At 33.7% G+C, this 288,358-nt stretch overlaps 1 protein-coding gene across 1 annotated transcript; it reads left to right on the forward strand.

The window, feature by feature from the left end:
* The first annotated feature begins 102,817 nt into the window (after nt 1–102,817).
* LOC129224768 (homeobox protein orthopedia-like) lies at nt 102,818–233,562 on the forward strand. The gene is made up of 4 exons (XM_054859316.1): nt 102,818–102,920; nt 159,585–159,898; nt 216,367–216,651; nt 233,221–233,562. The coding sequence occupies exons 1-4, from the start codon at nt 102,818–102,820 to the stop codon at nt 233,560–233,562; spliced, it is 1,044 nt and encodes a 347-aa protein (XP_054715291.1).
* Nucleotides 233,563–288,358: the final 54,796 nt, after the last annotated feature.

Raw genomic sequence — 288,358 nt, forward strand, 5'->3', positions numbered from 1 at the left:
AGCATCAACGTATTTTAGAAGTAGATAAGTTAATTGTGCTAATATTCATTGTTAAGCTTTTATTTAAATAGAGCACAATATTAGAACACTTGAAAGAAATGATTGCATTTGCACTTTTCTTTCCGTTATCAGCGTGGATAATAATTTGTATTTGAATAGTGCACTGCACTTGGTACATCTTTGTTACCGACGCATTTTTTTTTTTTTTTTTTTTTAGTGTTTGAAAAAACGAAATAGAGAAGCATGGCAACTTAGCAACAAGCTCAACATTGAAACAAGGTGTGGCACATTAAACTCCCCTATGGGGGTTGTGGTGGAGATACGGTAGTTTAAGTGGTATCGACAAATAGCAGTATATCGTCGCCTCAGAGCAACAGTAAGACATCTAATCCCAGGAATAATAGTAAGATGTCCTACTGTAGTTCTGAGGCGGCGATATGTGTCTTTTGCTGTAGCAGCGATGGCATTGTGCGGTAAGCATCGCCATGTGTTGTGGAAGAGCATATGCGATATTGTGGTTTTTTGATGACTACTCAGCAAGAATTTCGCATTCAGTTCCAATTTGACCAACATGATTATGTTCGGCTAGAAAAACTATTCATGTTGTGAAGATTACTGTCCAAGATTTTTCATACATTTCTATCAGAAAATTACTGGTCAGCTGCACGTTAAGCGCTAAACACTCGGGAGATTCCTGGATAGACACTTTCACGAGTGCCACATTTTTCAGCGTTGTAACGATCTGAAGTCAGTCAAGTGATTCTTTTTTTTTTTTTCAGTGCAGTGCTGTAAAAATTTTGATGCCCAAACATCATTTGTTTTTATCTGAAACTGGATCATGGACCAAATTTTAACAGAACTTGAAATTCTTCACCACTTGGAACATGTTCGTCTACAAAACATGGCGATGCTTACCGCGCTATGCCATTGCTACAACTGCAACCGGCACATACTCGTATACTGCTACCTGTCATCCTATCGATGCCACTTCCACAACCGTATCCACACCACAACTCATGCAGCGCACTCTCCAGTTACGGGAGGTTAATATGCCGGAACTTGTATTTATTATTAGTGGATTTAAAAGTTTTTTATTTGGATTTTTATTTAAATCCAGCACTATACAGAAAGCTTTGAAATAATGGGATTAGTACTTTCTGTCACTAAAATTGATAGAATAAGCGAAAAAAAAAAAAAAAACATGGCCTCAGAAAATACTTTTATTTTCCCAACAATTATTTTTTAATTAATTCTTTTAAATGTTCGATTCTTCAAACAAGGCGTGGTCTTTATGACGGCACAAATGATACACTGGCGCATCTTTCTACCGCATATCCACGTTATGATAATCAAGAAGCGAATTACAATTGCGCTCTACGCTTGCTATCAACCGTATCGTTGCCAATACACGTGAGTAAAGATGCGGATTAAATATTTTGGACCGTGAATGGCAACACTGAATGGCATTTCATCATTTGTGATGTCATCGGCAGAAGCGTTAAACGATGAAAGAGCACCGATTTAAGTAATTTTTTAAAAATATTAAACTTAAAGAAAATTATTTGAAAAAGGGTCAGATTCTGTGTTTTTATGCATGCTCTTTCAGAAAAAAGACTTTTAAAATTTTGGAAACGACCTCATTGCTAGCATGCGCACTTTTTGTTTTGTGTGTGTGTGTGTTATCAGCACGAATGATGTATTTGAAATGCACATTGTACTTATACATCTTTGTCTGGGAGAACTGACAAAGACAATTCCGAAATTCATTTTCTTCAGTTCACAAAATAATAAAGCATCGCCAAGAGTTCAAAATATTTGCTCAAAACATGTCTCCAATCATTCGAGAGTGAATTTGTAGTAATTAGCAAAGAAAAATAACAATCATTAGGACTAAATTTAATTTTATAAGTTATAATTTATTTATTAGTTTTTTATTGAAATAATGACGACAAATCTTATTAAATAATCACCCAATAGTCAAAAGATGAATCTGGCTACTTTGCGCGCTAGTTAAATGCCTGCAAAAAAGGGGTAAAAAACGCCCAAGAGACATAACATTTTGACGCCCGTTGAATAAAACTTCAATGACATTTTCTTTTTCGCGGTTAATCCATTGCTTTCAGTGTTTCACAATTTTTTAAAACAAAAGAAACTTTCAGAGCCCACGGTAAAAAAAAAAAAAAAGAAAAAGTCATCATCAAAACGATAAAAAGCTCGCAATTGAATTACGACGCATAAAGTGAGCGGAAAATAATTAGCTCTAACGAAATGATGCAAATTAAGTGCAAATTACTAACGAAGCGACAAAACGGGAAGAAAAGAAAAGTAAAATCGGATCCAATTTATCTGGAGAAAAATCCGGAAGTTTATTAATGTTTTCGATCGGCGCAGAGGATGCTATTATTTTCGGAATGCGGCTTCGGAGAAGTGAGGAGGAGGGGGGGAGGGGGTGAACCCTGCGAAAGACAGGGAATGACAGAAGAAGGAAATACGGGGCAATTAGCGCAGCTTAGCTCCGACATGTCAGCCGCAGAAAACAGTTTTTTCGGCAGGGGCTGACCACAAATTCAAGCGAGGCGTCGTAAAGGTTGAAAATGTAGAAACATAGATAATTAGCTCTATTATGAAGCATGGTCAGCAGGAATATAGGAATGAGAGATTTTACAAATAGTGGAATTTGGGGCAAAGTGAAATAGTTAAAATAAATTACTTTTTTTCAAAACGAAAAACAAAAATATTGGAATTTTATTTTGGAGATTTCGTTCGCACACAAAGAACAATGTTTTTTATTCTAAAACTTCGTATTGAAATGTTTTTTTTTTTTTTGGTAGTAAATTAATATTACTCAATAAATTTGTAAATTAGTTAATAAATGAATGAATACGTAAATGAAGTAAACTACTTCACTTTAGTCCGACATGCGCTTGGCAATTATGCTAGTACAAAATTGTAGCTTCGCTTCCTACATGGACGAAGTGATAATAAATAAATTTTTCTTGCGAAATATTTCCTATTTGGTTATTAAAAAATAATTTTCTTTAAATGAATAAACTAAAAGTGAACAAATGCATGAGGTAATTAATGTGATGAATACAAAACTATTAATTATTGAATTACTAAATGCTTGAGTAAATTAGTAAATGATGAATCAATAAGTGGATGAATAACTGAATTAGTATGTTAGAATTTATTTACTGAATAAATCAATGAATTTGTAAATTAATTAATAATTGAGTGAATACGTAAATTAAATATACCGTTTCGCTTTGGCCCCGGTATTCGCTTGACAAATTGTGCTACACAATTTAAAATAGAGCATTACAATTATAAATTAAGAAATACTGCACTGAATATCAGTATTTCTTGATTATTACCTGTAATATTAATTGCAAGGACTTTAAAATTTTATAACAAAAACTATTTTAGATATACCACAATATATCACAGTGTCAAATAGAGAAAACGGCTTGTATTATCGTGTACCTTGGACTTCGGAGGTACTTTGTTTCGGACTAGAATCAGCAACATAATTAATAACATAGTTAAATTATTGCCAGATAAGTGGCATTGCAAGCAGGTTAAGATATTTTACTATTTCACTTAATCCTACATTTCCTTACTACTCCACTCTGCATTGTATTTTCGAAGATGAGAATCTAAACAGTCTGACATAATATGGACGAAGAATTGAATCAATCCTTTACGAGAAGATTACCGAACAATTAAAACATATTAAGACAATGCGGCGTGTATGTGTTCTGGGCTCATACAATTCACAATATTGTATTTTTAATGACTAAACAGTAGAAATCAATTATTTTTCTCAAAATCGAGTCTTTTTACTTCCTTTTACAAAAAAGGAAGTATTGTATTCGCGAAAAAATTTTCACTCAAAAATCGCCCTTAATTTCCATTTTGCTCACCCCCAAATGAATGTTGAGTTTTTTTTTCGATTCGACCACATGCGGAAAAGTGCCTAAGAATGTATAGACACGCGAAATATCCATTTTGACCATCACCGAGGTAATTACAACGACTTTTCTCGTGACGTCTGTATGTATGTGCGTATGTGTGTATGTGCGTATGTGCGTATGTGCGTATGTGCGTATGTATCTCGCATAACTCAAAAATGGTATGTCCTAGAAAGTTGAAATTTGGTACATAGACTCGTAGTGGGGTCTAGTTGTGCACCTCCCCTTTTGGTAGCTTTCGGATGTTCCTAAGGGGGTCTTTTGCACCTTTTTGGGGGGAAATCATTGTTAATATCAATGCAAACTTAAGTGGTGTTACAATTTGGCGGACACTTGGCGATATATCGCCAGTCTTTTGGTCGCCAAGTTTTGTCGCCAACTTGGCGGAAAATTTGGCGATTTTTTTTTATCTGGTTTTAATTTGGCCATCGTTTTTAATATTTAGAGATTAAACTATTGAATCACATTAAAATTGCCAATAATGGGAAAATGACATTAAAATGGAGTAAAAGGAAGTCATGTGAGGCACACATCAGCTCGTTTATATTGCATTCAGCGTTTACCACGGTAAACATTTTAAATGTGGCTACCTTTTTTTTTTCAAAAAAGAAATAAAATAAATAAATAAATTAATTAATTAATAATAATAATTAATTAAAAGACAGCAAAAAAAAATCCACCGTAGAGCACAGTAATGATGATGGTGAAAAATAGGCAGGTACTCCTAATTTAAATTAAAATCAGCAACTTAATCTCATCAGATGATTTGCCTATGTTCACACTAACTCTGTACACAAAAAGGTATTCCTTTCACGGCGTTGTCCATAGAAAAACTTAATTAAAAATAAGAAACCGCTGCGGGGTCTTTCGGTAGATCTGACACATGGCGCAGTACCCACTCCCCCCCCCCCGGCGATAATTATTGGTTTTGAGCTTTGTTACTAATTCTAAAAAGTATGTATAAAAGAAGCAGTAGAAAACTTTGTACAATGAAATGAATAAAATATGACGAAGTGTATACATGTACAAATGAAATAAATTAAAACGAATTTTTTTTTTTTTTACTCTTTTTCATTTCCTAAAAAAGTAATATATATGCATGAAATGTCGGTGTCTGATCACTCTAGCGATAATGGCAACTACTGATGAAAACGTTCTTAAAATATTAAAGCTTTAACAGAAAAAAAACTCCGCTCATCATTTCATAATTTTAATCATGCTTAAAGCATGAGGTTTATTTACTCAATTAAAATATCAGTTGAATAAAGAGACAAATTCTCCGAAAATTCCCATTAGAACAAGTGTAACATTTCCTAAAAACGCTTACATTGTGGATTGAGAGAGAGATTAAAATTAAGTTAATATTTTATGGACCAGGCTTAAAAGGGAAGCATACTTGAAAAATAAATTTCTATTAACAGAGTCCCCGATAAAAGAGTTTCGGATCCTCAAGGTCATTCTTGCATACTTTATGAATTTTATACGCAAAGATACAAGTATTGTGCTTTCAATTTTTTTGATTGATGCATCCGTGTGGAGTTCATGCTGGTCGAAACTTGTAGTTTATGTACCACTTCATTTTTAATACCGCATAATACGTTTCGGAAAAACTTCTGCGTATTACCGAGTGATTGTGGTCAGTAGAATGTAGAGGCACAGACAAAAAGTTCCACTACACTGTTAAAAATTCAGGAAATATTTGTGGTAAAAATTACTGTAAAATGGAATGTTTGCAGCACAGAAAAAAATACAGTAAATTGTACCAAAAAAAAAACAGACGAGGGCAGCGCCAATTGATACACCACGTGACTCACTCTCTGTGTCCCAACTTGTATGGTAGTGAGCAAAGCCGCCAGACAATACGAAGATCCCGAGATCGAGCCCCTGCTGCTCACATTTTGCGTTTTTTTACTCTCGTTTATTCTACCGTAAAATTTTAGTAAAATAGGATTTTACAATGAAAGTTAGTGGGAAAATGGATGCCAGTAACTTTTACCGTAAAATTTCAGGATTTTTTTTTTTTTTTTTTGACTGTGTAGGAGGCGCATGACATTGCCGCTCCCCTGAGCTCACCGCAATTTGGTTTGCATAACACGCATCCAAAAGAAGTTTTTGAAAGAGAAAAAAATCAAAATATTAAAAACACTATGCGACAGACGAAAAAAAGAAAAGTTGAGTTATTTTTGCAAGTAGTTTCTAAGACATCGCATTGAACCCGAGAGAGTTTAATGATAGTGGGTTTGCCGTGCTTTAAAATTCTGAAATGAAGTAAGCACTTTTACTGAAGCTCAAAAACTTTAATTTCTTCAAGCTAAATGAAGTATCCGCGGGATTTTCAATCAAAATGTTTCCAAAAACCGAGATTCCTCAAAAGGGAGAATTTACTTTCCATCTTTCTTCCGCGACCTCCGTCGTATCAAAAATGAAAGCGCAATATCAAACGCACATCAGTGTAATCGATTAATCGGAGACCATCCCGCTATATTTAGCACTTTATTCCCCTCAATGAGGACTTAATCCGCTAGTTTTGACAGTAGTCCCTGTAGCGGACCGCATCGGTAACTATGGTAACCGCGCCCCGCCCGGCCGCAATCTTTTCAATTACGCATTCCCTCTAACCGATGACCGCTGCTTTGATTGCGCGGGCGTACCTGTGCTCCCGTAATGACGTCGCCCCTTCAAAAGAGAGCCCCTTTTCAATCGGCGATTAATTAGGGCCTAACTGGCCGCCATGTGGTCGGGGCACCATGAAAAGCGCCCGTTTACACACGGCAATTACGGCGACGGATAAAACGCGGGATTCCCGCCGTTTGGAGCGGGGCTGCGCGTAACGCCGCAGGGGGGCGCGCCCGCTTTCTCCGGGGGGCTGTGCCCTTTGTGCCGCTTCCCTCATTAATGGCAGAAATTTGATCCATTGAGCGGGCGGATAATCTGTTTGTGTTTGCGGGTTCGAAAATGAATGCTGCTGGAAACTCGGCCATTGAAATACATTTCGTGCCGTAAACCGGGAAATATCATCAATGCGGCGTTTATCGGGGATAATTCTTTATGTGGCGAATGACGGAATCATTATATTAGACTGGGAACCGTCAGGTGCAAGGGCGGAAAGTTTCACAGAAAAGATTCCTGAACTAGACACTCGTTTTGTATCAAAATGTTCAAAGTGCATATAATTCCTCTAAATCCTAAACATTCTCCGAGCAATTCAAGTCGCTGGCACAGTAGTAGTTTGGGAAAAACATCCAAGTAATGCACAAATTTGCGACCAAAAATATATGATGATAAATTCACACACCTACTTTCTGTGTTGGAACCAAAGTTGTGATATAATAGTGCCATGAAAAAGTAGAGGCCACTATGTGCAGAAATCAGTTTTTGAACTATTTGAGGAAACACGTTTTGGATTCGCTACTAAAAATAGAAAAATGTTGGAATTTGACGTTTTTTTTGTGTATTTTTTACAGCGGAAAACAAGTAAGAAAAATACAATAATGCAAGTAAAACAGATTACAAAAATGGGAAGGAAAAAAAATGGGAAAGGGGGGATGGAGGGATTTGCAGATACTGCTCTTTACCTTCCTCCGGAAAATATATTAATGTTCGGATTCTAGTAGGTTCTTTTTGATTCATTTCTTTGCACTGCACACATTTCCACTGAAACACTTTAACCTCTCAAATTCAATTAGAAATATTCTTTGCTACTTGTATGAAGTACACTTTTGTCGTTTAAATTGCAGTCATATATTAAAAATTTTCTCATTTCAGGTTTGCTCAGAGTGAGTATTTTCTATTTTAAGTGAAGGCGACATCCTTAACTTATTCTTTGGTCAGAGTACAAAATCTATCACTTCCAGAAACAAGTAGAGGAAAGGGCGGCACATGTAAACATGGTATGAACAATATTTCAAAGAAAAAAATCTTATAAAATTCTCCAGTAATGGCAGTACCAACTCTCCCTTTTAGCCAAACTTTTAGAAGCAATAAGCCAGTATATGTTTCTGTGGTGATGAATTCTTTATTATTAGCAGTTCTTTGTATATAACTTTATGACTGTCTTTCTTGGGTGAAAACATATTTTAAGCTAAGTAATAAGCTAAACTGAATTATTGCAAACTACTGTATCTACTATATTCAGTAAATTACCGCCCATTAGCAAGGGCTAAAGCAGAAATACATGAAAGCTCAGTTATTTCCAGCCGAGGACTGCAGTTTCGTGCTTATTAGCACTCATCAGCCCGGCATAGGAAAGTGAATGAGCTGGAGATAGAAAACCTCTCAAGGAAGCCAAGAGTGCCAAACAAACTAGTAGCTAATATAGAATTAGTATTTTATTTATAGAATAGTCTGGTCTCTGCTAATTCTATATTAGCTACCAGTTTGTTTGGCACTCTTGGCTTCCTTAAAAGGTTTTCCATCTCCAGCTCAGTCACTTTCCTATGCCGGGCTGATGAGTGCTAATACGCACGAAACTGCAGTCATCAGCTGGAAATGACTGAGCTGGCGGTGAATTTCATATATTACTGTATCAACGTTCAAGTAAATTAACACTGTGTTTTATTTTTATTTTTTTATGAAATCACGAATTTCATTAGTATTTAGGGTCATTCCATAGTGACTAACGTAACATTCGCAGCTGATTTTCTTACTCTTTTTACTTACACCGGGAGTAAAAATAAATGTTTTTTTGATTTAATATTCAGATTTAAAATGTACAAAGTGACTATTTTTCATTTCTACCAAGAATTTGAAGCAAAATAAGCGCTGGCAGGTACTTTTTTTTCCAAAAAAGGCATCGTGACTAACGTAACATTTTTGCAACCCTGAGAAACAATGCTTATGTTACGAGGCAAATTTTTCTGAAAGTTACGCAGACATTTAACATTGGCCGATATATTTGTAAGAGGTAAACAGTCTATTTTTAAAAATATACTACAGATTTATTACGCATAAATCTTTTTTGGCCCTTAATGGTGCGTTTACGAAAAACTGTGTGTGACTAACGTAACGTGACTAACGTAACCATCGGATAACAAGCAATGAATGCATGTAAAAAACTTTTTGTAATTAATCTTTTGCTCTTATATTACTTTTACACTTTTTAGGAACCTCCTTTGCGTTGCATTATGGTTCTTTCTTTACTTTTTTTCTACATTAGTGTAAATAATTGAATGGAAGGAATCGGTTCAATTAACTCAATTTGAATATGCGAAAAATAAATAAATAAATAAATAAATAAAAACTGCTTTTACAAACTGAATTACATTATTTTGGGCTAATTAAATCTTATATATATCACTCTTTTAAAAAATTAACTTTATTCAAGTTGATAGTTTCGCCGAATTCTAGTATTTTGCAGATATACTAGTTATCGTCATAAGAAACTCCTAGTACTTTTCAATGGCATATTATTTTTTAAGGTTTACTGATTCATCGAACGAATAGTGTTGTGCATCCTGAATCAAAATGTAACATTGAAAAAAAAAATATTCAAACATTTTTGCAGAATGAATTTTAATTCCGGATATCACCGCAAATGTTTGAATTTCTAAATGATCATTCTTGCATTTTCTGAAATATATGGCAGCAGTGCTTATTCTCACTGTATCGTGTAACATCTTCAAATGTTTTCCAACGAGCTGCCATTACTTCATTTTAATAATAGGTGAAGATGTATTTTCTAAAAAATATACGTTCTTCTTTGTTAAAACTGTCTTTCTAATTTCTTAATTATTTAGCTTGGATTCTTGTGTTGAATGCACGCACATTCAGCAGAGTACTAATTTTGCTTTACTCATCCTATTTTTTTTAAAATAATAATTCTTTAAATTGAAAGTATATTTTTAAAGACCTTTAAAAAAGTATTTTTCTAAATAGACAGAAGGTCTACAATGTAATATTACTGGTATTTTTCACCCTTTATATTTTTTATCAATATAGAATGCCTACTTATTCAAAATTGTTCAAGAAAATGTAAATTAAATTAAATAAGTTTTAAATATTAGCACTCATTTTTAAAATGTTACGTTAGTCACATGCAAACTGTTACGTTAGTCACATCTCAAATGTTACGTTAGTCACACTAATTATGGTATATCTACTGATACAAAAACAAATATTTTGCACTTTTTAAGTAGATATGACACAAATGTAAGAAAATAAAAAGTGCTGTTTGGTTCAATCATCTAGTTTAGTTTTTATGCAGAAAATAGTTCATTTTCGTGAGTAACGTAACGTAAATATTTTCAGTGAAATAACCAAACTAATTAAATTACGTATCTTATAATGTATGCAAAAAGAACAGTCAATTTTATTGGGCCAACATCTAATCTCTTAGAATAAAAATAGTCTTTTAAAAATTTGCAAAAACTTTTACGTTACACAAGAAAACTTAGACGCAAGTTTTTAGGGTATTTTAAGCCTTTTCTACAACCTCGCACGTTTAGAGCCAGAAGAAAAATACCGAATGAAATTTTTGCAAACTGTTACTGGATTAATGTGCTAGAAAGTATGCTGAATGAAATGATAAGTTACAATTAGGGCTTTGTTGAAAAAAAATTTCTGTGGTTGAGGTTGACATTTCTATGGAATGACCCTTTAGCAAGATTCCTTATTTTTGGAAGTAGATGATGATGCACTTGTAAATCCTCACCATGTCTTCTCCTCTTTGTGATATTAATGTCAGGGAATTTACATCTATTATTTTCTACAAACAGTTTATAAATTTATTGTCAACTACTATTATCATTAAATATTTATTAATTTATTTATATTATTGAGCAATCACGATTGCTTATTGTTCTCATTTGACCGTCTTTGATGTTCCGTGCCTTTTTCAACCACCACCGCCACCTGCAGGCGCGGCTCCGTCCTCCGGTAGCCGCTCCTGGTCGGTGCCGTCCATGTCCTAGACACACGCACGCTCATACACATACGCACTCACACACATACACACACGCCAACGTGCATACACACAGGTCTACGCACACACAAAAGCCTACACATACACAACTAATACACACGTCTCCGTTCAACAGGAGGGTAGACTTGGATTGACAAGAGCCGTGTCTAGAAACAAGTGAGTAGAATAGTAACCAATGAGTAGGGTCCTGTCGCAACTCGTGATTGCGAAAAACATAATTTGAATTCAAAATTTAAGAATTCAAATTAATTATTTTTTTTTTTTTATTTATTTGTTTATTTTGTAACTGAATAGTTGGTCAACAATTAGTGTTATACAATAGGGGAAGAATGGGTACAGTGAGACATGACCCGACAGACGTTGTTCTGTTCAAACTTTGTAAATTGAAAAGTTGAGAAATTTCAACAAACTGTCAAGTGTTTGAACCTTTTTCTTGAAAAAAATAAGTAAAAAGGAAATGTGTTAAGCTGCTTGGTGTCAGAATGCGTATATTTATTACAACTTGATTTATCTAATGCTCACTGAGCAGTTGTTTTATTAACTACCTTTTCTCGCGTACTTGAAAGATCTTCATCATAGATTGTATGATTTGTTCCTTCAGCCATACTCAAAGGATAAAAATCGTCCTTAGATATTAAGTGTAAAAAAACTAACTACCCATCTAAAACAAACGACAAATCCCGCTGCAACGTCCCCTATATGAAAAAGAATAAAACAATTAAAAGGATATCGTTTAAAAAAATGATAAAGGCAAAAACAGTTCTCTGAATAAGCGAAACCCACTCACCCTCCCCTCTTCCCATTGTAAGATAAACATTCTTCAACTAACATGACTAAACACTCTTTAAGAACCAAAAGCAATTCTTTGCAATTTGAAATATTTCGCCAAATAAATAAAAAATACTATAAATTGCATTGACAGTAGCTTTAAAATGCAAACAAATTATCCCGCAACTCTATTGTTTGTGGCCAAAGTCGCCAAGCCACCACGTTACTGTAATCCAGCCGATCATTGAGCGAAGCGAACTCCGACCGATTAGAGGTCTGATCTTTTGAACGAAAACTTTTAAGTCCCGCTCTCTCTCTCTCTGAGCATTTGTCTCACTTACTATCTTTCCTTGCGTACTTGAATGACCTTCATATATTGCCTAATTTGATCTTTTTGCCAAGGATAAAAATCTCCCACTGCACTGATCTCTTGTTGTAATTTATCTTGACTAAAATAAAATTTGTTTCGCCTTTAAATTTCACCGTCTTTTCCTTTAGTAATGCACTGATTAGTTTGTTAATCCTTGCCATTGATGCCAAAACTCAGATGGATTTCAGCTGAGAAATAAATGTTGCTAGGTACGGTACTTTCCGATCATTTGGTTAGTGAAAGAAACCCGATTTCTTCCAGTACTTAACTTTAAAATATTATATCACGGGACTAAAATCGTCGTTTTCAAGAAATGAAGGTCTCTCTCTCTCTCTACGTATTATCTATCTATTCTCAATTGACATGTCACAGTAGGAAATTTCATTACAAAAAGCAGAGCTGGCTTTCTTATTGTCCTTTGGCAACGGGTTAAATATTTATTTGAGTTCTCGCTCAACAATAGGTTAAAATAAATATTAATCATTTGGGAGATATAACCATCCAATGTTTAAATTAATTAATTAATTGACAAAAACGTTTCCGATTCGATCCATCGCGCTTCGAAACCATGCTTGCCACAACTTAATTACACACAAAAAATTTGATCAAAATCGGTCCAGTCGTTTAAAAGCCTTATGGTGACAAACGTCCGCACAGAAGATTTTTATATATTAAGATATATATGAAATGCAATTTTGTCTCACTGTTCCCCTGGTAAGTGAGAACAGTGAAACACATTTTTTTTTTTTTGAATTAGCAAACTTTGAAACAATTTAAATTTAGATGGAAAAACATGAATGATTATCATCATTTGGTTTTGGTATGATGAGATATTGCCTTAGGCAAGGTAAATTTCATGTCGTCTTGACACACAGTAGCGACATCTTTCACGTATTTGTTTGGGACTGATATGGAATAATTTAGATGATTATGGATGGAATTAACTTGAAGTGTCAACTTGTGATGCTGCATTAGATAAGTATGGAATACTTTCACTGCAGCCTTTATCTATTACTAGTAGCGTAGGGCGGGGCCAGTTGAGCAATTTTTCATTTGAGTGAATATAGCTCCACAACAATAAGTCTCAATCGATTGTTTTGCAACCTGATGGCTTAATAATGTATCCCTTTTCAAAAGTGCCTATAGTGATTTGTAGCTAATAGCACACGCTATAGGAATGCAAAAAGTCAAACTTCCTCAACGTACCCCATCTATGCTAAAGGAGTAAAGATCCATTCACGAAAGAAAAAAATTAATTTGAATTTCGTTATCTTGAATTCAAATTATGTTTTTCGCAATCACGAGTGTGTGTGTATATGTAGTCGTGTGTATTTGTGTGTGGGGGTATGCGTGTTTGTGTGTAGGGGGTATGTGTGTTTGTGTGTAGGGGGCATGTGTATGTGTGTAGGCATGTGTGTTTGCGTCTGTGTGCAAGCATGAGTGTGTGGGTAGTTGTGTGTATGTGTGTAGATGTGTGTGTGGGCGGGTATGTGTATGCGTGTGGGGTATGTGTATGTGTGCAGGCATGAGTGTGTGGGTAGTTGTGTGTATGTGTGTAGGTGTGTGTGGGGGGTATGTGTATATGTGTGTAGGTGTGTGGGGGTATGTGTGTGTGGGGGGTGGGTATGTGTATGTGTGTGTAGGCATTTGTGTCTGTGTGCTGGCATGAATGTGTAGGTAGTTTTGTGTGTTTGCGTGTGTATGTGTGTAGGTGTATGTATGTGTGTGTAGGTGCGTGTATGTATGCGTGTAAGTGTAGGATATTGACGAAACCTGGAGACGGTTTTCGCTAGAGGTGCGGCATCGTGAGGAGCCGGTCGACGGTGATGCTGCGGAGGGTGCTGATGGGAAAATAAAATCATAGGAACTCCAAAAACAGTCAAGTGAAAGCAATAAGCAATCGTGATGGCTCAAAAAAAAAAAAAAAAAAAAAATTATTAGTCAATAACAAAGCCGATACTTACAGACCGCGATTCCCTTCCGAAAATTATCGTGTTGCGGACGAGAAATTCGCGTTATGTCTGAAATTCTTTACTGGTGAAAAAATTCGCGTTATAACCATCTCGCGTTCGTCGGATCGAGTTGTAGCGGGAGTCGACTGTGCTCTGTTTATACTGCAATTGATGCAAATGCTGAATTTTAATTTCACTAACAAATTAGACAAATGCTTAAAATTCCTTTTTAGCTTAAAAAACAATTAGTTAACTTATATACTTTTTTCTACTTCTTGTTTCTTTTTCTTACACTGTTAGAAATTTCATCGTAAAATTACGGTGAAATAACCGGCAGCAGTGCGTCCGTCTGATTAACCGTAAAGTTTACGGTTAGGGTTGATACTTCACATTTACGGGTTCAAAACCATCTTCAACTAAAATGGTTAAAAAACCGTAAACATTTAATTTTACGGTTTCTAACCGTATACAGCTAGTACGGTGAAAAACCGTAAAAACCACAATTTACGGTTTTGTAACCATATTCAAAAAATACGGAGAAAAACCATAAATACAACATTTTACGGATTTGTAAACTACGTCCACTAGTACGTCAAAAAAACCGTAAAGATACCACAACGTAACATTTTACGGTTTTGTTACCATATAGGACTAGTATGTTGATGTACCGTAACTATACCACTTTACGGTATTGTGACCACATACGATTAGCACATGGAAAAACTCTTAATGAAACACTTTTTGTAACCATTTAAAATGTGCACAGGCACCTAATTACTAGTATTCACAGTAATTTAACCCATTTGGTCAGGTTTTATAGTATGTTAATTAAATGAATGGATCTCTTTAGTCTATAAATTATAAATACAGGTAAGAAATTAATTCGAGAGAGAGAGAGAGAGAGAGAGTTTCCTTTTAGAATTAAGGCTTACCATTTCAACTGTAACAGTTACGGAATATTAAAAATAAAGGCATTAATTAAGAGAATATTTTAATGGACTTCAATTTTTTAAAAATCAATAAGTAAAAACCCAATAGATACACTACACAGTACTTACATGTTGTTACACAATGTACAAGATTGATTATCAGTATTTTTTTAATGTATAATTAGAGCTGTGGTTATATTCAATAAAAAGTGATTGAAATATGCACTAAAACTATGAAAATATGCAGCAAAAATGAAAAAACAAGCAATATTTTAAAAAATGCTCAGAAAACTTGTTACTTCTGAACTAAAACGATTGGATCTTTCCAATCATTCACACAAAAAATGGTAAGCAATGGTTCTTCAAGGTCGGCTTCTATGAGACATGGCGAAACAAAAATTACTTCTTAATTTTTTTTTCAAAGATAAAAAAGGACCTAAAATCAAGTAAAAAACCCAGCAATAAACATTTATGCATTCAAGTGCACTAACATGAAAGAAAAAAAAAAAAAAAGAAGCAAGAATCTGCAATTGCATATGCATTTGAATGTACTACTATGGGAAGGTATACCTGCAGAAATGATTTTTTGAGCTATGTGAAAAAATAAGTTTTGAATTCCATACCAGCATTAGGGAAATGCTGAAATTTTACATTTTACTCGAGCTCTATTTTTCGAGTTCCAACCAAACAAGCAAGCTTGTACAAAAAAAAAAAAAAAAAACTTAAGTACAGTAGATGACAATAATGCAAAATTTGCTGGTACTGAGTTTTACCTCCCAAATGATAATTTAATCCAAGCTCTCTATTATTGAAAATATTTTAAACACAGAAAAAATAAGAAACCTTACGTGGAGATCTTGTTTATTTTAGAATTTGAGCAATACAAAATAATTCACAAATACATATATACAACATAACAAATGTATTACAAATCGCAACATTTACAAATAATAAAAATCATCTTTTATGTCTTGGACCCAGGCATTGGATTTATTTCCACAAAGCACCTGAAACATAGATTAAAATTAGCCATGTAAAACACAAGCCTAATATCATGGTATTCTGAAACTACAAAATCAGTTTCTGTTAACATTAAATTAAATGCAACAGCAAAATCACTTTTCATCTTTTCCAATATTTACCTCAATACACAATAGAACATACTGGTTCGTTAGGAAGAACGTAGCAAATTAAATATGCTTTCTTAAGGCATAACTTACAAGTTAAAATACATCTGCAGCATTATTAAAAAATTCAGTTGCATTTAAAGCACATTAAAGCTAATCAAATAAAGTACATTCATTATATGTACAGTTTAACTCTCTTAATATGAAATCACGGCAAAAATGAACATTTTATTCGTTAAGTTTGGTTCGCTATCTAATTACAATGAAAATTTCACGCATAATGCGTAATTGCAAGTCTCGGCTAAGACGAACAAAAATTCCTGACCTCTTACTAAAAACGTTTGTGGTTGAATACTGTAGTATCCTTTTCTAGAAATTATTCATTACTTCGTTTGGTAGTAGAAGTCCCATCGTGTATCCAGAAAATATAGATTATTTTGCATAGAAAATACAGTCCGTACATTTGTTGACCCGCAGAAATTGCAATTTATGCGGAGATAAAATTGTTCGTCTTCCATTGCGGATTACAACCTATTCCGTGATTTTTGATACCATCTTCCTTTTTCAATATTTTCCAAATATATTCAGAAATAAATATCTCGTTTCTTATAAATGAATGTGCTAAATGTACAATTCGTGCAGCAATATTTTTTAAATGTAGAGCAGCATTTCTTCATGTTTTTTTTCCCCCACAGAATCACTCATTCACAGTAGTTACGAATAACTGCTAATACAAACGAATTCATAGCTTTTTGATACTTCATATTAACCGAGTTCAACTGTATATGCAAAAAAAAAGTTTGCGATGCAATTTTTTTCTGAGAAAAATAATAAAGCCTCAGACTTTATTTTTCACCTTGCTTGCAAAAAATAATTTTAAAAATTGGAAAATATACTAAATAGAACAAATAAAAATTAATAAAATTTCCTCTTAACTATTCATCAAAAAAAAAAAATCCTATAACAGATCTTTTATTCTGCTAAAAAAACAAAGCCCTCACTTTGTGAAATTTAAATACTAACCTTACGACAAACTTTTTTGTCCTTTGTTTGAAGAGTATACAACTGTAACTGACACCATTAATTCCTCTTTTAAGTCCACAAGGATATTCTATAAAATGCCCAATAACTTCAAATGACAAAGCAAGAAAAATCTCGAATAATTTATGAAGTAATTTCATTTCAGATCCTTAACTTTGTTACCAAGACTTTTTAAGCCATTGAAAAAAGCTCTCTCACTCCCCCCCCCCCCCCAACCCCGACATTTTTGAAAACAACATTTAAACAGTGATCCAACTTTTTCCCAATGGTTTTAAAACTTGGATTTTGAATTTTTAAAACTGATTTTACATATTCAAATTTTTGGCATTATTTGCAACAATATATAAAAGTAACATTAATCACTATAGAAACAAAATTGCTACTTGGATAGAATGTTATTAGATTTATATAATATCCTAAAGAGTTAGCCTATTCAATTGAAGAATTATTTTTAGTTTTACCTTGAATGATTTTTTTCAAATGTAAAAATAACTGTTGAACTTTTTAATGCAAAAAAAAAAAAAAAAAAAAAAAAAAATTGCAAACTCCTGGTTAGAGTTAAATTGGCTTTGTCACAGATATAATTCAAATTACGGATGCACCGAAGATTCAGTTTGGTCGATTGTACTTTAATATTCAGCAACGGAATACTGAAAAAATTTAATATTTGACAAATCGAGACCAAAAACATATTTTTTGAAACAATGAATGAAAATTATAGTATGCAAATTCTTATTAATAGTAGTATTATCACACTGAAAGTAAATTTAATGCAAGAGAAAATACTAAGCTCAAGTTGTATTGCTTTTTCAATTTTTCTTAAATCTTATCACACACCTCATTAACCTTACCAAGGACGTGCCCAGAAATTTTGGAGCCCGTCACAAATGATTTTTTCTAGCCCTCCTCCATATTGTTTACTCTTATGTCCCCTACACATATTTCATCTCTCATTTTAAAAATCTCAGGCACCCTTCATGCTCAGGCTAACAGGTGTTTCTCTCTCTCCTCCCCCTGTGCATGCCCCTGAACCTTACTCTATAACTAAATCCATAAAATACACCGCCAGCTCAGTCATTCCATTTGCGGACTGCAGTTTCGTGCTGATTAGCACTCATCAGCCCAGAATAGGAAGGGACTGAGCTGGAGATGGAAAACCCCCTTAAGGAAGCCGAGAGTGCCAAACACTTCTTTTATATGAGCTACCAGTTTGTTTGGCACTCTTGGCTCTCTTAAGTTGTTTTCCACCTCCAGCGCAGTCACTTCCTAATCTGGGCTCATGAGTGCTAATAAGCACGAAACTACAACCCTCGAATGGAATGACTGAGCTGGTGGTGTATTTTATGTATTTCTGCCTTAGCTCTGGCTCTAGGGCAGTAATTTACTGAAAATTACTAAATAATTTAAAAACAAAACAATAACCAGAAAAATAACTCAGAATATTAAGTTTTTATAAAAATGTTAAAATAACATTTTAACTATATTCAGTTGATACTCAGTATACTGCCTATTCGGCAGATAAACCAGATATTTGATTCGGCTAATTATTTCAGTATTCTACCATCAAATAGCAAACAAATGTAAATATCTGACAATTGGTAAACAAACACATCTTTCTCTATGGACTGAAGGAAAGTTACAGCAGTTGAAAACCATAGCCAAACTACTATTATCAAATTCAAAGTAATTTTTCTGTAATAGAAAAGCCTCAAATGTTAAACTAAAATTTTATTTTTGCTTTTTAATTTTGCTTAAATTTTACGGCACATTACATCAACCCTACTATCAAACTCATTTAAATATGAAACAGTAACCAGAAAAAAAACTTCATAATATTAAGTGTTTAAAAATATATAATTTCAAAAATTAATCAAATAGGTGATTAATAATATATAACAACAAAACACTTGGATATTAACTTTTCAATATTTTAATTCAAAGATTAATAATACCAAATTTTTAGGCATTCTACAAGATTGTCAAACAGATATCCAGAAAGAGACTAATTGGAAACAAAAAATAAATGAAAATACTTAGTACCTCTTAAAGTTTGCAAATACATCATTGATGAGTTTTTCCCAATGCCATCAACTGTCCACAAATTCTTAGGATTAGTGTCTATTAGGTGAAAAGAAAAACACTAGTAAGTCACATAAGGATTAAAAACATACTTTAATTATTTATATCATAAGCATATTTTTCATAATTTTAAAATGCTTCATCTGTTTGTAATACAAATACAAAAGAAAAATTAGAGAGCAAAACTGATTTTTAATAATTCTTTTTTTTAATTACCTTTTTAACTGTGCATACACAGCTCTCATGGCATTGCTCGGAGTCATGAGATTTTGAAAATTATAGGACATTAATTATAAGTATTTAGTTTTTTACACTTACTTTCTCATAAAGTATGGGGGAATGGGGGCCCATCAACCAAACTGACAAGGGGCCCCCCTTTAACTCTTGGCGGCCCTGCCTGCAGACAAGCCGAATATTCTGTTCGGCCAATTATGTACTTAAAAACAACAGAGCCTCGTAATTTGAAGATGCTTAAAAGCAATTACTGCTAAAATGAAATACATTTGACGTAATTGCTCTTCTGTTTGCTGTTGATTGTTATTTGGATCAGTGATGTTCCTACCAATTTTTCTGAGGGTATACTCCCAGTAATCCATTACACACAAAATGAGTAAGCGTTACATAAATAATATGTCATAATATGAAAATTTTTGAAGCTTGAGATTGGGAAGTATTTATAAAATGGACGAAGTTATTTATGAAACGAACGAACTCTTTTATGCGAGTTTTTTAATGTGGTCCCTATCCACCACAAAAAGAGGTTAGGATGTATTTATCAATTTATACTCATCTTAAAAGGGTAAATATTTTTCAGTGTTATTAACTTATGTGTTGGTTTTTGCAATGGGAACGACAAAAGAAATTAGAGTTAGTGGAAATGTTTTGACAAAATATAAATGCCCCCCCCCCCCATTGTTGGCCAAAAAAAAATATGAATTTATATCTTACGTCAATAATTGTACTTACCAGTGTTTCTGCTTGCAGTTGCATTAATTCTAAATTTTTTCATTTCCAATTAAATTTGGAATTTAATTTGCAATTGCAGGTGAAACGCATTGAGGCATTTAGAAAGAAACACCTTCCCCATAATTTGCCTTATGGAAAGATATTCATTAACTTTGGATGTTTTAGCATTTCGCTAAAGCTTTTTTTTCACATTTTAGCTTTTTGCTAAAAAGTTTTGAACTCGGCTTAAACTCTAGTTCTGACTTAATTTATTCGAAAATTTTCTCTGCAAAAATATTGGGAAAGCTAAACAATATTATTCGATTAAGCTGGGAACTTGAACACTTGCGTCTAAAAAGGAAGTATTTGGTTCCAGGAGGATTTTTTAAATTCGTATAAGTGGGGGTTTTAGTTTATCCGTTACCTAATAACTTATTTCTTAAATCTTACGACACATTACATTAACCTTACTCTTACTTACTCATTTATACATAAAACAGAAAAAGTAAAAAAATAAGATATCATGATATTAAGTGGTCATAAATATGAAAAGTCAGCTTATTACTGATTTTTCATACTTTAAATATCTAAAAGTTGATTTACAATATAATAAATACTGCTAAAAAGCAATCTAATTTAATTAATCACAGTGATCCAAGTTTAATAATAGTCATGGTGCAGAAACATTTGGTTTCCTGCAAGATTTATTTACATAACATTACCATGATTGTACGCTGTAAAATCATACATCTGAAGCAGTAGATTTTCAAATAAATAAAGGAATTTAAATTTGTGCAGAATTGCAGATAAACTAACCAAATTCGACACATATCATACTACATGCAATATGGAAGACAATTTTCAACCGTATACGATTGTAATTCTCGGCCAAATACTCAGTATTTCGCAAAATATGGTACAATTCCTAAAAGATAATTGTTTTTTGCAACTTGAACAGTATTTTCCCTGGAAGGGATAATAAACTCAGGGAAATAGAGAGGGAAGAGTCAAAGTTTCAAATTTACTACTGTAAATGCATTCAACATTCAACATTGCTTACGTATATGTATAATCTAAAGTAAGAAAAGAATAGGTGCAGTGGCACTCATTGATATGTTATAAGTGCGTTTCAGCTCTTAAAATAAGTGTTAGTAGAGATAACATTAAGTACACAACAAGTAACTAAAAATCTAATAAATGAAAAATGTATTTACCTTTCCAATGGAGGCCGCCATGCTTGCTATCATCACCCTCGCTTTTCCATTTCCGGAAGATGGCGTTGCGCGCACTGAATTCCTATTGGCTGTCAGTCGATCCGATTGGCTCCACTTTACGGTGAAATAACCGCTTTCTCAAAATACGGTGAAAATACTGTTTTTCTTTCGATTAATGGTTTGAAAACCATCTTTTTTATGGTTATTTGACTGTTGAGGCTGAATACGGTAAAATGACAATAAAATAAACTGTTATTTAACCATTTTTTCAGTGAAATTTTTAACAGTGTATATGACATCTATCTTACTTGGCGTTTTCGGATATATTGCGCTGCATGCTTTAAATTCATGTTCAAGCTTCAAATAGAAGTTAACAGAAAAAATTATAATATTTGACTCTTTTTTTTTTCTCCACTTCAAAAGAGGTTTTAAAATAAGATATTGGTGTACGCATTTCAAACAATACAAATACTAAGTTACGGTGCTTGTTCTTCTGCGGCAGATAGGGGCCTCAGAGTGGCCCCTATGTGGGGCAATAACACCTTATACTCCAGGCGGAAACCATTACAAAAGTACATGTTAAAAAGCTTTTTTTTTTTTAAAAAAATAAAGCTTTATTTTCAAAAATATACACAGACCTTTTCCCCCCCCTTTTTCTCTCTCTCTTTTTTTTTGTAGAAACTGCGCCCTTGGGTTGCTTCACCGCCCTTTTAGGGGTCCCAGTCCGTCCCTGGTTCCTGAGATTTGACTGGCTTTAACCGGGGGGATTTCCAAGTTCTTCAAATAGTTTCAAGGACCATTTCAGAAAGTTACTGACACTTATCGGAAAACGTTACTGGTTTTTGCAAGATAGTATGTTACTGGTAGAAACTCGGTATATCAGCTGCCCATTTTTTTTTCAAGAACGTTTCTGAATTGTTTTTACAGTGAGGTAAAAACAGTTATTACATAAGATTCTTGTCAAAATTCCCTGAACTTATCTTGCATCAAATTTTGTTTCTTCGTGGCTTACTGTAGCTTAGTAGAAGAGAAAAAAAAAATTTTCTTGAGTTGACGAATGGATGATGGGTCCATGTAAGTGTTTAGTCTTTTCAACGGGCTACACTGCACATCTCACAACTTCGGTGCATGGAATTCCAAGCAGTCTGGAATACTCCTGGCATATCTCAAATTTATCGGGGTGGGAAAGCATTTCCGGCCCTACATTGCTATAATTTCAAGTCGTTACGATACACCCTACCTTTCTTAGGAGCTTTGAAACACTTAACTGAAACACCCTGTGTTTTTCACAAAAAAGTGGCAATTGGTATGTAGGAGTGACCGAGGTTAGTTGTTACACGGGGTAAGTTGTTACTTTTGAATTTAAAATTAACCGCCAGGAGAAACTGACGTTCCTTGCACTAGATGATAGCACTCAACCATCCGCATTCCCTGACGGTCACTGGAGTGCTTGCAGTCAGTAGTAGGGAGAGTGATCCAGTAAAACGGTTTTTTGGATCTGGAAGTTATTTTTCCTTCCCCCTGTTATTTTTCTATTTGTGACGAAGCCGTTGCAGATAACAGATTGATTTCTATACCACGTGAAAGCCTACATTTTCAGGTAAGCGCTAACATATTTAAAAGTTTTGTACAAAGATATAATACTAGTAATATGTGTCAGCATTTGAAGTGACGTATATGGGGCAAGTTGTTACAGTTTTGTTGGGGTTAGATGTTACAAGTAACAACTTGTCCCATGCAAGTTTTAATTTATTATTATGTTTTCGTTTTAAAGGTGACATGGCTGAGGATTATAAAAAAAAGACGGACAAGGGCAAAACACCTAAAAAGAAACATACCTGGATGTGGCTAAAGAAGTAATTGCAGGTAGTTCATTACGAAAAGCAGCCGATGAATTTCATGACACTAGAGAGATTCTGCAGTAAGATGAAAAATGCTAATTGGTGGTGAGTAGTATTACTGATCTGTTTTATTGCATGATTTAATTAATATAAAATACTGTAGTTGTATGACGATAGTAATAATAATAAGAGGAAGAATTCTTATCTATTTCATTCTATGATTTAATTCATTGTTAATATGTATGGTTGAATAAATAATAATAATAATTACAACAATGATAATAATAATAAATAATGTGTTATTCGAATGTAGGTCTTTTAACAACGCTGCAGGCAGTGCAGAAGCGAAGACGGTTCGCAAGCGGAAACCATAGATCAGCGCCACTTTAACAGATACACCAGTAAAAAATGTTTTGCAAGCCGAAGCTGGGAAACAAAAGTCTGTGAAACAGAAATTGTCTCTAACAGAGAAGAAATCAACAGACACAAAGACAAAAAAAAAAAAAAAAAAATGCAAAAAGGTGTGTCCAAACAGCGCGTCCTTCGGATGAAGATGATTAAGACTGGTTCTGCATATAAAGTGCGCTAAACCGTACTCAGATTCCAAAAAACCAACTAAATGGCTTCAATGTCGTAATTGTGACAAATGGGCACATGACCGATGTGCTAAGTTTGATAAATTATATGCTTGTAAAAATTGTAATTCGCGGACAGTGATTATGATGATGATAGTTTATCAGAATAAGTCATTAATGAAGTAAATCTGTAAAGCCAAAAAATTTTCGATTTTTAACGTGGTTAAGAATTCTAAAAATTATTTTAAAATAACCTCAAAATGTGTAAAATTCATTTTATTACTAAAATATATCTCATGTAACAACTAACCCCATATAGTGTAACAACATGCCCCGTGGTGGGGTAAGTTGTTACAATCTACATTTATTCAAAAAAAATTGAAATATTTAAGTAGAGGCTTCTAATCATTCTTTAAAAAATATTTTGTGGATGTTAAACAATCTAGAAGCAGTGGCGTACTGGGCCGCCGGGATACCGGGAAAATTCCCGGTGCGCCGGTGCCTTAGTGCGCCGGCGCCTCAGTCTTTTTTTTTTTAATGAATTTTGTACCGGATATTGCGGCGCCTGGTACCATAAGATTTATCGTACGAGATGAACAAATAAGACAACATCATAAAACTACGTATCATCTTTTTTTTAAATTAAAGTTACCTCCATCCATCAGTTTAATCAGAATCGTTAATGTAAAATGCTTTTTTCATTCCCATCCAAATCTACCTCCCTTCACCCAAGGAATAAAATGGAATTTAAAAAAGTAACATCAGAGGACTTTTTTTTTTAATTTGAAGTATCAATTCGCGAATCTAACAATAAGCAACTATTCAGCGCCGACTGGAACTCAGTTGAAACTATAAAACTTTCACCTAAAAGTTTTGAATAATGCCGTTATTTCCAGATTTTTTTGAACCAATGCGCCTATTTCGGATATCTAACTTTCGTACGGCGTCCATCTCTCTATAACTCGGTGACAAAGCCAGGGTTTTTAGTCCTGGGGGAGGGGGGCTAAGGTCAAAATTTTTTTATGTTGTCTTGATGACGCTTCCAACGAAGCAAAAGAAAGGCAAAAACTTCGGTTTCACTAAGTGCGGACGGATAGTGAGGCTGCAGCCTCATACACATATAGCTCCTTTCCTAGATTCGTCACTGATATAACTAATCATAACTAACAGAGAAAAATTAATTAAACTGGTATGCCTTCATTGCACAGCCCTTTATTTTTATTCATGATTCAGAAGCGCTGCGAAATTTTTCAACAGTTCATAATTCTCTAATAGTGAAGATGAAAATTTCGTGGCACCGGCACCCCCATGAAGACTTTGAGGCACTCTAATTTACTCCCCCCCCCCCAGCAGATTGGGAAACAAAATTAGAGGTAGGAGCCATTCATTTTCAATAAGAGATTTTTTTCGTTAAAAATATTTTCTTTTAAATCTTTATTAAATGTAGCGCATGATTACACAAAATTGTTGTACGCGTGTATTATACTTCTCATTTTGAACTTATCACATTTAATAGCGTTAAATTTGAGCTTTTTCATAGGATCAGATTGTCCTTTTAGTCATTTCATTTGATACTTTTCACACTTCCACATACCTTTTCCCTTTCAGGTGCTACTTTTTTTTAAAGGCGGCAAATATCACTACTACTCAATAAATTTTATTTTAAATTCAAAACATGATCACGGGCGTAACTAGGAGAAGCAGAGGGACACGAACCCCCCTCCCTCCGAGCGCGAAATTGAAGATATGACTAAAAATATTTTTCCCAACTTTAAATGAAAAAAAAAAATCAATCGAAAATTAATTTTGTCGACTAAAATCAGCGGCAACCACCGTTGGGGTACGAGAGATAACTCGCCGCCTTACCCCAGCATTAAAGATCGCCAAAATTTCCATTTAAAGTACTTCAATTTCGAAAACTTTCAGGGGATAGCACCTAGACGATCCACATCATAAAAGATCGTTTAAAATTTAGCATATTGGACTTTAATTTCGGAAACTTACTAGAGGAGTCACCCTAACTTCAGCGAAATTATGATTCCCGAAATTATAATAAATTGTCTATACAATTTCGTTTTAGCTCTTCAATTTCGAAAACTTTCCAGAAGAGAGTTCCCGAACACCACCCTGTCCTCTAAAGTTAACAAAGACAGAATACAGTTATGCCATTTAAGATTTCAAATGCGAAAAATTTCCACAGAAAAGTTTTGAAACGCATGCCTTTCTCTAAGAGTCAGCAAAAAGGGCCTACATATATGATATTTGAACTTCAAATTTCGAAAGCTTCCGGGGACGAACCACCGTATTCACTTCATTAAAGTTGATCTAATGTTTTGTAAAGACCTCAATTTCGAAACTTTTTCGAAGAAGCGCTCAGGGCCGTCGCCAACATCCACCAGTTTTTCAGAAATGGAGCCGCCAATTTCTAAAAGTGATTAAAAACAGAAAAAGAAAAAAGAAGAAAACCTTCGCAATCTTTAAGAATTGAAACAGTAATAATCAATGAACTAAAGGAATAAAAGTGACAAAAAGTATTTTTTCTGCCAAATTTAAAAAGAAAATGAAATCTTCGCATATTATTGAGAAACATCTAAGATCCTGCATTATAATTTACCTAACTAAACTCCGCCGAAATGTACGTTTCAAACATTTTTGATCGAAAAAAAAAAACAGCGTATCGTTACAAACTTATTACGAGATTTAGTTCAATAAAAAATGAATAGATTAATAACACAATAGCATTATGTAGGCCGCTGTAATATGTTTTAAAAAGAAAACAAGTTAAAATAAAATGAAAAAGTAGGGAACGAGATTTAAATAATGTAATGAATTAATAATAAGTTTTCAGTGTTTGAATGTTTTAAAGTGAAGGTAAACCAAAACTTAAACCCGAGATTTAGGAGGCATGATGTTTAAAAAGAAGTGGAGGGGAAAAAAAAAAGACTCTAGAGACATCAATTCAAAATGTGAAAAGTTTTCTCTTTGGAAGTCGCAAACTCTTGCATTTCAAATAAAAATATCAGGCTGGAAATTTAAAATTTCATTTTCGAAAAACTAAAGCACTCAAATAGGTTTAGAAAAGAAAACTGGAGGAGCGTTTTCCACTACATTTTTACCAATAATAAAAACAAATGCGTAAAAAGAGAGAAGAAAGCGGAAGAGTGGGAAGTACCTGAACCTTATATCTCTTCGTTTTTGATCGCCAAAGGTAGTCGAGAAGCGTGTTTTTTAAATTTTGATTTTGAAAGAATTCCGACGAAGAGTTCCCTAACCACATCGCCTACAGTCTCCAAAGATAGTCTTCAACTTCAAAAAGCTTCCAGGAGAGCATTCCACTCAAATATTCGAGAACCGCAATCACCCCATCATCAAAAATCGTTTAAAATTTCGGTTTTAGGACTTAAAATTCTAAAAATTCCAGAAGTCCCTGAACCTCCCTTCCCTCTATTATCACCAAAAACAGTCGTTTTTAGGGCTTAAATTTCTAAAAATTCCAGAGGTTCCCGAACCTCCCTTCCCTTCTAATATCATCAAAGACGGTCTAAAAATATGGTCGTTTTTAAGGCTTCAATTCTGAAAAGGTTTCCGAGAGGGGCTCCCGAACTGCCTAATACATCGTCGAAGATAGACTGCAATTTTTTTTCTGGAATTTCAATTTTAGAAAATTTCCGACGGAAAGCCTCCGAACCTCTCTGACCACTAATATTACCAATGATCGTCCAAAAACTTTTAGGAGATAATCTTGAAACCTTTCTTGGGGAACGATCCTATCACTCGCTCTAAATCGTCTTAAATTTTGTTTATAGTTTGAGTTTCGAAAGGGTTCGGAGGAGAGCTTCCGGAAACTCCTCTCCCTTACATCATCATTGTAAGTCAACTGAAATAAAGTTTTTAGAACTTCAAATTCGGAAAAAATTCCCGTCCTCTTAACATTACCAAAGATGGCATACAATCGTGCTTTTAAGATTTCACTTCTGAAAAATTGCCGGTCCTTTTAACGTTACTAAAGATAGCCTGCAGTAGCGTTTTTACGACGAAAAACGCGTTACGTTCGAAAAATTCCCGAGAGTGGGCCCTCGAAACTATCCTCCCCTAATATCACCGCAAATAGTCTAATTGCCTTTTTACCGCTTCAATTTCGGGGAAGAACCAACCACCCTTTCTAAAATAATTGGATATAATCCACAATTGCGTTTTTAAAGTTTCAATTTCGAAAAAGGTCTTGGAGCATCATCGAACCTCTTCAGCCCCTAACATTACCAAAGATAATTTAGAGATAATCTTTAGATATCGCAGTTTTAGAATAATCTTTAGAGATCATCTAAAACTGCGTTTTAGGGGCTACAATCTCGAAAAATTTAGTGGGGAGGGCCCCGGACCCCCCTTCCCCCTCTTTATTAAGATGGTTGTCGATAACAATTGAACTTTAACTTTTCAATCCCAAAAAAAATGGACTAAGGAGCACTCTCTATCCTCTTCTCCTTCAAACTCCTCTTTTTATTCGTTTCTTTTTCATAAAAAACTCGTCCAAAGTTTAATTTTTAGAAGTTCTAACTTCGAAACCTCTCCTCCCCCTAAAACACCCCTCTTTCTAACATCACCGAAGGAAGTAAAAAACTTTCTCTCACTTCAACAAAAGGGGGGGGGGGGCAAAAGTTTTAGTTGTCTTGGGGCGTTGAAGATTATCTACTCCTCGGATAGGAAGTTCATCAAGTTTAATTTTTTAGTTCAATTTGGTGAATGGGAGGGGGGGGGGAATAGAACAAGGCGCCGGTCAAGTGTTTTTCCCGGTACACATTTTTGACCCAGTACGCCACTGTCTAGAAGCATTTTAAAGTTTCACACGTGTAAATACTTGAAATAGTTTAACGTAAAAAAATATTGAAAGAAATTGTAACAACGAACCCCGGTCTCCCCTACTGTAGTATAGCATGATTTAAAAAACATTTTAATAAAAGTATACCTACTTTTTGAGTTTTGTGCGTGTTTCAGTCAATATTTGATTTTGTTACTAACAATCCTTTGCTTCTCGCTGCCTCAAATTTGAGAACAATTTGTGACAATTGGAAACCGAACTATCACACGATAAGATTTTTTTTCTTTTTTTCAATCTTCTCGTTCTTTTCGATTATTTACATTTTAGTACTTGTCGCAAAAAGATTCATTTTAATATAAGGTGAATGAGGAGGTTGTTTTTTTTCCCCTGGAGGACGCGTAACAAAAAATTATTGCTTTTACAAGCTGAATAAGAGAAATATGAATTCTATTATTACCTTTTTTCGTGTTTAATGCTCGTTCATTAAAACGAAACGCTTTCAATTCTCCAATAACGTTTTCCATTTTGGAAGGACTTATTTTCGGTACAAATCGTGCTTTCGGATGGGGGCGGAAGTGTTTAAGCTGTCTTTGTGTACGCGATATTAAAGGTTGAAAAGAAATCATTCGAGTTCAAATATTCGCAGGATCGCATCTATGCAAATATGGCAATCTTCAGAACATTTCCGAGGACGTAAAACATGGAGACATTCAATCTGGCTCTTCGCTCATCTCGCTGTAAGACTAATAATTCCTCCGCTTTGGAAACTTTCGTCTGCATTGTCAACCCCCATTTCACGTGCTGCCCGGGGGCGCGATGCAACGATTTGAGGAGAAGAATGCATGCAGTTATTAAAGTGCTCGTGTCTTCTGGAAAAGAGGGGAATTGGGGATGAGTTTCCCGCCCGACCAGCCGTGAGCAGTTATAGTGTATTAAATTTGTAAGATACGAAAGAATCAAGATTTTGTCTGTGAGACGTTGCTCTATGGCTCTGACTGGAGAGAAAGGGTCGTGGGAGACTTTTAACTCTGAAATTTTGTTAAATGCAATTCCTTTTGTCTAAATTTTAGAAATGCAGATCCAGCTGATCTTCAGTTGCTAACGCAATCGGTATAGCGTGGTTGGCAGGACTACGCCAGAAATCCTGACGAGCTTAAAATACTTTTCCTAGTCTCACGAAATTTATAAACTGAGATTCCTTGCTACGTTAGGAATGAATTAGCCAATGCTTTATCAAAAGAGGTGCCGATTCTCCTTGAAAAATAATAGCTCTTTAATCTTTCCTGAAATTTACTCAAGAGGAGTTTTTATACTCCAGCTTTGGAGCACTCCTCATGTGCATCATTTGTACAGCAGATACCACCTTGACGTTGTTGCCTTTGGTAACGACGGGACTCTGCAAACTGCCTAGCGTGGCGTTCCATCTATCCCGGGTTAATACTGTCGATCTTCGTCAACCAAAGACATTTCTTTCCTGTATAGCCATCTGACGCCAAGTTAGTTTAGGACGCCCTCGCTTCCTTCTGAAATCATGGGTCCGCGGGAGAGTTGTTCTTGTTGGGTTGAGATTAAGTTTGTTACTTACCACACGAAATGTCTTAGACATGAACTGGATTGCAAGGTGTACCACACCTGCACTAAATGAAATATCGAGTTCGCCTCACCAGATCATATTCTAGCTTGTCCGGACTCTGATATGGAAATGCCCCCCTTTTAGGAGTCATTTTCTTGTTGCGGACTTTTAGGCTTTTAGACCTTGTACGGGTGGTACTAATTTACAAAGAACTATCCAACTTCTCGCTTTTTTTGACGATATTGACATCTTTGACATCAATAAAATATCAAAAAGCTCTGTTACAACGCTTTTGTAGCGCTTGAGAGTGCGGCAAATTAGATGGGATTTGTTATTAATGCGGACAAAATAAAATATTTGATTGCAACAATAAATTCTCCTGATTTGTCTTACTTGAAGATATGTGAATACACTTTTGAAACTGTAAAACTATTTACTTACTTAGGAACCTCAGGATCTCGTTGATACCTTAGGATCTCAAGCAGCAACGATTTGAAAATTGAAATTAATAATAGAATCTTTTTATCTAATTGAATTTTTTATGGCCACAGAAACCAATTCAAATTTAAGTTTTTTTCCCCTAAACACAAAGTTATGCCTTAATAAAACTTTAATTAAACCTATTGTTCTGCATGGAAGTGAATATGGGACCTTAAATAAAGCAAAGGAAAGGCTATGGATGTTGTTATGGTCAGAGGATATCGACGAGAGAGCTTGATTTAATGATTCTAAAGTTGATGAAGCTGTTGATTTATTTGATCGTCATTTTGAAATGTATAAAGCTAGCATTGAGTTAACTCTACAAATTTTGATACCGTTGCATTATGTGCTGAAAGCGGAAAGTGAGCTTATGTATGCAGCAGATACGAATAAAACGAGCTGATGTGTGCTTCACATGACTACCTTTTACTCCAAATTAATGTATGTCATTTCCCCATTACTGGACATTTAAATGTGATTCAATAGTTTACTCTCTAATTATCACCAACAGTGGACAAATTGAAACAGATTAAAACAAAAAAATAATTTGAATTTTGACATCTTGAATTCAAATTATGTTTTTCGCAATCACGAGTGCGTGTATGTAGGCATGTGTGTTTGTGTGTGTGTGGGGGGGGGGTGTTTGTGTGTACGGGGGTATGTGTGTTTGTGTCTGTGTGCTGGCATAAGTGGGGGGGGGTATGTGTATGTGTGTGTGGGGGGTATGTGTATGTGTGTAGGCATATGTGTTTGTGTCTGTGTGCAGGCAGGAATGTCAGGGTAGTTGTGTGTATGTGTGTGTAGGTGTATGTGTTTGTGTGTGTGTGTATGTGCGCGTGTGTGTGTGTAGTTGTGTATGTATGCGCGTGTGTGTAGGACATGGATGCAACCTGGAGACGGCTTTCGCTATAGGAGCAGCAGCGTGAGGAGCCCGCCTGTCCACGGTGATGGTGCAGAGGGTGGCGGTGGGAAAAATCAAAGGAACGTCAAAAACAGTCAAATGAAAGCAATAAGCAATCGTGATTGCTCAAAAAAAAAAAATCGTTAAATTTATCGCCAAGTGTCCGCCAAATTATGACACCACTTGATTTTACATCGAAATTACCAATGATTATCCCACAAAAAGGGGCAAAAGACTCCTTTAGAAACACTCGAATGCAACCAAAAGGGGAGGTGCACAACTAGACCTTGCTAGGAGTCTACGTACCAAATTTCAACGTTCTAGGACATACTGTTCTTGAGTTATGCGACATACATACGCACATACATACGTACATACAGACGTCACGAGAAAACTCTTTGTAACTAACTCGGGAATCGTTAAAATGGTTATTTCGCGTGTCTATACGTTCTTAGGCACTTATCCACGTGTGGTCGAGTCGAAAAAAAAAAAAAACTCAATATTCATTCGGGGGTGAGTAAAATGAAAATTAGGGTCGATTTTTGAGTGAAAATTTTTTCGCGAATACAATACTTCCTTTTTTGTCAAAGGAAGTAAAAATAATATTCGTGATTTTAAAGTTATAATTAGGCGGTAAGCATAAGTAACTTTTGCAATTTGTAGCAATATTTTTTTCATGCACTATGCGAGTAATGTTCGAACCGAAAACGGCATTTAACAGATTTGGCTTCTTTCGTGAAATTTACCGAGCCAGCGATCGTGCAGGAAAATGCCGCTGTTTTGCCCAAACTGATTCTACGACGAATTATTAGTAAGCAGTGTTTTAGTAGGAATAAAACAATATTGTAGGAATGCATCTTTAATTAAAATTTCCAACACTAGCATTTCATTTGCAAATTTTCTAGGATAAATGAATAAAATTAATTTCATAAGCTTGTGTGTTTTATAATATTAACGACTTTGTAGTGGATGGGTGCTTGGTACCGAAGTATTGTCATTTATCGCCTTATTCACCAGCCGAATTGGGGTCTGACGAAGGTTCGAATCTTCTTGTGGTTCAGGCCGTTAGCTGTTGATAGTATAGATAGGTATGTTATAGCATGCAAATGTCAACAACGCATCAATATGTGAATGTGAATAATAGCTTCTGATTCTAATTAGTATGGTGACAAAATAAAGTCCGAAGATGATTTTTGAAATTAATTATTACACTATATAGTTGTAATAGTTATAAATGTGCCATATAAATCTTAAATTTGTTACAACAACAAATCAAATATTTATGACACCAGTGTTCCATGCAACTACTACATACAGGGTGTCTCAGGTAAACGCTTCAGAATTTCTAAGAGGTTTAGGGTGCATCCTACCGACATGAAATCATACAGCAATGTGGGGTCGACAGCAATATGCTTACCTGAAGCGGTGATGTAGACAGAAGACAGAAGCATCATAAAGAAAGAAACTGAAAGTGAAAAATCTTCTTAATTTCACATGTAAAAAAACAAAAGGTTTATGGGTCAAAGTAAGTGTTCGAAGTTTTTTCTTCGGCGCATGTACCTCCGAACGGTATGGAATCCTCCCGGCATATCAAACATTTCTCGAATGGGGAAATCATTTCAGACCCCTCTTTCCTATATACTTTCGAATCGTCAGGATGCATTCTATACCCATCTTAAGAATTCTGAAATATTTAATTGAGACACCCTGTATACAAAGTGCACTAAGGTTACCGAAATGATTTGTTAATGTGCTTAAATATTTAAAAAATATTTCTGCCTACTTTTAAAATTAGGAAGAAAAATAAATCCTAAGGTGGAGAAATTGCCAAATTTCCTCTTTTACCTGAGTTTTCTTCTAAATAGCCGCATAAAATGAGTGTTTTTTAATTTAACCAGTCAACAAACAATATCCGGTTTTATTTCAGGTATCGGATGACAGCTCAATTTAAACAACTTGATTAATCATGCATTCATTTAATGAGTCAGAATAATTCTTTTTCAACTTAGATGAGTCAAGAGCGTTCCGCATTAAGCCAAAAGAATAACGAATATTCTAATAAATGATCACTTTGTCTCAATTTCGTTTTCAGATTATTTCCATGACTAATTAAAGCCCACCTGAAACCAATCTCTCTGTGATTTTTTAATTTATTTCGAAGCCCGAAAAACTAAATGCTATTAGACGCGTCCAGAAAAAGATCGTCTTCGAATTCTGTTTCGATAACCATCCTATTAATTTCCCATTTCGAACAGCAATTACCGCACTAGAGTATGAAAGATTCATTTCGTTCGACGATCGTCCCTCTCTGTGGAAATCCACCCCCAGACGAAGTCAAAAGAGCAAGATAAAGCGAGCAAAAGAGAGAAAATCCGCCGACAATTCCACGGATACAGATATATAGACAAATATATATAGATATATATCCCTATACATATAGAGATATCTCGTTCCCCAGAGGCGGGATAACTTTATTACCTTTACACACTGCTACTTAGGTCGTCGTTTAGGGCCGATATTAAACTCCGTTAGGATTTCGGAGAGCGCTGCCGTTTGATTGGACCCCGGGGCATTGTCGGGGTCCAATATCCCTCGTCCCTCCTAAGGATTTCACCAACTACTCCGCCGCCATTTTGGAGTCACTTCCCTGATACGAAAATTTCACGACGCTCTGTTATGTTTGATATTTAAATCATCAAAAATACTAGGGATGAGTTTTTGAATAAATTACTTATTTCTTTAGAATTGCGTTGTTAACTTTAGAAATCCTGCGTTCAAAGTACAAGTCATCATGTTCTACCGCCTTAAGCCGTCTTTTAGCCACTTCTTTGACATGCACTGTTAAAACTGCTGATTGCAATGGGGAACCTTCTTAAGGGCACCATTTATCTCCCTATACCCATAAAGGTGTCATATAGAACCCCATAAAATCTCCAAGGGTGCCACACGGAATCAAATGGCACCTTTAAGGATGCCATCGGTGGTCTTAGGGTGCAAAATAGCACCCTTGAGGGGGTACCACTGGTGCTACAGCGATTCAGCCTAAAAAGTGCCGTATGCAACCCTTAGTTTTATCAGTGTACGGCAGTAATTTTTTAAAAAATGATTATTAAGATAATTTATGATATGAATAAATATTTGTATGCAGCAAAGTTGCAACTGATAGTAACAACTGATTTCAGACACGTGTTTCGAGGTTTCAGGGAATCCTTTTCAATGCAATAAAGAGTGAGCTTAGGATAAAAAGTCATTTTTTTCTCGGATGACTTTTCATCTTAAAGCTTATTCGCTGAAGTTTCGCTGCGTTAAAATTGGTTTCTTACAACCTTGAAACAATTGTCTGTGCAATCAGTTTACTAATTTGCGCTTGATGCACGTAGTTTACTATTGTTATTATAATTAAGATGATTATCATAACCATCTTTTTGCTGTGATGTGGCTCAAACCTTCACCAACCATCATCATGCACAACATATGTTTCACGATACCTTGGCTGCATTATAGTCTAACTCTTAACTCATATCGCAAAAGTTCTCCAACATAGTTTTGCTGCTCATTTTTAGTGCGTCAACTTCACATACTTCGTATCAGATCTGAATCATGTTGTGTGATAAGCAAGCCTAAATACCGGCTTTTCTACTGGTTATATTCCGCAGTTGATGCATACATTAATAGCACGTTGTGAAAATTCACATGCGTCAAATATTGCAAAGCTCATTACTCATCGAAATATTTGGAAAACGTTTACCTAACACCAAAAAGCGAGGAATGGATAGATGGATAAGCAAAGCAATATCATTTTGCCCTACTTGAGAAGATATATATATATATATATATATCTTCTATATATATGTCTATCTATAGATAGATAGATAGATATCAAACATAAAAAAATTCAAACATAAGTTCAGTTTTGAAATTAATTTGTTAAATTTACTAACAAAACTAACTTTGTAATTACTATTATTTTCCATTGTTTCTGGCAACAGTTAAGAAACGGAAGCATAGTAACTTTATAAATTCTATCATTTTCCAGTGTTTTTGGCAACCGAAAGTAAAATTTTGGCATCAGGACAGACAATTTAAGTTAAGAACTAGTCTTTAATGAGCGTGTTTTAGCAAATGGAATGTGTTAGTCTGAAGCTTTTCTTTTTTTTTTTTTTTGGCGGGGGGGGGGGGAATGATATTTAAACTGCTTTTGTTCCTCTTATGCGCAATAGTTTGAGTTTTGGACACATTTTGTTTCTGTGTGGGTGAATGCATGTAAGGAATGAGAGAACGCTAATCATACTTTATGTTAATTTAACTGTAAATTATGGGTATGTTTCAAATCAAATAACGCCATTGTCAGGCTATTATCAGTGATCCTTAATTTCTGTCAGTTGAATCTGCCAAACTCTTGCGTTGACTTTAGTATAATTTCAAATCGCCTTTTCTCATCATCCATTAGGAGCTAAGACCAAACATGGCGCCCTTGCATCGGATCGCATCCAAAGGGTACTCCCCCAACCCCACTCCCCCTTCCTCCATCCCGAAATGATGTTGACTTCCAGGTCTGGTAATCACTGCAGCCGGGGCCAATTTCGATCCGAGGATTGGGCGAAATTTCCGTTTCAATATTCCTTTATTAAACAGTTGACTGGTTACACAATGGCGAGCCGGGCTCGCTGATGTTCCAAACCGCCTTAGGGGGCAGATTTGGAACACGGAGAGGGGGAGGAGGAGGGGCGTCGTGGCCGCCGGTGGTCAATTGTCCGGTCCGGATTAGGGGAGGCGTGGGTGATATTAGAGTCGGAATGGGTTATTGGGATCATTTCGAATTCCATGCGCCATAGATATGAGTTGTGGATTTTGAAGAGGCGACGATACGATATTGAGTTTAATTTAATAACTTCGTTTCGGACCTCGGTTTGGTCAGTTTATTCTCTTAATGAAATTATTATTTCTCCACTACGAAAATAGAAGAGGATAGGATAGCTGGTTTAAACGATTTCAATGATGGTAAATAATTCGGGAATGTAATTTGAACACACCCAATGCAGCTATTTCAAAACATTTTATCTGACGTAAAGTTATTAGATTGTCGGACAGAAATGTGGAGCAACTTCTGCTATGTAATTGACGGAGAACTAAATACGTTTTCGTCTTTCATAAAACCTTTTGGGAAACGATCTTCTGCTGGTATTTACAGTTGTCAAATTTTCTTCCTGAATGGAAAATCTTTCTGGGGGAGAGGACGGGGGACGGAAGAAGTTCCAGTCTATGTCGAAACATGAGGAAGAAATTTTGCTTTTCGTAAGCTTTGTGAGAATCAACGTGAAGCATACGCAGTGAATCTCAAAAATATTGATTTAACTTTTCTGTAAAAAAAATCCGGAAACGTTTCTGCGTATATCGAGCAACTGCGGTTCATGAAATTTTCAAAAACGTTTCTCAGTATTTCGAAATCCTCTTTCTGTAATGTCCAGAAACGTTTCCAAGTATTTCGGAATCCTTTTTTCTCTAATTTCTAGAAATGTTTCTGAGTATATTGTGCAGCTGCGGTTCATGAAATTTTCAAAAAGCTTTCTAAGTATTTCAGAATCCTCTCTGAAATTTTCAAAAACATTTTTCCAATATTTAAAAATTATTATTATTATTTTTTTTTACTTTTGTTTCAGAAATACAAATTTTAACTATATAGGTGCGTACTATAACTATTTTGATTTGTTTTTCCACTGCTGAGATGGGTAATATTTCATTCCAAAAAGTAAACAATAAATAAATAAATAAATACTTTTATAATGTTTTAAAAATACAACAATATATTTTTTTTTTTTAAATCCTCTGGTTTCTTTTGCTATTAAGTAAAAGCAGAGACTCACAAAACAGACTTATACAAAAGAAACTGGAGGAGTTTTTTAAACAGATAATTTTGCATTTTTACACCATTATAAAAGTATTTTATTGATTTATTTTTTGTTTACTTTTTGGATACTCATCTCAAAAAAAAAAAAAATTAAAATTGTTATACTACGCACTTTATAGTTAAGATTTGTATTTCAAAAAAAAAAAAAGTTACAGAAAAAAGGATTCCGAAATATTTGAAAACGTGTTTGAAATTTTCAGAGAGAATTCTGAAATGCTGAGATTTTTTTTTTTTTTAATATAAACCTCAGATGCACAATACACTCAATTTTTTTTTTTTTTTTTTTTTTTTTTTGAAAAGTACAAAAAGGGGATTCAGAAATACTCAGAAACATTTTCAGAAATTACAGAGAGAAGATTCCGAAAAACTCAGAAATGTTTTAGAAAACTGCAGAAAGCGGATTCCAAAACACTCGGAAACGTTTTTAGAACTTACAGAAAACGTATTCCGAAATAAATGTTCTTAAAATTTCATGAACCACAGCTGCCCCTATATTCAGAAACGTTTCCCTTTTTTTTCGTATGGTGGACAGAACGCATGACAGAAAAAATAAAACTGTTTCTGCCACAAGCAATGACTTAAAAATATTTCAGCAAATTCTAAGTTATATATCATTGGAATGCTAAATATGTATATTAGCAAATAAATACATGCTTTATTAAAGAACAGTAACATTTGCCTTCGGTGATATATTACGTCTATGAACAAAAGATATGCTAGTTATGCTCCTTCAGAAACATTAAATAATAATATATAACGAAAACAGATAAAAGTTTTAGAAGAAATGTGGCATTTGTTGAGAACTAAAATAGAAAAAATAATTTCCAATAACAATACTTACGAAAATACACATTATGTTTTCCTAAAGTTGTTAGAATAGTTCCCTTGAACATAGAGATGTAAAGCATTTTCCGACAACATGCAAACAATGAATTAAATCATATTATGAGTAATCATATAATGAGTAAGTTGGACTTCATAAAAACTAATTTTATCAATAGACAATAAATGTATGTTAACCTTTTTTTTTTTTTAAATATAATACTGAACTTTAGTCTGGAAGGATATTTTCCTATCTTATATTCCTCATTCATTGTGCACAATGACTAAAGCAAGCTAAACAAGCACGTCATTTTAAAGTTTTCCGAGGGGGGGGGGGGAGGGCAAAGGGTATGTGCTCAAGGCATTTTATACTAGCGGGGTCTTTGTCTAACTATATCCGAATGAATAAAGCATCAAAATACAAGTAAGAATGTAGAAATGCATAATAACATTGTTTTTTGAAATCCAGGGGGCCCCCTTGAGGGCCCAAATAACGGACCTGACGCTAAATACGACTTATTTCAATAATAAAAATATATACTTACTCAATTTACTTGAATAAAGCATCCGATAATTCTGGGACGAATGCATCCATTTGATTTACAGCACAGAATCCATCGATTGCTCCTCAAATGCAACGTACCGCTCTCGTTCAGAGCATTTTCAATTGAACAGAACACAAATAACGCATTCTAATACACACTTGATTAAACACACACACACAAACAGCAGATTATGTTCTTCGAAAGGAATTGTACCAAAATGGAGCGTAAAACTATCATCTATTCCCAACCAATGCATTAAATGAAAAAAAAAAGTCATTGAAACAGGAAAATATGAACTACGCATGTGTCAATATTTCTAGCTTCGTATTTTGTGAAAATAAAGAAAAGGTTTTATATAGCTTCAGCCATAATGTGATAAAGATAAATTATCATAACATAATAAGATTAAAAAATTATCTTACATCTATCGAATTAATGCGGTAAACGAAAAGTCTCCTCAGTGTATGTTTCAGTTTACTTCTCTTGTCGAGTGAATCTACACATGGGCCAACTGTTATATTTTTACTTTTCTGAATATATGAAAAAGATTTTTCTGCTGTTCAGAAAAGTACTAAAGGTTGGAGGTTTTTCATATACTCAGAGAGGTTTTTGTATAGCCAAAAAACGTTTCTGATTTTTTTTACAGTGTAGGGAACCATTCTTTTGATGTTTATTGTAAAATGACGCCTAAATAAAACGAAGAGCAACGCATTGTAGCAAGCTGTAACCAGAACCCGATTGACATTGGAAGTAGTTAGGGGAATCTCAGTCTCATTTCGGAACCCTCCAATTTTTGCTTTGTAATTATTTTTTCTAAAAATTCTATGCACACTGAAGCAAAACTCACTAAAGCCGAAAATATTACTCCCGAAGGTGCTCAGCAGAATTCAAAAATTATTCTCTCTCTCTCCTCCCTCCCTCCCTCTCCTACATAGAAATGTTTACGTTTCATGTGTTTGCACTGCTATTCTCAGCAACTATGGGTGGTTAGCTGCTGAAGCAGATCTATTACTTCAGAAAATTAATTAAATGCTATAACGGGTATTTAAACAGCAAGGCCAAATCCTACACACACTGTAACAAATTTCGGAAACGTTTCTAGATATATCGGAAACGTTTCCAAAATAGTAGGAATCCTTCATCCAATAGCGAACTCCTCATTATTCAGAAAGCTTTACGTTATTTCAAGAAATCTAGAAGCGGAAGTGATGACGCAACGCTTCGAAACGTATTTCATCCTTCCAACACGAGCGCCAATGAGTCGGAAATATTTTTTTCTTATCTATGGTTGCTGCAGTCAGCAACTGTTTAGCATTGGATTGCTTGTTATTTCTTGTCTAGAGAGTAGCAAAATGTGTCGAAACTAATTTTACGCCTTTGCATTTTGGACTGCCCTTGATTTTTTAGACGATGTACGCAGCTATTAAGTTAGTTAATTACCATTTGCTTCTTTACAATTTCCAGTGCTACTATAATTAGATATATATTGTGTGTTCAAGCGTGAATAGTTTCAACACGTTTATACTTAATGAAACGAAACCCTTTGGATTACTTATTCAGTTGTAATGGAGGTACTTAGATTTTCTTCCGCTCATGTTCACTTGTAAGTATTAAAGAATATTTTAAAACATGTTGTTACATACATTTATATTTTTGTTGATTTGCATTTGATGAGGCTCCAATTGTAACTGTTTTTGGGTTTATCGAATTAATTTAAAGTTATCCTACATACCTATGTGCGCGGTGTACTATTTGTTGTAACCAACTGAAACTGATTATTTACGCAAAAGAAAAAAAGATATATATTTGAGAAGCAATCACAGAAAAGTTATTTCGAAATACTTGGATGTACATACATTTTGGTTCAAAAAGAAAAAAAATCAATTGTTTAATTCATTAAAAATATGGTAATGTAAATGTTTTCTAGTATTGTAATATGCTTCACAAAAAATGTGCCAGTATTATTTATCTTTTTTTATTATAATTTATTCATTCATTTAAAAAATATTTATACCGTTAGAAAATGACACAGTTATCTATTAGTATAAGCAACATAGTTATGCAATTAATTCATGTGCTTATTCATTTTGTTAAATGTGGTTGACAATAAAAAATTCCTTGACATTAGTTTACCTCACCAATTTCTCTGTTGGTACTTTTCGGTACACTTTGTACGTCAGAGAATTTGACTTGAGGTGAACGAATTCCGGAACGCGAAGGGTAGGTAAGTTCTGTTAAATTTTATTCGAAAATAAAAGCTATCAAGTTTGATACAAGATATGTTTTTAAGTTCTGCATTAAAAATACAATATGTTGATAATTTTGTCTTGAAAATATTGAGAGAAAAACTGAAGTTTAAGATTATTTAACAAACAATCCCACTTTTGAGAAAGCACCCCCCTCCCCTCCCCTGACGATTTTGTGATTAGGAATGAAACTACTATATTATTTCAGAAATTTTCAAAAATTTATAAATTTGCATATGTTATGCTGTTAACCATGCTATTTGTCATTAGAAATTCAGAAAAAAAAATCCATGAATGATTCTAAAATTGCTTATATATGAAAGAATTGAAACTGATATGGTATGCAATACCATAGTAAAGAATTATATTTTAGAAAAAATCACGGAAAAAGGATTCCGAAATTCTCGGAAACGTTTTTGAAAATTGTTTGGAGAACTCCGAAATACTCGGAAACGTTTTCGAATCTTTCATGAACCACAGCTGCACAGAATACTCAGAAACATTTCTGGAAATTACGGAAAGAGGATTCCGAAATACTCAGAAACGTTTCTGAAAGTTACAGAAAGAGTATTCCAAAATACTCAGAAACATTGAAAGAGGATTCCGAAATACTAAGACACGTTTCTGGACATTACAGAAAGAGAATTCCGAAATACTCAGAAACGTTTTTGAAAATTGCATGAACCGCAGCTGCACGATATACTCAGAAACGTTTCTTGATTTTTTTTACAGTGCAGTTAAAAATAGCATGTGACTACATTTTATGAAAGGTGTCAGTTATTTGTAAAATTCTTCCCCGCAGGGTATTTCATTAAACCAATATTAATGCTAGTAATCTCTTTAAAAGCAGAAACTGGAGTTTTTAAGCTGTTTTTCAAGTGCATTTGAGTCCCGAAAAACTTTGAGGGGAAGCTCAAGCTTCTCGAGCCTTTTGAGTAATCAGGCCCTGGCTGTAACACTACTGTAGGCGACGTTACAGACACCAACTGATACAGACTCAAAGAGCATGCGGAGGTCGGATTCAGCATTAGATTCATTGCTGCTGATCAACCATCTGAACGCGGCAGTTATACCCAGTAGCACTCTTCGTTTTGTAAACGTTGGAAAATGATTGCTAACGTTGTGTTGTGACAACTGTTTTACGGGGGTATTCTAGTCTAGAAATTCACAAAAATGAATTTTTTTTTCTTTTCATATTTTCAAAGTTTAGATCTTTAAGAATAAGTCTGTAAGAGGATTTACAGAAATTCGAATTATTTTTGGAGTTATAGTTAATTTTGTTAAGATAAAGAAAAAGCCAGCAAACGAGATCAACAGTGTGATAAACGCTCCGAGGTACGAGTTTTCGAAGCTTCAAAAGAAGATTGAACTGCTCTTATGGTTGAGAGATCTGCCAAAAATGTTACTTTTGAGGGATAGAAAGAAACAATGTATAAGGCAGGGATAGGTTTTCCAAAAAAAAAAAGAGGTATAGCATACCATTAAACCGCTCAGAATGCCCGAAATTCGACACCAAACTTTAGATGTGTTTTTCTCGAAACTACTTCTTTCATTACGGTTGACAAGGTATCTCAAGTTGTAATGCAACCGATTTATTTGAAATTTATCACAGACTTTTTAATTACTATCAAAATTGTCTCCACGTAGGCAGGGCCAGATTAGCCATAGAGCAGAAGTAGCAAATGCTACGGGCCCCGCGCCATGGGGAAAAAATTCCAGAAAAAAAAACTACTTACCGCACTTTAATCCGTTTAAATTTATCTCTATCTTTCTCTTTTTATTTAGATCTAGCTTTTCTAGATGTTCAGGTAAAGTAAAAATCTTATTTTTTCGTTGGATTGCTTTCCAGAAATTTCTCTCAATTGAAGTCTAAAAAACGCACTTTTAGCTGATTTTTCTTAGTGGAAGGAGAAAAAGCTTCATTGGGTCAGAAAAGCTTCAAAACTGACCTAAAAATTACAATTTTAAGCAATGTTTGGAGAATGGAGAATCGTTTTTTTTTTTTTTCAAAATGAAGTCAATTTTAAGATAACTTAAGAAATTTAAGGGAGTTAGTGTCCTAAAAATTTTTGCTATTCAAGCCTAAAAAAAAGAAAATTTAGGTTGTTTGATAACGATAGAGGATAGGGGAAGGCAGCGCCGTGTTCAAGGGGAGGGTTTTAGGGGTTAAACCCCTCCCTTGGGGAAAAAATAAGCAAAATGAAGAAAATGTATATTTGACTTAAATTTACTTTAATGAGAAAGTTTGCGTTCAGCGTTTTTATTTTATTTTAATTTTCTCTCTGAAGTTTTTTGCGATTTACAACTTCTAAAGCCTTAAAAACTGATGTAATATTTCGGAAAAAGTATGGCGGACGAACCGCTGAATGATCTACCAATGCAAAGAAAGAATATTGCTTATTGTAAGGAGCATATGGTGAATTTGGCATACGTTACATCTATGAAGATGCATTAGTGATTGTGCTTGGCTATGTAATTTGCATCTGCAAAGAGCTCTTTCTTGTTTAGTTTATTAAGCATTATTTCAGAACATAACAACCTGATATACATTCTACATTATAAAAGAATTTGTGAAGAGTTTTTAATACTCATTGCAATATACTACATTGTAAACAGAATTAATTAAAAAGAAGCAAGCAAAGTTTGATTAAAGCGAATCTGTGAAACGAAGGAATACTTTGGTAACTTGTACAGCTAGAGGTATCTTTCAAGAATACAGCAGTCCTTACATGTGAATAAACGCCATACTGGGATCGGCAATTTGTCGTAAAACTAAAAGCTGTAAGGGGGTTGAATTCTCCCCCCCCCCCCTACTGGTAAGATTAAAACCCCTCCCTTTATGAAAATCTGGACACGGGCCTGGGGGGAAGGGGTTCTTTCCTGAAATTGTGGTCAAAACTGAAGTCAATTTCAGGTTATCTGTGGGAGAAAAGGGTTTGAGGGATCGTCCCAAGGTAAAGCTGAAAACAAAATTTCAAGCTATGTGGGAAAATTAGAGAAAGGGAACTCCCCCAGAAACTATTCTGACGCGGTTTTAGGTTATTACTGGAGATGTTATCGTGGGGGAGGGAGGGAGAATACGGGTTTGCTTCGTAAAATGTTAGAAACTGAAATATTTCAAGACGCAGGCTGTCTTTAGTTTTAGCTTCGGGTAAAGAGTGGTTTGGAACCTTTCCCCCCACGAATGTTGAGAAGCTAGGTAAATAGGTGGGTGTTCTCCTTCGGCATTTTTTTTTTTTTTTTTTTTGAAAGTTCGAAGTCGAGATGGTTCAAGGGCTTTCTCCGGAATTTTTTGGAATTTGGGGTCTAAAAATTTAAGCAATTTTTCTTGATAGCTGGAGAAGGAGGATGCTGAAACTCTTAAAGCACAAATACTAAAACTACATTTCAAAGCTCTCTTTGGCGATGTTAGACAAGAGATGAAAAATTGTCACCATCCAGAAATTGTTTGAAAGTGGTTTTCTTCTTAAAGCTTTCGAAATTGGAGTCCTGAAAGGTAATTATTAGTTATCCTAAATCCTCTTTGGTTACTTAACTTCATATCAATTTATCACCCTCAAAATCCCCCCTCCCCGCGACACGAGCCCGTAGATCCGGCACTGTAAACAACAATGAGTAAAATTAAGAGATCATGATAGAAGAAAAGAAAAAGCTTAAAGATTCTGAGACTTCACACTTATGCTGAGCGAAATAAATAAATTCGTAAAAGGATATTATTTTTTGATGAACTGAAATAATTATGGGTAGAAAAAAGACATTAAATATCGTTTTTAATTTTTTCCTCTGAGTGGGAGGGAACTAAAAAGCTAACGCCCATGCCCCGAACCTAACCCATTTCTTTTGCATCACCAAAGGTAGCCAAAAACTTTTTTATTTAAACTTGAAATGCAGAAAAAATCAGAAAGAAAATTGTTTAACATAATCGAAAACCTGCTAAAACTGCTTTCTTGAACTTCAGTTTCGAAAAATTTAAACGGGTGTAATCCCGAGCTCGATCCCGTCCTATAACGTCGTCTAATAAGGTGGCCTGCAAATGCGTATTTTGGACTATAATTTCGAAAATTTTCCATAGGAGTGTACCTCTCCCCCTCCAACATTGTTAACGATGGCCCAAAATGTACTTTTTAGATTTCAACTTCGAAAATTTTCCAGGTTGCCTTGAAGAGTGCCTGAACCCCATCCCATACCGAAACTTAACCCGGTAATAGCCTTCAATCTATCACGTTTACACAATTTCACTTTCGAGAAATTTCCAGGGGATGACTTTCGTGAACTCCACTCCAAAATCCCCAAAGAAGATTAAAAAAAACTATCTTTTCAGAGTATAAGTTCGAGAATTTTTGCTTAAAATTGTGTTTTTAGATTAATAATACGTAATAAACTCGAAAATTTTCCAATGAGGCCTCTTTGAACACCCCTCTTCCCTCTCTGCAGCATCATTAAAGATAATGATGCTTGAATTTTAAAAAACTGCCTAGAGAGAGTCGCTGTGAACTCAAATTTTTTCTTTTGATCTTACCTAAGATAGGATGCAATCGCGTTCTTTGACTTCAGTTTCTCCAAATGATGACCTCCGTATCTTCTCTTCCTAATATCACCAGGAGTCGTTAGAAGTGAGTTTTTAGTACTGAAATATCGAAAATTTTCCGGTGGTAAGCCCGCAGACCCTTTATATCGTCCAAAAATTGCGTTTTTGGAATTAAAAGTTGAAAACGTGTAGTAACGGGAAGACGAGGGGCAACATAAGAGGGTCCTAACCGTCGTAAAGCTCTAAAATTGTATCCACATTTATGTATTCATGCGTGTTACAAGTGCACTTCCCATCTCCATGAGGAAGAGCTCTATTGTTTACTATATCATGCAAAAACGAGGGCCCCATGGAAACATTTGCTACGGGCCCCGCGCTGGCTTAATCCGGCCCTGCACGTAGGGGTTTCTGCATCTTTTTTTTACTATTTTTAAAAAAATATCTAATTTAAAAAAAGGAGCCAAAAAAAAAGTCCTTTTTTTTTTCCAAAAAGACGCCATTTTGTGCAATATTTTTTTCTCCCAAATCAGCTACGTCCAGATAATTCTAAATCCTTGTTTAACAAGAATCAACCTTAATTTCATGTTTCAGATCACCAGGAGGATTGGAATCTTGTCAACCAGTAGACACCTTTTTGTTTTTTTCTGAGTCCGCACTTTGCCGGCCACTACTGATTTCAATTTTGAATTTTTTTTCCCCGTTATTATACATTTTATGCTTCTCAAGTATATTAAAAAACTAATTAAAAATAGATAGAAAAAATGGTTGCAGTTTTTTTGATTACGCCCGCAAAATCGCCTCTAAATCGAGCTCCTAGACTAGAGTACCCCCTTAAAACGTCTACGATTTGTTTAAAAGTTAGTTACGTGTGCTACCAAGAGCTGGGATTTACGTTTATTTACATCTCTGGTCAAACTTAGAGATTACGCACCACCTCACATATCCGACAAAATCGCATCTCCCCCTCCCCCCCTCCATTAGTTTCCCAGAGATGTCGCAGCGTACAAAAGGATAAGTGAAAATCCCCCCCCCCCCCCCGTTCCCCGCAGTTGTAGGTCATCTTTGATGCCGTTAGAGTTAGAGATGAGTTCGAACGTTTCTCCCCTTACCCTTCAAAATTTAAGTCTTAAAATCGAAATTTATGACAATCTCTAATGATGCTGGGGGAAGGTGGATGTCGGGGGAGTTCTCCCGGAAATGTTTCAAAATTGAAGTAGGCGACCTATTTTTGATGCGGGGTCGATCGGTGGCTCTGGAGCGGAAATTTTAACATTGAAAACCAAAAATTTGTAGGACATCTTTTATGACGTGAGGAAAATGGATGTTATTTACCCATTCTCCCCCTGAAAGTCTTCAAAATTGGAGAACTAAATACGCTATTAGACACCATCATTGATGACATCAGGAGAAGGAATGTGAATAAATAACACTCTTTCGTAAATGTTTCGAAATTGAGGTCCTAAAAACGGAATCTTATACAATTTTTAATGAAGTGGGGGGGAGATCGGAAGTCAGGGTCATTCTCCAGGAATGTTTTCAAGCTTGAGGTCCTAAAAAAGAAATTTTAGACGATCTGTTATGATGTGGAGGTAGGGCGTTGAGAGTTTTCCCATGAGAAATTTTCGAAACTCGATTAAAACTCTAACTATCATGTGTAGGACCTCTAATGCTTCTGATGGTGCTAAGTAAAGGAATGGCACTTAGGAACTCTACTCCGGATTTTTTTTCAAAATTGTAGACTATCACCAAAATGTTGGGAGCAGCGGGGGGGGGGGGCGCTCCTACACAGTTGTTTTGAAGTTGAGATCCTATTATAAACGAAACTGTTGGCCATCTTCGACAATGTTGGGGAAAGGAGAAATTTTTCGATAGTTAAATCCTAAATGCGCAATTGGAGATCGTCTTTGATGTCGTTATGGAGGGATTGGATTCGTTGAGTCTCACTCGGAAACTTTTAGAAATTGCATAAAAAGCAAGTTTAGATAAACTTTGAAGGTATTAATAAAAGTGGGCTCAGGGGATCTCCCTTGGAAGTTTTCTGAAATTAAAGTTAAAAAAACGCAATTTCATGTTTCCTTTGGTGACGTTGAACGATGGGATCAGACTCGGAAAACGCCTCCCTCCCTTTGTTTTGCGATACCCGAAATTTTTGTGGTTGTATTTTTAAATTTGTTGTTAAACATCCATCTTGCCTCATTCCCCCCCCCCCAAAAAAAAAAACCTGTGAGAAGTAAAGAATGGAACTCTGTTGTTTTTACAGGTGTAAAGTATATCATAAGAATAATTGGAACAAATTCATTAGAAAAATGCACTAAGAAAAATTTACGTTAGTTTTGAGGCTATTTTTTTAATGAGCCTTCTCCCTCTATAGATCTCTCACATGTTAAATGTGATGATGTTATGTATAAATTTAAAAAACAACAAGTTTTAAGGTAACTCCCCTTTTAAGTCTTTAAAATCGCAATCTCCCGATTTTTTACAAAATAAAAAAATTTCGGCATGCCCAAGTTAGGAGCTGAGGAAATATCAGCATCCCCCCCCCCTCTTTTGACTTTTGAAACTCCCTTTTTGACTTTCAATAACTTTTGAAGTAACATCGTGATTTGAAGAAAACTTTTTTGCTCGAAAGATGTTGGCCAATTTTCCATTTAAAAATCGGGGAAATCGTAGAGTATCTGAATATCCTTATATATTATTTCTGTAGCCTGTTTTTGGTTTCTACGCCAGATTTTCCTCAATTCTTGATCGGTTTCTTTGATTTACGCCTTATTTTAAAGCTTATGGTGCTGGCTACTGACGAAAAATAGACCCACGGTCTACAAATTGTTTTTTTTCAGCCGAAAAACCTGTTTTAAAGAACCAGAATGAGGTTTTCGGTTAAACTTATAACTTTAATTTGCGCTACGACCGACCGAGCTGAATAGCTTGATCGGCAGAGCGTTCTCTTCGTAACCAAGAGAATGCGTGTTCGGGCCGCCCACGTCCGAACAATCTGCAACAAAAAATTAGAGAAATATCGCGCACTACGTGAACACTTAATTAAGCGAATAACAACTAAGAAGGAATAGAGTAAATGAGAAGGAAACGCTCCTTGCTGATATGAAAACTTGAAGTGACTTTGTGCTAAATTACTTCTGAATTGTACGTTTTTTTTTTTTTTTTCTTTTTAAGCTTTGGCTCTAGTAAGAAAATTAAAGCATAATGTAAGCGAAAATATAAGTAACAGGTTTAAGATTTTAGACTACAATAGAATTGTTTTTTGTTCAGAAAAAAAAATAATAAATCGCATATTGAAATATATATTCTTCTAATGAGTTTTTGACTCTTTGTACAAATAAAAAAATTACTACCTCAATTTTAAGGGTAAAATATATATTTTTTCTTCTTTTTGCAAAAAAAAAAAAAAAAAAAAAAAAAATTCCTTATCACATTTTTATTACACTCGAAAAGCTACGCTTAAAAAAGAGCATAGTTCAATTTATTTTGTATTTTAACCGTGCTGTTAACTGATGAACACGTGCTGCCATCTAAGTCATAACGGTTCAAGCAGCCTGCGGTAACAAATTGTAAAAAATTTCAAGAATAAAAAAATGTTTCTTCAATATCTTATCTTATATATTATTCCCTTCTCATTTTCAAACTTATCAGGCTGGCTAATGAAGAAAAATAGACTTACGGTCGAAAAATCAAGTTTTTGAAAACGCCCCTTGCTGTTTCAAAACCTCGATGCAGCCTGTAGTTCTTCTGCATTTTTTAAAAGCAAAGTTCTAATGCAGTTTTCCATTTTTTACGTCGCTTTCGGCAAAAAAAAAAAAAAAAAAAAAAAAAAAATAGCCTGTGTATGTGTTCATATTTTAATAAAGCTTAAAAGCAATGGACTTAGTTGTTCGGTTAAATTGATAAGTTTTTTTCGGTAGAGCGTTCGGCTATAAACTATCTGAACTTCGGGCAAGTTTGGGCTGTCCGATATAATATCAAATTTATATTAGTATTACGCATTACATGTACTCATAACATACAAACGTAATAAAATAAATGCAGGTAGGAATGCTACTTGGTGTTTCGACTCCTTTATGCAGGCTACAGTTATCATTCGGATAAGTTGACTGTTAATCGAAGGGTGTTCTTCCTTTTTTTTAAGCTTTGACTACATCCAGACCACTCAGCATAATGCAAATTAGTATTAGAAAAAAAGTATTAAGAAAAAAGTATTAGATTTACTTAAAGGAAATCCTTTTTGTGCAGAAAAACATTTTCATTGTATGCTGAAATGTAGATGATTCTAATAGCAGTGTTCGACCTTTTGTACAAATGAAAAAATACTACGCCAAATTAAAACTACGAGTTTCACCCAGTAAACCTTTAATTTTTTTATTCGCGCGAATACGATATAAAGCATTAAAATTATTATCAACTTCATTAGCAAGAAATCATCTTCTACTCCTCTGCTTTCTGCTGAAAAAAAAATATATTTTGTCTACGTTCGAAAAATTACACTTAAAAAACGGACTCAGTTCAACTGGTTTTGGTTTTGAATTTTAAGTGTTCGATTAAAAGAGAAACATGTGCGGGCATTTAAGCCGTAACGGTTTAAAGCAACCTTCTATGTGAAATAGTTCAATATTCAAAGATAAAAACACTTATTTTCAATCTAATTTATTACTTCTCTAGAATATTCGTTTCAATTGCTACGTGAGATTTTTGTCATTCTTTAATCAAATTCCATGCTTTGCGAATAATTTTAAATCGTATCATGCTGGTTAATGACAAAACATAGAAGCATGATCTTATTATTATTATTTTTTTTTTTTTTGGCAAAAAGCTTTTTTTGCTGTTTTTTACTACACATTCCTTCAATGAATAGCTTTCGAAAGGGAAGGCGCAATTGCTAGGTTTCTTGGTGGTGTCGGGCTGTTAATCAGAATGGCGACAATTCGAATCCGTGCTAATAAATATCTCTTTAATGTTTCTTTTTTTTTTCCCGTCAGATGCTCACATGGGCAGGACTGTATTTGCCACAACCTGTTTTTTTACATGCACAATTATTGCTTTTTCACGAGTCACTACTCAGCCACACTTTTAATGATATTTATGTTTGAATTGAAAATCTGTACGACCAAAAGGTGAGCGATGATCAAATTATCCCAACGTTGTATTTAACGAGGTTTTGTTACTGATGTCTTTAAATTGCATGCCTTCTCTTCTGCGCTTACTTTTTTTTCGGTTCTTCTTCATAATGTTCTTCCTTTGAAATTCTTAAAGAGCGAAATACCTTATGAAACGATTCGAAGCACAATGCGGAGTTCCGCACGGGTCGACTAGTATTATTATTATTTTTTTTGTTTCAAGAAATATAAAAACGTAGCCAAAAAAAAAAAATCGAAATGCTTTCACCGAAGACTTAACAATTGATGAAAGTTATAAATAGGTGGATTTAACCAACGTGAATGGGAATTCAAAATGTATTTTTCACGTAACAGAGTTGAATATCAATAATTAATATTGAGAGGAATTTTCTTTTTATTTTTATTCTTAGCAAAAATGATACAAAATGAAACAAAATAGTGGATGCATCGACTCTCTTCTCAAACGAAATTTCTGCGTACAAATATATTTTCAACTATTTCGATTTGTAAGATTGAATTCAAAAAAACCTTTCCAATCGAAATAGTTAGCAAAATGTCAACTGATTTTTAACTCCACGAAGCTTTGCGTTCATTGTCATTTTTGCAATTTAATATCTCATTAATTTAAGCTATTTAGTTTTGAAATGAAAATCTTTCTTTCTCCAAATTTTTAAATCATTGATGTCTATAAAACTTCGTTTATTTTTATCACTCAAAAAACATAAATTATTTTCTAAAGAACTTCCGAAAACCCGTACTAAAGAAACCAAAATGTTTCCAGTAGATTTTTTGCTGATTCAACATTTTCAAACTTCTAATTTAAACAAAATTCACAAACACTGAAGTTGGAGCATCGAACTCCACACGAGAAAAAAACCCAATGCTTATTGTGGTTTAAGACTCCGTGATAAATACTTAACTGCTGTTGTGTTGAATTTTAATATTTTCTCCTTTCCGCTACAGTTCAGCGGTTCAATTTTGTCGTTAAACTTTTGGCAAAACTTCCGAAGTTATTATGAAAACGGCGTTTTAATCCCTCTTTTATGTTTATCATCAAAGTAAAATAAATCATCATCAAAAAATTGTTATTAATTTCATGACATTTCCAGCAATTGACGGTTTAATATGCCTTTTAAAAATATTTATGCACTTAAATACTAAATGTTTTAATGTCTTCCACTCATTTTTATTTGCATCAAGAATATTCTTTTTCAAGTAAAGAAAATAACTCCATTGGAATTTTCATTTTGTTGGAATTATAAAGTCGAGATTTTCTTTTCTAAAGCGTCGCAATCTTTATCGATCGAAGAGTTTCTTGTTTTTATTGATGTTTTTCCAAGCTGTGTTATTTTGCTGCGAGTGAAATTTTGACTTTGTGATAATTAAACTTTTCAATTTTCGTCCAACAATTACAATTCCTCGTGATAATTTTTAGCAATTCGGTGGAGGAAGTAAAAATAAAGTTTGAATCTGCAGAGACAGAGAATAAATGTTTGTAGACAATAGAATTTTTTTTATGGATGTTACTATTATTATTTCAAGCATTTTTTCTAAAGTTCAGAGTATTGTTTCAGATTTTCAGTAAGTTACCTCCCTATAGCTAGGGCTAAGGCGAATTAATACAGACCAGACGAGTGACCGAAGCTTCGGTCACTCGTCTGGTCTGTGTTAATTTTATATTAGTTACCAGTTTGTTTGGAATTCTTGGCTTCCTTAAGAGGTTTTCCACCTCGAGCTCAGTCACTTCCTAAGCTGGGCTGAAGAGTGCTAATAAGCACGAAACTGCAGTCCTCGGCTGGAATGACTGAGCTGGCGGTGTATTTCATGTATTGTTTCAGATGTTTATAAATTTTTAATTGAGAAATTCAGATACAGTCAGCTTAACCTCTTTCCGGAAAAAAAAATGTTTTTCACTAGATTTGAGATCTTTCATATTATAAGTGTTTAATCATAATTTAATGCAGAAGTTATTCAGATCAGGATTAGCACATAGAAAGGCTGTATCTAGAAGGATTATATGTATCAGCACTGCAGTATTCGCGACCCCCTTTTGTAAACATGCTTTTCTTCATGCCCCCTCCCCCCTCTTCTCAAAATTACAGCATAAATCATTATGTATTTTAAATATTTTACGCTAAAGCTACACAAAAAATATCCGGAAACGTTTCTGAGTACATAGGGTTGCTACGGTTCATGAAACTTTCAAAAACGTTCCTGAGTATTTCGGAATCCTCTTTCTGTAATTTCCAGAAATGTTTCTGAGTATTCCGAAATCCTCTTTCTGAAGTTTTCAGAAACGTTTCTGAGTATTTCTATTAAGAGATTGAGTTACAGTTGAGTCCCGACTTACGCGAGGGATGCGTTCCAAGACTCCTCGCGTAAGTGGAAATTTCGCGTTGTAGAAAAAGGTATCTGTAAAATCTTTTATAAACATATCCAATTATTTTAGACACTTGTAAACACCACCTCAAACTGTTAAAAAACCATTTCTTAACTACACATTACTGTTTCTTACATAAAAAACTGAATTTTTGTTTGTATTTTTTTTTAAACCGTTTTATTCCGCAGAAAATACTGCTACGATGCACAAAATCAATGATCAATGGGAAAAGAGACATAAATTAAACCAGTACGGTACGTAAAGTATGTAGTAAAAAACGCAAATGCACTATAGTTGTAATGTACTGTAGATCCAGTAATGATATTTGTAACTTAAAAAAAGTGAAGATGATGATTATTTATGTTGTGTGATCAAAACGTTATTCTTATATATTGTTAAACACACAATACAGTTGCTTCACTTGTTTTTTTATAACGTTTCCATCTGAGGCAACACCCCACTTCCTGGTTTCTTAAATTCACAATACAAGAGCAGCTTCCGTTTTCATAATTTTTGCATTTTGTTTAGATACTGCTCGGTGAACTTTTACGAATTTCCCTTTTTTTTTGACTTTTAATTGCATACATATGGAAGATTCACTCATACCTAATTGTTGTGCTATCTTCGACGCATTTTAAAGTTGTTCAAGTACATAAAATCTTTAGCTTTTCTTTAATTGTCGGAATTTTTCTTTTTCTTTCTATCTTCACAAACTTTATGTGAAAAAGCGCTCATAGGTATTATTACACGAATTATATTTCATGAACTTTTATAATTAGAATGAAAAAAATAAATGAAAAATGAGTAGTTATTTGTGTAAGCGATGTTCAGACTAGTACGGTGTGGGAATAGACGCTGCGAGTGATGCTGAAGGGATGAAGGTGCATTCACCAAAAAAGTACATTTTTAGTAGCCAATAACAAAGTCGATACTTACACACCGCGATTCTCTTTCGAAAAGTTTCGTGTTGCGGGCGAGGAATTTGCATTAGGTCTAAAATTCTTTACTGGTGAAAAAATCGCGTTATAGCCATTTCGCGTAAGTCGGATCGCGTTGTAGCGGGAGTCGACTGTAATACAAAAATTTCATGAAAATATCGTTTTGTTCAAAGAAGTCCAAAAACTTGGTTCAAAAAAGTGTCATTTCGTCACGAGCGGGAAATAGCCTAAACATTGAAAAGAAGGGAATAAAAGGAAAATTCTCTTTTTTTTCTCATATTTTGACAATGAAGTACAGAGGGGAAAAATCAGCTTTAATGATAATAATTTCGCTGTAATCGCTTAAACCTTTTTTTTTTTTTTAAATCAAAACTGTTTTTTCGCTGCACATGGAATTGCCCTGATAGGGCATTATTTTCCCTACTGTAATTAAAATAGCAGGACTGTGGAAAGCTGGAAAATAAAATCCCAACCAAACATAAATGTGAAAAGGAGCTAAGTTCGGTCGAAATGCGGTACTGAGTAGACGGTGTCACCGATAAGTTCCATAGCAGTTTCTCATGGAAGTTGGATTGCCCCATGTTCTTCAATTCATTTAGAAAACAATTTTTTACCCTATTTAATACCGGACTATAAACTTGCGGCAAGTTTTGTTCGTCAATAAACTATTTCCAAACCATTTGACTGCTCCAATTACACAGCAAGTTGCCAAGTTATAAATCCAATATCAAAGAAAGTAAAAAATTGTTTTCTAAATGAATTGAAGAGTATGGGACAACCCAACTTCTATCAGGAACTGCTATGGAACTTGAGACCCGTTTAGATTTGAACTCTTTTGTCGGTGACATTACTTACCCAGAACCTCATTTCGATCGAACTTGGCTGCTTTTCACATTTATTTTTTGTAGGGATATCATTAATTTTTGAAAGCTAAATCGTATAATATGTTTTTCTTTAGACAATTAAATGTAAAAGCGGTTACAAATACATGACTTCCTCCCCCCCACCCCTGCTTATACATTGCTCTGGTTTCTTTTCATTAGAAATTTCGATGATATTTCGATAATTGGGGGGCTTTGGTGCGATCACCAATCGCTTGCTTCTGTCACAAATTTGGCGACTATTCGGAAAAATGCTAAGCCTCCTAGTTCTCAAAATCTTCCCGCAATATCTACACTGTCCAGGGGAATTATCATAACGTAGATCGTAAAATATGCAGAATTGGTGAAAATATTTCCCCATTGCTTATAATTCCATAACTATAAGAGATTCATGAAATTTAGGATTATATGTCTTCAGTGCAGCTTTATGAAACATGCAAAATGTCAAGCATGTAGATCTAATAGAAGAGCTCGACCGATGACAATTTTTGGCTGATGAACCAATGTCGATTGTTAGCCGATGGTTCAAAGGCGGCCTATGACCGACTGTTTTTTCCTTCAAATGGTCGATGACAGATGCCGATGGAGGCACCTTCTTAAGGACGGCCGAAATATAGGTTTCAAACATTTTTCAAGAAACAAAAAAATATTCGGTACGCAGTAGAAACTGATGCAAATCATGTTTAAAACGAGCTGATGTGTGCATCACATGACTTCCTTTTACTCCAATTTTAATGTCATTTTCCATTTATTGACAATTTTCACGTGATTCAATAGTTTACTCTCTAAATATCACCACCAGTGGCCAAATTGAAACCAGATTTTAAAAAAAAGAAAAAAAAATCGCCAAATTTGTCGCCAAATTGGTGACAAAACTTGGCGACCAAAAAACTGGCGATATATCGCCAAGTGTCCACCAAATTATAACACCACTTGAGTATACAATGAAATTAACAATGATTTCCCCCCAAAAAGGGGCAAAGCACCCCTTTAGAAACATCCGAATGCAACCAAAAGGGGAGGTGCACAACTAGACCCCACTAGGAGTTTACGTACCAAATTTCAATTTTCTAGGCCATACCGTTCTTGAGTTATCCCGTTCGCACCCAGCGTCACGCGGACGCTACGCAACAATTCCTCTCTTATCAGCCCAGCGGCACGTAACCGCTACGCGCTCTGATCGACGCTGACGTCCCAGCGTCACATATACGCTTTCTCGAAACGGAACGAATTAAATGAATATTTAAACTATAATAGATGGCGCTAAATGGCTATAACTTTGATCTTATTCGAGTCACATGGTATTTGACCTTCATGTACAGGCTTTAGTTTTTTATTTGGGCCTCTCAATGGGATAGATTTTTTTTTTATGTAAACATCAGTGAATCACTGCTCTGCGCATATGATTTATGAGGTCTCAATTGCTCTTGTTTATATCTTTGCTTCTCTTTTTTTGTTACGAGTAATTGAAAGAGATATACATCTAGCTGAATAAATTATGGGGGAGGGGAGGAAGGTTAACATATTTTTGCGTATGTGTTCCAGACTTTTGGGATTCCCCGTTCGATGAGAGTACATTAATGATTTCAAGCGGCACTGAAGTTAATGATTATTTTTGAAACCTTTCTGATATTGTTCTTCTTTATTTATTCTTTTTCATTTGGAGACTGGAACATTGCAATAAAAATGGTTAATGAAGTGAGTGAAAGGGAATGTTTTCGAGAGAATTATGAAGCAATTTTGAGACTTGTTGCGTGGGAATTGAACTAGTTGAAATTCGTTGACCTAAGTTGTTTTTATTAAATTTACATAAGGAACATATTTTTTTGCTACATTTCTTTTTCTTTGATTGCACACTCACGATGTCTAACGCTAACTTTGTTTTTGTGCACATATTATTTAACTTTGTGCACATAGTTAAAGTTTTAGTATTCTACTTATTTCACTCCCTTCTAATAATCGAATAGTCTTTATATTAATAATTAGTAATCAATAGTACATTTTTACAGCAAATTTAAAATTTCAAGTCATTATTTTGAGATGCTGATTTTATATGATTATTTTTGTTCAGTTAGGCTTAACTGCTGTAAATGCTCGGGCAGATGGCGGCGTTCCATTTCGGAACGTTCGGTCCCGTAGCTGCGCTTCGTTTTCCATGCGCTGGTCCTCAAGGGGCGACATACATACGCACATCCGCACATACACACAAACGCACATAATATACATACGGACGCCATGGGAAAAGTCGTTGTGATTAACTCGGAGAATGTCAAAATGGATATTTCGGGAGTTAATACGTTCTTAAGCACTTATCCGAGCGTGTTCGGGTTGAAAAAAAAACTCAACATTAATTCGGGGGTGAGCAAAATGGAAATTAAGGCCGAATTTTGAGTGAAATTTTTTTCGCGAATACAATACTTCCTTTTTTGTAAAAGGAAGTAAAATGAATGGATAAATAAACATGATAGATAGAGGCCTCTGACATTTTTCAATTTTTTTAAGAAAATATTGTATCGAAAATCACAGCAAAGTAAAAAATAATATGTGGGCCCTAGAAATATATCTCTAACAGAAAAGATAATTGGGAAAGATACAGAGGAATTTAAAGAATTGTTAAATGAAAAGTCACACCCAGTACACTTAGTAAGGGAACCATGGCACACCAACGAGGTACGGGGAGACATACTGTATCTCATGGTGAGCAAGGTTCAAGCATTAAGGGGTAAACTCCCAGCTGGGTTGACGCCCAGCACGGGGACCTTCCCCGGCGCAATAAGCATCAAGCGCGTTCGTAGCATGATACGACTATCGACCGCCGCACCCAGCCGTGCGGGGGGCCCGCTACGCGGACCCCCCGGGCGGTGGAACCTAAGGCCTACGGCTAAGAGGTGGGGTGTGTGCGGAGAAGCGTACACTTAGTAGTACCGTCACACCCAGCCGTGCGGGAGCCCCGCTACGCGGACCCCCCGGACGGTGGAACCTAAGGCTTACAGCTAAGTGGTGGGGTGTGTACGGAGAAAAGTACGTTTAGTAGTTAAAAGGTCAAAGGTAAAAACGGAACTGAAGCAAAACTTTTACTAATGATTTATTGTATTTCAACAACCAAAACAAAAAAAAAAATAAAGTCTTAATTACTAATTATTTTAGGAGTTCAATTTAAAAAAATTACTGGAGAAGAATCCCCCCCCCCCTCTAAAATCTTCGAACAGTCTAAAATTGCGTATTGAAGGTCCATTTGAAAGATTGCTACCGAAGAGTCATTGAACTCAATTTCTTTCTTTAACGTTGTCGAAATAGCTTACAATCGCATTTTTAAACTCTTATTTTGAAAAAGTTCTTGTGGAGGGAGATCCTTACTAATATCCTTCAATATCCTCTAAAACTGCGTTTTCAGAACTTTAGTTTTCGAAAATTGCTCCGGACGAGCCCCTGAACCCCACGTCCTCTTTCGCTGGCCTATAATCGTATTTTTACGGCTTCAATTTCGGAGGATTTTCTGAAGAAGGGCCCCCAACAAAAGGTTTTCTTAAACTTCTTTGTATGTCAAAGGCTGCCTTAACCCCCCCCCCCTAAAATCATCAAATATCACCAAAAACTGCGCATTTCGAATTTTATTTGCGGAAAATTGTCGCAGAAGGGTCCCTAAATCCTATCCCTTAACCTAATGCTTCCCAAGATAGTTTTCAATCGTGTTTTAACGACAAACTGTACTAATAATAGCAATAAATCAAATTTTCAATCAAAACTTTCACATATGAAAATCTCTATAACTAATATTCATTACAGCACAAAAACCAGTTCTATATTCATAGGTGGTCGAAAGAAATGTAGATAATAGGGTGTGTGTCAGCTGGAGCTGATTTTTTTTTTTTTTTTTTTGTAAAATTGAGCTTCATTTATGGCTTTTAATATTACTGATAAAATAACTATTAAAAAATGAGAAATATCGCATCAAAAATCGGGTCAAATGACCACCGTAAGCTTTTCCCTTCAGTCAATTCTTAAGAAATTAGATGAGAAATTACATTTATTTGTAATTTTTAGTTTTTACTTTTGTGAAATAAATCAATACCGTGAAGTGGGGCTACTTGGACCCGAAATTTCACACTTTTTGCGAGTTTTACATTGAATGCTTTGTTAAGAGCCATTTTTTTTAAGGATCAGACAGGCTGGATAGTTGACATTTTTGATTTTGCTGAAATTTTCAGGATACGTCCCTTCTTTAAAACTACTAAACACATGTTTTTTTTTTTTTTTTTTTTTTTTTGCAAAAAAAAAAAAAAAAATATTCCTTAAGTTTTTTAGAGGTCAAAATTGGACTTTCTTCGTTTTTTTTCCAAGAAAGACATACAAATTTACAAAGGCCAATATTTTTTAGTTTAAGAGTGATCCGTGGCACTGGAAATTATTTTGTGTTCTACTATATCCTCGATATCTGATAGTACATAATATAGTTGTGTTTGACTTCTTTCGCAAAGGTCAGGGGTCACTCAAATTTGTACGAAAAAAGTTTTTTCCTGCAACTTTGACCGTCGAAATCTTCTTGCGCCAACAGTGAGCCACAGTAGTACATATTTCAGTAAATACCATACCACAGAGTAGTATCCAAAAAGAGAAAGATTTGTGTGGTTGACACTTGGCGCACCGAAATATTTGACTCTGAAATTGCAGAAATCACAAAATTGCATGACTTTCAAGGTCCTTAATTGCTTGCGCCAAGAGTCAGCAAATATGAAACTACCTGGAGAAGAAGCCTTTCTTGTCACAGAAACACAATCAGTTAACAGACCTATGGCTACTGTTTCAACTGTTACATAATTTGACTCTAAACTTTGCTCAACGAGTTGTTTTTTTTGGCGCTTGTGAAAAAATGCCAATTACCTGCTTTTAAGTATTTATTACAATTTTTGTAAAAATATTATAATAAATTTTCATCAACTAACTAAAATGGTGACAAAAGACTACATGAACTTGGAACCGAATTGAAAATTAAGTCCATAAACTACTCAGTATGCAATAAAAACTCTATTTGTCTAAGTTAAATGAATACCCTTGTGAATAAAAAGTAAAATACGAAATAACAACGTCAAATAGCACGAATTTCTGATTATTGCAGACACGTGTTTCGGCGTAACAAGGAGCGCCTTTTTCAAATCAAAAGAAATCAGCTTATGGATCAGCTAAACTCATTTCTTTTGCGTTGAAAAAGGCGTTTGTTGTAACGCCGAAACGCGTGTCAACACACGTTGTTATTCCTTATTTTCTATTTGTCTACTTGGCCAGGCGACTTTTCTTGTAACATCTTGTCTTATCTTTTCCATTTGAGAATTACTAATCTGCTTGAGTGTAGCAAGGTCCAAACTGAACCAAAAACCCTTAAAAAGTACCACGAATTTAAATGTATTTCTAAGAGTCCCTTTCGAACACGAAAAAAAAAACGCGCTTCTCATATAAATAAAAGACGCACGATTATAATATTTTCAGGAAAAGAGAGGAAACGTATAAAATCCTCTCCAAAAAGCACATAAAATGAAATCAAAGACATCCGACAAAAGCGTATGTCTTTTGTCGGATGTCTTTGATTTCTTTGATTGCCAGAGCTGCGGTTCACTCTTAAAGTAAAAAGTATTGGCCTATGTAAATTGGTATGTCTTTCTTTGAAAAAACGAACTAAGTCCAACTTTGACCTCCAAAAACTTAAAGATTTTTTTTTTTTTTTTTTTTTTGCAAAAAAAAAAAAAAAACACGTGTTAAGTAGTTTTAAATATCCTGAATATTTAATTAAAATATCCAGAAAATTTCAGCAAAATTAAAAAAGCCAACTATCCAGCCTGCCTGATGCTTATAAAAACTGGTTCTTAAATCTATAATGTGATCTGATAACCTTGTTTTTACCACTTTTCAGACGTTCTGCCCACCACCTAAAGCCTTTTTTAAACAACAATTTTAACTCTTGATATATTCTTTTTTCTATTTTTAAAAATTGGGTTTCTAGCTGACTCGCGCTATTGATACTTGGTCCCACTCAGCAAATCCATTAGAAAAAGCTATAAAACAGGTGGTGGTATCAAAAAGGACCAATGATCTTGAAAAATAAACTCAAAACCTACATTCTAGAGAGCAAACTATTTATACAAAAGGCAAATTATTTATATAAATTAATAGAAAATCAACGTATAAATAAAAACATATTTTTAGGCAAACATAATTTCTCAAATAGAAACATAATCTAACTACAGCTAAAACCAATTCAAATGCTCATTATTTAAACATTAGAAATAATAAAAACCCCTCAATCTTATGGCTTGGGTGGAATTTTTTTCTCTGATATTATTTAATACCTACTCTTCCTTGCTACTAAATATTACAGGAACCCCAGTCTTGTTTTGAAAAAGATCTTTTAATTTCCTTTTTAGAGTTGATATAAAAGTCAAAATGGTCTGATGCCACTCTCTAAGACATTTTTCCGGAATTAGTTGAATCTAGACACAATTGTAAATTTTTCCTCTTAATGATCCGCATTATTTCCTACTTCAAGGGGTTCTCTTTTACTTTCGGACCCTTTTTATCCCCAGATTTGCAAAAACCGGGTATAAATAGTAACTAACCTCTTTATTTTAAATGATTACAAACCTTACTTAATATAATTTAGTGATTAAATGTGGTTTGGGGCTGTTTGAACGCTGGGTTCAAGTAGCCCCATTTTAAGGCAGCCAGTGCACTTTTACTAACTTATATTAGTTACTGTGTTAATTACGTAACTATAACCTTAAAACACCGTTATTTAATCAAGAAATAAATCGCAAACATAAAATTATCTTGACCTTGATGATATCAGATTTTTCCATGAACTTACATTGGAAAGTTTGCAGACACTAAAAACAAGTGTTTAGACAACTTGCAATCATGACCTCAATCAGAAAAAGGCGGAAATAGCAGAAACTTTGTTTCATGCTCTAGCCTCTACCTAGTACGGCTACCTGTCATGGAGAAAGTTTTTTAAGTCTATACATTGAGTTGTAAACACTTTTTTCTTATGGGTTCAAAACACCATTGGAGGCTCAAGTAGCCCCACTTTACGGTACTCCATTTAAAAAAATCATTTTTCAATTGATCATTAATTTTTAACTGTGAAAAGTTAGGGGGAAGTCCTCTTTACTTTTTGGAAGAGAGGGGGCGGTTGCCCCTTTGTCCTCCCTCCCTCGTACGAGCCCCCTATAACTATGTACACACTTTAACACAAGAGCTGCTACACCAAGTACTTAGCTTTTTTAGCAGTATACAGGGTGTATCTGAAAAAAATTTAAGGGGTTATAGTACATATCAGGACGAACAATATGCTATCAAATATAAGGGTCCCAAACGTCTTCCGAAGGAGATGCGACATTAAAGTTTAGGGTCAACATTTTCAAACGATCATAAAAAACGGAAAAATTGGTCGATTTGTTTGTGGTTTTTGCTAAAATTATTCTTTTTATCAGTATTTTCTTGAAAATAAATTTTGTTGATGTAGTTAAAAAAATGCCGATAGAGGGCACTTTAGATTTTGGAGTAACGAAAAACTATTTTTTTTCCGCTATTTTTGAATCTCATTAAATGTTTTCCAATGCTTGGACTTAAACTTAAATTTTCAGCTCAAAATCAGAATCATTGGGAGTGATTAAGTCGCGCAAACTGAACTGTGTTCAGAAGTTAAAATACACTGTGTCAAAAAAAAAAAAAAAAAAATCACCCCGAAAGAAACGAGCGATCTTAACGAAACTTAAAATGCACGTGGCCTATGAGAAGATAAGGAAATGATTACAAATTCAGAACAAATAACTGTTTTAATAAATGTTATAATACCGGAAGTAATATAGGATCCTCTAGCAGCAGTACAAGACAGAACACGACTTGATATGGAGTGAAATTTGTTACCTATGACCACTGGGACTAAATCGGGATTCATCGCACAAGATAACACGCACGCCTCCTGTCAGTCACAACTCAGCTCATCAAGTGCAGCAAAATTCCAATCGACAAAAATCCAATCCATCGCAAGGGATGCCGGTTCGAGATACTTGCTACTTCCAATATACTCCGGATTGTTTTTCTTGAAACGTTCAGTTTTTGGAAGGTGTAAAACGGCATGGAATAATGTAAGCGACTTTGTTAATATGGTAGTTGCCGCCTTTATGATGTGCGATCTTCGCGCTCATTTCTGTTTCTAGAACGCCTTAACCGACCGCACAAAAATTAAACTTTCAATGTTAACTCGTGCGCTGCCGACCTCTTCAGAAACCTGCAAATTTTTATATACAACCCAACCACTGCTCCCGCTCTCCGCGACGAAGCAGTGCTCACCTAGTTGATTTTTGATGTCGTTGTGTTCAATTTGTCGGTTTTGCATATCTTGTTCAAATTTTTTCAATTTGTAGTTATTTCGTTATTTTTCACTTACTGTGCACGCCAGGAGGTGGACTACAAGCATAACACCAAATATATATATATATATTAGGGTGGTCCTTATTTTTGAAGTTGCAGATATTTTACGCGACGCCCCCTCAATTTGTTCCATTAGATAAATAAATGATCCTTGCAAAATTTTAAGTCAATCCAAGAATATTAACCCGTGCCCCTAGGGCCCCCTTTTTGAAATTTCGGAGAAAAAATTGCAAATTTTCTCATTTTTATGCTAAAATATACTTAGTTTCATATTTAAAGTAATTTTGAACCTCAATAGATGTTGCTACTTCCAGACCGACCATTCTCTCGCTTTCATTTTGTAAAATTTTACATGTTACAGAGGGTCCATGTACACCAATGGCCTTGGGTCAGGCATACCGCTATTCTGAGCTCGTTTCAAACCAAGCGGCAGGGGAACATTTCTTTCTACCAAATGGACACAAGGGATTCTAGAGGCCATTAATTAATGACTTAGACCATTAATGAATGATCTTTGGCAACAAAAAATTGCCTCCTCCAGGCTTTGGGGGCGTCGATTTACAAACTTTCCTGTGTATGTAATAGGTGTGGCAAATAGGGTTGCTAGGTTTCAATGCTATAAATATAAGTAATGGCAATTATATTTTAATTCGCTGTTTTTTAGTTATAAATATACTTAAATGTTTATGCAATTTTTAATTCTTAAAATATAAATTTTCAAAAATCCTCTATTACTTTAACATAAAAATATACTGTATTTTCCACATATCTAAAATATAAATTAAAAAACTTCCAGAACAGAATAATGTAATAATCTATACTTTAAATTGATTTTCTTCTATTTCAGTACATAGTCCTTTATTACCATCAAATTTTTTTTGCTAATTCACAAGATTTAGAAACCGAAATGGGTATCTATCCTAACCTGTTGAACCTTTTTTCCATATCTGGTCTAAACAACGTTAGAAAGCTTGACAACTATTGATATCTGCTCGCCTGTTAGACAAATGCCCTATTAGAAAATCTTCGAGAGGTAGAATCAAATTTCATGAATTTAGTTTTAGATATTTTAGTTATTCATTGGGATACAAATCTACATCCAGATGTAACTCGAATAAAAAAAACGACGATAGGCTTACTGTGATAGCTTCAGGTCCCAATGTTGAACAGCTACTTGGAATTCCTGAGACATTTCTTCCGTTGTATAAGAAATCTTAGATGACGGTTCTTTATTGCTAACTGGTTCAAACTGTTGTGTTTGATACAACGGCTTGAATTACCGGCCGTATAAATTGTGCATGCAATTTTTTATAGCAAAAGCTGAACGGTGATATATTACATTTGGATTGCCATCATCATGAACTTAAAATCTTACTGCAGAGTGTGTCTTTAAAGAAGTTCTCGCCTTTCTTAGTTCTCTAGACCCGATATTCCATCATTTAAGCGCTTCAAAATTTTGTGGAAAGATCTCCATCATTCAGAACTTATAATAAGATTTGAATCAAATACACATTCCACTTAAATTCTAAAAGACGAAGTTGATGACACATTATTGTTTGTAAAAAGTGGCATTGAGAAAGATTACAGAGAATTCTCATAACTTGTAATAATATTTCCAGGTGAAGTCCCTCCTACGGGGACATGTTTTCTGCAACCTGGAGCTTATCCCTTACCAAGATGGGTGGCAAAAGGAATTTATTGTTTGAAAATTTATACATTAAGGAAACAATTTAAATTGACCTTACATGAAGAGAAAACTCGTAAATGCTGTTTTAACGGTTATAAATGCTGTATTATGAAGATATGGTTTTTCGCAGCAACACAATCTAGACTCCTTTGAATAATAAAATGTGTCTAAAAACCTAGCAGCGTACAAAATGATAACAAACATGCAACAAAAGCAATGATTAGAAAATTCATAAATCACTTATGGTATTTAAGGGATGAACTATTAGCTTTGTCGTATAGGTTGAAGGAATTAACTTTGAAGGAAGGAAAAGACTACTCTCTAAAAAATGCTTTCTGGTAAGGAGGACGTGTCTGATGACTTAATAAAAAATTTCAGATAACAGTAGATGATTTGGAACTTTTTTTTAGTAAAGATCTTCCTCTTTATATAATCAATTAGAAGTAAATAAAACTGTTTGATAAGTTACAAACACCAAAAGATGGTTTCCTATTTGACCCTGATTCATGGCAAAATTAAAGAAGCTATTTAATAGGAAGAGATATCGTTAAAATGCTGAAAGTTGTAAATGATACAACTGAAAGAGGAGCACAATTAATCGAATAATTTCGTAATCAATTTACCACATATGAGTCACAAAGGCAGTTTATTTTACAGACAGTCCAAGACTATCGGAAAAAAAATTGCACACGATTGAGATACATTGAGAAAAGCGTCCGAAAAAGGTAATGTTTCGAAAGAACTATTTCATTCTTATTTAATGTAGAATCTTTAGATGATATGAAGTAATTAAAAAGATTAATTTTAGTGCTACCTCACTGTAAAAATATTTTGCAAACCTAGGAGAAACGATGTACGGGGTCGGAAGTAAAAACTCGAAGATTTGTGGAAAAGTTATCAAAAGTGTTAGTCCAACGTCCTAGGGGCACGTGTTATTATTGACTGATCGAGTTCAAATTTTGCACAGATTATTTTTTATTATAGTGTCACAAAATTAGGGGGCGTCACTTGTTGAATTCCGAAAAAAGTAATTTCCCATATAAATAAGGACCACCCTAATATATATATATATATATATATATATATATATATATATATATAATGCATTAATCTCTGCGGGGTTTTTGGGGGGGGGGGTAATCTAACTTTTTGGCTTGCACACATGCCAAGAGAAGCTACTAAGCTACTAAAGCAAGCTGAATAATGAAAAAAGCAGAAATTTTTACATAATTAGTTAACTCTGCTCAGAGTGAGGATTGCGGTTTACTAAGTACGAAATATAAAATTAAAAAAAAATCTCAAATAAAATTAAATCCTTTTCAAATACTTCATAAAAAAAAAGAGTGAAAATAATGTTCAGGTACAACAGAGCAGACAAATACAAACTACTATTTTGCACTTTATCGATTGTTGATTCATCGTTTTGTTCCGCATATAACGTCGAGTTCTTTCTCTCCCTCGAATAACGTTAAATCGAGGTTCCGTACCACTCGTTCCTGATCACTAATATTATAGTGCCTAGAAAGAATAGTGTGCCGATCGGCGCTTTTTCCCCTTCGATTCTTGAAGACAAAATGTATGAAAACCGCTAGAGGGCAGTGCGGTCGAGGTGTACGTTCAATTTCGCGGTGTTTACATTAGTAGACGCGGGATTTTGTTACAATTTAGTTCCGCGTTTCTCTTTTTTACCTTTATTTCGTGAATATTTCATGAAACAGCGTTTAAGGCTTTTAATGGAGGCATCAAAGTTTAATATTAGAAGAAGTAAAGCTTCATCTTGTTTCGTACCAGGGTGCAAAAGTGGATACAAAACATGCAAAGAAAAAGTTTCGCTTTTTAAAGCTCCAGCAGATGAAGAAAAAACTAAAGAAGTGGAACTCGTTAATTCCCAGGTTAGATAAAGTTTTTGATAAATATTGCTCAATTTGTGCTCTGCATTTCGAAAAACATTTTATTGAAACGCATTATAAGCATATTATAAATGGTGAGGAAGTTTTAATTCCTCGAGGAAGACCTTTTTTGAAAGATGAGGCAATTCCGACAATTTTCCCAAATCTGCCAACATACTTTACTAAAAAAAATACCAAAGCAAAGGTCCATCAGGAATTATGCAGTTAAGAAAAATGTTCCCTGTTTGAAAAAAATAAAACTTGATCTTTCCGCAGATGAAACTGAAATAACCACGTATAAATCTATTATAGATGAAATTGTTCATATTAATTTGCCTAACGAATATTGGGTTTGTATGAAATTTAAAAAATCTCCAAATATTGTAGTTTTTGTATATAATGAAAATTATGTGGAAAATAATATTGACGATAAAAAGATCATTATTGAAGTAGAAGAAAATTTACAAATCAATGCTACTATTTTAGTCAAAGGTGTAAAAGTAGATTATCCTGTTCTTAAATCAGTGTCGGATGTCAGAAAACTTTTTATTGACGTTGATGCTAGAATCGTGTGCAATGGGATGGGTACATCAGAGGAATTCAAATTTGTGTTGCCTGTAATGAAACGAACTGAATATTTTGCTGATGGTTCATCTTTAAGACACTGTAAATGTCAAGGTTTTGTATTGAGTGAAAAATTAAGTTGTAATTTTTGTAAAAAGAAACGTAAATATTTGTTGACACAGAGAGCTCTGAAAAAACAAAAGAAATATAGCAAATTTATAAAGAAGTATGGTTGCGGAAAAATTAAAAACATGCATCAAGTAACTTACCGTCTGAAGAAAAAAATTAATAGATTTATCAAACAAATTAAAAGTTAAGGAAATTAAGAATAAGGCGAAACTTTCGAAACCTTTACAGTTAACTTCGGAAACTGTTTTTAAAATTTAAAAATAAAAAAAGAACAAAATCGAATTTTCGATAAATCGCTTCGAGGTGCACACCCCCATGCTACAAACTAACTTTGTACTAAATTTCATGAAAATCGGCCGAACGGTATAGGCGCTATGCGCATCACAGGGATCCAGACAGAATTCCGGACAGAAATCCAGACAAAAATCCAGACAGAAATCCAGACAGAGAGAGTCATTTTTATTATTAGTAGAGAAATAAGAGACGTGCTGTTATTGAATACTTAAGGGCCATTCATTAATTACGTAAGGATTATTTTGACAATTTTTGACCCCCCTCCCCCCATGTAAGGGTACGTAAGAATTTTCACACACACCCCCCATTTTTATGTAAGATTCCATTTTGTTTTTCAAAATGATAAAATAACAAATCTTGAATCGTTACATCACTGGAATCGTTATTAAATTCACATTATTAAATTAAACCTTTTACGTAAAGAAATAGTTACTGAAAAGAATCTAAACTGAATGTTTTTTCGACTTTTTTTTTTTTTTTTTGATGTAATATTAATTACAAATAAAACATGCCGTACGCAATGCGACTCCTTTATTATATTTTACACTATAAATTCTTTGTAAAACAAATAAAAAAACATCTTATCCTAACACGTTTCTTACCTTCCAGACGCAAATGGAACATAATCTCTGCCAAATCACTTGACCGCGCAATTTCTAATCGACTTGGAAAATATTATGTAAGAATGAGTTTGACCCTCAACCCAAGTAAGGGTACGTAGAGGCTTTTCCAACCCCCCTTCCCCTCGGGACCCTTACGTATTTAATGAATGGGCCCTTATAGTCTACTATTTTCATTGAAGTAAGGTAGTTTTATAATAAGGTAATAAGGTAATTTTATATGCTTCAAAAAATAAACGAACACCCATGTAACAATTAGCACTTATTACAGAATTTGTCTTATGGGCAAAAATAAGTTTAATCCGAAAAACGGGGCTTTTAAACTGCGAAATCAGCATGCAATCGCTGATTTAAAACGAGTCTGATTGAGGAGCATAACGTACTACTCGAGTGTAGCGCCACCTGGATATTCCTCAGATCTGACCTCACTTTTTCCCCGCCGATCGGCACACTATTCTTTCTAGGCACTATACTGATATGTTTGGAATTGCATGCATTTATGTGCTGCCATCTACTGCGTAATTTTGTAGATAAAATAGGATTCTTGTTGTTTAATTTAAAATGGGTTGAAGCTTTGGTATAACAGAATTAAATTCGGTTATTCATTATTTTAAAGCATTCGGCAAAATACTCTTATTTCAGTAAATTAAAAGACCTAAAAAGCTGCCTTTCTTTTAAAATATTTTCTGATTTTGAAGAGTTCTGCAAGCTACTGTTTTCGAACTATCCAATAACTTTTTTTTTCCCTTAAATATACTGATATAGAGACATTAAAGATATTACCATTCATTTTATGTAGCTTTAATTAAATGTAATAGGACTGAACTCAAAGGGCTTTACCTGAATATATTGCCTTTAAAAAGCATGAGCTTTGTGCAAGAAATAGATTGAAGTAGGAAACATCAAATACAGATAAAATATTTAAAAGTTTAAAATGCAAACGTGTTTCAGAGGCAATAGCCTCCTTCCTCAGTGCAAAGAAAGCAAATGGGATGGAACACGTTCATGTCAGAGTTTAAATACAAAAGGGGACCAATCAGATCTCGGCGAGTGCTGAGGCATGATTTGTCGTATCAGAATATGTAAATTTGAACCCATCGATTAATATTGGAGAGATATGCGGAACCGCAAAAGACTCATTGAAAAGATTATTTAAATTTTTGTGAACATAAAAAGCTTCCAGAAAATCTAATTCCCCTACATTGGTAGGTCTGCAAATAATCTTGGCCTTCGAAAAGACAAAATGATGCCCTGTGTCTGAACAATGTTTGGCAATCGAAGATTTGTTCAGTTCCTGTTTTTCAACGTGGTTTTTATGTTCCTTTAAACAAAATTTAAGTGATCGCCTTGTCTGTCCCACGTATCCAATTTTACATTGGCAATTAATATGATAGATGCCCCACTGAAAGAGTGGTTGGATTGGGTCCTTCAGTTTGGTAAAAGAAAGTTTATTTATAGGTCTATAAATTACGCGAAAATTAAACTTGCTAAGAATTCTAGAAATGCGAAAGGATATTTTTGAATAAAACGGTAAAATCACAAAATTTGTAGAAGAAAACCTTGGTTTGTTGGGGGTTTTATTTCGGGTTGAGAGTTTGTAAAAAGCTTCGTCAACAATTTGAAGAGGAAAATCTCTGTCAAGAGCCAAACTCCTCAAAAAATTCTGTTCTTCAATAAGTAAGGTCTGATCAGAACAAATATTTATGGCACGGCTGACAAATGTACTATAAAGGCAAACACTTTTTGCCTCTTCGGGAGGCACAGACAAGAGTGTCGGGAAGACAGAGCAAATGGTTTGCGATAAAAAGTAGTAGAAAATTCATTATTGTTTTTTAAAATTAACACATCCAAAAGGGGCAAAGAATTATTGTTGTCAATTTCTGCAGTAAACTGAATATTAGAATCTACGGAGTTAATTAAATTGATAATATGTGGTGCATCAGCTGAGTAATCCAAGAGGGTAAAACTTGTCGTCACGTGTCGTCTATTGGTCCCCTTTTGTATTTAAACTCTCCCATGACCGTGTTCCATCCCATTTGCTAGCTTTGCACTGAGGAAAGAGGCTAATGCCTCTGAAAGATGTTTGCATTTTAACTTTTAAATCTTTTATTTGTGCTTTTAAACGTTGTTTCCGATTTGTAAATATTGCCTTTAGATAGGGGGTGCCCATCGGGGGAGATTATGGCGCAGGTTGCGCCATCAATTTTTTTTTGGGGGGGGGGGGCTTTTTAATTATTTTTATTTTGATTGATTTCTTTTTATTTGAATTATCGATTTGACTGAATTCTGTTTATATTTTACTTTATTTATTTATTCAGTTTGTGTGTGTAAGTGTATGTGGCCTGTCATTGGCGTAGCACAGAAATTTTCTAATAAAATAATAAAAACTATTCAAAATAAATAAATAAATAGAAAATATTTTTAAAATATACAAATAAAATAAAAAAAAGAAAGCTAAAAAATAAAAATAAAATAAAAAAGAGAAAGAATGTTGGGTTTTTTTTTTTTTTGGAGGTGGGGGAATCGTGACATTGAACTTGGGGGGGGGCATGGGTACCTTTGTCTTTAGATATTCGGTGTAAGCGACTGTGCCGAATTTTACCCTTAACATTGAGAAAAATACGGGGAAAATGGGACAGTTGCATTTATGTGTCAAAAAAAAAAATGTGAAAACCATTTTAAGCTTGTTTGGTAGATGCAGCAGCAAAATATAAAGCTGCACCAAGCCTATCGTCTCAAACATTTTCTGGTGAGGGGGGGGGGAGTGGGTGGCGGGATGGATATATACCCAGTGCATTTTTCCCCGGGGAGAAAAACAAAACTAAGACCATATATGATTACATCAATGGCTGAAATCCTGGGCGGGACAACTGCTTATCCTGATCCAATAAAGAAACGAGCCTGGCAGTTATTGTTAAAGTTGTATTGTTTATACATATTTCTTTATTATTGTTTGGCAACGTTAAGTACTTTTTAAAGTTTCACAATGACGATCATCTAGTTAGTTCGAATAAAGTTACGCTGATAATATCTTCGTCTCTCTATATTTATAGTTCACAGTTTACTCTGCTAAGAAGACACATAACCTTAATATGTTATTTAAAGTCATCAGGTTATGTAAAATTTATCAGCTACAGCTATTGCATAAGTGCTCATCCGCTGAAGAGCAGTGATGCACCCCTGCCCCCCAAATGAGGTTACAAACCAGCTAAAATTACCCCCATTCTTAAAAATTTCATTGGCGCACTCTGCGCCACGAGACCCCTTTAGTTGCAGCACCGGCTCCTGTGGTAGGTGACCTTGGCGGCCGCCTAGGGAAGCAGATTTTAGGGGCGGCAAATTTTGAAGTTGAAACATTTTTTAAAAAATAGTATGAATATCTGTTTCAGGCCATAAGTTTTGCTACTTCAGTGCTAAAAAAAATACACTCATGTTTGTGAAAATTGCAATACCAAGAAGGAATTATGCAAATGACCTGAAATTCACAGGAAATGCATAGCAGGATAAGATATGCAAATGATTAGAATTACAGACACGTCGCGCATGCGTGGACCGAGTTACGCCCTCTGAACTGCGGCGTAGACTCTGTATATAAAGGGCTGTAGAGGTTCATTGGAATTATTGTATGATTATCTGCCGATGGTAGATGTTTCTCTAGTAGGTACCCAATATGCCTCGTCCAAAACGCAGAGCGTCATACGAAGGAGTTCGAATAGGGCCGCATGATCTGCATGCGTGGAGGTGAACTTACGTATAGGGTTCGACCGATGGCATTTTTTGGACGATGGGCCGATGCCGATTGTTGGCCAATTGTTCAAAGATGGCCGATGGCCGATTACCGATGGTTTTCCTCCAAATGACCGACTGCCGATGGCCGATGGTCGATGCCGTTGCCCGATGGCAAAAAAAAAAAAAAAAAATCCAACGGAAATAAAGTGATGAGATTGCCAGAGATTTAAAGGATCATTTATTTATTTCAGTTTACTTCCTTTCTACGAATAAGGACTTCTAATAAAAAAAAATCAAATTTCGACCTAATTTCTATTTTACAATCACCCAATTTAAACTTCACAAGTTTTTTCGGCACATATGTACCAAAGAACATATAGATGACCAAAATATTCATTTTGAACACCTCCTCAGATAATTATCCAAGTTCTCTTGTGATGTATTTATACGCGTAAACTTGCATCACTCAGAAACGTTATGAAATAGTAAGTTGAAAACTCATACGTACGTAGTATGATGTAAAAGTTCGAGGACAAGCAGTATGAAACCTTACCCCGAGTAGTTCACATTACCGAAGCACATCTATCTACAAAATAATCACCTTGAACGACTATGCACTTCTGCCAACGTTCGTATAGCTTTTAGAAGCACTCCTGGCAGCCATTTTTCGCAACTTCCTGCAAAGCCTCTTGCGCTGCTGCTTTAACTTCATCGTGAAGAAAGCGACTTTCATGCTGAGGAAGCACGGTTTGATTAATCAATGCTCTGATACGACAAACAAATAACATAATATTTCGTCGGACTTAGCTCCGTGTGACTCTTACCTGTTCCCAGCAAAAAAATATTTGCATGGACGCCGCTTTCTTTCGTCAGGCGAAGATAAAGCTGCATCATAGTAGGTTGCGAAAAAGGCTTCCAGGAGTGTTTCCAAAAGTTATATGAACACTGGCAGAAGTACATAGTCCCTCAAGGTGACCCTTTGAAGGTGGTAGTGCTTTGGTAATGTGAACTATTCTGGGTAAAGTTTTATGCAGCTTGTCCCCGAAATTTTGGATCGTACTACGTACAATCTATATAGGATGTAGTTATGCTTCTCTTTTTTGACTGTTGTATGATGATAGAGAAAGAACAACAGCCAAAAAAAAAGGAAGAAAAACAAAGACACTGTTTAGTAACCAACTGATTTTTTTTTTATTTAAATTGAACATATAACTAAGATTTCAGCAATATTGTAATAATGTATGGATTATGTACACTATACATAGTTTAAAAACTTTAAATTACGTTGTTTAATCATTCAAAAAAATTTAAGAATAAAAATATGAAACCGTCAACAAATTGCGCAATTAAAGTGGAAAGATTGCACGTAGACATTTTTAGTCATGAAATTAAACAAAAAAGGTAACAGATAAATTAAATCGTAATAGGAATATTTTTATACTTATTTAAAAATTATGAATTAAAAAATTTGCATTTTTCATAAAAGCTATGACAGTGACATAAATTTTTCTGAAAAAAAAATAGCCATGAAAAGAGTGAGGTTCTTAAAACGCAGCTACAATAAACAAATTCGATATTTACTCCAAGTTAATAATAACTGAATATATATACTACTTGATCTGATGTTTGCACACATAATATTGAACAATTTGATTGTTTAAAATCTTTTATGAAGTACTACAAATAAGTTCAAATTAAATTTTTTAATTTAACGATAATTTGCTGAAATTTAAATAATTGCTTAATAGAAAATCCTTGAAACTTTTCTATAACATATTATTAAAAATATGATGAAAACGAAAATAACTCGTTCATTGATTTTATAAAAATACATGAAAATAGTTACTTACAATAGAAAAAATCGATCGCTATAAATGATGCAAAAAAGATGGCGCATTACGAAATAAAGATGAAACAAGAATGAGAAATACGTAAAATGACATTTCTTGAGCAAAATAAATAATCGCTAAATATTCAAGAAATGCTTGAAACGACTTCAGCACTTCCGAAGAAAAAATTCAAAAGTCTCTTTGATTTCCGAACTATGTCACCATTCAAAATGTCTTTAATCAATTTCTTACATTAATGCTCTAAATTCTTCCAAAACAATAGATTACGTTTGAAAAAAAAAAAACTCTAATTTTATGAATGGTGTTAGTTTTAAACAACTCGGAAATGAAACTAGAGTTTAATATAAGAAATACAGGCAGGGGGAGGGGGGCACGCAAGTGTTTTAAAAATTACCGTCGATTCAACGGGAATCTAACAAAATGACACAAAACCCGCTCCGCCATCTCATATTTGTTTCCATGGTCTCCAATTCGGCAATATACACTCTAACAAAAAGGGAAAAAAAAAAGAAAACTCGACGCATCAAGAAGCAATCACCCGATTGATTTGAAATTTTGTATGAATGATTGTTTTGACCAGATGTGCAAAAACCAGATGTGCTAGATTAAAATTTGGTGTTCAATGAATGGATAGTTTGATCTCCAGCTCATCGAAACTGCGCATCCAGCAGATGTATATAAAGAGCAATTCTTCAATAGTTGTTAAAACTTTCGGTTTGATTGTGATTCAGATTACCTTTCAACAACTTAAAAATGCCTCGTCGCATGGTTCGTGCTCATTACAAGCAACTGTCAGAGTTTAAACGAGGTCATATCATTGGATTGAAAGAGGCCGGTTGGTCAAATCGGAGAATCGCTCGTCATTTGAGTCGAAGCGATGCGGCGATTCGAAGATGCTGGCAAGGATGGGGGGGAAATGGCAGAATTCAGCATCAGGATGTTAGCGGTCGACCTAGGGTCACAACAGATCATGATGACAGAGAGATTGTCCGATCAGCTGTCACAGCACTTTCTTCAGCTCTATGAACCATCAGACGTTCAACCCAAACACCAGTGTCCATCATGACCATTTACAGACGGTTGGGACAACGAAATTTACGCTCGCGCCGACCGTTACGCCACCTGTCACTGACGCCTACACACTGAAGAGCCAGATTACAGTGGTGCATGGCTCGATGAGGTTGGAATGGTGCCGACTGGGGATGTATAGTCTTTAGCGACGAATCCCGCAAACTATGTCATGACGATAATCGAAGACGTGTTTGGAGACATCCAGGGCAGAGGAGGGATCCTGGATTCACTTTTTCACGCCACACTGGCCCTCAACAAGGCATTATGGTCTGGGATGATATTTCTTTTGATAACTGGACCTCTTTGGTCGTAATTAGAGATACACTTACTGCACAGTGGTACGTCAACGCCATTCTAAGATTTGTTTTGTTGCCGTTCCTTTTGCAGTACCCTCGGCTGATTTTCAGCAGGACAATGCCCGATAACCTTACGGCACATGTTGCTATGAACTGTCTGCAAGCTTGTCAAACTCTTCCGTGGCCTACCAGATTGTCAGATCTCTCTCCATCGAGCATGTCTGGGATATGATGGGATGGAATATTGATAACCTCGTCAGGCAGTTGGAACGAATTTAGCCGGAAATACCGCAGGACAACCTCCGGGAGCTTTATCGGTGTTTCCCACGTCGTGCTTCAGCTTGTATCTAGGCTAGAGGCGGGTCAGTATCTTATTGAACTTGTTACTGTAACCCTGACATAAGTTATTCAATTGTTCTAAGAATTTAATCCTTTACTATTCTGTGCACTGTCTTCCTATCCACCAATTTTCGTCTCAATCGGATCACGTCTTCTTGGTGCGTCGATTTTTTTGTTGTCACCAAATGATCGTCAGTCTGAGACGCTATATTAGTTTTGTATTGAAAATAAGTAATTAATAGCCACAAAAAATAAAAATAAAAAGTAAATAGGCTTTTTAGAACACCCGATCGAAAACAAAAAGGGAAGTGCGCAACTGGAACGTACGCACACCCCACATGCGAAATTTTAACCTTTTAGAGCTTACCATTTTTGAGTTATGACTTATGAGAGATACATACGTACATCCAGCCGCAAGAAACAACGCAATATTTAACTTGTTTGGTACCTGAATGCAGAATTAAAAACTCTTTCAGGGTGACTAAAATAGAAATTCAAACTGAAGTTTAAGTAAACAATTTTATATGAAAACAATAACTCCGTTTACTTTGCATTAAAAAGTAAAACAGCAAAAGGTCTTTTTTTTTTTCGAAAACATCGGCCGATTCCATCGACTTTTCGATGTTTTTAAGGCCGATGGGCCGATGTTTCCTGCAAGTTAGCATCGGCCGCCGATGCCGATGCCGATGGCTAAATTGTTGAACCATCGGCGCCGATGCATCGGTCGAGTCCTACTTACGTATAGCGAAATTAGAGCCGTAATGCTTCAACTGTGATGCGCATGGGTAAAAGATGGACAGAGGACGATGAAATTAGCCGAAGGGCTCGCACCAGCCTGCGCAACCGAATGACACCACGGGATTCTCGACACCTAACCTGCCTAGCTATGATGGATCGCATAGTGTCCTCTCGTACGCTAGCACAACGTTGGAGTATGAATACAGGTGTCACACTTGTTGTATCCACAGTTCGTCGACGTCTACTGCTCCAGAGCTTCCAATCAAGGATTCCCCTATACAGGATTCCCTTTACCCTCAACCATTGTTACTTTTGGCTTTAATGGGACCACCAACACACCCAATGGCATGCGAACTAGCAACAGGTTGTTTTCTTGGATGAGTCCAGATTTAATCTGTACTTAGCAATGGACGTGTGCTGTGTACGCGTTAGACGTTACACATGGAAAAGTCACCTCTCAGTGTGTGTAATCTGGCGTCATACCGCCAGGCGTATAACGCCGGGCGTCATGGTCTGAAACGCCATTGAATATCAAGGGCAGTCCCATCTAATCCTAATTACGGGTAATCCCAATAGCGAGCGCTACTTCAGGGGCGCTGTGACGTCGGAGGTATTACCGTTTCTTCATAACTTTCCTGGTGCAGTGTTTCAACAGGACAATGCACGTTCACATGTCGTACGTAACGTACAAGTGTTCTTCTGTGCACGACAGGTTACGCTACTTCCTTGGCCTGCCCGTTGTCCGGATATGACACCCGTCAAGCATGTCTCGGTTGCGTCGGTCGGCAACTCGCCTATGCGCCTCGTCCGGCAGTTGGTACGGATGAACTTTGGCATAACATTGAAGCCATATGGGAATCTATTCTCTATCGTGTCATTCAGCACCTCTATGATTCGATGCCAAAACGTGTACAGGCTCGCATAGCGGCGAGCTGCATTCGATATTAATTTGCGCCAGTTATTTTCCCTTCATTGATCTGTAATTTCGATCGTTTTTTTGTAGCACAATGAGTAATATGTGCAGTAAATTTTATTCCTTTCCAATGAGTCCTTCATGTTGTTGCAATTTTCACAAACATGAGTGTAATTTAGAGTGTGTACCAGTGCTTGGATATGCAAAACATAGTTCAGAATTTAACTAGACATTCAATTTAATTTTGGAGATGGCAAATTGCGTGATTTGAAAGCCGTTTGAAAATAATAATATCTGTTTCAATGCCATAAGGTGCACTACTTTAATATTAAAAAAGATAATTTAAAGTGTAACAGTGCTTGGATATGCAAAACCCAGTTACTTAACAAGAAACTCGCTTAAATTTTAAGCACTTTACTATTTTTTTTTTATTTTGTTAACATATTATTATTTTATATTATTATTATTACCCAATGGGGGCGGGGGCAGCACTTGTCAATATCGCCTAGGGCGGCAAAACTACTAAAGCCGGCTCTGTTTAGTTGTACTCCTCTCATCTGGACAAGCTACACACAATATTTCACATTTTATTTCGGCACATTGAAGCAGCAGTCCCTTTCCCTCAAATTCTTTCCTTTGCTTAAATTTTCAGAAAAAAGCTGCTTGTAGTTAAATGGTTTTCTTTTATTAAAAATTGCTTTCCTGTAATTTGTAAAATCTATAAAGTATGTAGCCCTTGTTCTTGTAGTAATGTATTCAATTGCGCATGGAAACGGCGCGTAGGGAACAGAAAAAGCTCATATTGGGATTTGTCCTGTCTCAAATGTATGTGTGTGTGTGTGTGTGTTTTTTTTTTTTTAAATGCGAATAGGGTCTTATTGCAATTCGTGATTGCGAAAAACATAGTTTTAATTCAAGAGATCAAATTCAAAAGAATGTAAGGGACTGTATGCTGGATTTATTTTCCCTCGTGCCTATCATATTCAAAGACACTGAATAAAATTTAAAAAAGCGTTCCTAAGTTAGAAAAATTGTGAATTGCTACATTGTAGTACACATTTCATTAAGACACCTTTGGTGGGCAATATTGGTTGCATCTTTGGTTGAATCCTCGTAGGCTACGGTTTATTTTGTTAAAAAGTTTTATCATTTGTCTGTGCTGCCATCTATTACGTATTTGGTTGATAAAAACAAGTTTGCTTCTCGTTTTAAATTTGTATCTTCGAACACCTCGCGGAAACCAGACGTGTCACTAGCATGGGCAAAGGACGGGAAGGGGGGGGGGGGGCTGGTAATTAACTCTCTGGTTTTGAAAAAATAATATATTTACAAAAATTGTATGGGCTTGTGGGCACAGTTTCAATTATATTATAATGTAGTAATTACAGGGTCATTCCATAATCAAATCGATCAAAAAAGTAAGATTTTCAAGCTGACCCCTTCTGATTTTTCTAAAATTTTATATAGAGGTAATGTTTGGTAATGAAAGTAAAAACCCATTTTTTTAGGATTTTTTTATACAAATATACTTTGATTGGGGGTCATTACAAAAAATCGAACTTTGGTAGACGGAGTAGCTTTTAAACACACATAACTTTTGTTATATTTGCACTACATGCAAAAATTTAAGGCTCTTAAAACGCGCTTTAAGATGATACATTACACGATACGAAAATTCAATCTTAAATTTTGAAGGTCATTCAAAATTTCCTTTGACCTTAAATGTTTCCGAAAGTTACTATTTTAAAAATCTGAAATAATATATATATATATATATATATATATATATATATATATATATATATATATATATATATATATATATATATATATATATATATATATATATAATATAATGATCAAAATTGATGTAAAATATTCTACATTTAAACAGCGCAATGTTGCAGCTAAAGTAGTTAAATGTATTGAAAATATAGTAAAGTATGTAGTTTCACATACACGGGTAGCACAGAAATAAGTGTATGTAACAACGAAGATAAACAACAATAACAACAACAAAAATGAACATGGAACGTTAAAAAATAAACTAGGAACATTGAAAACAAGAATTGATGAAATCATGGGTATTAAACTGCTGCTACGTTTACGAAGAGCTGGAGCAGCTGGCATATTAAATATTCTGCAAGGTTTCTGTGCGGGTCAGTATCATACATGCAGCAAAATTAATTAGAAGTAAAAGTATATGCATTTGAATTAACGAACTTATATGTGTAGCTACTTATAAGGCTTAATATAGTAAGCAGGAAAATTATAAAACGTTATATATGCTTATTTTTTGGATAAATGCAATAAATTTTACATATATAAATAGTATGCTTATTAGTAATATGCTGTCATGTATTACCAACCCCCCAGCTCTGACCTGCAAAATAAAAGAGAAAAAAATTACATACCACATGATTTCAAACATTTCGTCGACAACAATGTCTATGTCTAGGTATCCATTTGCCAGAGACGAAAATCCGATGCCACGCCAATCGAACAGGTCGCTGGGGCAGGGCATCCAAAAAGCACCTTCCTGTCGAAAGGATTTCAGCGCTCTTTATCATCAAAGTTACCCAGTTACACTGTTGCCAAATCGCAGTTGTTTGGGTGGAAACTAAATCTGTCCTTGTTGAAGAAAAGATTTCTTGAACAAATTAAGATAATAAAATGTGAAATTGGCAGGATAAAAATTGTAATAGTAGAGATTTGCAGCAAATTTGAAGATTTGTTTATTAAATTGAGAATTGTTGCTACAAATTTTAAAAAATCTGCTTAGCTGTCCAATTATAATATTAATGAAGATCTTTTTATGTAAATTACTGTACCAATGTGGCATACTTTTTGTGTAAAAATTGAAGTTATCTTTTTTATCATAGATATCTGTAATAAGGTTAGAATCAACAATTTTGAAAGAAATGTCCAGAAAATCGGCAGACAGAAAGTTGTCATTGGCTTTAGTGAGTTGTAGATTTTGTGGATAGATTAAAGGGAAAATGTCATCCATACTTTTGTTGAAGATAAGGATGTCATCTATATACCTGAAAATATCATGTTTTTTATTATACTGTACTGTGTATTTAAATTCATAGAAAAAGAGATACAAATTTGCAGCTGTGCTGGAATAGTTGGTGTCCATGCCAATTCCATGTATTTGTTTAAAAATAAAGTTGTTGAAAGTCACGAAATTGTTAAAGAAACAGAAATGACAAAGACTATTGAAAAAATTCCTGTCGATGCCCAATTCCTCACCAATGCAAAATACGTCAAAAAGTTTTAACAAAGTTGTATATAAATCTTCGATGGGAATGTTGCAGAATAGATTCTCAAAGTCAAATGTGTAAATTGATTTAGGTGTGCGTTGTAGATTTTTAATGATTTCGAAACTGTTGTCAATGTACCAGAAATAGCTCGTATGCATAAATTTGACCTTCAAAAAATCATAAATTTTTTTCAAAATAAACTGTAATTTGATGTTGATATTTTTTCCAAAACTTTTTGTAGTAGAACAAATGAAACGAAATTTAACTGGTGATTTGTGGAATTTGGGCGTCATAAATATGAAAGGCAGGTTTTGACAATTTGAAATTGTAAAACTGTATGAAAAATTCGATTTGCAAAGTTTATTGTATGCAATAAACTGTTTAATAATCACATCTGTAGAAAGATTCGATTTTTCGTAATAAAGAGACGGGTTAAGTTCTTGTAAGACTTGTTTAACGTAGAAATGTTTGCAAATGATGCCATAATTATTGGCAGCTTTATCAATTGGAACAAAGACAAAGAATTTTTTTAAATTGTTGATATATTCGATTTCATCTTTTTTCAAATTTTGATATTGGTGTTCTGCGTTGTTAATTTGTTTAGCTAAAAAAGTTTTAAATTCAATGATTAATAGATCTTTCCATTCTTGGAATGCTTCAAAAGGTATTGCGTGCGAGTATGCAACTTTTTTAATGAATCGAAGAATGTTAACTTTTAAAAATATGAACTGCTTTGCTGAATTTGCAAGTGCTGTTGAGTCTAAATTTTGCACCGAGATTCATCAAATATCTGACATTTGTGTTTTTTATAATATGTAAATTACCAGTAATTACGTGCTTGTGATCAGCATCGACAAATTCCTTAAAATTGTCCTGATTGCATAAACATGGAAAATCATCAGCAGTATGCGAAAAAGCAACATAACGGTAATTGTAAATACTTTTGCAAAAAGGCTTGCAATACTTAAAGGCAGTTATGATTTGTTTATTTTTTAGTGGAAAATAATTTGCCAGTTTATTTATAATTTTGTGAAATGGAATATTATCGAAACTTTTCTGTTGGAAGGAAATAGTGAAATAAATATTTTCTTTAGCTGTAAATTCAAACCCGATTCTGTAGTTTATAAGATCAGAGATCAAATCTCTACATTGTTCATTGACAAATTTATATTTAGAAAGATACTGTTTCAATTTTTTCAAAGTGGAAGTTTTTAACTTGAAAATATAGTTTTTGACGTGATTGATATTAGATAATTTGAGAAACGAATCTTCGACCTCTTTGCACCAAAGGTTAAGGTTAATGCTATTGATAATTTTACTGTTCTTATGTGCTATATTCTATGCCAATGTGTGTTATTTTCTATGCCAATATTACACAAATTTGTTAATAATTATCAGAAAAATAACTATCACAGAAATATAGGTCATATTTTGCTCCTAATGGTTTTTAAATTATTTTGATCTATTCATAAATAAAAAAATACTAAGGGTTTTTGTAACGTACTATTTTCATGAAAAGTCGACTCCGCAGCTACTGAAAAGTAGTTAACAAAAAAAAAAATCTGAAGGCTTAAAATTTTTTAAACCATTGTTTCAGACTCTCAATACAGTGGTGGACAAAATTATAGACTCTTTTTTTTTTCTTATGTTTCAATTACAACATGACTCAGTTTAAATTATTTTCATTGAAATAAAGATGAATAGTTGAAGAAATAGTTCTAAAATTAGTGTAATCAATTAAATTAAAAAAAATCATAAAATTTGAAAATTTGAAAATTTAATATTTTATCATTATGTGAAACCTGGACAAAAGTATAAACTCAGAAGTAAAACAATCCAGGATTACGAGAAAGTTTCGTTCCAAAATGTTAATTTAACGCCATAGAATGAATAAATGTTGCCATCAGTGATTGCTAAAAGTTTTGTTTTTGGAAATTAACTAGAAACATATAAATGCACCGCTGGACAAAATTATAAACTCATTTTTTTTTATTTTTCATTTTTTTCAATCATAATTTAACTTGGTTAAAAAACTTTTCTCCAGTAAAGGTAAATAACTGACTAAATAGTCCTAAATTCAGTATAGCTCATAAAATTTATAAAATAAATAATTTAATTAAAAAAATCTCAACTTTAATATCTTATAATACATGAAACTTGGACAAAAGTATCAACTCAAAAGTAAGAAACTCTGAAGTTTGGTAGAATTTTATTCAATTACTTAATCATTTAGTACCAAAAATGAACCAATGCTGAATTACGAAATTACAAACTTACAGTACTGCATAAACACAATTATAAGCTGACAAATTTTTAATTTTCTTTTGAGTTTAATTAAGTTACATTTGCAATTATTTCAGTAAAACAAAAGCATAGATTTAGGAAAACGTAATTTTGCTATTAACATGGATAAATTGAAGGAAAAAAAATCAATATTTGAAATGTTTTAAAAATTAACACTGCATTAAATCTAGCCATTAGTGTAAACTACAAACTTTTAAAAACAAGTTGGTCCCCCAGTTTTCTGAATTACCTCGAATATGCGGCAGGGCATAGATTTCATAAGAGTTTCCAACAGCTACAGTGGCATATAGTTCCATGCTGAAAGTATTGCCCTTTTTAATTCCTCTGTGGTTTGGTACTGGTGCCGATCATGATAAACTTTGCGAACCGTGGTCCCCCAAAGATTTTTAATCGGATTAAGATCCGGACTACGAGTTGGCCATTTGATAACTTTGATACCCCCAGCGCTTGAACCATTCTTTTGTACTTTTCGTTATGTGTGCACTCACGTTATCTTGCTGAAATAACCAGTTACCTCCAGGAATCAGATGAGCAAAAAGTTAAAAGATGATCTTCCAGTATTAATTGGTAATCTTCAGCGTTCTGTCTTCCATAAAGAAACGCCAATCCTGCTTGACCATACTGAGAGAGTTATTTATCTTTACTGGAACAAAATTTTTTTTTAAACTGAGTTAAATTATGATTAAAAAAAGAAAAAAGAAAATGAGTTTATAATTTTGTCCAGCGGTACATTTATACGTTTCTAGTAAATTTCCAAAAACAATACTTTTAGTAATCACTGATGGCAACATTTATTCATTCTATAGCGTTAAATTAGCATTTTCGAACAAAACCTTCTCGTAACCCTGGATTTTTTACCTTTGAGTTTATACTTTTGTCCAGGTTTCACGTAATGATAAAATATTAAACTTGCAAATTTTCTAATTTTATGAATTTTTTAATTTAATTGATAAGATGTATTAATTTTAGAACTATTTCTTCAACTATTCATCTTTACTTCAATGAAAATAATTTAAAGTGAGTCATGTTGTAATTGAAAGAAAAGAAAAAAAATTGAGTCTATAATTTTGTCCACCACTGTATAACAATTCATTACCAGGCAAAAAAATTTAAAAATCAAAGATAGTGAACAATATGTCCTGTATGAATTTACATGGATTGACCCAATAGGAAAGTTTTTAAAAATAGCATTCTGTAAAAGTTGTTTCTTTGCCAGCGCACTGTTCATGCAAGAAAACAAACATTCGTTGCAACTTTTTTTGAGTCATTTGGTGATCTTCACGAACAGGATTAGGCGAAACACTTTCTTTTTCTCAATACGTGGAAAATAAAAAATAAAGTGAACTGTGAAAGTTGTTTCTTTGTTAGCGCACTGCTATTGTAGAAAGGGAGAAAAGCAGCCCACGCTGTAATATCCTTTGAATTCTTTACTTATCTACTCAGACAGGATCATGCAAAAACATTCCTCCATGTGGTTAAAACGTGGAAGTAAGAAAAAAAGTGACCTCTGTAAACGTTAACATAAGAAAAAAAAAAGTAATTGCTGTGTAGATATTGTATTGCAAATTATGAATTAATTACGTTATTTTTTAAGGTTACTTTGTTATTCAAATATATTTATTCATTTTCATAAAGCCTGTGTCTTTGCCAGCGCACTGTTAATGCAAAGAAAAGAAAAAAAAACAGTCCTAATTGCTGCATTCTTTTTGAGTGCTTCGCTAATCTACTCGAATAAAGTTATGCACAGCGCTCTTTCCTTTACTTAATACCACGTATTAACGTGGAAAATAACAAAAAAAAAAAAAAAAAAAAAGAAAGAAATCACCGATTTGAATTATGACGTCTTCAATTCTAATTATGTTTTTCGCAATCAAGAATGGCGGTAGGACACTACTCGTTGCGTTTCTTGTTTCTACAAATGGAATATAATAGAAATGCCCAAGAAATTTGTAACCGTCATATTTTGACTAGTGATTTTAGGTAGAGTAGGTAATAACGAGGCATATCCATAACAAAAGAATTGGTGAAAAGGATAAAAATTAAGATTTTATTGCCGATATCCACCAGTACACTTGACATAAAGATTATTTACAGCGTATAACGTTCTGTAGTTTTATTTCTTATCAACATTAAATGATAGAAATTAGTAGTCTGGAAATTTTGTATTTAGATGGAGTTTTGATATTTAAGTTCAATTATATAGGTCTATTTTCTTGAAAAAAAGTAATTTTACAAAAAAAAAAACTTTTTTTTTTTTTAATGTAACGTATGTTTGATTTAGTCCTGGAAAAAATGGATCAAATCAAACAGCTGACAATTTGTAGCTATGACGAGGAAAAGTTCACTCTATAAATAAATATAAAAAAAAAGTCGTCATAGCAATCTAAAAATTTAGAGCAACGTCAACTTTGTTCAAGTTAGGATAGTAATCAATTCCTGATTGCTCACACAAAAATATGTAAAAGTTTTTTTTTTTTTTTTTTTTTTTTTTTTTTTGTCAGTGCACTGTGCAAAAAAAAAAAACTGCTGCATTCTTTTTACTTAATTTACTCCGCTTAAAATGTAATTATATGAAGTTTTGATGCTTAATTTCAACTGTATAGGTGTATTTTGTTTTTGAAAAACACAATTTTACACCAAAAAAAAACTTTTTTTTTTTTTTAATGTACAGTCTGCTTGAGTCAATTTTGAAAAAAAAAAAAATCTATAAAATCAAACCACTGACGATTTGTATTTATGACGATGAAACGTTCACTCTCTAAATAAATATTAAAAACCAACTTTGGTCAAGTTAGGATTAATAATAAGCAATTCGTGAAATAAATAAATAAATAAAAATAAATTAATAATTAAATTTATTTTGTAAAAGTTGTTTCTTTGCCAGCGCACGGTTAATGAAAAGAAAAGAAAACAACTGCTGTATTCTTTTTGAATGCTTTGCTAATCTACACAAAAAAAAGTTATGCATAACATTCGCTTAATGTGCTCGTGGAAGTAAGTAAATTATGTAAAAGTTCTTTCGTTGCCAGAGCACAGTTTAGGTAAAGAAAGCAAACAACCCTCACTGCAATATTCTTTGAGTTCTGAAGCTGTACAGTGCCTGGGTTGTGCAAAACACCCTTTCCTTTACCTAATGCATAGAAATTTTTAAAAAAGGTGACTCTGTAAAAATTGATTTTTTTTTTTCTTTTTGGTTAGCGCACCGCTCGCTGAATATTCTTTTAGTCCTTTGCTGATTGACATGTACAAGATGGTGCGAAACACATTTTTCTTTACTTAATCTATGGAAATAATAAAAAATTTAAAAAAAATTAGCTCTGAGCAAAAGTTTTTTTTTTTTTTTGACACACCGTTTATACAAAAAAAAAAAAAAAAAAAAAGCACTCGCTGCAATATTGTTAGAGACATTTGCTGATCTTAACGGACAAAAATGAAACCGACAAAAATCACGTGCAAAATTCTGTAAAAGTGTTTTCCTTGTCAGCGCACTGTTCAAGCAAAGAAAACAAACAACCCTCGCTGCACTATTACGCGAGCATTTTGCTGATCTGCAGTAGGGGGTATCAAAAAATTATTTTCCATGAAAATTCAAAACTTTAATTTGATAAAAAGTTGTCCCTACAGGTCCAGATGTACCACAAAAATTTTCAGTCAATTGAAAAAACAATTTAGGTATGCCGTAAGTTGTCTAAATTTTATAATTTTCTTCAAAATAATCATTTTTTCTGCATGTTTTTTAAAATTAAGGACATTTTTTTAAAAAAAGCTAGACAGATTGCTAGAAAGTTGACTGATATAAACAATGAAGTTGAACATTATGGTTAAAAATTTTCTTTTATGCAATATTTACTTCTCTCGCATAGTACTCAAAAAACGAGCATTTTTAAAGTTATTTTTTTATTATTATAAGCAAACTAATTACATTGAATAAAATATACAATGCTCCTGACACTATTTCTACTGGTTCTTAGGTAAAAAGACCTCTTGAATCCAAGTATGACCACCGTTTTCCCCATCAGTCATCACTTTTTGGAAATGGTGCCCCTTAACTTTTTTTTTTACCGTTGAAATTCCTCTAGGCCAGGGAGATTGAAAAGTTCAAAAACATAAGCTTTTGTAGCAAGGAGAGACTTGAGGGGGAATTTCCACCTGAAATAGTTTAAAAAATCTTTAAAAACGGATTTCTTTTCTTTTTTTTTTCTGGGATTTTTGTTTTCAATTTTTTCTCTGATTTTTTGGTGTAAAACAACAATATCGGCCTCATTATAAGCCCCATATCCGAAAATATAATCACGTTCTAAAATTAAAATTTAAAAAAGTTCTGTAAGCGATCAGTTTAAATAAACTTAACATTAACGCCTACAGGGAAATTTAAGGCAAACATAAAACCGAAACTTACAGGCAGTTTGCTTCAAAAGAACTTTGTTGGAAAAAGCTCTTGATGAAGAACATATATAGAAAAGGAATTTTTGATTTAGTTTTATTTAAAAAGTTCAAAATCCCCCAACATTAGGACAACACACACACACACACACACACAAAAAAAAACCGCACCAAAAAATTGAAAAATAGTGCAGATTTCAAATACATTCTAAATTTTTAGTTTCACGAAATAATTGGGGGGAGGGGGGGGGGGAGGGGAGGCAAAGTGAAATACCGGGGCAAAGTGAAATGGTGAAATATTTATTCTGCTTTTTGTGCCACTTACCCAGAAATATTCCAGCTATGTAGTAACATATGTAGTATATTTCAGTCAAGAAAAAATTCCCCCTGAAAATTAAAGCATAGGACAATACAAACAATTTTCAAAAATTGATACTCAAATTGAAATATTTTGTTGTACGTCAAAAATTATTTTGATATTATTAAATGATAAAGTTCTTGTTATTAACATTTTAAATATTAATTGGGACCTTCTAATACTCGGTGCAGAATTTATTTCGTTAATATTTAGCTTATTTGCATTTTTAATATTTTTCACAATAAGTCAAGTGTATGCGGGGCAAAATGGATGGGGCAAAGTGAAATAGTTCATTTCGTTTACTCATTCAATCATCTACTAAATCACTTGCGTATTCATTTACTAACTAATTTATTTAAATTCCTTCATTCGTAATTCACCTATTAATGCATTCTTTCACTTATATTCTTACTCGTTCACTATGTTATTCACACATTTATTTCTTCTCATGTATTAAATAATAAATTAATTCATTTATCAGTTAGTTGCTGCATTATCTTTTCATTTATTAAAATATCCTAAAATTTGATCATTATTTTATTCAAAAATATTTTTCACAATCGAATAGAAAATATTTCTTTCGAAAAATATTTCATTTTTCACTTTGCTCCATGAAAAAAAAAGTGAAAATTTTCCACTTTTTTTTAAGGCATAATTTTACTGCCAAAAAATAATAATAATAATAATAATGCTTCGATGTAAGTTTTAATACAAAATACAATGTTCTTTCTTTATACTCTGTAGTTTTTAAGACAAATTTCCCATTTGTTCGTTTTGAAAAAAACTCAGTCATCTTAACCATTTCACTTTGCCCTACATTCCCCTACTAATAAAAATCGAAGTACCATTTCTCGCAGAATAAGCATTGACACTAAATCAAAATGAAATAAATTAAAAGCGCAAATGTTATCACCAGGGCAGCGGAGTGGGTGGGAAAATGACCAACTCCCGACTCCGACTCCTAGAATTTTAGAGCCGTTGACTCCGACTCCGACTCCACAAAATCAGTCTGACTGCTGGATGATTAAATTTATTTATTCAAGTGGGAATTTTTTTAAATTTATTTTCTAAAGATTTTTTTAAATTTTAAATACGTTTTTTGCAGCGGGGGGGGGGGGGGGTTAAAATCCGAGTGCAATTATTTTTACTCAGAAGAACGAGCTGAACCATCACTACCCACGAGAAGCCCTCATCAGTGGTTACCTTATAATGAGCGATGACGTACTAGAGACCGGTCGACTCAAAATTCCTTATTTGGCTCTTTAGCGCTCTCAGCACTAGCCAACGCGAGCGCCAATTTCAAATTAAGTTTCGAATTCTTTGCAATTTCTTTTTCACTAATGCTACTGACAGCCCCCACTCTGGATTTAGCAAAACTCCTTTTTAAAGTTAAATTAATTATGCAAATACATAAAATCTTTTTTGTACTATTACACTGTAATGAAGAATAAAATAGAAATGAAAATCGTTGAACTTCAATAATCTATAATGGATATAATTTACAACATAACAATAGGTAAGAAATTTTGTTTTCTTTTTCAAGCCATCAATGGCTCGTTCTTTCTCGCAAATTGCATTTTTGCAATGAAAGAAATATTAACAGACCTTTAACATTTTAGATTTTTTTTACTTTATGCATAAAAGAAATTCTGATCACTAATTTTTTTTTGTCATCATTTCAATAATTTTGATAGAATGCAGCTACTAACTTCACGAAAATTTGTAAGAATAAAGCTAAAAACTTGTTTTAATTGATTGTGAAAGATGAAACTTATTACGTCGCAAAGAAAAGTAAACAAAAAGAAAATATTTCACTCATAACTGACATTTTTTAAAAATTGTTTTCTGTTTCGCAAAATATTCATTTGAGTACTTTATGTTGCAGATAGTGACGCACGATTTACATAATTCCCATGTATATTTTCATATTTTTGCAGAACGCATTTCATATTCAACTATACATTTTTTAGAATACTTTATTGGGATAGCCATTGCGTACGTAAACGCTTCTATGATAGTGGGTGGAAAAATTTAAGTATGTCGTTCTTGTTTAAATATACTGTAACCTTGTTATTCCCTACGTTCTTTCTTATATATTTGCTCAATTTAAAGAAACAAAAAATTTTAGAAAATAAACTTTTGATTTCTCCTTTGATCAATGTTTATATGTTTGGTGAACTACTGTTCTCAAAATAATAACTTTAGTATGTTGAGAGACATAAATTAAAGCGATTTTCATCGGGAAATTTTCTCTGAGTCAGCCCTTTTTCGGATGAAACCACAAACCAGTGATAGGGCTTTCTATGGAGGAGGTGGTGGCTTAACACACGAGTTTTATCTTTATCTTTCTTATTTATTAATTAATTTATTTATTTTTGATATAATGTACATTTATTTTGTTGAGCTTTTTACTTTTATTTACTTATTAATTTTTCTTTTTGAACGCGATTTAAGAACTTTTTAATGGGAAAAAATATATTAGCTACATTGTTTAAAAGATACGACTACTTTATTTGTTTGTTTATTTATTAATTTTATTTATTTATTTATTTATTTTTCACGTACTCTTTTCATCAATGAGCGAGGTATATTTTGTCTCTAGAAATCAGCTTAAAATGTTTAAAAGGAATGTTTGACATAATATTTTGCAATCTTAACCAAAGAAGAGTACATTGATCAGATACTAGAAAGTTGATGTTGGTATACGGAAAGTAAGCTCGTTTAGGGAGGAACTTCTTGTTAATTTTTAGATATTTATTTAATAATTTTATTTATTTTTCAGAAAGTAGGCTAAAAAGGAAAGTTTGTTCTGCTTGTGCCGCCACCTAGTGTTGAAAATTTAAATTTTTTTTTTCAACAATTACTAAAGTACGGGGTGCGGCGAAAGATAAGCCCTCATTTTGGAAAGCAATAAATAAAATACTATTAAATGTAGAGAATTGGAATTTTTTTTATTACCTTTGGTACTTCAAACAGTTTTTTTACATATTATTCTTGCGAAATTAGTAGAAGTCATGTCCGAATGCACGTCATATTCTTTCGAACATGTGACGCATATACAATAGTTTTAAATTATATTTAAAATAGATGTTTTTTAAAAATAAACAAACAAGTTCACATTTCATAAGGAAATCAATACTCCAATTCCAATGCTGATTTTTTAAAAATCAGTAATAGACCAGAAAAATCATGTTTCAGTAATTGAGATTATTTGTGTTCTCCTTAGCTTTTTTATTTTGAAAAAAAAGACAAAAATGATAGATTGAAAAATAAAGTTTTAACGATTAACGGGACAATTGATTGTTCCCAAGATAAAATCGGTTCTTTCCATTAAAATTATCATCACAAAAATGTGATTATAGTTATCTACAGCACGTGTACATTTTGCATTCGAATTTTCTTCCTTAATTTAAACAAGTGTTTAAATAAAAAATAAAAATCATACTAAAACTGTTTACTCAAATGAGTTAATAAATTTTTAGAAAAAAAACCCGCACCTGTAAACTAACTTTTCTGTTCTGAAATAACATAAAATGTGTGAGCTTCACAAATAGATGGCGCCACAAAACAGTGCTATTAAATTGTATCTTCATACTAAATTAGCACGGCATTAGAAATTCTAAAAGGATTTTTTTCTTTCTAAACTCTTTCGGTTCGAGCAAAGAAAAGCAACCGCTTGGGGTGCCGAATCGCCGAATGGAAGAAAATGCAGCCGATAAAGACATTAAAATTTTTTTTAAAAAGACAAAAAAAAAAAAAAAAAAAGCGAAATATAATTACAGGTAAGAAAATGTATAGATTTTTTTTTTCACCTTCAGATTTAAGATGCTTCTGAGTGGGGCACATCCATTAAATATTGTTTTAAATGATCCTGGTTTCTCCCACCAAGTTCTCCTACTTCTGGTTCTCTAGTAGGTCATTATCAGAAGTGTTAAACTGTGAGCTTTTAAAAGTGCTCAGCTTATTAACTTTTAGTGGAAGCTCAACCACGATGTATGAAACTTCTTGAAAAAACATATTTATCTTGTGCAACATCAAGAAGAGCGAAAGTTAATTAGTAACTTGTTTATTATGGCTATGATATATACAATGACATGTTAAACGAAATATTGAGAATACGCTCTTTACAATATTAAGTAGCTCATTATACTTTAAATGACTTCTGAAGCAAACATTCTAAGTCAAAGTATAAAACGTTAAACATATTGAGCTGTGATATTCATGTCAAGAGCAGTAAGTCGAAGCTATCGGCAAAAACGGACAGACTCAACTGAGCTGCCGAAAGAAAACAATCAAGTCTGACTTGGGTTGAAATTGAAAAGAGAATGAGGCAAAGTGCCGGGAGCTTAAATGCTCCCGCCAATTTGCATATTCTGCTGACGTGATCTTGTTGCAAGAAGAAAAGAACGAATGAGAAGAAACTAATGCAAATTAAGGTTGCCAACACTTTTGAAAAATAATTTACCTCCTTTCGTAACAAGAAGGTTGGGTCATAAGCAAAGTCCGATTAAGATATCAGGGAGCCTTAGGTCAAAGCCAAAGGATATTTACTTTTTTGGGGCTTCTGTATAGTCACCCCTCGCAATTTTAGTCATTGCCGAAAACAGTTTTAGCTATTGGTTTAAAAAAAGGAGCCATATGGGGCTTGGGAGCCCCTTAAACGTAAGGGCCCTAGGCCCCGACCTAGATGGCCTATTTAGTAATCTGGCCCTGGCCATAGCCATGAGTGTCAATATTTCGGCACAATAGGGGGATTTGATTTTGATTGATATGAATTGTTAAAAACGTATGCCCTCAAAACGCAGCTTCAATGGACCAAAAGTCGCTTATCTCTGAATCCGCAATTGTCTCCTGCCTGTTATTTCATTAACATCGATGGCTGTACTTTAAGACTCTTTTTTTTTCAACCAGCCAACTCACACGCTCGATTAAACAGTTGACAAAAAAAAATAAATAAATAAGGTTAATGAAATAAAAGAAAATCATTAAAATAAAAGGGATCTAAGGTCAAAAGTTTACCATTCTCGTATCATTACCCAAGTAAGCTGTCAAAGTCGAACATATTCTTCTGATATTGTCAATAATTGGGAACATAAAACATTCAAAATTAGTAACAAAAAGCACTTTAGGAAGAACAAAGCTTATGTTTTTACTTTTTTTACAATTCAAAAGTTTAAAAAAAGAATAAAAAAAGTTATGAGAGTTTTCTTTCTCTTCCACAATTTTTTGTTTTTCATCTTCACGAACGTTTTTCATAAAATAAAGTGTTGTGACTCGGTTTTACAGTATAATTTTAAAATTATATTTTTACAACTAAAATCAATAGAATTAAGCATCGTTGAAAGAATATGTACTTTACATAGCCATGTAGATTCATGAAGTACTGGTAATGAAAGAATTTTTGAGCTTGTTGTCAAGTGAGCTTACCAGTGCAAGTAGTGAAATGACTGCAATATAAATAGGATTATAACCAATCAGAAATAAAGAGGGTGAAGATGGGGAGAGGCAAAATTACCGGACCCCCTCCCCCCTTGTGTGCGCCACTGACTACGCTACATTGGGGTGTCAGTGAAGATGCTTAGATTTCGTCAAAAATAATAACCATTAACATTTTAAAAATATAATTTCGTTTCAATTAATTTCTTCGTTAATTACAGTCCTATAGAGATGAAACAGAGATAAATGATCAGGACCCCTTTAAGAAATTCTGAGTACTTTGATACCAGACTTGATCCGTAACTCTGTACCATTCTAGAGGTAATTACATACGAACTTGAATGCGTTTGTTGATTTGACGTGACTCGCTTCTGTCAATCACGTAGGCAGCAGATTAATTGAGGCAGACAGAAGCAAAGGGATGTAAATGACAGATTTAAAAACTTGGAGATAACCATCACAAATGGTAGGTGAACCTTCCTCTGTTTTTGTGTAAAAGATAGAAATAGTAGCCCTGGTAGGTGCTGCTATACAGCATGATTTAGAAAAAGATTCAATGAAAGCCTACCTAGGGTTGGAACGTTAAACGCGTTTTACTCAAAACTTGAAAATATTCACTTACGTACATCCCTTTGCTTCTCACTGCCTCAATTAATGTTTACCGACAGAAATGATAACAGCAATCAATCTTGATTGCGCAAAGGAAAAGTGCCTTTCGAGGAGTAATAAAAATACGTGGCACATGATATTGCCTCTGTGACAACTGTGAAAATGAATTATAAGGAAACAAATAACGCGATTAAAATACATACAATAAAATTAGACAACATTAGAACACTCAAAATTTCCCCCAAATGCCATTAGAAAATAGCATTTGCAAAACGCAATAATAATCAGTTTTTATTCACTTGAAATTCATGGAAATGATATCATTTAAACTGTCTAATCTGCATAAAGCAACAAGACTTCCGCTTAAAAAAAAAATAAAAATAAAAATAAATAAAAAAGAATCAACTAAATGATGCAAAGAGAATTTTCACACGAAAAAAAATTATAAAAATAAGAAAAAAGAAAATAAGAATCAATCAAATGCAAAAAGACCTATCGTCTGCAAAAAGAGAGGAAGAAAATGAGAAAATATTTATCGTCTGTAAAAAAATATTACGAAAAAAAAATAGATCCATGAGATGTATAAAGATTTTTCATCTGCAAAATGTAAAAAAAGATAAGCAATGGGTTATGGGACTCACTACCTAACAATCACAAAGATAACAGAATGACAATCATCAAGCCCTGAAAGGAAACTTAATAAGCAATCCTGGTTTTAAAAAATAAAAGAAAAGATACAAAGTCTGCTGGGAAACTGGAGTCCTACACGCTATCTACTTCAAGATAACTTGATCGCTAGGCTCCCAAAAACTGGGCAGCGGCCCCTTTGTATCCCACGAAAACCATGTAAGAGTCGGTTCTCATCCAAAGAAAAGCGAACTCTGTAATTGGCTTTGGATTTCGGATTTGTTGGAACGGCGCTCATTTTCACTTAAGGGTCTTCCAGGGAATAGACACGGGGAAGACACCGGACTCGAGGCCATTGTTCCCCGGGTAGAAAGGGTTTCCGGGAAAAATACTGCCCATTGTCTGGGAAAGGGTTACCGAATGTCGCAGGAAGCCGCAAAATGTTCTGTCCGTCCCTATCAATAGCTTCATTTATGTGGAGTAAAATGCAGGTGGTAAATCCCATTCGAGAATGGTTTGGAAGAAAACTCGGTTCACAATCATTGTAATTAGTTATTCTAAAATATTTTTCAACGAAGCAGTAATTAATCAGTAGCACTTGTTAAAGCAGAGTAAATAAATTCATCAGCTATTGCGCAATAAATTCATCAGTCTTCATCGCACATTTTGATCGTTGTGACGTGTGAAGTGGTAGGGGAATGCGGCACGAAGTCAATAGTTATTTTTCAAAATGAGCAGCTGAGAAATTTGTTTTCAAAATTGGAGTACATAACGAAAGAAAAATGTGTTTTATAATAAAATTTGCACTAAAGCATTACTTCACATTTTTATCAATAAATTTGTATCTTCAAAAGAAAAAGAAAAAAAGTGGAAAATGTTTATTTATTTATTAATTTTTTGAATTTATCTCCAGTTTTGCCGACGTTTCAAGGTATGATTGAAATAGACAAACAGTGCGGGGGGGGGGATTTCGTGTAAGTGAAACTGGGGAGACACTTTTTTCTGCATGGGAGACAAGGTAAAAGTAAAATAATTTCCAATGAAGCATTATTAATTGATTATTAAAAATATTTTTCATCAAATGAATGAATAAATAAGCACACGAATGAGTAAATAATGAAACAATAAGCGAAAAAGTTAATTAATTAATTCATAATGATAAAAATCAATGAGTGATATAAATATTAGGGAATGAAAAAGAAAATAAATGAATGAATGAATAAATATAAATAAGGGAATTAAAAAGTTAAGGAAGGCAAAGGAATTAGTGATAGCATAGGTAAAGGGATTCAATAAATGAATGAACCAGTAAACGAAATGAACTAATTCACTTTGTCTCGCGTGCTCTTGACAAATTCTGTTTAATATTTAAAATCAATCGCCAAAAAATAACTAAGTAAGTACTGCACAGGGCATCAGTAAATCTCAATTCATATTTTAAAAATTTATTGCATAAAAAAAACCCCTCGATCATTTTATAATAATGAAATTTTTTTTTGAGAAACCACAAAATATTGCAATGGTATCGAATTTTAAAAATGACTTGTATTATTACGCATCATGATCTTTAGAGCATTTTATTTTTACTAGAATCAACAAAAAGTTTAAAAACATAGTCAAAATATTGCTGGATAGATGGCGCTGCAAACTTAAAATATTTTACCACTTCACTTTGCTTCACTCATTTCACTTTACTCCACATTCCCCTACTCCGAAACGTGCACCAAACGCTCTTCGAAACAAGTTTCCCCTAACCGTAATGATAGGAAATCTGCAGACGGGACCTTCTCTACCTGTGTTGGTTTTGGATATATCCTGTTTTCCCGGGAAAAAAAATATTCATTAAAAAATGTGATCAACTTTTTGAGGTAATTTATTTCCCTGACAAGTAAATTTATTATGATAGCAAATGAGGTTGGTTTTAGAATGGCAAAAAACAGTAATTTGATCGTTCAACAAGAAGCTAAATAATTTAAAAGAATTTTACGCCTGAGGTATGTAGTAAAAAAAAACCTTGCCCAACGTATAAGAGGTTACTCTTTCGAAGCCCACCGTCTCCAAACGTCCAAACCTATATATTAACTAATTTTGTACAATACACATAAATACCAAATTTTCTTTTAAGCTACCAGTGCTTATAAAATTATTTCATTTTTAAGAAAGCGTATATATTTTTTCAAAAGTGGACGCAGTTGCCTCATTTGCATTCGCCTTTTTCCACACCGCAAAAGTGTTTACCCTTTCTTTAAAGGCAACTATTAAGTGACCATCAGGGGCGTGCACAAGGGGGGAGAAGGGACCCCTGTTGGCCCGGGCCCCGAGTCTGAAAGGGACCCTAGATTTTTAAAATGAGGGGTGAAGGATGTAAAGAAAACAAAATGGAGGGGGCCTGTAAAAGTCATTTCTGACGGGCCTCAAAATTTCTGTGCACGCCCCTGGTGACCATCATTGCACCTGACACAGAAAGTAGACAGGATTATCAAAGAAAAGAAGACATCAGAAATCAGCTGATTATAATTGTAGCTTAATTTGCGAAAATATCGTGTTTCACTTGTTTTTCCACTCTTAATTACGCATGCTGAAATATTGTTCCTAAAACTAATTTTTCTTCACAACAAAAGTTTCGTACGTAATTGAGATTTTAAAAAGAACTTTATAAAACAGTATTATAGGCTACCGCCATTATTCAATAAACTTTCCCAAAATGCTCTCACATATTACTTTAAAAGAATATTTTTAGAGAATTGAGTGACGATACGGAATGGAAAGTTCGTCAAACTTAGGCTTGAAAAAAGAAAAAAAATACATTGCCATTTAAATTTCATATTCGTAACACTCTAAAAACTCTATCGGAGACACCACCATCCATAAACATAAAATATCCCGGAAAAGCTTACGCTGAAGAATTTAGAGTCTTAAAGCATTCTTCAGTTATTTTTCTTTTGATACAGGCGATGTATTCTTTGTGCAGTTTCCCCTTTTTCTTAGGGGTGGATTACCTCAGCGTGGTACAACCTGTCTATCACCATTAAATTCAATATGGCTGGCATCTTATTCTAAAAGATTGTAGATGGTGCATGCTGAAGTCGAGGTAAAAGGCCTAAATAGTATGGATATATTATCAAATAAAAGCATCCATTTATACGTATATCTTGGCTGTCAGATAGGGGAATTTTTCGTTATGCAAAAGAAAACACATCATTCAATTTCGCAAAAGACAAGTTTTTCAAATTTAAAAATTCCTTTCACTCACGCAGAGTTTTTTAAGGGAAGTTTCTTTTCGAGGGGAGAAGAAATAAAAAATCACTTTCGTTTTCATTCTGGCAGTTTTTCCTTTTCTCTCTCCCTTCACTAGAAACAACTGTGTCTACAAGCAAACAAAAGAAGAAAGCTTTCCGGGATTTTTGCATTTGTTTGCCAAACCCCAGAACAAGCTATAAATTTCAATGAAGTCTTTCAAATTGTGCATCTCCGATATACCAGGATGCTTGGACAAGGCGATCGAGGCCTTTCGAGGGGAGGAGACAAATAGATGGAACGGCACAAACCGCATTTCTGTATTCGGTAAAGACTTCGGAAAGCATTCTGTCGATTGCGCGCACCGTTTTTCTCCGGGAAACAGGAAAAGGACATTAGGCGTTTACTTTCCTAGCAGGACCCCCCACTTCGTCCCCCCATACCCAAATCGAACCCATCTTTCATCACTCGCAGAATGTCCGGACAACTACTTTCTGTTTGTTTTCCTGGAACAAAAGCCACTTTTGAGTTGTTCAGTAACCACACTAACATATCGATTTCGAAAGTTGAAGCTGTGATTTATACAGGTAGTATTTTTATAGTGTAGAACTAATTATCGTTGCATGTAAGTTAATATCTACTTCTATACTTTTTTTAATATGGCTGTATGTATGTGTACTCTTTACACAATGTCGGATTTTTGCTAAATTTCGTATAGAGTCTTTGATGCTCAGAAATTCACATAGAAGGGCTTCACCCTATGTCATGGCGGTAAAAGAAAAAAAAACACACAATGAGGAGGGAAGTTCCTTATGTCGGATCTTTGCTAGATTTGGCACGGAGATCCTTCGATATACAGGAATTCACAAAGGGGTTTTCCTATAGGAAGGATTTCGCCAGAACTTAATGACAATGACTGAATTTTGAGGACTTTAAAAAATCTAAAATGGTCGAAATTTAAATTTTGAGTCATAAAATTGCTGTTTTCTGCATTGATTTTTCACTTTTTTTTTTCTTTTTTTTATTTTTTTTTTCTTTTATTTAAGTCTGATTTTTGAACATGCGTCACTTGATACAACTTTTCTTTTCGAAGTAGACCGTGCAACCCGGGCAATGCAGCTAGTAATATATAAAACAAAGCATCGAGTTGTTTGCTTTGTAGGCACATCTATCTAAAAAAAGCTCAAGTATCGCGCTCACAGCCAAGAAAATTTTGCCTTCAGAAAATAATTTATGACCTTTTAAAATGAAGAATTTTAAAAATTAGTTTTTAAAAAACTCTTATTTTATTATTTTTATTTATCAAGATAATTTTCTGGCATTACTTTTTGCAGTTACATAAAAACAAATGATTAACCATTAGGTAATAAACACATGATATTAAAGTAATTGTTTATTTTTTGTTAAAAGTGCTACAACATTTTTCCAAGGATTCTTGAGCGTCTCAAATACAGACTTAAACCTAATTTAAAATTTCTTTTTTAAGGTTTTTTTCTCTTTTTAAACGAATTTTGCCTCCTCCCATCAAATGTTTACTATTGTGTATAAGAAAACAAATGTGTTAACACAATTTTAGCCATTTATGGGCCCGTAAATACCGAGGACCCTAGGCCACACCCAGGTAGCATTTAGTCATCGGATTTTGCTCGGCCGATCATCGACTCCTCCTAAACTCATCGCGTAATGCACGCTGATATCGTTGCGATCAGAATCCGAGATCGGTTTTCGATGAGCTGTTTTTTATCGGAAAACTATATCGTTACGATCAAATTTTCCGATGAAAATTTGCCGAGCTGCATTTCATCGGAAAAAGTGATCGTAACGATCAAATTTTCCGATGAAAATTTGTCGAGCTGCATTTCATCGGAAAAAGAGATCGTAACGATCAAATTTTCCGATGAAAATTTTCCGAGCGAAATTTCATCGAAAAACGAAATCGTAACGATCAAATTTTCCGATGAAAATTTGCTGAGCTACATTTCATCGGAAAAAGAGATCTTAACGATCAAATTTGCCGAGTTACATTTCATCTTAAAAAAAGTATGTCGTTTAAATTTTCCGATAAAAATTTTCCCAATCTAAAATTTTTGGAAATCTCCCAACTGTCAAAATAGGATAAGTTTTATTATTTGAATATCCGACTATTTATCAAACGTAAGGTATACGGATCAATATTTAGGGTTGAGAATCGGAGGAAAAATGACTGAGACTTTGACTCCGAATCCGACTCCTGGATTTTGGAAGGGTTTACTCCAATTTGCTGCAAAATCAATTCAACTTTAACTCCACGATTCCAACGCCGATTGCCTCACTGGAATTGCGCGAACAAAATGAGACTCCGGCTCTTGAATGATTTCTCTCTATCTCCAAAACAATTCCACTCCATTCAATTTGACTCCCAAAATTACCGACTCCGACTCGGTTTGCGGACAAAATGATCGACTCCGACTCTTCACTAGCTGGCGCCATAAGTATATTCCTTGAAAAAAATTCTCACTTTCCGTTCAGAAATCTGTCATAGCCTTGCCACCCGATAGATGGCGCCACAAATGATTTTCGATTTAATACATTATTTTCCACCTTGGAGAGATCATAACTTGTCTAGTGGTTAGCATATGAATCTCGTAGTCCAGAGGTCTAGGGTTCGATTCCCGGCTAGAGTGACTTAGATTGAACCCACGAATCACGCCCATCAAAAGTTATTAAATTAGATAGTAATTAAACAAGTTATTAAAAAAATATATATATATTAAGTCATTCTCCCAAATGACGTCATCCGAAAATACCCCTCCTGAAAGTTTTCTTCAGACTGTTAATTTTTTTTTCCTCCTGCTTGTCCATACATCGTAGTTGTTACTACTTCACATCGTATTTTCATCCTAAATTCATCGCCTCGGAACGACACTGCTCGTATATTGCTCCAAATTTCATCGTATTTTCATCCAAAATTCATCACCTCGGAACAGAACTGCTCGTATATTGCTCCAAATCTCATCCTATTTTCATGCAAAATTCATCGCCTCGGAACAGCACTGCTCGTATATTGCTCCAAATCTCATCGGTATAGGGAGCAAAATTCATCGGATTCCGATGATCGGATTCTACTATTGCCGATGAGACATATTGAAGCAATTTCCGATGAAAACTCATCGAAATCCGATCATCGGCCGATCATCGACCGATCAAAGTTTGATCGGATTTCGATGAACGGCCGATCATCGGCCGATGAGTTGATGCTACTCGGGCAGTCTAGTAGACCTGTTCAATAACCAGGCCCTGATTAAAATTTAAATTTCGGCTCAGACATGAGTGAAATCCGAAGCACGTGTCCTTAATGGGGTCGCTTTCAAAAATTTAAAAGTATTTTTTTTTTCTGAAAGAGCATGCTTAAAAAAACATAGGATTTGATCATTTTTAAAATTTGACAAAGTTCAACATTTTTTAACAGTTATTTTGATCGGTACGCAGATTCAATTGCATTTTTTACGCTTCTGCACATGACATCACAAGTGATGAAATGATATTCGCTGATTCCATTAGCACAGATTGCAATATTTAATTCGCTTCTTAACTCACATGTACTGGCAACGATATGGTTGATAACAAGCGTAGAGTGCAGTATCTAATTCGCATCCTGATTATCATATCGTGGAAACGTGGCAGACAGGAAGCATAAACATTCAGCGCGCCAGTTTAGTACGCGCCAAAGTTCATCACTTGTGATGTTATAAAGACCACGCCTTGTTTGAAAAATCCGACACTTTAAAAAAAAATTAAACGTTTTGAAAATAAAAGTTTTTTTTTTCTTTTTTTTTGCTCCATGTTTTTTTTTTTTTTTTTTGCTCACTTCAGTGACTAAACGTTTGACTGATGGAAACAGCCCTATTTTATTGCAATTTGTGCGTTTATTACGATATTTTTCTCATTTATGAAAGCAGTCAATTCAAGTTCTTTTCCCCGAATATATATCAAATAGTTGAGTGTGGTATAGAAATTATTTTTTACTCAAGATGGTTCTTGCGGTGTTAAAGTAATATATTTATTTCAGTACACACATATCGATAACGGGGAAAAAGTAATCCTATTAGATATTTAAGCACTTAAAAACGACGGAGATACACGGAAAGTATTTTTCCTCATAAATTTTAAGCCATCCTTGCGAATTTGAAGAAGCATTTTGAGCAATAAAATGCTTAATATTGCAAAATTGCAATATCTCGGAAAATATCTCCTTGCCTCTCCAGAGCAATGGAAACATAATACACAAGCGATGATAGCGCATTCTTCATTTCTCGCTGCATTTTCTCATTTTCCGGAAAATGTGGGGAAAAGAAAGAACGAAAGAAGAACGAACGAGAAATTCCGGTCCCAAGACGTCGAGGTATGAGAAGAATGTTTAGAGATTCCATCTCTCCCGAATCGAGAGAGAGAGAGAAACTCGCCACTTCTGTTCTATCGGCAGAATTCGAATCTTTTTCCTTCGGAATGGTATTTCTTTTTCGGAACACAATCCGGTATGTAAAGGAAAACATTTTTAAATCGGAGGATTTTCAGAATTTTGAAACAAGTTTCGAAGTGTGGAGGTGGCGCGGAAAAAAGAACGTGCACACAGGATTTTTCAAGCATTGCATTAAACGTCAACAAGGCTATACGGCATATGTGATTTTAATAAAAATTTCATAGTTACAGAGTTAATTTGAAAGAATTTTCCGGAAAGATTTTCCCCGCTTTGTTTTTTACTTTGCTTGCTTCTCCCGTTTGCTGCTTGAAGAATAATTTATTCATTTTGCTTAAAATTCATAACTCAGCATTAGGACGAGGAAAAATGCTGCTGTCATTTTTAGAAACAATATGTTATATGAAAAACTATTGAATATACTTCTTTAAGCTTATAAATTATTGATCGTTCGAAATGCTGTTTGAAATTTATCAATAAATAACATTTGCAAGACGTAAATTTTAAACAGAGCATTGGTAATAAATAAATACATAAATATAATAACAGGTGTCACAACAGTTCTATTTTCAACAATGTTCGAGTTCTTAGTTCTTTCTGTCTTTACAACGATTAAAATAGAAAAGCGAAAAGCAATTGAGCTGTTAGTACAAACAGTTGCATCAATGTGTTGCTTCCATGGAGATGCGTCTGTCATTTCGCCTTTGCTGAACAGCACCCTTCATGTGCGGCCATTATGGAGTGGATGCCAATGGCATAGTTAGTTTTGACGCCAAGTATCCCACCAAATGGGGCAGCCGGCTCTCGCGTTGCGAAATTGCACTTGGTAAGATAAATAAATACCTTTGTCGCTAAACAGTAAAGTAACGTAAAGTAACGTCGTCTAAAAAGCACAAATTCGCAGATTACTGCAGACATATGTTTCGGCGTTTCAGGGAACGCCTTTTTCAATGCAAAACGTAGTGAGCTTATGGATGAAAAGACATCCCCCATTTTTGCATTGAAAAGGGCATTCCCTGAAACGCCGAAACATATGTCTGCAGTAATCTGCGAATTTGTGCTTTTTAGACGTTGTTACTTTACGTTACGTTATTGCACTTGGTGTTTAGTTTAGTCAGGAGTTTTTAAGCCAAATAAATTTAATTTTGCCGTGAGTGCCTAAGCTAAATTGGCACTCAAGGAACGTGTAATGTCTATCATTATTATATAATGATTTGCAATAATTAAGTTTAGCTTAATATTTAGTTTAAAATATGTTGTTACGTGAATAAGACAGTGATTAAATTACATCAGCATCTTCTAAAAGAAAGAAGCTGTAACCACAAGAACATAAACAGGCTCCTTGCTCTAAAAGTTTCTCCAAGAAGTAGGACTTGTACTGCTATTAGTTGAGAATTTTGAAAAATATTTTGCTTGACGTTATCCTAGGTAAACATACCACGTTCACATGTGCCCCGTGATCACATTTGCCCCTCTTTCCCCTACCTACTTGTAGCATGCACCACACGATAGGATAACAGATGAAATTTTTGCAGGTACACTCATCATTATCTGCGCGTCAAACGAATTGCTGCTTTTCAAGATCTCAATTACATAGCATTTTCTGATGTTTCGTTTTTGATCTATTGCAAATTGCTAATTATCCTCATTTGATTGAAGTTGGCGTTCCGGTTCACTTTTGAGGTCAACCGGCCTCCTCGCTCGTGTGCTGCTCCAGGTCGTGATCATGTTCCCCCAGGGCTGTAACCAGAAAATAATTTCGGGGAGGGTTTAAAAACGTTCGTGCGGAGTTTTGCACTATTTGTGCTAATTTTTGCTACGAACATTTAAATGTCAAACCGAACTTTTCGTGGGGGGGGGGGTTGAACCCTAATACCCGCACTTGTATACGGCCCTGTATCCTAACCTCCTGAGAGGTGGTGTCCATGTCCCCGGAATCGACTTTACTTACAGCCAACCCTCTCGACTTTAAACAATCCTCTTTAGACAAAAGCAGCATCCTGCACACAACGCCTAACATCTAGTCCCAGGCATTAACTTGAATTTTAAGATCTTGAATTCAAACTATGTTTTTCACAATCATGATTACGATAGGAGCCATTTGTAGAAACAATAAAAACGAACACGTAAGGTCCTATTGCAATTCGTGATTGCGAAAATCAGAATCTGCATTCATGGCGTCAAAATTCAAATTAATGTAAAGGACTGAATGCTTAGGTCTGATGTTGGTAGGATGTTCGGGATTTTTTATTTATTTATCATTATTAATATTTATTTATTTATTCATTTTTTTTTCTGACAAGCGAGGGGATCCTGATATAACGAAGACGAACTGTAGTATAAATGGAATGAGATAATATCCAAATCAAGAGTTTACTCCTAACGTTCTTAGTTCCTTATAAATACAGAGAGCTGCACAAATCTTGCGACATTGAAGTTGCAAGTTATTTTTTCCGTTCGAACAAAGTTCACAGATTAGGTAATTTAATTGAACCTCCATCGAGTGTTGATGAATCCAATGAGATGTTACATTGACCATATTCGGTGCACGTGAGGGGAAAGGGGAAAGAATCCACTGCCTCTTCCGGGGAGGGGAGGATCGTTACCCTGATACACGAGGCAGGAAATCATCAGGGAATCCTGCCGGATCCAACGTCACAAATATTCTATCCGGGCAATCGGGGATTGATGGCTTTCTGACGATACCCAATACCCCGCCCACCGGGACTGCATAAAAGGGAGGAAGGGGGAAGGGCGCGATTAAAAGCAGGGGGAGGAAAGACTGGAAAAGCATACGGGGTGAAGTATTCCGCACTTGGTCGTTCTTGTAAAATGTACCTATGAATTTATTAATGATACCATCAAGTAGTTTGAAGAATCCTTACACATCTGATATATCTATCAAATTACAAAATTAAAATAATATGTAGTATCATCAAAATATTACACAATAGCCACTCGTTATATCGCTCTTGTCAAGAAAAGCAAGATGTATTCAAACCGCGATTAACTGAGACATCCTCATATAAATAATAGCTGAGTAACCCGCGTGTTTTAACAATTAAACTCGCGCCACGGCATGATAATATGTTTTGGTAATGTTTAACATGCAGGAAAAGGTTTTATTATGACAAGGCTGAACTTGATCCGGTAACTAAACTGATTTACTGGTAAGACTATGTCATTTCAAGGGGATAACGAAACGAAAATGTTGTGGCCATCAAGAAACTTTCTTCTATATCTTCCTTATAATTCTGATCCCTCCCCATGCTTGACGAAGAAGCAATATTCCCATCAAAAACAAAATTACACACGCCAAAACTTGACGACCATCCCAATTCGCAACTCCAACTCCAACGAACTATAGGGGGCACCGTAGTTACTTTCTAATGGCGGACGAAAAAGGTAAAACAAATGCACATGGTAACGAAGAAAATGCTAATAAGCCTAGTAAATTTTGTTCGTATGCATGATTTTTTCGCTTTACTCTTTTTACATTAATTTTCAAAGTCTTGTTGATTTTCTGGCCCACGTAGAAAGAAATGAGAAATCAAGAAGCATTAATAAACGTTATAAATTAATGCAAATTACGTAGTTCGTAGTTCAAAGCAGCCAGTTCCACGATGTTCAATTCGATATTTATCAATTCTTGATAAAACTAAAATAATAATTGTGGCCTGACAAGAATAACAATTAATGCTAGAAAATTTAATGTGACATTACGAATTATTATCAAAAGAAGATGATACTTCTTTGTCTTGCTTGGTTAGAGCTTATTGTTTTGCATTTGTAGCTGAGTTATTTTTCTCAAATTCCCGAATCGGTTAATTTAAAATTTTTCTGTTTCGAATGTTTCTAATTTCTGAGTTATGATTTAGTTATGTCATGCTGTGCAAATCATCAACAAAATTCTCAAGGATATGTGGTGGTAGTTTTCTTTTCAGTTGATCTACCATTATTTCTTTTTACTTATCGAATTCAGTAATCTTTCTACCATTTTATTCCACTCATGATAAAAATTAAAAATGGTTTAACTAACATGCGGAATCTCGCCAAGGGTACTTTGCTCGCACAATACTAAAGCTATTACCCTAAACAAATTTGGCGAAATCTTTCACCTGAGAATAAAAGCAATCAAATAAATTCTTTCTTGGTTAAACATTTTTCATTTTGTTCTACGATAATATATTCAAGAAAATATTTTGCATATTGTCCATTCGAACTAAATGTTGCTGTAAAATATGGTTAGTTAAATTAATTTAAGATTAAAAAAACCCATATTCTTACAAATTCACACAAAACAATAAATTTTTTTACCTGGTATAACGTTATCCAAGTTTTTTAATCGAGAGTTATCTTGTGTTAACACTTTCACCATTTCTCAATCAACTCACTTTTTAGAAGGAAATAAGGAAAGCTAACATTATTTTGAGAAGCTCGAGAATACTACTAAGGGACTAAAAAATTTCTGTAGCTGAAAGCAATCTAAGACACATCGATTGTGTTAATAAATACTCAGAACACGTCAACAGACACACGTGGAACGCAATGTGGCAATGTTTTATAGTTTTTTCGGCAGTTTTGTAAATCGCCGCAAGGTAGCGTATTCGAGCGCTGAAGCTGCGAATTCCCCATTTATCTCAAAAGCAAAGCAAAGAGTGAAAATTGAAAATTATTTTCAAAGCCTTGCTTAAAATAATTTCGAACATTTATTTGTTAACAAACACAAGATGGCAACAGTTAAAAAGTTTAAATCATCGCGTTTTTCTGGTCATTTTCCAACAGTTAAAATCACGCGAAATACGCAGACGACAGTACTACGATTTATCTTTCTTATTGTTGCATTTACAAAGCTATTTTTATTCACACACACAAAAAAATAACAAAAAATCAGCCCCCCCCCCTTCCCCCATGAAGTGATTGGCGCCAAAATTTAACCAACGCCTGTTTACACATGGATTCACATTTATTCCAAATTTCATCCAGAACGTGGCATTACTTCTTGAGATGGCACTCACAATGGAAAAAAAAAAGAAAGAATGTTCGATTGCGCCACCCTTTTCAGCTATTGACGCCAAAATAGAATCGGCTCTTATACCCTTTAAGGGTTACTTGTCGATAAATATTTGTTTGATTCCGTTCATTATTTCTTGAGATACGGCAGTCACAATTGAAACACAAAAAAAGGTTCTATAGCTCAACCCCCGTTAGAGCTACTGACATCAAAATTGAATCAGCTCTTGTACCTGTTAAGGGTAACATATGGACTAAATTTTGTTTGATTCTGCCAGTTACTTCCTGGAGAATAGCAAGCACGCATAATTTCCGGCATTTTTTGGTTTTTGATTTTAAAAAATTAAGTTTTAATATTTTTTTTAAAGAATTTATGTAGTTTTGTTGAAAATTGATCATAGATCTTATAATTAAATACCTATTCCGAAATATTAATACTAACCAATGGATAGAGTCCTATTTCTTTGAAAGTCGCAGGTGTACGAACACTTTTGGGAGCCACTGTATGTGTAAAAAATTTCGTTTGATTTCATAAGGTAGTTTTTGCTGTAGAGTGGCCACAAAAAACTGGTCGCACACATACGGACGGTTTGTAATGGCATGCAATAACTCATATTTATCAGTTTTTAGATTTTGCAAAACGATTGAAATAATGTATAAATTATGTAATTGTTGATAATAGACCGTATGGCCGATTTTCATGAAATTTGGCACAAAGTTAGTTTGTAGCATGGGGGTGTGCACCTCGAAGTGAATTTTCCAAAATTCGATGTGGTTCTTTTTCTATTCCAATTTTAAGAACAAAAATATCATAAGATGGACGAGTAAATTACGAAATTATCATAACGTGGAACCGTAACATGGGCGCAAACCAATTGGCGAGATACGAAATTATCATAACGTGGAACCGTAACGTGGGTACAAGCCAATTGGCGAGAAAATTCACCATACATTATTTGTAAATATACAGGCGAACCAAAAAACCTTTTAATTTTTCTATTACGGGCAAAGCAGTGCGGGTACCACTAAATCTTAATAAAGGGTTTAAAAAATCCAATACACATAACCAAAACATTAGCGAGGTAGAAAGCAATATTTATAGTTTCAAATTCGAACTTGCGCAACCGTGGGACATTAACTTGCACAACTTTTCTTGCCAACTAGGTTTGAAGCTAAACGCTATGGACGCTACCCACTGAGTATATCTTCGTTAAATCCGTAGATCCGAAAGTCCTGCGGTTCGTCATAGAATTACCATGGGTGCAGAATTTCCGAAGACTTCCCACATTTTTTCATAACCATGACAAAATTGTGGATGTGGTGCTGACATCTATCGATGCCAAGACGGATTCCTCCCTAAATGAGTGCCTCACATTTTGAGAAACAGCTTACTTCTGCTTTAATTCCTACTTTGGCAAACGAAAGGATCGAAGTAGTTTTGATGTCCCAAGTGGCATTAGCTGCTGCAACAGTTTTTATCTCCTTTCAGAGAAAAGGAGATAAAAAAGAAACCCATTTCACATTAAGTGCCCTCAGTCAAACGTTTTTAGATCATTTTTGGATATTGTTTTGTTGGGAACTTGAGAGCTTATTATGTGCAGAGCATTGTTCTTAATCGATGTTTTTACAGTAGTATTTTTATTTGATGCTTTCACGTTAATAGACTTGCACCGAATGCTCACACATCAAATAATCCAGACGTATTGAAATCGACAGGGTTGCAGACAGGAACTTTACAAAGGGGAGGGTCCAAGGTCAAAAAGCCTCATTCTCATATATCATACCCCAATAAGCCGTCAAACATATTGACTTGATATTATCGATTCCCGAGAACGAAAAACAATAAAAAATAAACTACTGAATAAATAATTAGCATTATTTAGTGAAATATACTAAAATAAACGGAGAGCAAAATAATTTAAGCATTTACTTTTCTCATAACTAAACAATGCATTAAGATCATAGAATCTCATTTTAATCTAACTGCAAATCTAAAAACATGGTTATAACAGTATATGCATTTATAATCACCATTCTGCTTCTTATAGGCAATTCGTTAAGTGCCCAATATTTAAAAAAATCTTTTAACATGAAGATTTTTTTTTTTTTTCAACTTATTAGAACTGAAATTATTGTTATCTTTGTTTGAAATTATTCAACATACAGAATAGTGCGCCACTGGAAATCGAATATTTGACATTCAAAGTCAACCAGCTAAACTTAATTCTAGTTGCCTTGCGCGGGTAGCTGGTATTACGAAGCTTATAAGGTCTTTGGTATCTCTACCAGTAGACATTTCCATGTGCAGTCCTTCCTTTTTGCAGAATCACCCACTGATTTACCTGCTGGTTGAGATAACAGCACTCGGCTCCGGGTCAACTTCTATTATGGGAGCGTCTCCAAAGTATGACTTAAGTTCAAAAATTAATTTGATGAACTTTGAACCTAACATATTATAATAATTATGTCTGTGTGAAAAATAATGGCTATTACGAGAAAATTCAAATCTTTTAATGTTAGTGGAACAACTTTCGCGAAAAATAATAGTGATATTTGAGGAAATAAATTATCACCTAGATCAGAGGTTCCCAGACTTTATTCTGCAGAAATCTACAAATTTCACGCAGATTTTTTTTTTGAATTAAAAAATATATAAATTTCCCGCAGATGACGCTTTTTCTGCTCAAAACTCGACGTTTCCGCAGGAAAAAGGTCATAAATGATGCATTCACAAAATTCTGCAAAAAGATTTTAAAGATTTCTTCTTTAATTTGAAGACGCCCGCAAAAAATCTGCATAGTTACACAATTATTGAAATTTTAAATCGCAACAATCCTGATAGGACTATTTTTGCTTAGGCAACCCTATCCCATCGTGTGTGTTTGTTATATTTTTATCTACATTTTTATATAAAACTTACTAAGAAACTTGATAAGTGTAAGTCATCCTCAGTCGCATTTGTCAGGGCTTACAACCCCCCTAAGAGCAAGGGTGCACTCCCCCTAAATATCACGAACCCCCACTCCACCCCCCCCCCAAAAGGAAAAAATAGCCCTCAAAACACTTCCCCTAGAATTTTCAATGGCGCAATCTGCATCATGACCCCCCCCCCTCCCAAGTGGGCACTCCTGTACTTCTAAACTCAATACTAAATAATCCGGATTAAAAAGTTGGACCATGGTTTTTAATCCGACTCAGTCTCCGTAATCGGATTTTAATCATAGTTTACTTTGCAAACGAGAAAGTGAGTAAATGTTATAAAAATGCTTGTGGTCGGTCACTGATTTTCCGCTCCTCAATTCGTTATAAACGAGTGTTTGTTGTAGAAGAAGCATCACATAGCCGGTTTTAACGACACAAATCTATTCCCACAGCGGGGACCTATCACTTCCGTCACCATGACGTCACGAGACCCCTTTTTCATTAGCAGCGCCGCGGGTGGCGAGGGGCGAAAACGCAGGGAATCATGACAGATTGAGTAATAGACCGTGCAATTAATACACCCCGCAAACTGCAAACGCAAAAGCGTACGCCCAGGTGCGGTCAAAGATCGAATTAAATACCGGACTAATAGTCGTCACACGCTGTTCGAATAGTCAGTGGCGTTTCGTTCTCCCTCGCCGGGCAATTTCCGAGGGTGTGTTGTCACGTGCCAGTATCCCTCCTCCTGCTAGTGTCAGAGGGAATAATATGTTCGAATTCATGCATTGAGCTATCAAGTAGGTATGAAGTGACAGTTATGAGATTTACAATACATTCCTGGTTTATTGAATTAATTGAATAGCAGCTTGATTTGAGGACACGATTATGCTGCATTTATTTGAAGTAATTCTTGTCAATGGGATTTCTTCTTATAGGGTCAGTTGGAGTTAAATGGAGCGCAGCAGGATTTTCAAATTTATGACTATTCCACAGATTTTGTCCTCCACGCGAGAGCTCATATATTTCATCAATAATAAGAAGTTAAATAGTTTGTTCATTAGGTTTTAAAATTATTACTTTTCGATGAAAAATATGGGCTTTTTTGGGTAATGGTACTTCAGATCCTTCTTTCCTTCCCATATTTTTTGGATGAATTGAGGGTTAAAATTAGTACATTGCATCCAATGCTATGAAGCTATGCTCCCTGAGAGTAAATGGGTATGAAGATTTGACTTTATGACTGATGGGATTCTGTTTTCCGTTACCCCAAAGTGTTTTCATTTACCCTTTGCCTCTAGGTTAAGTGGAAACTTCTTTTCCTCGTGAGGTTGATGCAAAGCAACCATAATATGTGCAGTCGGTATAAAAGCTTAAAAATTCCTAATACCAACGATATTCAATAATTCAATCTGCCCCCCCCCCCCCCCCCAAGTCACATGGAACCCGCAGAAAATCATCCAAATGTAACCAAGGCTTATTGAAAAGAAAAATCAAACGAAAAACGTAATTATGCGCTGAATTTTATGTAAAATTCACGCAAGTGGGTAATTGATATCAAAATTTAATGTTCTAAAAAAAGAGAGATTGACAAGTTTAGCTGTATCGACTTACTCTATAGAGCAGCGTTTCTTAAATTGTGTTGCGCGGAACCCCAGTGTTCCACGAAGCTCTCTCAGGGGTTCCATGAGACTTGCATGTTTTCATTCCACATCTTTCAAATTTGTCACTTAAAAAATCGATAAAAACGCTTTCCCAAAATTAAAAATAAATTTTACTCTTACTTTCGTATGCTAATCTGAGCTTGATTACCCATCAGGGTTAGCCACTATGGGAATAATTTTATTTGTCCCCTGAAATTGTGCCTCTACGATTCAACTTCGAAAATTTTCCAAGATCAGTCATAAAGCACCTCTTTCTCACTTTTAAACACTTCAATTTCGTAAAAAGTCTTGAAGAAGCTACTGACCCCCTTATATCACCAAAGAGAGTTTAAAAGTAACTTCAATGTTGGAAAACTTATGGAAGGACACGCAAAATTCCCTTTCGTGAATCATTACCAAATATTGCCTAAAATTACGATTTTTGACTTAAATTTCAAATATTCTACTACTAGCCACTCTCCCAGTATCTATGGCAGCAGTTGAAAGCACAATTTTAACATTTACCGAGTGATGACCAATTTAAGTCAACATAACATACAGTGACATCAAAGTCTCTGATTCATATTAATAACTATAAAAATTGTTGTAAAATGAGAGACATTTAGTTTAAAAAACTTTTTCTTTGTAAATTTTAGTGAATTATTAACACTATTGTAGGTAAAACACATCAGTATTTCTTTTCCTAACTAAGAAAATATTTTAATCATTTTACTGAATGCATAAATTCTGAAGTTATTTATCCCTTTTGAAAATACTCACTCAGAATCACAAATAGGCATACTCGGCTCGTACGAGAGGGCAAGAGGGGCAACTGCCCTCTTACTTTCAACAGTAAATGGATTTTGCCCCTCCGCTTTTCCAAGTTCAAAACTAAGGGTCAAATTAAAAATGATAGTGATGATCTATTCACGTGTTTAAAGAAAGAACTGACTTAATAGGTGCTTGTTTTATGCTTTTTTCATGTTATATTCCGTAAAAATTAATGACGTAAAAAATTCAACTGCCCAATTTTTGAAAAAAAAAAAAATTAGTATTAAGGGTGTGTCGCCCACCAAACCTGCCCCAACACCTCCTTTGGCCCCCACTTTTTGGGGGCTCCAGCCACCTATGCAAATAAGAGTTTTTTGGTGTTTTATAATAATAAATAATAATTAGCAGCAAGCAATATTTACCAAGGTACATAATGAAGTCTATTTAATTATCAAAGGTTCCTTTCTCAACGCCACCGTCCTCTGCAGGTGCGGTTCCTCCGGTCATCCACTTCTCCTGGTCGGTGGCGTCCATGTCCTACACACACGCATGCTCATACACATACACACTCACTCACATACAAAGTCACACACACACGCGCGAGCCTTTACACACATACACGCAAACGTGCATTCACACAGATCTACGAACACACACAAGTCTACACATACACAACTATACACACGCAACCGCCCAAGAGGAGGGGCAGGTTTGGAGGGACAGGAGCCGTTTCTAGAAACAAGTGAGCAGGGCAGTAACCAATGAGTAGGGTCCTGTCGCAACTCGTGATTGCGAAAAACATAATTTGAATTCAAAATTTCAGAATTCAAATTAATTAATTTTTTTTCTGTTCAAAACATATTTTAGTAGCTCTTGTGTTTTTCTCCATTTAGCTGTGATTTTCGTGAAGATATTTAATGTGAGCAATTAAAGGTTATGTCGGTGACCCCCATGAAGCAATGAATTTTATTTATCTATTTTTTTTTTTAAACTGAAGCTTGCCATAAGTTTACATTATATACTAACTCTTTTTTCGTTGAAACAGTTTGAAACGTGAATTCGGTGACCTTTAATTAGATAATCATAAAAATACAGAATTTAAGATGATTCTATTTTGAGATTACAGTAACTTTTAAAATTTTGCAGAATAAATACTTTTGCTACTTTTTATTCAATCTGATCATTTATTATTACTATTTTAATTTTTCAAATAATTTGCTCCCATATAGATAAAATTTAAAACTTCCAATATTGACGCACGGAAAACATAAGCTTGTTTAGTTCTGGACGAACCTCGTTATGCCGATCATAAAAAATACTGAATGCATCTGCAACAACTGAATTATAAGTCATCATAAATCAATTTTTTGCGATATCTAATTGTTACAATGACAGTTGTTGTACTTGTTGAAAAGGGCTCTAATCCAGGCTCTAATCTATTAGCAAATCACTTATCCCTGCAGGATATCGAAATCCTGCTGAGAGTTATTTCGTGCTGCTGGCAATTGGTGATGAATCAATTGACTTAACATCTGCTCACCGAATTCGAAGCTCTACTCGATGACAGCATTTCGATGTTTGATGAACAATTTGATTAACTTTGATAGAAATTAATGTATTGCCAAACCCACTTTAGCTGCATGAAATAGGACTGATTAAATATTTTAAATTTTACAACTCATTTTGCTTGACTCGCTATAACAAAGATCTTTGAATAAAATAATCGTAGTTTTGACATTAATTTTTATTTTCGTGTATGTATTTAAAGCATTCAAATTGATTTGAAGAAAGAAATTTTTACATTTAAAACAAAATTTGGGTGCATAAAAAAATCCCTCAATGATATTCTATCCAGGCTAATTTAGAAAATATCATACATCTTTCTGCCGTGGGTAGGTAAATGTCAATGGCGGCTCGTGCCTTGAAAAAGAGAGGGGCCCAGATCATGGGTGCACTCAGCCCCCTCCCCCCTCCCCGATTTTTAATTTTTTTAAATACTTTTTTTAAATTTAAACTTTTTTAAGTTAACTTAAGTTTATTTTAAACAACGGACAAGCTAAAAAATATTTAAACTTCTATGTAAATCACGAAAGATATTACCATGTTTATGCCCATGATTGCCGGCAGGGTAGTGCACCTTCACCCACTGACATTAAAAAATAAAATTTAATTAATCAGATAGGAAAAAGCTACAAAATACACAACGAATTTTTTTTTTATCTTATGTTTATATACAGTACGCCTCCCTTGCAACACAGGTAAGGGGCTGCAAAAAGGGAGGGGGCACTTTAACCCCTTGGCTTTTCAAAATAAATAAATAAATAAATTTTTAAAAGCAATATTAATCGAAGATTTTAAATAGTAACATTATTTTTAAACTTTTAATAATTAATCATTTTGAATGAGTAAAATTAATTTTATTTTAAGCAAGGCCAAATTACAAAAGTGCAAAAGTATTGTGGTCAGAGACAGATGTAAAAACATATAAATTAATTACCTTTCACAAAGATTTGTGAAAATACATCCGAGTATTCGCTTTAAAATAAATAAAATAAAAATAGATAAACTAAAATAAAAAAACTAAAAATAAATAAATTTAAAAACTAGTAAAAAAAATTCTTGGCGATTTACATGCGGGTGTACCTTTCTGCATATGAATCTGCCGACGCCCATGGGCCAGATTCAGAATTTTTATGCAGACAAGGAAAAATATATCGAACTCTTTTTATTTTCTTCAAATTATTGATAACTAGTCATATTTCTACATGAGCAGTAATTTAAAGCATGTAATAATTTCTGAGTAACAATGGAAAGACATTTTTTGAATAAAAAAATAATCTTATGACGATAAATGCACACACATACATACAACACAACACACAACATTGGCGCAACTAGAAAAAAAACTTTTAAGGGGGGAGACGCACAATAGGAAAAAAATCTCATCAATTTGATTTGCTCATGAAAACTCTCAATTTTGAAACTTGTAGTTTTAAAAACGTAATTTTAGGTGATGTTAGGAAAAGATTGGTACAGGGAACTCCGCGAATTTTTTTAGAAATTGAAGCCTTAAAACGCGGTGATAGGCCATATGTATTGACTTTAGGGTAAGGGATGGAGCTCCGGGACTCTCCTCGATCGTGTTTTTTTTTCTTTTTTTGAAAAGTTAATAGAAATCCATTTCTCCTCCCTCTCAATTTTTAGAAATTGCAGTTCCTAAACGCAATTGTAGACTAACGTTGAAAATTTTTACGGGAAGGGGTCATGGAGCTCCTCTACTGCAATATTTTTTTTCCAAAATTGAAGTCATAGACTCGGCCTGATGAAAAGAAAAAATTCTTCGCATATTCCGCGGATAATACGATGCAAAAAAAAAAAAAAAGAGGAAGTTTTGATTTAACATACAATTTTAACAACGAAATTAAAAACGTAATGAAGTAATATCTTTTGAGGTACATTCAAAACTCAAAATTTTAAAAATAATCTAAAAAATAAAGATTTCTTCTGTAAATTGACGTTATAGTACGCTAATCACTTGAAGACGAAAAGCAAACGATATAGTCTCGTGCAAATGAAGGCTCCTACATTTACTGTATGTTGTTTATTTTACATAACCTGAATCGCGTACGAAGAACATTCAAGCTATGAAAAATAAACAACATACAGGCAGGGAAACGGTCTCTGCAAATCCTGCTGCAAATACTGAGGTTCAATGCGCTGGTGTTGAGGAAAAAAAAACAATAAAAAAAACATACAGGTAATCCGCACCTCCTTAATTTTACTTTTTCAACAGATAATCCGCGGATTATCCGCAGAAAAATATGGTACAATCCTTTTTTTTTTTTTTTTTTCAAATTTCAAGCACGTACGCACAAAAAAAGAAAGAAAGAAAAGACAAATAAATAAAATGAAAAAAAAAAATACTGTCTGAAAAAAAATGAGGGGCCCGAGGTTCCTCCCACGAGCCGCCAGTGATAAAGGGTATTATCTGCAAATTTTTATTTTATTTATTTATTTATTTTCTTTTTGATTTTGTTGCCTATTGTATATTAGCAAAATTGTACAAGCTTACTTATTTTGTTTCCGCGGAATATAAAGCACGAAAAATATGTCTAATTTCAACATTGCCTATTGTTAGCGTGGTATCCAAAACGCGCCTCTTTCGAATGTCTCAAAAACTCATTTCTGCAGATAATGCCCTTTATCTTCTCACGGCAGTTTTTGTATCATATATCTTAACCACTAAGCTACATTAGTAACTAGAGTGCTATCTTGCATAGAATTTACACTAGAGTGTGTTATCCGACGGGAAGGATACCCCTTCCTTTTTCCTTAGCTTCGAATTCATGAGGAAAATGCATTGTCTCATAGACAGTGATGGTCGTAAATTGAAATTGAGATTTTTTACCTTTTTCTTAGTTTGTGATTTTTTTTTTCTTTTTTAACTAAATTTTATTTTAGCAATGAATGCACTGTAAGTGGTTGCTGAAACCGTTGAATAGAGGGCAGCGATTTTCAGCTTCTCAAGTTATAGTACAAGATCCCACTGCAAATATCAGCCTCAGCGCTCTTCTGTTTTGTAAACAGAACACTTTTTTTATATCTAATTATGATTGGAGAAATATGTTTCTTCCATTATCTTCCGGCCATCAAAATATGGCCGGAAGTAGGATGAACTCGCACCGCCATCTCCAGCTTGGTTTTTACTGCTTTTTCAGTTTTCGTTAAATATTTCAATAACTATTTACTCGCGAGTAAAATCATTAACTTTTTCTTGAAATCTTTATAAATGAAATAGCATAAGACGACTCTTACAAAAGTTTTTTCGTTTTTAATATAGTTGTAAGAGTTGCAGAGATATTTAATTTTGAAGTTCGTGAAGAAAAACTGACCGCCCCGTCCCCTCCCCTTTGTATTTGGGACTGTGCAAAAAGCCTAGAAATCACTTTTTATTTTACCTCGGACTCTGGTTCCAAATTCACAAAATTTGAAACTAAACACCTTTGTAGTTCATACAACTACAGTAAAAATAAAAATAATTTCTGCGTTAGGATTGCTTAGTATTTAAAGGGAAGCGGTGGATAACAATTAAAACTGGAGTCTCTTTGCATAGAGCGTAATACCTCCTAGGCTGTTAGACCCCCCCCCCCCCCCCCTACAGCAACGTTAGTTTTTCTTGCAGATGATCGATAAAAGTATTAGTTTTTTTTTCTGGTGATTTGAGGCTGCTGACCATTTCCTTAAGGTGAATATTTTTAAAACTATTGACTTTAATGAAGATTTGTTGTGCTTTTTCTGATAGAGGTTTTTAGAAATTTGTCATGATTTCTTGAAAGTAACATTAGACATTATTTAGCCTTATTCTAATGGGAAAATTCTAAGCATTGATGACTTCTTACGGTATGGTTACACTTAATACAGACAAAGAACTACAATTTCTGTCCTTAGCTTAATTGATGTTATTGAGAAATCCCTTAATCTAATGGGAACGTTTAATTTGTCTTGATTCTAGTGGGGAATTATAAGAACTGTTGTCCTTATTATACTGGGAATTTTTAATTAAATCCCTCCTCATTTTTCAGGAGTAAATATAGGGCAAGCTTCTTCCTCTCTCGCTCAGGAAATGACCAATTCTACATAGCCATGCTTAGCAGCTAGTGTTAGTCTGTTATACTCGTTCCAAATTAAACAGACTTGATTTAAAAAAAAAATAATTTAATGAAATAAACAAACAAGAACCGTAAGAAAGCATCCAGGGTGGGTCCGCTCTTTTTCTTCTATTTTTTTCCTCCCTTCCCTTTAAAAAAAGTTATTTTTTTTCTTAGACAAACTTTCCAGAAGTTTGTGTTGAAGCTAAACTTATTCGTCTACATGCATATCAAATGTGCAATATTACAGCAAACGATCGCAAACTGGGGGATATCCCTACTGTGGGGGTTGGCTAGCGACTTAATCAAGCGAGCTTGATCCAATCCGGAACGGATGGTTGCCGCTGTTGGTGGTCGATCCTGCATCCCACGGTCCATCCTTATTACACAACGATGATCCAGAGTACCCGATCGTTCCGCTTTTTGTCACGTGGCCACCATATTGTCACCCCATTTCTCAACACAGGGACCACGTTGTTTGATTCTCATTAGGGGGGGAGTCGACACGTGATGCTCTTTGTGCGTACACCCTGTAATTCAAAATACAAGAGTAATAGCGCGCAAATGGTTGGGCCGTTCAAACACTGCTGTGTTTAATAACAGGATGGAATTAAATATCGTTGAACTTCGATTAAGCTTCCGAATCGAAAACGGTTTTTTTTTTTTTTTTTTGTTTTTTTTTTTTTTTTTTGAAGGGATTGAACATCGATCACATTCACACCAGCAGCTCTTAATAGTCTGAGGTCCCACTGAAAATTTCTACTCCAATCTATTTTTCAAACAAAAAACAATTTTTAATAGTTATGACTAGATGTTAGAGGAATATGATTCTGCCATTTGGTTGCCTATCAAAATATGGCCGGAAGTAGGGAGAACTCGTGTCGCCATCTTAGATTTTCGGTGTCTTTTTCCAGTTTTAGTTTCATGTCTCAAAAAATTTAATTGCGGGTAAAATCATTCGTTGGTAAATTAAGGAGCATTAAAATATTTTTAAAAGATCTTTTTGCTTTTATTCTAGCTGAGGGAGACAGTGGAGTTCCCATAGGGTTATACTCCATATACGCCGTATACTCTCAAACATTTTTTAGATATCTAGCGTATACCCTCAAGCTTCATAAATTTTCATATTATGACATACTAAAATATATGATCACATACACAAATTGTGCGTAGTGGATCTTTGGGAGTATACCCTCAGAAAAATTGACGGGAACATCACTGGTGGGCGGTGTGGAGACAGTTAATTTCAAAGTCCGTGAATTTTGAACCAGAGTCAATTTTCGTCATATTCTATATCTACGTCTAGTACAGTGCAATTAGACATGAACCTCAACATCCAAAGTAAAAGCTTCTCGTCAACTCCAAATTGTTGTATACTGTCCCCATATTGTTTGGTAAAATGTTACACCGTTTTCAGCGTCGGGTTTTGGGGGGAGGGGGGAAGAAGTTGGTAAATTAGTAGTTTTTACCAGTTTTTTGGAAATATTTAAAAAACTATGGCGTTTAGCGCGAAAAGTGCAATGTACAACATAATCTACACTAAATTACGAACAAAATGGTCCTAAACATTATTTTGTTAAGTGAACGATTCCAGAGTTATGGTGGGTGTAAATGTAGAAAATTTTCGCATCTTAAAGATTTTTTGGAAAATGCAATTCTAAGTTCTACGTAAACAGAAATAACTAAACAATTTTATTAAAAAGTAATATTGTACAATCGTATTCTAGTCTAAAAGAAACTAAGAGGCACCACATGGGGTTAGAAACGTAGAAATACTGAGAACGAGAACCAATTTTCTGCAATTCGCATGAACTGTGATAAAGCACTTGAAGTTAGACTACTAGCTTCAAAAAAGATTTAGAACAAAACATTCAGAGATACACTTGAAAAGAAAGTTAGCTGTTCAGTCTCTAGCCTCTATTACCAAGTCTATGACAATTAACAACACCACTGTATGTGTGAACTCTAATACCAGGTTTGTTTGTGATCCGAAATTTCCGAAAATTTTGGGTTGACAACACATTCTCAAACAGAAAAATTATTTTAAAAAATTATTTAAAAAAAAAAAACTTTTAATAATTTTCATCAATGATTTAAATGATTTTTGTATGCATATTTCAAGAGTTTTTACTGGGGAGGGCGAAGGGTCGAGTTTCCTCATAGTTTCAGAAAATTTCACACTGCCTTCAGACAATTTCACTTGAGTCCACGTGCACCCCTGCCTAATCCTCTCTCACATCGGATGGTGTGCACTGTAAGAAAATATGAGAGACTTTAAGAAATACTGTCGAACCCGCTTAAGTGAATAGCCATTTTGCCATGAAAAAATATCTAATAAGCGGGATATTCCAAAAACCGGGATAAAAATAACACATTACATTGGTTTGGTACATTGAAAATGTATTATATTAAGAGGGATATTCTTTTAACCGATATTCTAATAAGCGGGCTTGACTATTTTAATTTGAATTATGTGCATATCCTCAACCCTTGTTCGACGAATCTGGCTTGATAAGGAAGGGGAGCAAATCTCCAATGATGTCTGTTTTGGTTCCAAATTCAAATGAATCATCGGTCACCCATTATTTAGAAAAAGTGTCCTACATCACTGATGAAAATCACCTTCTTCATTGTGTTTTCTGACGTTTCCCAGCTACCTTCAGACAGATTTGCGAGCTATACATAAATTACGTAATTGCTCCATATAGGCCAGCAACTTGTTTTTGATGAATACGAGCAAGGAACCACAAAAGATGAAGAACAATTACGTAGATCACGTTCTACCACTAACATTGAAGTCAAAGTTGAAGACTCAATCGATGTAACTATCAACCAAAGTGAATTTCTAGCTAACACTAAGAACAAAATGGACCTTATTTCTCTCTTGACAATGTACTTGCAAACCAGGTGGTTGCACACAGTTCATCAAGCATCGGGTGACGATGACTTATTAATAGTTTTAACAGCGATTGATAAAGCTAAGAATGGAGTTGAAGCTTGTGTGATCGGTGATGACATGGACTTACTAGTCTTGTTGAAAGCTCACACACCATCAGAAAACAAATTGAAAATGTTGGTACCAAAGAAAAGCAATCAGTAGGAACGGTGTGCAGTTTCGGATATTCAGCGAAGCATTGGAGATATGAAGTGTACTCTTTGCAACATACCCCTTCACAGGATGTGACACTGCACCATCTTTCTACAAGAAGGGAAACATTTTACCGTATAGGAAAGTGTAAGCCAACAACGCTCTTCGTACGAAGCTTCTAAGTCTTTAACGATTCCAAAGCTGACCCCAGTGCAGTGGCTGACGCAGGAAAGTATTTCTTTCTTGCGATGTTTGGAGCAAAGAATACTGAAGATCTAGATAGCTTTCGCTACCAGTGTTACTTGCAGGCTATTGCAAAGCAGCCCATACATTCATTGTTCAAGTTGACTGCTCTACCCTCCCCCCCCCCCACACACACACTTCAGCAGCTTCCAAGCAGCATTCATATAGAACCTACCACCAGGTTCAGCAGCGGCTGGATGAGAAAAAGGATTTACCTCCAGTGGGGGTGGAAGAAGATTGGTGAATGCCTGAGACCAATTACAACAATGCCTTCTGCAACTCCCTAGGAATTACTTTCACTCATAGTGCGCGTTTAATAAAAAAATTTTGAAAAAAAAATAGAACCGACTTCAAAATTGCTCTAAAAAGTGAAAAATAATTTTATTCTTTAAACACCATCGATAATACTTTTAAACATAATTTTTGAAGTTGGCGCAAAAACGATCGATAAAATCATTCACTGCCATAACTCAACTGCAAGTATAAATTTAACCACGTCCAGTTTCTTCACTACCACATGCATTACGCATTGATGACAGCATATTTGAGTAACGATATAAATGTTCCGTTCCTAAGTTTGGATGATTTTTTGATAAAAATATGAACGAAGCATGGTTACAATGGATTTTACTTTTTGTTTTTGCGCCAACTTCAAAAATTATGTTTAAAAGTATTATCGATGGTGTTTAAAGAATAAAATTATTTTTCACTTTTTAGAGCAATTTTGAAGTCGGTTCTATTTTTTTTTTTTTTTTCAAAATTTTTTTATTTCATTCTTTTTAGTGTAAATGTAGATATTTCAGTAAAAGTAAGAAATTACCTAGTAAGAAGTGCGGCTCTATATCACTGTATTGCTTTAGAAAAGCCTTTATTCAAAATTATCATTCCAATTACTATTAATGTTACAGTTATATGGCACCAAACTTTTATAACAATGAGATTCATATTCTCGCGTAGATGAAGATAGCGAAGACAATGTGAAAGCCAAATGAAGCGAATACTCGTTAGTCTCAACTCGAGATCTTTATTCAGAACCACGAATGAACGTTACATCTCCTTATATACAACTTGAAAAAGTGCTGGAACTTTCCAGACTTGAAAAGATACAGAAATTAATAGAAAATTCGAGAAAATACGGGAAACAGTAGAAACGAAATTTTTGTAAAATTCAGTTTGTCCTAGTCGGGATTTGAACCCGGGTCGCTCGTGTGGGAGACGAGAATTCTACCACTGAGCCACCGTTATCCACGGATGAAAAGTGCGAACTTCGCTACAATATCATTTTAATCATTTAATAGGGAAATTTACTGTTTTTTGCCCATAACTTTTTTTCTAAAGAACAAATATGGTCAAACGAAGTAATGGGACCTAAGTTAAGCCATCCTCTATCCATTAAAAAAAGAATCATCAAAATCGGTTCACTAGGTGGGACGCTATGAGTGGACAAACAAAAAAAAATTTTGAAAAAAAAAAATAGAACCGACTTCAAAATTGCTCTAAAAAGTGAAAAATAATTTTATTCTTTAAACACCATCGATAATACTTTTAAACATAATTTTTGAAGTTGGCGCAAAAACGGCTGATTTTTTGATAAAAATATGAACGAAGCATGGTTACAATGGATTTTACTTTTTTTTTGCGCCAACTTCAAAAATTATGTTTAAAAGTATTATCGATGGTGTTTAAAGAATAAAATTATTTTTCACTTTTTAGAGCAATTTTGAAGTCGGTTCTATTTTTTTTTTCAAAATTTTTTTATTTCATTCTTTTTAGTGTAAATGTAGATATTTCAGTAAAAGTAAGAAGTTACCTAGTAAGAAGTGCGGCTCTATATCACTGTATTGCTTTAGAAAAGCCTTTATTCAAAATTATCATTACAATTACTATTAATGTTACAGTTATATGGCACCAAACTTTTATAACAATGAGTTTCATATTGTCGCGTAGATGAAGATAGCGAAGACAATGTGAAAGCCAAATGAAGCGAATACTCGTTAGTCTCAACTCGAGATCTTTATTCAGAACCACGAATGAACGTTACATCTCCTTATATACAACTTGAAAAAGTGCTGGAGCTTTCCAGACTTGAAAAGATACAGAAATTAATAGAACATTCGAGAAAATACGGGAAACAGTAGAAACGAAATTTTAGTAAAATTCACTTTGTCCTAGTCGGGATTTGAACCCAGGTTGCTCGTGTGGGAGACAAGAATTCTACCACTGAGCCACCGTTATCCACGGATGAAAAGAGCGAACTTCGCTACAATATGATTTTAATCATTTAATAGGGAAATTTACTGTTTTTTGCCCATAACTTTTTATCTAAAGAACAAATATGGTCAAACAAAGTAATGGGACCTAAGTTGAGCCATCCTCTATCCATTAAAAAAAGAATCATCAAAATCGGTTCACTAGGTGAGACGCTATGAGTGGACAAACAAAAAAAAAAAACATACATACGGTATGAACTGATAACCGCCTCCTTTTTGAAGTCGGTTAAAAAAAACATACATACGGTATGAACTGATAACCGCCTCCTTTTTGAAGTCGGTTAAAAAGCCGAATGCGTTCATAACTGCGAGTGCAGAAGTAGTGGTCTAAACTGCTCAAGCATGTGCAGTAATTGCTCAGGTCTAAGAAGTAATAACAGGGGCACTAATATCATAGGTGAAGATCTAGAAGAGGACGGTGGTATGTTTGAAGAGGACTGAATACTGGTGAATACTTTACATCACAATATGTCGCATTCAACGTTCTACATTTTTATTAAATATTAGTACTGAACTCAGTTTACGAACGTCAAAAAGTTTGATAAAATATGGTTGCAATATACAGGCAAATATGCCTATTTTCTAAAGAAAAAACTTCAAAAGCTGCACTTATAAAAATGTTATTATTAAAAATGACATAAATCATAATTGTTATGAATTTTTATAATTTTAAATCATCTATGCTTAAAATACATTCATTCTTATAGCGGCATTGTCTAGAGAAAGTTTGGGTTTCTCCGTGCCGCAAATTTATATAACCATGGTCCATGAATGCTTCTTTTCCCTTAAAAGTAGAGCCCCCTGAGTAGGTGATGAGGTTGTCGTTCTTTCAAGGACACAAACATACCACCGGCCCCATAAATCACAATTTGCTTTTACAAAACACTCCTCATACAAAAAATTAGTTTCCTGAGTGATAATGATTTTTTTTTTCGAAAAATCTAAAAATATACGAAAAATTTCTATTTTTCACCTGTCGTAACTCTGTAACCGTTCACTTAACAAAATAATGTTTAGGACCATTTTGTTCGTAATTTAGTGTAGATTATTGTGTATATTGCACTTTTCGAGCTAAACACCATAGTTTTCTAAATATTTTGGAAAAACTGATAAAAACTACTAATTTACCAACTTCTCCCCCCCCCCCCAAACCCGATGCTGTAAACGGTGTAACTTTTTACCAAACAATATGTGGACAGTATACAACAATTTGGAGTTGACGGGAAACTTTTACTTTGGATGTTGAGGTTAGGCCTTTTTTCGGTCTATTTGCACCGTACTAGTCAATAATATTGTAAAACCATGTATCTAATTCGCAAATAAAAGAAAATATCAAAAAGCTCGTTACAGCATTCCAAGACTGCAACTTCACCCTTGTTCATGACAATCATTCTGGAACAGCCAGATGGAGAGTTGTTATATAGTATACCGCTAATTAAAGCAGAACTTTAAACATTAACTGGTAGCTAAATTTAATTTAGCACACCAGCGTTTGTTTGCTCTGGCTAACAGGCGGTAACTCTCTTCTTACTATCTTTGCAACACTTTTCTAGGAGCTACGGGTTTGCGCACTATGTGGAAAAGATTCTGTCTGTCGATTTTAAGATTTGTTGAAAGATATATGGCCTGAACTTATGCCAGAGACCCGTTTTGTTACCGAAATATTTGAGCTGTCGTTTGATTTTACTGGTTAACTGATTATTCACTCATCGAAGCTTTTAAAACTAAAAGTGTTATCTTCATATCAGACTTATAGAACGAATATTTATTAGTGGTGAGCAATTTAACAATTACTTACGGTTTGTTTCCCTTTTTGCACGAGAAGTAAAAATAAGAAATAACAACGTAAAATTTCAGATTACTGCATAAACGTATTTCATGGTTACAAGGAACCCCTTTTTCAATGCAAAATAAGTGAGTTTGTGGCTAAAAAGACATTTGATAAATAAGTCAATCTTCGAAAATGTATTTCGGTTGTGATCCTGCTTGAAGAAGCTATTTTAGTCCTTTTGGATAAGGTTTAGAAGGCTTTTGAAAATTGTTACTCATTGTAACTCCTATGAACCAAGATTGTGGAACACCTTACCCAATTGTTTAAAAACCATTAATAAACGAGATTTGTTTAAGAATAGTCTAAAAAATTTTATACTCAATTCTACTGCAGTCAATTTAGGATAAAGTAGCATATTCGTAATAGTACACCTCGGTTCCGTTATAAAATTAGACGTACTTAATTGCATTACTTGTGTTGTGTTTATGTGTTCTTTGTATGATTATGCATTTATTTTTTGTTAATTTTATCTTATGTTATAAACTGGCTCTAAATTAAGCTTTTTTCTGAGTGGTGGGAGCTAGTCAGGCTATTGTATAGCCATTACTCCCATCTACACCAGCAGGGATTTTCAAATAGACAGGGAAAAATATATTTCTGTTTGTAATTCTTTTTTCTTTTTTTTTTTTAATATGTGAAATGCATATTTGGGAAAAAAATATATTTCCCTGATTGAAATAAATGCACTGTATTGAATTGTTGTTCAATTGTCTCAATTGTTGTTTAAACAAATACACGTCAGGAGTTCAAGATTACATTTCTAGTGTTTCAAAGTACTCTTATCAGACCCATCCCCTTGCCATTTCTGCCTGATCTTAAAAAGATTCGACAGAAAGATAAACATTGAAATATGATTTAAAACAAAATTTCCTACCCGGAAACGCATTTTTCCCAAATGCTTCATATCTATGTACCTTTTATAACCATGATCAACTTGACCATATGCCTGGGACCTGGCACAAGCTACCATTCCCGGAAGTAAACAAGAGTCCTTCTCACCTGACGTCATTGGACTGACCACACAAGGAGAAAACGTCTGGTGACAAAATCTTAGGTACAGCATTTGGGCTAACCGTTATCACCACTGAGGCTCTGGACAAAAGAGAATTTTATTTTCTTAGATGAAGTTGATCAGTAGAGAACTCACCGTTTCCTTTGTCGGCAACTCTTGGGGTAATAAACAAGCAACTTCTGTATTAGCGCCTTTTCACTTCCGGCAGCAAATTTTTGTGAGGGTCTTTACAGAGCCTAAATGGTAACACACACTTAATAAGTGAACGTTTGTGCCATACGTTATTTATTACGTGAAAATAAACATGCGTTAAAAAAGTAAAAGTTTACGTCTTATTACGTATGAGACGCAAATGTTTACCATCACAGATAATCAGGCATACTATATTACCCCGCATTAGCCGGCATTCCGCAAAATTCGAGGGTCACCAGATTTTGAATAACATTTGCTTGGTCGTTTCCGGCATGCCGAAAAAATCGAAGTTAGGGAAGAAAAATAATATAAAAATTATATGTTCAGCTTAAAAAATAATATAAGTTCTTTACATATATTATTAGTAGTTATAAAATGTTTATAACTACTAATTTAGTATATAATTAAATTAGTAGTTATAAACAGCTTAATTTTGTAAAAGTATTAACTAACAATGTCATTTGTTATTATAACAAGAAACATATAAGTCAATAACGAATAATTTCATGAAAATTAAATTAAAACTAAGCACACATTTAAGCAGTAGGTTACCGCACAAAGCCAGTGCTAACAAATTTATCATAGCTATTCAATAAATAAAAAATAAACTTACCTCTCTAAAAGGAAGTCAAAATAATTTATTTAAAAAAACGAATATATAAACGAATCCCAGTAACAATGGTTTGCTTTCTGGTTGGAACTGAGTAGGAAAATTTACTTTTATTTTGTTCCAAAATAAGCCTCAAATTATCCGGCATGTCGGAAAATTCGAATTTCCGGGCATACTGGTCAATCTCGCTTTTTTGCGGCATACCGGCTAATGCAGGGTAATACGGTAAGTAGGTGAGTGGAGGGTGATTGCTCCCTCCCCCTCACTTTCAAAAGTAAAGGGGCATTGACTTTATACTTGTTTCAGTTCAAAATTCTCATATGATTGAAAACTGATAGTATTGATCGATTTACGAGTTTAGAGAGAGAAGAATTGGTTTTAAAAATGAATGTTTTATCATTTTCAAGCGTTATTTCAGGAAAATCAAATTGGATTCTTGAAGTGGCAGGAGGGTGTCGACTGTGGCCACCAGTCTTGATTTTCGAGGCCGTGTACCGAATTTATTTGAGAAGTTCTATGTAGGAGAAGGTAAAGTAATTTCAACTATCACAGCTAAGACCGAACATTTTTAATAAGAAGGATTCTTTTTTTCTGGTGTATTTTCTGGTACTCTTGGTCTTTTCATCACTTGCATTGACTTTGTCTTTTCACACTGTAAAAATAAAACAAAGAATATATATGTATGTTCCCTATACAAATCCACTGTTTACGTCAGATCTGGACCAAATTTGGCACGGAGGTACTTGGGGCACAACGAGAAGGAACGTAGGGAGGTGTTCAAACACCAAAAAAGAACCGAACCGTTCGAATTTTAATTTTAGGATCCGAAAATAGCATTTTTCTTTTATATGACGGTGCAAAAATGCTTAAAAAAATTAGAATAAAATATCCATGAAGAACTCCTGATTTTTCTGCATCAGATAAAAACTGTTGCTATGTTCCACGGTAATTAGAATGCGAATTATAACGGCTTTTAACTATAATCTCGCGCTAAAATGTAAGTAAGCCTTCAATTAGAAATCCATTGTTGAACAATACTTTTATTTATATTTCTAACCTGAAGAAAATTATTGAGAAGCAAGATCGATTGCCATTTCTTCTCGAATATGAACAAATAAAATTCTAGCTTTTCCTGCAATCGGGGGAATTTAAAATTTTATCCTTTTTGGTTATTTTTCCGCAGTTTGTTCGGAAAATTTAGAGTTTTTTTGATTGATTGTTGAACACGTGTCACTTGGCCTAACTTTTATTTTCGAGGTAGACCGTGCAAAGCCGATCGACGCAGCTGGTAAATAAATAAAACATCCAACATTCAGCATATAACAGTAGCATCTGGCCCTTGAAATTAATTTGAATTTTGATGCCTTGATTTCAATGTTATCATCAAATCTCCCAAAACCTTGATGAAAATTGTAAAAATGCCTTACTATTTAAGTACTAGTGGAACTTAAATAGTAATTAATTAAAAGTAGTCATTTTCAAGCACACTAAACTAAAAATTTAAAAAAATCGTAACATAATTGCGAAAAACATAATCTGAACTGAAGACGAAAAGACGTCGAAATTCAACTTAAAACGCCACACTGTGTGGCATAGTGGGCAAAAATCCACCGAACTCGCGGGTTTTGAGCTAGGATCTTCTATTATGGCTCAAAATGCGGCAAAATTCTTCGACTATTTCGTAGTGGTGCTACAATTTTGAATTTCTTAACCCCCTAAGCGCCGCAGAGCTCAGAATGGACCCAAGTCGCGATTTTGAAAACTAAAAAGTATGACGATATTTTTTTCCCTGATATGTTGCTCAATGCTTAGTATAAATCGAGGAATTGGATAATAAAACACAACTTTTGATCGCTGCTGGGTGTTTAGAAAAGCTTTTTTCCACCGTATAAGTCATTAAAAACATGATTTTTCAGGTTTATCCGTTGAAGAAATGGGTTATAATGGTCTTCACACATCTCCCGCGCAAGAACAAATATATATTTCAATTCTAAACTACAACTTTTCAATCATTTTCGAAAGTTAAAAAGGTAAAAACCTCCCTAAAACACCGAAAAATCGCTCAAAGTCCGAATTTCAGCTCAAGATCCTACCATTATCCACGAGAGTACATGTGTGCAATAGCGGCAAACAGCTTATTTTATATGTGTATATTTATATGTATACGTTTCGAGAATAAATCGTCTGCGTTCGAATAAAGACCTTGACATTTAGAATTTCCGAATGCTTTTGATGTTTTTAAGAAAATTTAATGTATTAAAGTAACAGTTGAGCAAATGTTTAGACGCAAAATTAGTATGTTTGTCTGTTCCCTCGAAATAATCGTAATATTTGAATTGTAACAGGTATTTCCACTCTTTTACGTAAGTGTTTTTGTTGGAATTCTAACTTAAAATGTAAAAACACATGTTAAAATTTTAATGTGTTTTAAACTAAACAACTAATGCTCAGATGAACCCTTTTAGCCCCAGTTTTGTTCCTAACAACCAGAGCCGGCCTTAAGCTGATTAGAGCAAAAGAGCGCAATAGGGCCCCGCGCCAACAGGGGCCCCGCTCTAAAAAAAATTTTCTCTCAAAATAAATAAATTTCCCAAAATTCCCCCCCCCCCCCCCCAAAAAAATAATAAATTTTTTCGCAAAAAAAAAAGGTTCAAATGAACTTAACTGATAATAATCATAATATACTTAAGTGATATTTAAGCTGAGTAAGGGACTACTTTCAGTGTGATTAAGGGAGTAGTAGGGAGTTCCCTGAGACTTTTAACATCCCTATTAAAGTAAGCAAATATCTGTCCCTTGAAACCTACCTGAAACTAGTTGGTGCCGATTATATTTTAGTGGACTGTAATATTTTATTGATTACGTTCATCAACCAAATATTGCAGTCCACTAAAATATAATCAGCACCATAGTAGTGGTCCGCCGAGACGGAGTTGAACCACTAGTAGTAACAGATAAATTTTCAGAAGAAAAAAATAAAACATACAGCCAGTTGAACATTTTTAAATCCATATCTAAAGCCATACCCGCTGTACCCTATAACTTTCGGTCAAGAGAAAGGAACTAGGTAGTGGGGAACCAAAGTACAAATTTTTAATGATTATCAGCAATTAATACGGGCCCCTATCCCAGGATCTTACTATCACATTGGCAATGCGGAAACTTACCCCCGAGACTCCAAAATTTCAGGAATCTCCAAAACTATTTTTTTAATTTATTTCATTTATATATTTAGTTTTATTATTTTTTTACTTTATTTATTTGTGTTGATAAAAAATCTTAAAACTCAGCTGCAATGACAATTTTTTAATACACAATTAACACTAACGTAGGGTAGGTGAAATTCTGAAAAATAAACAAAAAGACCTTTCAAATACTGCGTGCTTTTATTAGCGTAAAACATCTCCATAACAATTCAATAAAGCAAATTGCCATTAATCTTCTAACGCTTCTACATATAGCCTGGAAATAGGTTTTTAAATCTTAAAGCCCAAAAAATTTCTTGGAGCGTGCAGCCATCAAACCCTGACATATCTCCTAACGTGACTGAAGATGCGTTTTTAAAATTCAATTTCAAAAAATGAACTTAACTGATTATACCTAACAATGCCTATTTGTTCCGCTTTCATCTGAAGGATTCCCCGATCTGCACTTTATGCAACTCTGGACAAGTCATGGACGCTGCTCATCTGGACGACTGCTCTGCACTAACTAATTTTAATTGTGTTGTCAAGAAATATTTGAGAGCCCGCGGTTTTATGGCCTAATGGCCGATGTACCCGGCATTTGTGAAATTTCAAAAAAAATCAGGAAGTGGCTACTCAAACCTCAACTCCCTTACCTCAACTTTATCACAAAAAAACTGACTAAAATTACATCATTCAGTTACAATTTCAAAGGATTTCCAAGGAAGGAAAAATCATAAATTTAATCACCCTCCTCCCCTTCTTCTCCTCTAACGTCTCCAAAGCAGGGGCTTGCACAGAAATTTTGAGGCCGTCACAAATGACTTTTCCGGGCCTCCTTCCACATTGTTTACCCCCTATATTTCACCCCTAGTTTAAAAAATATTGGGCCCCCTTCAGGCTCGGGTCCGGGCCAAAAAGTGTTCCATCTCACCCCCCCCCCCCCCCCCCGTTCGCGCCCTTGCTCCAAAGGCAGCCTAAAACAGTGTTTGTAAGATTTAAATTTCAAAATACTTTCCTGGTGAAGGTCTCTGAAAACTTTTTCCTAACTAATGAGCCCTTTCTTTAGATTCAGCACAATAGCTTAAAATTTCTGTTGTAGAAAATACTACTACGAGAGAACCCTTCTTTCTCATGGATAGCATAAAATTGATTTCAGTTTCGAAAAAAATTAAGGGAAGAATCTCTTCCCTTTTCCTTCATCGTTTCCAAACAGAGCCTAAAATTGAATTTTTAACACTTCAATATCGAAAAAGAGTCACTGAATCCCCTAACGTCACCAATGATAGTCTAAAATTGCGCCTTAAAGCCCTCGATAGGAGATCACCAAATTCCTTTCATCTCCATTTTCATCAACATCACCTTGCGACTAAAATTTCGGAAAAAAATTCTGAAAGGAGCCTCAGTTCCCTATCATTACCAAAACTAATCTAAACTTATCTTAAATTTTAAAAATAATTCGGTAGGCGGGGATCCTCCGCCTTCAGAGAATTGTCCAAATTTGCGATTTTAGACGTCAGCTTTGAAGAATCTTCCGGGGACCGTGGGTAGTTAATGTGACCTCTAACGCCCCCCCCCCCCCCCCCCAACCCTTGTCTCCATACCAAAACTGTTTTTTTTAAACTTCCATTTTGAAAAATTTCCCAAGAAGAGGAGCTCCCACGTTCCCTGCAATTCCGTTCCACTTCTGACATCCCAAAGACCGCTGATTTTTTGCATGTAGTCTAAAATTCCTTTTTCGGAACTGATAAATTTTGTTGCATTTTCTTTTTCTGTCTAAGCTGTAAATTGCGTAGGCGGCTCTTACGAGAGGGGGGGAGGGGAGGCAACCGCCCACTGACTTCCAATGGTGAAGGGAATTGCCCCCTCACTTCTCATTTTCTCAAAGTTGCACAATAATGATCGATACAAAAATGATTTTTTATGGGTGGATTGATTTATTCCACGAAAATAAAATTCCAACTAAAATGGACTTTTCTTGTGTTGTTTCACGATAATCGAACTTTGAATTGGAAGAAGAAAGTAAACGGTGGCCATCCGTCCCGGTTTTGGAGGCCATATTCCACATTTTTTGGAATTAATTTAATCAGTCATGTTTAAATCCTACAATATTGTCCAATTTTACAACAACAAAAAAAAAAAAGAAAAAAGAAAAAAGAACAAGAAATCAGCAGCCGGGGTGCCGTTTCCTAACCCCCTCCCACACTTCTTTTCACCCCCCTTTTCTCGTGCACTAAACGCATGTGATTGAGCATAAATATTCTCAGAGCTATTTTTCTTACGTTCTTAAAATTTACATTTATTTATTTATTTTTTATTTATTTATTTTTTTTTTGTGGTCATTCATTCATTCATTTCTTTAATAATAATAATAATTTTAAAAAAAAATTAAAAAAAGATGCAAAAATCACATGTGATTAGAAATTAGGAGGAAGATGGACAATTGCGGCAGTTTTGAATCCTTGCCCGAATTAGAAAAATCGGTCGGCACTTCTCGAATTTGTATCACTGTTCTGTAAAGGGCCCCGCCAGATCTCTCCATTCGGGCCCCGCATCTGCTAAAGCCGGCTCTGCTAACAACATCATTTATAGGTTATAATACAGCTGAATTTAAGGTAGGGCTGAAAGGATTAGTGACATATGATTTTACTTCATTCTATTTAATTTAAAAAACAAATATTTACAAATATATGTCCATTAGCTTTCACTTTAGAAGTATGAAAAACAGTAAAGACATGTTATTTTACCTTTATTGTAAAGTTTTATTGAATTTATATTAAAATTTATGTTGTTTTGTTGGTCTTACATGCAGAAACAAATTTTTAAAAAATGTAATTTACATAATTTGTTTAAAAACTTATTTATGTAACAGAGGACAAAAAGAGTGAACATAATACAATTCGAATATTACGATTAATCCAAGGCAACAGACAAACATACTAATTTTGCGTCTACACATTTGTTCAACTGTTACTTTAATGCATTCAATTTTCTTAAAAACATCAAAAGCGTTCGGAAATTCTAAATGTAAAGGTCTTTATTCGAACGCAGACAATTTATTCTCGAAACGTAATACAAGCCTCCTTGGCAATACAAGCAAGTAAAACCACATGTTCAAAATTAATAGTTGAATAAACTTTTCAAATATCTTCTAATTTAAGAGTTTTGATTATTAAATGTTACTTATCCAGTGCTGATAGCTTTTTTAGATAAAATTTATTCATGATAGAAATAGCAAAAGTACATACTAACGGCTAAATGAACAATCAACGTACCTTTGAAACAGTTTTAAATATGTTCGAAAGCCTTAAAAGCTACACTATGATCAAATGCCTGTACTAACGCGAAATTTTGAAGAGTAAATCGCAGAAACTTTTGAGTTTTAATCCAATTTGGCACTTCATTCAACGGGAAAATACATCTGCGTAATTACTCACTTCGTCAGCCATTGATTGTGGTTGAAAGATGTTCGATGTCAGAGCGCATGAGCCAATGTTTCACCCTTGTTTTTAGGAGGTCCTTCTTCACTTTTTATTAGCGTCGTTCACCTTGATCGCATTTCCTGGCATCCCTGAGGCACCGTGTTTTCATCCCAGGGAGCCAAATAGTTTGTCAAAGGCACCCGTAGTTTTGACAGTATACGCTTTCATTGCAGACGGTTGCTTCCTTTTGTGCAAGCAAAGTTCATTTTGACTCAGTTATGTAATATTTAAACATTGCACAACTGTATTTCTCAGAATATATTCTGTGTTATGTAACTGTGCATTAGCGTCCTTTTTTGTAACTAAAACAGCAATAAGTTCCCAAAAACTAATGGATTTTATCTTTCCAAATTAAAATTTTTATGGGGGTCCAACTCTCAATTATCAATGTGGTCCCTCAATTGCGGAACCCCTCTTATGCGGACAATTTTTAACTCCCCGATTCCAATGCAAATAACATTATTAAACCCCTGTCCTGCGGACACCCCTCCATTGTGGACAAAAAAAAATCGTCCCGTTAGTGTCCGTATTAGAGGGGTTTTACTGAATCATTTATCATTTTGAGTTAAAAGAAGTGGTCACTACTTCAAAAAAGTAGCTACTGCTACCATCGGACACTGACGACAAGAGAATTCAATTCCCGAAGATTTCCCCAATTTTGCCCTTTACATGCAGAATGCAGACAAATATTCTTTGCAGTGGTTTCACACAGAAAAAACCGATTTCGTTTACTTTTAGGCACAATAGTAGCTACCGCAGGGGCGTTATAATTTTTCTACGAAATCCTTTCTTTCCTAAAAACAAACACCTTTCTTTACTGTCAAAGCTCAAAGCTGTGCTTATCAACATTCGGCGGAGAAGAATTAAACCGGAACGGGGGTTTCTTTTCTAAGCACTTCCAAAAGTAGAAACCGGTCACACGACATGTCGGAGACATGGTAATGTAACTCTTCCGAAAATTTAGAGGAACGTGGGAAAGGTGATAGTGGTGTGCCTAAGTTTATTGTTCAGGAATTATCTGTAGTACGGAAAAAGTAGTGCTTCATTTCTTTCTTTCTTTATTTTATTTATTACTTTTTTACAGAAATACATCAGTCGCGTCTGTTTATTGGGAATTTATTTAGATTATATATTAATCTATTATTCTTCCTCTGTGTAATTTAACTTTTTATAACTAAATTATGGTTATTATGAAATTTTTTTGGTCCCTTCCATTCGACATTGCTATAAACGGGTGCAACTATATATATATATATATATATATATATATATATATATATATATATATATATATATGCAGTGAAACCCCGTTACAACGAACCTTAAGGGGCTGCAAATTTTTACTCCTTGTAACGATATTTAATCAATGTAATGGAAATTAAATCGGAACTGAAATTTTATATTGTTGAAACAGATATTTCGGTTTATTGGTTTTCGTTGTAACGAAATCACTGTATTTTTTAAATATATTTCTTTTCCGTAACCCTCATAGTAGATGAGCATTTATTGAATTGAACTTAAAAAAACAATTAATACAGCCAAAATGTTTCGCACAGGACGTTTAAAGAATTTGAAGAAACTTCGAGTTTGAAGCATTATTTATTTATTTTGTTTTTATCGTTGTATTTTTATTATTAAACATAACTGCCGTTTTAAACAGAAGAAAACAGAAAAGAATATTTGCAAAAAAAAAAAAAAAGTAGAGACATAATAGATTTTGCGTTGTAAAATAGTGGGTTTTACTTTGAAAAAAGAATTTTATGATTAGTTTTTCAAAGTATTTTCTTTCAAAAAGAAATTTAAAGTAAAGTCCTTTAAAAGTAAAGTTACTTTCAAAAGACTCTTGAATTAGAAGACAATAAATTGGAACAATAAACTTTATACCTCAAACAAAGTTTATTGATTCTATTTATTGTGAGTTAATGCAATAGCAACAATTGGAATATTTTTACTCTTTTAAGTCTTTGCTTGGTAAATTCAAGTGGATGAAAACAAATAATATTTAAGCAGGAAATATAAGACTTTTGGAAAAGGATGATCCCACCGTCACATGCGGGACAGTTGAATTAAATTTTTGCTTACACTTATTCATTTGCTTACAGAAGAACTCTAATTATCCGAATCAATTGGGACTGGATCCTTCTCGGATAATTAAAAATTCGGAAAATAGGATTTTCCCAAAGAAAGGGTCTAGTTTAATTAATTATTTCATGTATGATGAACATGGAAGGGGAGACAGTTGAAACGAATATGATTGAAATTTGGACAATCGGAGAGGATGAGAAATAAGGGAATAATTGCTGTGTAACTTTTGTCTCATTTAAAACGAGCTGATGTGTGCATCACATGACTTCCTTTTACGCTAATTTAATGATAATAGTGCCTTGGACTTGGAGTAAGCAAAGAAACACTTAAAATACCTTCACGCCAAGTTTATTGTGAACAGAAGCAAAAAAAAAAAAAAAAAACCGTTTTATACAGATTAATTTTCCGAATCTTGGCAATTTTAATCTGATTCAATGGTTAACTCTCAAAATATCGTCAATAGTGGCCAAATTGAAAGCAAATTAAAAAAATTAATAATTTGAATTTTGACATCTTGAATTCAAATTATGTTTTTCGCAATCACAAGTGTGTGTGTATGTAGGCGTGTGTGTTTGTGTGTGGGGTTATGTGTGTTTGTGTGTAGGGGTATGTGTATGTGTGTGTAGGCATGTGTGTTTGTCTGTGTGCTGGCATAAGTGTGTGGGTAGTTGTGTATATGAATGTGTGTATGTGTGTGTGGGGGGGGGGTATGTGTATGTGTGTGTAGGCATATGTGTTTGTGTAAGTGTGCAGGCATGAATGTGTGGGTAGTTGTGTGTATGTGTGTGTGTGTGTGTGTGTGTGTAGCTGCGTATGTATGTGCGTGTGTGTAGGACATGCAACCTGGAGACGGCTTTCGCTATAGGAGCAGCATCGTGAGGAGCCGGTCGACGGTGACAGGGTGCGGAGGGTGGCGGTGGGAAAATAAAAAGATAGGACATCAAAACAGTCAAATGAGAACAATAAGCAATCGTGATTGCTCAAAAAAAAAAAAAAAAAAAACAGCCAAATTTGTCGCTAAGTTGGCGACCAAGACTTGGCGATATATCGCCAAGTGTTTGCCAAATTTTAACAACACTTGAGTTTGCATTGAAACTAAGGTGTAAGACTTTTGGAACATCCGAATGAAACCAAAAAGGGAAGTGCACAACTAGATCCCACAAGGAGTCTACGTACTAAATTTAAACATTTTTGGGACATACCGTTCTTGAGTTATGCGACATATATATGCACATACAGACGTCAGGAGAAAACTCGTTGTAAATAACTCGGGAATCGTCAAAATGGATATTTCGGGTATCTATACGTTCTTTTATAGGAATATATCCACGTGCGGTCGAGTTGAGAAAAAAAACTTAATATTCATTCGGGGGCGAGCAAAATGGAAATTAAGGTCGAGTGAAAATTTTTTTCCTGAATACAATACTTCCTTTACTATGTAAAAGAAAGTATGACTGAGCTGGTGGTGTATTTCATGTAAAAAAGTATAGTTTAGCTGATAAGTTTCTATAAAAATTACATCACAGATTCATTTAGGGGACCATCAACAAAGTGAGAAAATCAATAACGTTTTTTGATCAGCTTTAATTGTGAACAGCTGAGAATAAGCTATAAATTCTGAAATAAGTATACTTACTATGTACACATATTGTAAAGATTTTCGTAAAAGTATTCGTTATAATTCCGAAGATATAAACATTTCTTTTTAAAATACCAGGTTCATTCACAGGTTTTTAGTTAGTAACACACAGTTTTCCGTCCTGGCATACCAAACTTTCAGAAAACTTGACAACATACAAAATAATCATTATCCTAAAATTTAAGAAAAAAAAAAAACTTTTGAAAATTTGATGAAATACGATCATTTGAAGAAAATAAATTCTAATTGCGCATGCAAGAAAGATAGCAATATTACATATTTCAATATTTCATAACCAAAGAGATTTGGCATTTTATAAAAAAAATCCTGTTGAATATCATAAAAACTTCAACAGATATCAGCGGCTAATGAGCCACATCTCAATTATTTTTGAATAAGCGTCAAACCGTAAGGAATCGTTCGCAAAAAAAGCTGTTTTTATCATGAATCATATTGAGTGATTGCAGACAAGTGTTGCGAACTTGCGAACGATCCCATACGGTTTATTGTCTATTTGAGAATATATATTTAGCTATGAAATTTTGTAAGTTATATTTAGCTATCTTTCGCGCATGCGCAGAGAGAGAGAGAGAGAAAGTGCTTTAAATGTTCATACTTCATCAAATTTTCAAAACAAAATCATTAAAAAAAAATTTTTGATTCTCTTGTATGCGGTCAAGTTTTCTGAAAGTTTGGTAAACGATTACGGAAAAACGTGAGAACAAATTTATATTTTTGAAAGAAATGCTTATAACTTCGTGAATAAATGATACTTTCTCGAAAATCTATAAAGGGTTTTGCACATAGTTAATAAACTGATTGCTGGAACTTATAGCTTGTTGCATACTATTTACAATGAAGGATGATCAAAAAACGTTTTTGGTTTCTTCAGTTTTCTGTTGGTCCCCTAAATGCATGGAAGACAAAATTAAAAGCGAAACTTGTCAGCGGAAGCATACCTTTTGTGTGATAAAAGTTATAGAACAATTGGTCTCCTAAAAAGTTTTTTTTTTAGAACTGTACCTTTGCACCTTCCTGATTTTTAGGAAAACTCCTAAAGCAAACGTGGCCGAAGCTAAGGCAGAATTACAAACAAATAGCAGCTTTTTTTTTTTTATCTGAAAATTTTTCGCAAGGCTACAAAGTGCATAGACCGCATTTAACCCTCGTTTGAGGCTCTGACAATCAGACTTGGCCATAATTTACCTGAAAGCGAAAACCGTAACAAAGAAGCTGAGTATATCTTCATACCGGTAGCCAAAATGTCTTTCGCGACGTGATAAGCCAACAGATTCATACAACGTGTAGCGAAGGAAGACCACTTGGACCTCCTAAAAAATGTCCGACGATTCGGCAAATTTAGAAACATTACTGCAATATTGCAGTTTTTAAATGCCCGAATGTCTCTTTTCATTAGTTATGCACACTCGTATCCTATTATTTTTACTATCTAGCAAAATTTATAGTTCTATTCGGCGAATTAAGAATTTTCGTCCTCTCAAAAATGTAAATTCAGGGAGCCCCTGTTTTTCACAGGAAACTACTGAAAACCCGTGAAACCCTGGAGCGTTTACCCGGAAATAATCTGTGATCTTTCGAAATTCTCTCACAGCGCCAGAAAGTTTATTGACATGTCACGAATGGAAAAAAATACAATAATCTTTAACTAATACTAAAGATGAAAGTCTGGATATCTGGATGTCTGTGACGCGCATAGCGTCTAGACCGTTCAGCCGATTTTCATGAAATTTGACGCAAACTAGTTTGTAGCATGGGGTGTGCACCTCGAAGCGATTTTTTGAAAATTCGATTTTGTTCTTTTTCTATTCCTATTCTAAGAATAATTTACCGAGAAAATTGTCATAACATGGACGAGTAAATTACCACAATATGGACGAGCAAATTACCATAACATGGACGAGCAAATTACCATAACATGGACGAGCAAATTACCATAACATGGACGAGCAAATTATCATAACGTGGACGGACAAACTACCGTAACATGGGCGAGCAAATTAGCATAGCAAATTGGCGAGAAATTCATCATCCATTTTTTGTAAATATACAAGCGAACCAAATGACCATTTAATTTTTCACTACGGGCAAAGCCGTGTGGGTACCGCTAGTAAATAAACAGAAGCTGCTTCAAAATAAATACCTATTAATGTAAATATTCAGAATAAGAGCGTGTTCAAAGAGTTAAATGAAAGTCACTGAGGATTGATGAAAAATGAATCATTCTCAGAAAGCAATCCTAATTAACCATTCAAACTAAAATACACTATTAAATGACATTTTGCTGTCAAAGAATGTCTTATGACCAATCTCGTGATTAAGATTTCCAAAAGAGAGGGGTTTTAAAGAATTTCCCTTCTCTTGATGACAATGTTAAAAAATATATGTAATAAATAAAATAAAACAACTGATAACGAAAGTCATCAGTCATCCGAAAGTTCATCTACTGTACACATTCTCTCTCTCTCTCTCTCTCTTTTAACGAAGACCTTTATTTTCAACATAGTTTTTGAGTTTTGTAAAAGTGGAAAAAGAGCAAGATCTTTCCATAACTAATCTTAAATTTTATTTAATAAAATCACACTCAATAAATCAACATGAGCTTATTAAAGGCATATAAAATGTACCAAAGAACTACATATTACGAATTATATGCCAAAGAAAGAATGTTCTATACTTTTGCAATATTCTATAACTCTAGTGAAGAGATGACAAAATTCATGCAAAACTTCCTTGTTCAAAAAATACTAATATTATCCTAAGTAGCTTTGCCAGATTGATTCAACCGTAAATTCCTCATGCATTATTTTATGTAGCTGCGAGAGTATTTAAGATAGCAGAACCTTACTAAACCTAATTTTAATTCAAATTAAGCGGTAAAGCATTTTATTTACTTATTTATGTTTTCAATGGGAAGGGTTCAACCCCTACAGTCCTCTCCTTAGGTATGACCTTGAGTAAGACCAAGTTTGTGAGTGAGAGCGTGTTCAAATGCATTATTTAAGAAACATTTCGTTTTCAAAGCGTGTCTAATGTTACAAAAGCAATGAGCGAGAGATCAGATTCTAAGAGAGAAGGGAGTACAAACTGGCATTTATAACTGTTTCCTAGAAAAATGGATTTTAAATTATTCTCCTGAAGGAACTTTAAGTCCTCGCCATGTTGAAGGCTGATATCTCTTAGATTGCTACAACGAAACTCATTTCAATAGCTTGGAAAAAACGAAACGAAATTTAAACGTCCCTCGTATGACGCGGTTAATTCGTTCCGTGTAGTATCAAAACCGTGTTATACGAGACTTTTTTAAAAATAACTTTTTAACTTATTTTTTACACCAATTAATCATGCACTAGTAAAAATCATGCCAATATGTATCGTGTTGTATCGAAATCAAGTTTCATAAAAACAAAGTAAAAACTTATTAGAGTTATCAACCATTAACAGAATGTATTAAACAAAAATGAAATTCCATCTTTTTAAAGATAACATTCGTGTTACATCAAATCCATGAAGTATTAAATTCAAGTTTCTTGCCGTGTAATATCGAAATCGTGTTATAATAATCGCAAATTTATTACCGTGTAATATCGAAACCGTGTTGTACAAGTATCGAGTATACGAGGAACGCCTGTATAACAACAAAATAACAGATCATTTTGGAATAAAACTAACGTTTTTCAAAATAAATAACCAATTAAACAATGCACGATAATATTCACGCAATAAAATTGGAATATTAATTGGAATTTATTCTTTAAAGTAAATAGCCAACTAAACAATGCACGATAATATTCACGCAATAAAATTGGAATATTAGAGTGATAACATAATTTTTTGAATGATTTCTTGCTGGAGCCTGCACAGTTTCTAGGTGGAATTGAAATTTTACCAGAATTATAATAATAGAGCTCTTTTAAAAACTTTTTTGCATCATACATTTTAATACTTTTCTAACTCACTTTATTTGAATGAATAGGAAAAAAGCAATGCAATGATGATGATTTCTGCAGTTAAAATTATGTATGTATTTCGGAATTGCAAGTATCCAATGGAAATATAATGTATTTTTTAAAAGAAAATAGAGACCTGATTTTTAGAAATAAATCGATGGAAATATCAAACATCAATGGTAAAATAGAAACTCAGCAAAATGCATTTGCTGCAATAGTTTCCCCGGTCATTATGATCATGTTAGTGAGTTATTATCATCTCATAGCTGTTACGCAAACGTAAGTGGGGTAATCAGGTTTGAGGGAGTTTTTCTTTCCATGTGGGATTGTGGCAAATGCTTGAGGGAAAATGCTGACTTATGTTGTATTGAATTATTTTTGAACCTTTTCGGATTAAGCACCTTCACTTATTTATTCCGCGGAGAGAATTCGTCTTCCGGAGCGAGAACTCGTAAATAAAGACGCCGCCAGATAAGGAGCGGGAACATTGTGAAAGTGGGAGGATTTAAAAGGGGGTGGGCGGGCACACGATCGAACGCGGAGGGGGAGCCGCCGGGTGACAATAGTTGACAAGCGCCCGCGACGCCCTCTGATTGGTCGGAGCGGGGTGTGTGCGCTCGTCGCTCGACACCAGAACAAAAGGCGAGGATCCCAGCAAGGAAAGAAAACGTTTTAAACGCTCAGTCTGTCGCTGTGAATCGCTCGGCGAGCCAAATTCTTCCCGCTCAAAGGACAGACGACGACAAGGGTGGCCCACCGTAGCTCGGTCCCGTTCGCGTACTTTTACGGCGGTGGCGGCGAGGATTCGACCGCCAGGATGCTCAACAACCTCCACGGCGGAACGGCCGCTCCCTTAGGTGAGATTTTCTCTCCTTCTCCTCTCTCCCTCCCTCCGCCTCCCTCATTGGCCCGCGAGGAAACACAATTAATTGAGTTATTTGCGCCCCTTTTCATTAGCCCCTTCCGATTTGATAGGTTCAGCGCCTTGATTAAATTTGTGAAACGGGATTAACTGCGAGATGAGACCAATTTGGGACCGGAGTGGTGCGCGCACTCCGCTCTTACTCTCTCTCTCTCTCCTTCTCCCTCTTTGACTCCGGGCGCCCCTGCCGGCCACAGACCTTCCACTGCCGAAGCCCCGGCACTGTCCTCCACAGGCCACCGCAAGACAACCACAACACATCTTGCACCGGATTGCTACTTCCCGTTCACCACTGATCGATAGTCTGATTAAGTAATCACGACATGTTGACACGGCACAGACTTTGAAGGTCGAAGATGGGTGTGGTGTCGGATTGTCCTTAAAAGGTAAATAGTTGCACTTAATTCCGTTATGGAAAAACTAACTGAGTTCTGGAACTATGTTCTTCTTCATGTCTGTAAAACCAACAGCAGTTGCTAAAGTTTTTCTTAAAATTGTTTACAGTTGATGAAAACAGGGGAGAGTGGGAGGGTCATGGGGGGGGTCTTGGCCTCCCCCCTCCCTAAACTATCGACAAGATTACCCACAATACCCACATTGTTCTCAAATTCCTTATGAGTAAAACGTAAACAATTGCAGTAATCTTTTCAATTCGTAAATCATTTTTAAAAGTAAATATTCGAAATTGTTTTCATTGCTTATGAAATTAATTAGTAGAATTGTTGCCCTTATTCTTGACCAATCTGGTGCTTTTTATTGACACATAAGCAGTTTCAGAAATATTTATACCCTCTATATCCATAATTTGCATGACGCCTCTCCCCCCAAAATGTTAGTCCGTATCCGCCCCTGGATGAGCATATCTACAAGTTGTGTGATCTTGGTTTTTACTCTTTGCCCAATAGATGACTTATGAGCCGTAGCGATGGGTATAATCCTGGTATGTCATAAAAAGAGACCAATTTTTAACAAGTAAAAGTAGGGTAGACTGAACCGTTCGAAAATTTGTTTTAAAAAATAAAGTTCAGAAGTTTTTCTTTGATGAACTGGCAACAGCAATTTTCTCCCACACTATTCCACAAAGGAAACGACAAGAAAATTTGTTTTTCCACGTTTATAGTTACCCACATCAATAAAAATTTTCAATGTCATGAATCAAATGCTGCAGTGTTTAGTTATATTATAAATTAGTCAATTGGTGAAAGCCAAATTGCACTAAAGAGTTCATTCACTGGTCAGATAATGCTATGTTTCAATCGCTTCAAAAGCAGTTTTGGTAGAAATTCAATCCATATTTTTGTCTTATATGTATCGGTGAGAAGCAAAATCCAAGTAGATTTTGTTCAAGCTCTGCCAAAAATGAGAGGACGTGGACCTAATGCCGGCATGTGGGTCGAGCAAAGGAAAGATGTTTAGAGCTCGCCTATTTATTAAAAAAACAAAGTTCTTTAAAATAAACTTGATTAGTTTATTTTCAGCGTAATCCAAAAGTTATCTTTTCATTTCAATGTACTCATTCTAGTCTAATGATAATTATTTTTAAATTTTAATCTTGATAAACATATATATTTGTTTCAAGACAGTAAAGGGCACTATGTCCAATTTGAAATAAGTTTTAAATTTTTAATTTTGAAAACTGCTATCGTCAAAGTGGTTAAAATCGAAATTTCAAAGATTATAAGATACGAAATTTCCATTACAATTACTCCATAAATGGTAATCTAGTAAACAAATAATCACTTTTTTAAAAAACTTAAAATATTTTTCCTGGAAAGTTTATTTTTGTGACGTAGTGCTCCAGGTACAGATACATAGTTTTAAGTATTTGCTACCTGAGAATATTTCTAATTTTCAGGCAGTTTATCAAATGAAAGTATCAAAAGAAATTTATACCAATTCTGTGCATGATACAAGGCTGCTATACTTCTCGGTAAAAAAAAAAAAAAAAAAAAAAAAAAAAAAAAAAAAAAAAAAAATGGACCCCCTCATGTTTAAGAACTTTTTCATTTCTCAACTAATTACTCTACTCGAATAAAGTGTATTTACTTTATTCTTTATTAATTACCTTACTGGTGTTGATATTTACTAATCGTAGAGCAGACATTTGGCTTACAGTACTTTTAGACTGAGCAACTGCTTCTGTGCTTTCTCGTACGATTCGTATTATGGGCTTAAAAATGCATTGGTATGGGGGAGGGGATAATTCCTTATATACAGGTATACGTGTAAATAAACTATCTTGTTTGGATTGACAATAAGTTGGAGTCAAGGGGACCCGCGCTGTTCAAATTTCCCGCCTTTAGATGGATATCCATCTGTTTTTAATAAATGTGGGACAGAATAAAATAAAAGTTGGAAATTAATAAATAATCAGTGAAAGTAAAAATTTTAGACCAGTTCAGATAAATTAGCTCTTTATATTTAATTCGTATTATATGATCACTTTGAAGAGAAAGCTACTCCTCATTAAATAATGATAATAAAATAAATAATGTACGGTTATTCATTAATAATTTTATTTCTCGAGCAATCATCATAAATATGAAGCGTTAGGTTTATATTTTTTAACGACAAAAGTTACTTTCTTCGGAAACACTTTTCATAGAAAATAAATTTTTATTTTTTGTGCATAAAATTCCGCATTCAATCTTTTATTTGCAAAAGGTTAAATTTAAAAGAGCCACTTTTCCACTTTTCGACAAAAAAAAAATCCGTGCTGAGAATTTTTATAACTTTTACATCTGCCTAGAGTTCAGGGGGGTGAGGGGTGGATGGAATGACCTACAACCCCCGTAGCTTTTTCCTTTGATATTAATTCATTATTAATTAAGTTTAGAATCCATGAAAAAAGAACTGAAAGATTTCTTAGTGCTCGAATTCATTAGAAAATCACTAGAGTGTGCTTAAATATTTTTCAAGAATATTAATTGTTATCGATTAATTACTGCTTTAAAATGCCTGAATTCTGTTGGTAAATATTGCACTGATTGATGCAGAGAATCAATTTCTGTCCTTACTTGCATTTAAATTATGAATTTGATCATTGAAATATTTGTCATGATTTTTTTTTCTATGTTGAAGCTTAAGTTGTTTTTAACTGTCTGCTTAAAAAGGTTTTTCACTTTCATGACTGTCAGTCTTAACAGTGAGTTTGCAATCATGTCTCTCCTTCGTTTTTAATTTTATTCGAAATTTATTCTACTGGTGCTCTGAGCGACATTCCAGTAATTCATTAATACCTTCGTTGGTCTTTGTTATTTATTTTAGTTACAATGAACTCAAGGATTTTTTTCAAGGTTCACTTAATTGATTATAAGTTATGCAAATATTTGTACAGCGCTATCAGATTGCTAACTAGCATATTTTAATAAAAGTATCATTAATAACACTTGTTGCAGATCACATAAATGATTTTCCAAAACGTCAGCATAACGTTCGCTTCTTTATAATATACATCAATTAGTTTCGTTGAAATTTTAATAATATTCTTTATAGAATATCAAGATATCGTTTAAAAAGCATTCGTAATTGCTTGAACTGTCACAGACCATTTGTTGGGCTTTGAGAAAGTGAAAAACAGTGGAAATAAATCAGGGGTAGATTTTGTAGTTATTTGATTTTATATCTCGTTGAATTCTCTAACACAAATGAAACCTCAAATGAATCAGTGGTAGATTTTGTAGTAATTTGATTTGTAATGTTATAGCTCGTTGAATTCTGTAACACTAATGAAACCTCAAATGAATCAGTGGTAGATTTCGTAGTTATTTGATTTGTAATGTTATATTTCGTCGAATTCTCTAATACTAATGAAACCTCAAATGAGAATGTATTCTTACTGTAACACTGTTTCATCTTCATTGTAGATTCGAAATAAGATGCTTACGAAAACCAATGTAGAGACATCTAAATAGCAAAAATGTACAAAAAATACAATAATAATAATTTTTTGAAAGCTAAAAAGTTCCCTTAATCTGTATTTTATTTCTGATCTAATGTATAACCACTTTTATTTTGAGAAAAGTATTTAGTCTGCATAGTAAATTTTAAGTTCTACTTATAGTAGAACAGTTGATATCGAGTTTTAATTACAAGTATTCCCGATGAAAAATCTCTTATCCATTGTAATTTAAAGATAAATATTTTTTGAGGTTGCTACTTCACGCTTATTAAAAGATAAAAAAAATCTTATTACAAAAAACTGATGCATTTGATCAGGATCCCCCCCCCCCTTTTTTTTTTTATTTTAATCTCGCTCAAAGTCTAATGTATTATCAGACGTATCATGAGCAATAATATATTCTGCTCTGGTATGGTAAGGTATAAATTTTGTGTGTGATTTTGATCTGATATTAACACCATTTAAAAACTAAAAAACGTGTAAAATGCATTGCAGTATTATCCGCCCACTCCCCTCTTTTTTGCATAAATCTTAAATTTTTCAATGTATTTTTATTCGTGGCAAATCATTTTTTTTTCCTTTTTAGTTGTGTCTGTATGATTTTTAAATGATATTTTACTCCAAGAAAAAATTGAACGTGTAGAAAATGTATTTGCATAGAATTTTTTCTGCTTGACGGCTGAAATTAATGTTTAATTTTCAAGTTTGTTGAATAAAAAATTAATGAATCCATTTTTAGCTAAAAAGTGTTTTAAAGTAAGGAGCCTAATACTTTTAGCCCCTAAATTTGAGCCCTAGTAACTATTTTGTAACATAAATAAGTTTTGCATATTTTGACCTGAAATTTCAATAATGTAAAGAATAATTGTTTAACTTTTAAGAAGGTATCTTAATGTTCTGTTTTTACTATGTGTATTATGTATAGAAGGAAAACAAGAAAAATTACTTGCTTTTCTTTCCCACATTATAGTTTTTGAAAAACAAAAAAATTAAAAAAGAGGAGGGGGGGGATAGAAAATTATAACTACTTTATACAGGTAAAACGAAATATTGCTTTTTGTTCTGCAAATCTAAAACATCGCAAAATATCAGGTGTTTAATGTTTTTTTTTAAGTTTTAGTTTGGGCAACATATTTTGGTTGTTTTCTCAAGCTTTATTCAAAAAAAAAAAAAAAAAATATATATATATATATATATATATATATATTGAACCAGTTAACGTAACTAATGTTTAGAGAAATTAAATATATAAACAGACAAGCAGGTGAAATATTTAAGCACTACAGATTCAGCCTGAAAAAAAAATATCTCGTCGGGGAAATATGAAAATATCAAACTGAGAAGATCTTTTTTTTTTTTTTTTTCACCGTTAGTTGAAATACGTATTATATATAATCTGTAAATAGTATAAAATCTGCTTTTCTTAACATTTTATTCAGATAAAAACTCTCCATAAAATAAAAATAAATAAATAATCAGCAACTATACGGTTTGGCTTCAAAGCTGAAATTGAAAGTGAAAAGTTGCAGCCGTTCAGAAGCAGATGTCTGCCAGAAAGAGAAAAAACATTGCATTGTGCGAAATTCGGTAATTGTGTTTTCTCTTTACTTAATGAAAAATGAAAAGCGCCATCCTTTCTCATAGTAAATTAGAATAAAAAATCATTAAAGTTGAATAAATACCTTTGTGTTTGAAAAGTAAAATACTTTTCATCCATAGCTCACTTATTTGCCATTGAAAAAGGGGTTCCTAGCCTTCTTTGTGACAATGAAACACGCGTATGCACAGCAATCTGCAATTTTGTGCAATTTAACATTGTCATTTCTTATTTTACTAAAAAAAATAAAAAATGACAATGTACCTGTATACATTTAAACCATAAAATAATAATAATAACGATAATGATAATAATAATAATAATAATGTAAATTTCTTTGATTATTCATAAATATTATCAGACTTTAAAATCAGATCTCACAGCTTTTCAACATTTCCTAAAAAGTCTCTCTAAATTTTGCTCGGTTACTTTATTAATGCAGTAATTTTTCCCCCAACTTCAGTACAGTGGAGTCAAAGTATTAGTTTTACCAATTATGCTACTGAAAAAACCCAACGTACTGTAAGGCACGATTTGCTATGAATGTTGAACAGAAATCTGCAATACCTAAAATATATTAATAAACTAAGTTTTGCTATTTAACCTCTAGTCGTCCTTTTTACGCCAAGCTGTGAATTATAATAATAATAACAATATAATAGTAATTTGACGATTACAATTTTACGTCCAACCGTCACTTTTTTACTAGCTTTATATACTACGCAGACTATCTAAGGCATTATGTAGAGAACTTTGTTTAAGCTACTTAAACCATTTAAAAATTATATCTGTGTAGGGCATTTTGGCATGTGAAACCAAAAAGTTATGGATGCCACTAACGCCTATAAAGTTAACATCCTAGTTTTGAACCTTGTGAAGAGTTATATAAGACTCTCACAAACATTATTTAATTTACATAACTGACTCATTTCCTTGAAGTTTCCATTTGTATATCACTTAAATTGTTCTGTACGTATTTAAGCTGTGTAGCAATTTCGCTACACGTAACATTCCTTTTTTGATTAACTAAATTTATTCGAGCAAAATCTAAGGAATGTGAAGTACAAAATTAAAAAAAAAATCCTTACACTATTTTACATTTGTAATTTCTTAATCCCCCCCCCCTCCCCCCACCATGACATCTCTCTCTCTCTCTCACACACACACACACACACTTTATTTTCTCTTTAAAAAGTTTGAGAGAAAAATATAATGGGTTCGTTTCCAAAATTTTAAAAGTATTTTTTTCTGAAAGAGCATGCTTAAAAATATAGGATCTGACCATTTTTTAAATAATTTGTTCAAGCTTAATATTTTTAAAAAATTACTTAAATCGGTGCGCTTTCATTGTTTACGTTTCTGTCGTCTGACATCACAAATGATGAAATGTCATTCAGTGTTGCCATTCACGGAGAAAAATATTTAATTCGTATCTTTACTCACGTGTATTGGCAACGATATAGTTGATAGCAAACGTAGAGTGCAATTTTAATTCGCTGCTGGATTATCATAACGTGGAAACGTAGTAGAAAGATGCGGCAAAGTGCATCATTTGTGACGTCATAATGACCACGCCTTGCTTTTAAAATCGAACATTTAAAAAAATTAATTAAAAAATAACTGTTGGGAAAATGAAAGTATTTACTGGGTTCATGTTATTTTTTTTTTTTTTTACTCATTCTATCAATTTCAGTAACTAAAAGTAGTACTTTTGACTGAAGGAAACAACCCCATTGCTTAGAAAAGTAAGGTTTTATGAGCTATTAGACTCGCTTTTCGGGAGATTTCATTAAAGAATTTCTTTCTAAGTACCTTCTAATATTTTAAATAAAAAATTTTGTTCTTTGTAATTATAAGAAAATATAAAATATTTAATATTATGTTTTTATTTTTGACAAGTTGAAACAGTGTTCGGTTTCAGAGCGTGATTCTGTTGATTTATTTTATTTTCTAGTATTACTGATAATGTTTTTCTTTTCGTAACATACTGTATAAATGATGTAAATCTATTGACAAATTATGTTAAAATGACACATTAATAAGAAAACTTTTCTTTTATACCCACTTTTGTTATTTGTTTATACATTGATGGAAATGTGTTTTCCACCTCCCATTGAGTTGCATTTCAAAGATTGGTCTATGGTAGATTTAGTATATTTAGGAGTACGTCTAAAAACTAATAACACAGAATAACTTTGTCTAATTCTCTTTCCTCGATGATTTCTCAAGATGTATAAGACTGACGGTCAGATATTTTTTCTTAATGTATCTGATATTGACAGCCTGGTTTAAGTGTTTAAAACTGGGATGCGCAGGTAAGCAAAGTGGTCGATTACCGATTAATCGGCACTTGATAATCGACCAATTAATCGGCAGAGCCGATAAATGATCTTAACGATTATTTTTAATGCTACCAACTTCTCCGTCACTTTTTTCTTTTTTATATTGACTTGAGAAATCTTTACTAATAATAAAGTTGAAAGTCTCTCTGTCTGGGGGGAAGTCTGTAGGATGGGGGCCGATTTTCATGAAATTTGGCACAAAGTTAGTTTGTAGCATGGGGGTATGCACCTGGAAGCGATTTTTTGAAAATTCAATGTGGTTCATTTTCTATTAAAATTTTAAGAACAAAAATATCATAAAATGACGAGTAAATTACGAAATTATCATAACGTGGAACCGTAACATCGGCACAGGCCAATTGGCGAGAAAATTCACCATACATTATTTGTAAATATACAGGCGAACCAAAAGACCTTTTAATTTTTCTATTACGGGCAAAGCCGTGCGGGTACCACCAGTCGTTAATAGTTTATTTTCGCCCAACACGGTATATTTTTCTCCTTTTTCTAATTTTCCAAACATATTGTATTATAGTTTCATACAATTTCTTTGAGTCAATTTTCACGTTATTCTTAATAAAATTACATAACGTTAAATCGACACGAAAATTTTAAAAAATATCATGGGGATAAACCCTGTGGTCAGTAACACTTTTAATTTAAATTTATTAGTTATCTAGTATAAGACTTTTATTTTTTGTAAGAAAACATAAAATTATCTAAAAGCACTATTCTGAAGAGGAAAAGTATCGAAACATGAAAATTTGCAATATTGTACATGTGTATATATTTATTCAAAATAGGAAAGTTAAAAAAAAATAATAATATCACTTCAACCATCAATTTGTAAAATAATAATAATCATAACAAAGTACGCATAAAAGTCTTTTGAAAATCAAAAAATATTTAATATAAAATTTTTTTGAATCAAAAATTTAATAATTTAAAAAGTAAGTTGTAAAATGTATGATGTAACCACATGCATACAAAAAACAAAGTAACTGCAAACTAAAAATGTTGTGCCATTAAAAACTGGGGTGAGGGTATCATAACATAAAATTGGGAAATGATTCTGTTTTTCTTTAAAAAATAAAGCAAAAACAATAGGACGCTTTTTCTTTTTCGTTCGAGAAAGTTAAGGGGAGGTTGCAGTGTGATCATATACACATTTATTGATTTCTGTGACATTTCTGCTCTTCAAAAGATAAATAGAAATAACTTTAATAACATAATAGGGTCATTCTTCAAAAAGTGTAACTTTTCTGTCACACGCCTCTTACGGTAAAAACTTTAAGGAACAATTCATTTAACAATGATTTTTAATTTAATCAAAAATATATCTATTTCAACCTACCAACAAGTTTTTAATAATAATTTTTATTTTAGTATATTTTTGGTTTACAACATGTCAATTCTCATCTACGTGGCATGTCACACTTGTGTGACTGTTTATGTTGCGTAATAACTTATTTAATTTAAAGTATACTTATTTATTTATTATTCCTTTCAAAAGTGCCTCATACTAATTGTTTAAGTACATTTAATTTTTCAATATTGTGTTTTAGTTTGTTTTAGAAGGACAAGGAGTCATGTCACACAATAAATTCTCACCTCCGTTACCTAAACACAAAACGCTATTCCTCATTAACACGTGGCAGTAATGACATCAAATTTTATTTTCCATGATACAAGGGAGCCCCCTTGTTTATTTTCAGGCATAGTTGAAGTTGTGAGATTTTTGTCGAAAAACAAGAAGATAGATTTTGCTTTAAAACCTTAGTGTGGTTATTCGGACTTCTCACAACGGTGAACTTAAATTTCAGGGATGTAAATTAATGTAAAAAAAAAAAGAAGTGAACACGTTTTCATATGCTTAACATGTGCAGACTGTAGCAACGAAGAAAAAAAATTCCATGAGAATTGTATTTATTAGGCCTTTATTAATGGAAAAGTGCTTACCTCCGTGACAGACCTTATCAATGTCATTTATTTCTGAGGTGAAAATAACAGATGGAGGGAAAATACATCAATAATAGGCATTTCTACCAAAATTATAAATTGCCAGTATATCCTCAAATTTACTAAATACTATTTCTTAACATACATTTGAAACAACTAATTAAGCCGTTCTTTAATTAATTAAGGTAGCTTAATATTATATTCCCACTTATCATTAAAATAGCTGATTGTGTGCCCAATTAATAAAATTATTACTTTGATATTTAATTGGTCTCGATTTTTAAATGTTAAAAGGTTTTCTTTTTTCTTTATTTCCGTGAACAAGGGATTTTTTTTTTTAGTTCATGAGTGAAATTATTAGAACTTAGCTGGGCCATTGTTTATGTTTACTTCTTGTGGTAACACTTTAATGTAAGAATTAAAAAAAGAAAACAAAGGTGTCGAAATTGAAAAATATTTGCGCTCAAAAGTTAAGTTTTCCGGAGAATGACCCAATAATAAGCAGATCCTGATTACCTCAGGGGCGTGAGGGGCACAGGCCCCTCCTCTTAGATTTCAGGAGGGGCCCAAGATCTCCTTAATTTATCATAATCATCAAAAATACATGATGATTTCACTCAGAATCTAGAGTACAATGATATCATTGATATTTCTGCAAATGCCAAGACTAGAAAAAAAATCTTTTATTTGTTGAGAAAAATACCTCTTAAAAATTTGATGTCATTTGCAAATCCCAAAACCACTCCAGGTTTAGTCTGTATTTACTCTTAAAAGTTATATCATAGATAATTTTGATATTCACGGTTTGCTGCAAAGGGAAAATTTAACCACATCTTTTATAATTATCATATACTAGTATGTCTCTTACACTTTTTTAATGTACCTATAGGTATAGTATATTGTGAGATGAGGTTCAACCAAATGTAGCATGACTGTGTTAATACGCAAGTATCGAAATATTTTATTGCTTCATTTTATAGAATAAGCGGGATTGGGTGGGGGGGGGGGGGGGGCGCAAAATGAATTTCATGCCCAGTGTCTGCAAATACCTTGGTTGGGTCCTATAGGGGGCCCTGAAGCAGAACTGTGCTCTATGTCCAATATCAGAATGATCGGGCTCTGATAATAAGAAGTTTCCTGCAAGACAGGTGATGTGAAAAGAGTAGGGGAGGGGCGTAGGGTGGGATAAATATTGACTTGATATGGATTAAAAGTCCTTTTTATTTTTGCAAATATGTAGTTGGAGAGGAGGGAGGGGAATGTTTTTACTCATGTTTTTAGCATTCCAACTTAAAAGTCCTGGAATTTAATTATTCATATTTAGTGTCATGTGATTATCAGTTGTGAGGGAGATTCTTTACAATTTAATTCAGTTTTACGCACTTTCTAAACGAAATTGTTTTATTTTTACTCTGTACACTTTCATAGTACATTCTGTACTGAAGTTTACTTATATTATTTATTTATTGTTCATAAATGTCTTTACCACACTCATAGTTTCTTGTTGAAGGTATACTTTTAAAAAATCATTTTAAAGAATATTTTTTCTGCCGATGAATCGGCCATTGAGCGCTTCCCTAGCTTTAAACTAAACGTTTTTTTTATTTTAAGAACTAGGCTTTAGAAACCTTTTTTTCTGAAGCTCATTAAATGTGCGCTTTCTAATAATAAAATTAAAATAATTCAGTACTAGGTTGTCTTTAAAGTTCATAAACACTTGCTAAAAGTGGAAATTTTAGCATTTAGAACAAATTTGTTGCTGTTTTTTTTTCGTTATTACTTGGCAAAGTAAAATTTCAATTATTTGCAAGAGTTTGCGAAATTTTAGGACACCCTTAGTATAATGTGGTGGATTAGCGTGATTGATGTAAAAGAAAAGCGATATTCCCTCCAAAGCTTATCCGGTTAATAGATAGGTTATCTTTTTATAATTTTTTTTTTAAACGATCGTCTCCTCAGTTTCTGTGACGCTGCAAATCTTGGGATACTTTTTGAAGACAAAAACTTGTCCCCTTTTCTAAAACACTTTGATGCACATATTTTGGAACAACTTTCACGAAACATTTCTGAGAATACTTTTAATCCACTTACCTACTTGATCTAGCCCACTTTTTTGACATTTTTTAGAACGAATTTGAGAACATTTTTTGAGCACCGACATCTGTTCCTTCCTTTAGAAACCTGGGTAGCACCCGTTTTCGAACACTTATGTAAAACTCCTTTAATTATGCCAGTATCTTTTGCTGTTAATTTTAAAGCAATTGCGTGTGAAGCTGTCAACCGCGGCCGGGCAATGGTCGGTCCTCGACCAGGGAAGGCCATCCTTTTTGACGGCATTGGTAACATCAACAGAGACACCGATTCACTGCTAAAACTTTTAGTAATATCATAATGAGAGATTTTATTGACGGGTAGTTAAAGGAAGCTGCTTATTTGCATTTTTTGTTTGTGATGTTTATTGTCTCCTACAGGTGACGTCGGGACATCACATCACACCCGAGGGTTCCCTGTTCCTATCACAGTAGTGACTTGCCCAGATTAGGGACCCTCGGAAAGTTAACGCCTGGACAGAGAAGGTTGAAAAATAAGTAAAATTTAAAAGCAGTAACGCAGAGAAAGGGAACGCCCCCCCCCCCCCCCGCAGAGTCATTGGTTTTAACATAAATGCATATTCTAATACAGTAATTAAACATATGATAGGACTGTTTTGATCAACAAAAAAAACCTCTAGAAGGTATTTTTGATCAAAAAAACCCATTCAGAAAGTATTTTTGATCAAAAATTCACTCCAGAAGGTATTTTTGATTAAAAGAACCCAGAAGGTGTTTTTGATTAAAAAAAAACCCATTCTAGAAGGTATTTTTGATCAAAAAACCCCTCAAGAAGGTTTTTCGGGCTGCACTAGTGGTTAAAAGCAATATGTCTTTCAATGCTTATTTTGACCCTTCCCATCTAAGTCTAAGCTTTTTTCATTATTTCTTAAAAAATTATTATTTCTCTCAGTTGCTTTTCTTTTCTCAGTGAGTATTAATGAAATGTTTTTAACCAAGTTGCATATAATATAAATGTAACCATAAAACTTCAGGAGGAAGATACGTACAATGTACTTCCTTTGCAATCGAGAAAGAGAGAGAGAGAGACGGAGAAAGAAAAAGACATCAACTTGCGATCGATTCGAACAGTGGGAGTTGGAATAAGAAGGAAGTCTTCATGAAATGTCTTGTGCTTAAGGATTTTAAAATCGCATTTCGGGCACTAAGTTTTACATTGTTGCTAATTATGCTGTAGTAAAAGTCGATTAATACAAGAATTGTACAAAAAAATTAATCTAATTTTGTACTTAATACAATTTATTGAGAATTGAATCAGAATATTAACCAGGAGTTTCATTAATATCAATTTGATGATTAAAACAGTTTAAAATAATACTTGAAAAAAATCGAAATAGGTTGGGAATATTGTTTCAAAATTTGCTTTCTCCAATGCAATATTAAAGAAACAAAAAATGTTTCGCTGTAGAGAAATCAATCAAATTTTAATAATTTAAGTGCAGTAATTATTTTTGATATTAAAGTTATGGTAGATAAGAGTTATGCTTCAAAAAGAATTTATTTTAAACTCTATATAATCATAGTTTTTCTCTTCCAATTTCTATTGTTCTGATAGCAAAACAAAGTTTACATTACTTCTCTGCTAAGAATTCTCATTGGTTAATAGTTTAGAATTTGAATCTTTTTTATAAGTTTGTATTCAGAGCATCAATTATAAAGCATTTTAGTAAAACAGATTTTAGTACACAAACTTAATGTCTAAATTATTGCTTGAATGATTCTTTGAATATTTTACGTTGGAAATAAATTTAAGTTTTATATTATTAAATTAATGTGAAAATTACTTAAAAAAAAAAAGTTTTTACCGTTTTTTTTTTTTTTTTTCATTTTCTGAGTAAGCGTGCCTGCTCTTATACACATATGGATCTTATTTAACCAACACTAATACAAAATAAGAAAAAGAATGGATACTATGACTAAACCACGATAACTGTCCAAGTGTATTAATAAGTAAAAACACTTTGTGTGATTGTATAAAACTTCACACATTTAAAACCATTACGTTCTGAAGTTGCTCACAGATGTGAATAAAAATTGATTACGTTATTTTTATTCGACGTAATTTACATCGTCTGAAGTTACATTCAGAGAAAAAATTCGTTGCTGAGGGGACAAACTAAGAAGTACTACATATTTTAACTAGAATTTGTATTTTATGCAATTATTTCTTCAACTACAAAACTCGTCCGTCAAGGTATGACGGGTGAAAATTGCTTCTGCATTTGAACGCAGCCACTGGCTGTTAGGTGATAGTTTGATAGTTGCAATTGTAACCCTAACTCCAGTGGATTAACCCTAAACCCCAGTAGATAGCGTTGATTGTTTTGGTTTCTTCGTTTTCCAAAAATGAAAGTCTTACCAGTAAAACAGTTAAGTTACCGGATCAAGTTCGACCTTGTTACAATAAAGCCTTTCTCTACATGTTAAACATTACCAAAACATATTTTCAAATTATAATGCCGTGGCGCGAGTTTCATTGTTGAAACACGCGTGTTACTCGATCATCGGCTATTATTTATATGAGGAATTAAATTACAATTCCTAATGAAAGTTCTCAAAAATGTTCTCAAGTCCTAATGAAACGTTTTAGATCTGAAACTTAGGGAAAAAAGATACATTGATAGGCGAGAAATAGATACATTCAGTTTTCCACCACGTCTTTAGATTTGAAACCTTTTCTTAAAGTTTCAATAGACTTTAAGACCTTATGTCTTGATAATGGAGGCACGAGGGCAAATAGTTCTTGCGTCTAAAACAATGTCTCACTTCCGATTGCTATACTTATTTATTTATTCATGCGTTTCCCTACTTTTCGTATATAAAAAAAAGTTTTTTTTTTGTCTTTGAGCAATCACGAATAGCTTATTTACCTTCACTTGACCGTAGTTGATGTTCCTTTGATTTTTCAGATTGCTATGACGACGTCGATCAAAGTCTAGCTCATTGTTTTTAATATCTATTTAAAGAAACTTTCGTCGTCAAATCGTTTATAATTTACGGTTTTTTTTTTTTTTTTTTTCACTGCCTAACTCAAGCAGATTTTATATTAAAAATTGTTTTTTTTGGGGGGGGGGGGAGGTAAAATCATGTCTTTTCAGGAAAAATGCACACATAGATGAACGTAAAAAGCAAAACTTCATCTAAATACAAAATTTCCAGATTACTTATTCCCATAATTTAAGATTGTTAAGAAATAAAAATACCATAACGTTATGTGCTGTAAATATAATCTTTATGATAAGTGTGCGAGCGCAAGTTGGTCACAATATCTATATCTTTAATTACCGCATCCTAATTACCATTTCTTTTTCTATATATATGCGTCGTATTACCTAATATAGAAAATCACTAACCGTGATATGAATTTCTTCAAAATTTTCATTCCTTTGTAAAACAAGAAACCCAACGAATAGAGTCCTATCGCAATTCGTGATTGTGAAAAACATAATTTGAATCCAAGATGGCGAAATTCAAATGAATGCCACGGACTGCATGCTGAATGCTTTTTTTTTTTTGGAATTGATCACTCTGATGTTCTTTACTATTTTCGTATGTTTCACTCCTCTAAAGAATATCAAGGAACATTTTCACTCATTGAAAAAAATCGTATAAGAGGGTTGATCTAAAAGTAAGGTTCTCATCAATTTTACAAATATACAGCACTGTCTATTCTCATTGAAATTTACATCGTTGAAAAAAAAAAAAAAAAAAAAAAAACGTTTCTCTATTTTTATTTATATTCGCCATCTTTTTCTGTGCATCATTGTCGACGGTGCCCTAACTTCTGCTTAGAGTGCCACAGAATTCCACCGCCAACCCGTTGAGCAAGCGTCACTGCAATCAAGAACGGAGTGGTTTGTTGACTGTCATGCTCCATTCTTCTTGCAGTCCTGAGCTCGAGTCTAGTGATTACCACTTGTTTCCTACTCGTAAGTTTAAGGAACACTTTTATGGCCAACGTTCCTTAAACATCGAAGTCAAAAAAGGGTGAAACGCTTGCTCAGCTGGTTAGCGGTGGAATTCTGTGACACTCGATAGAGAAGTTAGGGCTCCGTCGACAATAATGCACAGAAAAAGATGGCGATTATGAATAAAAATAAAGAAACGTTTTTTCTTTCCAACGATGTAAATTTCAATGAAAACAGACTGCTGTTTTTTTTTTTTTTTTTTTTTTTTTTTTTTTTTTTTTTTTTTTGTAAATTTGAAGGGAACTTAACTTTTGGATCGACCCTCGTACATCTACGTAGGCTGTTCAATAAGTAATAAGTCTAATTTTACTGCCGCGAAACCACTCATCGGAATGTTAATCTCTTTGGCATGAAAAATGTCTGTTGCCTGTATTAACAAAAGCGATCGATAGTTGTCACGTACAGACTCATGTTCCTGAGTATCACGTAATTGAATTGAAGCCTGTTGGCGGGCGCCTACAAGTCGCAGCCAGTTGTCAAAACGGAAGCGTCGTTGAAACACAGTTACGCGATTAAAGTTTGTTTTCGTCTGCAAAAATCAGCAGCGGAGGTCTTTGATATGAGACGTGAAGTTTGCAACGATGAAGGATGCAACGTTTAGAGTCAGTACTTTTTGCTGGCATAAAGTTTTGAAAGAAGGCAGGCAAAATGTGGAAGATATTGAACGTGAGGAACAACCTTCACAGAGACATGATTAACACTGCTGACTGCTGCTATTATCATCAAGGGGAATAACAGAATTATTTTACGTCAGTGATTTCTGACTGTTTCCTTAACTAAAGAAACCATTACGAGGCAAACATTTTGAAAGCAACAAAGCATGTCTAAGCTCTGCGGAGGCGGTTTTGAGTAAGCTCTCACAAACTTAACGTTCACAAGTTTTTAAGAAGCGGAGAGAACGATGGAATAAATGCATTTAGTCTGGCAGAAGGTATGCTTAAAAAAAAAAAAAACATATAAACTTTAACGATGAAAGCTGTTTTGTATTTTTTTATAAATTTGGTCTTATTACATGATGAACAGCCCTCGTATATTCAAGTTTTACTTTGCATTCTTCGGCTCCCGTTACTTGCGTCTATAAACATGCACAGCCTTCTCCCTTTTAGGCGGCAAGGAGGATTCGGGACTGGTGAAGAGCAACGGCGGCGAGACGGGAGGCAGCGGCGGTCTGCAGGTGCTGGACACCCTACACGGCGGCAACCACGGCCAGAACGCTGGAGTAGAAGGCGGCGGTGGCGGCGGATCCGGCAACGAGAAACCTGTCAAACAGAAGCGGCACCGGACCCGGTTCACGCCGGCTCAGCTCCAGGAACTCGAGAGGAGCTTCTCCAAGACCCACTACCCCGACATATTCATGAGGGAGGAGCTGGCCATGCGGATAGGGCTCACAGAATCCAGGGTTCAGGTTGGTGGACGATATTTTCTTACATGTTGGTGTACTGGTATAACTTACACTGTGTAAAAAAATCCTGAAATTTTACTGCAAAAGTTACTGGCATCCATGTTGCCAGTAACATTTTAACTTTCTTATATGCTAGTATGCATTATTCTTCTTTACGCTTATGACCTTTGTAAACAGCTGAATAACGTGATCTGTGTCGGTATGACGAGATAAGTTGTAAAGCGAATGCAAAATGACAATTGGGAAGACTAACTAGCTACTGTCCGACATTTTAACGCAAAACCTTACTCGAAATTGCGCATGCGTCAGGTCTCTGCTGACTTTATTAAAACAGGGGTTATAGCACGAAGGAAGTAACGAGTAAGCAAAAACCGAATGCATCGGGGAGTATGCTTCCTTAAAACATCACCCCTTTTTCAATTGAAACCGTTCGCAGCTGCTAGTCGCGGAGTTTGAGAGCAGACAGTAAACGCCTGTCTGCTAAACGTAACGGTATTTTCTTCATCACGTGTGTGTGTATATATATATATATATATATATATATATATATATATATATATATATATATATATACGCAAGGAGATGGTTTATGGGGTTCAAACCCCCGCCGACATTTTCTTCCAAAGAAATGCTTCCCATTATTTATTTATTTATTTGTGGTGAAAAAATATATATGTTGTTTGTTTTTATTTATTCAAGTTTATTTGAAAGATGAAATTAGTATTACTGAAAAAATGTATAAACTCAGTACTTTATCTGCAGTACTCATTTTTATGATAGTTATTGAGAACATTTATTATGTATGGCATTTTGGTTTACCCCTCCCCCTCGATTTAACTAATCTATTGTAACGAAAGTTAATAGAATATAAGAATGAACTCAAATCTGATTTACCATTTAAATTTTCTAAGGATAAAATTCCTTCCGAACTAAAAGTCTGTTTACGACTTCGATGCAATGGCGTAGCGAATGGGGCGGTGGTATAAAAACACCACCCCAGAGGCATTGCTTTTAACATAAATGCGTATTTTAATACAGTTGTAGAAGCATATGAAAGGACTGTTTTGATCAAGAACCCTCCCCCCCCCCCAAGAAAGTATTTCTGATCAAAAATCCCCTCCCCAGAAATTATTTCTGATCAAAAATCCCCCCCCCGCAGAAAGAATTTTTGATGAAAAAACCCTCTCCCCAGAAAGTATTTTGATCAAAAAAAACCCTCCCCATAGAAGGTTTTCTAGCTGTGCTAGTGACCTGATGCATGGGTATGTATAAGAACTCCGACATCATTGACAAAACATCGATGACCGAAAAAATATCAATAAAAATAATAAATCGAATTGAGCAAATCGCTTTATGAAACATTGATGTTTCTGAAAAACATCGTATTTTATGCATTTAATAAGTATACAGGGTGTTCCGTTTTAACCTGCAGGACCTTTATTTTCGCCCTGTATGTATACTTCCAATTGCAAAAATGCTCAAAATCATATGCAGAGTTAAGGTATCATAAGTTTGAATCAAAAATAGAAATGAGCCAAAAAATACAAAATGTGCTTTTTTATACGGACCCGAGGTCCTCTAACTAATATTTAGAGAAATAATCTTCATTCAAAACTATTACTGACACAAAAAACTTGACATTTGTGCGACCAAAACTCAAGGAGATATTCCAGATTAAAGTTTTAAGGGACCATACAAAAGATGAGATTGGAAGTTATCGCCCTTTCAGAGGAATGTCAGGTTATCGAAGTAAATAAAATAAGTATTTATATTTTTCATTGCTGTTCCAAAATAAATGCAAATGTTATGCTATGATACACAAAAGCTTACTTCAAAACCTCGAACAATTTGAAAAATCACACTATATGCACACATATAATTTTAAACCCTTGTTTTCCGCTATATTTAATCCAAAAAAAGTGTTTTTGATGGTATAAGTCACAAAACGCTGTATTTCATAGCTCGGTGAATATTGGTCGTACTAATGTCAAACCTTTTCTGTTGGAATGATTTTTCAAAGGAGAAAATTTCCCTAAATGAAACTAAGGGGACCTAGGGCCCGTATAAAAAGTTAGTGCTCATAAATTTTCAGTTGATACTTTTCAACTGTCAAAATAAAATTAAAAACTTCACTAGTGTAATAAGAGCTCTGAACAATCCGTGCAGTTTAACGTTTCAATATTTTTATGTTGTTTTTCTTTTAGTTAGAGTTCTATTATTTTTTAAATGAATATTTAAGTTCAAATTAAGTTTTAAGAACAATTACTTAACATACACGCATTTGAAAGGGAAAATATTTTCAAAACTATACAAATAAATACAACAACTTAAAACAGGTACCACTGAGGGTGATGTGCAGTAAACACAGATATTATAATTTTTATCTAACTTTATTCAGCAATTTACGGGGAAAAATAAATATACTTCAGGACTTAATAATTTATGTTCACAGACTAGATTTTTTTCGCTTACTAACTAAGCTCTTTTGAGAAAAGGACAGGTATTCCAATTTGTTTCAATTTTATAACTATCAAATTCTCATGAACATAATTAATTCAAGTTTTTTTTTCGATAATGGCTTTTCTATTTACAAATTGAAGATCGATAATGGTAAAATATCCAACACAAAACATCGATGGGTAACTTTGTACCATACGGCTTAACTTGACCCCCCACCCCCCAAGACTTTAGTATATTCCGCTTCAAAAGAAACTAGAAGGCCCAGTGTTGCAGTCTGCTGGCAAGATTATACAGTGGATTCCGGTTAATTGAATCAGTGGTTAATTCAATCAACCGCTTTAATGAATCAAATTGTCAAAAACAGAACAAAAATACGGATTTATTGATTTAGCCGCTTTATGGAATCGAAACTCTTTGCAACAAACATGATACATATAAGCGACGACCCCTGTAATATCGATTTGCTAGTTTTTATTTCTGAAAATAAGTTGTCGACACTGAATATACAGTTCGTTGTATTGTGCAAAATATATTTCTGAAGTTACTGTGTAGAAGCAACTCTTGAAGGCTGAGTTGAAGTTCTCTTATGCCCTAAATAGCAATATTCTACGCAATATAATAAATTATAGAAATATTGTAACGCTATGGGAAAAAAAAGGAGGGGGGATTTTTAAACAGCTTAGAAGCATCTTTTGTTCGGTTTTCTTTCTTTCTCTTATGTTCAAAGTCACACTACTTTTATAAAATTAAATTATTTTACATCACATTTCTCCCGTGATTTAAAGCAGTGGTTTTCAACTTGGGGGAGCTCGTCTCCCTAAGGGGCGTACAAGATTTTCAAGGGTGGCGCAAGTGTATAAAAAATGAAATTGAAAAGTGAAACCAACTGTAATTTACTTAACTTTGTGGTTACATCTAATAGTGCCAACCCTCTCATTAATGGCTTGAAAGTGGTAGGTATGGGCGAAGGGGGAGGAGGGGGGCGAGGTTTAAAGCCAAACTCACTAAGATCCTAGATAATCTCAAATAAATTGTATCTATTTCTTTATTGCATAGATACCATATGTTCCAATAATAATATGTTAAAAATAATGTTATATGTAGTAATATTAAATTTAGTGTGTGAAATTGCTAAGATTTATATTTAATAACCAGTTTTAGCTATCCTAACTTACCGTATCTGATTGCAATACTTGTAATTAAGTGAGGGCGTGAGCTCATGTCCATGTCTAAGGTGTCGTAGAACCTGAGAGGTTGAGAGCAATTTGATAAAAGTGACCCCAATTGGCGATATAACTTCGAATCATGTTAATAGTTCTCTTTAAATGGTTTTTATAGTTATCAGTAGCTGCGTTGCAAAGTCTACCTTGAAAATAAAAGTTGACGCATATTCAACAATCGGGCTTAAATAAAATATAAAAAAAATTTGTAAAATTTCCCGTCAACGTGTAGAAAAGAGCAATTTCACGCCTCAAAATTCAAACTTAGATCTCTCTGTTTTTTTTTTTTTTTTTAAATTCCAAAAGTTCAATCATTGTTGTTAATATGCGTAAACATTCCGTTCCAAGGATTTTCTGGTGAAACTTTCCCTAAGAACCTCTCATGTGAATTTCTGAGCATCAAAGGAACTCTATGCCGAATTTGGCAAAGATCGGACGTAAACTGGCTTTGTACAAGGAACACACACATACGACACACATCTATTATAATATTTTCTACAGAAAGATTTCTTAATTTTGGATAAGAGTAGATTACTTCAGCAGTTTTTCTTCTTTTATGACACGAAACCAAATGTATAGGAACCAAAACACTATTTAAGCAAGACTCGGGCAGTTAAAATTGCAAAGGCGGATCAAAAGCTGTATTTTGCGGCTCAAATCACTTATCAAAACTCTGGGAAACGAACCCGGAATTGGATTTATCCCCTACTGGGTCAACAAACATACAGTCGGAAGTTGTAAGCTTTCTTTCCCTTCTCAGAAGACATCACTAAAGGTGATTATTGCAGATTAATATTTACATGTTGAAACCACATGTGGAAGGGTTTACAGATAACGACGGCTCGGAAAATTACAGGAATTGGTTGTTCATCAAAGGTCTTCTTTGAAGCCGTTATCTCTACTCCTTGGCCAGTTCAGTTGAATTGTATGGGATACCTACAACAGCGTTGACTCAGCACATGGTGGGTGGCTAATGGCTGTCACTTTAAACTTGATCATTGAATTTTGTTCAGTATGTGCGATAAGTCAAAAGTCAAACATTTTCAAGTAACTAAGAAGGGTGGGATTCAGGGTTTTGTTAAATTTCCTCCTCTCAAAAAAATAAATTAATTAATTAGTCACTGAAAATTAACAGTACAAATGATGCTTCGTTTTGCATTTTTAGATATTTTTTTTTCAAAGAATAGAACGTTTTTGGAATATATCTTACTGTATATTGAAGATTTCAGTAATTTTGTTGCGTTTAAAATTAAATTAAAAATAAATAATATTTTAAAGGGCAAATTTTATTTTAAAATGTTTACTGGAATATTATCCATACTATCACGGCTTCATGCAGGTACATTTTTCAATTTTTTTCAAATGCTCATTTTTTCTTTGGTAAATGTGATCTTTCTTTTATTTCTTTACGGGAAAGAGTGGAGAAAATTTCCATATGTGCTGTTCGTAAGAAATCCTCACACTACATTATCACACAAAGGTAGAGAAATCAATTACTCTTCTACTTCAGAAAATAATAATTAAAATTCGCAGCAAGCATTACTACTTTGAGGCGCCATGTTTAACGATTCGGTTTTAAGCTGTAATTTAGTTAAAGTAATTATCTTAAAATTTAAAGGATTACTACAAATAGTTTCTTTGGAAACTCAAACAATGCAAAACCCGATTTGAAAATAAAAAAAACTTTTTTTTTTTCAAAGAATTCCATACAATTTCAAGTTTTTCGTCTATTTGTTTCATATTTAATTTCAACCATCTTTATAAAAGACGACAATTCAAAAACATCCTAAATTGTAACCAATCCTAAAATGCGAGGAGGAATAAAAATGATTGTGAAACTTAATTCTGTCTGACTACTGAAATTTTTATGGGTCTCGCTGTCCTATCATTTTGCAAATGACCCATTTCTACTTCTTTTACAGTTCCTGTTTCAATGTTAGGCATTAAAAGAGCAGAATAAAATACCACGAGCAAAAACTAGATGTTATTTTAACGACCTTTTCAGAAACACGAGTCCCCCCCTCATTCTACGGTCAAACCACCCTTAAAAACCGTAAAAACAGGCGTTGTCCATTAGTGCACTTAGAGCGAGTCGGATATGAATTAAAAACGAGGAACACAAACACAAAGGCGCCCGAGCGAAACCACCTTCACACTTTACACCAGGATATTCGGAACGAGGGGAAAAAATAGGACGAATGACACTGGAGGGGACGTCCTATACTCGGGGGACTTTCCTCGGCACAGTGACAGGCGATCGGGAAGGAACATGGACTACCCATTAGGGAACACATCCCTTCGTCACAAATCGGGACATTTCGGGACCTCGGGATTTTCTGGCCACCGAAGAGTAATGAATACCCGTCGCTTGACACCCCCTCCTCTCCCGCCGCCTAGGACGGTTGACGTTGCCATGGAGCCTGTGATTTAAATCGCAGGGTGGCGGACACTTTGTTAACTAATAGAGTGCAGCCTTTTGACAGCCTGGAGGGTCGGTTAATGAAATTTATACGAGAACCTGTTCACTCTCGGTATGTGGATGATTGGGCTCTGCGAATATGGCAGATCGCTTTGGTTGCCATGCCTTGTCAGTGGATGCTAGACAATGCCCGGAGCAGTAAGGGTTTTAAAAAATAGATGCGTTTGAGTAGTATAACATCTCGCAACAGTTTCAAAATAATAATGATAACGGAATCATAAATGTGTCAGATCTAGTTAACTCTGCGCTCTCAGTCCCATAGTACTTGATTAGATCCGTTTACATGACAGCTGCAACGTTTGAATTTAATCGTTATTTGCAAGTGAGAAAGGGTTGAAATCGAAGTTCAATCTATATAGAGGTTTCTTTTTTTTTTTTTTTAAACTGGTAAAATCACCCAATAGGACGGTACTTCCTAATGTAAATTTTTTTTTCTTTTTAAGCAATCACGAATTGCTTATTGTTTTCGTTAAATGACATCCGTCCTTCGATTTCATTTTCCTATCCTTACAATGCAGGCGTACATGTACCGTAGAATCAAATTATTTATAAACGACCTTCTCGACTTGACACAATCCTTCTTACGCGAAAACAGTATCCAGCATATAACATCCAGCATCCAGTCCCTGGCATTCATTCGAATTTTGACATCTTGGATTCAAGTTATGGTTGAGATAAAAGCTATTAGTAGAAATCCAACGAGTAGGGTCCTATCGCAATTCCTGATTGCGAAAGACATAATTTGAATTCAAGATCTTAAAATTCAAATTTTTTAAAAAAATCCAAATCATGCATCTGAGATTTGCGGAGAATGACGGAACTTGTTTTCCAACAGTTGATGCTTTTCGCTGTTCCCAGAAAAGAGGTCTAAACTACAGTTGTGGAGGTTATAGGATATAGATGTTTGCTTATTTTACAGGTCCGATTTTTTTTTCTTTTTTACAATGCTACAGTAATCGAATTGTACTACTTTTATACGCTGGAAACTACAGCCTCATAAGTCATAATCTCTTCTGCATTAAAGTTAAATATGTGCTTTTTCAGTATTTATTCAATTTCAGGCATAATGCATGGGATTATAAGGAAAGAAAATCATTTTAGAGATGACTATGGGGTAGAATGCAATGTTTAGCAAAATACGCAAATAATGGTCTAAGGGTGAAGCAAGTTTCTTTCTTTTTCTCCCCCAGCAGTAGAGAAGTGAAAGTGCATTTGAAAATGGTGTGTGCGTTCATTGCGCAAGGTCTTCTTCAAAAGAGGGGTTACTAATCTAAACCACACATGCCCATTCTAAACGATTTTGGGAGAATTTATAAAAATAGTGTTTTTTACCTTTTTTTATGGAAAATGCATTTATATATTTATATAGATTGATTTCATTTGATAAGTATTCTTAAGAGAAACCTTTCAAAGTTAAGAAGACTAATAAACTTGTAGTTAAATTTTCAAATTAGGACATGTCTTGGACATAATAGTCATGTTTGTGATTAAAATCGTAATGGAATGAACAATGCTCACTAGATATGCTCACTAATTTTGCTGCAAGGAGGACCTAAATTTACTTGTTTAACTCCGGTATGGCACAAACGTTTTTTTTTTTTTTTTTTTTTTGGAATTTGTAGCTTTGATGCAATATATACCCTCTTAACACATTTGGCGTCTCTGGTCAGGACAACGCAGGGAATAGGAATATAAATTATTTTACATTGTGAGTGTATTCAGTTGACTCATACTGGAATGCAATAGCAAGAAAAGGAGGAAAAAAAGTTTTTCAAAGAAAAAACCATTGTTTTTCTGGAGATAAATCATAGCTTTGAATACTCGTTACAGCCGAACTAGAACCTATGCACTCAAACCATTTTGAATACATCTAAATCCATAATTTCATCCAGATCTGTGACCCTCTAAAAGTCCATGATAACTTGCACTAAGTAGGAAAAAAAACATAAGCTTCAAAATTTGAAACAATATAAAGAGAAATTAAGCGTATGCTGACAATTCTGAAAATTCGAACCGAGAAATATAGGAGGCTATGCAATATATTTGTTATAAATTATTGACAAAAGATAAAATTGGAAAACGCAGTTTATCTCAAATGGAGAGGAGTATTAAATGTGTATAAAAACATTTTTTTTTTTTAAATCATATTCTGAACTGACGGGAAATCATAATTTTAACAAATTTAATTAACTAAAAATTAAAGTTTTAAGAATATTTCACGAATTTTTAATGTTGAAGCGTATTTCTGAATTTGGTTTTCATTGATTTGATACTAAAAAGCTGGAAAGTTATTCAAAAAATTATTATATCAGTTTATTTTGAAACCTAATTTTTTTGAATTCTTAACCATATTAACACAAGATTTCGAGTAATTTTTATTATATTGTGCTTTAGGAAGTCCTGCTGTGATGAAAAAATTTATTTAAAAAAAAGGATGGAAGATTATTGCATCATTCTTTTTTTTTTTATTTTGATCCCTGTCTCAACTATTTTTTTCCCCTTAGTACAATATTAGAGGCTCCACCTCCTGCTCTCTTTGCTCCCCAACTCTATTGAGGAAGATAGGGTTACAGATACGCAGACACACAGACAAGCAGACGCGCAAAGGTTTTAATAATATGCACTGTTAAAAATTCAGGAAACTTTTATGACAAATATTTCTGTAAAATGGAGTGTTTACAGTACAGAAAAAAATTACAGTACAGTAAATTGTACCGAAAAAAAAAAAAGATTGCAGCGCCAATTGATACAAAACGTGACTCAACAGTTCCAAGCTGATAACACCGTATTTCCCCTCACTCGATGTGACCTAACTGGTATAGTGGTCAGCGAAGCCGTTTGCCAATACGAAAGCCCTGAGATCGAACCTGCTGCTCGCATTTTGCGTTTTTTCAATCTCATTTATTCTTAAGGGGGTCCGGGACACATTTTGAAAAATTTTTTATTATGTACTTTAGAGTTTTGAAATTTTTTGAACTGATTCATCATTTATTAATAAGCAAAATCATAACATAAATATGAAAAAAAATTATTTTTTTATTTAAATTTAATTAGTTTTTTTCAAAAAAATGGGGTTGCTTTAAATTGCTATAACTCAAAATATTGTTGGTCAATTTTCATTTTTTTTTCAAAAAAGTACGCACAAATATCTAAGCTTTAATTTTTATTCGTCGATTTTAAAAATATTGATTCAATAAAAAATAAAAAATATTTGAAGAAAAATTCAAAGATACTTTTTTTTAAAAAAATCATAATTTTTGCAGTAAACGTTTTTTTCAAATTCGCCGAATAAAAATTAAAGTAAATTGCTTGGAAAAGATATGCTCCAAGTTTCATTACTTTATCTCTATCGGTTCCTGACTTATAAGAGTTTGAATGCAAGAAATCGGGAAAAATTGCATCATGGAGAAAAACGCGTTTAAAGTTTCAAAGTTATGTACACATTCGTTAGATGCATGCAACAAAAATAACTATAACTTTCGTTCTATTTAAGGTAGAAACAAGATTCAAACGTCCTCTTAAGCAGAAAAAAACGGAGCAATTTTTCAAATTATAAAAAAAAATTGCAAAATTTGAGGGTTTTGTGTCCCGGACCCCCTTAATACAGTAAAATAGAATTTTGCAGTAAAATTTAGGCAACATGCCAGTAACTTTTACCCTAAAATTTCAGGACTTTTTTTAGCACTGTAGATTAGCCAAAGGCATGAAAGTGATTTCGGAATCGAGAACTGAAAATGTCAGACATGAAAGAAAAAAATTCCAAAGGTGTTTGGAGTGAATCCCCAGAACCTTTGGTTTTAACACATATTGTCAATCTTTTTGTGACAGTTTATATCCATGTAAACAGTTGGAAAAAAAAATGTTTGTACGAACTCGCCTTGGAGTATGTGGGGATGGGGACTCACCAGATGAAAAGGTGGTTTGAAGTCGATTAACATTAAATTTACACTATTTTTTCAATAAAAACCCAAATATTCCGTGGGGGGATCAAACTCTTACCTCTAAGAAGGCGAATTGTGGTTGTGCTGCTGTCTGACGTAAAGTTGAAAATTTTCTAATTTTACCGGAACCAATTACAAAAAGTGCACAAGTAAAAGTATATAACAATGTGAAAAAAAAAAAAAAAAAGAAAAACCTTTTGACATAAGGATAAAACTAACAAAAGAATTAACGGTTAAAGGTGAAGTATTTTTTTTTAATTAAATGTCTTTATCGGTGCAATGTTTTATAAACACCCTGTATTTCATCAATACAAGCTATTTGCTGTAAAAAAACGTTGCTCTTAAAAAACTTCGCTCTTAATATAACACCTCTCATTTTAAAATGATTCATTCATCGCACACACACCATTATCTCTTTCTCTCTCTCTCTCTTTTTATTCTTAAATCCATCGCCATTCATTTAAATTATTTATTTTTCCAAAGTAATCTCTTTGTATATAATACTTTTATATGTATTTTATAGTTAACATGTACGTGAGAAATTAATTCATTATTAAGAACAAGTTCTATTTTAAAAACCTATAGTCAACTAATTTCGCTTTTAATAATTTATAAAACGCAGCTGAAAGTTTCGAAAAATACCTTTTTTATTTTCCTCTTTACCTTCTAAAAGTATCTTGTGAGTCGAATCCCCATCCACTAATGTCTCCCCTCCCCTCCTCCCCGGAAAAGACGAATCCGAAGTCAGGAATTGATTAAGATGTTGAGAGAACTGCAACCATCCGAAGCATTTGCACAATCTCTTCCAAATTATTCCTCCATCAGGGAGGGAAAAGAAGAGGAAAAATAAAAGAACTTTTTCCCTTTTAAAGAGAAACTTTTTTTTATTTTTCCCTCCTCGCGAGAAGGATTGAGAGAAAAATGAGTTTTGCCCCGGTTGTCTTTCCGTCTTCTTTTCTTACAAAACAGTCACCGCTTCTGCTCCTCCTATGCGAGGATTTTTTTCCCCCTTTTTGTGTTTCTTATTTTGATTATAATTTTTTTTGGAGGGAAGGAGCGTTAATTTTTCTTCATTAACGGCAAATCCCCTGCCAATAGCAAAACCCAAAATGCGTTGCTGAGTAGAAATGGTTTTTGAGATAGAGTTATGCGTCCAAGAAAATGGAGAGTTGAAAATATTTAAAAAAAAAAAAAAAAAGGAAATGAGGTTTCAAATTTTTCACCTGCACACGTTTTGCGAATTTTAATAAGGAAAGGTTTTGTTTTCTAAAACGATGTTCTCAACCCCCCTCGAACACTATCATCTTACATATACGCATTAAAACACGAAAAAATAAACGGGAATTTCCTTTTTAGAGTTTTGTAAGAAAATACAGATTATTTTTTTCGTTTAAATATAACTTTAAAATTGCTCTTTGTCACTTTGTTTGTGGAAACTTAAATGGTTTCGAAATGAGACGGCAGAAGTTTAATGACGTTAACTGTAGCATGACTTCATTAAAAGATTCATCATCATCTGCTGTAAAACACTAAAGGAAAGTATCTTCCTTTTACGAAAACTCATTTAAATTTAAGTTATTAGGAAAATTTCACTATTTCTTAAAAATCTAGTGGATAAGAGACTGATTTATGTATATTATAGAGCTAACAAACATTAATGCCGTCTAATTCGCACGTCACTAGACACCATTATATATTTTTTAGATAAGAATGAAGCGTTTCTCTTGCTTTGGTTTGCAATAAAGCACTTTGCATTTACAATTATTTTTTAGATCGTTAGTCATGTTTTTCAAAGAAAAGTTTTAGTTTGATGATCACAACTTTGCGCCAAACATTGAATTAACAAACACGAAGACTATAATTTTGAACCCTATAGTCCTTTTTTTACTGTTTTTATACTTACACGATGCACAACATTCAAACTCACTTTGCCAAATTGAATTGTTTTTCTTCCTTTTACAAAATAGGAAGTATTGTGTTCGCGAAAAAAAAAAATTCACTCAAAAATCGACCTTAATTACCATTTTGCTCACCCCCGAATGAATGTTGAGTTTTTTTTCCTTCTTTTTACGACTCGACCACAGGTGAATAAGTGCCTAAGAACGTATAGACACGCGAAATATCCATTTTGACGATTCCCGAGTTAGTTACAATGAGTTTTCTCGTGACGTCTGTATGTACGTATGTGCGTATGTATGTCGCATAACTCAAAAACGGTATGTCCTAGAAAGTTGAAATTTGATACATAGACTCCTAGTGGGGTCTAGTTGTGCACCTACCCGTTTGGTTGCATTCGGGTGTTTTTAAGGGGGTCTTTTGCCCCTTTTTGGGAGGAAATCATTGTTAATTTCGATGTAAATTCAAGTGATGTTACAATTTGGCGGACACTTGGCAATATATCGCCTGTCTTTTGGTCGTCAAGTTTTTTCGCCAACTTGGCGGCAAATTTGGCGATTTTTTTAAAGTCTGGTTTTAATTTGACCACTTTTGGTGATATTTGGAAAGTAAACTATTGAATCACATTAAAATTACCAATAATGGGAAAATGACATTAAATTGGAGTAAAAGGAAGTCATGTGCGGCACACATCAGCTCGTTTATTTATTTATTTATTTTTATCTTTCTTTAAACTTCAAACAATGGTTTCGATCTTTTGTACATCACTTGCGGAATTCTCTTCTGACACTTCATCAACCTCAATCTTTCCCAAATATTTTACCAAAATAGTCTTTAACTAAAAGCGATCAAATTACTGAAAGACACCTTTTGAAATCTATTTTGTTACTTGTTTGACTATTTAATATCTGTGCATATGCGTACAGTTAAATAAAGTTGAAAGTTTTCAAAAAAAAAAAAAAAAAAAAAATCTGTTCTTTTTTAAACAAAAGAGTGCTTTTAATAATTCTCTTAACTCTAGTTTTGTCAGTAAGGTTGTGATAGTTTGTAAATGAATATGGATTTTTTTTTCTCTTTACAAGTAATAACACAATTATCGTTCCAGACAAAAGTTGAAAACTTCCTCGAAACTTGAAAAAAAAAAGGTACATGATGAACCTTTTTGGTTTTGTTTATACAAATACCATAGTAGCATTTAAAGGAGAAAAAGTTTGCAATTTAGTTTAAAACTTTTGTGCCATGTTAGGTTGTTTTCTCGACGTTTCGATGCCGGGAGCAGCTTAGTGGATAGGGCACCTGACTCTTGATCGAAGGATCCAGGTTCGTAGCCGATCGCCATCTAGTACTCTCCAAATACATGCAGAGTATGTGATCGCTAAATCCGTACTCCGGGGGCCCGAAAGTCCTAAGTTCGGTTATTAGCAGTTACTATGTGTGCAGGATTCCCGAAGACTTTCCCTCCCTTTCAGAAATGTTTTTTTATAATGAATTAAATAGTATTTATTACTGTGAATAATAAATTACTCAAATGTTCCAAACATTCTTATGAGGTTAAATGCCCATATAAAATCCGTTTCATGTTTTTTTAAAAATACCAACAATATCAAAAATAAAAACTGTTTAAAATTGCTTACGTTCAAACAAATAAAGCTGATCCATTATTGACACACTTTTAACGTTGAAAAGTGAGAGATGTTTCATTGGAAGCCACCTTCTTTAAATGTTGAAAATACCTTAATAAATAAATGTGAGAGGAAATCCATTTCATTTCAAATTGAAATTAGGTTCACCTGAATAACCTAACATAATTGCTTTTTTTGATCTTTTCTCCCCCCCGTCCCATTTTCTCCCCCCATTTTCTATGTTAAAATGACAATGATAAATAAAAGGACAAATATTTTTGTACACAATGTTGACCAAAAGAAGAAAAAGATAGCATCTGCCAACAGTGTAATGTAATCGGACATAAACATAAAGCTGTGCTAAAATAATCTGCTTATCTAATAAAATGTGCTTCATACACACATTATAAATATAATATATATATATAGTTGACTCCCGCTACAACGCGATCCGATTTACGCGAAATGGCTATAACGTGAATTTTTCAGGAGCAACGAATTTTAGAGAAAAGCGAATTTCTCGCTCTCATTACTGACTGCGCAAGTTGTCACCCACCGCACTATAAACATAGCTTTATTGGTGTGTATATATCACTACTCCTCGTTTTTCATTTATTTATTCTAAATATGAAAGGTGATGAAATATTGTGGCACGTAGACACGCTGTTTCATCTAAAGTTTGAAGATGGAAACAACACGCAAAAGTTTGCGAAAATTTAAGAAAAGGTAAAGATTCTTGATACGCTTGAAAAATTAGAAAGTGAGTTGAAGGTAGCACGACAATTAGGTATGAGTGAATCTTTCACACGTTTAATTTAAAGCCAAGAGAAAGCAATCCGTATAGGTCCGGACACTAGTTTTAATATGAATCTCGCACAGTAGTGTTTCAACAAAATGCAAAAAATATGAAATTTTAATCTGCTCTTGTATTCTAGACTATAGAGACCCTGAAAGAGGGGTATTAGCATGTAAATGTTATAAAAGTAAATGCGAAGCTACTGTTTTTAAAAGTATGTTAGAATGACGATCAGATTGCGCAGCATAAATCATCATCTTCAATTTTTAAGTTAACTTATTGTATTTACTGTATAGTACTCGTACAGTGCAGTACTTTATTATTACTACATATTGTACGTGCCGCATTGTTTTATTTTTAGGTCTCTCTCTCCCATGGATGATTGATTTTGTGCACCGTAACAGTATTTTATGTTGAATAATGCAGCTTTTATTTAAAATACGATAAAAATTCAGCTCTTTTATGTAAGAAACGGTAATATATGGGTTAAAAATGTTCTAAAACAGTTTAAAAGGTGTTTAAAAACGTCTAAAATGATTAGGTATGCTAATAAAAAAATCACATAGATAACACTTTTCCACAACGCGAAATTTCAACTGACGCGAGGAGTCTTGGAACGCATTCCTCGCGTAAGTCGGGATTCGACTGTATAGCCTATCCCCGTTTTAACCTGCAAGACCTCTATTTCTGCAACCTCTCGTTCTATAGGCATATTTCCAACTCCAAAAATGGTCCAAATAAGGTGCAGAGTTAAGATATTGAAAGTTTGAAGCGAAAAAGAAAACTAGTGAAAAAATATGAAATCTAACTTTTTCATACGGACCTTAAGCCCCAATGTTTAGGGAAATAATCGCTATTGAAAAATAATTGCTTCACAAAAAAATTTGAAACATTTGTGACCAAAACTCAGTGATTTTTTCGCGTTGAAAACTTTAAGGGACCGAGCAGAAGATGAGATTGGAACTTATCGTCGTTTTTGAATAACAGATTGTCGAAGTAAAAAATCCAAAATATATTTTTTTCCATTTTATTAAAAAAAATCAATGCAAATGTTATGCTATGATACGTGAAAGCACACTGCAAAAGCTCGTACACTGTTAAAAATTTTCCAGAAAATTTACGGTAATTGTTACTGGCATCCATGTTGCCAGTAACTATTACCGTAAAAATCAAATGTTACTGTAAAATTTTACGGTTTACCAATTGGAGCTGGGATCGCTTCATTTTCCGGTATAAATTACCGTAAAAATCAGCGATGCGTTAAGTACGCCATTTTACAGTAACAATTATCAGAAAATCTTCCTGAATTTTTAACAGTGTATAATTTGAAAAAACACAATCTATGAACACATTTATTTTAAAACCCTTGTTATCCTCTATATTTAACTCCAAAAGTATTATTTAGTGCGAGCGTAAAGTGGTGTAGGTCATACGCGTTTAATCTCGGTGAATATTGGTTGTAATATCAAACCTTTTGTGTTCGAATTCTTTTTTCATGCTTTTGATGTACCTAAATGCATTTCAGGGGTTTTGGGAACCATAAAATAGTTTCGTATCGTTTCATTTATTTATTTTTTATTTTATTTTTTTTAAAAAGTTTCATATCTCAAGTCTGCACCTAATTTTACCCATTTTTGCAATTGGAAGCATGCATATTAGACTAATGTTGCAAAAATAGAGGTCTTGCAGGTTAAATGGGGAAATGCTGTACATAAGACAACAATTAGGGATAATCAATTCCTCATCTTCATATAATTATATGAAGTAGTAATATTTTTTAATACATTGGAACTCAAGAAAAAAAAATGTTAATACACTTTAACTAAGGTCAACAATTGCAATTTCTTTTTTCTTCAAAAGCAACGCACTTTCAAGTTAGATTATATAGTTGTTTGCTCGACTTATCGCTTTTGAAGTCGAGGGCGAAGTTGAAATAAAGGTCAGGATATAGGTTATTCGACAGTAAGTTGCTCAAAATACATAGTCTAACGAATACGGTTCATCAAATTGGGGAACCGCAGAAAAATTCAGAAGAGTTAAGATCAATATTTTTCCAAATTTGCTGCAATATGCTTTTAAACTATTGAACTAATGCAAGTAGAATTTCTAGCTATGTTGTCGATAACACATTGCTTCAAATTGGTACAGAAAATTTCATGATGGCTGAATATTTTCTCCAAATTAAAAATAACCTGTTAATAAGTTTTATTGATTAATGTGAGTTCCAATTTTCGCCAATATCGTTATTTTTTTTAATTGGTAAAGTGCAATGCATTCAAAAAGAGTTTGGCTTAGTATTTTTTAAATTAATAGCATTATGCAATTATTTAGCAAATTACTTATTATTAATTAAGAACATTAATTAAAACATTTCTTATTCATACACAACAACGTTATTGCCAATCTCGTTAGAAAATTAAACAATTTTATATAGAATTTTGTGCAAAATTAATTAAAAAGACGAAAATATGAGAACGTGTTTTGTTTACTGCAAAAGGTCTATCCGTGCTTCTGTTTGTGTGTGTGATGTGTGTGCGATCGATTTACGAACCTATGGTATTTCTGCCATGAAATGTATCGCATGGATAAGCTGAAAAAAGGTTGAAATTTAAAACTTGATCGAGAGAATTTTTATCGTATACTTGAGGCAAATTTTTTGTGCTTATTTTCTCATAAATTAGGTGTAATTATTTTTTTAAAGCATCTTTCTTAAATTGTTATTCTTTAAACGAATATTTTTCACTTACATGGGTAGAACACCACTTTTGTACATCCGTTTTATATTTATCAACTGTAGAGAAATATCCTCCGAAAGTAGCGTTGCCAATTTTTTAAATACATACTTTGCTTTTCTGATAATTTTTCTTTAATAATAGTTCCCCTAATCCCCCGAAAAAAGCAGGCTAAAAAAAAGAGAAACAGCAGGCTAATTCCACAGAAAAACCAGACATTCTACCCCCTCCCCCTAATATTAAAGAAATGCAATCATCAATTGAGACAGTGAGAAGCAAAGGGATGTAAGTGGAATTTTTCAAGTTTTGAATAAAACCCGTGTAAGTTCCTAGGTAGGCTTTAATTGAATTTTTTTCAAAATCATGCTGTGTAGCAGCACCTACCAGGGCTACTAGTACTATCTCTTGCCCCAAGACAGAGAAGAGGTTCACCTACCATTTGTACTGATTATCTCCAAATTTTTAATTTTGTCCAACCCTTGATTCTCACTGCTTCAATTGTTTGTCTAAGAAATCACCCATACATTTGTGATTTTTATAGGGTTTTTTTTTCGTATATTGAACGTTTTGAAATGTAAAGCTGTCTCATTCAGGACAATGGGGGTTGTTTTCTTCACTCACAAGTACTATACTTTTAGTCAATAAAATTGATAGACTAAGGCCAAAAAAAAAAAAAAATCACGGATCGCGAAAAAAATTTCAGTTTCCCAACACATAATTTTTATTTGATTTTTTTTTAATGTCCACTTTTGAAATAAGGCGTGGGCTTTATGGCGTTACAAATGAAGTACTTTGGCGCATCTGTCTACCGCGTTTCCACGTTATAATAACCAAGAAGTGAATTAAATATTGCGCTCCACGCTTGCTATCAACTATGTCGTTGCCAGTATTCGTGAGTAAAGATGTGAATTAAATATTACACTCTGTGAATGACATCAGTAAATGGCATTTCATCATTTGTAATGTCATCGGCAGAAGCATAAACAATGAAAGCGCAGTGATTAAAATAAATTTTTTTTAATATTAAACTTAGTCAAATTATTTAAAAAATGGTCTGATCCTATGTTTTTAAGCATGTTCTTTCATAAAAAAAGACTTATGAAATTTCGGAAATGACCCCAGTGAGTGCTTTCGATGAAAAATGGCCCATAGTCGTCGTAGTCGTCACGGATGCTACACTAAACATGTGGATGACCCCCCCTCCCGTATGTAGATGGGCCCCGGTAAGGTGTGTGTATGTGCATGCAGCATTAAGCAGTCGCAAGTCAGCGCTGGAGGTAAACCACGCTCTACGTCCCGCTTAATCACATCCATTTGTCAGCGCTTTCCGACCGCCTAATGAGGTGTCAAAGCACTCTCCCCCCTCCTCCCGATCTCCGTTGGGGAAATCCCCCTACAACGTCCTCATCCCCACCGACTGCATCGGGATATTCGCCTGTATTAAGGAGCTAGAACGGGGGGGGGGGGGGGAGAAAAAAATCCGCGTTAATATTTATGTTGAACTTGCCGGACGGATTGGCCACGCTGGGATCTTATTTTTATCTAAATCGCCGATTCAGGAATAGGATGGTTTCAGTTTCGAGCGAAAATATTTGGTCGCTGCTTACAGAGGTTTACTTCAATTCTCGCCCACTCAAAATATGAATCTAAAAAAAAGTCAGTTTTTTTTTCTGTACGCAACTAACGCATTAAGCTTATAACAACGATTAGCATAATGTAAAATTTTGTAATAAATTTATTTCGAGGATTAATTCAAAGCGACTTCAAATCGATCATTAGCTATTAGTTAAATGCAAAATGGAAAAACTGTTTTTCTCCAGTATTTTCAACCGAAAATTATCAATTTTGCAGTAAGTATTGTGAATCATGCATGTTAGCATGTTTGCAGATAATCTTGAAAATATTTTATGTTAGATCTCATGCAGTTTTTTTTTTTTTTTTTTTTTTTTTTTGCCGTTCTTATGGAAAAAATCAGCTGAGCTCTCACTCCAACATGCTTTACAGTATATTTTAAGTCAAAAATTTTAAAAAAATATTCCAGTTTAAGAGACGTGTCAATAATATCTTAAAATAATACAACATTGTCTGCACAACGTTTACTGACATTTTAATGGAATTCTGAACTTAGCTCCATATTTTGCAATATTTCGTAGCAATTTACGAAACTTATTTTCGTGTCCATAATCAACTTCCACGCCCAAAATCTATCGACTTTTCGTTTTTCTGTTAAATCTACAGATACTATTCATAGATTTTTTATGCACTTTCTATGACTATTCCTTACAAGATTTGTGGCCTTTATTTATGGACCATGTATATAGTGTAGCGCTATAATCTAAACTATGTAAACTTTATCTGTTTTGACATTTTCTGAATGGAATATGCTGCCATTCCTTGTTGAAAATTGCTTCGCTGACATTTCGGACAGACTGTAAACAAAAATTTTTAAGTCCTTACTTTTTATTTAAAATAGAAAATTTAGGATAGATTCTATAGCAAGTAAAATAGAAATCTGTACGATATGAACGTCTATTCGAGTAGAGATTTTCCTTAAAAAATAGCAAGCACCTGTTGCTATCTGAAATGAATAGCTTTTAAATAATAACAACAATGATAGTCGTAATAGTAATAATAATATTAATAAAAATATCGATACTAATTACAAAACTATACAATTTTTTGAAGTATTGCTTGCACACATAAAAAATAATGATGTGTTGCTAAAATTGTTAAAATGTACAATGCAATAGTTTTACTATCATTGATGTTTATATAAAATTAAATATTTTAATGGCAGTTTAGCGAAACAGAACGAATGGATACGATAACAAACACAAAATCGTGCAGCACGTAATCATTTTCTCAAGTCAAAAATTCAAGGAATGAACATATCCAAAAGAATATGTACTCCATTCCACGTTGGATGCACCCCCTCATGATGGAAATCTAGTTTTTTAAAATTAAAAAAAAAACATTTCACTCTATCCTCTCTGATTTGACTCCTTCCATCCTTCCTTCACTCAGGAACTGAATTGTGACGTCACGAGAAAGCTCTGTCTCGTTTTGGGTCACTTGAAGTTGGCTTCGTTTTAAAGCTAACTCTAACTTTTAATTTAAAAAACCCGGTTCATTTTTTTAAAAAAAATCCGAGTTGATTTTGTGAGTTTTGAGTAGAAAACTATTGAAAATAATCAACACTCCGCGAATACCCGACTCATGCAAGTTTCTTTTTAAAAGGACAGTTCAAGTTTTGCATTGAACTTAAAAAATAAACTTGTTTTCGGACACTAAAAGGAAAAAAAAGTTCAGCAATGAGTATGACTATACTGTCATGAGAAAAACTGTTCATTCCCCAGAAAGAATATTCATAACTATCAGTGTCATACATAATAATTTACTGAAAATTTTCGCGTTCGGGGCAGCAATTATGCAAAAATTAGGTTGTTCAGCAAGTTAAAATGCGTAAGTCCACTTTCTTTATTTTCGTAGGTGAAAGTGTACTTTATTTGATATGAATTCAGAATTGCGACCCAACAGGAAACCTGATGAAAAATCTATGGAATTTTGAAAATTTCCTTAAAAACCTAGAAAGTGCAGGTAATTTTATTACATTTTTTAAGTTGCAAAAATCAGTTCCCAAATATATAAACTCCCAACCACCAAAAAATTAATCAATAAAAAAAAATAAAGTAAAATTAAAGATTATGATTTTACATAAAGTTTTTTTTTTCTTTAGCAAAAGTAAAGATTAAAATGTGTATCAGAATATTAAATGTGTATCTTTAATTTTATGCTAATTTAATTTAGAGAGTTGAGATTTGTCATCAATATTCATTGTTTTGCTTAACTTTTGCATTTTTTATCTTAAAAGGTCCACGTAATGAATGATTAAGAGAAGTCCTCTTTTGAAAAATTTCGTTTTAATGAATTCTTCCTTACTACCCCTTATTTTTATTTTCCTCTGATGAAACTATCACAATAGTAATGTTCTTATACAAATTCAGTGTTTGTGCTCGTTTTATTTGTAATGCTGCATATTCATACACAAGGTTTTTTCTATTTTTGGTGTTAATTCTTATCCCCCCACCTGTCATGGTAAGGAGTTTCTCTTAGATCATATGATACTTCTTCATTGTAGTAGATGCGCCATCTTTTCTAGTGGCGCATCCAGAAATTAATTTTTGGTGGTGAAATCCTCAGTTTTTGCTTAATTGCTGACCTGAACGTGAAAAATTTCAATAAATTATTATGCATGACACTGATAGTTATGAATATCCTTTCTGGGGAATGAACCGTTTTTCTCATGACAGTCTAGTCATACTCATTGCTGAACCCCCTTTTTTTTTAGTGTCCGAAAACAAATGCATTTTTTAAGTTCAACGCGAGACTTTAACTGTCCTTTTAAAAAGAAACTTGCATGAGTCGGGTACTCACGGAGTGTGTATTATTTTCAATAGTCTTCCACTCAAAACTCCAAAAATCAAGTTGGATTAAAAAAAAAATTGAACCGGGTTTTTAAAATTAAAAGTTAGAGTTAGCTTTAAAACGAAGCCAACTTCACGTGTCCCAAAACGAGACAGAGCTTTCTCGTGACGTCACAATTCAGTTCCTGAGTGAAGGAATTAAGGAATCAAGTGAAGGAAGAAGTGAAGTGTTTTTTGTTTAAAAAACCTATATTTCAATCATGAGGGGTGCATCCAACGGGGAATGGAGTATATATTTTTCTGGATATGTTCATTTCTTGAGGTTTTGACTTGAGAAAAATTTATTTTGGATTGTACATAATTATTTATTTACAATAAATTACTTCAAAGTGAAAATTATTAATAAAATTAATTTAGAGGGTTCTTTGAGAACCTATGGATGCCACGGTCGTTGGAGAATATTGGGACACATCCTCCTCCAAAGTAAATTATTCCAATGTATTATTTATTTTTTTACAAAAGGTTGATAAATAAATACCGAGGATTTATTAATAACCTCTTAATGTCATGGGTGCATCCAGGGGAAGAAAATTGGAGTTTCGAAATTAATTAAGAAAACAAATTGAAAAGATTTATTTCTAAATTTATGGATTTCGCTCAGAATTTTACACTAGTGACTGTCACAGCCTATAAAAGAATGTTTAGAAGTGGAAGTTCACTAAGATAAATTTTCTTTAATCAATAAACAAATTAACGTCTTCGCCATTTTAGACATAAAAATAACTAAGCTAACAAATAAAAATATGAAGATATTAGTAAGAAATTTGCTAGTGACAAAGTGAGGAAGAAATCTCTGCAAAATTAAATTAAACATTTATAAACATTAAAAAGAAAATAGTTTTATCGTGTATTATCCATCTATATCTCTTTCTCCCCCTCGTTTTACCTAATTCTCCATAAAAAAAATTTTTCATTAGTTTGTTATTATTAATATTATTGGTCTTAAAAATAATACGTTCATTGTAAATTTAATTAATATTCGTTTTTTAATAACAGAAAAGAATGGAAGTCGTTGTGGCCCTGAATTGTGACATCATCAGGAGAGATGGAGAAACTAGCTTAGTTTAGGGAACGGGGCTAAACTGGCGATTTTAAGTACTAACGTCGAAATAACTAGTACCTCACTGAACTGAAATGAAGTTGCTTTCTGTCGTCTAAAATGACATGAGCTTTTATTTATTTTATTAATTTATTTTTATTGCACCCAGGTTTATAATTACCTTTCAGTTTTTTGGTTCTGACAAATAGTAATAGCACGCTCTTCATAACTTAAGTATAGAAATGAACTGCGAGTTTTCACTTGTTGTTTTGTATTTGTCACGTGATGTTGTTCTAGTGTTTTGTTATTACTGTCCTTTGTGCTTAACCAAAAGTAAAATTTAGTTTTATAATTGCTCAACATTTTTTGTCTAGCATTTCTAGACTTGCCGAACGTTTACTTTGGCATCACTACTAAGCGTTTACTTTATTATTGTTTGGATTGACAGGGCATTTATTTAAAAAATATTTCACGAGTTTTAAACACATTTTGAAAGAAAGAGAAAATAATTATACATGACCATATACTCTAAATGTAAAATTGGCATGAATACTCCCCCTCCCCTTTTTTTCCCTGATCATAAATTTGAGCGCTCAAAGGTATTGTCTAAGGGTAAAATATAACATACCTAGTGATATATGCAGTTCAAGTTTTCCAATACAAAAAAAAAACTCTTGCATTCTATCTTAAATTAAGATGCACTGCTGGTAAGAATTCATAATATGTCTCGAATATCGATGAAGAAAGCCAATATATCACTTCACATAAAGAATGTTGAAGAGAAGAAATTTATCAAGAACGTAGGAAATTTAGTTTAACTTACGTTTCATTTATACTTAACCATTTCTTAAAAACTTTCAAATAACAGACCAATATTTGCCAAATATTCAAACCGTAAATTAACTCTAACAACTTATTCATCCCTATGTGTCCACAATAAGAATTATTCAGAAACGTTCTGGCACTTGCAGTCAACTATAATAATGTAAAAATTATGCGCTGGTTATCGGTTAAACGTCGGATAAGTATTTAATAGTTCGTACGTTATAATAATGAAAAGTATTTTTCTTTATATATTCAATGCTTGTATTAACACATTATGCAAGGTGTTTCTCTAGCATGTATAGTCTAGTTGAAATGAAGATGTAATAGCAATTTGAACTCCCTTCAAGAAATCCAAGTTTGGTTGTTTATGAGCGAACACAAACCACTCATTTTTATTAATTTACTAACTACCAGTGTTACCCGCACGGCCTTTCCCGTAATGGAAAAATTAAAAGGTCTTTTGGTTCGCCTGTATATTTACAAATAATGTCTGGTGAATTTTCTCGCCAATTGGCTTGTGCCCATGTTATGGTTCCACGTTATGATAATTTCGTAATTTACTCGTCCATATTATGATATTTTTGTTCTTAAAATTGGAATTAATTATTAAAATTGGAATAGAAAAAAAGAACCAGATCGAATTTTCGAAAAATCGCTTCGAGGTGTACATCCCCATGCTACAAACTAACTTTGTGCCAAATTTCATGAAAATCGGCAGAACGGTCTAGGCGCTATGCGCGTCACAGAGATCCTAACACACAAAGGGACTTTTAGCTGTATTATTAGTAAAGATAGCATATCTAACACGTGCGCAAACGATGGTCATTCTCAACTTATTTGTTCAGCGGGACTCCATACCAGTTTTTGGCATCTGAAGTCATAAGAAGTCCTACAAGGGACCATTCATTACGGATGATTTTGGCAATTTTTGACCCCCTCCCACCCTCATGTATTTGTACGTAAGATTTCCCAAACCCCTTCCTCTATTCTTATGCAAGTTCCATTTCGTTTTTCCAAATAATACAATGTTGTTAGAAAAGGATCAGTTGCACTAATACTCCTAGTTTGACGTAAATCAAAGATTTCTTTTTATATAATGCTATATTAATTTAAAAAAGAACATGCCACACATAGTGTGATTCTGTTATTCTATTTTACACTATTCATTCTTTGTAAAACGAGTAAAAAATAGCTTATTCTATTACGTTTTTTCTTTCGAGACGCAAATGAAATATGATCAATGCCAAACCATTTGACCGCGCGATTTCTAGTACAAAAAATCAACTTGGAAAATATTACGTGCTAGCGGTACTCGCACGGCTTTGCCCGTAGTTGAAAATTAAAAGGTCATTTGGTTCGCCTGTATATTTACAAATAATGGATGATGAATTTCTCGCCGATTTGCTATGTTCATTTGCTCGCAAATATTACGGTTCCACGTTATTGTAATGTATTTATGTTTTAAGCTTAAGCAGGTTGGCAACATCGAGAAACCAAACCACATAACTTGATATAGGAAATGATTAATTTAAAAATTGTTGGTAACAAAATCATAATACAATACTTAACAGTTATGATAATTTCGTAATTTACTCTTCCACGTTGTGATAATTTGCTTGGTAAAATGTTCTTAAAATTTGAATAGAAAAAGAACAAAATCGAATTTTTGAAAAATCGCTTCGAGGTGCACATCCCCATGCTACAAACTAACTTTCTGCCAAATTTCATGAAAATCGGCCGAACGGTTTAGGCGCTGGGCGCGTCACAGAGATCCAGACAGACTTTCAGCTTTATTATTAGTAAAGAAGAAGGGGTTTGTGACCCCTCCTCCTCCAGAGTAAGGGTATGTAGAGATTTTTCTATTCTCCCCTCCACCTCGGGACCCTTACGTAATTAATTACTGGCCCCTAACAAATCCCTTTGGGCATTCTGCCAACTCAAGATAACTGTCAGTTGCTCGGAACTTTTACACCTAAACACCTAAAATGCTAGAAAGCTTTACATAATTGATACAGTGAAACCTGTGTAAGTTGACCACTTGCGGTGCAGTACTTAAGTGGTCAACTTAGACAGGTGGTCAACTTACAAAGGGTTTGTTATATGATTCTCAGCCAAATTTGGTGCATATTGGTGGTCAACATAGACAGGTAATCAACTTACAAGGGTGGTCAACTTTACAGGTTTTACTGTACTAGAATACAGGTAAAATACTAAGCGACAAAGCTAAAAAGTAATTTTGATAGCAAAAGTTTTCTAGGCCATAGCCGTGTTCTGCCCTAGCGGCTTTTTCGACTCGTACTTGGGGGATCATTTTGGTTTCGAATAAAAATAATTTAGCCAAATTTTCAGCTCTTTTATCTCAAACGACCTTCGAGTTAAAAAAAACCGTTTAGTAGATTTTAATTTTTTTCATATTAAAATTCAAATTAATGAAATATAATTTTTTTTCCTTATTCTTAGGAATAAAATGCGTGAAAAATTATTATAATCATGATTTTTAAACGAAAAGCCGATTTTTAGCAACAAAAATAAAATAAAATAATTTTTTTTCAATGCTTTTCTGAAAAGTGTCACTCACCGAATTTTATCGGAATTACAGTCTTTACACTCAGGGATTTTTTCGAATTTTTTGAAGCAGTGGAACAGTACGAAAACAATTAAAAAGTGATTTTTATTTCATAGTTTTGCGTTTAATCAAATTGAAGTAATTTTTATTGCCAAAAAAAAATCATTTGAAGTAAGTCAGAAAAAAATCGTCTGCTAAGTAAAAAATAAAATTAAAAATACTATCTTACCAGAGAAAAACATAAAGAAAACCAAAAAAAAATCAGACAGATCTTGCATGAAGTTATTAGGAGTGTAAAAAATGATTAAAGAGATTTTAAATAAATATTATTCAATGCTAAATCTTTACTAATATTATAAAGAGAGAGGGCGGGTTTTTGTGTGTTTATGTGTTCGAGGTAATCTCCGGAACCACTGCACCTATTTGAAAAATTCTTTCACTATATGAAAAGTGCTTTCTTACTGAGTAAGCATTGAATAATTCGAAAAAAATCCGATATATAGTTCTTTTTTTATTCAAATTTAGGCCCAAATTTCACGTATATTGCTTATTATTGGCTATTAAAGGGGCGAAAAAATACTTGCACATATTAATATTATATATCATTGAAAAGGGTAAAATTTTCCGCGTTCTAAACAATTTATTTCAATGCTCTAACTTAATTACGGCGAGAGTAATTTGCGTTTTTAGTTCGAACTTTTTTAGGCCTAGCTGAAACTTAGGCACTACTTTCTTCAGAAAATCTATCAATAAAAAGTGAAGGAATTGTCCCACAGTTTTCTTTTTGACAGCATTGGAAAAAGCGACATTTTTTACTCCAGATCTTTCTCGACCTATGATCGAAAAAATTAGCTTCTATCTTCAAAGGAAAAAAAAGTTACAAGCGTTTTTAAATCAATTTCAAAATATGTCACTTTGATTCAGGTTGTCAACTATTTTATTTTCGCGTTTCCATGGTTACGCGTTTTGAATCCATTGCTTATTTCCTTATTTTGCATCTGTTTTCTTTAACTTATTTTATTTCATATTTCCATGGTTACACCTTTGAAATCCATCTTTCGCATTTTAATTTCTTAAAAGTATTTTAATGGGCAGAGCAGCTTTTAATATATAGAGATTTGGAAGCTACTGTTAATGTGATTTTATACCTTTTTGTTTGTTTAGCGAAACATTTGTTATTGCCAAAGAAAAAACATCCGCTTTACTCTCAAAAGAGCTGGGTTCCGGTAGCGTGATCGCTTGGCACGTTAGGTGCTGAGCAGTTCACTCTAGGATTATTGTTTTAGGCAACCGTTAATGTAATTCATTGTTTTGGCAATTTCTTTTGAAAGAAAAGAAACTTTTGATTTGTTTTTATCCGAGTGAAATGTACGACATTTTCTTCTTTTTTTCTGACGACGATTTTTGAATGTTCCACGGGATATTTTTTTTTTCGTTAGACGGATGGATTATGATAGCGTGGTTGCTGGGCAAGTTTGGCGATAAACAATAGAGCTGCGGAATTATTTTTATATTTGAAAGATATTATTTGATGTCTTTTTTTGTTTATTTGGCGAAATATTTTAAATTGCAGTAAAAACCGCCTCACTGGCTAAATAGAATTTTAAAGCAACTGCAAATCTAATTTAATGTTTTGACGAAAAGTTTTAAATCCCGAAGAAACTTAAATAGTATTTTTTTTAAAGGCGTGCACGCATTTTGTACAAAGAAAAATTATCATTTCACATCAGAAGGGGAGGGGACGTTAATTTTTTTTATTCAACGGACTTTCATTGTAAATTTTTAACACGGTCATCGCTGTGTGGGTACTGCTAGTTGTACATAAAGACGATTATATAATTTATCAACACTATTCTAAATAATTTTTCAGTCTGGATCCAATAAAGACAAAAATTTCGAATATTAAGGTAACTTTTTTACGCCGTTTAATATAATTTTTTAAAAATAACTGACATTAGATATAATAATTTTCAACAATTTATGATGATTTTTTAAGTAAGCTTAGTCTTCGTCACTGTCTTCATTTACAACGACACTGACATTTTCATCAATGAACAGACGACCCAATATCTCAGCAGGCTTTACTATTTTCGCTAAAGATCGAGCATGAGACAGAAAATATATGATCGCAGCAATGTGCGAGTTTCCGACATTGCGCCTACCATTAGCACAGTCACAACAATATCGAATAATCCCAGTGATGTCATTCTTATCTGACTGATAACACTGGTCAACAAGGTCAATAAAAATATTCCATCACCCACAGATTTTTGAAAAATCCAAAATCTTTGAAATCTCAATTTAATGACATTTATTCAATACATGTATAATATTTTTGTCATTTACCACTTAATAAACAATTACAAAGCTGCATAAAACACAAAAAATATATATTGTTTCAGTTGTATAAGAATGGAAGATATTTTTGATGAAAAAAATAATGATACTTGTAAAAATATTTCCTAAATTTCATTCTTTATGTAGCTGTAAATGAGTTAACTGCGGATGCTTTATTATTAGCACTAACACAAACTTAAATAAGATATACTATTCTAATAAAATTCTAATAGTAATCCCGACCATATTAGGAGTAAACCGTCAGTGATATTCCACTTAAATTGCAGAAACATCCCAGTAGAAGATTTTCCATCCTCGTAGCTCACAGCTCCCATACTTTCAGGGGGAGGGGGAGATTCAGTGACATTGAACATCCTAATTTTTTGAACCCTTTTAACATGTCTTAAATTAATTTTTCATATTTAGGACTTTTATTATTTCCAAAGAACTGTGTCCCCCACATTTTTAAATTCAATACATGTTGTTTTTTCTAAATCACTTAAACTAGCTTCAAAACTTTGGTCCAATACCCTCCTAAATTTTTGCACAAAGGAGTAATGGGAACTGTTCCTACAAATATAGAAATCCACACCCTTTTTATCCATTTTTTTAACGAAATCCTTCACCAACCCCAACTTTATATGGAAAGGTGGGGGAATATTTTTTTAATCGATTAGAGGAAAGTTTTGCACATTTTTTTTCCGCCTACAATATATTATTTGCGCTCTAGCCATTTCTTTTTTGATATAATGTTCATGTATTGTCCTGCTGTTCCACTCACACAGAAAATAAAGCAGTATATTGTATAATTAAGTTGTAGACCCATTAGAACGGTAATTACTTAAAAAAAAACTGCCCATATGCTCCAATTATGATGTGAATAGTCAATTTCGTGAATCAATATCTTCATATTTTCGTAGGATACTTTCATTATGCTATGGGAGCCGATGGCAGAGCACTTCCACGCGCCGAAAGACGACTTCAACTACCGTGATCTTGCGTGAAACCGAAATAATATGGAGCGCCTAGCCCCATCTGCTCAAGGTCGCATATATAAAACTTATGAAAGTGAATTCGGATTTTACTCTCTTGCTACATGTTCAATCGCTGTAATGAGTAAAAAAATATGTGTCTATGGATCAAATGTATCTAAAAGAAAAATATAGTAAACTTTTAACTGCTATTAGATATCATATATAATCCAAAACTTATAAATGAAATTTCTTAAAATTGGAATATGATAAAAAAATTTTGAAAAAATCCTATTTATCAACTTGAAATTTATAAAAAAAAAAAAAAAACACCTAAATAACATTGAGGAACAGAAAATTCGTTAAAACTAGTGTTTCAGTGTTTTTTCAGTGTAAGCAAGAAAGCAAAGAAAGCGACTTAGTAGATCGCGATCTCACTTCAAGTTTTAGAATATTAGGTGTGATTTTGACATAATGGAGTTTTATTGTTCCATCTTAACTCATCATCTTAACTAAATATGATACAGCTTGAGACATTTGATTTTGACATATATTTTCTGTCTCATGCTCGATATTTGGCAGAAATAGTAAGGCCGGCTGAAATATTGAGTCGTCTATTCATTGATGAAAAAGTCAATGTCGTTGTGAATGAAGACAGTGACGAAAGCTAACCTTACTTTAAAAAATCGTCATAAACTGTTGAAAATTATTCTATCAACTGTCAGTTATTTAAAATAATTATGTTAATTATTGGCTAAATTATAATGAAGTTACTTTAATACTCAAAATTTTGGTCCTTATTGGATAAAAACTGAAAAAATATTCTAAATAGCATGGTCAAACTATACAATCGTCTTTACGTATAGTTTAGCATTGAATAATATTTATTTAAATACTCTTTAATCTTATTTTTTTTTTACATTCCTAATAACTGTATGAAGGATATTTCTTAATTTTTTCATGATTTTCTTTATGTTGTTTCTCTGGTAAGAGAGTATTTTCGATTTTTTTTTTCTTTTAACATTCTTTTTTATTTAGCAGGCGATTTTTTACTGAGTTTTTCAGACGAATTTTTTTGGCAATAAAAATTATTTAAATCTGTTTAACCGCAAAATTATGAAAAAAAAATCCCTTTTTACTTTTTTTTCGTATTGTTCCACCACTTCAAAAAATTCGAAAACATTTCTGAGTGTAGATGCGTATAAAATACATTTTTTGACAAAATTTGGTGAGTGACTTTTCAGAAAAGCATTGAAAAAAAATATTTAAATTTTATTTCCTTCGCCAAAAATCGGCTTTTCGTTTAAAAAGTATGACTATAATAATTTTTCATGTATTTTATTCTCAAGTATAAGGAAAAAAATACCATTCGTTAATTTTGAATTTTACTATAAATAAAAATTAAAATCGAAAAAACAGGGTTTTTTTCTTTTTTTTTGAAAAACTCGAAGATTGTTTGAGATAAAGAGCTGAAAATTTGGCTAAATTATTTTTATTTGACACCAAAATGATCCCCCAAGTGCGAGTCAAAAAAGCCGCAAGAGCAGATTTAACATACAAACCTGGCTACGGCCTTATTAACTTAAAACGAATATTAGTCTTTTGAAATAAATTCAAAATAAAATGCTAGAAACCTTTACTTAGTTCATAATATAGAATTATTAAAATACTAAGCAGAAATCTAAAATATAATTTAGATTGGAAAAGCTTTAAATTTTTAACTTGAGATGATATCTTTTAGAATTGATATCAAACAAAATATTTAAAGTAAACTAGAAACCTTTTACTTAACTGATATAGAGCATGTTTAAAATACTAAGCAGCAAAACTAAGAAGTAATTTAGATAGCAAATTTTTTAATTCCAGCTAAAGATAAATAAATTTTCTTTTGTTCCTTCGTTAATATACTTATTCGGTCTTTATTTGGATAAAAGTATTTTGGAATAAATTTCAAGTGTAATGATTAAAGAGCTACAAACGTTTTACGAGTTAAATGATACTATAGTAGAATTAAAATACTAACCAAGCAATAATAGTAAAAAGTAATTTAGAGCATAAAAGCTTAAAATCAATTTAATTGTTTAAAATGTGAGTAATTTCTTTTTCCACTGGGAATGGCATTGTGAATGTAGGTACAGGGCTTTTAAAAGCTATTATCTAACTAGAAAATCGCTCGTCAAGATATCACGGGTGAAAATTGCTTCTACATTTGAACAAAATCATCGCCTGTTTAGTGATATTTTGATACTTCTAACTCCAGTGGACTGACCCTAAACTCCAGTAGATATCGTTCATTGTTGACCACTTTTTCGTTTCTTCGTTCCCCTGAAATGGCACAGCCTACCAGTACAGCGTTTAAGTTACTGGATCCAGTTCAGCCTTCTCACAATAAAGCCTTTCCCTGCATTTAAACACTACCAAAACTTATTATCAAATTATAATGATGTGGCCCAAGTTTTAATGTTGATGACGTCAGGAGCGTTACTCGATCATTGACTAGCATATATAAGAGGATACGAGACTCGTCTATTTCTAAATGATGAGCGTATTTGATCATGAAGGTATTTTACTATCAGCGAGCACCAATTACTTGTTTTAATACGATTGTCCAGTACAATGTTTGTCTGTTTGCATGGTGAAAAAATCCTCACGACCACTGCAAAGTTGAAAAACGTTCTCAAAGGATGCAACGATGCAACTATTAATAGAATAAAATTTCTTAAAAGTCGATATAATAGTTAAATTTTTCCACTTGGTCATTGCTTGAAATTTAAATGATCTGTCAGTAGCGTTCGCATTTATGATGAAATTTTCAGCGTGGAGTAAAAGACGTAGTCGTGAGCCCATTAGCTGAACCTCCTTCGTGTGTTGAATCTTGCATCAAACTAAATAATTCGTTTAAAAAATAAAGTTAGTGGCTTAAATTAATCAAAACTATTCCTAACTAGAAAATCGCCCGTCAAGATATGACGATGAAAGTTGTTTCTACATTTGAATGATGCCCGTTTGATGATATTTTGATTGTTGAAATGTTAACCCTAAACTCCTGTAGATTAACCCTAAACTCCGTCAGATGCCGTTCATTGTTGACCACTTCTTCGTTTCTTCATTCCCCTGAAATGACACAGTAAAACTGTTAAGTCACCGGATTCATTTCAGCCTTGTCACAATAAAGCTTTTCCTTTCATTTTGAACATTACCAAAACATATCATCAAGTTGTCATGAAGTGGCGCCAGTTTCTTTGTTAATGACGTCATTAGCGTTATTCGATCGTTCACTATTATATATATAAGGATATGGAAGCATTATATTTCATTTAGCCCTAAATACCTGTCGTTATTTAACGAATATTCACTTCAGATGAAGACTCGCTTGGATCACCAGGGTTCTTCAAGAGCAAATTATCGATTGACCTTCAGTAATTCAGAAAATCTCATCTTAGTACTTTTTATTTTCCTGATATTGTCGGAATTTTTAACATTTCTCATTGGACGATCGATTTATATCTCTAACACAATCACCGTATTAGAGATATAAATCCAAAAAGCGATGTAGATGGGGGTGTTTTTCCTTGCAGTTCAAGTTCGATCTTCTTTAACCTGAGGCTAAGTCATAATAAACTCTTATCTCCGGAACCAGTTCGAAAATATTTCGATCCGTTACCCTAAACCAAATGCTTCGAATTTCCATTTGGCCCTCAACAAACTTTATCCCGGGAATGAAAAAAAAAAGGAGGGAGAGGGGGGGGGAGGGGTATGGAGTAGAACAAGACTTGTCACCGAAGCCGAGTCCGATTTGCCAACTTTGAGAACAAATAGCCGGTCAGAATCGATTCGGAATCGTATGTTCCCATCCACCAAATCTACCACCAGGAACACGAGGAAAGGCTTTCTCTTCTTGGACACAAAGACTTTCGCCATCTCCCCCCTCCCCCTCCCAAATCGATTGCAGCCTCTTTTTCCACCGGCAGTTGGTCGTTTCATCTTTTTCTCTGCCCCCCTCTGACCCCCGCATCAGAATCGATCTCTTTAAGAAACTGTATAGGTGTTTCCGGAAGCGCCATTTTCCATGCTTTGCTTCTTCTTCACTAGAACACCCTTAGATAAAGACTAACACGACGCCACCATTTTTGTGCTCAAATACCTTATTTTCTAGATGCCGAGGTTAGAACTTGAGTGTTCTATGCGTTTTCGTTTCAATGCTTAGTTGAGAAAAGCAATTTTAGAGAAAACAAATGTTTAAAAATGTTGTAATTTTGAAATTTATTAAAAGTGTGAATCAATAAATTACCTACTTTAGAATTGTTGACTTTAAAAACCTAGTGTTTGAAGTAGAAACTATCGACAGAATTATCATTCCCTTTTCAGATTAGGTACCATTAAAAATCCCGTAAAAAGCTTTTCTACTCAAATTTTGCGCCCTGTCGAAAATCGAGCTCCTAAATTATAAGAGTTTATAAGAGTAAAAAAATTCACAATATTTAGTAAATGCTAGACTGAATTTTCGTTTCCATTGTCTGCACGAGTTATAATTAGCAGGAAAAATGAAAAAAATTGCAGTAAGCAATTTCACAGCTAATTAAAGGTCGCGTTTTTTTTTTTTTTTTTTTTCTTCAATTGTAATCGAGTTGCACTTTCATCGAATTGCACCAGTTTATAATGAAAATATAGTTTAACAACTAAGCATAAGGGAAAAAAGTCATTTTATTCATCTAAAACTCTGTCAGTCTTTAAGAGAACTGAAACTAATATTAAATTTCGGAAAAATATTTTTTATGTTTTTTGATTTCTTTTTATCGGTACTTTTCCTCTAACTTAGCATTTTGCGTCAAATGAACCTGACAGTCGTGATATCGCGCTCGTCAAATCATAAAGCTAACATACCATGATAATGTGGATCAAATAATGTTAGATTTCATGAAAAAAAAAATCAAAAACATAGAACCTCCATTGGAAGACTTGTAATTCTTAGAGCTTAGCCTACTTCTTTTACTCTTGAAAGTCTTAGAGATGATGTTGGAAAAAGGGAGACGGGAAAGCACATGTGAACATTGCATGTTTGACTATGATAATTTGAAGCAAAAAATCTTGAAGCATTGTCAAGTGATGGCAGTACCAGTCCTACCTGTCTTGACAAAACTCATAGAGCAATAGGCCATTTCTGTGACAATTTCTTTGCTTTAGCAACTGTTGCATACAATTCAATCACTGTCTTCTTCAAGTAAAAATATGCTTTAAACTAACTACAAATACCAACGCAAACTAAACTCAATTACTGAAAAGTATTGTGTGTACATCCAGGTTTATGGCAGTGCTTCAATTTTTTATTTGATTAAAAATTCTTCATTTTTCAAGTTCGTCTGAATGTAGACGAGGTACTCGTGAACATATCCTCTAAGGATCCATGTGAACAGTTCCAGTATCCTCTCCATAACACGAATATTAATATAGGATATTATAAGTTCTTAAAAAATGCGAAAACATTTATAATTATTATTTTTCTAGAATTATAATTCATAAATTTATTATTAGTTACTTATTATTATTATTTATTTATTCATTTATTTATTCTTGTTGTTAGATGGTTAACGAGAATTTAGTGTTACGGAGCAGTTACAAGAAAGACTAAAAATACTTGAGTTTAATTTTAAACTTAAGTTAGAATAATTTAAAATTCATTATGATACTCTGTATGAAGCTTAAAAGTAATATACTCAACATAATAAAATATTATGGGAGCATACCACCATTTTGGAGATGGACCCGCTTGCATATCATTTAGGCATCGCTGTTATTTAACTTATGAGTTGCAAAACATTTATAAAATTTCATAGGAATAAATAAATTCAAAGGAATCATTTTGGTATTTTTATTTAGTAAAGTAGTCTATTTTTGAAAAATTTGAAACTTTTGAGTTATTCTAGTTTAAGAGAGCTATTTTCAAATTTTAGTCACTTGCGGCTCATCGGACTTTTAATGAGTAATAGAAAAAAAAAGTTACAAACAGATGTAAAGTTATTTTGCTTAAGTACAAACATTTGACCTTAAAAATCGTTTGTTAAACGAACTCAGCGATGTTCTGAAGTTGAACTGTTTATAATGCACTCTAATTAAGCAACCAAAATCGCTTTTTTCCCCTTACTTTGCCCTAAGCGTGAAGTTCAATTCTAAAATCTAGTGACTTTGCGATTAACCAATAGTGACCAATAGGGAAGTTTTCGATTTTTCAATTTTATTTTTATATGATAGAGTAACATGTATGAACATCATAGGTGAAAAAAATTTTGCGATACGATAAGTAGTTTTTTAAAAATTAATTTTTAAAGTTCAAGCGCCTGTGACGTCAGATGGCATAGGAAGTGACGTCATGCGCCTTCCGGTAGAGGAGAAGCCGAAGGTCACGCATTCGACTTCGAAGACGAAACGTAAAAGGCTTATCTCCTCGCATTTAACTCCTCGCGTTTCTGGAACATTAAACCTCTCATCCTCTCGGAAATATTCGAATAGCCTCATTGATGTTACATGAGGAAGATTATTTAGATTGTGCTTTAACGAATCCAGTCTCCATAGTGTGTTCAAAAGGATTATTGAATTCCTAAAAAATAAAAATATCAGCGCGCTCAAAATGTTCCTAGCGAAAACAAGGGATCTTCGGCGGAAGGCTGCCCATTCGCGCCCTGTGACGTAGACTAGTGACGTTTCAGAAGCGCGCACTTTTGCGCGTGGATTTTTAAAAATTCATTAAAAATCAACCACGGTGTTTTAAAATTCGGCGATGGTGAATTTTTTAGTTTTGAGGGTCAATTAACAATATCCAATAGCAGAAACATAAACATTTAATAGGTTGCAACTTCCCTATTGCGGCGTATCTAATAAAATTCAATCTTAAGAATTAAGATCGTCGCCTACTTTTTCGCCTGCCTAAATACAGCGTCTAATTTTATTGATCCCTTTGTTTTCTCGTTTAATTTACCATTATAATAATTGTATTAATATTATAATAGTAATTTTTATTAGGGGGGGGGGTATTCGTTTGTTTATTTATGTTTGATAGACGATAAATCTCATCTTCTTGTATTTTTATTGATTTTCTTCGGTAATTTCTTTCAAATTGGATATTTATGACTTATTATTTTATTAATTAACTTCAAGTGCTTAGATACGGTAATTATGAGGGATATTTCTTTAAATCATTTTATTTGCATTTCTTCTTTTTCTTTCTGTAATTTCTGTCGGATTGGCCGTATTTGTTTCTTGAATTTGAATACTTAGATACGGTTGTTATCCATGATTACGTTTTAAATCATAAAGTAAATGAATAATTTTATTTCATAATCTTAAAAATTAACTAAACTATCGATATTTAAGTATACATAAGTAAATTGCGTATAAGTTTAAGAGTGATCGATTGAATCATGACGAAGTGGATTCAGAGAGAGAAAAAATTTCAATCAATTTCATTTTTTTAAGTGAATGATTATAAAAGCCTAAAATTCTAATTTTCAAATAAATAAAAAAATAAATTAGTACAATTCATTTTTCTTTTGCCAGCAAATAAAAAGTAAAAACAAAATCTTTTTAGAATAAAATTTTTCAAGTTTAATATTGTTATTTAATGGTTCACTTATTTCTGGACAACATTAAGAAAAAATAATAAATATTCAGCAAACGAAGTTTTCTTTCCAATATTATCTGATTAAAATTATACTCCTTTGAAAAGTTTTGTATAGAAATCCTTTATAATTCGGTAGCAGTCTGACCATACACTTCCAAACCTAACTATTTTTAAAATTTTATGTGGGCGATTTCGTCTTGTTTGTTAACGTCGTCAATGGGTGGGGAGAAATGCTCACTGTCAATCGGTGTACACTGATAGGCTACGTGTAGTGAAGCCCTTTTCAGAAGTTTTGAAGTCCAACAACCAGAAAATCTTTTAAAAGTTTGCTTCGGGAACGTTTTCTATTTTGGGTGTGTGTGTGTGTGTGTGTGTGTGTGTGTGTGTGTTTTTTTTTTTTTTTTTTTTTGCCAATGTTTTTTGCATACAAATACAATATGGTGTTCTGTAATTGAAACATTGGCGTCCATCAATTTGAGAGAATGAATTTTATAACCTTTTTATATTAACTTGTTTTCTTTTCATACAAGTCATATTTTGCTGTAAAAAAATATTTTAAAAAGGTATGATGGATATAATTTAGATGTGTTAAGACAGTCAAGAATAAAAGTGAGACATATAGATATACGGCCAATGTTAGAAAATAATCCAGTTTAGTTCTGGTTCAGGACAAACTTGACAAATAAACTTCTTAAAAAATGAAACGTTTCTACTGCTTTTTAATGAAATAAAAATATAAAGTTGTGTCATAAACTGCTGCATACTCTAATGAATAGAAAGCATGCCCGTTTCATTCACTGACAGCTGATTTCAAAGTCCTGTAAGTGAAGTAGAGGAATTTGGGGTAAAGAAAATAGCGGGACAAAGTCAAATGGTAAAATATTTTCACTCTTATCAGCTCCACCTACTTAGCAATAATTTAACTATGTTCTTAAACATATTCTTGATTTCAGTCAAAAAATTATTGTCGCTAAAAATGGAGGTACATAAGAGTTCAAGTCATTTTCAAAATTTAGTACCCATATCGTAGTACTTTGGGTTTTTATCAAGAATAATTTTTGTTATTATAAAACGATAAGGTTTTGTAACTAACATTTAAAATATTAATTCAGATCTACTGCTGTCTTGTGCTCATTTAGTCAATACTGGATCGCGTTTTAATTTTGTAATACAATCTGTCATGAGCAAGCGGGGCAAAGTGAAATAGTTCATTTTGTTTACTTTTTGGGGTTAAAGGTTATTTATGTCACTTACGTATTCATTTACTAATTAAAGTCAGTGACGTTCATTCCTTTATTAAATTACTTATTTCTTCATTCATTCATTTTCTTAATCATTCACTGTTTCATGACACATTTGTTTTTTATAGATACTATTAATTAATTTGTTAATTCGTTTATTGTTTCATTATTTATTCATTCATTTGATGAAATTTTTTTTTAAATTATCAAATAGAAAGTCCAAGAAAAAAAATTTTACTCTGGAAAAACTTTTACTTTGGGCAAATTGAAAACAAATTCACTTTTTTCCAAATTACAAATTTAGTGCCAAAAGGGAAAAATATTAGTTTAATTCAAGTTTTGTTACAAAATGGTGCATTAGTATTTTTTTATGTAATGTAATTTTCAAAATAAATTTCCAAATTTTTAATTAAGAAAAGGTTTTAAAAGATATTTTTAACTATTTCACTTTGCCCCTTATTCCTTATTTTCAAGGACACACAATCCAACTGGCTAGGTCTGATCACCATCGCGATAGAGGATTTAGAATGATAAGCTGTGTAACAGGACAATGTAGCCAATGGCTAGCTAACCGCAATTCAAAAATTAGAAAAATTGGCATTTCTAATTCGAAACATTTACTAATTGTTAATTATGTAATCCCATTTGCTATTCTGTAATTATTCAATGTTTTTTTGCAAATCTGTCCTTCTTTTAGGACGCCTTGTACATCATCAGTCATTTCTAATCCACTACTGGAAGAATTCGTTGTTTAACTTTCTCATGTAGCACCTTGATTTAACACTGATGTTAAACACAAATATTCCACTTCTCTGGGGGAATTCCCTCAATAATTTTCTCATCATGTAGCATCCTGATAAACGCTGATGTTAAACACAAATATTCCACTACTGGAGGAATTCCCTCCACAACTTTCTCATGCAGCACCCTGATTAATGCTGATCTTAAACAAATATTCCACTCCCTTAGAATTTTTCTATATATCTTTCTCATGTATCACCCTGGTTAACGCTAATCTTAAATACAAATGTTCACTACTGAAGAAATTCTCTCTATATCTTTCTCATTTAGCACCCTGGTTAACTGATATTAGACACAAAGAGATTTTTCTTAAGGAGATGCATAAATAGCTGTGAACTCTTTCTTGCGTTGATAGTGATCATGCGTACATCGTAATTTCTGCTGTAAAACAGCCACATTATTCTTTTGAAATAAATAATTCCTGTCTGACAAAGTAGTCCTTCATAGCGGAAAACGCAGCTCAAGAGAGGATATGCACGAACCAAAATGGCGGACAGTATGTGTCTTGTGTTTAGAGACAGTCTTATTCTTCACCATCCCGTCTTTTGTTCGTCTTTTGCGAAATTTAGTGCGATCGATACTTTGTGCCTCGCCTGTTATTTCAGCCCATCTATCTGGGGAGTGGCATGTGCCATAGACTTAAAGCGAAATTTGATGGTCTTTACGGTAAGGGTTTTCCCTTGGATTTTCAGAAAGTGATGAGAACGCTTTTTCCTTTTCGCCGAAAGCGGTTTGAGATAAACTACTACCGCAATAGATTTCTTCATTGATATCAGTGAGAGGGCACTTTCTTTGGGGTAACATTTAACGACGACAATGGATTCAATACAACCTACACCACTTACTTAGGATTTCCTAATCAAAATTTTTGAAAATTTTAGTAGTAGTTATTTTTGTTGATTTCTGAAGTTTCAACAATGCAAAATTATTGGAAACTTCAAGATTTTTACTTTATTTTTTTACGCACTCTTCGTAAAAGTTACTCTCCTATGTGATTTCTAGATATGAACACGGAATAAATTGGTTATAATTAACCTATATACATTGACATTAATCAAAAGTACAGATTATCTTAACTAATAATAAAGCTCAAAGTCTCTCTGCCTGGATGGCTGTAGGATGTCTGGATCTCTGTGACGCGCATAGCGCTTAGATCGTTCGACCGATTTTTATAAAATTTGGCACAAAGTTAGCTTGTAGCATGGGAGTGTGCATCTCGAAGCGATTTTTCGAAAATTCGATTTTGTTCTTTTTCTATTTCAATTTTAAGAACATTTTCCGGAGCAAAATTATCATAAGATGGACGAGTAAATTACGAAATTATCATGACGTGGAATGGGAGATCGAATGAACATAGCCAATTAGCGAGAAATTCGTCATCCATTATTTGTAAATATACAGGTGAACCGAATGACCTTTTAATTTTCAACTACGAGCAAAGCCGTGCGTGTACCACTATTTCCAAATAAAACGTTTTTGGCCATTTTGGAGTAAACAAGTAAATTTAGATCCTCCTTGCAGCCAAATTAGTGAGCATATCTAGTGAGCGTTGTTCATTTCATTACGATTTTAATCAAATAAAAACATGTCTATTATGTCTCAGACATGTCCTAATTTGAAAATTTAACTACACATTTATTGGTCCTCTTAACTTTGAAAGCTTTCTCTTAAGAATATTTATCAAACGAAATCCATCTAAATAAATATATAAATGCATATCCATAAAAAGGGCGAACCGAATGACCTTTTAATTTTCAACTACCGGGAAAAGCCGTGCGGGTGCCACTAACATATAATACCTTTAGAAAGAAATTTCTCTTCATCTCATTTTATGTAATGATTCGGTGATTTTCTTTATTATTGAAGATTTTACTACTGTTTAACAATATATTAAGACACGTTAAATTTTTAAAAATCTTTCGCGCCTCTAAACTTCTATTTATGTAAGATTTCATCTGCTACTCATATCCATCGAAAAGGCTTAAGATTTTTAGTAAAGGTATACACAAAAGAAAGCTTTTGGTGAGTTCGTCATGCAAGTAGAGTAAGCTACCGATTATCCGCTGAATAGGGTGGCACGGACAAGCGAAAACCGCGAATAATCCGAAAAATAGGTTAAAAACGATACTAGTGTATACAACAGCTAAAAATATGAATAACACTCACACACGCATTTAAATTGTAGCTAAAAATATTGCTACATCGCATCTACTAACACTGAATGTAAAAAATAAATATAAAAGCTAAAAGCGAACAATAAAACAATCATTAGTTTTAAAAAAACATTTAATGACCGTTAAAGAAAAAAAAATGTGAAAAGACCAGTGGATAATCCGACGGCCGATAATCGAAAGTTCTGTATATGACTTATGATCGTAGAAGAACTCGTTCCTCACAATACTTAACTCTTTGGAAGGGTATGAGATGCAACCTGCCCCTTAAGTTCTTCAAATAAAGTTCACCACTTTTGATTATTTGACGCCTCTTTAAGGCTGATGAAAATACTTCTCACTTATTACACACACTTAAATGCGAGAAGTGTGGCACACTCTCCCCTTTCCTACAACAAAAGGTGATTGTAAAAAATTTTTTGTTATAATAACTAAAATTAATTTTATTTTGTAAGCAATCTTAATATAACTTTTTGGTAAATAGCAGATCTAATAGAAAGTAATCTGGGTGGGGGATTCTTTTCAGATTTGAAAGAAAACTCAGTTTTAATGAATGAGGATCGGGAATGAATGATTTCCTAAAATAATAACAATGGGGTCGTTACCCTCAGTTAAAAGTACTTTAAGTCGCTAAAATTGGTAGAATAAGGCCAAAAATTAATTAATTAATTAAATAAAAATAATAATAATAATAATCACATGGAGCCAGAAAAAACTTTTGTTTTCCCAACAGTTATTTTTAATTTTTTTTTTTTTTTACGTCCGCTTTTTGAAATAAGGCGTGGTTTTTATAACGTCAGAAGTGATGTACTTTCGCGCGTTACTCCATTGGCGCGCTGAATGTCTGCACATTGTTGGGAAAAAATGTTGCCAATTAACAGTAATATTAATAGCAATCATAATAAGAATTTTGAGGGAAGGCGTTCTGAAGGAAATTTGAAATTCATTACTGTTATTGCACTACAATATTTTTATCTTTCTGATGCCAATAATAATCTTTATCTAATGCCTATATATATATTGTGCTCTGCGGTAATGGCATGAGTGAATGGCATTTCATCACTTGTGATGTCAAGAGGAAAAACGAAACAAATTAAATTGAATCTGCGCACCGATTAAAATATTTTTAAAAATATATTAAACGTAGTCAAATTATTTTTAAAATGTTGTAAAATTCTATATTTTAAGGCATGCTCTTTGAGAAAAAATGCTTTTAAAATTTCAGAAACGACCCAACTGTTACAATACGGGAAAGAAATTTACACTATCTTCCTCTTAACCAGGAATCAAATTGCTGAATGTCATCCTCTTTAATGTAACTTTTATGTAATATATTTGTTTTAAAAATTATAGATAAAGTTTTAGGAAAACATTAAGAATATATTTTTTTTGAAAAAGTATAACTCTCATACGTATTTTCTAAAATCGCTGGGTCCAAATACTTATGTTTTAAAACAAAAGCTTTTTTTTTATTGCTATTCTTAAATTGATTGTAATCAATTATGAGGCTGGTTAAAATCAATGTATGACTGACATACAGTCTTTGACACTGTGACAGTACAATCAATATAAAGCTGTGAAAACTAGATAAAAATTAAATTGTAAAAATATTTTTAAAAAGCGGCTTTCATTTTCAGAAAATTACACGTGCTGCCTATAATTTTTGGAATAATGTGAGATCCCCCCCCCCCTCGTGTGTTTCAACCTGTTGATTTGAAATATGCTGATTACAGAAAACCTAGATGTTAAAAAAATTGTTTTATAAATATGTTGTTGTTTAAAAGTTAGAAGGAAAAAGCTATTATAAAAATAAAATATTTCAGTGAAAATTTTAGATCAAAATAACATTGTCTAAACGATAAAATGTATTGAATAAGTATTTAAAATAAAATTAAAAAAAAATAAATGTAAAATTTTGAAGTAGATGAAATGCTTTTACGTTAGTCCATTGGTCCCATCTGGGCATCTGGTCCTTAAATAATTTCAAGAAAATGATGTGATTTAGACACAATTTTTCTTCCTCGTAAACAACATATATCCCTAGAATATAAACCTAATTGTGAGTAAGAAAAAGTTGAAAATTGCACGATTTTGAGGTGTTTGACTACAGTTTTATGTTTGTCTACTATTTTTTTCTTGCATGAAAAAAATATTTTTATTAGTGATATCATCAAACAGTTGGGTTCTTTTACAGTATAATTGAATAAAGAATATTCACAAAAATTTTTAGAACGATTGGTCAAAAACTCTAATCTAGAATGCACACCAGTTGAAAAAAAAAGTTGTTTCGAGAAAACCACGTTTGAAAATAAATGCTGTAGTCGTTTTCGAATATCCACAGTCACTTTAAGTGCTCATAGCATCGGAACTAATCGGAATTTTTCACTCAAATTTTGGCAACTTATTCTTAAATAGTTTTACTAACATTTTATGACATAAAAAAGGACGCTTTTTTGACCGATCAAACTGGTCCCCCCCCCCCTTAAAGTAATCGTAATGAAATGTATTTCATTAATACAATTATAAATACAGACTTACCTATACGTATGAACAATACGTAAGGTCAGTTTGGAGAATTGTATTTTCAAAGAGTTAGCTAGTGTTTTTTAGCATCTGAAGTTAGCCAATAAAAATAACTTAATGGAGCGTGTAAATAAGACAAAGCACAATACTAATATGCCTTGAAGTGAGAAGAGTCCATTTAAAAGCCTATATCTCTCAGTTGTCAGCAGAATGATATAGAACAGTTTTACAAAGACTGTCGAAAGATATCTCGTGAAATATCGCCAGTATCATGAAATATCCCCGGGTTTGGAATCTCATTTTTGTCACCACTCACCAAACTTGAAAAATATCGCCAAGTTGGCGTTAAACAGAAATTAGTTCTGTTGTGTTATTTCGTTTCATTAGTTCCGTTTTATGGTGATATTTTAAAAGGAAATTCCTGCTAAAGCTGTCAAATCAGCAAATTTTTGGGAGCTAAACCACAGTAGCTATAAAAAAGAGATTTTGAGGTATTTGAAAATACGCGTTTGGAATTCCTCACAAGCAATAACAAAGTGCTGGAACTGGACGTTCTTTTCATGCTTTATTTTCAGCAAAAACCAAATGCCAAGTTTTTACAATAAAACTAAAGTAAAATATGTGACAAAAATGCAAAAATAAATAAGTAAATAATACTGATAGTAATAATAATAAAGAAATTTTTTTCAGATTACTTGCTGCTTACCTTCCCACTTTGGTAAAACTAAATAGACGGGTAACTTTTAAAGAAATTGTATGCAAGTTCAGTGAATAGTGCACTCTAAATGTTCTAGACTGAGAAAAGTCTAGAAAACTTCCTTAAATTCCAGCAATTAGATATTGATAAAACAACTTGATAAACAACTTGATATCATCAAATACTAAAAACAATGCGACAAACATTCGAATTATTAGGAAAAATTAATCAGGAACTATCACTGCGACGAAAACTAAAATGCTCTTCGTTCCACAAATTAAATTCCAAAGAAATGGGAATAAATTGCTTGAGCGTAAGAAAATCGGAATAAAAAAATATATATCAACACTCTTAATTATTTTCACCTGTTGAGTGTCTTAAATCAAATTTTGTGTCACTGAAGGGAAAGAAATGAAATTTGAGTGATCTTCAAGTTAGTTAATCGTGGAACATTGTCGGGAGGAACAAATAAAAATACACGAGACACTTTATTGCTCTATTAAATACGGGCCTCTCTATGAATTATCAATGATCGGGTCAGGTTTTAGCCAAAGAAAGACGGCCACTCTCCCTAAGTGATCCACCCCCCAGCCCTCCCTTTTCTTCAGAGCCGAAGAGTGATTTATTCGAAAAGGTAAATAAGACGTAATCAGTGATTCTGATGCTTTTAGCGATCGAAGGAGGGGCGAATTAAAAGTGCTAGACGCCGAAATGGCGCTTGTCATATCCAATTAGACGGAGAGCCATCACCCAGGAAGGATGATTGATAATCGAATATTTCCCCCGAATAAGTGGTCAGGGGTGGTGATGGAATTTTTGTGCCCGACTTTTCTTTCGAAGAAGTTTGCCGCGAAGACGCGTTTATGGAACGTTTGGCAGGTGACGGCTTTTTGAAGCGCACGTTAATTACGAGGCTGAGGCACTCGACGAGACGCTATGCAAGAAATATTGTCCCCCCTCCACCCCGCCGCCCCCGCGATTCGACGACAACTCTGCGAAAAGTTAAAAGATGGCAACGGTAGTTTGCGTGCCTTTTAAGCGCGGGAAGAAGACTCTCGCATACTCGTCCCAAGCGACCGAGAATGCATTATCAACGATGGTACGAACATTCGAAAAGGAGGGGGTGTCGCGCGGAAGCAAAACAGACGATGACGGGGGGAGAGGGGTGCTCTGGAATAGAAAGAAGGAGCGGGGCGTTTGCTGTCGCGTCGGGGACGGATTACTTTTTAATGGGGACAGCAAAACCACATTAATATCAAATGCGACTTCGGTGTTGCTTGCGCGCGCAACCCCAGATTGCTCGCTGCTAACGATCCTCTTGGGTATACTTGGCAGACGAGAAAATCGCCAGCCACTGTCAACCGACATCGTGGGTAATTTATAAACTGCGGCTGCATCTCGTGGGGGAATGTCTCCCCCTTCTAATCCCGCTCTTCCGCATCTTTTTGTGAGTTCGTCTCTCTCTCTGTGTATCGATGAAAAAGCACAAAGCGATCGTCGAATGAATAATAACAACCAAATGGCCGTAATCTGGGCCGTTAATAATCCCCTCCCTGCTTTTATTACCTTTTTACATCCAGCGCTAGAGCGATTGAAGCACGCCGGATGAAGAGAGTTAAAAAATATACGTATAAAAATGATAGAACCGAAAGAGTTAGCCGAGATATTTTATTATTTATATTCGATGGTGCTAAGAGGGGAAAACAGTCGTACTTCAGAATATGAAATTTTTTTGCTAATGCGGGAGAAAGAAAAAAAGTATCTAAATACGGTTATTCCGCTGAAAAAAATAGGGAAGTTTATTCGTCTTTTTCGAAAGCCTAGGGAATATTTTCTTTCTTCGCCATATCCAACTCTCTCCTCCCTCCGAATAAAATCAAGCTCTTATCACAAAATTTTTACGCTTTCCAGAAATTTTCTTACAAATGGCGCTTTTATTCTTCACGTTTCATCTGGAAAGATGTATTTTTTAATAAAATAACGCGTAATTATGGACAGTTTTTTTTTTCTTCTTCAGATATTCTTATTATCTGGGAAATGACAGAATGTGAAAATAATGAGAGCATTAACTACCGCTTTGGGAGACTCCTCCCCCCCCCCTTCCCACTCTTCTTTTTCGTTTTGTTATATCTCATTCCAAAAAAAAAATATTTATTTACTTTTTGCAACTATCTTTAAGAAACGTTCGAAAATATGTGAATGTTTTATTTCTTTTACGTAAACTCTGCTTTTGAAAAATTCCCATTTGTGTTTCGTAAATATTTTGGAAAATGAAAAACAGATTTTTTTCCTTCTCGAGAAAATTTGTTTTTGTGACGACATTACACTTTAACAAATTCTGTGTCTTTCACTTCATTACAGAAGGTTTAATAAAGAATATTTTTTCAGAATCTAAAGTAAATGAAAACGAATTTTAGCAAATGATGATAATGAATATATATTTTTTCCGGCCCTTTATTTTTCCTGCTATGCTTGCTCTAAAAACTTTAAATAGAACTAGCTAATATCTATTTAATGTTCGTTTATCCAAATGTATTTGATGGCAAAATATGTAGATTTTTTTCACTTTTTTGGCACAATTTGCAGCAGATGAAAATACAAATATGTTTAGTATAATAATTTCCCCTCGGACAATAGCTCTTAAAGAGGAATTGAAATGTTTTTCACCAAACTCGAACGATTACTTACAATTTGAACTAACAGCTATTTTCAAACTCATATAATTGTAATTTCAGATTGTGAGAAAGTTTCCGAAGCATTTTGAAGAATCAACAAACCTGAATTATTATTTTTGTAAAGAAAATTTATTGATAGATCTTCAGTTTCTCTCTATTCATTTAATTTTGACCAATTGATTCTAATGATTTCTCACAAAAATCTCGGTGTATTGCTTTTAAGTGACGAAAAAAGTAACTAAAAATCCAAAATAAGTGCATTTTGTACTTTTTAACATAAAATGTAATAAGACATAAAAAGTAGAAGTTTTAAACTCAAGACTATATACCTCAAAGAAGACTACAGCTATAATCTAGAACAAAAATTATTAACCTTACAGCCTCGGTATCAACATGAAAAGTCACATGTAATAGGGAAGTTTTCGATTTTTCAATTTTATTTTTATATGATAGAGTAACATGTATGAACATCATAGGTGAAAAAAATTTTGCGATACGATAAGTAGTTTTTTTTTAAAATTAATTTTTAAAGTTCAAGCGTTTGTGACGTCAAATGGCATAGGAAGTGACGTCATGCGCTCTTCCGATAGGGGAGAAGTCGAAGGTCACGCATTCGACTTCGAAGACGGAACGTAAAAGGCTTATCTCCTCGCATTTAACTCCTCGCGTTTCTGGAACATTAAACCTCTCATCCTCTTGGAAATATTCGAATATCATCATTGATGTTACATGAGGAAGATTATTCAGATTGTGCTTTAACAAATCCAGTCTCTATAGTGTGTTCAAAAGGATTATTGAATTTCTAAAAAATATAAATATCAGCGCGCTCAAAATGTCCCTAGCGAAAACAAGGGATCTTGAACGGAAGGCTCCCCATTTGCGCCCTGTGATGTAGGCTCGTGACGTTTCAGAAGAGCGCACTTTTGCGCGTGGATTTTTAAAAATTCATTAAAAATCAACCACGGTGTTTTAAATTCGGCGATGGTGAATTTTTTAGTTTTGAGGGTCAATTAACAATATCCAATAGCCAAAATATGAACATTTAATAGGTTGCAACTTCCCTATTCCGAGGTACTATTTATTGCTAATACGAGATACCACATATTGCTATTCTGAGATACTATATATTGATAATATACAAGGTGTTTCTGAACTGATTGGCAAAACTTCAAGGGTGATAGTACATATCAGGACAAACAATATAATGTCCAAAATAAGGGTCACAAACGTCTTTCGAAGAAAATAGGCGTCATTAAAGTTAAGGTTCTAAAATTTCAAATGATCATAAAAAAATGGAAAAATTGATCTATTCCCGTTTGCGGTTTTCGCTAAAACTATCCTTTTTATTAGTATTTTCTTAAAAATAAATTTTGGAGATGTAGTTTGAACAATGCCGATAGAAAGCGCTTTAGCCATTGAAGTAACAAACAACTATTTTTTACCGCTATTTTTGAATCTCATTAAATTTTTTCTAATGCTTGGACTTAAACTTAATTTTTCAACTCAAAAGCATAATCATTGGGAGTGATTAAGTGTTGTGCAAACTGCACTGTGTTCAGAAGTTGAAACAACAATCTGTCACAAAAAAAAAATACATTTACCCAGAAGGAAACGAGCGATCTTCATAAACTTAAAATGCATGTGGAATATGATAAAATACGGAAATGATTGCAAATTCAGAACAAAAAATTGTTTTATTGAGAAGTTATATGGGCAATAAAGGTCGCAAAACCTAAGAACTTTAGCTTCCTCTAGCAGCTATATATGACAAAACACGGTGTGGCATAGAATGAAATAGGTACCTATGACCACTGGGACTGAATCGGTATTTATCGTTGAAGATAACAAGCCTCCTCTCTGTCACAACCCAGCAAACCAAGTGCAGCGAAAATCCAATCCAACGCAATAGACGCCGGTTCGAGATGCCAGCGTCTTCCAATCTACTCTGGATTGTTTTTCTTGATACCATCAGTTTCTTGGAAGGTGTTAAACGGCATGGAACTCATGTTAGCGACCTTGTTGATACGGCAGTGGCTGCTCTTATGATGTGCGATCTTCACGCTCATTTCTGTTCCTAGAATGCCTTATTAACCGATCGCAATATAGTGATTCATTTACTTTCGCCCTCACCAATCTACTTCCATATCGTTTCGAACGAGGTGGCGGCAGATACACCCGTACCAACCTGTTTCTCTGAGACCTAATGTACGTCTCTTTAAAAAATCCAACAAGTGTACGTATACCTCTAAAAGGTCGCTCAAGTCACAATAGCGTTCTTACAACTCGACAGTTTCCTTTGCTGTGCTCTTTGACTCATGCTTTCCCACTTTCAATCCTACCTATCTGCGCATCTTGTATAAGCATAGCGCGCTTACCCTTTCTCCACTGGTGACGAAATTTAAATCACCTCTTACCAAACTACATTCCTGCCGAGTTTGCTCGTTGCAGCTCGTTTCTTTCTGGGTAAATCTTTTTTTTTTTTTTTTTGCGACTGAAGTTATTTCAACTTCTGAACGCAGTTAAGTTTGTACGACTTAATCATTCCCTATTCTTCTGGCTTTGAGCTGGAATTTTAAGTTTAAATCCAAGCATTATAAAACATTTAATGAGACTCAAAAATAGCGGCAAAAAATAGTTGTTCGTGACTCCAAAGTCTAAAGCGCTCTCCTATCGGCATTTTTTAAACTACATCTTTAAAATTTATTTTAAGGAAAATACTGATAAACAGAATAATATTAGCGCAAACCGCAAACGGATCGACAAATTTTTCCGTTTTTTATGATCACTTGAAATTTTAGATCCTAAACTTGAATGACGCCTATCTCCTTCGGAAGACGTTTGGGATTCTTATTTTGGATATTATATTGTTTTTCCTGATATGTACTATCAGCCTTTAAAGTTTTGCCCAAGAGTTCAGAAACACCCTGTATATTGTGTTAAATAACTAAATTACTGAAATTATGATTTAATCAGTACAGAGTTCATAAAAGCACTTTGCTTAAACTTTTCATTGAAGTACAAAATTATTCCTTTATATAAAGAGAGAAAATAACGCAAAAAAAATCTAAAAAACAAGTTAAAACAATGCAAAAATCGTCCAAATGTGGCGTGAAAACAAAATAAATGAAATTTGCAAATAGCTTTACCCTGAGTTGATTGTATTACAAAGACATAAATTCGCAATTAAATGAAGAAAACTAAAACAACCTTGCCCCTTTCCTCTGCGAATTGCCATTTCCTTAATTTGAGTTAATTTTTATTCATTGTTAGACTATACATCCTTTCACCCCCCCCCCCCTTCACCCATCCTTTTAAGAAGCAAGCCTTAAAATTTTTCTATAGTTTTACGCACCTCTACTAAGTGTAGAAAGTGGGATCAGATCAAGAAAGCTATACTGGGCTCAAGGGCGTAACCAGCTCAAAATGGAAGTTGGAGCAAACCCGTCATTTGGACGGTTAGGGGGGGGGAGGCTCAACTGGGCGATTTTGGTACCAATGTGCATTTGTGTATGTGTGTGATTTTGTTGTTTTCCCTGTAAAAGCATCGAGTGTATTTACCTTTGCCGCCCTCCCCCTTCGCCTAAAAAATTCTGAAACGACGCGCCAGTGGGAGGTACCTTTTTAAATATAAACTTTTTCACGATGTGTGGGGAGAGTGTCGAGTGTAATAACACACTTTTGCAAAAGAAAGAACACTTTTTTGTGGGGAATTTGAAAAAGTAGGGAATTGTTTTTCTCGCTGCATTACCTGGCGATTACATTTATAATTGCATTGCGACGGTAAGCCGACTAAACACCCAGAACTTTCCCTATTCAGTGAGCTTCCAAAGAAGAAATATACACTTTCAAAATCAGGCGCAAAGTTATTACAGCGAACTCATATATAAGTTTAGACACTGAAACAATGGTCAAATCAAATTTCTGTATTTTATTTTTTATTTTTAACACCTTGTCTTCGAAAGGGGGGGGAGCTGCCCTCCCCCTTCCTTTGGATACGCCCACGACTGGGTCAGTGGAGGTTCAAAATACTAATTGCTTTTTACTCCATATCTGCAGAAACATTTTCCTTTTCTTTTTTTTAAATGATGTTGTGAATGAAATGTTGTAGGTTTATATTATTGCGAACGAGTGCACAATGAGCACAAGTGCAATAACAGAAAACTTTCCATTTTATGCAAAAATCTCATAAACTTCGGATAATAGTATTTATTGCCTTTAAAATGCAACTTGACTTTATGACTGTTGTGAGCGAATAAAATCATGTTTTCTTTTACCCCAGAATGGTTCCATTTACCCCATAGTAACTGGTGAAAAAGAAAACAATCTAGGGTAAACTAAAACATGATTTCATTCACTAACAAACAGGTCAAATTTTTCCTAACTAGTTACTCATAGAACTAGTTATGTCCGGTTACTGGACACAACTAGTTACTCATAGAACTAGTTATGTTCGGTTACTGGACACAATGCATAAAATTTGTCTGTACCAAGTCATTCAAAAGAAAGGGAGGTATTTGAAGTTGAAACACTGAAATCTTGTCTCCCTTTGCCCTAACTGACCTTACATTTCTGAATAACTAGTTACTCATAGAACTAGTTATGTCCAGTTACTGGACAAAATGCATAAAATTTGTCTCTACCAAGTCATCCAAAAGAAAAGGAGGGATTTGAAGTTGAAACACTGAAATCTTGTCTCCCTTTACTCCAACTGACCTTACACTTTTCTTTCAAATGCGATCTAAAGCACTTAATTTAGAATAAAATGCGACATAAATTTCTGCAAGCAGACAGGATGCATTAGCTCCAGATATAAATTAGTTTTGTCTGACTTCAGGGAGCTACAGATCTTAAGTCCCTTCTACACGAAGCAAACCATAAATTTTTAAACAGCTTGCTTTAACTGGTATTTTTTCTCTGAAATCCTAATTACTATAAATTTGGGCGATGATCAGTCATTTTACAAAACCAAAACTCTGGTTATAAGAATGAGCAAGTTTACTCTCCAAGCTATTGACTTGAAAATGAAATGAATGATGATCATTAGGTTTTAATTTTCGGACATTAACGGTTTTGAAAGATTAAATTTAAACGGATTAACTTACATGAAGGAAAAATATATTTGGACGCACATAGCATTTAAAATAGAAATTCTCTTGAGTGTTGTCGCAAAATAAGCAGTTCAATGCCATTAAATATGCTCAACAAACAATTCGTCGCTCACCCCCCCCCCCCCCCCCCCCCACACACAACAGACTATAACTGTTTTTGAAGATTTTACGAAATATTTTAAACAACATCACAATTTCAGAGGAAGACTAAATCTCGAGAAAAATAGGTTTTCTACCTTTTAGTACTCTTTAGGTACCTTCAGCTTACCTTCAATACGTTCAATAACTTTAAAGTAAACACAAACGTTGAATGTATTGAAGGTAATAGATACGTTCGCAGTGTCCTAAATACGAAGATCTATCACAGAGTTGTAACCTACGAAATTAAAAATATGGAAAATACTTTTCGTTTATTACTATAAGTGATAAACAATGGGGTGTTGCATCCTCAGGAATATAAAGATGCATTTCAGTTATATTATAAGCGCACTTAATTTCATTTTTAATTTCAATTATATTTGTAAATGAAACTTGATTAAATATAAATAATACGTGAACTTTATTTATTAAAAATGTGCATCGCGACTCGTATGCAACATATGGTGTTTCTAAGATTTTTCTTTCTTTCTTTTTTTTTTTACAAATTGGTATTTTTTCGGACATAAGGCTCATAGAAGTGTCTGATGCTCTGACTTTTTGTTAAACAGAACCTTGAAAAAAAAGGATCTTTTTTATTATTTAAAAAAATATTTGAAAGGGGAATACCCCCTGAAGTCTCCCAACTTGCTGCAAATGTTCATGCTTTTGAAATTTTCTCTTTGCTAACACCTTTAGAAGAATGTCGATGGTTAATTTAATACTCCTTTCCTTTCCAAATAAAAATAATGCCTACGAAAATGTCGGAAACTAAAACATTATATATATATATATATATATATATATATATATATATATATATATATATATATATATATATATATATATATATATATATATATATATATATATATATATATATATATATATATATAAGGATCCCTTTTTCAAAAATTGGGAGGCGGTGGAAGAAAATTGTGGTTATTGTTTGATTCAGGGTGTCATTTTACGTATGAATCAGCAAAAATAGTGTCAGAAGCTTTTTGAAGGTTTTTTTTATTATTATTTTAATTTTGTCTCGCAGTTTCATTAGAATTTCTTTTTTAGTCAATAGTTTCCAATTTAGTCCTTAAATCATTGAACGTAAATTTTTCACTTAAACCATTAGGATGTTTTAGTTAATCTCTAGGTTTCAACGTCACAATTTTCACACAATTATTAGCATTTTTTCTTCAGTTATTAGGACTTATAAATATGGATTTATCATTTTCTTTTTAATGTTTCACTTGGTCCTCATGCTTGTTCACTTAGGCCTTACAACTTTACGACAATCAGATGGATTTCCCCTTCAGAGATTATCACTTCATTATTAGGAACACTAACTTATTCATAAGAACGTTTCCCTCAGGCTTTTGATTTGTTTACTTTGAAGTCATAATTTATTAAGTAATCCGTGGGGTCTCTTTCTCAGTCATTTGATTTTTTCACTCCGCCTTTTTCATCCTTTACTCGTTCAGATATTTCATTCAATCTTAAGATTTTTTATACCTTCGTCAATGCGATATTTTACATAACCACTGCTAACTCTCCCTCAGTCGTTACGAGTTTCCACTTACAGTTAAAGTTTTTCATTTAGTCATCACAATTTTTCACATTACCAGAAGAACTTTCTACTGATAACAGAATTTTCTACTGATATATTTCTACAGATTTTCTTTTTCAGTGATTAGGATTTTCACTCCGTATTACTAATACATCCCTAATTAAGATTCTTCACTTAATTTTTAGATTTTTTAGTACTTCGTTCGATATTTCTCATAATCAGTAACAATTTCCGCTCAGTCAGGAGTTTTCACTCAGTTTAACACCAAAAAAGTGTAATAAAAAAACCTTTAAAAAAGGTAATTAAAAAATAATTTAAAAAATATTTTAGAGGCAAATACCCTCATAAGTCTCCAAACTTGCTACAAATGTTCATGCTTTTGAACTGTACACCTTTCTAGCCCCTTTAAAAAAATTTCAATGGTCATTATAATGCTCCCTTCCCCTCCAAATGAAAATAATGCCTCTAAAACTGACGAAAAGTTAAAAAATAATAATAATAAAAATTTTAAGAAGCCATTTTCAAAAAACGTGGGTGGTGATGGAAGAATATGGTAGTTATTGTTGAAATCAGTGGGTCATTTTAAATGAGAACCACTTACAGTTAAAGTTTTTCATTTAATCATTAAAAGTTTCCACAATATCAGTAGAATTTCCTACTGATATATTTCTACTAATTTTTCTTCTTCAGTGATTAGATTTTTCATTCACTCCCTTACTCATTAAGATTCTTCACTTAATCTTTAAATGTTAGTACGTCTTTACAGTATTTTTCATAATCAAAACTATTTTTTAGTGAGCCATTAGGAGTTTTCACTCAGTTTTACTCCAAAACGTTGTAAAACAAATTCTTAGAAAAAAAGAACGTTTCTGATGAATTTAAAAAATATTTTAGAGGTGAATGCTCCCGTAAGTTACTGTATGTAATTCTTTGTTTTGTTCATTTCGTATAAACGTATTTGATATTGCATTTCTTGTCTATCAAAGTAGTACTTATCCATTTTTTTACGTTTCACCTTTCCTAATTAACTTTTTTCGGCAAATAAAAAAATAGAACAACAGTATTACTCTCTCAATACTGTAAGCACTCCATGTGCAGTAATTATTTACCTCAAAACTTTACAAAAATTTCAACGATATATACGTTATACTCATTGTTAATGCATTAACATCATTTTCTTCGTGTTTTGACTTCATCACACATTCATCGTTTTGCCGCATTCATCGCGTTTTTCAATGTACCCTTTGAAAAACGAGGGATAGAGATTTAACTGCAATCACTAATTCTTCTTCTAAAATTTCTAATTTTCTTAAACAGAAAAGTCGCATTTCTTTCCTTTAAGAACGAGAAATGTATTATTCATTAACTAATCAGCGAAGAAGATTATTAGTTTTTGAAAATGTAAAAAATCAAGCAGATTGTTGAAGACGGAATCTCCAAATGGCTCTGATTACATTTTGGAATGCTAGCACATGATTTAGAAGACTTTTTAATTACTGGTTTTCTTAAAACTAGAAAACAGGTTCTTTGACCGCACTGTTACCATTCTCTTCAGCATTTTTTTTTTTCCCTTATGAACTTAAAACTATTGCAGAAATTTTCCTGCTGCTGCAAATGATCTCGTAATGAGAAAGGGAGAAAATTTTCTCATACTATTTCCCGCTTAAGGTTATATTTTTTTAACATCAAATGGGAACTCAATGTTTGTATTATTCTAAAATTATTATTTTTACCATTTTGAGATAAAAAATGCAGAAGAGCAAATTTTCGACACATTTTCTGATATTTGAAATGAAAAATATTCAATATTTAATAAACTGAAGATTAATTTTGTAAAGGGATGTTAAGGCGTCATGAAAATTACAACCTGCCTCAAGGGTAATTAAATGTTTTAATTTTAAACGCATAAATGCATGCCTATATTCATACATTTTAGTGAATATCATTCGGGCTCTACATGTTACTCAAGGAGCTTGTTGATGGAGTACAATACGATGTGATAATGATGTAACAATGCTGTGTTTGTACACACAGCCATGAAACTTCAGTATTTTTCATCCTATTTGGATTACATGTATGATACTGTTTGATTTATAGAGCATAGTTTAAATATTTTTTGTGCATATATGCACATGCCTATTATCACATAACACTAGAAAGTCACCCGTCAAGGTATGACGGGTGAAAATTGCTTCTACATTTGAACGAAGCCACTGCCTGTTTTGTGATATCTTGATAGTTGAAATTTCAACCCTAACCCCAGTGGAGTAATCCTAAACTCCAGTAGATAACGTTCATAGTTGACCGTTTTTCCGTTTCTTTATTCCCCTGAAATGACAGTCTTACCAGTAAGACAGTTAAGTTACCGGATCGAGTTCAGTCTTGTCACAATAAAGCCTTTCGCTGCATGTTAAACATTACCAAAGCACATTATGAAATTATCATGCTGTGGCGCGAGTTTCATTGTTGAAACAAGCGTGTTACTCGATCATCGGCTATTATGTATATGAGGATTTTACTGCATATCATCCGGGTTCTACATATTACTCAATTAATCCAATTGCTTTACACAGGTATGGTTCCAGAACCGGCGAGCCAAATGGAAGAAGCGCAAGAAGACGACAAACGTGTTCCGCAGCCCAGGCGCCCTCCTGCCCTCTCACTCGCTGCCGCCCTTCGGATCCATGGGCGACGGATTCTGTTCCTTCGGGGCGGCCACAGACACCCGGTGGCCCATGTCTCAGATGGGTTCTCCGCCGGGGCTGCAACTCGGGCCGCCCTCACTCTCCAGGCAGCCAGCCCTGGCACAGTCCCTCTCCCAGCACAGCGCGGCCGCCGCCATGGGAGCCATGAATCAAGTGAGTTCGAGTAGCAGTTCCCATTCTAATAGTATAAGTTCGTCCAACTGAAAGTTGACTTGCCATCATTGAGTTTCTTCAAAGTGAGAAATAAAAATATTACAAACCCAATGGTGTAGGATTGTCAAAGAAAAGGTCTCCAAATAATAGGGTTATCACGATTTGAAGTTTCAATAATTGTCCGTCCAATGATAAAAGTCCATTCAACTGAAGGTTGACCTACCATCATTGATTGTTCTTCAAATGTTAGAAATAACGAGCTGATGTGTGCATCACATGACTTCCTTTTACTCCAATTTAATGTCATTTCCCCATAACTGGCAATTTTAATGTTATCCAAAAGTTTACTCTCTAAATATCACCAACAGTGGCCAAATGGAAACCAGATTTAAAATTTTTAAACAAAATCGCCAAATTTGTCGCCAAGTTGAAGACAAAACTTGGCGATCAAAAGACTGGCGCAATATATCGCCAAGTGTCCGCCAAATTATAACACCACTTGAGTTTACATCGAAATTAACAATGAGTTCCCTCCAAAAAGGGGTAAAGACCCCTTTAGAAACACCCGAATGCAACCAAAAAGAGAGGTGCACAACTATATCCCACTAGAAGTCTACGCACCGAATTTCAGCTTCCTAGGACGTTCCGTTCTTGAGTTATGTGACATACATGCATCCGCACATACATACATGCGTACATACAGACGTCACGAGAAAATTCGTTGTAATTTACTCGAGAATCGTCATTCTGGATATTTTGCGTGTTTATACGTTCTTTGGCACTTATCCAAGTTTGGTCGAGTCGAAAAAAAAACTCAATATCCATTCGGGGGTGAGTAAAATGGAAATTCAGGTCGATTTTTGAAAGAAAATTTTTTTGCGAATACAATGCTTCCTTTTTTGTAAAAGAAAGTAAAAATGTGGATAAAAATATTTTAAAATACAATGGTGTGGGATTGTCAAAGAAAAGGTGTGCAAATAATAGGGTTATCGCAATTTGATGTTTCAATAATTGTGTTGTGTGTGTGGTGTGTGGCGTGTGTGTGTGTGTGTTTGTGTGTGTGTCTGTGTGTGTTTGTGTTTCCCATTTTCAAAAATATTTTTTCCGAAAGAGCATGGTCGAAAAGACGTTCAGTCACTGTTTTCATTTTCACTGCTGACGTCACAAGTGAACAAAAATCACTAGGGTTACCAGAACTAAATTTCAGGACATTTCCAAACTTCGCCAAATGAATGCTTTGTTTCACTAACAGTTCTCGTCCCAATAATAATTGCTCGCAGTGAAAAATCACCAAAAGGCGATATCTTGCCAGCAAAGACCACCATACGATCCGATTCAAGATGGTTGTCTTCACTTGTGACGTCACACAATGAAGCATCTTGTTTCAGAAATCTGACATTTTAAAAAAATAATTGAAAATGAAATGTTGGGAAGATAGAAGTATTTTCTGGCTTAATTATATTATTATTATTGCTTATTCCATCAATTTCAGTGGCTAAAAGTAGTACTTTTAAGTAGAACTTTTACTGAAGAAAACACCTCCATTGAGTGATTCTGCATATATTCTGTAGGTATCTTCAAGTTAAAGAAGAAACTATGCAAAAACATGCAAAATCTCTGCAGATTTCTTGCAGAGTTTTGGAAAAGCATCACATAATAATTTCCTGCGAAGGTTTCGAGTTTGAGCCGAATAAGCGTTATTTGTGGATTGGAACTATCCCTCTAATTTTAAAAGTCTGCTGAAAATTTGCAGATTCCTGTAAAATTGAAAGATGCGGTTGAAAATCCGCAAAATTATTTAATCATTAACACTTCAAACCGTGACAACCCTATGATTTGCACTTTTGCCTAGACAAACCTATACCATCATGTTTGTAACATTCTTACCTACATTTTTATTTATCTTACTTATGAGGAAACTCGATGAGGGTAGATCAACTTAAGTCGGACCTTAGACCATCCACATTACCTCTTATTAACCCTCGACGGTGCGCGTTGAGCATTTTTCGTGAGGGCTATTATTTTACTTAAGTTTCGCGCATGCGCCTGTTTCAGCTGGATAGAATGTAATTGAGGAAACAATGAAATGAGGCAGTGAGAAGCAAAGGAATTTAAGTGAGCGTTTTTTTCCAGTTTAGAATAAAATGCGTTTTAAGATCAGGTCCTAGATAGGCTTTCAATGATTTTTTTTTCCAAATCCTGCTATATATCAGCACCTACCAGAGCTACTAGTACTATCTCCTTTCCCATATAGTAGAAGAAAAATTCTCCTACCGTTTCTATAGGTTATCACCAAATTTTTAATTTTGGCACTTACATTCATTTGCTTCTAACTGCTTCAACTATCAAAATAAATTAAATCATTGATTTATAGTGATTGAGAGAGTTGCAAGGAGTAAACTATCAAAATTAATTGAAACTAGTTGATTTGTACAAAGATTTCGAGCTGGAAATTCTTAGCCATGCTGTTAAAATGCCATGGGAAAACAACAACATAAATATTAACAAATTGGTTGGTTTTAAAAGTGAAGAAACTTCCCACTATATTAATTTTGATCGCTAAACCGACTGAGTTATCTGGCACTCTCTTTTATCAATGCAAGCGAACGTTTGCATTATTACTGAACACTACGATGCGAGTTTTTCAGTCGTTATTATTTAATCCCCTAACTGTTTATTCGATATACCAATTTTTGTGATATAAACCTAAAATATTTACCTCTGTAAAATAAAATTCCTAGCTCGGCTAAATCCTGAGAAAAATTATAAATATGCTCCAATCGAGTTGAAAAAGTTTTGGCCAACGTGTGAAAGAATTTCTGATTTTTTTAATATGAAGAGGTTCACGAAGTATGTCAAAAAGTTTGGTTATATTATCTGACTATTATGATGCTCTTGTATTCAATATTTTGCTATTTGAAGATAAAGCAGGCTTAATTCTTTTGAAGAAATTCTTATTTCAAACATGTGAAACACATGCAGTTAAAACAATGGTCACAACAATCCCATTTTTTTCAACATTGTTTTAATTCGTTTTAGATGTTCAATATTATAATTATACTAGCTGTGTTGCACGGTCTAGAAGATAAAAGTTGTGTCAGGAGACACATGTTCAACAGTCAGGTTTAAATCTACGTACTATATAAGTAAATCAAATATATACTTATATGTGTGTGTGTATGTTCCCCATACAAATCCACAGTTTGCGTCGGATCTCGACCAAATTTGGCAGGGAGGTACTTGGACACCCGAGAAGGAACGTAGGGGGGGGGGGGGGTGAACGCCGAAAAAAAAAAACGAACCGTTCGAATTTTAGTTTTAGGACCCGAAAATGGCATTAAATGGCTCTTTCTATCCGAAATAATTATCCGAGTTCTTTGATTTGGGTCCCATTCGAAAACCAGCAAAAAACACCCATAGAGATCATTCATTTCCTTCAAATTTCAAAAAAAAAGGCTGTAAAATCACCGGCTGTGAATAAAATTTAATGCTAAGTAAAATTTTGTTTTTGTTTTGAGGTAAAAGTTTCCCCTTTTGATTATTATTTAGCGATTTATCTTCTTTCCTTTTTTTAAGGATTTTAGTTGTATTTATGGAGGGTTGCATTTAATTTATTTCGGGAACTTATGATTTGCTGTTTTCTTTCTTTGAGAATGATTATTTTGACGAGAAATTTTGTAGTATTTTTTTTTCTCTAATTAAAGCCTGATTGTTGAACATGCGACACTTGACAAAACTTTTATTTTCGAGGTAGACCGTGCAAAGCCGCGCAATGCCGGGCAGTTAACTACTATATAAAAAAAGTAAAATTCCCTGTCACCGGGTATAAAAGAGCAATTTTTAAGACTCAAAATTTAAGTTTAGATCTCTTCAAATTTTTTAAAAAATTACAAAAATTCAGTCGGGGGTTTTCGTCTTCACAAGTGGGGGGATGGGCGAAAACCCCCATGTGTGAATTCCTGAGCATTAAAGGACCTTTGTGCCAAAGTTGGCAAAGAGCCGACGTAAACTGTGGATTAGTATAAGGAACCCATATCAGTTTATATACATATATATATATAGTTAATTTCGCAATTATTTTAAAGATTTGGGAAAAACGAGATGAGTCTGCCTGGTTTGTAAAAGTTGTTGCGTTTTCCAATAAAAGGTTTTTTTTTTAACGTAAAAAAAAATCAATGTAGAATTACAAAATTTAATTTTAGAAGAATTGTTACACTGAAAAAAAAAAAAAAAAGGCAAACCTGCTCAAAAATCATTGAAAATATACCAAACACGGTTTTTGTGTAGAGTTAATATGATTTCATAAACTTATTGAATACTCAGACTTGTAGTAACCGCTATCTTCTTTTTGGTTTCAATTTCGTATATTTTAAGAAACTTTCGATACGTATCCTACTTGGTTTATCTGTTATTTCCGAGTTAAAGATTTATGCCATATTTCTGAGAAATATTTATAAAAGTGAGGAATTGAAACTAGCTATTAATATATGTTTGCACGTATTTCGTACTTTGGCGGAAACTGCTGTAACGAAATCTGCTACAAATGTGCCTGATAATGTATTTCTTGCATTAAATGTTTAGTGTGTGTATTATGTTTTTAAGTAGAGTAGATCGGGGCACATTTACGAGGATTATTTTCAATGAATTTTCTAATTTTTATGTTTGAACTTAGGACAGTTTAGACATTGTGGTTTTATAAAGTAGTTCAAGAAGTCAAAATTTGTTTATTCAGTTTTTGCTCAGCTTGTGTTTTTAACCGAAAAAAAAAAGTTTTCTGAGTTCAAGTCGGTTGCCGGTTGCGTAAACTTGCCCCGATCACGGGGCAAGTTTACGCATCGAGTGAGGAACGTTTACGCATAATAAAAATGATACCAAGGAGTAAGTGATATAGATATTCAACCAAATTTAAACGTTTTATTTCTCTAAAAACACTTTGAAAATAAGAAAATTACAAATAATTAATTAGAGAATATTTTACAGGCTAAACTAAAATCACAGGGCTTATTGCTAATTAAAAACAAACTATTTAGTCCCCTTCTTCATCACTGTTGGATTTTACTAACAAAAATAAAGTATTTCTTTTCGCCTGTCGCAGGTTTTGGTTTCATACTATTTGGTTTGATGTCTTCTGTTTCTGCTTCAATAGAAACTTGTAAATTTTAAAGTAATTAATCATTTTCTTTCTGCCCATTTTGTTATTTTCTTTGTAGCATCTAACTGCTCTTGTCTGAGGGCTTCTTTATTTGGAGTATCAGTTAGGAAAAAAAAAGGATTCTCACAATCCTTTCTTGGTTCCTAAGCTTTGGTCCTACTTTATCAAATGGTCTCAGTTGGGGTAGTCCATATGTGACGACGTGGAGGGCCTAGTGGGAGAAATACTTAGATTTTCAGACAAGCCTTTCCATTATTTTGACATCTAACGTGGTTCTATTAGTGTTTTGAGCGCAATACCTTATCATCTTTAAAATAAAGAAAATGTATTACAGGCTGAATAGTGTATAAACTTAAAGCTGAATAGGCATGAAGACAACACTATATGATTGTAAGCTATAAGATACGAATCTGCTACTTAATAAAAAATGAATGGTGATTTTCAAACCAAAATAACCTGAAAACACTAAAGGTTTGAGACAGTACTGAGCTAAAAACGCGTCCGGGGCCCGTTTAGAAGTAAGACAGAGTAGTAAGACATAGTAAGATCGTGAGTAAATGTGCCCCGATGAAAATACGTAAACGTGCCCCGTCGGCAAGTTTGGATTAATTTTTAACGTGCAACAAAATTTAATAACTTTTCTGTCCATACAAATATAATTTTAAAAAAAAAAGGATAAAATTCTGCTATTTTTTATATATTTATTTGTTTTTAACAAAGTATTATTTATTCACAATAAGCTTCAAAACGTTCAACACAAAATGTACTCGGCTCGGTAGAAAACAGATTTTTTTATCCGCATGCTAAACCGAAGCTCGACTGATGCTTAAAAATTTATGAGAATATTTGCCAGGGAGTAGCATCAATCTGGTATGACTGTTGGCTCTCCGTTTATAACTCGTTTTGAAAAACGAGCACTACGCAAACATACCCAATGCGTAAACGTGCCCCAGTCTACCCTATCATTAAAAAATACATATATATTTAATATAATCGCACCCTGACAAGGAAAGTGACACAACTCAAAATAGAACAATGGAGAAAACAAGGTTTTACACAATAGTAGTTCAAAGCGATTTCATCTTAAATACTAAAATACGAGCAAAACAATTTATAATGTGATTTTTACTGGTTATTTTTTGTTGTCTAAATTCATATTGCATGCTTAAAATTCGGAAATTTTCTTCAAAATTATGAACTTTTAATGGTGTCTCACTATTAATTAGATCATTTTTACGCCACTGGCACCAATTATGTCTGCTAACTTTGCGAGTTTTGTGGCAAGAAACAGCATGAAATTTATATAGCTAGCACAATAGCTAGTACGTATTTTCCATATTTTGAGTGAAGTTGCTTTCCTTGCCGGAGTGCGATATGTATAATTTATTAATGTTTTTAAACAACTTTCAATAGTGCAACATATTGTATTAAAAGTTATCTTTCCTTTAGTTATATTTAGTATAGGATATTTAAGCAATCAATAAACATTTACTGGCATTTATCTGTATAATTTTTGGCGTGTAATAATGTAAATCTTTTAAATTTTCGTTAGCAGCATTTGCTAAGGGAGTAATAATAAAAGTTTTACACGCTTTTCTTAATCTGCGAACAGGTTAGGGTTGAAAACAAAAACTGTTAAATATTTTCATTTTTTTCATAAGATGAATCAGTTCATTAAATGAGCTTCTTTAAAGTCTCTTAAGATGCAAGTCTACTTTTTGAAAATTTCAACTTAATGCTGTTTAGGGCTTTTGAATATGGGGAACACAAGAATTTTGGTCAATGAAACTATACTGGTATTTAAGTTTAAAAAAATCTCTATGACTTAAATACTGTGCTGAATTGAAAATTTTTGCCCCAATAGGCTCAAATACGGAAATAATAAAAAGATTCTTAAATTAGCAAATAGTCGAACTTTACGGGCAATTTAATAATAAGCAATATCAACACACAGCCAAGACATTATTTAAAGAACTCTCAAAGTGAAAAACTAAATTTCCCCTGTTTTTGTTTGAGGAGTTCTTAATCTTCAATCAATCCTACACTCCAACTATATGGCGTCAGATCAATATATTATAGTCGCCCGTCAAAGTATGTGACGGGTGAAAATTGCTTCTACTCTTCTATATTTGAACGAAGCAATTGCATGTTTGGTGATATTTTGATAGTTGAAATTGTAACCCTAACTCCAGTGGATTCATCCTAAACTTCAGTAGATAGCGTTCGTTGTTGACCATTTTTTCTTTTCTTCATTCGCCTAAAATGACACAGTCTTACCAGTAAAACTGCTAAGTGACCGGATTGAGTTTAGTCTTGTCACAATAAAGCCTTTCCTTGCATGTTAAACATTACCGAGACATATTATCAAATTATCATGCCGTGGCGCGAGTTTTATTGCTGAAATATGCGTGTTTCTCGATCATCAGCTATTTTTTATATGAGGATAGTTAGAATACACTCAGACATCCCGGTACTTAATCATAAGTTTAATACGATTCAGTAAAAACAAAATGTATTAATTACAATATTTCTTTCGATGGAAGAGAAAGGAATTTTGATATATTGCAGTCCAAATTCGATAATGTTTATGTGAAATGTTACGGATGAAAATTTTTCTCTTCAATAAATGTTTCTTCAAAAATACCTGTTCTAATTTTTAATATTTATGTTCAGAGTGTGACATAAAATGCAAAATTTTGGAGCGACAAAAGACAAAGAGGTCAACAAACCTTTCTTTTGAAATCTGAAATGATAAAATAAAAAAAAATAATAATACAAAACTCCAATAAAATGTTTATTGTTCCGCTTAGAATGCTTTAAGAGACGTAGATAAAATATAGCTCAAGGGGTTGGGGGGGAGAGAAAAAAAATACATAAATGAGTGAAAAGTTTAAAATTTTAGAAATGTAAATATTACTTAAAATATTTAACTTTTTGCGAGTTTGAAGACAAGCAAAAATAAAATAAAAAATTATATTGGTAACGGAATTTTTCTCACGTTCTGTAAGAACTAGTCGCGAGTCATTTTCGTCGCCTGGGAATTTTCGGACCTAAATAACGTTAAACAAGTAATCGCAAACTTTTCAAGACACTATTTCTGTCAAGGTCAAAGCTCTACTACATTGTCTCAAAAGCTATTTCCTTTAACGCTTTTTTCCATAGTAGAGTACTCCTTTGAGATGTAGGATGCTTCAGCATCAGCTTTGTAGAGTAATAAATAATTTCTTACTTTCTGTCTCTTTTTTTTAGTTAAAAATTGAACATGATGAATGTAATTTTCAAAGCCTCCAGCCCCGAATTTTTCAAAAATCAAAAAAGGAAATTTAGAAATAACACCCTTTATGAACCACACTTAGCTTATTTTCGTTTTAGACTTTGAAATTTTGTCCCTTCCTTCACGTTAAGGAATAATATTCTGTTCCCTTTTCAACCCAAAGCAACAAATTAAAATCATTATGTTTTTTCCTGGAATTAGAGACTAAAATTACAACTTTCCTTAACCACTTTAATTGTCATCTTCGTTCAATATTAGGTAGTATACCTTTCATTCACGGACAATAATGATAATTATAATTAAATAAGTTTAATTTTTACACATTGTAAGATTGAATTAAATATTAAGCATAATAAAAGATTTAAACGTCAGAAAAAAATAAAACATGAAATATACTCTAAAAGTATGATAAACTGAAGGGGGAAAATGAGAATGGTGGACGGTTTTGTAATATTTTGTAGTTTCAAGTTTCAGTTACGCTCAATGAGAAATAGGAAATTTAGTTTTTCTTCGCTTGGGTATAAATTAAGACTTTATTTTTTATTTTAATTTTCAATTTTTTTAAATATTTGATTTAAATCTGGTTTGGGAATGATAGTTTTTATGTTTACATCAGATACAACATTCTTTTTCATAGTACAACGTTTCCTTTCTTCATGAAAATAATTATAATAATTAGCAACTTCGGCTTTTTTTAAACATTATTCCCACGTGCTCCTACTCTAACTTTGCTTTCCATCGAACCTTTGTGAATTCCCCATCGTCCACCAGAGGGTGATATCGCTCCCATTAAATTCCTACCGTTTCATCCAGAGGGCGATATCACCTTCTTTAAACTCTCAGCCGTCCACCAGAGGGCGGTACTGCTCTTCTTCATCCCCCAACAGCCCACGAGGGAAAATATCGCCCCTGTGTATCCTCAAATGCCCACCAGACGACGATACTACCCCATTTGAGAATCAATGTTCTAAAGTGTTAACGCCACAAGTAAACCTTAAGACATTATTAAAATGCTTTTGGGCTTGTCTGCCCCCTGTCTCTAAATCTTTGTAAATGCTGAAAATATATCGTTGCAGACTCCTAATTACATTTCCAACTACAACAACTTCGGCAGTGGCAATGGTCCCACTGGGGGCATGTGGAGCGATGCCAGGTGGCACGATGGAGCTTTCTAAACAGAACCAGAAGAAAGCAAGACCTTAATCAGAAGGTACAATATTATTGAGAATAATAAATCCCACCCAAATTACCCTTTCCCTTTCCGATTGAAACATTTTATAATACATTTAAAAGCATTTGTTTCCCAAAAAATTATGATACCAATATTTTAGTGATGAAAATGTTTCCGGAGTCAAATTATTTATCAACAAATTGATCTTTTGAAGAAGCTAAAAACTCAGATATGGCAGTAATCTTCAAATGGTACAGAAAGTGTCAAAATTGTATCTCAAATACAGGTGAAACTTAAAATACATACTTATGTAGGGTGTGACGTTAATAGCATGGTTCGTTATTGATATCACTAACACTTTCTCTGACCAACAGTCATCCCACAGACCGATGCCATCTTTTTACTTGTAGACCAATAATGATGGATTAGTACTGATGGTAGTTAAAATTGCTGCTCTCATCCAGACGACCAGGCATTGTCTTTGGTATGGAAAGAACCAGGCCCTTTTGTGGATCTCTGGCACATCTTAAGGCCTCCTGCACACGAGACAATTAGTGGAATCAACTTTTCGGAAAATGTTGTCTGTCAACTAGTTGACAGGCGTTTTTCCTTTTCTTCTCACGAAGCAACTAAGTTAAATTAACTTTTCTTCTAATAAAAACCGAATTCAGTCGAGCAGCTCAACAACCACTGTTAAATCTGTACTCAGACAACTGTAAACAAGTTTACTCGAGGGTAGAGCAAACGCTTGATAGTGGCACCTTTAAGTGAAAGTCTGGTGACTGTCGCAAAACTTCACTGAAGATTCATCAGCAGGTTCCAGCAACTTAGAACTTCAGTCTGTTGCGACGTCATAATGCGACGTAGCAGTGATGTCTACATAATGTCACAATGCAATTGTCTCAATTAAGTCGCAGAGAAGTCACACAAAGCTTGTCACAAATGTGGTACAACGTGACTCTTGCGAAGAGCCACAGTTCTGTCACTTTGTGACTGACTATTGTGACGGGAGGCGAAGTAACTTGCTCGCAATTTGAACGTGACAAGTTGTGCTGTCAAGGGAGCAATTTCAAATCTTTTATTTGCCTCGATGACCTCAACTTAGAAAATCTCTTATTATCCTTTCTTTTTGTTCTCTTTTCGACACTTATTTGAGAGCCACATGCTATGATGTAATCATGCTTTCAAATTACTCGTTTTGTACTTAGTATGTCCATATGGTCACTTCTACTTGACGTTACACCCTACATAAGTCTTTTTGGACATTTTGCGACTGAATAAGGAAAACCATACTATGGTGTATTGCAATTTTTATGTTACTTGATGCCTACTCTATTTAAGCTGAGTTTGTCGCCTCTTCAAATAAATGCTTGTATTAGATTTACATTATAAGAATTACGAAATCTCTTAAAATTAGATTTTGCAACGATAACTTCTAATTAGTAATTAATATATATCTTAAATGAATTCTCAAACGTTCGTTTCACCAAAACTCATGCTTAAAATACAACGAAATTAAGTTAAACGCCGGAGCAGACAAAACGATATTTTAAATTCAAAAATTTAAATAAACGAAAACGGTGTTTCGCGGAGGAAAAAGAAGTTTTTTTTTTTTTTTTTTTTGTAAAGTACGTATCTTAAAACGTAGAATGCTTTTATAAACTGGTGAATTATGAAGAATACAGAAAGATAAGCGAAGGAAACGAAATCAAAAAATGTTTTTTTTTTCTTGTATAAAAAGAATTATTTAATTCTACAGAAATTAACATTGAAAAAAATAAAGTTATGTACAAACTTTTCATCATATTTTTAAAGAGATTTTCTAAGCAGATATTAGGCACTGAGAAAAGCAAAGGGATGTAAGTGCCAAAATGAAAAATTTGGAGATAACCAGTGCAAGTGGTAGGATAACTTCTCCTCTGTTTAGGAGCAAAAGCTAGTACTAATAGCTCTGGTATTTGCTGCTATACAGCATGACCCAGAAAAGGTTTTCAATGAAAGACCACCTAGGATGGGAACTACGCGTTTTACACGAAACGTTACATCCCTTTACTTCTCACGGGCTCATGCATTTCGGAATCTCTTGCGGACGGCTTCACTGCAAGCAATCTATCAGCGTAAGAAACACCTATTGACAGTGAGCAATTCTCTCAACACGTTGGATGACAACCATGTTAAAATAGCCAACTAAAAATTTTCCTAACGTTTTGACTTGGAAATTCGTCCCCAGACTGCATCAATGCTTCGAAGTATTTTTTTAAATCTGTATCCCGTAAAAGATTTAACCCTCTTAACTAATGAATCCCCCCCCCCCGCATGGAATTGTTGTGAAGTGAAAGTATTTCAAGTATTACTCAAGTATTTCACAAAAGCGTGTTAGTCCGCATTAAAAAAAATAAAATCAAAACAATTCGTAATACAGCAGTGTCATTCTAAGAATAATTGCTGAACTACTAAAAGTTCGATCGTTCGATGTGTCAACCCTTTCAGACGGAAACCAAAAATGTTTTTATTTGGTAGACAGTGTACTATGGTAAAGAGCATCTTATAGACAAAATTTCAAGTTTATAGGTGAAAAATTAAAAGAGTTATGACACATCCAATAATCCGGACAAATATTATTGAAATACATATTTCAGATTTAAAAAAAAACGATGAAACATCAAACAAACTTCAATGTAAAACATTCTGTAAACATTAATATAACATAATATAAGCATTTGACATGATTAATAAAAGATTATGCATTTTTAAAAAATAAGAAAAAAAAACCTTACTTTTGCGACGAGAATCCATGGTTGGAAAAATGAGCCAGTCCCATTTTCCCAATCCCTATTTCTTAATGTTGTCAATCCCAAAATAAAAAATTCTTGCGCAGATAATAATAAGCAGAATGTAAAGAGTTAACTACGAAAAAATCGAGAAATTTATTCAATCAATAAATGATTAGCAGCTGTTTAAAGTTCATGTCCGGTATACCGGACGCCACGTCTGAAAGAGTTAAGCTTACTTTAACAGTTAACGTGCAACTGCAGCATTGGTTGTAAATGTGGTCAAGCAACAAAGTAGGAGGGCAGACTTCAAAGTATATTCTTATGTGCGTTCCGTCGTTACAACTGCACAAAAGCATCTATCATGTTCAGTATAAAACATTACGGATTTAAAGTTGTGTCTATATCTAAACAATACGTTGCGGAAACTTTTTCAGCTATCAGTCTTTCCACCATAGTTAAAATAAGCTAAATTTAGAATTTGCGAAGCGAAATCGACTTAAGCAAGGAATTCAAAAACAAAATAAACATCAAGATTAGAAACTCGCTGTAACTTATAAGTTATTCTTTGCGTAAAAAGAGCATTGACAAATTTATTGCCTACTGAAGGAAAGAGAGACTTTTACTTCAAATGACTCCTCGATAACTGGTTACGACGTTAAGAGCACAAGCACTCTTTTTTGTTTCTTTTACTGCAGAATGGGGGTCATGTTGTTCACTAAAGCAATTAATAACGTACCTTTTTCCCTTCTTTGTGTTACTTTATCCAACTTTCAACACTAAAAAAGCAAAAAAAAAAAAAAAAAAATGGCATTATCATTGCTCAAATAGTAAATTATTTTCCCTGTACTTTAGAACAAGAACAACCAATGTCAAAAACATCATTTTTGCAAAAAAGCGTTCCCAAAGGGTTTTAATTTCTTTTAATTTAAATTTCACGCCGTAACCTTGCAAAATTTTGAATAGTTCAAGAGATTTTTGTCACGTGCTACATTAGGAATGTGCGAATAGTTTTAAACTATTTTAATTATACTTGAATTGCTCTATTATCTGTTTCAGCTCTAAATAAAAACATTGACTGTTGAAAAATCAAAGGTTATATGTCTAAGGTACATGATTAAGGACGCTGCATCACACTGGTTACTGTTGCCCCGAATAGATTACTACTTAATGCAAAGATTTCTATCATAAATTAAATTCAATCAAAATCTAATATTGGCTGCTTTTGTTCCTAGGTACAGTTTTATTTTGCACGAGTAAGCATTAATAAATATCTTAACGTTATTTTATGTTACTTCTTTAAAGTAATAAAATGTTTTATGCAAGCATTTTTTTCAAAGTTCACTTCGTAATATCAAAACGTGTTCTTATGATTTTTGTATCGATATACTTATGTTTTGAGGCAAATTATTCTACAAAGTCAATACAAGCTTATCGTAGGCGTTTTGCAATTTCACATATTACAATTCCGAGTAAATTTCAACTATTTTCATTCTTATTTTTTAAAATTATATTAATAGTCTGATGTATGAATATTATTTTAATCCTCGAAGAAAATATTACTATTTATTACAGTGTTTACGAAACTAGATTTTATTTATTATGTTATATTATTACGAAACTTGTTATACCAAAAAATTGCGAATGCACTTTATTGACAGTGTAATAACATGTACATTAGCTTCAATTATTAGCTACTTGTCAATTACAGTTTACTACAGATTAGTCCAATTTCATTCATATGCTATGAGCAATAATTAATAGTAAAAAATTGTTATTCAATTGGTCAATGCTATTTAAAATAATGTATTCATACACTATTAAGTGATTAACATATTTTCTTTGTCTTGCTTTCAATTCAAGTGGTGGCGTCATATTTAGAAATTTCATTTGGGATTTGTATGAATAAAAATCAATCAGTTAGTTTGCTTTTTATCATTATTTTTTAAATTTCAAACAAAAACCACATATTACTTACGCATATCTTAAGATAAATGTTTTTTTTTTTTTTTTTTTTTTTTGACAAATAATTAGTAGTGGCTCAAGTCATAGCATTGATTCTTAGATCAATGCAAGTCAATTTAAATATTTATATAGTATAGCCATACAATAATGGTTAAGCTAATGAAACTTTTAATGCTTTGTAAAATTATTTTTATTTATTAGTGTTGCAATTAAATTATTATTTGTATTAATGTAATTTTATTTACTACAGATTATCATTACTTTAATTAGTATTAATATTACAATTTTTATTTCGAATCACTGATGGGCAAAGAAAAATTCAATTAGGACATTAAGATATTAAAAATATTTAATTTAACTTTTAGATGCACGCGTTATGGGGGAACAGGGAATGTGTCCCGTGCTTAAACATTGATATAAGCTCTATAAGGGTGCTAACGAATTAATACTGGTGAAACATATTTTCATGGACATTAGCGTTATAGAATTCGGTGGGAACTAATTCCCCAATGGAAATAATAATGCTGTATGGTTGAATTTATGTAGGTACTACCATAATATGTAAAGGATTTATTTATCTTTCAATACCAACAATTTAATTTGTATGATTGTTTCTGGTATTATGATAAACTTTTTACGCGATTCATTAGCGCTTTATTTTAATGATTATTAGTATGCATAAAAAATCTGAAAAGGTAGACTGAAATTTATGTACTATGTAATATGAAATTGCATATACGATATATAATTTCATATATATATATATATATATATATATATATATATATATATATATATATATATATATATATATGAAATTTATGTAGTTATTACTAACTTTTAGAATACGGAGTAATCAAGGATAGGGCATATAAATTCAAGAAGAAAAAAGGAAGTTTGAAAAAAAAAAAGCATAATAAAAGATTTTAAAACCCGGCCGTTACAATTAATCTTATGTTCTCGATTCTTTGCAATTTCCTTGAGCGATAAAGATTTCTTCCTGCTCTCTCTCTCCTTTGAGGTTATGAACCTTTTTCAAAGCAAATATACAGAAAATAGGTAACTTCGGAGTAATGAGAAAGATTTGTCAGATAGTGAAATGTAATTCCTTTTAAATAGAAGTAGAATGATTCTATTGCATTTTCATGCGCATTTTTTACAGAAACAAGTTATATATATCTTTTTTAATTACTACATTTTTAATGAATTCAGCTGTACATTAAGCAAAATAGAATTACTAATAACACTAATACCAATATGCTTTTTGTTACAATTTAAAATTTTATTATTTAACTTTTGCAGTTGATAAATATTTCCTTATCTTATTGTTGATTATTTTTTAAGTGCAGCAGAACCTCGTTTATCCGGAGTAACTGGAACCAAAATGAATTCAGATAGTCAAAAATCCGGATCCGGGTAGTATGAGTAGTAAGCAAAACAAATCTTTAAACAAGCAGATTTACAGCATATTGCAATTAAAAAAACACCACATATTGTAACAAAATAGCATAGAATGGAGTCGTTTCCAATATTTTAAAAGTTTTTTTCTGAAAAAACATGATTAAAAACATAGGGTTTAACCATTTTTTAAATAATTTGTTTAAGTTTAATATTTAAAAGAAAATACTTAAAGCGGTGATCTTTCATTGTTTACATTTCTTGCCGATGACATCACAAATGATGAAATGCCATTCTGTGTTGCCATTCTCGGAGCAAAATATTTAATTCGCATCTTTACTCACGTGTATTGGCAATGATATGGTTGATAGCAAGCGTAGAGTGCAATTTTAATTCGCTTCTTGATTATCATAACGTGGAAACGCGATACAAAGATGCGCCAAAAAACATCATTTGTGACGTCATCTTGACCATACTTTGTTTGAAAAATCGGACATTTTAAAAAAATAATTAAAGAATAACTGTTGGGAAAATGAAAGAATTTTCTGGGTCCATGTTTATTTTTGTTTTTTGTTTTTTTTGCTTATTCTATCAATTTCACTGACTAAAAGTACTACTTTTGACTGAAGGAAACAACCCTATTTTTTGCTATAAAATATTTCTTAATGGTCATTTCTTAACAAATAATTAGTTAACTGTCTTTAATTCCAAACACGTGTGAAAGAAGTATGGTTACGCAAACGTTTGATCCCGAAGGGATCGTGATCTTTTAATGTGTGCATCTCTATAATAAATAAAAACCCCATCCACTAACAATGTCCATTCTTCCTCCTTCCAGTACATGGCTGTGCAGGCGTCGACCCAGCTGGCCCCCAACTCGCTGCCCTCCATCACGACGAGCTCCTGCTCCCCGATGTACCAGTCCCCGATGTACGGCGGCCTCAACTCCCTGGGCCCCGCCGCCACGGCGGCTCCTGCGCCGGGGCTCGCGCCCGTTTCCGCCGGCGGAATGCCGCCGCCGTCCGGCGCGACTCCGCCCGGCTCTGGCGGCTCTGCCTCGCCGCCGCAGCTCGCCTGCGCCATGGGCGGCGAGAGCGGCGACATGTGGCGCGGAACCAGCATCGCCTCGCTGCGGCGGAAGGCGCTCGAGCACACCGCCTCCATGGCCGTCTTCAGGTGAAGACTGTGACGCTTTTCGTACCGTCTTCGGATGCAGTTTCTTTTCTCAGGGATGCGCTCTTGACGGATGCTTAACACGAACAAACGGATGACGATAAAGTTGTAGCAGCCATTTGAGTTGAAGAAGAAGTCAATGGGTGCAAAATGTGTCCGAAAGCCCAAACTAAGTTCGGGGGATATTTTTGCACCTTTGGGGAAATTTTCAAAACACGAAAGACCTTTATTTAAATTTTTATCTTATACAGGAACAATTCCCTTGAGTTTTTAACAGACAAAGAACTAAAAAAAAAATTAAAATCAATTTTACAACAAGTTGTCTTTTAATTGTTGCAGATGGTGATTTATGTCGAAAATGTGACAATAATACTTATTAGCGTAATTCACCGTTGTTAAACTTGACGAAGCATAGAAATTGATTTTTTTCATGGTGTTTTTCATGTATTGTTTGAGAATATACGCATTTTATTCTACGTAAGCAAGTCATATAGAAATAATTTGTGGTAACTAATTAAAAGGGAAAAGAGATTTTGCATTTATTTAATCAAAATGCTGTTTATTTCAATCGATCGGTAAAAAACTAGGGCTAGATCAAAATTGTCTTAAATGCCGACTTTAGCAAGCAAACAGTCAGTTTATAATGAGCTTTGTTAAATGCTAGATGCTAGTTTAAAATACAGCCTTTTACAGCAACTTCATTAATGACTAAAAATCCAAATGCTATATTAGTGTCGTCGACCTATTCAGATATTCTTTTAAAAAGATAACTGCTTAAACAAATATAACCTAAACACATACTTAAGAGGAGAAATTTTTTTTTTAAACCAATGTCGATATTAAAGGTGAATTACTGAGGCAAAAGAGTAGAAACATTTCAAAGAACGATAATAAAGGCATAAATTATAAAATTATAAAAAAAATTATCCTATGAAAAAAACAAGACAGACCGCAAATATTTAATGTTTTGAGGAACCATTTTTGAATGTTCGAGCATCCGTCAATTTCGCATTCCGCTTTCTTTATCTTTTTGTAATTCAATTCTTCCGGATATGTACATAGATACGAGCGCGTGTGTATTTAATTACGATAACAAGACTTTGTTTTATAAAGAACTGAAACTCTCCTCGTGTACATAGGCTGCGGCAATATTTTGACTTCCCAAACTGCCGCACATACCATTTTTGCTCTGGACACGATTCGTTCAACGATTCAACGCAGAGGATTATCTAGACGACGTGATTTTCGTAGCGGACGTTCACTGGAAATCGTTGCCTTCATGCAAGTGTACTTAATGTTCACCGTCAACAAAATGAGCTGTGTTCATGATACCACAAGAGTAAGAAAATCAAGTTTTGGCTCGAAATTTACTAAAATCAAGCTGTACCAAAGAACTTTCTGCAAAATGAAATCTTTTGATTTTTATCGTAAATTTATTGCAATTACGCAAAAAGTTTATTGATGCCATTCATTTTTATTTATATTTCTTCAGAAACTTGCGAAAGGATCATGCAAAATGGTAAACTCCTTGAAATATATGACAATATAATTGAAGGGCTTACGCAGAAATGTGACAAGCCACACGGAGTGACTTTTTGAACAACATTTTTGTTTCTCATAACTAAAACTGAAATAAATATGACAATGGATTATGTCAGTTTTAGAACAACACATCTGGTTATAGTATTGCTTAATATAAAATGCATAATATCTTTGAAAGCTTCCGCAAGTATTTTTTATAAGTTGGAAATGGGCCTACTAAAAAATTCACGTCATGTGGCACATCACGTTCTTGCCTCGAGTAATTCAATTTTATCTTGTGATTATACTCAACCTGGAAATGATTGTAATTTATTTCATCGCTTCTTATTATACCATCTGTGCAACGTTCTTCATTATAAATATAATATAGGTTCTAGCTTTTTAAAAATCAATTATAGAGTAAACTGAGTAAGGAATGAACATCTCGTATTGTTTTTTTTAACAAAGTTTCAAAAGTTTTTTCTTAATTGTCAAGCTAAGTCGTCAGCAGTAACTTCTTTCTATTCAATCCACAGCAAGAAACGGCTAGAAAATTTGTGTTCATCCACTGGTTCTTTGCTTGTTCATTTAATTAATTGCTGCACTTTTTTTTTCATTTAATCCCCTGAAACTATCTAACTCAAAACCATAAATGATTGATATATGAGGCAGTGAAATTCAAAGGGATGTAAGTGGACTTTTTAAAGTTACGAGTAAAACGGATTTCCTAGGTAGGCTTTCACTGAAAGGTTTTTATAAATGATGCTGAATAGTAGCGTCCACCAGAGCAACTAGTACCTCTAGTACTCTTGCCCTAAAACAGTGAAGAGTTTCGACTACTATTTGTACTGATTATCTACAAATTTTTAATTTTGGCACTTATATCCCATTGCTTTTTACTGCCTTTTATGATGCAGTGAGAAGCAAAGAAACAATAAACAAATACGGTCTTAAGAACCGTATTAAGTAACGGAGAAGTACATAGACAAAAACGATGTTTCGTGAGGAAAAGGAAAATAAATAGTGACTTTAAAAAAATAAATAAATCGCGTATCTTAAAACGCAGAAAGCTTTCATAAACTGTTAAATTATTAATAACTCAGAAAGATAACCGAAGGAAAAGAATTCAAAAATTGCCTTTTTCTTACAAAAAATATTCATGTGTTATTAATTTTTGCCATTGTATAATAATTATGTAGTTATGTAGATATTAACATTGGAAATTACCAGAGTAAAAACTTTTCATTGATTTTTTAAAGAGATTTTCAGAGCAGACATAAGGCAGTGAGAAGCAAAAATATGTAAGTGCCAAATAGGAAAATTTAGAGACAATCAGTGCAAATGGTAGGAGAACCTCTCCTCTGTTTCGGATAAAAGATAGTACTGTAGTAACTCTGGTATTAATTCCATACCGCATGATTTATAAAAACGTTTCAACGAAGGTCTACATAGGACCGCAACTTAAACGCGTTTTACTCAAAACCTGAAAATGTCCATTTATATCCCTTTGCTTCTCACTGCCTCGTATGTAATATCTTTTCTTAAATGCACCAAATGCATTCTTCTGAATAGCATTACTCAGAATCACGAGTAAAAGAGGAAAGTTTGCCCCAGTTGCGCACGTAACGTTTAAACGTTTCATAAACGTTTGAAAATGGTTTTCACAATGTTTACAACAATTTCAAAACGTTTACATTTTGACGATTTTGTGAATTTCTGAAAATAAATTTGCATTTAATCAAGGGTTCATTTGCTGGTGATACTGCTTTATGCAAACCCATTTAAACACTTAAATTATGAATTATTTTGAACAGCATATTCAAAATCATGATTAAAAGAAAATCGCTTTAATCCGTGGCACATGTAACGTTTAGACTTTTCATAAACATCTTAAAATGGTTTCCCAAAATGTTTGCAACCATTGTAAAACGTTTGTAAAATGAAGTGTGCTACCAAGGTATACACGTGCTGTGAATTCAAAAGTTTCTTTCGTCTTCATGTTATAAAGTGTACAATAGTCTACTTACTTAACAATGTCCATTTAGAAGGTAGCGTTAAGTAAGATGAATTATCCTATTATTACGTTGTGTACTGCAAACGATTATGTTCCAAAAGTTCACCATCTGTTCTTTGTTTAAAATATTTGCTATTGAACACTTGTTTAGTAAAACTTGAATGTCATTCACAATGTAAGAAATAATCTGAATTCTTTGCGAGCAAAAATCGTTATAATAAATATGATTATAAATTTTGATTTAATACATCTCATTAAAATGTACGATGTCACGCTACGAAATATTTGAGAGGTGATTCAAAAATAGTATCATTGTTTTATTTTACTTTTTTATGTTGTAAGATTAATTTTGAATTAAATTTGGAGCCAAAAGTTAAAATTTGATGAATATTTTCACTTCTAAATTGACATTTTAATTTGAATTTAAACAGAAATATTAATTATATCTTGAAATAGAAATTAACTCATATTTTGTGTTTAAACGATATGTTTAATGTTTTACCACGATTACTAACTGACCACGATTTCTATTTGACACCAATTTTTAACAGAAAGTAATGTTTTAGTACAAAATTGATGACAAATTTTTGATCTCCTATATGGTCAATCAATGATTGTAATATGAGACTCTTACTAGTATTAGGTAAAAAATCCATACGTTTAACTAAAGAAAGTTTTAAAATAATTTTTGCTCAATAAACTAAATAGAAAGAAACTTTCAAAGAAATGTCTAAGTTGTGAGAAAAATCATCGTTAAATTATGAATCGGAGCATAAGACATGTAATGCATTCTTTTTTGTTATACTTAGTATTAATAAATTAAGTTTATAACTTAGTATTAATAAGTACGTTTTAATAAATTTAATCAAATATTTGTATTGCATTTATTTTAAAAATACTTTTTATTTTAAAAGATTTTTTTTTTTGCTTACTTGCCTAATTAAAAAAATTTTGTGCTAATTGACTTTATTCAAATACGCATGACGGATCAGTTTTTTAAATGATAAATCGTATATCGTGGCCTCAGAGCAACAAAAAGATTGTCTAAGTCTCATAAAAACGATAACATATCCTACTAATGCGCGCAGGCAACAATTTGAATATTAGTAAAAATTTTGAGAAAATATTTCGTCATAACGAAAGAATATCTTGATAAGTCGCAAAGGACAAATAATCTAAATTTTTTTGACTTATGATCTGAAATCTGAATGATCTAAAAAAATTAATCTTGAATTGTCGGGAGAATGAAGAAAACAATATGCAACTTTCAAGACAGCATCATTTGTTAAAACGAAAAGGAATATTTACAGAATGTTCTAAATTACACGCCTCCAATATCAAATTAATTGAGCGATATCATATCATTATAAAATAGCTTTATTTAACAACTTATGCTTACACTTTTAAATTCTAATTTAGGGATTTTACATTTTGAAACTCAGTATATAATACCATACGCAAAGGTTTTTTCTCGCAATAAAATAACGAAGTAAGATGAAATTTGCTTTGAGAACTGCACTATTACTCAGATATTCTTTACTTATAAATGATTTAAATGGTAATCCCAGGATAAATACATTTATAAAAATGTTAAATAAGGATACTCTAAATTCCTCAAAATCGGACGGTCGAAAAAGTGTACATGTTTAAGGCAACAAAGATTTCTTGCGAGTGTAAGGTGATTTAATTGCGATAATCGAGTTCCTTTGTATGAACCATATTTACCACAATCATTCATAACATCTGTTTAAAATCATGTTGTTCCCAGAATGTTCAATGTAAGATGTACAATTTATAGAATTCTTGTTTAAAATGTGTAATAAAAAATGAAAACCTTGCTTTTTAAGATATTTTCTTTGAATTATCAGTCTGAGCATTTATTAACACATGAGTCCATCTAAGCATCCACATTCGTTAAGTATCAAATTTCTTGCATTCCAAAATTTGTTTTAAAAAAAGCTAAAATGCAGTTCCTCTTACACAAACTCATTTGGGCATGTTTATGATTTAATAAAAAACCTTCTCTTTCGTATAGGTTTTTTGCATTCTACTTCTTTTAAATTTTTAAATAAATGAATTTCTTCATTTAACTAAATAAAATCAAATTCCTCAATTTTCAAAGAAATACTTTAAATTGCATATTTACTTAAAATATGAAATAATGTTCTTCGCCAAAAATCCCTGGAAGAGAAAAACAATATTCGCAACTCCAGAGCTCGAATACGATACCTTGCGGATATTTACAAAATTGCCAGAAAAAACTAAAACATTGCGTTCCACTTGTTCATTTTGGGCAAAACAAACAGTTTGTTATGTGTATTTTTTTTATTTGCGTAATTCATCATTTGGAATCGTCATCCGCAGCAGCGTAACATCAAAAATATCTGATATAAACTGTGAGTACGCATTTAATTTATCTTGTTCTGAGTGAATTTGAATAAATATCAGTTTTTCAATTCGATGAAAAAAAGCGGACTTAACAAAATTGACTGGACACTAGGGCCATGCTGAAAAATTACTCTTTTCCTTAACCTAATTCCACACTAATAACCTTTAATCCCATTTAAATAACCTTTGTTACTACAGCATACAACTAAAATGGACAGTATGCAAATAAATTTTCTTGAAAATATTTATCGCTGGATTGAAAAATCCAGAAAGAACGTTAAGAATTTCAACAATAAAAAATAAAAGTTTGGAATTTTTATCGCTAAAATATCGCGCCAACTTAACTTTATTAACTTTACTGCTCTGCAAAAGCTGTCATTATCGGTGTAAGAGTTTCACCAAAAATCTGTTTATAGGGTTATGGTTTTAAAATTGCGTGAAAGAATAATGTATCTTGACAAGATTTCGCATATCAGTTAAATCATTTCCATGACAAATGAATTAAATGCATGGTGATTTCTTTTGATATCCAATCATACAGTCATAGAAATAAATTATCTAGTGTTAAATTTTACTCTTGGCAGTCTGTCACGTATGTGCACTATGTGACAAAAATGTCAACAAATGCCGGAAATGTCACGAAACTGGAAATAATATGTACTAATGTTTAGAAAAAACGATACAAAATGAAAATGCTGTTCGAAGCAAACCAAAAATTTATGAATTCCGAATTCAACATTGTGAAAATGGCTGCTTCAGAACAATTTACTGTGTGTTCTGCATTAATTTTTTAATTTGGTAATACTTTTTGATTTCGAATCTCTTTCTACATGGGTCAGAATAACCAAGAGATTTTGAAAAATCTTTTCAAATGAATAAAGAACAAAAGAAATCATACATGCGAACAAAAATTTCTGTCATTTCCTAAGTTTAGAAGCAATTTATACGTTACAGCGCACGTTTGTTTTAGTTTTTTCATCCGCCATTACACAGTGACTGCAGCGCCCCTTATAGTTTGTTGGAGTTGCGAATTCGCATTTCAACAAAACATTTCAATTATTCTAACTCATTTATTTTGTCGTTGCCATCAAAAAAAATAATAATAGCATAGCGCAAATGATAATAAATACAATACAGAGAAATATTTAAAAATGCAGAATATAATAAGATAATTCGCAACTCCAACAAACTATAATAGACACTGCAGCCACCGTCTAATGGCGGATGAAAAAGGTAAAACAAACGCACGCCGTAGCGTATAATATGCTAATAAGCAAAGTAATTTTTGTTTGTATGCATGATTTTTTTGCTTTATTCTTTTAAAATTATTTTTTAAAGTCTTGTGGATATTCTAACCCACAGAGAAAGAAATGAGAATTCAAGAAGCATTTACTAAACATCAGAAATTAATGCAAATTGCGTAGTTCGTAGTTCTAAGCAGCCATTTCCACGATGTTGAGTTTAATACATCAATTCTTGATGGATCTACATTTTTATTGTGACTATAAGACTGACAAGAATAACAATTAATGCTAGAAAATTTAATTATATGATATTACGAATATTATCAAAAGAAGATACTTCTTTGCCTTGCTTGCGATAATTGTTATGCATTTGTAGCTGAGTTATTATTCTCAAATTGTTGAATCGGTAAATTTTAAATTTTTCTGTTTCGTATGTTTCTAATTTCTGAATTATGATTTAATTCCGCCATGCTATGCAAATCCATCAACACAATTCTCAAGGATATATGGCAGTGGTTTTCTTTTTAATTGATCTACATTTATTTCTTTTAACTTTTCGAACTCTGTAATCTTTCTACCATTTTATTCCACTCATGATAAACAATAAAAATGGTATAACTGGCATGCGAAATCTCGCCAAGGGTTCTTTGCTCGCACAATACTAAAACTATAACCCAAAACGTTTTTGGCGAAACTCTTTAGTTGAGAATATAAGCAATAAAGTAAAGTTGCCACACTATTTTGGCGATGAAAATTCTCGGCTTTTGCTAGTTCAAATTTCTTTCTCGGTTAAATATTTTTCATTTCGTTCTACGATAATATGTTCAGAAAATATTTCACATACTGTTCCTTCGAATTAAATGCTGAAGTAAAATAAGGTTAGTTAAATTAATCATTTTTAAACTAGGCGGAGATCAAAGTCCGAATTCTTCTGCTAATGTTATTAATCCTTCTTTCGAGTTTAAGAAAAAAAAACATTCTTACAAGTTCACACAAACCAATAAAACATTTTAGCTGGTATAACCATAGACTAATAATAAGAGTAGACCGAGCTTTCCCAGACTTGCTGATGAAAAAATTGGTTCATGGATACATCATGTGACTGGTGGAAGGCTCGGCGAAAACTTTGGCAGCATGGTTGCTAGATGGCAACATTATCTATAGTTTGGCACTCGACATGTATTTTAAGTAATGTGTTTTCATTATAATTTTTTTCCAGGTGCATCAGAGATTGAACTGTTTTTCTTTTAGTTATGAATTATTTTGACATTAGCAATTAGTTTTTGATCAAAGTTTTCAGTAACTTTTATTTCATTTGGAACTACTACGTCAGCGTTGGCGTGAAAGTAATGGAGTAAACGTTTTGCGTTAACGCAAAAATGTACTAATCGAAATCTTAAATTGAAATTGTAGGTAAATCTTGCCGTTTGCCGATTCTATTTGGGCGCTTGCATCTTTAATTGCTTAGAGAGTTATTGAAATTGACTAAAGAAAATGCACAATACTATCTAAACGAAAAACTCAGTATATTAACAAAATATTTACAACTTAGAATAACAAATTTACAAATCGGACTCCATAAATATTCCGCGTTCCATCAATTCTATTTATTTTATTTCTCACGGGCGTTGATCGTCTGCTACGATCAAAACCCGCTGTTGCTAGGATATCCACTAGCCACATGGTTTGGTTCATGAGCAGCAAAGGGTTGCCATAGCTCGGTCTATTCTTATTATTAGTCTATGGGTATAACGTTATCCTCTTTCAAAAAAAAAAAAAAAAAGCTTCGAACAGACGAGCATATTTGTTTTTATGCAAATGCGAAGTTTGTTGATCCAGAGTTTTCTTGTGTCTACGCTTTCGCCATTTACGACAATCAACTCACTTTTTAGAGGAAAATAATGAAAACTAACATTACTTTGAGAATCTCGAGAATACCATTACGGGACGAAACAATTTCTGTTGCTGAAAGCAATCTAAGACACATCGAATGCGTTAATAAATTCTCATAACAAACTGCTTATGTTTACCAACAGACACACATGGAACGCAATGTTTTACCTTTTTCTTTAATTTTGTAAATCACCGCAAGGTAGCGTATTCGAGCGCTGGAGCTGCGAACAATAAGTCAAATAATAAGTGAAAATGCAAAGTTCAGCAGACGATTAATTTAAGTAGCAGTAACAAAATACCTTTTGTCTTCTACCTTAGTTACAATGCATTGTGGTTGTAGTGGGGGAGACAGGCAATTGAAATTTTTACATTTTAAGCAAACTTTGAACCGATATTCATAGGCAGTGTTTGAGTAACCTCTTCTCAGACTAACCAAAAAAATGATTTTCATCTTGTTTGTAATAGTCTTAAAAATAATGAAACAGATGCAATTCGAGCTGGAGTGAATTGAATATTTGACTCTGTGGAATCATTATGCGACACAGATGAGGTCATTAAACTCTCATCCCTGAAAAAACGCTGTATAATAATATGGTTCGATATAATAAGAAGCATTATAGAAGTAATATATATTTTTGAAAACTTTAAAGTCTGTGCCCACAAAATTAAGATCATTTTAAAAAACAATCGTGTAAATCGTTACATGACATTTTTTACAAACCTCTTTTGTATGCTGCACACGATGAAAATCGGTTACTTTTTTTCCCACCATGGGACGGTGATCCACTTTAATATTTATATTGCTTTAAAAACGTGAGTTTTAAATAAAGCATTGTTCAACAATGACCGTGATCAACAATGAATTTTTAATTGAGGGCTCAACTACTTTTGTGCGTAAAAATTAACGTTCCAATTTGCTTGGAACATTGGAACAAGTTTATCTGATGCGGAAAAATCACTGGTTTCTACGGATATTAAATTCTAATTCGTGTAAGCATTTTTTTTTTTTTTTTTTTTTTTTTTGTCTTCATAGTCGCGGATTTAAGCAAAAATATTGATTAAAGTTTGAATGAACAAATGATTCATGGTTAATTAATTTAATTAAGGAATATTGTATTCTCATCAGATCCGAGGTCGCAAACCAAATTTCAAAAAAATCTGATCGCAGGAAGTTTGTGAAAATTAAGTTTTAAGATTTTAACAAGATATACAAATAAATAAATCTATATGAGGAAGAATGTGAACTAATGGGAATTGAAAAAGTGAGGACACTAAAGCTACATGTATAAGAAAATAATCTAAATTTTAGTTTTTAAATGACATTAAATTCTTTTTAAATCGTATCAGCGGAACTGAATGTTCTTTTCAACTAATTTATTTAAATATCAGAGTAACAGAAAGTCACCTTTATTTTTTCAAGAGTTTAAAGCCACTTTCCAACCTACAGCGCATGCCCCGCGCTAACACTTTGCGCCGGACGCCGGCAAAAAAAAAAAAACTTTAAAATGCCCGACGATGTGACGATGCATTGCACAGGATGGCCTTAATTTGTGACCTACTGTGCATAGGGAAGATCATCTTCTCCTTACACCAGGATTTGAAAATCATTCACAGAAGAGTCATTAACTTCAAAATAAAGTTTTATTCTAGAATAAAACGCTATGTTCAATGTAGAAATTATTGAACATCGATATCGATAATCTTTATTCAATTGTATAGAGCCTTCTCATCAGTTACGATAAATTTTGTTTCTTCTTATTATTTTATAAAAATAAAGAAAGAAAGATTTCTAAGTTTTTGAAATCATGCCAAATACTTTTTCTCAGCGTACGCCATATTACCAATTTTAAGAAATAATTGTACTAATGAGCTAGTGCTATTAAGAAATAATTAAATACTGAACCGAGAATAATAAACATTGTTCAATGGATTGTTCATTATACAGAACTTATCCGGAAGAGGAAATTACAAACTGCAAAAACGGCGGAAGACAGAACTTCGCCGTGAAACATCACTGTGAAGTTTGCTTTCTTGTTGCAGAAGCAATGCGATAACAAAAGTCGATTTACAAGTACAGAGTTGTATTTTACGAAACCGATGAAGACGACCGCTTAACCAGTTTGTAGTTACTTGATACTTAGTAATTAATTAAAAAGTCAATTAATGTAATTAATAGGTTTAATAATCTTTAATTCGAAAGAAAAATATTTGGTATCACGAAAGTGATAACAGCATAAACACAGTAGGATGAATAAAAATTAACTTTCTGATAAACGCTTCATCAGTCTAGCCGGTTGTATTTTTAACAAACCAATGAATTCGATAAAACTTTTTCTCAAAAATGTTGGAGATTTTTAATTAATTTATGCCATGCAATATAATTTAATGCGTATTCAGTCAAGGTTAATGTTGCAGAAATACTTACTAATTAATGATTTTAAAAGAAAAATGAGCACTAATTAAGAATTTTGCAAATTAATTGAGTAAAAACAAAATTTCTAAGTAGTTAGTGATAACAATACTAATGAGTCATTGAAAACAAAAGTAATGAAACATTGAAAACAAGCATCATTATTGTTTCATGGACTAAATATCTTAAGATGTTTCATAAAGGTTACGTATGAGGGCTCAAACCTAGACTGGAAGCATTATAAGGCTGCGCAGGTCCTAATTACACCATTTTGAAACTGTCACGCTAGGATTGCTCTAGACACTGAAATCATGCACACAAGATACAATATCAAAGCTACTTCTGAACACAAACAATGGAAGTCATTTAAAGAATTCAAACAGATAGGTACAAGTATTATCATTTATTTATTTAGTTACTTATTTATTGAAACTTATCTTCATGATTGCGCTCATTTTTTTCTGTGAACTTTAAAAACTACCTTTAAGTACTAAATTATCCACATAAATTTTGAAGATAACTTATGAAATATTTTCGAGATGTATGTTCGGATAAAAGTAAATTAAAAAGATATATGCCGAAAAATAAAAGGACAATGCTACCATTTTGTTAATCATATCTTACTTTTTAAATTCAACATACTCATGACAAGTAATGGATTGCATTTTCTAACTGTTTTGTTTTCTCTTAAATCGTTAGTCTTAGATTGAAAAAGCAGACTTAAAAGCCTATGGTTACTTTAGCCAATTAAATTAGAAACATTTAAATGCATACTAAGCGCAAAACTTGATTTAAATTTTAGTGCATATGGACACAAAGGATTTTTGAGGACACATTTTTGAAATTTTCATCAAATTGCTCAATAATTTTTCTAACTTTAAGTTGCGACCTTTACATACTCCCAATCTCTCATTGGAAGTACTCGTCTTTTTTTCTCATACTCCCAATTCTTAATACATTACGGGAAAAAAATCAAAAATTTTATTCTTAAAAAATAATTAGAACACTAAATTTCTGTTTTCAATTGATAAAGAGCCGATTAAATTAATTTCATCTTAACTTATTTGTTCATTGGATTTATGAGAAGTGAATATTGGTTTTACTAATTAAAGTAATTTCATTAGAATTATTTAGTAGCCTTTCTGTAAAGAACCTTTAAATTCTTGAAGACATAAAAAAAATCAAACAAAAAATATTCAATATTTTTCTTGTAGAATTATTTTTAAAAGAAGAGATAATTTCATAGCACTTTACGGTCGTTAAATTAAATTATTTTTCAAAATTTATCAAAACATATCTTAACTATTACCACAGATATTTACCATGTTTTTCAGCGAAATGAAAAAGAGAGATAAATTTCTTCTTACGAATAAAGCTAAGTTATATTTCCAGTAATAAACAATTATAAATTACGAAGCTTAAAACTGTTTTTCTCTAAAATAAACGAAAATCAAAAAGGTAAACAATGAACGCAATGCTTACTGATATGTTTTTACGCTTGTTTCTCGCTTATGAACATTTTCACAAATAGTATTCATTTGAAAATGATCTTGATCAAAACAGTAACTCATGGAACAAAAAAGCAAAATTTTATAACAAAATTTCTTTCTATTAATATTGTTATCTATATTTTTGTGCGATTCAAGCTAAAAACAGTAACTAAATTAAAGTAAAAACTTCTGAAGTGTTTCTTCAATAGATTAAATATTTAATCGTAAAAGCTGTTTTAAAAACCAAAAATGTATTATTAATCTACAAGTGCTAATATTTATGTATTTATCCCGCCATTCTAGAAATGTATAGAAACACCACATAACATAAGCTAAATGCAAATGGAAAAAGGAGCAAAGGGAAAAAATCTTGATAAAATTGAAAGTCGTTTTAATTAGAAATAAGAATACTTCCGTGAATAATTTAAATGCAGTTAAAAAGTATCTTTTTGAATGGTAATTGATAAATCGAGCATTTTAAATGTAATAAAATGGATTTTAGAACGCTTATTTTTAATGAATCTCCACTTTCGATAATTTAATCTTTGTATTCCGTCTTTATTAAATTTATTTACGAAAAATATCTTCCTCCGCTGCAGGGAGAATATTAAAAAATAATAATAATAAAAAGTGCTCAGCGCCTACAAATAACTCCATCTCCGAAAGTCAATAAAAGATTGTGTCCTAGACGCCATTTTGAATGAAGAGACGATAGTTCATTATGCAGGAGATTGCTTGAAGGCCACTCCTACTCGTTGCCTAGCAACGCGCCATTATGCGTGCCGGAGAATGGACGCTATTTGCCAGGAAATTCACTTCTGCTGCGAGATTAAAAGGAAGCGGAGATTTTTACGGAGGAAAAATCTTTAGCCTCATGAGTGGAAACATTTTAAAATGAGCATTTTGTTTTTCGGAAGGGATGAGAAAAACGAGCCGACACTACAGCCATTTTATGTCTAATGTGCCGTCAGCTGAATGGGGTTGTTTATTTCAAATTACTGTTAGCAGACCACTTAATTACGAGAATTAATAATTAAGGTCATTGCACAAAATGGTAACTAAGTGCTCTATAATGTTCAAGATTTAATTACTAACATGGAATTTTATTCATAGGTTAAATTACTATACTTAACTATCTGTAGGAATTTGCTCAAAAAGATGTGTAATAATATTGTGAAACGCAAGCGTTAAGTTGTGGTGTGAGGGACAGCATTATAACATCATTATGTCATTTTTACTTTCCACACTAAGGTGAACGCTTACTTACTATAAAAGGGTTTATGGCTTTGTGTTAATTAAGCTTATTGAAATTCCTACTATTCATTTATAAAACAGCACTTACATAAAAATACCTTAGAATTTTGTGTGAATCTAAGTCGTTTAACTAAAGAAACATTGTGTAACCTTACTCATTAAAATCGGTGGCAGTTTAGCTGCCTCCACTGTTCTGGAGTAACTTAACTGATGACCTGGTGTAAAGTTACACATCACTTGTGTAAGGTTACACCATGGTAATGTAACAATAGTGTAACGTCTCACTCATTTCTGCATCAAGTAACACCAGAATTTTCTGTATGCTTAATGAGAAATTGCTTGAAAGATTACACATTAGCAAAAACTCAGCTTTCATCTGGCGTTCTTGAACGATTTATTAAGTTCATGCTTTTTAACAACCAACATCCACCAATTATTTGTTTTAATGCACAAACAAGATATTTTCATTGCATTAAGAGAGGAAATGACCTGAGTGAAGTCCGATCCAATAACGCGAATCACAGACAAGTAGCACAGCATGAGCTTTTACCGCTCGACCACCAAGGGCGGGTTTCGTTTCTCTGATAAGAGTTACCTGCCCTGCGTCGATTCTGATCTTTTCGCATGCGCTTTGAATTCTACTGAAACCATAGTGCAAGATTCCTTCAACTATTTGAGTTTCTAAAACAATGATGCTACACACTTCAGAGTTCGTGTTACATCCATTAATACCGGTAACCTTACGCATTTTTTTTAACAGTATATTTGCAAAATGCTTATAACTTACTTATAAATCAGGCGTAGATCCACGAGGGGGAACTGGAGCATGGCTTCCCTTCCAAAATCATGAGTGAGTCTGAGTATTCCGACTCGGATGACTGTGTTATTAAGACAATATACCCACTTTACCAAAGATGATTCAATTTGAATTATCACTAGAGGATTTTTTTAGGCTAAATTTTTCAAAACGACTATTGCCTTAGCACTTTAGTTACTATCGAATATTGGGGGAGCAAGTCCCCTTGTTCCGGGCGGCTATATCAAGCGTATTGAGAGCCCAAGCGCGGTTCCAAAAGGGTGTCATGATAACTTTAGGAGACTCCGAAAGAGAGCTCTAAGTCCCTGTCTTATCTAAAATTCTCTCAGAAGGGCTAAAAATGCATTTTTAGTACTTCAGTTTCGAAAATTTAGTAGAGCCCCTGAACCACTCTTTTCCAAAGACAGCCCAGATATGACTGCACACAATTCCACAAGAGATTTTGGAAACTAACCCAGAGCCCAACCGCAACTTTCTTTCTCCTATTGTCATCGAATAAAACCTAAAGTCACGCTTGTAGGAAGTTGCATTCGAAGAATTTCTGGAGGAGAGGCACTTAACTTCACATTTAGGGAACCTTCCCCACGTGATAACCTACAGTTGTGCTTCTCAAACTTCAAGTTCGGAAAATTTCCACGAAAGAGAGACTCCACCCCATTTCCTTAACATTCAAAAAATAGCCTAAAATTGCGTTTTTAGAACTTCAAATTTTAATATTTTCCATAGAAGCAGAGAGAAAAAGAGCCCTGTACCTTCGAAATTGTCTTGACGTCGCCAAAGTCAACTTGAACTTTTAGTTTTTAAAACTTTCCGTGGAAGAGGGAGTTCTCAAAACTTTCCTTCTTCAAGATAACCTAAAATGTACTTGAATTTCGGAAAAATCTCCGGGCGGAAATCCTTCTTAATTTTCACTATCGTTAACAAACACAATCATAGCCTGAAATTGAGTTTTTAATAGTTTAATGTTGAAAGTTTTCCGAAGAGAAAGAGCTCCTAAACCTTTCTCACTATCTAACATCACACAAGATATCTATAGATTTAATATTTAAAACCTTAATTTCAAGCCTTAACCTTAATTTCATTTACCTTAATCTTTACCTTAACCTTACCTTTACCTTAACCTTAATTTCAATTGCCTTTCAAACCTTAATTTCAAGCCCTAACTCAAGCCAAGCCCAAACCTTAAAAGAGTTGAAATCAAACTGTTTTACGATTTTTTATTTTTTTAATGAAATTAGTTACACCTTCTTTATACACAGTAAGGTAGATCGGGGCATATTTACGAGGATTTTTTTCAATGAATTTTCTAATTTTTATGTTTGAACTTAGGACATTTTAGACATTGTGGTTTTATAAAGCAGTTAATGAAGTGAAAATTTGTCTATTCAGTTGTTGCTCAGCTTGTGTTTTTAACCGTAAAAAAAATGTTTTTTGAGTCCAAGTCGGCCCGAACACAGGGCAAGTTTACGCATCGAGTGGGACACGTTTACGCATAATGAAAATGATACCAAGTGATATAGATATTTAACCAAATTTAAATGTTTTATTTCTCGTAAAACACTTTGAAAATAATAAAATCACAAATGATTAATTAATGAACATTTTATAGGCTAAAATAAAATCATAGGGCTTATTACTAATCAAAAGCAAACTATTTAGTCAACTTATTCATCACTGTTAGATTTAACTAACAAAAATAAAGTATTCCTTTTCGCATACTTGTCATGGGGCTGCGTTTTAACATCTAAGACATTGAACCGTGCCTTGTCCTTTTTTCGATTGGTTGTGTGCTTTCAAACAATAGATGCAAGCACAATTTTCTACTTCGTAAACAGAATCGTTCATTAATTTCCTTTTTACAGAGTGCGCTAACTGTTTCCCTGTCGCAGGTTTTGGTTTCATACATTTTTCTTTGATGTCTCCTATTTCTGCTTCAATAGAAACTTGTAAATTTTAAAGTAATTTCTCCTTTTTTTTGTTCTGCTCATTTTTTTTTCTTTGTAGCTTGTAACTGCTTTTGTCTGAGGGCTTCTTTATTTCGAGTATCAGTTAGGGAAAAAAAGAGAATCACAATATCATCTCACCACAATCTCACAATCCTTTCTTGATTCCTAAGCTTTGTTCCCGTTTTCTCAAATGGTCTCAGTTGGAGTAGTCCATATGCAACGATGTGGAAGGCCTAGTGGGAGAAATACTTGGATTATCCCCACTAAGATGTTACGTTTGATGTCAAAATAATGATAAGCCTTCTCATTATTTTAACATCTAACGCGGTTCTGTTAGTGTTTTTGAACGTAATGTCTTACCATCTTTAAAATAAGGAAAATGTATTACAGACTGAATAGTGTATAAAGTTAAAGCTGAACAGGCATGAAGACTACCCTATATGATTGTAAGCTATAAGATACGAATCTATTACTTAAAAATTAATAGGGATTTTCTACACTAATTAACCTGAAAATACTAAAAGTTTGAGACAGTGCAGAACGAAAAAAGCATCCTGGGCTCGTTTAGCAGTAAGACAGAGTGGTAAGACACAGTAAGAACGTGCATAAATGTGCCCCGATGAAAATGCGTAAACGTGCCCCGTCTGAAAGTTTGGATTTGTTGTTAACGTGCAACAAAATTTAATAACTTTTCTATCAGTATAAATACAATTCTCAGAAAAAAGAATAAAATTCTATTTTTATATACTTATTTGTTTTTTAAAAAGTATTATTTATTCACAATAAACTTCAAAACGTTCGACACAAAATTTACTCGGCTCGGTAGAAAACAGATTTTCTTATCTGCATGATAAACTAAAGCTCGACTGATGTTAAAAAACTCGTGAGAATATTTGCTAAGGAGAAGCATCAATCTGGTGTGACAGTTGACTCTCCATTTATAACTCGTTTTGAAAAAAGGGCACTGCGTAAACGAACCCAATGCGTAAACATGCTCCGGTCTACCCTACTTACATTCTTTTACATCATCAGTTCATCATTTTAAGAAAAGAATCGTAACATGCTGAAATCACTTTTTGTTATCTCGGATTTAAATGTGATACAAAGATTAAAACCAAGCCCGAATCGATAAATTTTGGGAGCAACTGCAATAATTTCTGTAGGGATCCTCCCCAGAGGTCAGCAGTGTATATTTGTAACGTTAAAAGTCTTAGTGCTAGTTTTTTTTTTCAATGTCTTGGGCCGTGGGATCTCTTGAGAACGTGCTCACACTGTCCTTAAGGGGCCCGATACTGCGCGGTCTGCGTGTTCGCAGATTCGGGCCTGATTAAAACGGATAACTGTACAACACAGCAGTGTCTTCTGCGTACTCATTGTAATTTCCCCTCTCAAAACACATCAAAAATGTACACGCGGAAAGTTAACAGCAAATCGATTTCGAAACACAGTTCATCTAGCACCCAAAAAAAAAAAAAATGTTAACACTGCAACATACAGTGTCAACTCAGTTACCAAAGTCAAGGCAATAAATGAGAAATGGTGTGATCTACATTTTTCAATCAATATAGTTCTAGATTCGAAGTGAATTCGCCGAGTGGTAAAACTAGAACTTCTTAGTTTGTCATAACAGTCCTCATATTTATGCACATTAACACATTAGGATTGGAAATGTAGCTTAAAATCAAGGACTCTGATGTTGCAGAGCTCCCCAACCTCGCCGTGATTGCTCTCCTGGAATTTCCGAAAGAAGAGTTACTACTGATTCTCTCCTGCTGATAAAGAGAGAAAGGAGAAACGCGACTGAGGTCGGGAGGGAGGGGGGGGGGGGAGCGAGAAAATTCCGGCGCTTTGAGGAACAGTCAAATTAATCGTCAGCCATTTTAAGAACTTCGTTGAATAGAATGTCCTACTAAACAAATAGGTGGGGGAAACTATCCAATTTTACGGTTTCAATTGGGCTCCCAAGAATAAAAAGCATTGCTGTAAAGCACAGCAGTATTTAAGTAAAGGAAACTAGTAGAGGTTTGGGCATCCATTTTTTTCAAAACTTTTTCAGTTTTTTATTTATTTATTTCTTTTTCCTTACCGTTGGAAAATTTCCAAATTGACATTATTTGTTTCCTTATTATGTCTGGCAACTTTTTACATTATTGTTTTTATTCAAATTACGTTTTTTTTTATTAGCAATTTTTCAAGGGTGTCCAAACTTGATCACACCTTCCCAGAGGAAGGTTGACTCATCATAAGGAAGGCTTGATCCACAGAGATTAAAAGTTGAAAAAATAATGCTGAAATAATGACATGTCTGATGAGATGCTATTACAAGATACTGGCAATAATTACATCAAAGGGGGGTTTGGGCTGTGTCCGGGACTTTTCTTATAATTGAAGTTTGTTTTAGGCTATCGTTGCGGGCGTTAGGGATTGGAGCTCCTCTCAGATACTTTCTGATGCTGAAGTTTTAAATAGGCGATTTCAAGTTATTTGTTTATTTTAAGGGAATGGGGGAAGATTCGAGGAATCTCTCCGGAAAATTTTCGACACTGAAGAGAAACTTCAGGTCCTGTTTGAAAATCATAGAGGATGTGGCGAAGAGCGGTTCTCTCCCGAATTGTTTTTCGAAACTGAAGTCAGTTTTAGGCTAATTTTGGGAGAGAAAAGTTCTGGGATCAGGAACCAATCTTTCACAGATTTTTGATATTTAAATTTTAAATACGCAATTTCAAGTTATCTTTGGAGACGTTAAAAAAGTGCGGTTATGGTGATACCTCTGAATTTCAAAATTTAAAACTTAAAGGCGCAATTTCAGACTATTTTGGTTGTAAAGTTAGAGAAAACGTAATCAGCTGCAAGCCCACGAGCCGGAAATGTTTTGAAATTGATGTCCCAGAAACACAATTTAGGATATCTTTAATGCTTTTAGAGGAAAGGTCAGGATTCAGGAGCTGCCCCCAGAAAATTTGTAATATTGAAGTTTTAAAAACGCAACATTATGCTACAATTCGTTGAATAGAAATGAGAGAGTTGGACGCTCTCACTCGGAAATGTTTTGTAATTGAAGCCAAAAAATTGCATTTTTAAGCCATATTTGGAAATGTTAAGGGAACGAAAATGCAATTTAAAATTTTTTTTGATGTTGAGAAGAAGAGTGAGTGAACACCTTTTCACCTTTCGAAACCATCTTTAAAGACCTTAGACAAGTAACGGGAAGAGAGAGATTTTCTACCTCAAACTTGAAATTGTATGTCCTTAAGCGCCATTTTAGACTATTGACCAAATAATTAGAAAAGAGGCGTATAAGGAACTCTACTAAAAAAATATTCGAAAATTAAAGTCGTAGAAATACAATTTTTAGTTTTCTTGATAACATTGGAAAGGAAAGTGAGGATCGGGAGCTCGCACTCGGAATTTTTCTGTAAGTTAAGCCCTAAACCTAAAAGTGAAGTTTTAGGATCTCTTTGGTCTCGTCAAGAGGGATCATGATCCTTTTTACTTCCTTTTACAGAAAAGGAAGTATTGTATTCGCGAAAAAATTCACTTAAACATCGACTTTAATTTCCATTTTACTCACCCCCGAATGAATATTGAGTTTTTTTTTCGACTCGAACACACGTGGATAAGTGCCTAAGAACGTATAGACAAGCGAAATATCCATAATGACGATTCCCGAGTTAATTACAACGAAGTTTCTCGTGACGTCTCTATGTACGTATGTATGTGCTTATGTACGGATGTGCGTATGTATGTCGCATAACTCAAGAACGGTAAGTCCTAGAAAGTTGAAATTTGGTACGTACACTCCTAGTGGGGTCTAGTTGTGCACCTCCCCTTTTGGTTGCATTTGGGTGTTTCTAAAGGGGTATTTTCCCCTTTGTGGGGGGAAATCATTGTTAATTTTGATGTAAACTCAAGTGGTGTTATAATTTGGCGGACACTTGGCGATATATCGCCAGTCTTTTGGTCACCAAGATTTGTCGCCAATCTGGCGACAAATTTGGCGGTTTTTTTTTTTTTTTTTTAATAATCTGATTCAATTTGGCCACTGTTGGTGATATTTAGAGAGTAAACTATTGAATCGCATTAAAATTGCCAGTAATGGGGAAATGACATTAAATTGGAGTAAAAGGAAGTCATGTGATGCACACATCAGCTCGTTTGATTCCGTGCTTAAAGCCGCACTTTAATTTGTTACCCTTTAAAGTTTCCGCCCGGGACACGTGCCCCAAATTTTCCTCATAACCCGAAGCTGAGAAGCACCTCTCCTTTCATTACTCGCCACTGGTGAAGAGATTAAAGGTTGCGGATCCCCTGTAGCTCGTCGAGAACAGTTTCTCTACCTTCTACTAAAGAATTTTTTTGGAGCTAAAAGCTCGGAAAAATGTTTGTGAACAAATGCCAGCCAAGTTGTGTTTTATTATTATTGTTAGAGCAACCGAAATGTCACCAAAATCTCTGCTATTTTAATTATAATAATTTTCGATGAAAGTTTTGAAAATTAGAGCTTATTTTAGTCGTACACACACTATTCTGCTTCAACAGGGAAGATGTTTAAATAAAATAAGCGACACTTACTGTAAAATCTAACACTTCATTTTTTTCTTCGAACCAGATGTTAAGTTTTCATATATACTAGCTGCGTGCCCGGCGTTGCACTGGCTACTTAAAAAATAAAAGAGATGTCCAATTGATGTTTTTGTATTACTCTGACATCAGTTTCTAAAGCGCTAAGGAGTAAATAAATACGCGTAATGCAAGGTTTGCAAAACACTAGTAGAGCATATTTTTGGCAAAAATCTCTTTAACGTTAATCATAGTTATCAATGATACAAGTTATGAGTATTTTCAATTAGCACAAAAGATGAAAATATATGCATTATCAACTATAATCTGTGCTCACTTTAAAATGAATTACATCTGATAGACTATATCTGAACTATTTACAGTGGCTCCCAAAAGTGTTCGTACACCTACGATTTTCAATGAAATAGGCCATTATCCATTGGTTAGAATTAATATTTCGGAATAGGTATTTTATTATAAGATCTATGATCTATATTTAACAAAACTAAATGAAAATTTTTAATAAAACATTAAAACATACTTTTTAAAAAATCAAAAACCAAAAATTGCCGGAAATTTTATCTCACAAAAGTCTTCGTACACTTTGAAAAAATGTCAAAAAATTAGTAAATAATCTAACTTTTTACAAAGTTATTATTTAGTAGAACATCATGCAGTATCAACAAGAGCTTTTAAACGTCTGGGAATAGATTTCATTGTCTTTTCTTTCTTTTTTTGCGTAATTTCTGAGTAAATGTTCAACCCCAGTTTGAGTCTTACTGTTTCTAGCTCTATTTTCGTTTCAAAGCTGTATTTTTGTAATCTAATCACCAGATATCTCTAAATATGTTACATTTAGTTCAAATCTGGAGATTGAGGGGGTATTTCTAAGCTTAAGGACAATTTTTGAGGCACCAAACGCAAACGTGTACTTCTTATCGTTATTTCGATAAAAAACAAAGTTGTTTCCGATTACCAAATTTTGGGCTAATAGTTTCAAATTGCTTTTTAAAATATTTAAATGAACAGCATGAGTCATTATTTAATCAAAAAATTCCAAATTTCCAAGTCCTGATGCTGTAATGCACCCTCACACTAAAACACTTTCACCGTCCTGATTAACTGATCCAACTAAGTTCTTCAGATTAAATTCCTCATTTTTTCTTTTATTTACAATTATACAACAATTTAACCCAAAATGTTAAATTTATTTTCATCTATAAGTAAGACGTTTTTCCAAAACGTTTTGAGCTTATTTATCATTGATTTTGCGACGGAAAGCGTAAGCTTACTGTTATTCGCACGAACAAGAAAATTTCTGCAGGAAGAGGTCCCATTTAATCCAGTTAATCAGAGAACTTGGCGAACAATTTTAGGTGAAAATTAAACGTAAAATGTTTCATTCAATTCTGCAGAAATTTTTTCAGCACTCAAATGTGTATTTTTCATAATTTTTTTAACTGTAAACCTCCGATCACGCATTGTTAACTTTGCCAGTTGACCTTTTCTTGCCGTGTTTTCGATCCTATTCTTGTCTTTAAAGCATTTTATCAAGCACTTCACTATAGAATGGTATAAATTACCTAATTTAGAGACATTTAAAACCAATTTACCGCTACTGTGAGTAAACAATTCAAATTTCGAATGGTGTTTGTGGTGTTTTTCAAATACCAGTCAGTTTAAAGTAATAAGCACAATATTAAGGAATAAATAAACAAAAAATTAAAGCCAAATGACTTTTAAGGGTAAACACAATGCAAAAATAATAAAAAAGTGACATATGATAGTTTTAATCATGAATTTATTCGAAAAAGTTTGAGCGCACGACGACTTTTGTGGCGTATTATTTCTCCGTCTCTTCATTTTTTGACAAATTTCAAAAATAAAATCTGGCAATATTTTGAAAAAAACTACTGAGTTTTATTCAGAATGGCATAAGAATGGTGTGAAAAAAAATTGGACTTCATATTCAAATTCAGTTTTGCGTCATTTTGGTTTTACTACAAAATTTCAAGGTGTACGAACACTTTTGGGAGCCACTGTATGTACAAATACAATCAGCTTTTTACACAGAATGACACATACTTTTTGGTTGATTACGTGAAACTAAAGCACCAAGACTAAATAACTACTAATAAGCATTAATTTAATACCCAGTCATCAGATTCCAATTTAGCTTTAGTTAAAATCCTTAAAAACAATCTTTTTTGTTCAACTCTGTTTCACATAGAAATCCAAACAATCTTAATTTAACATGTTCTTTTAACGATATAAACTGTATATTAAAAATAGAAACAGGAAAAAAAAGAGACGTGTTACAATTCGAAAACTCGTCCATGTGACGGGAAAAAGTCCAACAAAATAAACATAATTAGTCGCACATCCTAAATGTACCAAAATATGAGGCCGGTGAATGATAAACTTACACTACAATCAATAAACATGTCTAAAGAAAGAACTTTCATATGCTGAAAAGAGTTAAGAACGTTGAATGTAAAAAATAATAAAAAAAAAGGACAGACGATAAAATAAAGGCTATGTCCGAATAGGGCAACCAATTTAAAACTAATTTAAAATGAAATTCTAGATGGAAACGTTGTTTTAAGATTTGGACAGCAGCCAAAAAAATCTCTTTTAAAACAATTATTAGAATTTTACTTGCTCACGCTTATGCAAAATGGCAACAGGAAAGAAATAAAAATTCCTGAATAACGCTATGTTAATTAACGTTTTAATTAATATCTCCGCTAATTAAAGTCGCACAATTACGAGATTGGTCCTATTGTTTTCTTTGGAAAATTTCGAATTGATCGGTATCTCGTTTGACTCTCGATTCGCAGCGATTCTCGAGAAGATCGATCTTCAGACAGACAGACAGACGGACGGACGGACGCGAACAAATTTTAATATATAGTAGAGTAGATAGATTCTCATATGGCGTGCTCGCTCACGTGTTAAATTGCTATATTTTAATGTTTTAAATTAATTTAAGAGGTTTTAGAACCATTTTTGCCACTTTTAATCTATCAAACTTAACAATTATTATTTTTATGATTTTAGGAGGGGCTATATATATGCCTTTGCATCCAGTTTGGCTAAGAGTTTTTGAGTCACAGCATAAAAATGGCGCTGATTTTGCAGGTTTGTATTGAAAGGGCTGTTGTAGGAGGGAATTCGTTGCTTATGCAGTGCTCTCAACGGATCAATGATTTTCTATGAAGAAGAAAAGTTTGCTTATTCCGAGAAATAAAACCAGAATTTAATAATGAGAACTTTATTCTTCGAAATTTCCTCCTTCGCGTTGAGGAACTTTAACACTACAAAATGAAATAATCGCAAAAAAAAATCCTTTGCTCTCAACGCGGAAGCTGGGAATAAAGAAATAAAAATAGTTGGCCGATACTTTTCTTAAAGTTACTCTTCGTGATATCTTTGATATTAAGTCTGCATTTTGTGTCTTAAAATTGGCAAATTTTGAATGAAAATGTAATCAGATCTAAATCAAATCTTATTTGAACGTAGGTTTAGAATTGGCTAGGTCCCCGTAGCTTCTTTTTCAATAATGTAGCCAAATACGTTAGTTGGGAGAAAAGTAATTTATGGCTTAAATTTTCTCGACAAAGTATAAGATAGTTTTATTTATCTAGTTCATTTTTTGTGTATGAAAAATGTAACGATGCTATGTCGGATGATGTTTGAATAGCTTGGCAAAGTCAAATTCGTACCTAGATATCATTGTCTACAAATTGACAGTTCAGTTGAATAAATAAATATTTTAAATAAAAATAAGAAAGGTAAATAAGACGTTAAGAATATTTTCCTCTCGGTTTCTTTGTTTCGTAACTTCAGATACAACATATTTTCGATCATTTTTTATTTATTTATTTATTTTTTCAGTTATTTTTACTGTGGTGAAGCAAATTAATCTTTCGTGAGCTTTAGAGAGAAAATTTACAATTTAAGAACGGGGTTGTTTCCTTCAGTCAAAAATATTACTTGTAGTCACTGAAATTGATAGAATAACAAACAAAAAACATGAAACCAGAAATAACTTTTATCTTCCCAACAGTTATTTTTCATTTATTTTTTTTAATGTCCGATTTTGGAAATAAGGCTTGGTCTACATGACGTCACAAGTGATGCTCTTTGGCGCGCTACTCCACTGGCGGCTAAATGTTTAAGTTTTGCTGTCAGCCGCGTTGCCAGGACATGATGATTTACGCTGTGTGCTAATGACATCAGTTAATGGCATTTCAGCACTTGTGATGTTATATGCAGAAGCGTAAAAAATGAATTTCAATCTGCGCACTGATTAAAATAATTGTTAAAAAATATTAAACTTTGGCAAATTATTTTAAAAATGACTAAATTCTGTGTTTTTAAACATACTCTTAGAGAAAAAAAATGCTTTTAAAATTTCGGAAGCAACCCAATTCCTTTAATATACACCCTAATAGATGATTTTTTACCGATTGATTTTGTGCTTCAAATAAACAATTTTTACAAACTAACTGAGGCTGAGGAAAGTAACTTACAGCTTAGTACTTAACCTTCTAACTCCACTTTGCAAGGTGAGCCGCACCTTGTTTGCTTGCTTGTCGTGTATCACTGGTGTGCTTAATTCATTCTAGCTACCAGTGAGAAAGTAATCTCAGCTTCAATCAGAGGACATCTACCTTCAGCTTGGTAATGGTTGCTTTAGACTGATTAGTCCAAAACAAGGGCGAAACTACAGTCACTAGATATCATGTCGGTACATGCTCCTTGTTCCGCCTTAGCTCCCGCTTGTAGTGGTAATTAATATCTTATTACCTAAGCTTTCCCATTCCCTTCACAAGATGATCTACCCCTTGCTTGCGGATTCTCGTTGATGCGATAAATTAAATTTAGCTACCAATGTAAAGATTATATGTTTCTATTAGATTACATCTGTCTCCAGCTCAGTTACGGCTATTCCAGACCGGCCAGTCCAGAACAAGGGCAGAACTGCAATCTCTGGATGCTGTAACTAATGTGTCGGTTTTGTTTGTAAGTATGGTTTTTCGAAAACAATGGCTTGAGATGGTTAAGATTAATCCACTGCTTAGATTTTAACTGTAGTCACTGCTTAAATTTTAATGCAATTTTAGTATAGTAGTTTTTATAACATTTTGGGGGGGGGGGGGAAATGACATTTTTTGGGTACAACTAGATTACATGATTAATTGTACATTTTGCAATGTTTATATTTTTATTGCAAAAAAATAAATAAGTAGCCTTTAAGACCTCCTTCACGAGAGGCAACTTAGTTTAATCAGCTTTCCAAAGGCGGTTATCATTATTGTAACCACTTAGAAAAGTGAAGGAATCGCCCGGCATCCTTCAAACGGCAGTCAACTCATCAGGTACATGTGCCGCTACCATTTTCACCCCGATGAGCCGAATCAACTAAAAAGTTGATTTAACTCTTAGGAACATTGTCAAGAACTCGCTGTAAACACGGGTAAACTAGTTCAGTCAACTCTAGTCAGTACTAACAGAGTTGCAGATCATCTGCTCGAATAAAATCGGCTTATTAGAAGAGAAGTTGATTCAATTAAGTTCGAATCGCGTTGTAGACAACAATTCGAATCACGTAGTAGCGCGAATGCACTTTATAATAAAATGATTGTTCCTTAAGTTCTGCAAAAAGTGTGTTACAAACTGTTCTAAACGAAGGGATTTATGCCAGTGTTCAAAAGATGTTCTCAAATGTGTTCCCAAAAGTGTTTAAAAAGTACGTTGAAGCAAATAAGTGCTCTGAAAAGTGTTCTCAGAAATCAGAAGGGCTTCAGAATGTTCCAAAAAAAGGGACAAGTATCCGTGCTCAAAGTGGGCTCAAAAAGTGTCTGAAGACGTGCAATGTAATTTCTTTTGAAGTTAAATGCAGTTGAACTCTGTTAATACGAAATGTCAAAAATCCACGAATTTTTTCGTTTAGCCGTTATTCGTAAAAACCGTGAATGAGTGATACTGTGAAAAAACGAAAAATGCTTACCTATATTCAAAAAACATTACTACTAATACACAAACTGTAATTAACTATTAGTAGGGTAACAGCCCCAGTAATTGGCACGGCACCAGTGATTGGCATTTCCAACAAAAATGTCCTAAAAAAAGACTCGTATCCATTTTTTTTAAATAGAAGGCTATATACCAACTGAATGTACATTAATTTTAAAGATCATAACTTCATTTCATGTTACTAAATGGCAGCAGTACGTAGGAAAGAGAAACAATTGTGGCTAATGTCAAATCAGTCATTTTTGTTGCAAAAGCTTCTTTTCTGGCTTAAGGGAAGCATGCACATAAATCCATTAAAATCTGACTTAAAATATATTTTAAATTTTCGTTGTCAAAAGTTTTGTTTAGTTTAAAGGTGTTACTTTAATTGTGTACAAGTATATTTTCGTCCCTATTTGGAATTTTAAAATAATGATGGGTGCCATTTACTGGTGCTTCAATTTTGCTAGTCCCCAGTAATTGGCATGTGTGACAAGTACTGAGGAAATAGCGTCATTTCCGCGATAAAGCTGAGTGAGGTGTCATTATCTTCAGTTTTCTTTTGCGTACATTACGAATATGATAAAGCGGAAATTGAAATCGGTAGCTTTTGTACAAAAATTGTCAAAAAAAAAAAAGCATCAAAATCATCAATTTTTGAAGTTGCGGCTTTTTGTCAATTGGAGTGACTTTCACCAGAAAAAAATCCAAATGAAAGTTAGTCAGTAATTAATTTTATACTGGGGGCTCCGTCCTCTGTTCGATTCGCTCGCTAACCCACGTTCGCCAAATACGGTATCTCAATGCCGCCTGCAGCGGGTGGTTTTTCAAAAGAAAGAAAACCGACTTGTTGCATTTGATCAATAAAAAAGAGGAAAACTTATGCAAAAAAGTATGCTATATGAGTTTTTAACTATACTTGGGGCAAACCTAACTTGGTAGCATTCGTAAAATCTAAACTGTAAACCGAAGGATGAAACAGCATTAACTTCAATATCTTTTCCATGGAACATTCCAAATTTAAGTTTTTATTTCTCTAAAATACTTTTCAGCATGAAGAAGAGTGATTTAGCATTAATTTATATAAAACTAGAGGTACCCGCACGGCTTTGCCCGTAATAGAAAAATTAAAAGGTCTTTTGGTTCGCCTGTGCGGCGAATTTTCTGTCCAATTGGCTTATACCCATGTTACGGTTCCACGTTATGATAATTTCGTATCTCGCCAATTAGCTTGTGCCCATGTTACGGTTCCACGTTATGATAGTTTCGTAATTTACTCGTCCATGTTATGATAATTTTGTTCTTAAAATTAGAATAGAAAAAGAACTACATCGAATTTTCGAAAAATCTCTTCGAGGGGCACATACCCATGATACAAACTAATTTAGTGCCAAATTTCATGAAAATCGGAGGAGCGATCTAGGCGCTATGCGCGTCATAGAGATCCAGGCAGACAGCACAGAGATCCAGTTAGAGAGACTTTCAGCTTTATTATAAGTAAAGATAAAGAAAACAAATTATTCCCCGTATTATCAAATTATATGAAAAATGGGCTTAAAATTGGAATAGAAAAAGAACAAAATCGAATTTTCAAAAAATCGCTTCGAGGTGCACACCCCCACGCTATAAACTAATTCTGTGCCAAATTTCATGAAAATCGGCCGAACGGTCTAGGCGCTATGCGCGTCACAGACATCCAGACATCCTCCAGACAGAGAAACTTCCAGGTTTATTATTAGTAAAGATAAGGAAGAAGAAAGATAAACACGTTCTTCCCCATATATTATTAAATTTATATGAAAAATGGGCTTAAAAATGAAATAGAAAAAGAACCTCATCTAATTTTTGAAAAATCGCTTCGAGGTGCACACCCCCATGCTACATACTAACTTTGTGCCAAATTTCATGAAAATCGGCCGAACGGTTTAGGCGCTATGCGCGTCACAAAGATCCTGACATACAGAGATCCGGACAGAGAGAGATCCTGACAGACAGAGATCCTGACAGACAGAGATCCCGACAGAGAGACATTCTGCTTTATTATTAGTAAAGATTACCTACTTTACATTAACATTACTTACTCATGTTTCTTATGATGATGAAATTTGTATGTAATTTAAAAGTAAAAAATAAAGTGATTTTCCAGTTCTATTAACATGTGCCAATTACTGGATCACAAGGTGTCATACACTGGGGTATCAGGTGCCAATTACTGGTGATTTTGGTAACTTTTTATATGCATATTTTTATAAAAGTATTGATTCAAATATTTTTGATTTTAGTGAACCAAATAGATGCGCAGATGTGCACTCTTTGATACAAAAATATTTGCAAAAGAGTATTTTTTTCTAAGTACTGAAAACAGAGGTAAGTTTAAGGACAAACACTTAAAGTGCCAATTACTGGGGTCTTTATCCTATGTACATACAGGCAAATTGATTTATTTCTTATAAAAAAATATTTTTGGAAAATATTGAAAACGGAAGATGACAATCGACAACCGCGGAATAGGTTGTAATCCACAGTTGAAGATTTACAGTTTTATCTCGGAGTAAATTGAAACGTCCACGGGTAAACTAATGTATGGACTTAATTTTTAGCCTACTTTCCCAGTAAAGTCAGAAAAAGAAGAAAAAAGCATGAAAGAAGGCTTAATGCATCTTAAAAATATCGTGAAAAACAAAAAAAAGTCAAAAATAAATAAAATAATTAAATAAACATTGAAAAATTAAAAATTGGAAAGTAGGGTATTGAGATGGGGAAAAATGTCTGTCGGTCTGTCTGTCGGTCTGTTTGTCGGTCTGTCTGTCTGTCCCCCCCCCCTAATAACTTTTGAATGAATAGTCCGATTCGAACAAACTTTTTTTTGTTCGAAAGATCTCGGCGAGGACACCTCATTCCCATATTTCACCTTTTGATTTGAACTATTTTTTGTTCAATTTTGAACAGTTCAAAAAAACTTAACATTAGCGCCTACGAGGAAATTCAAAGCAATTCCGAACTGTGAGGCGAATTTGCTTCAAACAAGCTTTGTAGGAAAAAGTTTTTGATGAAAAACTTGTATATAAAATATCTTTTTGATTTGAACAATTTTCCGTTCAATTTTGAACAGTTCAAATCCCTTAACAATAGCGCCTACGGGGAAACTGAAAGTCAATGAAGATTCCGTACTTGAAGGCGGATTTACTTCAAACAAATTTTGTTGGAAATAACTCTTGACGTCAAACTCCAGACTTCGACTCCGAGAATTTAGGGGCACTTGACTCCGACTCCGACTCCTGTGCCCGACAATTAATCGGACTCCGACTCATCGACTTTGACTCTGACTTCGTAGTTTTGGCAAAAATTTATACACGGTGGACAAATGACTGACTCCGATTCTTAAATATTCGACTCCGACTCCTTTATCTCAAAATGAGATTGATTCCGACTCCGCAGCTATGGTTTTAACTGTGAAATAATTATTGTTGATATGACTTGTTTTTATTTTTACGCTAAAGTTTCAATTTAGGTACTCAGTTTTTGGCGAATAAACTCGAAGTCATTTATGTTTCTACATAAAGATATGCGCAGACGATTTTTTTTTTTTGACAAAGAAAATTATTTCTTTAAGTTGACATTTTTTTTTTTTTTTTTTGTTTTGGTAAGTGCATTAATTCATTTAAAAAAATGTTTTTTGGCAATTGGGGAAAAGAAACGTTTTTTTTTTTTTTTTTTTTTTTTTTTTTTGATATGATGTATTTATTTTAATGAGCTGATTAATTTTAATTATTATTTTCTCGTTTTGAAAGCTGTTAAAGATTTTTTTTTAATGGAAAAAAGTGTATTAGCTGCTTTGTTTAAAAGTTGCTGCTATTTTTTTTTTTTTATGCATAAAAATTTTAAATAAGTGGGGATTATTTTATTCCTAGAAATCAGCTTAAAGTATTTTTAAAATATGTTTGAAAAAATTTGCGATTTTAGCTATTTTTGAGAATATTGATCAGGTACTAGAAAGTAGTATGGGTATACGGGAAAGTAGGCTCATCTAGTTCTAGACAGAACTTCTTGTCTATGAAAAATATTTGATATTTTCTTTTCGATACCCAATGGATTTCTACTAAATAAGAAAGTGAGGAATAATTTCTAAAAAAGAAAAATATAATATTCAATAAGTAAAGAGGTCAGAAATTTTTGTTCGTCTTTGCCGAGACTTTCAATTTAATGCACGTATTGTATGTGAAATTTAATGTAATTAAATAGCATACTAAACCTTGCGAACAAAATGTCTAATTTCGTATTAAACGTCATCGTATTAAGAGAATTCAACTGTATAATGAACAATATGAAATGGATGCAAGCATCACCACACAGTTGGATGAGACCACAATGTTAAAGGTTGCCCTCCCCTAAATGAGAAGTATTTCTCATACAAATTAAAATGCGCTTAGGGAAGTGAAGAAGATGTGAGACTTTGGCACTTATATCGTCCATCTTCCAAAGAAGACCATAACCGCTTTCATACCCCAAGCATTATCCCATAACAAGATCGTGATCGAACCAAAAATCTATCAACTTCTGTCGACGCCCGACCTCAAAAAAATAAATAAATAAAAAAGAGCTACCTCTGACTCCCCCCATGAAGCCAAAAGTATCGCTTGCCGTTGAAACGCAATCCGGGAAGCGACAGGGCTCCAAAAATCGCGTCTCCCTTTCCCTTCTCCCGGTAATGGAGTCTCACAAATCCTTCGGGCCGTCGATTCTTAAGCCCCGAAAGCGGGGCGGCCCCCGGTCATAAAGCAGGGGCTGTGACGAAGGCTTCGGGGGCGCGAGCTATCAAGGCGGTCGTTTACTTCCTGGTCGCCGTTTATCCAAGTTGATTGGGGTAAGCCGTGTAAAGAAACATAATAATGAGTAGTAGTCTATCATTAATAGGTAAAATACAGGGCTTTCAAAATGCGATTGGATTTTTAAAAAATATGCTTTTTAAACGATTACACTCATTTAAATGGGTGATACACAAAATTAAAGAAAAATATTTTTTAATTGACTAAACGTAAGTCACATATAATCGCTACTTTACTGGAGGGAGGGAAAACGTTTGTCTGGTGATTGCAAAGGATTAAAAAGTTACAAAGGATTTTTTTTTTTAAGAATTACGTTCACATGGCTGGATGTGGAGTAAGCTTCTACAAACAATGCAATAATAAACAGAAAATCTCAATTGTTGGACTAACGTCCGTCTGACTCTGAGTTACAGAAATGTTAAATGCAGGAGCCTTTTGTAACACGACTACCATCTAATCAGACGGCAGGACAATCTGAATTGCAGTCCAATCGGTCCCAGACAAGGTTGGATTTCTTTTTATAATGTTGCCTCAAACTCATTATTAATTAATCAAAGATGCCAAAAATATTACAAGCTAGTGGTACCCGCACGACTTCGCCCGTAACAGAAAAATTAAAAGGTCTTTTGGTTCTCATGTATTTACAAATAATGTATTGTGAATTTTCTCGTCAATTGGCTTGTACTCATTTTACGTTACACGTTATGATAATTTCGTATCTCGCCAATTGGCTTGTGCCCATGTTACGGTAATACGTTATGATAATTTCGTAATTTACCCGACCACCTTATTATAGTTTTGTTCTTAAATTTGGAATAGAAAAAGAACCACATTAAATTTTCGAAAAATCGCTTCGAAGTGCACACCCCCATGCTACATACTAACTTTGTGCCAAATTTCATGAAAATCGGCCGAACGGTCTAGGCGCTATGCGCGTCACAGACATCCAGACATCCTCCGGACAGAGAGACTTTCAGCTTTATTATTAGTAAAGAAGATAAAGATTCTTTCTCATTTTATTACATTTCTGTGAAAAATAGGCTTAAAATTGGAATAGAAAAAGAACAAAATCGAATTTTCGAAAAATCGCTTCGAGGTGCACACCCCCATGTTACATACTAACTTTGTGCCAAATTTCCTGAAAATCGGCCGAACGGTCTAGGTGCTATGCGTGTCACAGACATCCTACAGACATACAGACATCCTACAGACATCCTCCGGACAGAGAGACTTTCAGCTTTATTATTAGTAAAGATAAAGAAGCTTCAAAAACGCATTCGTACAGCAATAAAAACACCAATTACAGATGCATTTGTGCAGCGTGGTTAAATAAACTCGCAGCATTCAACCACGATATATATGTTGAGCTTGAATATTTTTTAATGAGTGACCGATTAATAATATTGGTTGCAATACGTAAATATGGCATTTAATCATGGTTTGCGATTCAAATTTTCAATTTTATGTGTTGAATGCTTGTAAGGTTTAATAAAACAGAGTTCGAAGATATCAAAATCGAGCAACGTAACTAATGATCGAGAAGCAACAATGATCCCTAGGGAGGCGCGTCAACTCTAAGCGGGAGGGGCGAGCATAACGGAATTTAAATGTTGAGGACTGAATATAATAAAACAAACAATATACTTTGACATAACAAGATGTAAAGCACAAAAAGACACTGGCATAATATATTTATCAAAAGGATTTCATTAATACTACGCAATCAATACAAAACTTGAACCGAGTAAAATGAATTTCAACGACTCCTTTGGGTATATTTTGCATAACTAAGTTTTACGAATGAGGTTTCAATATTAGAGATAGAAACTTCTTTTTCTGCAATAAATTGAGAGTCATACTGAAGCAATCACCGCAGAAAACCCTGTTTCACAAAGGTATAATATTGAAAACGAGAGGTAACAAAAACGCTGTCAAATATATTTTAAGCTTTATAAGTCCTTTAAGAATCAACAAGTTCATGTATATAAGTAAGTTAGAGTCGATTTTCTGCCAAAATATATTTCAAAATTTGTAAATGTGTTACATCTAAAAAATTGAAAAAAAAAAAAAAAAATTTCAATATCTATTATATAGAAAATTATATAGCCTATTATGTAGCAAAATTCTGTTTTGTTTGATTTTTGCATATAGAAACTGTGAGAAATAAAACTCTAAAACCAATAAAAATTATCGAAAAATTCAGCCAGACACTGTAAGCATTCTCCCCCCCCTCCCCAGAGTTAATACAAGTAATACAATAGAAAGTAAAGCAGATCAGGGTAACAGATAATATAGCTATTAAGTAAAAACCTAGATAATTTGGCACACCTAATTTAACATTACTACACATAACTTTTTTAAATTTATTGCTGTTAGAACATATTAAATCTAGGAGACAAAGACATTTAATACAAAAAATTTTGAAGCAATCTGGAAACTAGCTGAGGTTGCTATCCACACCTGTCACTTTCGCAACATGAACAGGAAAGCTGACGATGTATTTAATATACACATGAGACCACATAATTGAATAAACTATTACCTGCCTTAATTTTTATTTCATTTTTTATACGCTCAAGCCTCTTAGGTTGAAAACTGCTGGCTATAATATACGTTTATCATAATGACAATGAAACTTATGACCATAGAAATATACTCACACTTTTGCACTTATATAATAAGAAAATAAGAAACCAGTCAAGACAAATTGTAATCATATTGACATTCTACATGTATTTTGACAGCATGGTAACCTTTATTATAAGCAGTACATTTAAATTGGTTTAGAGACATTCGTGTGTGGTTGACTCGTCATAACCTTATCAGAACATTACAATCCTACACTGACTTGAGCAGGTAAACAGCAGTATCAGCAAATTTTGCGTTTTTATTTATTTTTCATTTCATTTTTGATATGAGTTTTATTTTAGACAGAGGTGGATAAAGGACACATTTTTAGGGGGTGTGGGTTATGCTAAAGAATGATCCCCCGTCCCCCCATGAACGAACCTACATTTTTGGGTACGGAAAATTTCTGAAAATGCTTGGGTCTCAATAAAAAGCACCTAATCGACCAGGAATAAGACACCTAATAGGATATAAACGTTGCAAATCAATTTCATAGGCAATAAAACGAAGTGGTATTTCAAATATTTACTTTCAAAAATAACTGATGAACTGAAAAGAATTCTAAGATTGTTTAAATTTTTTTCATAAAGTGTTTGAATACAATGTGGACGGATACTATTGCCGACGGTTTAAAGGGGGGGGGGGCAGACCCCCAGTTGTATCCGCACCTGATTTCAGCTTTAATGTAGAAATTTGATTACATTCGGTTCCCGCTGAAAATAATGCACGAAACGAACGTCAAACTCTAACATTTTACTAGTATTCGTGGGAAATCAAAAACGCGTTTCTTCAAATATTTTAAAGCTTATTACTGCAGAAACTGTCGTTTACCTGCCTACGGCAGCAGCAACACTTGGTAATGAGTAAAAATGTTATATTGATTTTAAAGTTTTAGTATTTAAAAAACAAAAAAGTCGTGTAAAATAAATTCCGTACCTCTGACTTTGCTCAGCAGTAACTTATAAAAATAGTGAAGTGACGTTACTCAACTCAATTGGCAATTATAGTTCAGCATAGAGATGTAAGCAATTCAAATCCACACTCCTTTAAATATAGAAAGATAATTTCACGAAAAAACTAATAACAACACATTGTTTCGGTACAAGCAAGCTAGCACAAGGTTCGTTTGAAATCGTCAGCCTGCGAGACTTGTAAACAACATGTTTTGGTAGTTGAAGTTGTAGTTCATTTTTACAGTTGCAGATATCTCTCTGTTTCTTTCTTTCGGTGCTTATTGCACAGGTTTTTTTTTTTTTTTTTTTTTTTTTTTTTTTGACGAGGACTACAATCTGAGTGTCTTGCCTCCCTTACTCATGATATATATTTACTACAATAAGTAATAAATATAAACAACACATGAAAGAATTTCCATCACAAAGAGGGAAAAGTACATTCAGATCGAGGGTGGGAGTCGAACCCACCGCCTCAAGTGTGTGAAGCAATCGCTTAGACCACTGAGGCCCCATGTCTCTGTTAAATTCGTAAATATTAAAAGTGACCTACTATTTGTAAACTGCCACACTAGCGTAATAAAAATATCAGCAAGAGAAAGTACCTATCGCGCCTTTTTACACAACAATACAGAGACCCGGTTTTTACTTTGTCAGTGGTGCCCAACTTACTGCCTACGGGCCATATGTAGCCCGCTACATTTTTTAAATTTTACAAATCGAAAAATACAATCTGGAACCTCCCAAAATAGCTGAAAAATCTGCAAACTGACAATCTAACAGCAGTCCTCCCCATATCACAGCCAATCAGTTCACTCATACTCCTATCTTGCCAATATAATCTAACTTATAAATCAATATGAACTTAACTACTGCTGCTGAACTTCTTATTTTTATCTCCTGTTCTTAGGTTTAATAGACACAAAGAAGCCTCAGTGGCCGAGTGGTATTGTTCAGCAGCTGCATGCATGCAGCTGCTGAGCCTACTGCTCTAGGTGTTCTTTCCCTTCTGTGTGCTGTAAATTCTTTCATGTTCTGTATTATATTGAATAAAAAATTGGATTAATGGAAGCAAAGCCGAAGTAATGTAGTATAAGCTTCAAAGTGCGACTTAAATACAGAAATACAGACGCAAGTGAATTGTCAAAATGTGTCAGATTTGCTGTCAAATATTCAGAAATTGGTTTCTGAAAAGCAGATAAAAACAACTCGTAAAGAAATACCCTTGAGGTAATGATAAAAATAATTCTAGGTTTGTAAATTTTTGTGCTTTCCACATTAAATTTTATACTTGCTGTAGCAACTAGTACAGCTACAATTACCTTCTAGAAGGTTTCTTTTATGTTCAAAACAGTCCTTATATGCGTCCTGTATTAGAAATCGTAATAGTAGGGGAGCCCAGAATGTTTTTGGGGATTTACTCGAACGCGTCAGATAAACGTAGAGGACATACCTTACATTCTGTCGACTACCTACACCAAATGTTGGCCTTTTTTGCTGGTAGAGGCGTCTAGGACAGCCTGTCAGATTAGTTTTAAAAAATTGATCATTGGATTTATTCAAGCGCGTCAGGTTAAGATAAGGTGGGTTAATTACAAGCTAAAGAGTGTACATTTGGAAAATCACTCGATTTGAGTGTAACGCAAGGGAGTGGGAAGGTTGCAATGTTGCAAAAAAAAAAACTTGCTTGGATTTTCTCGAGCGTAGCTGATTTTTTTTTTTTTTTTTTTTTTTTTTTTTTTTTTTTTAACGTTAAAGGAAATAATGCAAGAATCACGAAAAACATATAATATGCCAAATTCGACACGACTAACTATCACAAATCGGCTACGAAGATTGGTAAAAGGCGAGTCCAATGTGTTTTTGGAGATTTACTCGAGAAACTTAGGGGAGATACCTTACACCCTGTCGAGTACCTTTCACCAAATGTTGGCCTTTTTTGTTGTTGGATGCGTCTAAGACAACCTGTCATATTAGTGAAGAAAAAATTGATCATTGGATTTATTTAAGCGCGTCAGATTAAGATGAGGTGGGTTAATTACAAGGAAAAGAGTGTAGATTTAAAAAAAATCTGACGATTTGAGCGCAACGCAAGGGTTATAAAGTTGCAAAAAAAAGTCAATTTTGCCCCTCAGCTGTCAGATTAAGAATGCCCCTCAGAATGCCTAATCGTCAGATTGTAAGCAAACAGGATTGGACCATCAAGCTGAATCTTCTGCTTAAAAATCTGACGCGCTCGAATGTTTCAATATAAAGGTTTTTTTTTTTTTTTTTTTTGCTGCCCGTCAGATTAGTAAAAAATAAATGAACACCAGATTTAAAGATGCGCGTCAGATTAAGATAAGGTGGGTTAATTACTAGCTAAAGAGTGTACATTTAAAAAATCTGACGATTTGAGCGTAACGCAAGGGTTTAGAGGGTTACAAAGTTGCAAAAAAAGTCAATTTTCCTCCCTAGCTGTCAGATTAAGAATGCCCCTCAAAATAATCGTCAGATTTTAGGTTACCAAGACTAGAGCATCAAACTGAACCTTCTGTATAAAATTTGATGCAATCGAGTAAATCCATATGATGATTTTTTTTTTTTTTTTTTTTTTCATTTTCAAAAATTTGCTACGAGCTTGCGTCACTTCCAAAACGTCAGTCTTTTAAATGGTGGAATTTTTAAAGGTCACTTAACCTCCCCTCTGACTATCTGACGCGCGCGAGGAAATTTTTTTTTTATTTTTTTTTCTATCCTTCCAGATGGCCACACCCACCACGCACGCAAGTCGGCAGATAAACATACCTTTAGTATTATAGACATGTTGTAGCATCAAAACTATCAAAGTCTGACACGCATGAGTATGTCCATGCAACTGTTTTTTTTTTTTTTTTTTTACATTTATGAATATCAGTAGACACTTTCCTCACCACTGAAGTTGAATATTATGCAACATTTTCTTCTTCTTATAACCTAAACTACAAAATCCAATAGGTCCTCGCGACGCTTGAGTAAATCCACATTTAGCATCATGGGCTCCCCTACTACAATGATGTAAAACAAAAGCTATTGGAAGGCACTCCCCTCCCCAGAAAAAAAAAACACCTTTGCTAAGCTACCGGCACCAGTCCAAGAGATTCTCCTTAATATGAGGTATGGTCCACGAGTAAAAACAGGTTGGGCACCCCTCTACTAAATTAACTGAATCTCAAGTAGGGTGGTTGAAAAAAATCGACTTTTTTGTTTCGGAACCGCGTTAACTCTCAAAAGTTGTAGTTTAGTATCTTCAATTCGGGGGGCGGGGATCCTAGTTGGTATCTTCAGTTCGCACATGAGGCTGAAAGTTTGAAAATACATGCTAAAAATTGATTTATTCAAAAAATAATAATATTAGTTTTTTTTATATTTTTATAAGGCAACAGTCATAACACAACTGACATAAATTGTCAGTATATATCGTAATTCGTACCTAAAAAGATATTTTATAGCTTTTACATAAGATCTTTCTTTTGCACATAGCCTTAAACTGGGCTAAAATCTCCTGATATTTGAAGCATAATTTAAGGCGCATGAGCGAGCTAAATGTCTAATGTAAAAGTTATAAAATATTTTTTTTAGGTTCAAACTACGATATATAATGACAATTTATGTCAGTTGTGTTATAAAAAAATACGAAAAACAAAATTTTATTATTTTCTGAAAATTTCAATTTTTAACATATTTTTTCAAACTTTCTGCCTTATGCGCGAACTGAAGATGTCAACTTGGAATTCTTTAAAAAAAATTCCCAAATTGAGAATACCAAACTACAACTTTTAAAAGATAACGCGATTCCGAAATTTAAAAAAAAAAATCGTTTTTCTTTTTCGAACCACCCTTATAACTGTTTCGATAAATATTTTCAAAGTAAGGACATGAGAGGAGCAAGTATTTCATTACGTCGCTCGGTCAGCCAGTCCCCCTGTTTCAATGACTTTAGAGGGAATAGCCAGATTCGAGAAAAAACATTTTAGTAAAATTGTTCTTATTGTATTTATTTTAGAACTAATTTATCTTTTAAATATAATATTGGGGGAAGTTTTGGTTTTAATATTTTACTTTTCATATAATTATTCCTTACATATATATCGCTCGTTTAGAAGAAGAGTGCAACAATACGAAATTTTTAATTTTCGTTTTTTTTTTTTTTTTTCGCTTAAAGGCTTTCAAAGGACTTTATCTTTTTTTAAAAATAATGATAGATTTTTTGTTCTAATATTAACTACTGGAGAGCCCAAAAAACTTACTTCTCTTAATGCAAATTGCCTGAAGAGTTCAACTTCAAACGCTTCTCCTGTAAAGTTTCATTTCTTCGTATTGTGGCATTCTTCTTCTAAATAAGCGATATACTGAAAAAATTAATAAGCTTCATTTTTAGATTTAAATGTCAAAAAAAATTATAATATACTCAACCCCAAAGTCTAACAGTATAAAGAGTTGTTTTGATATCGAGTCCATAAAAATTATGTTTTCTTTTTACATAAAGGAGACACAAGTTCTGCCCAGAAAGTCATGAGGCTTAGTCCATTTTAATGTAATTTACAAATACTTAGGGCCTATTTGACTCTTATTGAGACACCTGAACCACAGATTGAAGCCTTCTTATTGGTTGAAGGAGGTTTCCATCGGTGGTTCGGCATAGTGACTTTAATATACCCGTTGCCAATGAGTGTGCCATTCCTTATGCCCTCCAGGAAGTCTTCAAGTGAAATGCAGTTCAGGACGTTTGTTACGTTTTCTTTTGCAAGTTTTCTAGATTGTCAAAAAGTTTACCTTTTAAGCTGTATCTTAACCGTGGGAATAGAATAAGGTTTGACGATGAAAGATTAGAAATTACAGTGGTTTTGGCGGCACATTGATGTTGTGCTTTGCCAAGAAGGGAATCACTGAACAATCTGAGGATCGGTGCATTAGAAAGATGTAGAATCAAATTGTTTTTGGAACTTTTGGTGAACAGACATGACTTTATCCCTCAACCTTTGAAGAGCTTCCTTTTAAACATCTGCTTTAGCCCTTTACACTCGGTTTTCTTTTACTGAATAATACAGTATAATACTAAAAACAACCTGTATAACATTACATTACACTTCAGGGTCCTCCGTATCTACCACGACACGTGCTTTACCCGGTTGTATATGACTCTGAAGATAGCTGTATTTTTTTCGACTCATAATAGGACATGTGCAACTCCTGATGCTGCACTCAGAGATATCTATTTGGAATAGGGACTCGGAGGACTTTTTGACCACGGCATATTTAACTAGTCGTGGTCACCATTGGAGAACACGGAGGATCTTCAATCGACTGGCATCTAACCTGAGACCCTCCAATTATGAGTCCGACGCAACCACAGGCCGACCTATATAACATACGATGAGCTAAGCCTTTTCACTCGATTATATTAGTTTAACCTAATTATTTACTTTTAACTCCGCCATGCCGATAGACGTCAGAGATCGGACAATGGAGATAGAATGATTTAAAGTTTTGCTGAGCAGCACTCGAAATGCTAGCATATTGCGTAAGAACAAAGAGTCTATCTGCAAGCTATGAGCATGTACCTCCCCATTTCATAAACGTTGAAAAATGGTTTTTAACGTTGGAACAACCATTTTTAAAACGATTATGAAACGTTTATGCGTTACCATGGTCTACCTGGGATGAGATAGAAGACAGTGAACATAGCTTTCAGTTTTTATTAGCTCACCAGTGCCTTCTTCAGACGAAGTTATTGGGAGCGTGCCGTTCTGCATTTTGCCGAACTTTTTACTATTCCCTCGGTTAAAATCCAGGTTAAAAGGTTGTCGTTTTGAAGGTTTGGAGAGCTTCCAGAAAAAAGTAATGTACAAATAGAACAGCATTCTAGTTGAAGACTTTGAGGAGGGATCTACGGGGGACAGAGTCGTTGGTAACATTGCTAGGAGGGGAACATTTTGAAGACTACTGAAATTTCATAAAATGTCCTTCAAATAAACGAATTTTATGGAATCAGTCTCATTTCTTCCTGGTCTGACTCCGTACATTTTACTTAGTTCAAGAATTTTTTTTCCTTTTTAAAAATGCATATATTTGAAACTATTTGGGAGACTAAAACTAAATGAGAAGGGAGAGAAAGATAACTAATGCTACAAAATTGATGATGGTATAAAAAAGAACAGGTTCGTTCAACTTATAAAATGGTTTGAAGGTACACTCTCCACTTCACCTTGATGACGAAGTGTGTAAATTATTTACTTTGATTTCATGCGTTAAAGTTCGTGCTGTATCTCGGGTTTTCCATTCATGTATTCTCTAAAAAAGTTATCTCGGAGTAACAGCATCACTAATGAGCCATCAGGATAGAAATCCATTTTCTTAATTTAAGTCATGTGAAGAGAAAGGGTGGTTTTTGACCAAATGAAATTGTTTATAAAAATTAAAGAAAAAATCTAATGTACTGAAAAAAAAGTCAAGCTTTTCCCTTAGAAATTAAGAGCCCGATGCGCTCCTTGCGTTCTACTTCAGTTTCTTCCCTTATTTAGAAATAATAATGCATGGTGTAAGTCAAAAAAGGAATGTATCGTTAAAAATATATATTTAAATACATTTAAAAGCTTCAATTTGTCGATAATTATTAAAAATTTTGACATTTTTGATGTTCGAAAATTCCAGCATGATAAAGTCAAAATAAAATTTCCCGGAGTCCAGCGATAGAGTTGCGTCCGGTCGGCTAGCGTGTATACGGTCCCCGGCCGGACACAATTTGGTCCGACCGCCGAAGCAGTGCCGCTGATTGTTGGAGGTCTTGCCATCGCATTTCGGCGGTCAATTTAGAGCCCCTGATAATTACCCGGGGGAAGGAGCGTCCTGAGATATGAGAACTGAGGAGCAAGACGACAACAAAGAAGGCGCGGGAAAATAAAAATCGGCTTTTCAATCCGGGCGTCGGCCTGTCAGGCGCCGTTTATGGGTGCCCATTGATGGAATCATAAGAAAAGAGGGGAAAATAGAAATGCTTTCAGAAGAGCCGCCGGGGGCTTAATGCATCACACCGCCAGTCAAGTGCCTGGAAACTTCGTCGAGGTGTGGAAAAATCAAGTCTTGTTGAATTTATTTAACGGGGGATCGCTTGATGGATGCGATCGTTTTTGTTTCAGAGCGTTTCCTTTTTCTTACTATCGAAAACACTTAACTTGTTTCCGAACTTCGCTTATTATCACAGAATCGCCAAGTTATTTATGTCACCTACTTCTTTCTCGTAAGTGAAACCTGATGTAGTCCTACAGAGCTGTTCCAAGATGAACCTGAAGTAGCTCTTGATCATCCTAATGGTATGAGCAGAAGATTTAGTTGAAAAAACGAAAACTTATCCTTGTGGAAAACTAAAAATTATTTATGTGACCTATTATATAATTCTCAGATGGTATATAGATAATCTATATAGATTTCAAAAATTATTAATGTTCCCTAAAAATTATTTCTGCAACTTACTTTTTTATGGTAAATGGAGCCTCACGTAGTTCTACTGAGCTGTTCCAAGATGAACCTGAAGTAGCTCTTGATCATTCTAATGGAATGAGCAGAAGATTTAGTTGAACAGACGAAAAATTATCATTTTGTGACACTGAAAATTATTTCTGTCACCTAGTGTATAATTTTCATAAGTTACATCGATAATCTGTATAGATTTTGAAAATTATTTAGGCTCTTTATAAATTATTATTTCTGCCATTTACTTCTTTATGAAAAACTGAACCTGATGTAGTCTTACTGAGTTGTTCAAGATGAACCTGAAGTAGCTCTTGATTATCCTAATGGTATGAGCAGAAGATTTAGTTGAAAAGACGAAACTTTATCCTTGTGGAAAACTGAAAATTATTTATGACACCAAGTAAATAAGTTTGATAAGTTATATATATATATATATATATATATATATATATATATATATATATATATATATATATATATATATATATATTATGGTTATACTTATTTATGGTAAATGGAGCCTCATTTAGTCCTAGGCTGTTTCAAGACGAACCTTAAATAGCTCTTGACGAACCTAATAAGAACAAGATTTAGTTGAAAAGTCAAAAAAATATCCTTCTATAATCCTGAAAATTATTCCCAAATTGTTTTGTTATCGAGTCGGTATACAACGCTGTCGAAAGGTTTTGTGTTATTGTCTCTAGAGAAAGGATTAACAAGTAATTTTAAGTGGGGTCTGGATACTTCTAAAAAAGTTTCATTGAGGTCCAGCAAAAAAAATTACATTGCTTACATTTTTTTTTTCTAACCTTGCACATAAAAACTATATACATGTGCAATTTTCTTTGCATATCAGGAAATCGCACATTTTCAAAAAAAATATTAGCAAAAGTGGTTACCTTCCAGGACATTTCGTGCATTACAGTGCATTAATGTTTAATTTCTTAGAAATCACCCAATCTTTCACGATTGTCTCATTGATTCATGTTGCTTGTTCTCAAAGATGTTCCAAACGCCCCCACAAGGATATTTCCTGCACTGAAAATCGAAAAATCGGTTATGAATGTTATTAGCTCCAGCAAATTTCTTTCGGCAATCAAAAAGATGAATCTAACTGCTTTACTGATAAACACATTTCAAGATCTCGATATTTAAAACTTGGCCCAAGTAGCTGAAGTTCAGTCTTGCATTATTCCAAGTGCGCGCAATGTGCAATAACTTTCCGGACATGAAATACAAAACATCCATAATCATCAGTAATTTGTTTAAACCAAGGCTTAATTTCAAACGAAGGAAAAACAGGTGCGCTATAATCCTAAGAACTTATTTTCGCGCGTAAATAGCCTGAATTTTGTTGGAAATGTTTATTTTATCCTAAAACTGAAAAGAAGTTCATGAGCTCATCTCCTGTGAGCTCCCATGCAAACTAAGCCCTGGTTTAAAAGATTATTTCCTAAATCCATAAAAATTATTTCTGAAGCACAAAGTGTAAGGAACTGGTATAAAGAAAGCAACGTTGAAAAAAGCTTATTTTAAAAAAAACATCTTAAATAGGTATGTGCATTGATAATGTCCATTTTTTTTCCTGCGTATGCAGTAATATATCTCAGTTTACGCGTAATACGTGAAATATAATTAATGCTCTTTTTTACCATTCATTAGAAAGATTGACAGAAAATTCGAGCAAAACATTTCTAAAAAGATTTTTTAAACATTTTTTTTTTTTTTTTGGTTTTTGTGTTAAAGTTCTTTTTTAACCAATTAAGCAACTTACGCAAAACTTATTTTTTATGTATCCTTCACAAAAGCCCGATTTTTGCTTACTCCGTATGCAGCAATCGAAAACGTTAAAACTCCTGCAACGAAAAATTAATCTAAAACAAATTACTATGTTCCTTTATTGCTAAAATTACTTTTTAAATGTATTGCTTTAGTTATTGTGTCAAAGTTATTTTCTAACCAACTAAGCAACTTGTGTAAAATTTACTTTTTTATATCCTTCACAAAAAAGTGTTTTTTGCTTGCACCGCATGTGGCAGAATAAAACGTTAAAAGTTTTGAAAAGAATAAGTAGTATGAAATAAATTACTCGATTCCTAATTACTTGCAACGAGGAAATTTTTGCGGAAAGACAAGGAACCACAAAAATTCAATGCAGGTATGTTTGAATCTATTTGTACTGAATTTCTGTAAATTTAACTCACAAACGTATAACGCTCTCTGTATGTGGTTATTAAAAAAAGCACATAATCCAAAAAAACGTTTAACTATCAATGTGCAAAGTACAAGCATTTCCCACCATTTCCTCACTTACACATCAAATTTTGATCTTTGGATACATAGTTTAAGTAATTAAGTATTGCAACCAGAATTCACACTCAAATGCAAATAAAGTTTCAAAAAATAAGTCTTTCTACGTGCCTTTAAACTTTACCCTCCATCGCAGCGATCTGCCGTTGAACGGCGCATCCTTTTGTGATGCTGATTCTCTTCTCTAAACCGTCGCGATTTCGCTCAAACCCTCTCGGAGAACTGCAAGAGTGGAGTCCTAATTAGAGGACAAACAAGGCATTAACTCAAGAAACTGCATTTGCATCGCAGCCCGGGTCTCCTTGGAATAATACAAAAGGTTCGGATTTAATTAAAAACTTGGAAGGAAAAAGATCTTCTCGAAAGTTAGCTGTTTCCCATCCTCTGTGTGAGGTAGTAGGACGATGATAGAAATTTCTTCACGGGAGGAAGATGAAGAGCGTTCCGTTATTGCTTCTTTCTAGGGACCGTTAAAAAGACGTATCAATGAAAGGTAATCTTAAACAAAGTCTCAAATATCGTTTTAAGAACAAACAGCACAGGCTACGATGAGGGTTTATTCCGGCTGTGAGTTTAGTTTTACTGCTGGGTGAGGGATGTTGTAACGGTCTAATTTAAGTAATTACTGAAAGGTTTTTCTATTAATCTGCTTCTGCTGTTCCGAATTTTATCAAACCTTTTTCTCGCATTCGTGATAATATTTAGTAGAAATTTAATTTGCATCTGATTCAAGCAGAAGTTTATTATGAACTGAAAAGCAGGCAAAAAGTTCCGTCTACACTGTTAAAAAATTTCCGGAAAATTTATGGTAATTGTTACTGGCATCCATGTTGCCAGTAACTATTACCGTAAAAATCAAATGTTACTGTAAAATTTTACGGTTCCCTCGGTAGACCACAGCAACCAATTGGAGCTGGGATCGCTTATTTTTCCGGTATAAATTACCGTAGAAATCAGCGATGCGTTAAGTCCGCCAGTTTACAGTAACAATTACCAGGAAATCTTCCTGAATTTTTAACAGTGTCTCAAATATCGTTTTAAGAACAAACAGCACAGGCTACGATGAGGGTTTATTCCGGCTGTGAGTTTAGTTTTACTGCTGGGTGAGGGATGTTGTAATGGTCTAATAAAACGAGTCTACTTTCTCGCACATCAATAATAACAATAATATTATTATTATTATTAATTGTAATAAAAATAACAATAATAATAAAAGTAATAATAATAGCGATAACAGTTAGTAATAGTAATTGCAATAATAATAATTGTTACAAGTAGGGGCAATAATAATAATAATAACAATAATAATATAAATAGTAGTAGTAGTGGTAATAATAATAATAAAATAATGATAATAATAATACCAGTAACAGTTAGAATGGTAGTAAAAGTAATATGAATAGTAATAGTTACAATAGTAATAGTTATAATACAGTGCTGGTAAAAAAAAAATGCACCACCCTCACATTTTCACAACAATGGGATTATGTAAGAAGTTTTGGTCGACCGATTAACGATGAATGTATGTGAAATTCTGCAAAACTTATGAAATAAACTGTTAACAGCAGGAATTCGATAATTGTTTACGTAGATCGCAGATGTTTCCGGTTCCGGGCCAAGGCAAACTGCTGACCCCATGCTCATTTTTCCATTTCTGAACCTGCGTGTGAGTTTAGAGAAAAAAAAAATTAATTAACTCCATGTAAATTTAAGTCTAATGGCAGGATAAAGGTTTTTAAATTGTTACTTACCAGTTTTGCCCTATGGCACGGAGCAGAATCATCCTGGAAAATGACGTTTGGAACTGAAGTAAAGTGATCCCGGATAGTAGGAAGCAATTTCTCCTCCAAAATGGCAATATACACCTGAGCTTTTATTGTTCCTTTCACAAAGTGAAGCCCACCAACTCCTTGATCAGAAATACATCCCCAAATCATCTGGGATACGGGATGCTTGACTGTGTGTTGAATGCAGTCGGGATGATATTCCTCTCCTTTGCGGCGCGGGTGATGCAATTGTTTTACCACCACTGTAGTAATGGAAATAGTGATAATAGTAATAGAAATAGTAATAGCAATAATAGTTTCAGAGAAAGTAATAGCAATAATAGCATTAGAAATGGTAATAGTAATGGTAGTAATAATAGCAATAGTAATGAAAATAATAAAAATAATGATAGTAATAATAATAAAAATAATAATAGCTAATTTTTAGCCTACTTTCCCAGTAAAAGTCAGAAAAAGAAGAAAAAAGCATGAAAGAAGGCTTAATGCATCTTAAAAATATCGTGAAAAACAAAAAAAAAGTCAAAAATAAATAAAATAATTAAATAAATATTGAAAAATTAAAAATTGGAAAGTAGGGTATTGAGATGGGGAAAAATGTCTGTCGGTCTGTCTGTCGGTCTGTCTGTCTGTCTGTCGGTCTGTCTGTCTGTCCCCCCCTAATAACTTTTGAATGAATAGTCCGATTCGAACAAACTTTTTTTTGTTCGAAAGATCTCGGCGAGGACACCTCATTTCCATATTTCACTTTTTGATTTGAACTATTTTTTGTTCAATTTTGAACAGTTCAAAAAACTTAACATTAGCGTCTACGGGGAAATTCAAAGCAATTCCGAACTGTGAGGCGAATTTGCTTCAAACAAACTTTGTAGGAAAAAGCTTTTGATAAAAACTTGTATATAAGATATCTTTTTGATTTGAACAATTTTCCGTTCAATTTTGAACAGTTCAAATCCCTTAACATTAGCGCCTACGGGGAAACTGAAAGTCAATGTAGATTCCGTACTTGAAGGCGGATTTACTTCAAACAAACTTTGTTGGAAATAGCTCTTGACGACCTACTCCCGACTCCGACTCCGAGAATTTAGGGGGACCTGACACCGACTCTGACTCCTGTTCCCGACAATTAATCGGACTCCGACTCCCCGACTTCGACTCTGACTTCGTAGCTTTGGCAAACATTTATACACGGAGGACAAATGACTGACTCCGATTCTTGGATATTCGACTCCGACTCTTTTATCCCAAAATGAGATTGACTCCGACTCCGACTCCGCTGCTGTGGTTTTAACTGTGAAATAATTATTGTTGATATGATTTGTTTTTATTTTCACGCTAAAGTTTTAATTTAGGTATTTAGTTTTCGGTGAATAAACTCGAAAAATATGCGCAGACGATTTTTTTTTTTTTTTTTGACAATGAAAATTATTTCTTTAAGTTAACATTTTATTGTTTTTTTTTTATTTTGGTAAGTGCATTAATTCGTTTAAAAAATTATTTTCGGCAACAGGGGAAAAAGAAACGATTTTTTTTTATATGATGTATTTATTTTAATGAACTTATTATTATTTTTTCGTTTTGAAAGCTGTTAAAAAAATTTTTTAATGGAAAGAAGTGTATTAGTTGCTTTGTTTAAAAGGTGCTGCTATTTTATTTGTTCGTTTTTTTGAAGAAAAGTAAGGAATATTTTATTCCTAGAAATCAGCTTAAAATATTAAAAAAAATATGTTTGAAAAAATTTGCGATTTTAGCTATTTTTGAGAATATTGATCAGGTACTAGAAAGTAGTATGGGTATACGGGAAAGTAGGCTCGTCTAGTTCTAGACGGAACTTCTTGTTTAATTCATAGAATACGTACATGAGCCAGAAAAAGTTTCGAGAGAAAAATTTATTTGTTTTAAAAATAATGTTCTTTCATTGTGACTTGTGTCATTTTGAATAAAGGGAAATAAAAGTACAGAAACAATAAAATGAAAACAAATCAGAAGAACGTAGATGTGTTGTTTAGAAAAGATCTCCAAACGAAGAAACGTCAGATAAAGCACCTGAAAGTGCCAAAGACGAAATTTGGAGATAGCTGATACTAATGGTAGAAGTGGTACTCTTATTTGCTTTGGAGCAAGAGATGACAGTGCTAGCAGCCCTGGCATGCGCTGCATTCAGCATGATTAATTAGAACAACGACACGTTTGATTCAAGACTTGAAAAAAGTCTACTTTGCTCCTCACTACCTCAAATGTGATTGTCACCATATTTTACTTATTTCGTATCTCTATTAATTTCGAAACAACCAATCAATATATAAGCAGAACAATAATTAAAAAAAAATCATCATGGTTAGTTTAGGTTGGTTGGATGGTTTTATTGGTTATAATGGCGCAAGAGCCTTAATAGGCTTTCACTCAGCCAAACGATAGTTTTGAAGACCTATAAGCTTGAAAAAATGCGAAAGTGTGAAATTAAGTGAACTCTATGAGACTTATTTGGATGTTAGGGAGGGAATAGCCGAAAAAAAACACCCAAGAATGACGCTTTGATTTCGAAAAAGAAGTCGAAAATGTCAACGGAACACTGTAAAAACGATTCAGAAACGTTCCTGGAAAATAATGGGCAGCTGATGTGCCTAATTTCTGCCAGTAACAGAACTTGCAAAAAACAGGAACGTTTTCTGCTAAATTTCAGTACCCTTCCTGAAATCATCCCAGAAGCTTCCTAAAAAATTCAGAAATCTTCCCGTTAAAAGCCAGTCGTGTCTCTGAAACTTTAGATTAAACTTAGGAATGTATAATATAATAGCTCGGCATCTTCCTGATTTACCAAGGAAGTTCCAAGAGCATTATTGGAAACTTGGCCAAAGCTAAGCCAGAATTGCAAGTAAATGACGAGAATTTCACCCGCCTGCAATTCTTGCAAAGCAAAGTAGTCCACACTTATACGCTCCCTTTGGAAGCTTAATTAGCATGGACGGGCCGTAACTGAACTGAAGCTGATGCGCTTTATAAATGCGTTTAGTTAATCTTTAAACTGGGAGCTAAAAATATTTTTTGACAACAGTGAAAAGTCTGCATTCGTTCGACTTATAGCAATTCAGGAAACTTTTTGACACGGATACTTGATTTTTCCAGGAAGTGGGTAAAAACCGTTAAAATCCCGATACGTAACACGGAAATACTCAGTAACGTTTCGGAATTTTTTTACAGTGAAAAGCTATTTTGGGCAACAAAAAACACATATGTAACAAAACAAACACCTGATGAAAATAGCAACAAAGATACAAACAATAAATTAAAGACAAAAAGCCAACTTCCTGAAGGAGTTAGTTTAGGAGTGTTAGCCTAATTTCAACAGAAAAATTACATTAAGCACAAATAGTCTGTGACTTTAACAAATTATTTAAACTTTCCAAAAAAATGAGTGCTTAGATTTCACAAGTTTAATTTTATTTCGAGAACTTAGAGATTATGTAAGTTCTGATTGTGTAATTGTTTCCTTTGGGAATCACTCTCATTGCGTTTCATGTTTTATACATTACAAATATTACTAAAACATTTATCAGTTTAAAATATATTTTTATGATTTGAAAAAAGAAAAAACTTTTGTTATTGGTTATGCTCTTTTTTTGTCATGAGAATGTATGACAATAAATAATTACGTAAATTTAAAGTGAATGGATGATGTCATTGAATCAGTTGCAATAAATTACGGAGTAGTAGAATCGTCACTGTAACTTTCACTGGCTGTCGCTCCTGGGACAGGGAAACTGCTATTCCAAAGAACAGCTCTTTTCCTTCAGGTGCCTCATTCAATCAATCATTCGCACTTTAATGCAATTTTCCGGCTTCAATTTGAGAGGAGAAGGCAAAATAAATCCTTTAAAAACAACAAACTAAAGTTTAAAAACGTTGAAAAACGCTGCCGGGGAAGCAAAAACAACGCTCGGAACTAAAAGCTACGGAAATTGAGGGAAATATAATCAAGGAAAAAGGTCGGAAAGTGGATAACTATGTTGAACTGTCTGGCAAAAGTTGACTCTTCAGGGGTTAAAAAGAATTGTCCAGAGATGGGAACAAGAGACGGAGACTTTAGAGCCATTAAAAGTGTAACTTTGAAACGGAAAACAAAGGCAGGACTTCGAGTTAAAATGCGAACAAAGTAGAAACACTCGAAAGTGCTTTTAAAAGGGGGTCCTCGAAGGGACGGTCTGCTTCTTCCTGCCCCTTTCCGTGTCAAATGGTCTTTGGAGAAAGCAAATGGACCCCGTTTCGGGCATTACTTTGTGTCCACTACCATTTCCTTTGCCGCAATTTCACTTTCAAACACTTTTAAGTTTTCGATTTTATTTGGAAATTTAGTACCTTACGATCAGATCCAATAGTTGTCCAGCTTTTCATGTATATTTTCAAATTATGCTGAGTTGGTATTTTTAGGTTTAAAAAACTTGACTTCTTTAAAAACATATTTTTAGTCAGCTAACTAGTGAAAACAAATAAACTAACTAACAGTGAAAAAACTAAACAATAAATCCTTTTTTTTTCCATTGAACAGGAAAGTTATAGAATAACAGTACAAAGAGAAAAAAAAGAGCTTTAGGGTCCATTCAAATAAAAATAATGATCTAATGAGGATATTACATAACTATAAAAAATGTTACAATGTTTACTTTGTGAATAGATGTCCAAATTCAGTATATATGTGCAAAAAGCACTGAAAAGCACTTGCTTTTGCGAGACTTGAATTTTCACGAATTTCGTGAGCCCGCTGTGATTGCGGAAATTGAAGCTTCTTGAAATGGCCTTTTTCGTGACTGATTTTTCAACTTTCGGTTATGTTCATATGAATTTCGAAAATTATTCAGCTCGCGAAGTAAACGATGTCTTCATTTTCACGAAAATAAGTGTTTTTAAAGAAGTAAGTTGTGGTTAGAATATGAGAGTGGCATTCGTCATCCTCACTTAGTTTCGAGTAGTTGAAGATCTGTAAAAACATTCGGTATCAGTTTCGGATAGTGAACAATTTTCGTGTACTTCATAGCATGCAATAGATTTCAGGGTTTTTTTTTTTTTTTTTGGCTCTTGTCCTTGTCATTCCGACCCGTCCATACAGTTTTACTCCCCTTCCCTCCAATGAAATATTGTTCACTTCTCATTTTAACCTCATTACAGAAAGTGATGAAGGGATAAACACAATGGAACACAAAGCTTTTACATTCTATCTGTAGAAGATAACGTAAGCCGTGGTACATATTTATGTATTTTACTTGTCCCAGCGTCATTTTAGCAGTTTATCATTCAAGAGCTAGAAGTCTTATCTAGCTTTGAAAATTGTACAATTTACTACTTTTGAGATGCTACTAAAAGTTCTAACTGAAATTTGCTAATACATCACATTATCTTGCTTATAGACACTTTCTGGAACGGCTGATGTCTGCACAAGTATCATCCCAACCCAACATACTAAACGTTCACCTGTTGTCGTTTCCAATTAAAGTGTGACATAGATATCGTTTGGTCCACACTGTTACAGTCCTGAAAAAAAAGAAATCTACTGACCATAGAACGTTTTCTCAAAAGTATCTAATAGGAAAACTGTTGTCTCTAAGAACTATTCAAGTCCCCGAAACTACTCAACGATCCTACATTCATTTTCTTAACAAATCCTCTTATTTCAGCGATACTCCTTACCAGCTACCACGCTTCAAAGCTAGTCATTTCCGCAAACCACTTATGCACTACTTTAGAGTTCCAGTTATTTTTGACGCTCATTTAACTAAAACTCGTTAGTTCATTACACCGTCTTGCTTATAGATGCTTGCTTGAACGGTTGAGGTCTGAGAAAGTACCATCCCAACATAGTAAAACTTCACCTGCTGTCGCTCCCAATTAAAGTATGTTATAGATTATCGTACACCACGTACCACACTGTGTTACAGAACTGCAAAAAAAAATGAACTGGACTGATGACAGAATTGTTTTCTCAAAAGTTTCCAATGAGAAAACTGTTGTCTCCAAGAACCGTTCAAATCTCTGAAAATGCCCAAAAACTCCACCATCCTTTTAATTCAGTGAAACCCTTTACCAGCCACCACACTTCAAAATTAATCATTTCCCCCAAACCACTTAGGCACTACTTTTGGGTTCCAATTAACTTAGATTGCCATTTAACTAAAATTCATTAGTTCATCACACCATCTATGGACGTCTTCTGTAAAGGTTGATGTCTACACAAGCACCATCCCAACCCAACAAACTAAAAGCTTACCTGTTGTTCGATGAAACCCCTCATCAGCTACCACGCTTCAGAGCTAGTCATTTCCTCAAACCACGTATATACTACTATTGATTTCCAGTTAACTTTGACTTTTATTTAACTAAAATTTGTTTGTTCATCACACCATCTTGTTTACAGACGAGTTCTAGAATTAGTGATGCCTGAAAAAGTACCATCCCTACATATTAAAACTTCACCTGTTGAGTATGTACCAGTTAAAGTATGTACTGATCAAATTTTGTATCGTCCCTGTTGCAGACCTGAAAAAAAATGAATTTGACTCACAAAAGCTGTTTTTCTCATAAGTATTCTGGAGAAAACTGTTGCATCCAAGAACCACTCAAATCTCTGAAACTGCTCAACGTCTCACACAATCATTTTCCAAACAAATCCTTTTCCTTCAGTGAAACCCCTCACCAGCTACCACGCTTCAAATCCAGCCATTTCCCCCAAACCACCTGTGCACTCCATTATTTAACTTAACCCAAATCTCAATTACACATCGCTCGGATGATAACCCCCGCACCCGATGACACAAAGCTTGACGAATGTATCCCTCCGTGTAAGCCCGACCCCCACGTTCGGCCAGGGGTGGAAGTGATTTGATTGTTGCCACGTTAGAAGACACGCGTGTATTACATACGTAATGAGTTCGATATTAGTCTTTGCAGTCCTCCGGCAGCGTTCCGCGCCGTGTCTGTCGAGTCACGTGACAGCCATGCGGTGGTCACAATGGGAGGCAGTATCCAAGGAGGATGTCTGAATCGAGCAACGGAATGGTGAGATTAGAAAATGGGTAATGGTTCAGAGTTAGAATCCTCCTAAGGTTCATAAGAAATTGGATGCCAAATATGACCAATGAGAGATAAATCATGGTCGTTATATTATTTTTTTTTTATTTGCAAAACACAACTAACGATCGCTTATTTAGAACCTAGGTTATCACTTATTTTGAAATTTTTAACTTTGAATTTTTTTAAAAACAACT

Source organism: Uloborus diversus, chromosome 6, assembly GCF_026930045.1.
Source record: "Uloborus diversus isolate 005 chromosome 6, Udiv.v.3.1, whole genome shotgun sequence".
Lineage (NCBI taxonomy): Eukaryota > Metazoa > Arthropoda > Arachnida > Araneae > Uloboridae > Uloborus > Uloborus diversus.

What these genes read in the sequence shown, in the direction of transcription:
- LOC129224768 (XM_054859316.1), top strand. Translation starts at nt 102,818, where the DNA reads ATGTGCGGCCATTATGGAGTGGATGCCAATGGCATAGTTAGTTTTGAC. An exon ending in GCGTTGCGAAATTGCACTTG is followed by an intron (nt 102,921 to 159,584) that starts GTAAGATAAATA and finishes AAACATGCACAG; the next exon opens with CCTTCTCCCTTTTAGGCGGC. An exon ending in CCATGGGAGCCATGAATCAA is followed by an intron (nt 216,652 to 233,220) that starts GTGAGTTCGAGT and finishes TCCTCCTTCCAG; the next exon opens with TACATGGCTGTGCAGGCGTC.